Below are 288,358 nucleotides of genomic sequence, written 5' to 3'. Positions count from 1 at the left end.
TCTCCCCCACGGCAAGAGCTATATCCTTGGTTTGCAAGGACAATTGCTATCAATATAGCAAGAAATGTAATTATTTTTGAAAGTAGGATATACTAAGGTAGTAAAACAGGCTGAACCATACCCCACACTACCCAGCACTGTATCTGCTGCTGCTGTTACCAGCAGCAAAAGGTGCTGACGAATGATGACAACACTGGGAGCAGAAGCATAGGTTATTCCATTCACCTACTGCAATTTAAGAAGTTCCTCCAGGGTTTCCTTCACAACCTATTAATATTATTAACCAAATCAGGCACCAGAGAATTAGCCTGATTTTGTGAATAACATCTTCCATAAACAAGCTGCTATTCTCTCCAGGCCTAAGTGATGATAACACAGCAGAAACTTTCTGACAGCCTCTGCTATCAGGGCTTGCAACACACTACTGGAGAGCTACCATGGAGATACTGCAACCATATTTGCCAAGCAACAAGCACTATAGATATCTCATGACTTCAGCACCAAAACAGGCTGAATTAGTAAACCAGAATGGGACTCATTAAACTCCTACAGGCTCTCTACAAAGTATCACAGAATGTGTGTCTTTTGGGCCACATTTGGGCCTGAAATTCAGGTTCAACCAACCTTATTCCTTTGTAGCCAAAGTTTTAAATTACTCTTAAGAAACTGATTAACTAAAGAGCAGTCACCAATACCAATACATCCTGAGGTGACAGCAACCATGAATTTTCTACGAGGCTATGAAACAAATTGTTGATTCTGGTTCAACCCCTAACAGAGAACACACACAACAGAAATGACTGTCTTAGCAGAAATACCAGAACAGCTGTGAAAACTGAACTTTCTTGTTATTAGCAGTAGAGAAGCAGAGACCCCACTGGGGCATGGAGGAAGATGCTGATGTGACCTGAAGGATAACCTGAGCTATTGCTGTGTCCACACAGAGTTTGCTCTTGGCATGGACTTCCGCTCTTAAAATGTATTCTGTAGACATGTTAAACATAAGTGTTAATCTGAAAAGTGATATTTGAAAGAGAATTAGTCTATGCTACAGCATCTGTGAATGAAATGATGTGGTGATCACCAGCTCCACTCGGAGCATGACTCTCATGCCTTGTCTGCAAGGCTTGCTAAAAGACTGTGAAAAACAGCGATAGCTGCACAGGTACTTGAACCCCCACTGACTCCATTACCTCCAAAACCCAGAGTTATCACAAAATGAGTAACCTTTCCTTTCAACGTAAAAAGCTAGGACCTGGCAAGCTGTATCCTCCCCCTGAGCAGCTGCGGTGAGGAGTTTCAAGTGCACTAAACAATGACCTAAGCTTCAAAGTGGCCAGCCATTAAAATGCTGGTTAAAGATTAGCAGGGATGGCCTGCAAGACACCTACCTAACACCACAGCACTGGCTGCACCATGCCCTGGCAGAGTGCTTCCTGAGAGCCAGTCAAGCACCACATAGCAAGCAATTCACCCAAAGAACGCGTTGATGGACAGGCCTTTGGAGGAAGATATGGCAGCAAAGCAGAATGAGATTAACTAGGGCGACTGGTCCTATTAAGGTGAAGGACTTCAACCCAATAGCTTTTTCCCAAGGAAAACACTGGAATCTTACGTAAGGGAAATTCTGAGACTCATTCACTGATACATAAAATTACTCAGGACAGCAAGAGGACTTACAGGCTATTCCCAGTGAAAGGGAAAGGACCAAGAGGGAAGAAAAGGGAAAAAAAAAATAAGAAGAAAAGACATGCGAGTGACTTAGTATATGAAACAAATTAATAATTTCCATGACAACTCTATTCTTCTGTTTTAGCAGAATACTGCTTGGTTCCTATGTAAGAACTGGGGCTCTGTCAAGTAGGTATAGAAACCGAAAAAACAAACTTGGAAAGAAAAGTTGCATCACAAACCCAGTCTCCTGTGTATTACAGACCACCAGATCTGCTTGATTAACATACACAAAAAGTATGAAGACAAAAACAAAAGCAAGCAAGACAAAGGCTTATGTAAGGGTTCAGGGTTGAAGAGCCATCTTAACTGCACTGGCTAAAACTAGTGTGTCTCACAGCTGCACACCAACATGATATTAGCTGTGGCTGGAGTCCAATCATTCTCTTTGCCCAAAGACTGCTTTAATAAGAAAGATCTCACCACACTGTAGCTTCATCTGGGAGCTGGGATGGAATGGGGATGGGAACCTAACCATAAAACCTCTGAAATTCCTCAGGATGTGAAGTCCTTTGTAAAGAAGGAATTCTCTAGGGAAAGTTATATGCAGCATGAAAGATCCTTTTTGAAATCAATGCCTCAGCTAGGTATCAGAATTTATATCCTCTCTGTATTTGAATTAACCATCCAAACAGGAAACTTACAGGATAAGAGTCTGCATCTATGCACCCCTCATGTAAAGCAAGAACTTGAAGCACGTATAAGATTTGCCTGGTGGCTATACAGCTGGGATACCTCTGAAAGCTCTGCCAGCTCACCTCCATCAATTAGGACTGTACAAAATAACACCCTTGTAAGGATCACATGAGCAAATATCCAGAAGAGTGCTGCTGTATTTCAAGAAGGCAGAACAGCAATCCTGATAGGAAAACTTCCTGCATCTACCTAACAGTGCAGTTTCTCCATGGGGCTCTACCAGTACAACGGTCTGTACAGCGTAGGCAAGCCTACAGACATGCTTAGCTCAAGTCTCCCAGTTAACAGTACTTTCTTCATGGACAGAAAATGCCAGACCTCTTACTATCTCATTTCTGAAGATGAGAAGCCCTGTGGCTTGCCAGTTACTGTGAACCTTAATTGCCAGTTACTGTGTGACCTTAAATGCCTGTAAGGTCAAATGAGAATGAAAGGAAAACCGTGGCACCAGAAGCTGCTGGGGAGTATGCCACCAGATAATCCATACACACAGGTGGTCTCAGCTGGTACCACAAAGCAATCGCTGCTGTAGGCCTCCCTCCCACTCCGAGGCCCACAGAAAACCATGTGAACACATTGCAGGAGACTGCACTTCTGCTGCACAGAACATTGAAATCCAACACAGGTGTCTGAATTAACAGAGAGTATTACTGACACCACAGAGGAACAGCACTACTATGAAACATCCCTGTTGAGTACAGCCTTTTCTCATGTGAGGTGGCAGAGCAAGTTGCACAAATACTGCATGAATGGATAAACTAAGAACTGCTCTGGCTGGAGTACTGGAAGAGCTAGAGCATCTTTGTTAACAAGCATCACAATAAACAGTGTAAATATTACATAGAAATGCAGGTACCTTGGACGTGGTCTCTCTGCTGGGAGAAATCTGAGACTTCAGTGTTTGAGATGTGGGACAAGAAAAGTGCAGAAAGAGCCCCACCAGCCCAGAGGATCCCCAAATATGGAGCAGGTTACTTATTCTCCCCAGCTCGTTGTTGGAAAGCCAGTACCAGAGCACCAAGTTCTGGAGTCCTGGACACCAGCACCCCCACAGGTCACTGCAGAAGTCAGGCAAGCTGCAAAACAAAAACAAATTGGGTATTAGAGTTTTTGTTTATGACAAGTCAGGGCAGGATTAATGAACACTATTGAGCTCTCAAAGGTACAAGTTACCAGAAGAAACCTACACAACTGCCCTCTGCAGCAGCAGGAGCCTGGGAATCAGACAAGCACAAGTGACTGAGTGACCCAAACAGCCACCTTTCAGTTTAAATCCTTAAAAATCATCTGCATTGAAAAACACCCATGCAGGGTAAGTGGAACAGAGGATCTATATACTGCAGTGCATGCATTTTCCCAAACAGGGCAGGTGTTACAAGCTGCTGCTGGACTACAACAGCTTGAGCACGCAAGAGACACTGCAAAGCGTGCTTTATATTCTCCCTCTCTGCGCTAGATAACAGACCTGCAGTTTCCCCATGCACAAGCACTGACTATCACAAAATTCATTTCGACAATAGAGATGGCCTCTAAGTTAGAAAAAGAACAGCAAAAAGCCCTCATTCAACAGTATGTTCATAACCTAATTCAGAAAATAAAGTGAAAAGCCATTTCAGTTATGCTTGTGTTCAGTAGACATCAAGTATACAATTATTTTTATAGAGTCTGTATGCTGTATTACAGTCATTTCCCAACCCTTCCACCCCCGGTAAATGATTACATTAACACTATGGGGTTTGATACCAAAAAAATACATTGTGATCGTTGCCACACAGTGACAGAAGCGAGGTCATCTCCCCACCACTCCATCAGCGGCAGTAGATCTGTCAGTCAAATTATGTTCTAGGATTTGAGGTATTATTCAACTTTATATTTGTTCTCCCATCTGGAGAAAACAGATATACAAGACTGAAGATACAAATCTCATCTGCTGTAGAGCTTAAAGACATTATTTTTCCTTTATTAAAGCAAAAGCCAGGCTCAATCAAGCCAAATTACATTCCATTTTAAAGAGAGATATTTTTTTCCTGTCCTTGTTCTAACAGAAATCCAAGACCTATAAATCCTAGAAAGTACTGAGATAGAACAGATCATTTAAGAGAGCTAAAAATGTTCTTGTTAAAAATTGTATTTGTCATTTGGAAAATTGAAAATAGACCTTTCTATAAGCCAGATAAAAATAATTTTAAAATCTAAACCTTTTTGAAGAAATCAAGATATAATAGGTATAATATACTTGTTTCCATTTCACTAATGAAATAACACTTTTCAAAGGGGAAGGAAGAAAACAGAGCAATGCTCATTAAACTAATCAGCAGGCACATTTGTGTACTTTTGTATCAGACAACCAGATTCCAGGGCCCGAGATAGAGGGGAAAAATAAAAGGGGGGGGAGGAGAAAGAAAACACGCATTGTGTTAACACCTTCATGCCAGTAGAGCCAAAAAACTAGCAATTTCTCTCTGTTTTAGATTCACAGGTTTTGTACAAACAAAACCTTTTAAGTTAAGTGTTGACACCCTGAAGTTCTCTCCAGCCTGGACATACAACCTAGCTTTTTCCAAATAATTTTAAGGGGTTTCTTCTCAAGATAAACAGACACATTCTTTCTGTAATTAGTCCTCTTCATCCTATATATGAAATCTAATTTGCTCCAAACCAAGCCCAGCATAACCACAACACAAAGAGTACTTAATTCAATTAAAAAAAATATAAGCAAGTAGCTCAAAAATCATTTACGCCTGAAACAAGACAATTTTCTGATCCAAACTAAGATGGGGTCAGCTGCCAGTTCTGAGATCAGAGGAAAGCCTGAAATACAAAACACAGGTCTCAAAGGTAGGAATGACCAAGCTCTCCAACAAAACAGCACATTGCAAAACAAAATTGCAGCAAGAGACATCTGACCTCTCACCAAAGGGATATTAACACTGATGACACACCCAACTTTTTCTATTTCCCAGTTCAGAATCTGCCCTCCACCACAAGTGTCCTGCTGAACACGTTCACCTCTCCACCCACATTTTTACCATGTTGCTTGCCTTGAAAATTGGCAGACTTGAAAACAACTTGAGAATAGAGACAGGAATTTTTTTCTTCCTGTTTATGAATCTCAGTATTTCAAAGAAAAGATCAGCGAGCCAACAGTGCAGCAAGCTCAGCCTCCCAGAGCTATCCAAGCTAGAATAATTCATCTAGGACTTTATTAAAAGCAGTAAATTGGAAGGCAGATAGCATGCAGACACTGGCACTCTTCTTAGAGAATGAATTAGCAAATGTTTAACGCCCACAGATGACAAAGAAGGAACATACTGTTACAATTAATGAAATAAACAACTGGCCGGTTGAGGTAATACTAGGTGCAAGTTTCAGAAATTAAATAGTCCCTATTTCCTTCTTTTGCAAAGATAGGGCAATAGCTATATACACCTCAAGTGGGATTAGATATTGTTGGGTACTTGCATTTTCATGGGACACAAACCTGAGATCCAGGCCTCACGTAGCCTCAGAAACAAGTGATCACAAAACCTGATCTTGGGCACATCACAGAATTTCAGTTAGAACTCACAAAACCAAAACTCAGCAAGCACTGGCCAGCAAGGAGAAAAATTGGGAGTTATCACTCCTGTTGAGATGCTAGAACAAAACTTACTTCTGTAGATTTCTCAAAACAGAGACAGACATCTACCTGACAGAGACTCCCCACAGATTTGTAACATCAAAACTCAGACCAAAGTTACTTTCTTGAGGTTTAGCATGAATTCACCAAGATAGGAATTACTGCAGCTTTTTTCCTCCTGCTCCACTGCAGCCTGCGCTTGAGCCTGGTGGCTTCCTGACAAGAACTAAGAAGGCTGGCAGCTTTGATTGCTCTCCTTTCCAGCTTTTGGGCTTTTGGTAAGGAACCGTAAACTTTAGTTTAAATATAAAAGAGGCAGGTTTCCAATTGCACAATTTCAACTGGAGTCATTCAGTACCAAAATATGTTTTGTACTTCTGTAACCACCTTTTCCTGAAGCACACACTACATAAATGGCGTGTTCCTCAGCGGCATTGCGGTTTTGTTCTCACCTTCAAATCAGAAAAAACCCTGCACCAGCAAGGTTCTCAGATGTTTCTGTTGACATGAACTGAGCTAGTCTCAATCTAAATCCACTTAATCTAAAAACTAACACCAAAACAACAAAACAGTCACCCACCCTTCCCTGTTCCCTACTGGGCAACTGCTTCTTGATGGCCCCAGCAGAGAGCAGCCAGCCTGAGCTTGGAAGTGTCATGTCTCTCCAAGGAGACCAGTCTTTCTGGTCTTTTGTAGGAAAATAAACCCACCTATTTACATTAGGGAAAAAATTTTTTTAGGATAATATCACTCTTGAGCACTACTACTGTATCGTTTATAGTAATGGCTCTGTACTGCTAACAGCCTGCAAACTGGCCTGTGCTGGACAGGGTGAAAGGGTGTAAAATCAGTAACATGCAATCCAGCAGTGATACAGTTGCTCTGGGAAAATCAGCTAAAGATTTCCCAATTCTTGGGCTTTTAGAATGGAAGCACAGCTATGAAATAACATGAGACTGAGGATATTGTGTCTGTATAGAGATGAGTGTACTGTTTTCAGTACAAATGGTTGCATACAAATGGTTGGGGGTGTTGGTTGATGAGAAAATGAACATGAGCCAGCAGTGTGCGCTTGCAGCCCAGAAAGCCAATCTGTATCCTGGGCTGCATCAAAAGGAGCGTGACCAGCAGGTCGAAGGAGGTGATCCTGCCCCTCTACTCTTCTCTTGTGAGACCTCACCTGCAGTATTGTGTGCAGTTCTGGTGTCCTCAACATAAAAAGGACATGGAACTGTTTGAACAAGTCCAGAGAAGGGCCACGAGGATGATCAGGGGACTGGAGCACCTTCTGTATGAGGACAGGCTGAGGAAGCTGAGGCTGTTCAGCCTGGAGAAGAGAAGGCTGTGTGGAGACCTCATTGCAGCCTTCCAGTATCTGAAGGGGGCCTATAGGGATGCTGGAGAGGGACTCTTTATTAGAGACTGTAGTGACAGGACAAGGGGTAACGGGTTAAAACTCAAACAGGGGAAGTTTAGGTTGGATATAGGGAGGAAATTCTTTCCTGTTAGGGTGGTGAGACACTGGAATGGGTTGCCCAGGGAAGTTGTGAATGCTCCATCCCTGGCGGTGTTCAAGGCCAGGTTGGACGAGGCCTTGGGTGATATGATCTAGCGTAAGGTGTCCCTGCCCAGGGCAGGGGCATTGGAACTAGATGATCTTAAGGTCCTTTCCTACCCTAACGATTCTATGATTCCATGATTCTATGATTTATGTTACCAGACTGGTTACTTGGCCTTAAACTGTCTTTAAATAGGAATCACAGGATCCCACCTACCCCTTAATTAAAATTTCCACCTCTTTCTCCAATTTAGAAATAGAACAAAGAAGTAGTCCAGCATAACGTCAATAATTAGTAAGTACACCATGGGATGGGCATCTGTTCTGGGGACAATTTCCTTCCTTCTAGAAACCACATTCCAGTTTCTAAACTCCAGTCTATCAGACAGGACTGACTCCTGGTGAGCCTCATGCAACTGCCCAAGAACCAAGGCTGCTGGGGTTTGTTTCCAACAGAAGGAGACTAGGAAGAGCTGAGGTTTGCTCTCAGGTTTCTGGGGTATTTAATCTGGAAATAGTTTTTAAAAATCCACAAACCCACAACAAAACAAACAAACAAACAAAGTCAAACAAACAAACACAAACAGAAAGCCAACAACAAAAGATTAACAAATCTTGACAGACACGGAGAACTCATAATATGATGGGTAAAAGAGTCATTAAAGATGGGGTGAAAGAGAAGGCTGCTGTCACCACCTCCAAAATTCTCTGACATTTTTAGCATCTACCTTTCCTTGTCTGCATCTCACTTTCCTTGATAGCAGTTTCCGCCAACTCCAGAGAAGGAAACACCTTACACATTAATTCACTTACTGTCCTAGAGGGCCAGAAGGAAAACAGCATCACTTAGATAGTATTTTACCTTCACAAATCTTCAAAGGTCAGAAAGAAGCATTTCTTTCACAGTTAGTGGCTAAAACACTGAAATACACATGGCACTGTTTTATTTATGAATTCTGAGAAGCCCAACAAAACTGAAGAGATTTGGTTATCCATTATTTGCAGGAGGGGTCCCATTCTTCCCCTTTCAGGTTAAAAGGCATATTCTAGACACCTTTCTGAAAAGCGCAGAGGATGGGTCAGGTCCTCCTGGTCCAACAGGAAACATGAACATGGGTCTCCCTCCCCACAACACATGCTGACCACGGGGTTACTACAGAAGACACTGCAAGGAGGGAAAGCCACATTTCTGAATGATTCTGAATTCTGTTCCCTTCATTTTAATGATTCTTTTTTTAAAATGTCCAAAGTGGATATTTGAAGGTGGTTTCTGTTTCTCTTTAAAAAGTTTTACACAGAAGGTGCAGCTGGAACAGGGGTGGAGCAGAAGACATCAAGAACTTCCCTTTCATGCCAGTGTGGACCAAACACGTATTTTCATTTCAGCAAATCCTCCCCACCATCACCTCCAAATCATTTATACAGACCTCCACATAACCAGTGACTGCTCCCAAAAATTAGGGTGTTACTTTGGTGCTCTGGCTGCATGACTTGCTGCTTTTCCCAAGTCTTACTGCTTGCTGACCTATGCTGCACAAATACCAAAGCAGAAGGAAGCAAAGCACTGGTTTGACACTGAAGCAGAATTCATCTCCAGCCTCTGAGAGGCTGACATCTACCCCTGCACAGCACTGGCTCCAGCTCACCTGGTCCTGTCAGATTGTGCATGCCAAAAACCTGCGTCTATTTGTGTTCTACTTGTATAGTTATCCATAGATCATAATATCCTACTAGTAAAAACTATTATGGAAATACCCTACCCTTATAGGCTGGGGGAACTGGTATTTCCACTGACAAGTAATTCAACTTCCTAAGGGTGAACCAGCCATTCAGGACAAGGAGCTGTTCCAGAAAGTCAGATGCTATTTTGGTGCTAGGTCTCAGCACACATCCAGCGTTCAAAAGCCAGTGGAAGAGGTAGAGAGCACACAGGCATCCTGAATACATCTCCCACACACTGGCTGGCAGGCAGTTTGCACTGCACCGAGCATCCCCCAGCAGGACAACTAAGCTTTGTGTCCTCCCCTTTCGCCCCTAAGCCCACCCCTTCTCTCCAGCTTTCAGCATCACTGCTATCATGACTCACAACAAGAACCAGACAAGTAGCTGCTGCTGCTATTTTTCTCATCTGGGCTGAGGCTGACAGTTTCTGGGTTATTATACCAAAAGTATAGCACAACAAACGGAGGGGTACGTATCACTCAACAGCAACTCTTCAAGCACAGGCTGGGTACCCCTGCAGCATGTTTTGCCCCCAGTGGATGGCAATAAAGCTACATTTTCTGTTTGCTCATCCCTCCTGACCCAAGCTTTGGAGCTTGCCAAAGCCCAGTACACGATTTGCTGTTAGCACTTGAGCAGCAAAACAAGTGTGCTGTGAAAACACTCAAGCAGCTATGATAAAAAGAATTTTAAAAAAATATTAGAAGTGGAAAGAAAGAAACTTGAATAATATTTGAAAACAAAGCAGCCTAGAATTGCTCTCAAAAAAAAAAAATGTTACACATAGCACAACGGGGTGCAACTCAGCTAGCTGAACATTCTTCCAAATATATGCCAAGAATAAAACTTACTTTCACAACAGGCATCAAATTTTAAGAAAGGAATTGAAAGCCAAGGAACTGAAAGTCTAGAAATTCATGCTGATACATGCAACAGAGCCCAACTATGAGGGCTGGAAGCAATTAAGATGCCCCCCCACAGGCTGTCCGAGAGAAACATTTCCAAATGATTCGACTTCTTAGCAGACATACCACACTGGAGACCAGGTTTTATCTGTCACTTAGAGAAAGACCTGTGGGTGATGAGTATTCAGGTCACACACACCTTTTCCGCAGCAACCCACTGCACAACTATTCATGTGATAAACACCCACGTCACAGCAGAAGCCAGTGGCAATGAATAATACAGGAGATCCAGTCACTCTACCACATATCATACCCATGGGACATGGAGGCAGCATTCTAGCTGAAGCCAACCTTCCCCCTCCAGGGCACTAGCATATTATTCTCTCTCTACCTCCTGTTGTGCACTTACATTGACAGGTCAAACCTAGCAAAACGGGATGAGTCCCTGCAGAAGAAATAGGGACATAGAGAAATGCAATACACCCTCTCACAAGATGATGTTAAAATATTACATCATCTGCTCAGCTCAAGAGCCCCACAAACCAGAGACAGTTTTCCCAACAAGGTAGCTCTTTGTTCACATTTCCCAAGAGATGCACTTTCCCACCATTAAGACAATTTCACAAACCATTAGCTAAACCAGGATAAATTAAAATGGAGCCACACTTAGCCTTAGCTTGTAACCCTGCTGGAATGAAGATGGGTTATTAAAAGTGGAGAACTGAAGTGAAATTTGAATTTGCAAGTCAGCTTTTTTTCAAAAAATATTATCACTCACCTGTGTTCTGAGCACAAACTCTCCCACTAACTGACTTCAGTTATTCATTCCTATTCTGAATACCATTATCACTACATAATTCTTCCTAACCCCTCCTGATATTCTCCAGTGCTTTTCAGCTTCTGCTGTACACTACAGGGTGCTCCATCTTAGGGAATCCTTGTTAGCCACCATGCCAGAGCAAGGCACAGAGATACGGCATCATGGGACAAGGCACTCAGCAAGGCCAGCTTGGCTTCTCTGGCACTCTCTGCCTTACAGCATCCTGTTCAGCCAATCACTCCACCAGCACCGCTGCCTTCACACAGCCTGCACACTAGCCTGGGCATCCACTCACGCTGCACATATATTATGCCATTAGAAGGGTGTCTTTGTCTCATGTCTGCATTGTTTCATACTATTTCTTTTACATTATTTTCATATATATCAAGAAAATCCATATAAGGGAATCTGTCCATCAGGAGACCCAACTGCATTCCTTAAAGCTCAGGCAGACTCTCAGACTGCACACTTAAAATGACTGCACTAAAAAAAAAGGCAGAATAAAAAGCTCAAGTCTCTCTCCAGTTTTAGCCATAATCAATTTTAATGATGCTGCTACAAGACCTCATAATTCTGGCTTCAAAGCCAGCTAAAAGACAATGAAGAACCTTTAACTTTGGCAATGGGTACCAACAGAAATCATACTGATTCTGTATACCAAGACAACATATTCAAAACTTTTTGCACAGTAAGTGCTTAGCTGTAAAGAAGGGATCCTCTCCTCTACCTTACAAGCCTCTGTCATTCAGGCGGAAACAAAGAAAGTTAAAATTACAGCCCATTTTTTCCCCACACTAAAAGATCATATCTACGCCTATGAAAGGTCTGGAAGAGATCATTATACCCATGCTTAGTAGAATTAAGACAGAACTAGCATTAGAAGTATTTATCAGACCTGTCCCATCTCCATCACCTTAAATAACAATTGTTGGTATTTGGGGTTTTTGTTTGCACCCAGGGTCAGCAAGTACTTCGAATATTTCTCGCTCAGAATAGTCAGTGATTAATAAAAAAAAAAATAAATAAATAAAATCCTTATTTAGCTTACTCCTTTATTAATCATCTCTGCTGGCAAGCTGACTCACCATCCAGGGCTGATTGCCTCAGGCAGTAAGGAGGATGAAAAAATACAGCACCTGTGGTCTCACAATTCGCACTGAAAGATACTTAGATAAACTCTTTTTTCTTAAGCCTGCAGTTGTAGAGCTCTGCAGTATTTTCAGTCCTCTACCTCTCATAGGGAGATCTAGTCGTGGTGCAAAAACCTGATGAAAAGAATGAGATTAATTTTCTGATCATCTTCAAAAAACAAGTATCCATTTTCCAACTGTGTCATAAATCCTGCTATGAGGCTAAAACCAATCAACTAAGCCATATACTTTTATTTGTTTTGTGTTGTTTTTTTTTGAGCTGACTTCAGGCCACTGGTAGAAGAGATCCTGCAGTCTCTCCTGAGAAAAAGGATGCTTAACCATTATAGATAGCAACAGGAGGAAAAAATACTTTCCACAGAAATTAGGAAGATAGAACATACAAACTCATCAGCTATAGACGGGTCATGAGAACCAGTAGCTAAAGCGCAAACTCCAAGGATGGCTGTCACATGACAAGAAATCCGGTACTTTTATGCCAGACTCCTGTATGGAATTGTAGAATGGTTTGGGTTGGAAGGGACCTTAAAGATAGTCTGCATTTTTTTCCTGTGTGGACCAGCAACTTCTGTTATTTTTTGTACGACCTCTGACTTCAGAACAACATGCGTTATGTCTCTGCCTTCAGTTATATAAAGCCTTCCTTAACCAGCCAATAGGCTTCAGAAGTTTATTCCCCAGAGTTTAGCCATGCTCTATCCTGCAACATACAAGCATATTCTTCACAAATTTGGAAAACCCTTTCTGACAGTTGCAGACAAAACATCACATCCATGCTGTGGGACTGCATTCCATATTTCTTCTTTGGGGAAAAAAAAAAAAAGGGGGGAAAAAGCAATACATGCTCACAAATCCAACAGGGCAGCTATTTATAAAATTAAAAAAAAAATTATTTATTTAACTTATTACAAAATATAAGTTCCTTGATTAGAAAGCTCTTTCAAGTGAAAATCACTTTACAAGTGTTTTATTTAATAAAACAACAAGGTTGCACACTAACTAATAGCTGTATTGCTATGCCCAAAATATGCTCATTTTGCGTCTTTCCACATTCTCCATTCCTGAGGTTTTAAGGCCTAGATTTTTATTAGCAAATATTGTGCTCGGGTTTTTGTTGGTTTTGTTGGTCCGTTTTTTTTTTTAAATAAGCTCATACACATACACAAGAGAGGCAGTGATGTTTGTATTAAATCAAAAAGTTTCTAAATTCATTTCCTCTTGAACTGGAAATTTTCCTCCAGGACAACATACATACTTAATTACACTGCCAAATATTTACACTTCATGTCAATACCAAAAAGTCAAATTAACAGAAATTAGTATGTTGCTGCAGTAATGGCAAGTCTTAAGTAAAATACCCTGTACACTGCTACAACCACTTTGATTTAGACAGGAAATATGATCTCAGAATAGACCTGACAGCAGCTATTGCCAGATGATTCAAAAGTAAGCAACAAAATTTACCCTAAGAATTCCCTCACACTAGCTCACTTGGGCAACACGGTCTAGCATGAGATGCCCCTGCTCATGGCAGGGAGGTTGGAACCAGATGATCTCAAAGTCCTTTCCAACCCTAGCTATTCTATGATATCCCTATCACTTCTGGCTATGAATTAAAATCTCCTGCCATTCCCTTGTTTTAACTAAGGCCTCAATTCCAGAGAGAGGTATCATACATTACCAACCACAGCAAGAAGAACATCTCAACACAGTGCTCCCAAATTGAATTTAGCACTTTCCCCTGCTCCCAAATAAAACATTGCCCTGGATATGCACTGCAATGCTTTGTTTTGGGGCCCCCAAATTCCCAGCACACCCACTCATGCTGTACCAAGAATGCCAGCTATGCTTAGCATCTTGCTTGGAAGTACTGCAGGAATTTAGGGTCAGCAGTAGCCACAGGCAGTCAAATTTACTTAAAACAGTTAAGTTAATCAATACAGCAAAACAAAAAACAAAGTTAACCTCTTCAACAGAGCCATGGGCTCAACTGATAGTACTGGTACTGACTAGAACAATACTGCTTGGACAAGAGGGTTCTGGAGCTGTCTGTGCATAGATACCCTCTGGCTTAACTGTGACAAAAAATGCAAGAAGGTCCTCTAGAACAAGCAGCAAAGCATGTGGTAGAACAAACTGAAGTACTGATGGAGAGGTCTTGAGGAAGCCTCCAGTAAGTCTAATGTGAATTTAGCCACTAATTTCACTGAACCTAAATTGAGGTCTGTGCCAAAAACTGAAAAATAAAATTCAAAACTCCTTTGGAACTTACAAATATGTTTTTTTTCCTCACGCATACCACCTCCAAGAGGTCTTAGAACCTCTTGGTTCAAGTACAAGTGCAGAGCTACAGCTCTAGGAACAAAACCACCAACCAATCATACCAAGGTTGAACACAGACAGCTGAAGTGGGACCACCTGGAAGCCAAAACATTAAAAAGCTCTACCAGGCCCTTCAAAACCTAAAAAGTGACAGAAGTTGCTAAAAAGCAGTATGAGATGTGAGCACTTACAACCTCAGCTGAAGTCCACAGAAGCAAAGAAGAATTCCCATTGTTTTCAGGTTACCCACCTAGGACGCTGGCTGTGCTCAGAGCTACTAGGGGAGAACCAGTGGTTCCACAACTTTCTGTTAGAGATAAGTGTGCATGGGTATGTACATATAAGTATGCATGTGGATGGACACAGGCATGCATTTCAGATGCCTGCAAGGCTAGCCAACTCAAGAGTCTTCAGTCAAAACTCAACTTACTGAGCTGCTGTTCCACATCTGGCAGAGTGAAATGCCTCATGTTACAGTACAGTTTTATATATACACTATTTAAGCCAACTGTCCCTTTCAACAGCAACTGGCCTTCAGACTGGCTCAGCCACCTCATCACAGCAGTGTCACAAGGATGTATCTTCTCTGAAGGATTAGTTTTCTGCTGGGTCCTCAAATTGATCATCTTGGACAGGGCGACACAAATATGCCAGGGAGCGGGAAAAGGTGTGTTGTAATAGCTTGAAGATGATGGACAGACACCCTTTCATAGTTTCTGTCAGCAACCACTTTTAAATCATTCATTTTGGAGCAGTCCAAAGTGATGTGTATCTGTGCCCATAATCTTTCATCGTGCCTTTAAACTTCATTGAAAGATGTCATATCTGGCACACATAACAGGCCAGGAGCACCGCCAGCACTAATGACTCAGATGACACCCATAACCTCACCAGTGTGCTCAACTCCTATCCTGCCCACAATGTATTTTCAGTGTTGTCTAAAAATAGGAGATGTGGTGGAACATAAATCTCACTGAGGTCTGTCCTGGGTTCAGCAGTAGCAGCCATTTTTTTCTCCTTCTTAGCAGCTGGTGCAGTGCTGGTTTTTGACTTTCAGCCTGGGAACAGCGCTGATAACACCGATGTTTTCAGTTACTGCTCAAATGTTTGGTCTGACCAAGGATTTTGTGAGCCTCATGCTCTGCCAGGGAGGGGGGGGGAAGCCAGGAGGAAGCAGAGACAGGACACCTGACCCAAACTAGCCAAAGAGGTATTCTATACCACAGCACTTCATGCCCGGGATGTAACTGGGAGTTACCTGGAAGGGCTAGATCACACTGCTTGGCTGGGCATCGGTGGGTGGTATTGTATTCTCTCCCCTTGTTATTTCCCTCACCATTATTATTATTGGTGGTAGCAGCAGTGATTTGTGTTATACCTTAGTTACTGGACTGTTCTTATCTCAACCCGTGGGAGTTGCCTTCTTTCGATTCTCCTCTCCCTCCCTCGGGGTGAGAAAGTGGGGGAGTGAGCATGAGGGCTGCATGGTTCTGATTTACAGGGCTTAAACCACGACAGGTCATATCTGAAGCTTACAAAAATCCACGAGTTCACACAAATTTCAGATGGGAGCCTGATCTAATTTTAGCACAGTTTAATTGGTCGTCTTCCTCCTTCTCTGAAGGTCCAGAAGGAGGATGAAGTAGCTGACACAGGGCCACACCTGCTCCTTCCTTGCCAACTGGAAAGGAAAGGAAGGGTGACCCCAACATCGATCAAGCAAAAGCCCCTGCCAGAGGATCAAGAAGTATTTGGTATATGCTACTCACAGGAACAAGCATTTCAAAGACACGCTTTTTGTCAGTCACAGTAATTTAAACGTGGCCTTAAATTTAGGGAAAAATCTTTTGGTGAACAAGGGGAAAGCCTTGTTCATAGCAGTAATTGGCAGACCAATCTGCTCCCAGTGAAACCCACAGGGCAAGGATTATGCACCTTGATTCCATACTAAACACCAGTGGTTTTTTTTTTATATTCCTTTTCAATTACAGATACATTTGGCCAGGTCTTTATCACATCTTTAGAGAAAACAATACATTAAATAAACATTTTTTTTTAAACCATCACACACTTTCCATATAATATGCCAAGACAGGTATGTCTTCCCTCTACTCTGCTCTCTTGAGACTCTACTTGAAGTACTGTGTACACTTCTGGTGTCCTCAAAATAAGAAGGATGTGGAGCTGTTGAGCAAGTCCAGAGGAGGGCCATGAGGATAAGGGGGCTGGAGCACCTCCCATATGAAGACAGGCTGAGAAATTTGGGGTTGTTCAGCCTGGAGAAGAGAAGGCTGCATGGTGACCTCATAGCAGTCTTCCAGTATCTGAAGGGGGGGCTATAAGGATGCTGGAAGGGAAGTCTTCATTAGGGACTGCAGCAAAAGGACAAGGGGTGATGGGTTCAGACTTAAACAGGGGAAGTTCAGGATACATATAAGGAAGAAGTTCTTTACTGTGAGGGTGGTGAGGCACTGGAACTGGTTGCCCAGGAAAGCGGTAAATGCTCCATCCCTGGCAGTGTTCAAGGCCAGGTTGGATGGAGCCTTGGGCAACATGGTCTAATCTGAGGCGTCCCTGCCCATGATAGGCGGGTTGGAACTGGACAATCTTAAGGTCCTTTCCAACCCTAACTATTTTGTGATTCTATGTGTTTAAAAGCCTGATGCAAGAGGATGCCTTAAAATTCTCACTACATTCATCCCAGTCATCATCTGCCATCTGATCTCCTGGGGTATTTATTACTGATCATAAGCAGCTTGTGAACTCAACCTAAAAACAGTCTGCTAAAAGAAATTAAAATATTAAATCTATTTCTAGTTACCAAAAAGACATAAGAAAAAAATCCACAATTAGTACAGCACAGGCACACTACTGTGTGCTTAAACCTTAACATGGGGGATTATTAAAAAATCCAGTTACTACCATTCAGCAAGTATTCCTAAGAGACAGACTTTGCTCCTCATCGTTTTGCAAGATCACCATATCAAACCAGCAGAAAATACATAACACCTAAAAGCTCACCATACTAAATAAAATACTCTCCTAAAAGATAAAGTCCTGATGCAGAATACCTGTATGCAAAATGCACACTGCAGAGGTCGCTGACTGGTAGCAGACCACTAGATGATGAACTACATACATGCTGCTTTGTTGGTCATTGTGCAGGCATGTAAAGATCTATGCTTAAATTTAACTCAATGCTGATGTGGCTGGTACAGCCAGCAAAATCCAGAGCTTTCAAATCTAGCAGCGTGGGGCAGCCAAATTATAGCGAGAGAAGATACTTGACACTGGGGCTGCCTTAGCTGAGAATGGGGTAGTTCACCTCACACCTAACAAAGGTTGGACACACATCCCAAACAGCATGACCAGAAAGCTTACAACCAAAAGGCAGCGACAGCTTCTCTTCCCACTTCTGCACAAGAAATTGGCGATAAGGAAGAGGAGAGCAGTTAAAAACCCACAAACAGTTGCCACATTTTTCACAAGATGACTTTCAAAAATTCTGTAAAGCCCAAAAAAATCTGTAACTGGGCTAATTCTGTGAATCCTGAAAACCAGGAAAGGAAGTGACTGTGCTTTGCACAAGTCAAGCAAAGATTTATATTATGACAGCCAAAAGAAAACAGTCCCCAGAGACTAAACAGAGAGGAAATAAATGCTACCCAAGTCACCTGGCCCATTTCCAGTCTCAAGTGCAACAGACACCAACCCTCCCAAACTGGGGACATTTCCTTGACAGACTCATGTCCACTTCCCTCTCAGTGAAGAATACTTCAAAGTAATTTCAGTTCTGCCATATTCTGATGGAGAATTTGTAATTGCTATTGAGTAAAAAACAAAAACAAAACCAAAAACATAATCACCCCAAACCATCTCTCCTCACTTCACTAATTCGGGGACAGATCAATACTGACATTAAAATGGACAAAAACGCTTCTGAAGCGAGACCTTCTAATGATAATGACAATCCTCTTATCCTTCAAGTATGCATTTGTTTTCAAAAGCCAGGTCACTCTGGAGGCTTGACCCTGACTAGGTCCCTGGTGCCCACCAAAACTGCTCTATCACTCCCCTCCTCAACTGGACAGGAGAGATAAAATACAGTGAAAGGCTCATGGGTCTAGGTAAGGACAGGGAGATCATTCAGCAATTACTGTCATGGGTGAAATAGACTTAACTTGGGGAAATTAATTTATTAATTTATTGCCAATCAGAGCAGGGTAATCAGAAATAAACCCAAATCTTAAAACACTTCCCCCCACCTCTCTTTTCTTCCCCAGCTCAACTTTACTCTTTATTTTCTCTACCTCCTTCCCCCTGCATGGCACAGAAGGATGGGTAACAGTGGTTGTGGTCAGCTCATCACAGGTTGTCTCTGCTGCTCCTTCTTTTGCCACTCTTTGCTTGCTCCAGTGTGGGGTTCTTCCCACGGCAGACAGTCCTCCATGAACTTCTCCAACGTGGGTTCCTCCCACAGGCTGCAGTTCTTCAGAAACTGCTCCCAACATGAGTCCCTTTCATGAGGTGCAGTCCTTCAGGAACAGACTGCTACAGCCTGGGTCACTGCCATGGGATGCAGTCCTTCAGACACAGACTGCTTCAACAAGGGTCCCCTGCGGGGTCACAAGTCCTGCCAGCAAACCTGCTCCAGTATGGGCTCCTCTCTGGGCTGCAGGGAACAGATGCTTCACCATGGCCTGCATCATGCATTTGCAGGGGAATCGCTGCTCTGGTGCCTGGAGCGCCTCCTTGCTTCCTTCTGCGCTGATCTTGGTGACTGCAGAGCTGTTCCTCTCACATATTCTCACTCATTTCTTTGGCTGAGGATGCTCTTGAGCAGTAACCTTTTCCCCATCTTAAATACATTATCCCAGAGGTGCTACCACTATGGCTGAGAGCTCAGCCTTGGCCAGCAGTGGGTCCATCTTCTAGCAGCTTCCCACAGATGCCACCACTGTAGCCTCTGTACTAGTAAGACCCTGCCACATAAACTGCACACAGTCACAGAAGCTCATTAGACTGAGGTGCTACCAGGCCTTCCCAGCATCCCAGTCTGCAGCCAGTGCAATGCTTGCCTTCTCCTGCCCTTCCTGAACTCCAGCACCACCCAGCAAGCTACGAGTCAAACTGCTTATACTGTGGATAGCCCAACCACCTACTTCAAAACTTAAGAGTTTAGACTACACACCACAGTGAAACAGAGAGCATCTGCCTTTTAAATACAAGTACACAGGGTAACAGCCTGCCTTTTTCTCTCCAGCTGTGAGGAAAGGTTTGGTTTTAAATTGTGACTAAAAATTCTGCTGGTTTCCATTTTTCATTTAAAAAGTACAACTGTTACTTTGAAATTAAGATCAGTTTCCTGATGCACAGAACACCACCAATAGTATAATTTAACCCAACTTAGACAAAGCCTGGGTTTGCCTGATGAAGATACAAGGTACCAGAAGAGTTTAACATAATATACTGCCTTCTTGTATTTACAACAAATGCAATTACTTTAAAAATAACTGTTGAAAACATCTATTGCAGAACCAAGGCTTTTTTTTCAGTTTTCCTAAATAAAATAACAGCTAGAAATTAAAGAAATCACATACACACCTTTTTACAATAGGTCTTCCCCGTAACACAATGTAGATTACTCACCCATACACAGATACAATGGAGCCCTGTTCAGAGTAAAGGTGGCAGTTAAGTTTTATGCAGAAAGAAAAAAGTAATAGTGATTACCAGAGGTAGTGAAACATAAGAACAGTGATTGCAGTTAAAAAAAAAAAAGATACTACAGATATTTTAAATGAGTGGTTTTTAGTATTCTCAGGTAAAGATCAGATTCTTCTTTTGCAGTGAAAACTTGTTTCTCAAGCCTCCATTTCTTCTTCAGAGATGTGATTTAGCAAGGATAATGCATCATTTATTTACACAGCAGGAGAGCATACCTGGAATGCCAATAAACCCCAGACTTCCTTTGGCTGCTTCACCCTCTCAAATACCTGCAACCATGCAGCTCTGTGAATTGTATTCCCCTAGTTAGCCGCAACTTACCTAATACTTAAAGGCATCTGTTGTTTAGGGGGGGATTGAACCCACCTCACCTACATTATTTCTTTAAATGTTAAGATTATGAAAAATCATAGCTGAGGCTAAACACAGAGTAATAGTTCAGAGAATGGAAGCAAGGATTTTATTTACTAACAGCGGGAAGGGCCTTGCACAAATTATTTAAGCTCACTGTATGATAGTTTACAAACCTACTGAAAACCACAGCCACCACAATTAGTACCTGTGGCTTCCTGACAGGTGTGTTAAAACAACCTGGAAGACTATACCTGTTCCATCCTTTGCAAGTGTATTTATAACTCATTTCGACACCGCTTAGAGACCCTCCATTGAAGTATATTCTGTGCACAAAACATGGAGTCTTTTCAATCACCTCTGCAATTTCCAAACCAAAGAGCCATAGCAAGGTACAAGGAAGCGATAAACCAGTAAACAAGACATGGTAAGAGTCATACTAAAGCAAAGTCACATATTACTCACAAATAAGAATACCTCAACAGTCAGAGGAGACTCAGACTAACTGTTCTTACACCAGAGCCCCTACAAAATAAGATGGATCTTCAGGAATTCAGCCAAACCTGCCCACACAAGGCAGGCAAGATGAGTTAAGAGCCTACTGTCACCTACTGCAGTAGTGCTGCTTGCTGCCTAGAATCACACATCATCTGACATTCTTAACTATTATTTTTCAGGGCAGGAGAGGCTTGATGAAAGTCTGTAAAACGTCTCCAGAGCCACTGACTAAAGATAATACAAAAACCTAAAGACAATATGTAAACCTAAGCTATACTGTTATTTTGTGCTCTCACTGTTTTCTTCATTTCTGATAAAAGCAGTTTATAACAAAAAAAGCAAAAACAAAAACGACCAAAAACCCACACACAACAAACAAAACAAAACCCAACAACACAAAACTGAAACAAAAAACCCTACCAACCAACTATAAAAAAAAAAAATCCCCTCCCCCCCCCAGCAGCTATATAAAGTTTCTTTGGCTCAAGTGATAAATGAAGCAGGAATTTATGTTACTAATAACAAATCTACTGCATCAGTTTAACATTCCGAGGGATAAGAATAAACAGGTAATAAACACCCAGAACTGAGTGAAGCACAAAGCTAATGTTAGGAATACTCTCAACTCAAAGAAAACTCAGGGGTCAATGGTCATGACCCAACAGCATTTCTTCTAAAGCAATCCATTTAGTTGCTCTGTTTGGTGAAACACAACTGTGAGCAACAATAAACCTGAAACTGCTGAGACTGAACAATTTACAGACTACAGCATAAGGCCCATGACTGGAGCATATAAAGAGCTATCACTGTCCTAATAGAGATAAGTCTTTTGAGATAAACTGCTGCACCAGCTCACTAGTGATCAACACTACAATCCACAGAAGCAACTTAGAATCACACAATCATAGAATCGTTAGGGTTGGAAAGAACATTAAGATCATCTAGTTCCAACCCCCCCTGCCAGAGGCAGGGACACCTTACACTAGATCATATCACCCAAGGCCTTGTCCAACCTGGCCTTGAACACTGCCAGGGATGGAGCATTCACAACCTCCCTGGGCAACCTATTCCAGTGCCTCACCACCCTAACAGGAAAGAATTTCCTCCTTATATCCAACCTAAACTTCCCCTGTTTGAGTTTTAACCCGTTACCCCTTGTCCTGTCACTACAGTCCCTAATGAAGAGTCCCTCTCCAGCATCCCTATAGGCCCCCTTCAGACACTGGAAGGCTGCTATGTCCAACAGCAAGACACCTCAGAACAGCACAGTTTTAGTCATCACTCATTCCACCACACTATGGTTCAGTTGTGAGCAAACACGCAGCAAATGACATCAACTTCTCGCTGCAGATCAAGAAATAATAAAAGTGGCTCAAGAATGATCAATTCTTGATGCTCCGTGAACCACAATTTTCCCTTAACAATTGCAGGATATGACGCTCAGTGTCTTACAGGATATAACCAGACCCTTACAGGGCAAATGCTCAATGTCTGATAGGATATAACCAGATCCTTACAGGACAACATCTATGACAACTAAATACCACTGTCAAAATGTTATTTGCGCTTTCCCAAAGCATCTAACACTGATGTAAAGCTCCATGAATGGATAAACAATTCACAATGAAGGGAAACGACCTGAGCTCATGTACATCCAAGTTCTCCCCAGAGCTGCTGCACCAGCATACACAACTGCAAGCACTGCTGTCAGAACAGCTGTGAGGCACAGTGACAGATTTAAACCCTACCAGCTGCAGCCATCTTCTACAGCACAAAGGGACTGTTGATGAAACTGAAAAATATTATTTAATAAATTATTTATTAAATCACTAATTTCTTTACTGTGAGGACAGAAAGAAAAAGAACCAATAGCTACGTGCAAACACCACGTATAAACCAGAAGTCCAAAAAAGCATACTAATAGTTTGCAGCTGAAATTGTTTCAAATGCAATTAAGCTGTATCTTAACTTCAAGCTACATCTGCATTTCTGCACTAGACTACAATTACTTGGCATCATTGTATTTAAATTCAACCTTTCTTTATCACACTACGCCTTAGTGAGAACCGCTTTCAATTTTGATGAGTTAGTGGAGGAAGGGAAATGCAACACCGTATTAGCACAAATCTAAGAAGAAAATTGCTTAGCTAAAATTCTACCATCTACTATTTTTGCAAGCATATAAAAACACAGCCAACTCATACAATAGTTGCTAGATTTGCTGAGTAGGCTCTTCAGGAAGTGGGACAGGGAAAAGAAAAAGATCAAAATCGCAGATCCATTAAAAATAAAAAATTCACTCTCAGTTCAGATCAGCTTCTTATCACAAAAGCCTGGTAAAACTGCGACTGAAACAACTATTTATCTTTTGACAGAATATCAAGAAAACAGACTTGAAACATTGTCAAATATCCATTAAATAATAAGTATGTCCCCTATATCCTTTTGACCTTAAAATAAATGGTCTCAGGCACAGTGAATGATGCCAACATTATTCCTCCTGGCTTTCAGAAGTACAGCCAAGCACCAATGCCCCACAGGAATGGATCCCCCTATGGAGGCACCCACTGGGTGGGTCAGACCAGACCAGAATGACACAAAGATTAAGCACCCTCCAGGGCCATTTCTGCAGCGTACACGGCACAGACCCAAGCAGCACCAACACTGCCAAATAACAACATAAGTCAGTGAGAAAAAAAACACAGATCTCCCAGTACTGTCCTCATGCAAAATCATCCTATTCATTAAAAGATGCCTGCATTTTCTGGACAAATACAGCAAAATTGACAACATCTGCAAAAGCCTCCACACTCCCCAGACAAGAAGAGGAGGTTTTCCCCAACCCAGCACCAGGATGTTAAGTACCTATTGGACCGGCTAATTCTGTGCAGCACTTCTTTAGGTGTTAGCATTCCAATACAGGAATGTTACATAGACATGGGGACTGTGTTTGGCTTCATTACAGATGACTTGTAGAGCTAACTCAGAAATTATAGCTACATTGCTCAGAGAGCTTTTGGGAAGCCACACCAGCTAAATTTGCCCATAAAGTCCCCAGCTTGCCCATCCATCTCATGCTGCAGATGTTTTTTGGTTTCTAGCTGTGTGTTGATGTATAGGCACAGCTCAGTGACCCGACTCTGGAAATCTGTAAATTTCCGTTTTGCTTTCTAGATTCAGTTTTGAATTATCAGGAGGGAAAAATAAAAAAAAATAAAAAAATCCTCTACTTTGTAAAAATGCAAAACATCTTTATTCCTGTTACCAAGCCAAAAACAACACCAGATGGAAACTCATTTAAAATTCTTACATGCTTAGCTCTCTTTCTGCAAGGAGGTTACTACTAGCAGAGAGACAACACCAGGAAAAATAAATAAATAAAATAAAAAAAAATACTGTTAAATGGAGTGATTTACGTTACATGAAAGTGATTTACATTATATGAGATGACTGGAAACAGATGAAAACTGATGAAACCATAGTGACTGCTTTAAAAAAATACAGAAAGTTATAATATCTACTTTGAAAGCAATGAAAACTGGTGAAAATACCACCAAGTCCCACCAGATAAGACATGCATAATATGTGTTCCTAAGGACAGAGGGGGAAACCTGGAGCAACTTCACTCTGCAGCAACTCAGCTCCTAAAAGGCTACTAGGTCACGCACTGATTTGCCCCAAGTCAGACCATGCCACTCACAGAACGTAAATGCCAGCTCGCCTCCATTCCCAGATCTTGGGCTATGCAATAAGTTGAGCAAGAAAGCCAGACCAGAAGAGAGTCTGAGTGGTCCCCAGAGGAGGAACACATTTCCAGACAAGGCATCTTGTTGCTTCCTGAATTTCTAGCTGTAGCTTTCAACTGGCTGCTCTGCATGTCACTGGGTTGCGTTCCTGCTGGAATTATATGAACAGTCCTGTAGGTGACTCATCCTTAATATGTAAGATCTTGAGCATTTTGCAGCTTTTATAAAGAATGAAACGCAGCTCTTTCTAGTCTCAGGTACCACAGCCAGTCTCAACACAAATTAATGTTAAAAATGAGTAATGGAAAAGTTCTGCAATACTGAGAATACTTTGCAAATAGTGTAAATACAGTATTTATATAGCAATTTTATCCAGAATGCGTGCAGTAGCTGCTCAGTTACTGCAGAAATCTGAACAAAGGCATGTCTTTTTAAGAAAGTGAGAGCTGTGAAAGTTAAGTGCTATATCTGCACTATTTGCAGAGCATTCTTTATTTAGATTTCTATGGCAACCGGTAAGCAAGAGGACCGCAGTTCGTATTTTGAATGTTTTTATTCCCCATGGTCTGAAACAGCAGAATCACACAACCCTTTCTTTAAGCAGGAAGAAGCAATAAGCAAGCATATTACTGACTTAAATAGAGCCAGGTCTTTACTGATTAACTTCAGATGCAGTTCTGGTCCAACACAACATCAGTACATTCATTTAAGTTACCCTCCTTCATGTGACTTAGTAACAAAATCTGTCTGGTACGTATTACCCACCAGGCAAACTTGTCAAAACTGCATTTCTGCTGTTACATTACCTTACCTGTGTAAATACAACTTGTGCAGAGCAAACAGGGACAACTTTGTTCTCCCTCTGACCTATACGGAATCAGGTACCAGATACGCTGTAAGAATCAGTACCTGCTGCAGGGGTATGGTACTGTTACTACAGGAGGAAGCATTGCTCAGTACCAAACCCCAGTTTGTACTAAACCTTTAGTTTGTACCCAGAGTACTAAACCTTTAGTTTGAAAAGAGCATCAGTGTACTACAGTATACAGTCACTCTATACCGCCAGAACAGCCTACAGCCAGGCTGGTCTCACTTGGAACTTCTGCTTGCTATGAACACTACAGGGCCAGTGTGAGCAGTGCCAGCTCCCTCATCCACACTGGGTGTTCCTGGGTTTTCCCTTCAAGTCCTCCTACATACATATATGCCTCTGGACTAATCATGGGATAACAAGGCATCAAGAAGGACAACATAATTGCTCTGTTTTGCAAATAAATAATCAGAGCACAAAGAAAGTGTAATTATATTTGAGAAAACTGTGAAGCAGAACAAAATATACCTCATGATGTACAAAATACGTCCATTTTAGCATCAGAAACATACATAATCTTAGGTACTTCCCTCCTTTTCCTGGTCTTTGTTTCCAAAGAAGACACAAGCCCGAGACACCAGTTAGCCCCAAATATCGAAGACTGATTTCCCAAACTCTCAAAAAAGTTAATCCACAGCCAATGACAACTATTTCTATGGAATATTCCTCTCCCACATCCCAAGTACAGCTACCCTTCTCTCAGCATGTCAGCTGTCAGAGCCAGTACCACACACCTACCCTCTGGAGCTCACGAGCAAGTCTGCAGCAAGAGCTTCCCAACAGTCCAATTTTTGCCCAGTGCATTGAATTTCTGGGAATCGTGATTCTTCCTTAACCAAAGACTATTTTTATCAAGGAAAGAGGAAATCCTCCCCCCATCTGCTGCGAGTTTTATCACAGATCCACAGTTCCCCAGAGAAACTGCACAGGACTTTGAGAACTACCACACTCCAGCAAGACTACTGGTGGTTTAGTAGCAGGACAGCCCAAAAATACCTAAAGGAAAGCAACTGAAGGAACAGAGCATAGCAAGAGCCCTCACTGCCATGTTCCCCTTCCCACTGCCCAGAAGCCAGAATCCGCAGACAACAGCCAAGGCAATTGTGTGGTGCCAACCTTGAGACACGGCTAATGGACAGTTTGGTCTCAAAAGTCACCTTTTGCTGAACATATTTACCACAGGACACAAGGCTCCTACCACCAAAGCTTGATCAGCACAGGGTCAGCCTGGATTCAGCAAGGCTGACTATGGGACAAGCAGGACTTCATTGGCAGCCCCACAGCACAGGACGTCCTGCCCTCATTGCTGCCCAGCAACACCAGGGAAGATGGCATAGGCACTCCTTCAACTAACCAAGATATCATTGAGCACCAAGAGCCAGGAGTTCTTCACAGCTTGAGCAACTCACAGAGCAAAAGTAAAGCAGTGGGGAAACCCTGGGGAAGGTATACTTTACTACCCAGGCCCCATTTTGCCTGCTTCCTCCAGAGGCCTGTAATCACCAACCACCTGCTCCCTCATGTAAACTACCCCCCCTCAAAATGTCAGTGCCTGAGCATGGACAAAGGCATCCTGTTTTAATGTACCACTTTACAGCAAAAGGATGAAACAGGAACACTAGGCAATAGTCCAAAAAAATAAAATTTAAAAAAAAAAACAACACAAAACCCAAAACCAAACAAACCAATAAACCACAAAACAAGTTATGTGGAACAGAAAGCACTTTCAATAACACTGAGTTTCAGTGGGATGTGGAAAGCTAGTGAATGAGCACTCAGTTTCACTAAAATGCTTACTTCAGACTAGCAAAGCATAACATTACACAGTGCAATAAATTTAAAATATAAAAGCCTGTTAGATACAGTAAAACTGGAGTAAGTTTTCTACCCTTGGCTTATATTCCTCCTTCGATGTCATAAATCCAATTATTTTCAACATCACTTAAGGAAAGAGTACTTCACCTTCATCCCCACCAATCTAATGCAAACAACTAGTTTAAACAGAGAAATCACAAGTGCCCACCACAAACATGTCAGCCAGCGGCATACTCCTTGCCAAGGGAACTGCAGCATGTTCACTGCCACACCTCCAAACAAGGCCTGCTGCAACGCTCTTCACAGCAGATATTTCAGCAAAGCTCATGCTAGGAAGATCTACTACTATCTTCTGAAAAAAATGCTGCAAAGCTCTCAAATGTTTCCTCCCTCTGCACTTGGACATGTTAAGTCATGCCTGAAAGAACCACAACTCACCATTTAGATGATATACTTTGCTGCATTTTCTATACAGAAGTTTCTCTGAGGCATCCCCTGCACTCAAGCTACTTCTCTGCTTGGTTATACTAGCTTAAAAATGCACCTCCTGTGCACTCACCATGATGCATACTGACTAAGGTTTTGAAGCAATAGCAAACTTCAGTCCACAAGCACTTTTATATATGCTTAGACAAACATCTCTAGGGAGTGACAGTCACTATGTCGAGCCAATTCCTTTTTGTACTTAATAGAGTGATTTCCAGCCTGTCTCACTGACCTTGACTACAGCATCTTCAAGAAACATGCCACAATGGGAACATCTCTATTAATCTTACACTTGATGACTAGACCCAGACTGTCCCTGCTGGAACTCAGAAAAGGCAGGAGTAATAGGGAAATGAAGAACTGAAAGAGGCATCCAGCAGCCTTAAAAAAGCTATATACCCAAATGCCCAACCATAATTTGCTCCAAAACACACAAGCCAGCAGCCACCCCACAGTGAAGAAAGCAGCTGCTTCTATACAGCCAACACTCTACTTCAGCAACAGCAGTTCCAAGGACAACAACCAACAGAAATAGTCTGGGACACAGGGCCACATTAGCATCTCACACCTTTGTTTTTTTGTTATAACATCAAGACTGTTGCGTGAAAGCCCAGAACAACTTCCATCACAAGAATGACAGGAATCCTCCACAGGATTAGCACTCTTCTATTAACCAACAAGGTGAATCACCCTCTGCCTGTAGCTATGGTACACTGTTTGGCTAGGTCCAAGAAAGTTAACACCATCTTCCTCTGCCCAAACCAGCTGTAGACAGCTGCTGGGTGCCTCAGAATCACAGCAGTAAAAGGGTCATCTTCATATGATCAAGCTCATGTTCCTTACGCTCACCCAACAACTCGACACCTGAACTGCTCAATACTCCTTCTAACATGTAGTTAATATCTTGCTAATAACCAGCTGCTTAGATGCCCAGACACACGAAAAAAATCTCCATGCAGTTCCAGTGGCTCCACACCATAAATGGCCAAAAATTTCCCTGGAAAAATACCTCTAGCTTCCAGGTGCAATGAAAGTAGAGCACATGTGCACACAGTTCATCTGACCCAGATAACAAATTATAGGCCTCTGGGGCAGGGGAGTAAAACCACTTTCAATTAGCCACAGAAGGTCCAGGCTAGGACTGACACTCTGTTTACTACCCCCAAACCAAAAAATACAGCCCCACACGTACAGAGTTATTCATAAGGAAATCATAAGAATGTTTTGCTACATTGTTCTCCACTGTGGGCTTGGATTTTGAGGTTGTACATAACCATCCTCAAAGTCTCCCAATGACAGGGAATCGAATGCCAGCCATGGTCCCACTGAGTTTGTGCTGGCTTTAAAAACAAACAAACAATAAAACCAAAAGCCCACTGCAGGCAGCGTGAAGGTCTTACAGTTACGTATTAGCATTTCAGAAGTTCAGGTTCTTCCATAGTTTGAGGTATCTTTAAAGAGTAACTGCTCTGCTTTTGTGAACTATGTCAGCATCTCTGCTGCACTATAAGCCAGCTAGAAATACATACCCATCACTAGGGAAGGGCCAGTTGGGAAACGCAGTACAAAATCCAGTACCAGCCACTTGGTCTGATCCTCTGCGAAGAAACAAATTGAGCTGAGAAAGTGCTCAGCAACACTGAACCAGCCACATACCTGAGGTGCCCAGCCTCTACAAGGATTCCTCGTTTCTTTCTCAGCACCAACTTGAACAGTCGGGCATTATTTTCTACCATCAGATAAGAGCTGGCTTTTGGAAGGTTAAAATAGAGTCTGACAGCTTATCAAGAAAATTCACCCCAGGTAACTGAATGCTTGCTTTCTCCAGAAATCATGAAACACATCCAGTTGCTTCAAACATGAAAGTCTGCTTATGCAGCAACCCATACCACTAACCCTGTGGTCTACCACTTGAAGCTTACCTACAAAGGCATCATTGCCAGAACTACCAGCTTATGCCGGCTTACACTGCTGTCGAACAACATCTTCAGGGCACATCGCAAGAATACTTTTCTTTATATTAAGAAGTATAGAAATATGTCAAAAGATACCTTTGAAAAAGGTAGCCACACACTTTCTTCTAGACACAGCTTTTTCAAACAACAGATCACTGACAAAAGAGAAGACCCAGGAACACCACACGGGTGTGTTCTTCAAATGTTTTGTTCGGAGGGTTACAAAAGCAAAAGGCTTCCAAAAACTCCCTACTTGGATCTAACCAGAAATGCATACCACACAAGCACAGCCCTTATAATAACAAAGCAGCCTTTGGGGTGGTTTTGCTTATGTGCCAATTAGGCTGTTAAAAGCATTCAGAGGTACCCCACCTACAAGACAGCGCATTCCTCAGGGTGTGCAAAACCAAAAAAAGTCCTCTCTTTCACTGCAGGCCTCTAAAATGGTAACAGAGAACAGATTGTTTCCTAACATCTTTCATAAAACCCTGCTTGTGTTTCCACAAGCAAATTCAAATACACTTTGACAGTATTTAACTGTCAAAGTTAACTTAACTCCTCATCTTAATCCCATAAATTTGATTAATATGTCAGCATTATTTTCCCCACAGAAACCCAAAGACAATTTATAAAGTCTTCAGTATTTTTAAAAACCTTCAGTATTTATAAAAACTTCAGGTTTATATAACCTTCAGTAACAGTCCTATTATATAACACAATAGTAGAGTACAAGAGATGTTGCTTACATATATATAGTTTTATTCATGTTACAAAGTAAAGATGCAGAGGACAGAATGCCTGGAGGTGACTTGTCACAAGTGATAACTATTTTTCCTCAACCTATAAAGCCTTTTCTTTTAAATATCATCTTGCAAATGTAAAAACAAGAGTAATTCAAGTAACATCAACTAAGGTACAGGAGCACATTAGAAATATCAGCAATGCAGATTCCAAAGCAGAGATCCATCCCTGAGATGGCACCACCCCAAACTGCCAAGGCTGCATGCTGCTGCCCAAGCTCAAGCACATAACTTCCTGCCCATGAGCTTGATTTCATGAAACCAGCTCAGATCTCCTATGTAGCCACAGCACATTTATGTGCAATGCAGATAATCCTCCTACAATAACCAGGCGGGAGGGGGTAGAGCAACACTATTCAAGAAGAATTCCAAAAACACTTGACTGAACAAGACAGAGCATTTACTTGCATTATTGCACTTTTATATTGCCATAAACACCACCACCTAAAGTCAGCTTGCTTCTACATTTTAAACTCAACAAATAAAACCTACTTCACAAATTATACTCATTTACATATCCAGTACTTTTCTTTTTAACTCTTCCTTTATTCCTTCACTGTTGATACAACCTGGGGTCTAGAGTGCAAGTCTTAAAAGGAGCAGCTCAGAAAACTGGGACTGTTTAGCCTGGAGAAAAGAAGGCTCAGGGGAGATCTCATCGCTCTTGGCAACTACCTGACAGAGACAAGGACAAGAAGAAATGACTTCAAGTTGTACCAGGGAGGTTTAGACTGGATACTAGAAAAAAAGAAAAAACAAACTGGGACACAATTTCCTGGTGGTCTGGGTAGTGCTAGGTTAACGGTTGGACTTGACCTTACTGGTCTTCTCCAATCTAAACAATTCCATAATTCTGTGATGATGGGTACCATCAGGACACTGTATACAGAAACCAGTTGAGAGCTGGAAAATATTTGATCCACGTGCATAGAATTATTGACTAACACTCAATCACCATTTGATCTCAGCAGCCAGGCTTGCACTGGGAGCAGCAAGGCAGCATTAACACACTGCTTGATAAATCCCCCCAGAGCAACATGTACGCCATTATCTGGTCTAATATTCCAATTATTCAAGTCAAACAATTTTTACAGAGAATTTGTATTTATTCAGCTGCTTGCTTCTTCCTACAAACTCACTTCCCTCTCTTCCTCATGCATCTATACATATATGCACTGAGATCTTAATATGTGAAAATACAGGCAAACATATAAGAACCTCTTCTATAAAACCAACGACAGAAACCTAAAGCTCTGACTGTTATTTAAAAACAGAGTGATCATGATGAACTTAAAAACTGTTATTTATTATTATTGCAGTGCTTCCTTGCTTTCACATTCTGGCTAAAATCAGAAATGGAAATGACAGGAAAAAAGGTAGGTTTTTTAATACCATCAATTTTAAGCCAGAACAGAAGCAGGAAATAACGGAAGTGTCACAGGAAAGCTGGTCAGTTTAGTTTTATTGCTGGAAGCTACCCCAACATTTCTTTTAACATTCAAATAGAGAACAGATATGAATCTCTAAAAATTGTAGTTCATGTGCAGCAAAACCAGAGCAATGTGTGAATGGGCACTGTTTATCAAATTGAACTTTAGCCATCATTTTACATCAAGTTCACCATGTACATGAAATCTGGCATGATGCTTTATTTAACAAAGCGATAAAGCCTTACTTCCTCAGGATAGGGATTACTTTTGAGTTAAAAAGCCATTGCGGGCTATTAAAAACTAGTACTAATCTATCCCCTTAGTGCTCATTAAAGGTCTGAAATACTTGGAAAGATGTATTGCAAAGCTTACTCTTTGCAGTCACGTACCTACAGATACTGAAGTCAAAACAAACTTTGGATGGGGGTGGTGGAAATCAGCTGGAGTCGAGCCCCTCCTTTTACAGTTCTGAGCACCCAACAATATCTGCCAGTTGCCTGGCTGTGCCCCCTCATCTGACTGCACATGGAACCCCCCTCTCCAATAGTTTTAACTTTAAATTTTTACACAGTGGAATCAAACACACTCATCGTTACTGCTTAGTATTAATTCCAAACAGTAGTTTTTTAAAAGTTAATAGGATATGCATGCTTATATAAAAGGTGAGCTAAAACAAACAAACAAAACAAAAAAAAAAAAGGAAAGGAAATAAGAGTTCTCATGTCTGAATGATTAGAATTGGTGTTTCTTGGCATAAAGCTAAATAAGGAGGGAAAAGGCACAAGAAAGGGTAGAATATGAGGCTGAAGCACATCCAAGTTTTTAATGCTTTTAGAGCAACTGATACTTACCAGCCAAAGAAGAAAATAGTTCTTATCATTTCAGCCAAAATGTTCCCCCCACCCTGATTCTTAAATAGCTGTAGCTAAGGCAAGATTCTTGCCTTAGTCACACAAACCACCCTTCATTGCATAAAAGAACCCATACTAGACTGGTCTATGAAGGCCACAAGCCCAAATTTCTCCTCTCCTCACCATGCAACATAACCCTGGTCAGCCACAACACATACACCAGTCTCTGAGGGCAGCTTTGACATTCAGCAGCTCCTGAAGCATTTCAAATGAGGCACACTTTGCGTTGCCTACCCAACCAAGGAGGAGGGAAACCAGTACTGTCACAAGCACCTAGCCAGGCAGCATGGGCTTGCGAAAGGAAGCAGGTGACAGGCAGGTGGTGCGATGCCACATATCAAACCCTGTTTGGGAGACCAACAGCAACAGTGAGAATACAGGCTTGGTGTGGGTAACGGCAAAGAGGAGCAGTAGCTTGTCTCCCATGTCCTTGTGTTTTGCAGTATTTCACAGTCCAATGAACTGAAAGGAAGGCTGCAGTAGGTAGAGATGAAAGGTAGGAACATCAGCAGATGACAATCTCTGATGTAAAGCGGTATCTGACGGGAATGCAAGGAGTCTGCAGAGAAGTGACATGGACAGACAAGAAATACAATGTCAACTGAATTCAGTATTAACAAATGAGCACTGAATGCGAGCTTTTATGCTTGTTATAACATCTCACAAGGTTTTAAATTAAAACATTAATTAAGGGCTCTAGAAAGGGACTTGGAACAGCTCACAAAAAGCCTCTGCTCAAGATGCAGCCATGGTAATTGAGATGATGAATAACATTAGCCTAATTAATGTCTTCTAGAAGACAATAGCACAGACTCCTCTATAACCACATGCTGTGCTAGTCATCCCTAAAGATGCTGCTGAACCAGCCAGGGTTACCTGCTTAAGAGAGAGGTAACATGTCCAGCTCTGAGAATGGAAAAACCCTCAAAATAGACTTCCTGAACAATTCCAGTCTTCTGAAACACACCGAAGTATGATAAGATAGAAACTTTCTTGGAAAAGGAAGTCTGTCAGTTTTTGTTTGCATATACAAGACAGTGCATACATGTATAAATATAAACTGTGTATAAAATTAACTCCTGCAGGAAGTTACTGGAATTAAGTATATTATGTTTTATGTGAGGACCAAGATCAGACAGTTGTTCCATTTATGCAAGGTTTATTACTAAGATTCATTTATTGACAACTCTGAAGGTGTCGGTCTACCTCTAACCATTACAGACTGTGATAAAACAATGGGAGAGATTACCCCGTAAAAAACAGAGATGCTCCTACTTCTTCTTTGGAAATATACAGTGCTAACACCTTGTAGACAAGACAATGAAAAGAGAGCAACACGGCCTGATCCACCCTGACAACCCACAGTCTCAAAACAGCATGCAAGCACACCATCCATCTGGCACAGATGAAGATCTCTCCACAGTGAGTCTGCCTCTGGTACCAGGCAAAAGAGGCCCAGCAGAGGAGCAGATGAACCTGCTGACCTGGTTTTAAATTCAAAGAGTGTAGATTTAGACTGGACTTAAGGAAGAAGTTTTAGTGATGAAGGTGGTGAGACACTGGAACAGGTTGCCAGGGACACTGTGGATGACTCAACACTGGAAGTTTACGGTCTGGCTGGATGGGAGCTTTGAGCAACCTTATCTACTCCCCGAGGCAGGGAGCTTGTTGAACTAGGTTATCTTTCAAATGTCCCTTTTAATTCAATTCAAAGCATCCTACGATTCCATGATTCCACCTGACCTATAATCTCGTATCTGCCTTTCCTAGCTTTCACCTGGACAAAGCCAGCCTGTTTGAAAAAACAAGGAAGCACCAACCACGCAGCGCCAAGAGACAAAAAGATACAGAAAGACGACCACAGAACCAGCCATAAGGCTCAGCACACTGGAGCCTCTTGATCTTTGCGCAAGCAGCACACAACGGCTGCTCAGAGGAAGGCTTAACTTCTGCAGAGTGGCTACAGCTCAGGAAGGGAGAGAAGCTGCCCTTTAAAGGCTCTCTGATGTCAGACTTGCCTCTTACTTATCTGTAGAACAGTGACTTTAATGACACTTTGGTGCATTTTCCATCCTGAGATTTGTCACACCTTTTTGGAAGCCATCTACCCCAGCCAGAGAGTTCTCTTCCTACTCCTCTTATTGCTTCACACATCACAGACACAAGAGGACCCTCTACATAAATTGCGCAAAGTTTAAATTGCTTCAGAAATTGCATACTCAGCATCTGGATCGTACACATTCCTTAATGATTTTCTCAGTACTGCATGTGCTGCTAAAGAGACTTTTCAACCCCTTCACCTCAGGAAGTATATAGAGTCATGTGTGGGCAAAGATCTATTTTCTCAGAGACCTAATGTCCTAGCTTGAAGCTTAGATAAATCAATAGTCCTTAGATTAAAGCATCTTACTGCCCTCAAGACAAGTCCAGAAGAAATTCTTTCCAACTGAAGAAAAATAATGTTTTTATGCCTTTTTCTGCCATTTCATAAGCCAAGCAAATGTAATTAATTTCTTTGCGTTCAGAGTTAACTAAGTGGTCTTCGGAGATATCAAGATTTGTCATGTCATCTGCCTTTCTATGCTAGGAAAAGAACCAGTGTTTCTGCCCAAGACACGGCTTTTCCAGGATGCTAGCTCCTCCAGCAGACACCCTCTTCCAGTTCATCCAAATCCCATCTTCTCCACAGTGTCCTTTCAAAAGCCCCTTTGACTCACAACACAGGCCAAGAAAAAGTAACCCATTCTAGTCTGTGTGACCCCATTCACTTTTCACTCCCTACTGAAGATCCAGTCATCATCTCTAGATGGAAGATGGTTCTCATTCTCCTGATATCAGTATCACCGAGATTAAGCCCTTAAATGTGATTCTGATAATCACCAGTGAGGGATGAAATGTTAACAATTACAATAACTCATCAATAACTATTTCAGTAAAGGTGGTACAGGAGTCCCATACCAATTAGAGCTGCATACACACAATCACGAGATGTAGCTTGTCATTTCCTTCCTACCTGTCTGTTCCCAGACCAGGGAATTACCAACAACTAACAAGCCCATCTAGTGGGAAGACATGATTGTGCTCAGTGGAGGAGATACAACTGAAAGTCCTCTACCGTTTCCACTGGAAACTCATCAACTCTCATCATAGAAAGCACATTCCATTGCTTGCCACTCCCCTCTACACTCACCTCTGGGATATATGTTAGCTTTTACTCTTCACTAAAAAAATTAGTTCAATTAATGGCTTACAGAAAAACATGGCTTGTACATCATCACATTCAACATTTCACTGTGGACAGCAACACAGAAGGGGCGGGGAGGGGAACTGGGAAAAACAAAACACTGAAGATTTGGACTTGCCTGAAATCACATGCACTGCAAGGGCCCAAGATGCTCACCCAGGACAAACACACTCCAGAGGGGTGCGTTATTAGTCCTTTCAAGAAACAGTGTTTAAGTTTGCTCTCTCCACTACAACGGGGTGAAAGTCCCTCTTACGCAGCAACTCTGCAGCAGCAAAACTCACACAGGAAGTGGAGGAAACTGGAACCATTTGGCTCCCTCACATGAGGATGCTCAGAGCCCAGCCTCTCAGAGGAAAGCCCCAGCCAGAAGGCAGCTGTCTTCTGCAGATGCTAGGAGCCAACGCTCTCCTTCAGACACAAGCCATGTTGCGCAGGCATAGCTCCATCACAGAAGGTTATAATGGTCAGAGAATACGTTAGCTGTTAGTATACAAATGTGTACTTACCCAGGAAGTCAAAACAGACGATTTTTCTCAACAGTGCCATCCAGCACATTTTGCTGAATAAAAAGAAAACTAAAATCTAGGGGAGCTGTATATTTTAATCTCTGCAGACTCACCTAGTTCAGCAGCCTAACTGCTCAGATTATTACAGTGATTCTACTGCACCACAATACAAATAAAGATATCTGCATAAAGTGGGCTGCAAAGTACTAAAAATTAAGACCTAATTAAGTTATACATTCGTGCATCATTGCCCTCTCTATTAAAGTCTGGAAAATTGAAGGCAACATGCTATTATGCATCATGTGCTATTATTCATGTAAGTGCCTAAATTACAGAGTTTGGGAGATACTAGTTATGCGCTTATTAAAAAGCCATTTAATTCATCATATAATACACAGACTTCTTTCGAGATTGAAATAGGAAACATGAAAGCAGCATCTGAATAGCAAGTCTCAATCAGGAAACATTTCTGCTGCCATAACAACAGTTTTTCACTCCAGATTTTGATTTCCCCTCCCACACTGAGTCACAGCAGGGGCTGGAAGAGAGCATTTCTGAAGGTGAATTCATGCTCTTCACATCTACCTTTTTTTTTTTAAAAAAAAAAAAGGCATGCTGAATATAAACTGTGACAGGAGTTCAAAAGTCAAAGCTGCGTAAAATTGCTGATACAAAACAAACAAGAACAAAGCTAAAGGACCCAAATAAATCGGGTTTAGTCTGAATATTCAGACCAGAGGCTCTTCAGGGTAAGGGGTAGGTAAACATCCACGCTGGACAGAGCAGTGGCACAGGACCAGTTACTTTATAAGCAGAGTACATCCTCAGATGTGCAAAAAACCAGTTAGACACAGGGATGCAATCAACCTAGCCTTTGCAGCAGATGCACTGGAAGCTTTGGCTCAGCTTGCACATACACAAATGACAATGCCAAGCAGCTGTCAATCACATAGTCCTTAATGAAGCCCTGCTGACGTTTCACACCCAGCTATCACTTTTTGGTTTTTCTTTCTTATCCTTTTCACCTCGTGCCTAATTGATTACAAGCTCGGCTAGCACTGGAATTTTTCACGGTATGCCTGGTAGGAGATGGACACCAAAGAGGGGCTCCGGCAGTGCCAGCGGCTGTGCAGAGTGGTCGGCCCCCAGCCAGGGTGGCAGTGTCTCCATGCCCCACCTCTAGCACGGGAGTGGGACCAGGGACTGAGGCAAGAGCCCAAAGGGCAGGGCAGCTGACCTCTGGCCCTGTGGAATCAGCTGCTCTTCAGTAAAGCTCTTCCCACCCCAAGAAGATTAACTCCCAAAAACCAACTTTAGTTGGTTTACAACCTCTCCCAGCTTCTCTGCCATAAATGTTCAGCAGGGAAAATAAATAAATAAATAAAAATAAAAAACAAACAAACAAAAAAACAACAACTTTTTACATTAAGGAAAAGAAAGAGCTTGGAACAGAATATCTCAGCATTAATGCTTTTAAAGAGCTGAACAGGAAATTCATGAAAAGCAAACCTTAGCCATGACCATTTTACGGTTTTCACTGAAATGTACTGCTGTATGAACTTCAACCAAATTTCTTACTGCACATACTTCAGGGTTATCAGGTAACTTTTAGGAAAGTCATTGCCTCTTTTTACTTAAGAGCACCCAAAAACTTAAACTTTCAAGAAAGTCTAGTCATTTCAACTTAAACAGCCCCACTCACATTTCTCCAGGCTCTCACACTGCAAACAAGCTGGTGGGCTTTCCCCTCCTTGCTGGCCAAAGAGATCCCTGATGGGAGAAAAGGATGATGAAACATGTAAGCAGCATCAGTCAGGGTCTAGACAGCTCTTTTCTATGCAACTCTTTCTGGTTTCCATACCATGGTAAGGCCATATTGATAAAGGGTGTCGAAGGCAACTAAAGGCACTCTCGAAAAACAGAATGCCCCAGCAATGGGAGTTCAGGAGCCCAATGCAACTGGATGTGTCTGCAAATCCTGCCAGAAGCATAATGCCTGCTGTCAAACTGGGTATCCTGACAAGGCAAAGGGGAAATGCTCCCAAGCACATGCTATTCAAAGCCTGTGTCAGGTCAGGCTGCCAGGCTGCTAAATCTTGTATGAGTTTTTAAACAACCTGTTGGCTAGTCTTTCAAAGAGAAACAGTCTGGCACTGACTCAAGGTCATTTATGAAGTCTTTTCTTGTCTTAATCATCTCTAATAAAAGAAGAGCTCAACTGCAAGTGAACGATCAACTGGCCAGACACACTTCCCTCGTGCCAATTCCTGGATGTCACATGAACCCTACAGATGTATCTACCACGCTAGTTACACATGAACCCTACAGATGTATCTACCACTCTAGTTATCATCTACATGACTAAGCTTGCAGCTGGCACTCGTAACACCCATGCCAACAACTGAGGTGGAGAAATCTCTCTAGAGGCTAAGGAAAATGATGCCTTAGTGACACCTACACCTCAAATCTATGACTCAGTAAGAGACAGATACATATCTATTGTACTATCAACTGCACAATGTTACTCAAGTCACCTCCCTCCACTTTTCCTCCAAAGCACACTAGCACAGTTACCAAGTACTTAATATATGCAGGAATCCTTACATAAACTAAACATTAGAGCATGTCTTAAATCCCCAAGCACTGCCAACACAGACAGATCCTTTCACGATTAAGCACAACGTGGTTACGTAGGGAACTGAAGGCAGGCACCTTCCTGGCACCAATCAACAGCACCCATACTTAGTTTTCATGTCTTGCAACATGGTTGCCTTAACAACATAAATTATCTTATTGGTCATTAAATACTGTTTTTCTATGTAATGTGAAAGGTATTCCACAATAAAGTGCTTTTCTAAATATATTTTCCCCAAACAGTGCTAAAAACACTACTTTAGTTAGACAGTTTGATATGACCAGAGGGTTTAAAAAGAAAATGAAGATAACACAAACCTTCAAGTTTTTAATTTTTCTCCAGAACAAATAAGTCAGAACTCATCGACCGCACTGAACTTTCCTATCCATCTGAACTTGGAGGAAAAAGCTGTACAGCAAGAAAGGTTTTATTCATCTTTCTCTGTATTTCTGGTCACACAGTGACACAAGAAATGCTGCTACAGGCTGCACATGGAGAAGAAGGTGTTCTGTCCTGACTGCACTTAAAAGGTACATCTGTACCGAAAATCCTCTGCAAGTTTGTTTTCTTTGGCGGGAAGCAAAACTCAAAGAGTGAGATAGAGAAGTTTATGGCCTGACCCACCAAGGCAGACTGGAATAGGGCCACATGATACATGTGCTTACACCTCCTCTTTGCTCTGTGCCACAGCTCCCCTGCCTCAGCCCTCCTTTAATCATGTACAAAACCCATTAGTAAACTTCCATTGCTGTGCTCCTGCCTTCCACACAAAGCTATGCACTTCCTGAATGCTGCTCTGCATCAAATCCACTGCAGTCAGCTTTGAGTCCAAACACTATATTCTTGCTATAAAGACACACTACTTGTCAAAAGCTAACATTTTCAACTGAAGAACATCCTGACCTCAGTATTTCACTACTCTAATTCAGTCTCCAGTTTCTCCTCAGACAAGTAGTTTCTCTTGGTTCTTGGATATATATCAATTTTAAAGCAGCACCAGCTGAACCATTAAGACTAATGGCACACATGTGAAAAACAATATCCTGAAACTATAAAGGCCACGCTGTCTGCCAGAAAAAGTATCAAAAAAAAAAAAACGCTCCAGCTTGGCTGCTCCTTAGATGCTGTCAGCCTAAAGCCAAATCAGCTTAGAGCCAGAGACTTCAAGCAAAAGTGAAGCTGTCTCTGGCTTGTGCTCTTCAAGACGCAAACGACTCAGTGTCAAGACGCTGCAATATCTGGGGAGGGAGAAGAAGGCATAAATTCATAGAACAAAGTGACAGGCCCTTCAAACATCATTCAGGCCCCACTTGATCAGAGGGAAGTACTTCAGCCCATCTATCCCATTACCATCAGCAGGCCAAAACAGAAGTTCTGCAGGCATTAAAGTAGTGCTTAAAATACAAAGGCAAAGTCAAAGAATCACACACTGCTAAGCAAAACAGACAAAATCTTTTTCTGCAGGTAAAAATATTTTTCAAGAACATCAAAATCCCTGTTGTAACTTAGTAGCTTCATCCCAAGCCATTCAGATCCAGACGTCTTTGAGGATCCTGGAAACAACATCTTTTACGGAATTAACCATACACAATGTCATATTTAATTTCTGGTCATAAGCAATCCAAAGTTACCACCCCTGCTCACAGTCTTACCTCATTCACCCCAGTTCCAACAGGTTACTTAGAGATAGGTACCATACGCCATTAACAAGGGTGGCAAAAGCCTTCCTTTAGAGAATAAGAACATACTTCCTATGCTGTTCTTTAACACAGGACGGAGCTTACCACTTGAATAAAAGGTTCACCAATGACTATATATATAATCTCAAATTGATGACATTAAGATTTTAAATACTATAGAATATTCAGGGAGGCCATCCCTCATCGTTGCTCTAATATTGTCCCTGTCTACTTTACAGAGCCATCTTCATTTGCTATGCAGGTCTGCAAGGAACAAGAACAGACACTACATGGATCATGACTCCCTGTCTTTATGGGATGGAGATGGAATAGGCAGCTCCTAACTTACCTACCATGAACTAGGGAAGGGTGATAGCAGGAAAATCTTAACTGCTCCTAGGCCTGCTCGCCCTTCCCCAGCACTGTGTTCCAAGATACAACCACTTACCCACAGTAGTGCTACACTGACATTTAAAAAAAATCAGGGAGGGAGATGATGTTTGGCATTTTAAAGACAACTATGAAACACAAATGAAGCCCCAAACCAGGAAGGGCAGGGAGGACAGACATGGACTTCAGGTTACACACAAGCTATGAACTAAATTCTGATAACAACAGCATCTAATAAACAGAAATGTACTATGCAGCCTTCTGTATTTAACATACCGTTATGTATGCAGTAAAGACCTTGCCAAAGCCTTTTCAGCAAGCACAGAAAAATCAAAATTCTGCTGATGCTTTCTGAATCCACCTCCTAGTAAGATCTGAGAGACCAAATAGCAAGCTGTACCCAGAGCCTGGGAAATTAGACAGCCAGGATCAGTCCAGGAACTACAGAGCACTTCTCCCCTTTCCCAGGCAGAGAAAGCCAGTTCAGTCATCCTTAGAGCCAGTTCCAGAGACAACTAGCAAAGTCTTCTTTCGATTAGCTTTTCCAGAGCCATGAGCACAAAGAGGAGTACTGTATGACTTCCAAGAGAAAAAGCATGATAAAAAAATGGAAAACTGTGGTGGAGCCGGAAAAGAAACTGGGAGAGACCAGAGAACATGAAGCCAAAAAATCCCAGAAACCCAGAAATCTCCCCATAAAATGCTGAGTACTAGTTGGGGCAAAGCCAATGCACGCGTTCAGAATGAGGAGCCTTATACTGAGTTTGGTTTAAAATTATCTCTTTCTCATTGTAAAAAAAAGACTCATTTCTTCCTAGACAAGACTTCTACAGTACACTGTATCATGGCTGGATACATCTAGAGGTCTACAATATCTCATTTAATATCATCAAGATTAACACACCTTTTGCACATTCCTCATACTCCTGGTTGCCAAAGTTTTTGTGGCAATACCCCATCACTAGTCTTCCACAGCTTACAGGGCTCCTTTGCTCTTCTATTATTTCCCCTTTAGCCATTAAGTGCTTCGTAACTCTAATGACCCACTCCTCTAGTTTTGCATTTCCCACTTCATGCCGTAAGAAATGTTTTATTAAAGACCAGATAAAGTCAATATATTTATCCTAATTCATATTTTAAGGTGAGAGTGGGGAAGAAAAAAACCCAACAAAACAAAAACAAAATGGTAAAATGACCATTTACTCTGGCACAGCCTGCCTAGGGATATATTTACGCTGCATTTTGTCCCATCATCCATTCATAGTTTTAATTACTTTTCCCTTTAATAAGTTTTAAAACTTTACATATCAAAAGACTGTTTCTTCTGTAAACACACAATACTGCTTCAAACATACCGCGCCTGTTGCCATTTCAGAAAATAAATAACTTATGCACATGTTCATATTCTATTAGAACCAAAACCAAAAAATATGCAAAGAATGAAAATACAATACTTCATTGCTCAGGGCATAAGTTTAAAATCTGTACAAAAACAACCCCAAAAAAAACCAAACCAAAAAACACACAAAACCACCCAAACCCCTATGAAGTTCTTTCATTACAAACAGGAATGACATATATGTTGAGAATATGCAATATATTTAATCACCCAAGAAAATAAAAGCTTTTTCTACAGCTTCTGGTTCCCTTACTCCAAGAAGTAGCAGTTTGCTGAGACACAGAAATTCAAAGTTTGTGCTTTCCCTCCCAACAGGAAAAAAAAAACAAGAAAATCCACGTTTTCCTTAACAAAATATACCTGTTAATTTCACTTCTTTAACAATACCTAATCCAGAGCAATGGCATTTCTATCTCCAACACCCACCAATACTGGGAATTAGCCAAGTGACTAATTGCAGGGAAGCGCGACTGTGCCACAAGCCTTGGGAGGAAGTGTTAAGCCATTCCATGTCAGGGAAGGGACACATGAGACTTTCCAGCTCAGCTAGCGTCATGCAGTGCTCTTCCTCAGCAACCCCACACAGCTGTCCCCAGCCACACAAGTGTATGTTTGTACAAAGGGTCACTGACATGAAATTCAGCCACTAAATTTTAGGCAGTTCTGGTCTCTGAGAACATGAGAATGAATTCAGCAGAGTAAAGCTCTGCTAGTTATATATTCCAAGTTAGTGCTCTATATGCTGAAGGCTTCCGCATACATGTCAGTCTTAAGAGCAGTCAGTCAGAAATGGACATAAAAAAATCTCAAGTATTATTCTCACTACATATGCTGGGATGCCCAGCCAATGTGTAAAACCCCTCTCATACATATATGCTATGCTTCTGAGCGGTAATTAAACACCAGAGTTTCTTAATGATAATACCACGATCCCAAATATGGTGGCTAGCCACAGCGTACAGAAACAGAAGAGCAATTAGTGACACACACAAAATGAGGATGCAGGCTAAAGGATTTGTTTCCTCTGAAGACAGAGGGACCTAAATGATAATGATTACCAGTGAATATTCAGACAGGAAGATCCCTTCTGATAAAAGCAACCTCGAAGAGTCTGGTATACTATCATCACTTCTAGCTCCTGTAAAAAAATAAATAAATTACTAGTGGCTTTTGTAGCACCGAATGGCCCTACTCAGAAAATTAAAATGGTAATTATTCCTCATTTAAAAATCTCATGTTTTCAGGGGGGGGAGACAGAGAATCAACAACTGGAAACACCCTTTCTCGCCTTTCTTTTAAAGGCACTTTGGGACAATAATCCTTTTGATTCAGAAGGGGCACCAGAGGCCCATGGAAGCAAACAAGGTGCACACTCCCAAGCCCCAAAGGCCTGGCATCCCAGCTGAAACATGCCTAGCACAGGTTTCACCAGGACACCTTTTACTGCCCTTGTGACATAGGCCAGCAGTCCATCATCACCTCACAGGAGTAAAATCCAAAATGTGCCACTTGCCCGAAGAGTGACAACAAGAGGCTTCCTCCAGCAGCATAACCATTACCAACATGCAACCTGCATTCAAAGTTTTCAGCACAAAAAATTAATACAGCTAAAGAAATTCACATCTCACGATCAGTATTTGGGGGGACTGTGCCATTGCCTGTCCTTTATGCCTCTTGCGCTAGGCTCCTCAGATGTAAAGCCAGCCTTGGTCTCACCTGATAGAGGACAACTCCATACCAAAGAGGACAGCAGGACTTCATCTGCAAAGCTGAAAAGCAGATCTGACATCACACACCAGCTACCTCGTGATAGCATGAGGCACCATAAGAGACAAGGCTGAGAGCATCAGGGCAGCAGAGACCTCAGATAGCCACCCTTAAGCCCATTTCTGCACCACTTCTGCAAGTTTCTTAGTCCCCGTAAGACTTTGTTATTATTATAGGTCACACCTCTGAGCAACCTAACTGTGATTGTTACATTACACTGAGGAACCTTTCCTTCACAGTTTGAGCACAGTGGCAGGACACAGCATCTACCTACACAACTTCATTCAGGATGCACGAAAAAGAAGACAAGACTTACTGTTCTCCCTTTTCTCCTTCTACAGCGGCCCGCAATTCATTTCTGAAGACAATACTTCTCGTTTCTAATATACATTAAATGTTTATGCTTGCCTGACATCCCGTCAGCATGCCATTTCTTTCTATTTAAAACATCTAACTAAAAAAAACAAAATAAATTTTAAGATTATAAATAGTTTGCGCTTTACCTCCGGTTTTAAGAAAAAGCTTGTTTTAAACAGATTTTTTTTTTGTTAAACCATGAAATAGCAATGAACATGTAAAAGTCTCCTAAAACTTCTGTTCAGAAGCAAGAAAGCAAGTTCCCTGATCTTGGGTCTTAAAATGAGCAACCTTTCTACAATTAAAAGTTCAGTTTCTGAAGCCATCTCTGGTGCCTCTTAACAGCGCTACTGTTAGACTTACCGAGTTGCCTTTTTTCTTTCTTTAAATACCTGCTCCTATTATTTTTCTTTAAATAATAACCCACACTGTTATTTCACGGCAGTGCTCTGCCTCTGTCAATCTTCAGTAGCCACCAATTCGCTTCTCACCTTCCAAAACTGAGAGGTTCTCTGCAACTGAAGGTCCTTTAGAGGAACACTTTTGCTTTAAGTTTAAGCATTTATTGAGCTCTTGCTAGTAATGCTTTCTAGTTATGGCTAATAACTATGAAAACATCCATTTCAAGAACACTAATAATTTTACTACCACTTTCTTTACGGTGTGCAGATAGATACCTTCTACCTCTTGACTGCACTACCCTCCAGCAGAGCAAAGCATTCATGTGTGCACTGCTCTGCTTGGAAGAAAAGGTTCTTTCACCCCCAGTTTTGAGAGGAAGAAACACAGCAGACCTATGAGCCCAACACCACTGTGGAAAACACTAGTTTTTAACTATCCGTTTTTACCAACCAGCTGTGGCCATTTGACAAGCTTAGCACAGGGTGTCTCAAGACTTTTTAAAGTTTCCTGTTGCACTGTGAAAGCATTTGAGTTAGCTTAAGCTTTTGAATTAGAAATAATAAGACTTACACACACTACTGTATTAGGAATGGCCAAGAAAATACAAAGGAACATACTTCAGCTTTTGTGAAACAAAATATGTTTATTTCCAAATTAGGTACTTTTAAAGTATTTTGAAATACCAAATACAAACCCAGGTCTGTCCTTAAAACAGACAAGTGGAGAAAAGAAAGAAGCCTAGAAAACATTAAGTGGGTTTATGTTGTACTTACTACAGAGCATGCCTCCCCACCGCTCCATGGAGTTTTATTTCAAGGTTAGTGCCTAATCCCATGCCAGTGATTTAGGCTTATTTTACTACTGCGTTTTGCAGCCCATTTCATCATCTAAGTCCTCTGAGTAATTAAAATTCTGCTTCATCTATTTATGTGCTAGCTCCTGCCTCCACCTGAACCCCTTAGCAAGCACCTTTCCTGATCCAGCCTTTAGGAGCATCAGTATCTTCATTCTGGAATCACATGGTATGTGTGTCACTCTCTTTAGAGCATCTCCTCTTAGTTTTTAAAAATCTATACAAATACAAGCTTAATCCCCTACCATGATGGATCTAGAATTTCAGCACCTCTTTTCAAGCTCACCTTCTGCAAGGAGGCTTCACATCATGCCATAGCAGCACGCTGCATATACCCATGACAAAAATATTTGTTTGCATTTTCAGTTCAAAGAGCAACCCCAAAATGGGGAAGAAAGCCCAGTTCACTGCTTGAATGCTGGCTGCCTAAAGAAGCTCTCAAGCATTCACAGTAAGCAGCAGGAAAAGCCTGGGACATGTAAAAACCACATGCCAAGCAAAGACATCCTACAACAGCCCAATGCCACCCTGCAACCAGTATGCACCCCATTTAGTTTGCAAGAATTAACAATACTAGTGCAAATATCAGCATCCTGTGAATCTTCCATCCCTGTACAGCAGCAAAAACAATACAGGCAGCAGGACCTAAAGTTCAACACTAGTAAGGTATGAAGTTGGATCAGTCACTCGGCATCTCCTGTATCAGCCCCACACTGTCCATTCCTGGTTTTATTGCCAGCATGTTGTGTGGCTTAGCAGTCTTATTTTAAACCTTGGCACACATGTTACTTAAATAATCCACAGATTTAAAACATCCTCAAGACTTACAGAGATTAACCTTATCAGCTTTCTGGGAGTAATAGGATTTATCAGGCCAAAAATTAAGGGGTTACAAACTCAAAATTTCTGATTTACAGCAGAAGCTCTTTATTTCTCAAGTCCTAGTGCAAACTGGAATACTGTCAGTCAGATTGAGTGCTATTTTTTCCAGCTCTATATTTACACTTGAGGGATTATGCAGAAGCACAGAGCAGAAGCAGAGAAGCCAGCCAAATGCCTTGACATGAACCTTTTGGGAGGGTTCAGAGAAGTTTGGGTTATCAGTCTTCAAACAGGTTTTCAAAGTGGTACAGATCTAGACACCCATGAGAACTCAGTGAAATTTAGGAGGATAGGTTTTACCTTGCACTTGCACAAAAACTTGGACAAGCATTGCGGGGAAGGCAGGTTTCTCTTCTGCTGTGGAAAGAGATGCAGTAGAAGAATTTCAGCCTCACCCATGTAACATTAGCTATTTATTCTGGATAAACCCCACAACATGCTTTCCGCCCAGCTAGCACTCCTACCTGCTGGGTTAGCAGCAGTCGACCAAAGCACTGTGCTTCAGAATGGCAAGCAGCCAGCTGCCAACTCCTGCGCCTCTTCCTGTGCCACATCTCCCGGCGTCACCATAGCCACTGCTACCCAAAGAACACTTCTATACAATTCTTACCATCAAGGTTTGTTGCAAATTTAGGGCATCACAATAACAACACGCTGAGAGGCTACAAAGACACATTACCCAGGGACTACTTATGCAGTTTCCCCAACAAAAGCACCATCTTTATCTCATTAGGACACACCTCTATTGGTTTTCAAGAAAGACTTACTTGGTCCCTAAATGCTCATATGCCTCTACCTGTCAGCTTCCTGTATTTTGGCATATATAGGACCAGTATGTTTACCCAAGTTTTAATCCATACTTGTATCAAAGGGAAACATATAGGATATTTTACTGAAAAAGTTTAGTCATGGCAAGACCTGGCAAAAAAAATGAAGTTAGCTGAATGCTGATGTAACAGCATGCAAAGCTTGTAAAAATAAGGTTAAAACAGATTTATATAGTCAAGTATGGCTTGCTAGCAGGTCTTGCATGTGCTTAAGTAACAGCATGTTTAAAGCCAACGTTGCTTTGTCACCAAGTTATTTCAATATCCTTGGGTAGTCATCTTCCCAGCCTACAAATTCATCTAGCAATAAGTCCAACCTCAAACATTCCTGAGAAGCAAACATCAAACATTTTTTTTCCTTCTTCGCTATTCAAATACACAGGTGTTGTCAAACTCTTTACTTATATTTGGTAACCTTAAGCTAACAAACCTCAAACTCCTCAAAACAAAAAAAAAACAACCCAAACAACCCAATCTTATTTGCCTGAATAGATGAAGCTTTTCATATACAGATGTGTTAGGTTAAATCACTCCCCTTACTGACAGTTTTCACATTGTTTCACTGTTTCCCTGAAGTGTCGTGGGAAAAAAAGGGCAGGGGGGAGGAAGGCAAACAGAAGCCCAAAGGACTCTAAAAAAAAAATTGTTATTTCCCAAGCAGGTAATTCCCCCTATTTTTCAGATTCAAGTGAAATTACCCTCATAACCTTTCCCTTAACCTATCCAAATAAGTATACACTGGTAAACACCAACATATGCAGGTCTCTGCAGTATGGCAGAGCAGATGGCAGAGCTGCAGAAAGAAGACAAAGGAGATGAAGTTAGGATGAAGGCTAGTGCTATGGTATGGTCCCTCTACAAGCACCGGATTTTCTTTTCCGTGCCACACCAGCTCCACATCACCCCTCTTCCTCCCCAGAAATCTGGCACCCACTCCGTCACTGGACTCATCTGTCCTAGCTGAAGGGCTTCACCCCAGACGTTTCAAGACATTAAAACAGACCTCTAACGTTGCTGGTATGGCAACACAGACCTGTTTGTCTGTTCCTACATTTTCTTGTGTCAGAGGAAAACAGTTCTATACACCCAGGAAAAACAGCCATTTAAGCTTTCAAAAAGGAAGAAAAACAGCAAGAAACTTTTGCATAAATTGCTTTCATTCCTTTGGAATACTTTACATTGTTCCATTAAAGGGAGTTACCAAAATGTAACTCTGTCCTAATACTTTTACTCTTGTGGCTCTTTCTGCTGATCAGCATCTCTACAGAGATCGAGAGAACACATCCAGCACTAGCCATTTCACGGGCAACAGAAGTGTCCCAGGACAGAACTGCTGGCACACCCCTGCCATGCTGCTCCACCTGGGTGCCTGGCCCAGACACACTGCATGCTCCCCAAACAGCATCCTTCACACCCATGTGGGTGTCAGTGAAACGATCACATGGAGATCCTACCTCTCCTGCTCACGTTCAAAGCACACAGGATGCCAATGAGACAATGTCATCCCACAATGCTGGAGGTTTCTTTGATACCATGTGCATCACAAACATCTGGATTCCCTACCGTACTTGCTACCAAATGAATCTTTCTGTAAGTTCATAGATTGTGCCCTATATGCATGTTATCTTCAACACATTTAAACTACCTAATTAAACTATCTTTCTATTATGCTGCACTTAAATCCCAATCTAAACCAGCAAGCACCAAGTTCTCCATGTGAGAGCAACCCTCCTCCTTATTTCTCTTCCTTGCAATTACCTTTCATCTTTCATGCTAGTTCTCTGCTCACCTTCCTTTATAGCTGCACAATTCAAAATTTTGCTAAGAAACACTCCCTCCTAACAATAATCCTCTTTGCAAGTATAATCAACAAGGCAACAAAAGCAATGAATTAGTTGTCATATTTACCCAAATATCTGCTTACAGTTCCTTATAATGAAATTACATATTAAATACATAGGCGGTTTACTGTCAAACTCCTCATTTGCTGAATCGGACAGCTGACCAGTAAACAGCCTGCAGCATCTCCCTCCAGCCCATTTGAGAAATTATACTCGTGAGGTTTCCGATAAAGGCTTAACTAATTTGTACCAATATTAATTCACACCAAATTATTGTCACTAATAACTGTTTTGAGGGCTTCCTACCCCAGGAACACTGCAAAAGAATGACATGTGTCTACAACAGCAACAAAATATGTAAACTTTGTTGTAGTTTCTTCTGTTCAAACAAGTTAATTCATAAAGGTAGGGAACATTTAGTGCCTGCCAGCTTACTTCCCTCTGGAATCTGTCCTGTATAAACAATAATTATACCAGGAGACCCGCCTCCATAACCAGCTAACAAACATCGGAAAGAATCAGTTCTGACTAAGCATTTTACACATTTTAGCACTAATATCAAACCCAAGGGCTATCTTTAAGCACATATTCTACACTTGAAATCTGCACTAGAAATGTTCCTTTTGGTGTCTTTGAAATTAAACTGCACTTGCACTAAAAAACAAACAAAAACAACCCACAACTTCAACAAAAGATTTAAACACACTGTAAAACTGCTTAAAAGCCTATCATAGCAAAGCATATCTAGTGCTTCCAGGAGGGTTTTCCCAAGGGCAGGCACAGCTGATGGGACATATTACCTGGGGTGCAATATAATCCAGCAACAAACACAAAGGAAAGACAGAAAGATTTCTGTTAGATTTCTACAGAAAAAAAGGACAGCCAAACAGTAAGAACCAGATGACCAAATCAGTGGGTATGAGTCTATTTTGGTATAGCTGCGGGAGGACACCACTGAGACTTCAGCAGAGGTTTTTAAATTGTGAAGTCAGAAAGATTAAACTGTCAAATATAAGTCTGCCAGGAGTTTGCTTAAAGTACTTTCCAGCAGGAGCACCATTCAAAAGTTAAAACAAATGAGAATTACAGACACTGGCTATCTAGTATTGGGATCAGAAGCAAAAAATTACATATTTTATTTTGTAGCAAGCCTTCCTCTGTCACATACTATTTTTCTTAATGCACTATTACTCAAGTCAGTTTACATTCTGAATATCCTAGAGTAAACCGCATCTGACTTCATGCATTCCACTTCATTCATCAGATCAGCGTTCAGTACCAAATGCAGCACACACTACTGACAAAGGCAGAAATCTGCATCTAGTTAATCATCCTAATTGTTATGCAGACCATTTTAAAAAGGCACTAATCAGTGTTATACAGAGATGCAAAGTTTGTTCAGCAGTAAAAATCACCATCTAAATGCTTACCCAAACACATAGCACATTCTCAGGGGAGACAGAAGCTCGGCACATTTCAGTTAAAAAAAGAAAATGGATTTGATGGTACGAGACATAACTTAGAGGTTCACCTCAGATCTTAAGTTAAATCAAGTTTGATCTTTTTAACGTATGAAACCCCCACCACACAAGGTCTACTCATCACCCTGCAGGTGATGGAGGCCAGTTACCCACCATCTTTGTCAGGGCAGACCCCTACATTCATTTCCAGTCACCTCACTGGGGGAGCTACCATTAAACCCTTGGCCATCAGCTTACGCAATCACAACCAAGACCTCTCAGATGAGGCAGAGCTAAACCAGCATCCATTAGCAATCCCAGGGCACTTTCTTCAATGCTTCAGTCAAATTCTTCTGCCAGAGCTCTGCAACCACCTACTTGAAACATCCTTTGCATAAGGTGAATAGAAAATGGCTGCTGGAGAAGAGTCAGCACAGTCTGTATAGAAAGAAACCCTCTTCAAGTTCTTCAAAGTTGCCAAACATGGACAAGGTACACCCATTCATCCTGACATATCTTCTAAAAAAGATTTCAACCAAGTTCCTTAAGAAAAACTACAGGCTTCTTAAGGAAACTAAGCAGACAGGCAAAAAGAAAGGTCCTATGTGGAATGATAAGACTGTTGAAAAACAGAAACTGGGTAAGCATGAGTAAACAGGCTCTTCTTGGGGTGAACAGAAGTGACCAATGAAGTTTGGCAGAGACCCATGCTCAGACTTTGGCCATTTGACACAGTCATGTGAGACCAGGAAAGGGGAATAAGCAGCGAGTGAAGGAAGTCTGCTGATGATCAAAAAGATGTATTGTGGTAGCGAGGCCAAGATGTGAGAAATTCCAGACAATCATGGGAGTCTGAGTTAACAACACTGCAGAGGAAAGCTAATGCAAATAAACACAAGAAATGTAAGAGGATGTACATGGGAAAGACACGACCATAGCTACATGTAACTAAGGGAGTCCAAACTGACCATACTCCTGAGCAACACCTTGACATTAAAATTTCACAGATGCATGAAATTAACTCACTGGCAGTCAAAAAGCAAATCAAACATTACAAAACCTTAAGAAAGAAAGCAAAACATGGTCATGCCATTGTATAGGCCCAAAGTTCACCTACATATTGAAAACTGTATACAGCCCTGATCTTCCTGTCCTAAGAGGACACACAGAACCAAGACAGACTCCTGGAAAGGGATGCTCATGGTCAGGAACGCCTTCCACACAAAGAATATGTAAGTAGGCAACTCTTCAGGAAGGTCAAAAGCCAACTTACTGAGGAAGACAGAGGCCCACAAAATCATGACTGGTATAACATAAAATCATTAACCATCTCTACCACAGAAGAGCTAAGAACCACCAAATGAAGGAAGCCAGCTGAAAACAAGCAGAAGGAAGAAATTCTTTACACAGCCAGAAGCAGACTCGCAGACAAGCTGCATTCCTGGCCAAAGGCTGTAGAGGCTGCAATGAGGTCCCAGAGGGCTGTAGGCGAGTCTAGACAAGCATCTGGAACTGAATGCCACCAAATGTTTTGAAATAAAATGCACCCAGCTCTGGCAACCCCAAGCTGAGAACAGCCTAAGGCTCCGAGAGCATCTATAGAGGAGGTTTTGAATAAGATCAGCCTGTTCTTATTTTTCCCCTGGGCATCTGCTTACAAGGAGAGGAAAAGAAAATAAACAGAACAAAACAAACCAAAAAAAAAAAAACCCAAAACAAACAACAAAAACCAAACAGTTGCAGAGAATAACAGATCACAAAGGGAGCGGGCTGAAGGGTAAGGGTTAAAAAAAATAGGAAGCTAAAGCAGGACACAACACAGAGCATGCCAACAGCATCCTCTGCTCCTTAAAGCTCTGGGGACTGCAGTGATAAATCCTCTACCCAGACCCATTATGAGACAAGGAAAGGGAAACAGACATAGAGGTTCTGGGACCTTGCTCATCAAGTCTGGAGCTCATCAGCCCATGTAGCTGCTGCCAGCTCAGAGAGGCAGGAGGAAGCTGGCAAGAAGATCCCATTTCTTTCTTAAGGTGATAGATAGGAAAGCTGCAAATTAAGAAAACATCCATAAGCTCACAAAGGCTCTGGAGGAGCCAGAAGAGGAACTGCAGCCTCATGCATTAGATGTACATGGCCCAAGGTCTCCTTTTAACTGCAGAAGGGATGCTAGTCACAGTCAATGAAGCACATCATAACTGCACCCATTTTCACCTCTCAATTAATTTTCGTACATTTGATTTCAGCTGGCAATAAGCCTAAAGCATAAGTCAGCCTGCAAGAGCTCCTCATGCCTCCTGATAGCACAGGGCACCCACTTTCAGACACAGGGCAAGGAAACAATGCAGAAGCACTTAGAGGCATCTCTGAGGTGCTCCTTGGAGGTAAAACCAACCACTACATGGCTTGCTCGAGTCCTGTGCTACACTCAGCTAGAGAGAGACTGGTTTGGTCCACCACAGCTCCTCTTTCATTTCTATATTTATCACATCTCTCAGAAGTAGTCAGGTACTACTAACAGTCACAGGACCCATTATATAGCATCTGCAGCTGGTCGCATTCCATATTGCACATGCAGTACTTTTAGAACCAACTACATGCTTCCATTTCAGTTCAATTACTGCAACCACCACACTAGGTAACTCAGCTGTTCTGTGTAACAGCAAACAACACAAACCCCATGCACAACTAGCTCAACTAGGCTTGCTTTCATATGTGCTTTAAACTTCATTTATTCCAGTCCTCCAGTCATAGCATAGCTTGGAGCACAGATCTCAGCTCACACCATTTAGGCCTGCTGTACCCCCAAAACCTCCTTTTTTTGGAGAGGATTTATTAATTACTTCAATGGCAGAAAAAAAAAAGGTTTTTTGCAGTTCATTTTTTTAACCTAAAGGATAATAAGCTCAAGCTGCTCGCACACATAAACATACAGTCTCCCTTCACACATTTCTGGCTTAAAGGAATTTCCACACCATTAGATGCGACTGCAAGCTAACACTTATTTTGGAGGGAGGGAGGACACATCAACTAACTTGCAAAACATTTCAGAAAGTGGCCACTAAGCATATCACAAACCTTTCTGAGTAGCAATGCAAATTGTGAAGCAAGTATTTTACTTTTCTGCAAGATTTCAAAACCAAGAAACACTGGCACAGAAAATGTATTTTCAGTTAACTGAGGCGTATAGAAAAGCTTTTCCTGTGTCACCAAGCCTCATCTCCTACTGCCACAGCCAGGCATATGAAATAAACTTCCTCAGTATATCCTCAAAAGCCAGTTAGAGGGCTTCTTCCACTTCTCCCATTTGAAGGTTGTTCTAGAACCACACTCCTTAGGGAAGGAACTGTCTAAAATCCAGCTTAAGTTTATTCATGCCAGTTTATATCCATTTGTTCTTTTGCCAACAGTGTTCTACCCTTTCTAGTGTTTAGATCCCTGCTGTATTTGCAGATTACAATCATATTCTCTCTCAGGCCTCATTTGCTAGGCTAAACAAGCCAGGCTTTCCTTGCCTCCTCTGGGAAACTTGGTATTTCTGTTCCCAGTCCCTCTTTGCATCTTGTCCCACCTGCAGCACAGGGGAAAGGACCTGTGCCTGGCAATCCCCAAGAGCTCACACCCACCCCTCCACCCCTCCTGCCACTGTCCTGGCCTAACACGCTCCACCATTGCCTTTACTTTCTCCACAGCATCAGAGAGCAGCAGCTTGGCTGGCAACAAGCTAATGTACCCAGCACATCTGCTCTGCTGTTCCCAACAGCAGAGCTCCTTGCTCACAGCAGGGAACAAAAGCAAGACCTTGTTTTCTACTAGCAAGGGATGCACGTATGGTATGGTTTGTTTTCAGCACAAATTATTTGTTCAAGTATGACTGCACAACCTAAGTCAGCTTTTAAAAAGCATGGATCTGCTACCCTACAGAGATGTTAAGCAGTTGATTACTCACCATTTCCTACCAACCACCAGGATTCCTTTTAGTTTCTCACAGCCTCTGCTAAAAAAAAAAAAAAAAAATCCCTACAGTAGGCAATCTCAAGCACTCAAATTCCTCCCTAACCAGCTCCTGAAGTCACCACTCTCTTCAGCTCAAGACCAGCAGCAGCCCCCTCTAGGCTCCTCAGGCATTTCCTAAGGAAGCCATCATCCCTCCTGACCAAGGGCACAGCAGAGTCCATCCAGTGCTCCACCAAAAACCAGTTTTGTCACTGGTTCCCAATATAGCTGCAGCACGGAAAACCAGAAACAGAACAAAAGAAATAATCCCAGTTTCCAAGTCATGCATCTCCTTGCCTGGAAAACTATTCCCTCACTGCTGTACTCCATTGCTTACATGCCTCTTTTCCCTGGGAATGGCACACTCACTCCTGCTACTTCAGAGCCAAGAACCTTCCTTCTCATTACAATCAAGTCATGTACCCTTCATAACACACGATAAAACTATTCTTCCTCCTGCACAGTCCTCTCCAAACCTCAATTTCCCCTAAGTGGCCCAAAACCCCAAAAATACAAGCCAGGAAGTATTCCATCAAATACTGATCACTGTAAAGCAAGCACAAAATATCCCACACTCAGCATAACTGTTCCAGACAAGGAAGTTAGTCAGCCAAGATTTTGTCCCAAGGTCACAGTAAGAGGATGTCTCTCCCTTTAAATGCTAGGACATCTGCACACTTATTTTAACCAAATGCAATCACGCAGGCAAAAAATAGTTTTAAACCTGAGACAGACAACTCATTCAGGCTTTCAGAAAGTACTAGATCATGAGATGGCAGGATGATGACATGTCGTATCTACAATGAATTGGAGGAGCACACTGGCGAGACAGAGGACACAGCAAGACTGCAGCACCTCAGCAGCGACAGGTACACCTCAGCTTCTGGGGCAGTACAGCAGGCCTTTAGGGAAGCTTGCTGCTTCACATACTGAAACCTGTTTCAGGTACTGTTATCCTGTACTGCTTACTGCAGGTACTCTTATCCTGTATGACTACTAACAGCATCCACAACATACAAAGCCTACCAGGCCAGCACCAGTGCAGGGTTGGATTTTTTAATCTTGATGTTAGCTATTTTGTGTTTAAAGCACAGATCTGCATTTATCCTCCCTAGCAAGCAGGAGCCCAGCCAAGAATTATAAACGACCACGAACTAGCAGGCAAAGCAATGAAGGACAAACACAAACCATTATACTTCCCATTTTATTTTCTCAGCCTGAATTCATTCTCTCTCAAGCCTCAAGAGCTTCATTGCTGTCACGGGACTCAGACGAATTCCTGGGAACTTCAAGTGGGATTAAATAGGGTCCACGCTTTGTTCAGAGTACTGTATTTTTGCACTCGCATTTGCAACCCTGCCTGCAATCCTCAAGTACGGCTGAATCACAGAGCTCAGCTCTAACAGAATCACAAGAAAAAGGAAAAAAGGAAAAAAAAAGCTATTTCTACAGGCGCCTTTGACACTTCAGATGCTTTTTTATCAAACAACCCCCTCGCCCTGCAGCGGAACAATACCCGCCGCCGTCCCTACGCGTCAGAAAGCCCCCGCTCTCTCCGGGGCTGCAGCCAGCTCTCTGCAGCAGCGGCCCCAGCACCGCAATACAGCAGGGGAAAGCAGGCAGCTCGAGCGGGGCGGCGATGACACCCGGCAGCCGCAGCAGCCCTGGCCCCGCACGCCTGAGGGCCGGGATGCGCCTCAGCCGCTCTGTGACTGGCCAGCGGGACCCTCCCCGGCCTGCTCGCAGCGGTAACGGGCCGGCCGGAGCGGCGGCACCGATGGGGGCCGCGCACCGGGGCCCTGCCGCGCGACAAGCTGCTCTGCGCTGCCCTTCTCTTCCCTCCCTCCCGGCCCGCCGCGGTGCGCACCTGCCCGCCGCGCCGCTCCGCGCTGCGCCTTCGTCCCGGAGGCGCCCGTAGCCCGCTGCGGGATGCGGCCAACCTTCCGGAAACGCTTCCCAGCCTGCTGCGCTTACCCAGGAAACGATTCCGGCCGCCACCGCCCCTCCTCTCCCTCCGCCCAGAGCCGCGGCCCGCAGGGGGGCTGTGCGCCGTGGCGCCATATTACGTGGCCGCCACCGGGCGGGGGGCGGCCGTGGTCTCCGCTCCCGCCGGGCCAACCCCCGGGCCGCATCCCGCGCCCTCTCAGCTGATCGGCGCTGGGGGCGCATCGGTAACCCCCAGAGCAGCGCTTCGCGAAGGGGTAGGGTGTGTGAGCGGGGGTAGGTGTACCCCTGAAAGCAAGGAAATACCATTCTTAGTGGAAAAAAGAAGCGGCAGGCTTGTGCTTGGCAACTGTAATGATACCCAGATAGAGGTGAGACAGTTGCATTTACGCTCCCCAAATGCCACCTGCTGTATCCTAGCACTCCTCAGGCCGTAACACTGGGAGTGGTAAATAGCCAAGCAGGGTTGGACCCACCTGGGAGAATGGGTCGTTTTTCACACTGGACATAGACTCATCACAACATGTCATGGGCGTGGGTCAAACACCTGCAGAATGGTCTGGGTTGGAAGGGACCTTTAAGATCATCTAGCTCATGGGCATGGACACCTTCCGCTAGACCAGGCTGCTCAAAGCCCCATTCAACCTGGCATGCTGCGTGGTTGACGAACATCAGTGAATCCCACTAGTCGTGGGCTAACAGAGGATACTTGACACCAGCACCGTGTTTCAGGCAGCAGTGTTCTGATGGGTCTCGAGTGCAGTAGCCAGCATGGACAGAAGGAAATGGGATGTTCTCAAATGCAACAAAGAAATGAGTAAAAGGACCAGTCCCAGAAACTTCCTACTATTAATCTGCTTTCAGCACTATAGGGTAAGGTTGAGAGTAAATCCCTAGGCAAATCTTGAGATGCACGAGTAGGGAATCACAGCAACACCCCGGACAGTTAAGCTTAAAAGAACACGCCCATGGGAAGATCCTTCTGTTTAAAGTCTTTCAAATACGCAGATTTTGTCTGTTCTGTCAACGTAGGCTTTTGAAATTACAGGGGAAGAAGCTGCTCATTGCTAAAGCAAAACATTTAACACAGGATGGTAGCTCGGTGGAAAACTTGTAACTGTTAACAAACCTTTTAGTCCAACACCTTCTAACAATGTTAGGAATTCCCTGGAACAGCAGATGCAAATCAATTAGTAACATACAGTGTTGTACTGGAGTGACCAGAGACATGCAAGGAGGTCAAAGAAGAACTATTACAATAATGAAACTGCCAGTCTCGTTTTCCTGTAATGAAAACACATTTAGTAATCCTATTGAAGTGCCCAAGTCTACTTTGCTGCACCATTTATAATGGCAAATCTATCTGAAAGAGATTATTTTTTTCTATGTGTTCTAGAACCTTCTTCAGTATTTTGTCCCCTGGCTTCACAGCTGTGCTCCTGGTAAAAGCAGAACATTCATGAACAGAGCAATAGAAGGGGTCAGTAAGATGAATAAGAACACAGCATCTTAAATTAGAAATGTTTATGGGTTGAGAGAATCAGATTGACATCCACCAGCCTAAAGAACAGGAAAAAGAAAATGCAATTATGAGTACTACAGTGGTGCACAAGAAGAAGCAACAACTAGACAAAGATGTAGTAATTCAGAGCAAAGCAGCTGGAAATTATATGTGAGTACTTAGTAACTCTAATGTACTGGTACCCACATTTTTCCATTTGTCTTAAAATTGGACATGATTTAATCTTCTGTTTAAAAAAAAAAAAAATTTTTATAAGCTAAAACTTACAGTTTATATTTTTAGATCCAGAACTATGATGAAGCTCCAGAAAAGCCTCCAAATAGTTCTAATGACCTGTAATAGAAACCTAATCACAATCCATTCCGGAAGGACTGAAGACCTCCTGAAACATCCAAAGGTGATTCATCAAATTCCAGCATTTGCAAATCAGGGTGCTTCCCTCTTCAACAAAGCGCTTCAGCCAGTATGAGGGAAAGCTTTTACGCTTTGATGGCATACAAGAGCTGAATCTCCCTGGAATTTGCACTTTATTTGCTGGATAGATGCGAGACAACTATCAGGTTACCCAAGATTATTAGTGAATAGGCTATTAATATATTTCCCTGACAGGCCAGTATGATACTCATAAATTCATGTTCCTCTGATGAGACGTGCAAAAGCACTGCATTGTGGGTTTTGTTATGCGGTTGAAATTATGATTGCCATTTAGTTACATAGTCTATATAATGAATTTGGATTGCAGTGTAGTAAGCAGAGTCATAAATATGAAGTGTTGGAGAAACTTAATAAGGTATTTCATATACATCCTAAATGGAGAGCCGCTCAATACATTCAGACATCTCAGAAACATTTCCAAGTGGATGTGCTGCTTGCATAGGCTCAGCCAGTCTCATCAATACACAGATCTCTTGGTTTAGAGCAATCCATTGTGTTAACTTCCAAGTACAATGAAATAGTTCCTGCAGTCATGGCCTTCAGGAATAGATACTGAACATTTAACTGCCTCTCTACTTGAGATACAAACATCTCATGAAATAGCATTTATAACAGGGGAAAAAATACACCTTTCTATATTATCAGCTTATACCAAAACTATTTCATCATCATCTTGCTGTTTCTATGTGTGAGCTATATCTGCATGTTTATTTTGGTCGCAGTCCACCCGACTTTACAGCAAGGAGTGACTGCCCATAGGAGGCTGCATTAGCAAGTAACCCACTGCACCCGACCTTCCTCAGTACAGCACGGGTCTGCAGACCCTGCTTTATGACTGACTGTGCTGATGAGAAGCTTATAGTTTCTTCCCCTGCTTTCTTCTATATTACAGTTTTTTACTTAAAGGTTGGTCCGTGTAGGGACATAGTTAACACAATGATCCCATCTCTTGTTTCTCATTGCAGAGGAAGGTAGGAAAGAGGTGAATATGCAATAAGCAAGGGTACCACCTAGTGGTGCAACTGTACCTTCGTATTTCCGAGGAACCTACGCCACCAAATAACATTTTTCTGAATATATTGATCATAAACCCAAGCTTAATATAGAAATTTAATTAGGAAAATTCAGTCATAGCAGAATGGTAGTTTTCTTTGGAACTGCTTCTCTAAGATTTTCACACAGCTCGCTGTGCCATTAAGTCTCCATCTTAAAATACTAAAGCAAGTAACATTCCAGAAGGGACAAAAAACACCACACACATTGCACACACAGCTAGATTTAAGAATTAGACTTGTAGCATGTAATTTTTCATTACAGGCTTTAACACATTTGAGAGCGTTCAGTCCATCTGACACATTGCTTCACAGGACCTGTGTGAAAACATGTACTGCTCCTATTACTTTGAGTTCCTGTCTCATTAGTGCTCCCTGGGCAAGCATATTATAAAAGACTAATTCTGACATGGAGGAACTTCCCTGTGTTGTTTATGGAGAAGCAATGACCATGAGACATTAGTCTCAGATAAGATCACTCCAGTAGTTTAATCAAGCCAGGAACTAAACCAAGGCCTCCTGTTATACTCATGGAGACATCTACTGTCCACTGCATTGGCTATCTCAGGCATATTACCACTACATTAATGAAGGCCATATGGGAACAAGTGCAATCTGGGGCAATTTGCAGGCCAACAGTTTGGTGATTTCTTGACATGCCGAGCAAGGTGGAGTGATAATTTCAAGGTTTCTTTCTAGCTCTTCAGGAATGCAAAGTCTTGCATCCAGGTATGGTTGTAAAGTTAGTTATAAATGAACTCTTAGCCATCTGAATAGACGTAATTCTCTGCTCTCTTCTTTCCTTCCTTGTTATACAGCGGTATATTGAGCTTTCCTACAGGTGGGGTGAAGGAAAGGTGGCCTGGCTCTTGATTACATCATGTATATATATTATACAGACAGGGGCAGCTCCACTTATTTTTTCAACATTACAGGCAAGTTCGGGGGAGGTGAGCAGGGTGAATGTGATAGCTTGCAAACAATCACAGTATTTGAGATAGGAGAACATACTAACTCACCACTGCAGGAAAACAGTCCATTTTGGACTTCCTTCTAGTTGGAGAGGCAGGGCAAGAGAAAGCTGCTGTTTGTAAGAAAAAGCTGCCCTTAATGCAGTTTCTAAATGCCACAGCAGCTGCTTAGGCACACTGCTACAAGACAGTAGGTGCTTTCAGAGCTGACTTTTCAGCAAACTCTGTTTATTATTTAATGTGGACAGAAATGATCAAAAGTTGCCACACAGGAGGGCCTGTAATTATAGGTAGTCAGATAAAGAGAATATCTCACATTTGCACAGCTAACATATAGCTAGATATTCCTGCCTTTGCTGCTTAAAATGGGAAGTATAACCCTGCTTTCTGATGGGCACTGAAACGTAAGATCACCAGTATTTTTCTACAGCTCAGAATTAGAAACAGAACAGAGATTTTGCAATGCCTCTTGCCTTTGAGGCTACAAATATTTTGAGAAGGCAGTGTTCAAAAAGCACAAAATAAAGCACAGCTTAGAGGTTTTAGGCCAACACCTCTCCATTGCCAGCAGTTGCTGTGTTTCAGCCCTGCTGCTTTCAAACCTTGGAGCTTTTCCTGGAAGTGCTGCACTGCCAGTTCTGCTTCCTGACAAGCAACTGAGGGTGGTGCAGTACTACAGCTCCCTGTGAGGCAGTCAGGAAACCTACATCTCAAGCCAGAATGGCTAACCCTCTCATATGCCATATATACATATATACGCATTCACATGCACCAGTATGCATTAACTGAGAGGTGTAGAAAGCTAAGATAAAGCTAGAATCACTAGGTTTACTGGCAACATAAGGCCAGTGCTTTGTCTCTGAAACAAAAGTCTGGTGTCTGATGTCCTAAATACAGCTAGAAAAGCCCAGGCTGCAAATGCATTCAATGGGAATTTTGCCCTAGGTGTATAAACATACATGGGAAAGAGCACTATGTTTTGTATTTATATTTGTAGCAGCAGAATGTGATATGGTCCCATTGTTTTTCTGATCCATAGTGTAGTTCCTCTCACCATCTAAATATTTTTCTCTACTGAGACAGGGACAGGGATTTGTATCAGTGTGCTATCAGCTTTGTATACGCTAAACACCTCCACTAAAACAAGGCTTAAGGGCCAAATGATGGTGTTCTTAACACCCACACTTCAAAACAGTGCCTATTAAACTGATCATGAGAAGACGTTTTTCCACCAGTGACAAACACTGCCTAAACATTCCTCTTAAGTTGGGGGGTAGAAATACTCTCCTCATGTAGCATGGAAAAATTCCTGGAGCAGAGGGAGAAAAGCCTCCCTTTCTCCCTGATGCTGATGCTCTGAGACCAGCTTCTGAAGATTCACAGGAGGCACTATATAGTATCATCAGAGTGGCTTGGGTCAAAAGGCAAGAATGGAAGGGGTGATGTTTCCCAACTGGGCTTGTTTCACTGTGTTTTTAATGTTAGTTGCTTGCAACTGAGGCAAAATAACCTTCCACCAGTGACATCCACAGCAGAGTCAGAGCAGTTGGACCTCTGCACTGCTGCATCCCCCCAGCTGGTAAGAACAGCACGTACAACACAACTGCTTTTCATTAGTGATACACATATGTAAAATACTTTGCTACAGAACTAAACTTAATCAAAGGGATACGTTCTGCCAGACGTTCTGCCAGATGTACTTCTGGAAAGTGGTTATTAATGTGGGATTAAGTCTCTCATTCTTACACATTTTGAAATCAAAGCCTTGTCATGTAAGTACAAGTGAACAGCTACTGTTAATTTGTAATTAACATAGGAACCAGTACAGGAAAGAGCTCAGTGGTTTAAAAAGCACATACTGAATTCCACTAGCATGATTAAGGGATCTATTTAATACTTCTATGTGCTATTACAGAGCAGAGAAGCAAGAGCAGCTCAGACCTTGGTCTGTGAGACTGTGGTCACACTGAGAAATCAGAGCTGTGCTGCTCTGAGTCATTTCTGAGTCACCAGCCTGCCAGAGCTGCACACCAAGCATACATACGTATATTGTGGCTAGTAACTCTAAGACATGCCATAGACCTTAGGAGTGATGAGGAAGGGACAGTTTGCGACTGGCTTAAATGCAGAAAATGTCTTTCCCATGCAGCCCTGCACAGCCAGCCCACTTCAGGACAGGACCAGAAAGGCAGGCAGGTCTCAGGGCAATCCAGGGACCTCAGGCTCTCAGCTTCACTTACTGGACTAGCAGCAGCATTGTGCCAGCATTGTTCCCAAGGTGACACAGCTTACACAAGAGCCATGCTTGAAATTCTCACAACCTGTCTGCAGCTGAGGCTTTACCTCAGGGCACTTCTCCAAGTAAAAACAAAATCCCCACGCTTCTCAAGAGTGTGCACATGTAGGTGCACTCAAGAGGAATTAAATCCTTCAGCACAAGCTGGTGTAAACATTGTGGTATGTCCCTGTTGATGTATAGGAGGAGTTCAGGGTAGCTTGTACTACCTGTTTTTGTTATGGAACTGGAGTTTTCACAAAATATGCCACACTGGCCACAGCTTATTTCAGAATGGTGGGGGTGAACATGTATGTAAAAATCAGATGGAAATATTTCACCAGGAGACTATTCGTAAGATACAGCAAGAATGCAGGACCACAACAGATATCTGGAACAAAGCAAGCATCTTTCAGGATTCTATAAATGAGTTAGCTAAGCAGCTTTTATTTATGATGTGGCTTTGTTGTTCACTGATTTTAAGTGTCAGCTACTTTAAATTCTGCTAAAGGTTCCATCTGCATAACAAAGACAGGATGAAGGAAGGCCTTCCACAGTTGGGTTTATCCACATCACTACTATCCCCTCTTCCTTCCCCATAAAAGAAGAGGCTGACTTCCAGGACATAGGGTACACCACTTTGTGCTGCTAAACTGGAGGAGTGACAACATTTCAAAATAAACCTCCTTCACAGGAGAGTTCTTGTCTGCAGGTGCCTCTGTTGTCATGCAAGCAGAAAGAGACACCTTCTTTCTTCTTTTCCCAACAGACACAAAAGCTCTTGCTACTCCCTTCTGGCAGAGCCCCACCTCTCACTTATTTGCTCTTCACATTCCCCCGAGAAAACCAAACCCATGCTACCATGGTAAGAGATGACAGGTGACAACAGACTTGGTCCAGAGGTTAGATCCCTCCTCAGCACCTCCTTTCCCTGAAAAGGTTTCATTCTTGAGGATGGAAACCACTGATGTAGAGGTATTTGGGAGGTGGCTTACTGCTTTCCCTCAGCACCCCATGCACCTGAGGAAGTGAATCTCTGCCACCTGAAAAGCACAGTGAATCACTATCTTGATATCCTTTCTACTGACTGACAGCATTCCTCAGCTTTTTTCTTTTCCCTGCTGTGCTCCAGCTTAAGAGCAGACAGTGCTCAGGAGGTGATATGAAGTGGCCTTTTATTGTTTCACAAGAAGCTCAGGCTACTTAAGGTAAACTCTTTTAGCAGTCCCAGAAGAGAGGCTGTGAATGCTCTCTGGGTGCCATGTTAGCCTGATGAGTGTACAAAAGTAGCGTACTCCAGAACGAACTGCAAGGGTCAAGTGCTGCTATTTACATCTTTTGCAACCAGTAGTTTAACACACATGGTTCATTTTACTTACTCTTGTTCCTGTTAATCTCAGGAAAGCATCAACTGGCTGAAAAGGTACGTAGGGATGCAAGTCCTTATCACAGATCATCCAAGTGCTATATCAAGATTAGCATTCATTATTATTAGCTATTACTCTAGATAATCTTTTAAGGTCCTTTCCAACCCTTACCATTGTATGATGCAATGATTTTATGATTATATGTATTACAGTAAAACATTGCACAAAATGAGATGCTCTTACTTGAGAAGTATATTTTAACTCTCTAGATAAAAGCACTAATCTCAAGAGTTTATAAATTAACAAAAGACAGGAAGGAATGAGGGATTGTTCTCTTCTACTAGAGTAGACTAGAAAGATGTATTCTGTAGAGGAAAAAGGGTGGCTTGCTAACGTCTATAATGAAAGCATTTGAGGAAATGAGACACATGCTGATTGCCCAGGTGCCAGTATACTGTCTTCCTTATCCACTGAGACAAGCCTTGCAAGCTTTCATATCAAGTAAAAGCAAACAGTATGTAATTTGATAGGTGATTCGGAGAAATCTCCAGGAACTCGCCAACAAAGTTTTAAGTTGACAAGCAGATATTCTTTATTGTGGCGCCAGGAGACACACGGGATAGCTCCTCCAAGCGTGTCTCTCCCAGGCATCAACCAGGCTGTGACTGTATTGTCCTTAAACATACATATTCATTAGATTACATACATTACATCATACTTCTTAGACAATGCCTCCTGTATGCATACAAAAATGTGGTAGTGGGCTTTTGGACCCCCGGTGGTTATTTCTTCATCACCTTGTTTTAGGATCATTGTCATACCAGTAACCACCAGGTAGGTGGTTCTGGCAAAGCTTATCTTAGTAATTTTGTTTTCTCTATAGTTGCTAACAAAGCCTAATGTTCTTGAGGTTACTTATTTACAATCCTATTCTTCAATCAACCCCATTCTTCAATCCACCCTATTCTTCAATCAACCCCACTCCTCAATCCCCCCTTTTTCTTGTCGCATTGCAAATTCTTTTGCAACTGAGTTATTTCATTTTTATTTAAAGTTTCCTGAAGTATTTCCCTGTTTCTGTTTGATGCTTAGTTTTGTTTCTCTTCCATTCGTCATAGTTCATCATGGTTTGTTTGCAACACCAAAAGGAGCATTGGACCGTTATGCATGTAATTACAACCATTCCAATTATTACAAGTATAGTAAAAAAACAACTGTCTCAACCAGGAGAGATTGGGTACTCATGATGTTAATTTTTCCCAAATTTCCTCAAAGCCCCGTGAGGTGTTTTCCTGAGTCACCTCATGAAATATTTTGTTTCCGCATTTCCCTTAGATCAGTAGTAATTCTTCCACTTTGATCTATATAGGAACAATCTATTCCAATTTGTCTTAAAGGGGATAGGGAGGCCAGTTAAAGGAATACCCAGTCTCTCTCCTGATGTAGGTAGCTGAGTACAGATCCAACAGTCACTCTTGTTTAAGACATTAGTAGCATTTTGTATCAATCTCAGATACAGATTTTGATTCCATGCTTCTACATCTATTATTATACAAGTCCAAATTATGATCGATGTAGTCTCATATGTGTGGGTCCTGAAGACTCAACATGCCATACTTCTTCTCTGTTCTGATGTGTTTCTGGTTCTTGAATAATGTATCCAAGCACGTTGTTCCTTTATCTTCACTGCTGTAAAGGTGGTCAATATTATCTGGTACGGTCCGCTCCACTTCTCCTAAATCTCCTGAAACATAACATAAACCCAGTCTCTGGATCTAAAAGGGTGAGTCGGATAATTCACACCTCTCACTCTTGTCCCCGTGTTCTCTTATTTCTTCTTCTTGTTTTCCCAGGTTGACCAGAAACTCTCAGAGATAGCCTTCTCCCACTTCCAGAAGACTTTCTCCTTTAAACTGGGACTGATATGGTCTTCTGTATAAAATTTTACATGGCCTAGCCTCTTCTTTCGACCGAGGTTTAGTTCAAATTCTTAATAGAGCCAGTGGTAAACCTTGGTACCAATATTAAATCATTTCCTGACATATTTTATCAGTCTGTTGTTTGATCAGATGAACCATCTTTTCTACTTGCCCATTGGCCTGAGGCCTGTATGGAACATGTAGTTGCCAGTCAATTTCTAATTTTTTTGCTAATTTCTTGTCACCATTTTGTGCTAAAGTGCGAGCCTCTGGTACTCCAAAACAAGGTATTATATTGTTTAACAATGTTCCAATTACTTGTCTTGCATTATTCCACAGGGGAAAGCTTCTGGCCACCCTGAAAAAGTATCTGTCAATACCAACAAATATCGATAACCTCCTGTTCTAGGTAATTCAGAAAAATCTGTTTGCCACTGTTGTCCCAGATAATTCACGTTTCCAATTGTCCCTACCTGATTCCTGTTTTCAATCTCAGGGTTATTTTTCAGACACAGTTGACATTGTTTTGTCACTAATTACACTGTGGTACAGAAATTTCTTCCTATGATCCGTTTGTTCAAATGTTTATACAAGGCATTACTTCCCCAGTGTGTTTTGTTACGTTCTTCTTGTATCAACTTCCATAGTTGATTATAGGGGACCACTACTTGCCCATCAGGTATTTTTATCCAACCCTTTTTATTTTCCTGTCCTTCCCAGTCTTCAATTAGTTTCATATCTTCTTTAGAGTACCTAAGTTTATTTTGCTCAATTACCAGTTTACCGTCAGGAATTAAGGACGTCACCTCAACTCTGTTTCTGCTGCCCGTTTAGCCTCATGATCAGCCAAGTTATTTCCAATCTCTTGATAAGAGTTACCTCTTTGATGTCCTTTACAATGTAAGATAGCCACTTGATTGGGTAATTTTACAGCTTTTAACAATTGTAGAATTTCCGCTGCATGTTTAATTTGTCTTCCCTGGGTATTTAAAAGTCTTCGTTCTTACCAAATTGCTCCATGTGCACGAACTACACCAAAGGCATATTTGGAATCAGTTCGTATGTTTATCCGCTTGTCCTTTGCCAACGCCAAGGTTCTATTCAAGGCTATTATTTCTGCCTTTTGTGCTGAGGTGTTAGAGGGTAATGGTTTAGCTTCTATTACCTTTGAAGTTGTAGTTATGGTATATCCTGCTCTTCGTTTACCATCTTTAACAAAGCTGCTGCCATCAGTGAACCAGAAATCTGCACCCTCCAGAGGCTCCTCCTTCAGATCGGGTCAGCTCGAATATACTGTCTCTATAGTGGTCAAGCAATCATGAGTCAACGGTTTGGTAGGGGTTTCCAGAACACCATAGTCATGGATCCAGAGTTGACACCATCCTGTCATTCCCAGAAATGTCCGGATATCTTTAACTGTGGATGGTCACGGTGTTTGGCAGATTGCTTCCTCCTTAGCTGCTCCAAGTTCTGGTTGTCCTCCTGTTATTTTGCATCCTAAATAAGCCTAACGTTCTTGAGGTTACTTACTTACAACCCTATTCTTCAATCAACCCCATTCTTCAATCCACCCTATTCTTCAATCAACCCCACTCTTCATAGGAAACTCTTGACAACAGTCACGTCCATCCTGCCTTTCTTTGTGGAAGGAAAAAGGAGTCACTCTTTGTCCTACTTTTGCCATGAAACAAAGCATACTATGACTGTGCCTCTGATACACACCATCACCATGTGGTGGGCACCATTTTTGCAGAGGAACAAGGTGAAGAATCTTAAGCATCCTGCCAGTCAGATCTGAATTCAAGAAAACCATGGCTGCACTCTCCAGAACCAAGACTCTCAAGGCAGGCCTTCAAAGCTACTTCCATTTAACACCTACAGACCTCCAGAAGAGTATTCTGTAGAGTTTGGGTTTGTGCTGGAAGACTTAGCTGTAGTTCAGAGCAATTGCAGAGTAACTGCTGGAAGTCAATACACACAAAGACAGTGCTTGGCAGAGCAAGCCCACTTTCATGTGCATAACTTCAGAGTTACCTCTCTCCCACTGAGCTTCATCATAAGTCAAACCCAGAGGTAACATCCTTCAGCATGTATCCACCTCAGAAGTCCTTAGTCCTAGCCAGAATATCCCCTCTTGCAGGGGAGATGGGAGAACCTAGGTTTTCCAGCCTTTACAGTAAGTAAAGAAAGATTTGGGGGTTTTCCCCCATTCCCAACTCAGGTCTGATCTGCTCTGAATTTCTTTCACTTCCCAGTCCTACTCCTGCTTGATGTTTGGGACATTTTAGCCCAGAGCTCCTGGCAGAGTTCCTAGCAGCCAGGTGCCAAGGTGTGACTGGACTTACATTATCACACAGCACTGGGCTACAGTCACCAAGGCTCCTCACAGAAGCATTTAAATTATCCTGGCTGCAATTCAGAAATACACACACACCTCTCTTCTTGCTCAAAGCTTTCATGGACCCACGCCCTCTACAAAAGAAGTCTTTATGCTTGCCATTTTGATCCCTATGATCTTCTAATAAAGGATAGGGCAGGAATTACTCTGTGCTCCAGACAATTTACCAGGAGAGAAGGGGGATGTTACTGCCTTACACAGATCCCTGATGCCTGCTGACCCTGCAGTGGCGTCAGATATGTTTGTTGATTTTTAAGTTTGGTACCTTATACCCGTGTTGATTTTTATATTTGGTACCAGTGTACACGTTCTGGCTGGGATGGAGTTAATATTCTCCACAGCAGCTGGCATGGTGCTGTGTTTTGGACCTGTGACCAAAACAGTGCTGATAACACACCCATGTTTTAGCTATTGCTGAGCAGGGCTTGCACATCATCAAGGCTTTCTCTGTTTCCTCACACTGTCCCTGCAGCAGTAGGCTGGGTTGCACAAGAAGTTAGGAGGACACAGCCATGACAGCTGATCCCAACTGACCAAGGGATATCCCAAAGCATATGGCATTGTGCTCAGCTTCCACTTCAGGAGCTCTGGATTAAGGCCAGCTTTGTCTCCTTCACCACTCTGCTTGTCATAGGTACTTCTGTTAAATCTTCTGAAGGCAGAAACAGCCCTTACTTGCAAGTCTAGTTCCTCCTTATTGTAGTAGTGGGAATGTATAGGGTTAAATGTGCTAGGTGTATCTACCTGCACTGAAGAAAGATGGTCCAGAGACTTTGTCTTTGCAAGAAGTTAGATGGGGACTGGATATGACTGGATAGCACTGACTTTTTATGTGGCTTTCCAGAGGCAGGCATCTTTAGCAATGGTGGTAGATTTTTAGCAGGTTTATCTTGTTATACTAACTGCTTACTAAAATTAATATATTGACAGATTTGGCGTATTATCCCTTAGAAACGATCACTCCTGCTTGTGGTCCCTGTATGCTGCTCATGGCACGGAGAGGCTGAAGCATTTGCACAAGCTGTTTGCAGTCTCCCATAGCCTGAGCATGGGAGCTCAGGCTCCGTAACCTGGGATCTGAGCACTGCCACTGCTCTGAGGCAGACTGAAGTTACAACCACCATTTGCCACTGAGAAAATTCAGAAATAGGATTTTTATTGCCATTTTTAGCCTTCTGTTTTGTAGGCTGCAAGATGTGTGCTTTGCCAGCCTCTTAGAGAAGCTGCATGCAGTCTCTCCTACATATATATCAGGGACCATTAGCACATACTGCCTATTCAATTGTTTTGCCATACTTGCATCTTACAATGCATGAAGAGTTGATCATATAAAGGAAAGATAGCCAAAGATACTATATAAAGAATAAACATTCTTATTCTGGTCCATTTTAGCTTTCGTACAGGTACCAATGGCTCTTTTCAGCTAAAATATAAGGGGTAAAACCAGAAATAGATGATACTATTGTTTACTGTGAACCTTCTCCCCGTCCTCTCCAAAACTCTTTGGTTTTGAGCAGTGTGTACTGTTCTTCCTTTTACTGTGATAGACTGAATCACAGGATACTTCAGGTTGGAAGGACTCTCAGGATGTTTCTAGACCAACCTCCTGCTGAAAAGCATGATCAGCTACAATACCAGCCTAGGTTGCTCAAGGCTTTACCCTGTCTGGAAACATCCCAGATTTCCCATAAAATACAAACCCCTCCTTGCTATCCTGTTTTTTCTTCACTAGCACTTGTTACATGTAGAACCAATGTGACCCTGTGTCTTGAACCTTTTGTACCCTTATTTCAAAGATTAAATTGTAAGCTTCTATACCTAGGAGTTCATTGTAAACCGAACAAGGTTGATAAACAGATCTCAGTTCAAAAATATGTGTGCTACCACCTGATCTGAATGATTCCCACTAACTTACAGTGCAGTAGATGGAAAGTTAATTTAAATGTGTTTGAAATTAGGCAGGTACTTAAGAAATCTTGCTGCACTGGGGTCTAAATCATTCTGAAGCAAGGTGAAAAACCAAACAGACTGAAGACATTCAGTTGATTATTTTGTTCAGTATCTTCCTTATTTAAAAGATAACAGTGAAGCATCTCTTGGTTATCCACAAGGTTCCCTGTGAGGATGGAGGCACGGACCCAGAGGTAGAGTGCAAGCTGGATCATTTATTAAAAAGATTACACAATATTTATATGCTTCCAAGCAAGTAGCAAAGCACATCTGTGTTTGCCTTGCGGTTACATCAGGTGAAAGGTCTATCTGATTTTCTTATCAACATCCTCTTTCCAGTTCCGACGTCCTTGTTCCTTGCCAGTTCCAACATCTTCCAAGTACCAGTCAGGGACAGGTCACTCTTAATTGCCAGCTGTAGTTTCCTTCCCATAGTCTCTGACAACATTGATACATTCCAACCCCCACAGTTCCCATCTGGCTATTTACCAGTAAAATCTGAAAGGCTGTTTGGACTCCATATAATTTCTAGTATTTCAAGTAGGTTGGTTTTGTTTCAGTGTTTAAAGGTGTTCTAGTACAAATACATTGCTTGGAGAAACTGTCAGGTCATGAATAAAAGATAAAAAGCCCAGTATTTACAAGGGCAAGTAAGGATGTGACAAGAGGGCGTGGCTTTAAACTGAAATAGGGTAGATTTAAAGACAAGGAAGAAATTCTTTACTGTGAGGGTGGTGAGACACTGGCACAGGCTGCCCTGAGAAGCTGTGGCTGCCCCATCCCTGGCAGTGTTCAAGGCCAGGCTGCATGGGGCTTTGAGCAGCCTGGTCTACTGGAAGGTGTCCCTGCCCATGGCGTGGGGGTTGGAACCAGATGATCCTTAAGGTCCCTTCCAACCCAAGCCATTCTGGGATTCCATGACATTTTATAACCAACTTCATTGGACTGGTTCAGTAGTTGGTTCAAACTGATGAAATCCGTGGTCACTTCAGTGACAGTTTTGCAGTCGTACAGAATTTTTTTAAATAATCATCTGTTGCTTATACTGAACATCAGAACCTACATGTACTTAATGCAATACGCACACACACCTGGGCCCAACACTTAGGCAGCGCTCAGGCACATGCTCTAAGGATAAACAGAGCTGTGGGGCTGGTCTGACGATGGTGGAGAAACGTGTTGCCCACAGTGATGGCTGTCACTCGCCTCCCTTGGCAGCACAACGCAGCGCGAAGCGACCCGGCCCCGCGGGGGGAGAGGGAGGGAGGCAGGGGCCAGGCCAGGCAGGGCCGCGCCAAGCGTACGCACGTCGACGCTTCTAGCACGTTCTGCACACAGACGTAAGGCGGGCCGGGGTCCTCCCCACCGCCGGCCACAGCCCGCTCCGGGGGAGGAAGCAGGACTCGGGGTCGGGCGGTGCCCGGCCCTCCCGCTGCCCCGGCCTGGCTCTCTCCACCCCCCCCGGCTCCCCGACACTGACTCCCCTACCGCGAGCCCTTCCCTCCGCTGGGCACGCGCCTGCCCGGGATGCTGCTGGCACAGCGGCCCCCGCCCCCCCCCGTCCCTTGGTCGTGCTCTGCTCCTCCCTCTCCCCCCGTCGCGGCGTAGAGTGGGCCAGCCCGCCCCTATATAACAGCCGGGTGGGGGGCTCTGCGCCTGTGTCGACGTCGGTGGGGAGTATCGGGGCTTGCGTTGCGGAGAACGTCGTGGTGGTTGGGGCGCAGCCTGCTTCTTTCCGGCTTCCTTCCACCCTGCAGCCATGGCCTGGCAGCCGATGGAGATCAATCCTGAGGTGTGAGAGGAGCGGCGGGGAAGGGGCTCGGGGCAGGGGGCTGTGGCCCGGGAGGGGTGGTGGGGCGCCGCCTCTCCCCGGCACTCACCCCTCTCTTCTCACATTGTCTTCCAGATGCTGAACAAAGTGAGTCCTTGTCGCAGGAACGCCGCCGGCGGGCGCGCGCCGCATCTTCTCCATCCATCCCTCAGCATCCCGCCCTGCGGGGCAGCGCCGCCGGGCGCGGAGCGGTACCGCACTGCTGTGCCGGGCGCGGCCGCACCTGCGGAGCGGCCCTGAGGCTGCACCCTCCGCCCGGCGCGCCCCCTCGGGCAGGTGGTGCCTGAGGCAGCACCCGGGCGCGGCCGGCAGGTGGCACCGTGGTGCCGCGCGTTGTGCTGTGTCACTGGGGCGCGGCGGGAGGGGGGGAATGGCCGGGCCCAGATGTTGGGGGGTGGGGACACGAGGTGGGGAGGATGCCTTGGCCGTGCCACCCGCTCAGTGTACCCCGTGCAGGTGCTGTCCCGCCTCGGGGTGGGTCCCGGCTGGCGCTTCGTGGATGTGCTGGGCTTCGAAGAGGAGGCGCTTGGTGCTGTGCCGACCCCAGCCTGCGCGCTGCTCCTGCTGTTCCCCCTCACGGAGCAGGTGGGTGGTGCTTCCCGCGGTGGAGGTGGTTGCTGTGTCTCTCGGGGCCGTCTGCCCCACAGGACCTCTGCAGCCGCAGCTGAATGGGCTGCGTTCAGGCACCAAGCCTTTGGCTGCCCTAGTGCTGTGGAACAGCTGTAGCTCTTGGGGTTTCTGCTGTTTCCCTGAGCAGGCTGACTAAGCCATGTATGGCCCAAATGCCCCTGGAGTAAAAGGCAGGCTGTTGTTAGCAGCACTGTCTGTAGCCACTAGTTGTCAGCAGGTAATGCTGGTTGCTGTCAGGAGTGTGCCTGTGTCATATTCTGAAGCATCAGATGGTTGGAAGTGGGTTTGGCTTGCACTAGGGCTGTAGGTGGGTGGTAGGCAGTACATACTGGGTGCCTGGCCTCAGCTTCCAAATAGTATGACGTAAAATGAGCTGAACAACAAAACAAGGCCTTTTACTCCGATGCTGCTCTTATACTTTGTATATTGGGCTGGCAAAAAACCCACAAGTGGTCCTCGGCGTGAGAAATAGCAGTTCTGTTACAATGCTGAATCATTGCATCTGGAGAGGCCTGAGTTACTTACGTATGATAAATGCACTTAGTGCAATCGATACTAAGGAAGTAGATAAGATGGACTTCATTTCAAAATATATTTAATGGGTCCTTTAAAGGAAGGATTATAGCCTTTCAGTAGTGATGGTATTTACGCCTTTTTTTTCATCCATTACTCTTACCAGGGGGGATTCATACAGGGAATTAAACTAAAGGTAAAAAGGCAAACTATGCAAAAACATGACAAGTCGTTTCATTAAATGGACAAAAACTATTGAAAGATGATACAAAAGGGTCTCTTCATTATATGATTACCCACCCCAAACCATTTCCGGTGTACAGAACAGATGGAGAGGCTAAGAACAGTGCCTTTAGGTATCACTGAGTCATGCAGGTACTCCATTAAGACTTGGCCAGCATCTGGTATAGACAAATGCTTTGCTGGACCTGTGCTGCAGTGATGAATTTCTGGATAAAACCTTGTCCAGTGCTGGTATTGATTCTCCTGCAGAGCTACTGCTAGTAGTTTGCACAATAAAAAATATCCCTGTGATGAAATGCTTAACAGTTACATGTTTGCAGCATGAGAACTTCAGGAAACAACAGACTGAGAAAATAAAGAACCAAGAAATCAATTCCAAGGTGTATTTCCTGAAGCAGACAGTCAGCAACTCCTGTGGGACAATTGGTCTGATACATGCAGTTGCTAATAACAAAGACAAGCTGAACCTTGGTGAGTATGAATGCTCTGAAGTGCTTTGAATTCCCATCTTTTTTTTTTTTTTTTAATATGACGGAAAGATTGAGTGGGTATGGGCTATTGGAGGCCTTGGGGCTTTCTTACAAGCTAAACTAAGGCATGCTGTACTGCTTCAGTTGGCGAGTCTTCAGCCCTTGAAGAGGCATATGGTCTCATCTACTGCCTGGATCACAGAAGGGAATGTACTTCAACTCCTGTCTGGCAGCTGCAGAGGTATCATCCTAGTGAGCAGTGCAGGAGAAGAGGACACATAATAGGACTGGCCAAAGACTGTAATTAGGAAGCATCATGTTCAGAAGTAGCTATTGACATTAGCATTGATGTCAACTGAGGTTTTTCATGCTGCTTATGTCTAGTTTGAACAACTTGTTCGGGGTAGCCTATGAATTAGTCTAAAACATGCTTTCTTCTTGCTGGCAAAGTAACACAGGATGATAAAGGTCTTAAAGCAGACCTCTTTTGCAGAGGTAATAGTTTGATTGTCCTCCTCTTATAGAAGAGGATATAAAACTGGATTAGGCAACTTGTGGCTGGAAACTCCTAGGGTGTAAGATTACAAGTGCTTGTCAAAAGCACAAAAGAGTCCAGGAAACATTTTATAATTCTCTGGTCTTTGAATAATAACTTTATTCCAAGAGAAATTGAACCCTCTGGGTGATGTGGGATTCCTTCTTAAGCTATGGAAGGCTTAATGAGAGTAGCTTTGCTTTATTCTTCTGAAAAGGATTCTCTGAAATAACACAGTCTTGATGAGCAATATGAATGATGCAGCATGTCTTTCATGTAAGATTAGAACTCTGTGCACTTTAGTACTGCATTACTAGCTTATGTTCTGGAAAACCAAAGTAAGCCCATCATGAGCAAGTGCTGTATTCATTGGAAGACACTGAGACAACTTAGTTTCAGCTACCCGTATTCTGTTGGTTGATATTTCAGTGTCCTTGCAGCTGGCACCTTTCTTGAGTTTTCTCCAAAGCGGGACCGAACACCTGCCAAATCTGCAAAGGGGGAGTCAGAAAAGCTAAATCCCATTTGAAAGTGAATTCAAAGCAGCTGGAGTACTCTGAAGCACTCAAACTCAGCTGTTTGTGTAGGATTGTTGTTGATAGCTTCTGGATAACTAGCTTCAAGTGGCAGTTACAATATGCTTATGCTGGATAGTTCCAGGCTGAATGCAACAAGCTTTGATTACTGTGGGCTGCATCTGAACTGTAACTGATGTTTTACATATACTGAATAAAATCTTTGATCATCTTGTGCAGATGAGGGGTCTGTCCTGAAGAAGTTTCTTGATGAAACAGCTGGTCTGTCTCCTGAAGAGAGAGCAAAACATTTTGCAAATAATAAGGTACATGAACTACATAAACTTCTGACAGCTGTCAGCACTTAAGTATGTAATAACTTGTGTCTGCTTTCTCTTAAGGCTATACAAGAAGTCCACAATTCTGTTGCACAAGAAGGACAATGTCAGGTAAGAGATGAATGTGTAGAATCTTGGGGGAGGGGTGCGGAATTAATGAAGGTAGTAGAGCAGTACAGATTTTTTGTGGCAGATAATTGGTATAGCTTGTGAGGAAAGAAGTGAGTGACTTAAGGGCACATGCTCATGCCGCAGTTTCTTCCTCAAAAATGGACTGAAAATTTGGTTTCAGATCTGGACTGAAAATGTGACCATACAGTAGGATTTCTGGTGCTTGACCTTGTAGAGGTCTTGCAGAGACCTCTTCAGTTGAACTTCAGTGCTTTGTTGTTTCTTTGCTGTGGACATTTCCTCTGTCTTGCAGTTACAAGTAGGGTCCGCAGTGCTTGGCTTTTAACAATCTAACAAATGTATCTAATGGTCTTTCCCAAGGTTGAGGACAACAGTGTGAACTTCCATTTCATCCTGTTTGCCAATGTGGATGGACATCTGTATGAATTGGGTAAGGTTCTGAGAACTCTGTAGTTGGACTGGGCCTACCTTACACTGGACAACCCTGGGGGCTTAACTTGGTGCTAGTTAAGCTGTTTGCTGAGGCTCTCAAAGCCAATAAATAACTTACACCTTCACTTGAAGGTTTTAACTAGAGGTGGGTTGCACTGAAGGCCAGGCCCTCTTGTAAAGCATATCATCTCCTATAGTGCTGGCAGTACTTTGTCCCTTTCTCACTCAAAGGGACTTGTTCTGACCTCCCTGGTGTCTTTGAGTGTACTTGTATCTTGGTCCCACTATGCTCAGTTCTGCTAATTCAGAAGCAGTAAGTACTCTTGGTGATAGGGCTTTCTTTCATAGATGGGCGCATGCCGTTCCCTGTAAACCATGGCACAAGCTCAGCCGACTTGCTGTTGAAGGTAAGACTTCTCCCTTGTTGCTTGTTTCCCTGAAAACAAGGCTTATAGAAGGGTGAGAGCAATGCATTCAGTGTATAGGAGCTGTGCTGGCTTGCTGTACAAGTTGGTGCTTCTTACGCAGTGGTAACAAGGTAGTACTGTGCCACAGAGCTAGATAACCTTGTCTATTAGCTGGTAATGCAGGAGTTGAAAACTTGGTGGGACCCAGAGTAGAGCTGTAAAGACTTGGTCTCTGTAGCAGGTGTATTCTGATAATCTAAACAGCTTTTTTTTCTGCCAAGGATTCTGCAAAGATCTGCAGACAATTTACAGAACGTGAAAAAGGAGAAGTTCGTTTTTCTGCTGTGGCTTTCTGCAAGTCTGCCTGAGACTCTGAAGAGATGCAAGGAAAGCAGTCTAATAGCACACCAGTAAATGCAGTCTAAACTCCAGTGCTTCAGTACTTGTTAAACACAGCTGTTCTGGTAACTTAAATCGTTTCCACCTTTTGCTGTACACAGGAGCAACATCAGCTGAGCTTACGCTGAAGGATGAGCTCAAGTTTTAATGTGAACAGTTTGGACACATCAGATGTCTGTAGACTTTTTTCACATGTTAAGTAGAAAATGCTTAACAGGGCTTCTTTAATCTGTGTCATGTTAATTGAGCTGTTGGTTGATATTTCCTTGTCCTTAATGAGAATAAAATGTTCTGCTGGAAGTCAAATGGTCTAAAGTGATCACTAACTTTCTCCAAAAGTTGTGTGAAATCCTCTATAAACCTTTTTTAAAAACGACCCTCAAAGCTCTCTGCTGAGCAAAAAGTTAATGTTACCACGTTATCAGGGCAACTCCTGTATCTAGTGTCCTGAAGACCTCCAGTGATGGGAGACATGCACATGCATGTGTAACACGTTCCAGTGCTGCGCTACCCTTCTGGTAAAGCTTTCCCTAATGTCCAGTCTGAAACTGTTAAGCTGCAGTTTGTCACCCTGAATATATTTTTAGAGGGGTAAAGTGTAGTAAATTAACACTCGGATATCAGCTTAAACCTGTCTGCTCTTAAACAGAGGCTGTTTGTATTAGTGCTACAAGTAATAGCATACCCAGTGAATTGGTTGGTGTTGTGTTTCCTAATGGGAGACAGTATTGGAACAGGATTTTTTTCCTACCTTGAACTGAAAGAAATCTGGCTAATGCTGAACACAATTCTCAGCTAGCCAGTGTGCGCTTACTAACTTCTGATTTTCATTAGGAAGGCCTTGAAAGGCTATGCTACCTGTTCCTTACCAGATAACTTTAAAGGAGAAACTGACACTATGTGAATTAATAGCAAAATAGAATTTTAGGTTTAAGGTGGAGAGATTTTAATATATACTACATACTCCTTGGCCTCAACTGACTTTTTGTGGAAACTGTTCTTCCTAAGTCTAGCTACTTACCTCCAACAATTTGGTGGTACTTCAGGTAGCTGTAAGAAGGGATAAAACACACTTTAGCTTGGGACTTTCTTCTGATGCATTATGTCCTAGCTTGTGCCTGCCAGTCATGTTGTATTGTGCTGGGTAACTTAAGTTCTTGGGTGGTTGCTGGTGCTCTGTGTATGCTGCAGACGATTCTTTCTTCCAGGCTTCTTTGCAGGGTGATTCGAAATAGAAGCTGTAATTAAAGCAGTTGCATGGTCTGAAGATGTTTAGTATTGGGCTTTATTACTGCCCATATAATTACCTGATAGCTGAAGCTAGCAGGCGGTTGCAACACATCTTAATTCGAATTCTGAGGCTCAGCTGAAGTTCAGAGTATGTAATTCTGAACATTAGATTCTGTTAGCAGGGAGGTGAATGTTACCTGCTGAGAAGATGTCTGTTGGGTGTTACTCACTGTTCTCTACAACAGCAATTTTGCTCTGCCTGTTAGTAGAAGCTGTCACAGGGTGGAGGGAGGCCTGGAGAATCTCCTGCAGCCTCCTGCTCCAGGGTAGGCTCGGAGTCATGCCTGCAGCTCAGGCTGCTTAGCAACAAAACTTGCAAGAGAGGAAACATATGTGGTGTGACCACAGGAGGATGGAAGGAGGATGGAAGGAGCAATAAAAACCAGGTATGGGCTGAGGAGAGGATATGAGAGAATACAGAACTCAGTCAGCTGTATGCTGTACCTGGGGGAGCATGCTTTAATTCCACAGGGAACCCTTCACCTGCCTTTAAGGCCATTGCCAAGGGTACCTGCTGTAACTGCCTGTGTACAGGCAGGCAGTTCATGCTGACACAACCTGGAAGTGCCTCTGACATAATACCGTATTTCTACTGTCATTGCAGCAGTAAAATGTTTCTGGTTTTGTGGTGGTGGTCTGGGTTTTGGTTGTTTTTTGGTTGTGGTTTTTTGGTTTTTTTAATCTAGCAATATAAATCTCTAGGGCTACTGAAGTTATTCTTGTTTCATAAAACTTTTTTACTCTTGCTCAAGTATTTGGGTTAAGGATCTGCTGAAAGGCAACAGATAATTTTGGCCACTTGGAAAAACAAGGCAAAGGGTTCTGACAGACCTTTCTTACTTTCTTACCTTCTGGTTCCAGGTACAGCTTCACAGGATTGAAATACCGAGAACAAATAAGGAATGAATGTTACCCATCCACTTGTGTAACATCGCTAGCAAGGCTGTTTGCCCCTGCTAAAATTACCATCGGGGCAGCTAAACAGCTGGGCTTTACTTTAGAACAGCCTGGGTAAAAAGAGGAAAATGAGTTGGTGGATATCTGAGGAGTTGGGAGAGAGTTGCTTCAGAAGAAGGAGGTCGTGGACAATGGGTGAGGATCTGTAAGCTGCATAGATGGAAACTTTTGCCATAGTAACAGTACCAAGTTAAAACCATACAGAATAAGCCATAAGTAGAAAACATGGAAAATGTTTTAGGGTCATACCAGGTGTGTGTAAGCTCAAAAATTATTTTCATGCATATTTACCTATTTGCAAGTTTTCAAGCGTCAGTCTGTTGTTTCACAGTCTAGCAGAAGTGTTTGAACCAGGAGGTGTAAATGTCTAGGCTTTTCCAGAGTGCCAGGTATCAAAACATGTTTTCATGAGCAAATGCTCTGTGGTGATGTAATATTTTCTGTTGGTCACATCCTATCTGAAGTGAGGCTTATTTTGTTTCTTGCCTCTCCTTGTTTTCCCCTCTCTGTATTTTTATCTCCAATCTGTAGTTCCATATGGAACTGTTACCTTTCCTGAATTTACTGTGCATCCTCCTTAATTAAGTTAGGTCTTTTGACCCTCTCTACTTCCCATCTAAAACCCAATGTGTATTTCCTGAATTTACCCCTGAATTTTCACTGTGATAGCTACTGAGAAGGGCGGGAGCTTGTGAAACCTGTTTTGTGCTTTATGCCTGCTCTGAAAGGAATCTGTGACTGGCAGCAGCCGCTGCTGCTCTTCCAGATGTGTGAGAAATCTATTGATCAAATTTGAATTAACAGGTTCCTGCCATTTTTGTGCAGCCTTCCAGAGCAGACTTTTAACAGTTAACATATAGAACTATCCTTGGAAATATTTGAGAAATATTTCAGAATCTCAGTTAGGATTTCAGGTTTACCTGTTTAGACCTGCACACTGCTGGTTTTAGAACCAAACTATTATTTCCTTAGTTTTCTCTCCTGTGTTGAAAGCTGTAGTTAACCTATTCTGTAGGTGGCAGCATTGCGAAACTTTCAGCCACAAGTCTGATTTAGGCGTTCCCAGAGGTGAAACAGATCCAGGCCCAATTTTATTCAGCCACGTATATAAAGTGCGCAGGTAGACCTACTCCTTCTAGTGGGAGCACTCACTTGCTTAAGCACGCTTCCGATTTCAGAGCCAAATAGCCAACCCTTATTTTAGTCAAAAGTTACCTTAGGCATGATGCAACGTCCAAAGCCTCATGCATTTCAATAGCCTTTGGCCTGGGTTCGTAAGTTATTTGCAGCTGAAACAGCACCATGCACGTCTTTGTCCAGTACATAGTGCAGTACAGTATATGCAGTACTATTTCCATGCTAAATAGAATTCTTTCTGGGGGGAGTTTCCTTTCTGAAAAAGAAAGAAAGAGTGGGGAATAACTCCAGCAGCATCTGGCTTTTTTAGATTGATAAACAGACCTGTTTATCAGTCTATAAATACTTAAGATGGAGAAGTAGTTACCTGAAAAAGGGAACCAGACATTATATCCTCTGTCTTTGATGCACAGGCACTGGGGAGCTCCAGGACCCAGTTCCACCAGCCCCTGTACTGGGCATAGGGAGAAAACAGGAGTTTCACACTAAACCCTGTGGACACAGCATCCCTCTCCTGGTGCTGCTTACAGACAAGACTCATAACTCCAGCCAAGACTCATAACTCCAGCCAAGACTGACTCCTGGCTCACGACATGACTGCAGCTCAGAGAGACTGTGGACCAAATGGGAGCAAACAAGAACTGGGAAAAACATGGTCAAAAGATGAGTAAGAGCATTAAAAGTCCTTTGTGACCAAAGGAATTAAAATATCACTTGCATTTTGTCATTTTGAACTTCTTGCACAGGGTGATATTATGTTACAGGGAGTGGTTGACATTCCAAATTCTTCAAACCCAGGGGACCTCAATAGATGAGAGGATGGTGCTGGAAGAAACCTCTTTAAACTTCAGCACAGTGAGGTTTCTTGGCACCTGGCTGGAGCCACTGTATGTCTCTGCACAGGCTGGGAGGTGATGGGCTAAGTTGCAGCCCTGCTCAACGGGCCCTGGGGGTTATGGGAGATGCCAAACTGACTACAAGCCCACATATTGTGTGCTCTCCTCATAAGGCAAATCACATACTCTGTTGGGAGGAGCAAGGCCAACAGATGGAGGGAAGTTATCCATTTCTACTTGGCACTGTTGAGGCTGCACCTGGAATAGCATGTTCTATTCTGGTTGTGCTATCCACCCCCCTCTCCTCCTGCCCAGTCCAAGAAGGATGTGGAGGCATCTGGAGAGGATCCAGCAGCAGGCTACTGAGACAGAGGCATGGAGCGTGTGGTCTACAAGCAGAGGTTGTTGGAGCTGGGTGTATATAGCTTGGCATGGAGGATGCTAAGGGAGTATCTAATTGTAGCCTTATAGCTACTTCAGTGGCAGTTGCAAAGATGACAATTTTTTTCTTGGTAGTTTGGAGATGGTGTATCAAAGGGCAATAACAACAAATTGCAGCTTGGGAGGTTCAGTTTGGGATATTTGGAAACTAGAAGAGTACTTCTTCATGGGAAAGTAGTACAGTGCTGGAACAAGTCATCAGAGAAATGAGGGCATCTCTATCTTTGTAAGTTTGCAAGGGACCAGGATTAAACAACCAGCTTTTGTTAAACTGCCTCAGGTTACCTATTACATGATGAAAAACTGGAATAGCAATTAGTGTTGCTCCAGCCTTGGGAACTGAGTGCTACTTGACAAGGAGCTAATTGTGAGTCTCTTCCCTCTGCTGTGCATGGGGGAGCCATTCCTGCAGGAAGAGCTGGAGGCTGCTGACTGCTGCTTTTCTGCTCTGGCTGGGGTGGAAGCACAAGAAGGGCTGCAGGAACGGATCCAATGCATCTAGGATGTGACGCAGGTTTTGTCACTGATGGGAAGGTTGCCTCTTCACAAAGAGCTGGGGAAAGCTGGGGCCGGGGAAGATTTGAAGGAGCTCTCCCACAGTCAATGAATTAGAAACAGAAATGTGGGGAGTCCTCCCTGAGGTTGTGTGTAACATCCCTACAGGTGACAGCAAATCCTGCTAGGAACAAGGAACAGGAAAAAGAGCAGAGAATGATATGGAAAATGGGAAAAGGAGAGAATTCCTGTGCATTTTTTCAATTGTGGTGTTTCCGGCAGTATCATGAACAACATAAGATGGTTTAACAAAGTTTCCTAGCCCCTTAAAGAATTGCCATGCGTCAGAAATGTGGTTCTAGATGAAGCCTAATGCACAGGTAATGAGCTATGTAGAACTGATCTGAAGATTTCTTACGTACGTTTTGCTTAGATGAGTTTCAGATGTGTTTAGCTGATACTGCAAGTCCTGCGGCAAGATAAAAAGTGAAGAGATCTGCTTGATACTGGAGGAACAAGACAGGGCAAGGGTATTTCAGAGGGTTAGCATTTCAAGCAGAGTACCATAAAAAACAAGACAGTCAATTCCATTGCTTAGGAACACTCAGTACCATACTGAGAGGTATTATTACTTACAGCACTGTAGCCAGACTGAATTGCATTTTCCTTTCAAGTCTTTCTATGTGCGTATGTTAACATCCTACCAGAACAGCTTCCACTTAATGTATGAAGAGTGGGAGAAATGTGGTTGTACTATCCCCATTTTGCAAGTAAGGAACCAAGACATAGGTTCAGCTATTTGCCCAAGGTGGTGCTTGAAATTGATGTCAGAGTTGGAATTAAATCTTACTTTATGACTACATGTGGCTTGTTGGGTTTGGGTTTATTGTTGTTTTTTTTTTGAGACAGGGTTTTATATTTACTCTACTTTGGCTTTGGGTGTGAGTTAATATACTCTGCCTCTTAGCATAGCTTATTAGCTGAAGCTCAGTGTTAGGCTAACCTCAACTTGATTTGACTTTGAGAACAGTCAGGCGAACTCACGTCTGTCTGCAAATGAGGGTCTGTATTGACATACAGTCTCCCGAGTCCCCTTCTAATGCCTGAAGATATTTTTCCAGTAGATGTATATTGCATCACCATTCAAGAAACACTACTTTCTCCCTCCTTTTTCTCCTTCCATCCCACAAAAATGTTTAGCAACACTACGAAGTTGAGGAGTGTGCATAAATCTAAACTGCAGATGATTACACAAAAAACAGTGACTGTAGTATTCATGCTTTCTGACCAACAGAAGAGTTAGGTGGCAAAGCTGTGGCCATGTTCCTGGTGGTTTTATGGAATGGTTTGGAGAAATATTGATGAAGGAACAAGGTAATTCAGAAAATAATATAATTATTTGGCTACTTCGATACTTTCTCTAACTTTACCAACCATTCTTTCCCCTTTCACTGAACAATGGACCTGATGGTCAAGTCATGGCTATAAACAACGTATCTGTCAGGATCAATTCTTACTGAACAAGGCAAGAGGAGTGGTTAGATACTGAGTGGTTATTTGTTCCCTACATCAGAAAGCAGCTATTAGAGTTTTCCGTGCAGCCCAGTGCTATATACAGAGGCAGACATGATCTCCCTTAAATATGAGACACACTTTGGGACTTGGTTTTCAATTTTCATGACCCTCTGACAGCAAGTCATAAAGTAACCCCTTCTGCAGTTTGAGAAATGATTAGCACATGCAGAATTGACAAGGAACTTCCCTGTAAAACATCATGCAAATCTATAAAAGGTGGCAAAATCCTCTGTTTGGTTTGAATCAGTCTGATGCATGCTCATGCCCTGGATTGGGCTATGAGGGTTTAGGAAAGTTGTTGCTCTTTGGGAAAGTGCAGTGTTTTGGGGCAACGAGAAGCTGTTGGTTAAGCAGCCAGGGATCTTGCATGACATGTTTTACAAAAGTTGCTTCATCTGTACTGCCCATATGGCACAGCTGCTGCAGGGATACATGTCACTCAGATGATGGACTTTAATCCTTTGCTTAGCTGCAGTTTTGATGCGTATAGCTCATAGCTGCCACTTCTGAGGCTTCTAATAGGAGAGCGTCCCAGGAGAACCTGTGACTGCTGCCTCTGTTTCCTGCAGCAAACATGCTTGCTGTGTTGCAATCTGAGAACCACGCACTCATAGACTGAAAAACATGGGAAGAAATCAGCTTAAAATCTCTTTGATTTTCAGAACTTGACATACATGTCCCACCAGCAGCAACCAATATTCTGGTGGGGTTTTTTTATCCTATAGCCTTAGCTGGTGCTTTTGACAGGAGAATCCACAAGTGGATCTGGGCCACTGTAAGGTGCAATCAAAAGACCAGCAAATTCTTCTCAAAAAAAATTAAAACAGTAGCTCCACAGCAATATTATTTTTGTTACTGACATTGATTTGAAATGTCCATGCCAAGAAATGTCATTTTATCACTTTGGCAGCAGACTCCATTAGATTTGGTGGGGCAGAGAAATCTCTCCTCAAATACACTAGCTAAAGTGTGCTCCTAGGCTGCAACAGGAGAGCTCATTTTTAATTACTATGTACCACTTGGGCTCTGATTTTGCAAAGCACCTCAGCTCATAATTACTCCATGATTTCAACTGAAGTCAAGCCTTTCAGTTAGGCTCAAGCATGTGGTTGAAGTTATGTATAAGCTGAAGTGACTTCCTTAGTGAGACAGTTGATGATATTTCCACATCTGCTTAGATTTAGATCCTGATCCCATCATATTAGGAGGGCAAAAACCCATTTGCTTTCAAGTGGAAGCCCCTCACTGGGTAGTTTTCATTCTGGATTGGACAGGGAATTATCAAACTGACAATCCTCCTTACAAAATTGCACCGGTTCTACTCCATCAAGTGGGACAGTTTTCCGGAGAATGATTAAACTTTTCCAAGATTTCATATCCTCACTCATCAGACTCCATTTACCACAGGAAATTGCAGTTAAGCTGTATGAAGACTTTCCCTGACTAAATCCAGTGTTTAGATTATAACCAGGCAGAAAATGTGAATCTCAACAGTGTGACTCTAGTCTGAAGTGTAAGCGTTCACAAGTTCAACTGCTTCCTCAAATACTTTTTACCGCAGCAATAACATGAGTTTGTATAAATAAAGTATACATTTCTAGCATATTTGCACACTGCAATATAATAGATAACGTTTGTGTGTATTAGGAGCACGCAGACCTGTGTGGGCTGTCTCTGCCTTCATTCTCAGACAGGATGTTTTTGGAGTGTTCACCAGCAGTGACCACCAACAGAGCAGCTTCCCTCTGGATGGGGTTTTTAACTTTTTTTCATAAGAATGCTGCTGGAAAGCTTCTTAGAAATAAGCTCTATAAAGCTTCTTAGGAAAGAAAACAATAACAACTTGGATATGGTTTATCCAGTCCCACATTGTTCTTTGTGTCTATGGCAAGAGCTCAATATTTTTCCATCCAGTGTGCTTCAGCCATCAGGCCAAGGTATGCTTCTTGTTAGATCCATGTAATGACTTCATGCATACAGTATGGACCAGCAGGTGAAGAAAAGGCTCTCTCCAGAAGAACAAGCAGATCTATAGAAAATGAGAGCCGGAACCAGCCAGAGAGTTTATCTTCTGGTGTCCATGCACTGTCCTGAAGAAATCACTGACTTGACCCAGATTTGTTATTTTCTCTTATGTACGTAACAGATTTAATACTTTATCCAGATTGTGTAAAATATGCAACATACAACATGAGTCATCATAATATATAGAATTATTTTTAAAACTTTAAGGTTAAATAAAAAATCATAAAACCAAAATGCAGCCACTACATCCTGCATGGTACTTTTTAAAAATGCTTGAGAGATATTGCTGAGAAGCATATTGAAGTGTAAGAGCAAAAGTATTAGGAACACAAAGAAGACCAGTTACTGCACTGAATTTAGGGAAAGTTTATCATCCACTGTCTACTGGAATAGGTTATCTTTTAAATTCTCGGGTTTACATTTCGAGAATTTAAATTAGGCTCTTAGTACCTAGACTTGGTGCAGAGAGACCGGCCTTGGCTGTATTTTGTTGAGCTACTCTTTTTAATGGATGATTGCAATCAACTCCTCCAGGTACCCTCCTACAACACTGCCAGAGTCACTTTATAAAATCAACAGTAGTGAATATATGGGGTGAGGAACATATATTAAGGAACTTCAACACCAGGTTAAATGGCAGATTGAGTGGCCAGCTACTCGGAAAGGGGACTTCACCCCTCGACTCTACAAAGAACTGAAAACAGTTAAACCAGGCATTGCACTCAGCATTCCCATTTAGGACCAGCTTTAAATAGGAAAATAGCTGCACTGTGCACCAACAAATTCAGCTTAACTGAAAATGTTAGCACCCTGGAGAATTCTGGCCCATGACATGGATAATACAGAAGCAAACCATTGTCTCACTGCATCTCTTTAGTAAATGTAGTACCACAGTCAGCAGTCAAAAAAAATACTCATTTTCAAAGCAAGCTTTCAGTGAAGCTTTCAGAATGAATTCTGTTTTGGGAGGGAAACACAGATACAGGAACTAGAAAAGGCTTTCAACACCTGCTTGCTTGTTTATTTATTCATATTCATTCTTATCTGGGGCAAAATAAAAGCTTGTGCATACTTTATTTGCAAATAAAGCATGAACAGTGAAATCCATAACAAAACAAAGGGGTACACAGTGGTACCCTTAAAAATCTGTGCAGCAGCAATGAGGGAACTGGCTGGAGGAAATCTCTGCAGTTACTAACATGCATTTACTTACAAGCTGTGAAAATAAAGAAATAACCCATAATGTAGGAAAGTACTCTGAAACTCATGTCATTTCTTGTAGGGAATTACAGTTGACCTTTCTGCATTGAAAAAGGAAGGACACCAGAAACTGTTAGAATGGACTACTGGAAAATGCTTGCCGGAACTACAGCCAGTGCATGTTTATGGCATTCATATACACATCTGCTGCACACGGTATGGGAGGACAGGCCTCTCATTTCATGGTTCATCTAAAACTATAGCTAGTATGAAAAATGTTCATGGTCTTGAATGTGTTTTTCATATAGAAATGTATTCTACCATACAGATTTTGTACTTGGATTGGTAATGAATTTCACTTCTGTCTGGTGGCCCAGATGTGCTTGTTTTAGTACAACTCTAAGTGTGCTAGTCTGGGAGGCCTTCTGGATGAGACACAACAGATGGACAGAAGCAACCCAGGTCTGCATTCCTTCACAGCAGCCACACAGCATGAGTTATGCTGGGGTTTAACCAGCATGAAATGATGTAGGGATTGTTTTCCAGAATGGTCTTTGTCCTAAGATATCCTCTTCAATTCCACCATATCTCAAAGGGTGATACTCTCCCTTCATTGTGCAAAGAATGCCTCTGCCCAGGAGACCCCATGGAGCTCTCAGCTCAGTGGGAGCTAATAACTCATTTTCATGCCCTAATTCTTGTGAAGTATCATCTTACTCTGCCCTGCTTTCTACAGACTGCTTTCTGCAGAGTTGTAGACTTTTAGAGAAAGGAAGTATTCACTTAGATTACAGATAAAGGAAGGTGTCAGTGTCAAAAAAACTACAGGGCTGTATTTCTGAAATGGCAGCATCTAGATGTTCATCTCAGCTAGTCAGACTTCCGTGAGTTAACAGCGGTTTTGTTACCTCTCTGCATCTAAGATCATAAGCATCAGTCCTGCTGGAAGACAAATTTTAATTTTCCCTGCTTATTCAAAATATTTTCCTCAAAGTATGTCTAAGGCTTTTGAAAAGATAACACAGCATTTTCCGTGAATACCAAATAAACGCAAAAAGTCATTTTCACTGCTGAAGGTCTTTAAAATGTTTCTTTTTTAAATGTCTGTGAATTTTGTCTTATGTCTTTTGTTTTCAAGTTGGTTTGCAAGTAGGTTTTGCCAGTGTTGGAAATGGAAGCACTTTGCTGTAGGTAGGCACAAGCAATGCAGCTGCACAGTGAAGCTGGGTACTTTTTTGATCTTATGTCCTCCAGAATCAGGGTCTGAATGAAGCAAGTGTGGGCAAGAAGGCAGTATAAAAGTAACTGGAGTTAACCATTCCCTTCATTACCTTAAGAACAGTTCATCCAGTTCTTTCAGGGTCATAAAACCGACTCCTAAACTAGCTGAAGTTGGTGGCAAAGTGCCAAGCGATGGTACATGATGGTACATTAGATCCTGGGTCTTTTTTTACTCACCTAACCAAACGCTACAGATTTATAAGAGGCAGAGTTTCCAAACCGTAGCCAGTATTGCCCAAAGCAATGAGGACGCTTAGTGATACACTACAGCACTGAGGCCAACTGGTAGAGAAAAGCAGGAGGACCAGGCAGTCAGGCTGGGTCACCAGAGCCTTACGTTAAACATGCTGCTGTGGCACCAGCTTTCTCAAACAAGCTACACAGGGCAAAGCCCCACTCCCACACATGCTGTCCCTCAAGGAAACTTCTGCCTTCAGTCAGGCAGCACGGTCCCCTGCAAAACCAATGGGAGGAATGAGGGGCACTTACTCTAAGAGGAGATAAACACACTGTGACAGCAACAGGAAGGTGTTTCTCCCTGCTTACCGTGCTCTTACCATGAGTACTCTCCTAATGTTAGGTGCCCTTGTGAATGACAGAGAAAACAGACATGACAGACAGCCCTGGGTTATGTCCTTTCTCCTGCTCTGCTGCTAAAACATACACTGAAGCTCTCCATGTTTAACTAAGTTTAAATACTAAGCTATTTGTCACTTCATGGTGAATGGCTCTCTCTCTTTCTTCCTGCGGTGGTCCTCCACTTCATAAGCAACAAAACAGTCACTGGAACAGGGACTTGAATCTGACTCTTCCACACCAGTTTCTAACTCCTCATCATAAGTCAACACCTCAGCACCTCTCCTTGGCTTAATGTATATCCAGTTTCTTTATGCAAAACTTAATTCAGAGAGCTGTAAAACTCACCGTACACTGTAACAGTCTGCTGGTGGTTGCCAGCTCCTAAAATACAGAAGCACCAGCTGCAAGTACAATAGGGAGCTGGAGGTAAACTCCTGACCTCCCAGTCAGAGCCTTTGCCACTGGGTGATCAGACTTTGGTCAATTCTGTCTTGTGCAAAGTATCATCTAAGTACCTTTACTAGCCCACTCCCTTGGCACCCCCATGCTGTTAACTGAGACCACCAAGCAGCTTGTGTTACCAGGAGATGGAGGACCACTAGAAAAAACAAATGCAATGCTGGAACAACACTAGCAGAAAAATACGGTTTGAGGGAGCTAGGGGGGGAAGCTGAAGAAACAGATTTTATGAGGATTTCAGTAGTGCCCTAAGATTCAGTGCAATGTTCCAACAGTTTTCTGTTGGATTTAACGTTTCGTTACAGCTGATGGTTAAAACAGAGACCTTGTTGTGAAGGTATAAAATAAGGTTTTTGAAGGCAATGATTGCTCAGTTTGCAGGCTGGTGCTGTGTTCGTTCCTTCCATAGATGGCACTGTAACTTTCCAAATGCTTTGCTTCCTGCCCACAATATTTCTGAGGCTATCAGCATTATGCCATCTCAAAAAAGCACACTGAAGGTAAAAAGCCCTTGAAACCATCAGTAACACTGAGCTGCATTTCAAATCGCAAGTGTGATTTCTGGTCTCAAGAGCATTATAGCATTACACAGCATCTGATACAAAAGCACCCTGGTTTAATATCCAGCCTCTGTGGATGGCAAATATCATGACCTTGGGGTGGAAGGTAAGAGGAGACTAAACATATAGTGGTGTGCCCTTACATGCTGAACCAGCTTATGAGGGGGTGGAGGGACACCACACAGGCAGATGTGGTATCTTTATATTTAATACCCCTTGACAGATTTTTCTTCAGCAAATTTCTTCAACTGCTTTTGCACCAATACTTTAAACATCCATAGCAAACCAGATGGTCCTGGTTGAAACATAACTTCTTTTTTCCAGAGCGAACATAAATCCAAATGCATTGTAAGATATTTGAAGCGATTAATGTGCAAATGATTATTATTACTAGCAGAAGCTAACTAAAAACAACTGCTTACACATGACAAGTCATACATGGTTTCCTTCGTTCTCTTTGCACATAATTTCTTCATGACAAGGGCTCTTCTATCTTAACATTGCCATGTATCAATGGCACAGTAAGCATCCTTAGTGCTCAGCAGTAGTTTAGCAAACATTATTCTCAGTAACACCAGAGCAAATATGCCAGTTCACTTAATACTGCTTGTAACCATAAAACATTTATAAAAATATAATTAAATGAAAACACCCCCATACAAAGACTTGTTAGTTCATCAGGTTTAGGAGTATTTAATTTATCCAGGAATATCAATATATTACCTTGATTCACAGAGTCAAAACCCTTTGCGAAATCCACGTGGACAGCTCAGCAGCATGGCTTCTCCTCAGGGTGCAGAGCGCCCATTACAGCGCAATGGTCTTTGTAAGCCTTGCAGCTAGAGAGCTGCCACAGCATCAATACCAAGGCATGCCTGAAAGCAAAGTAACAAGTAGTTATATCTGACCCACGACAGAAAACACACTGTTCCTTTCTAAACTGTAACGAAAGGTGTATTTCTACATAAATGCAACTGTTTCAATCATGCCCCAAAACTTTTATGTTTTCTTTCAATAACATATATATATAAAGTTTGAAAAGCAATATTATTCTGTTTCCAATCCTAGGTGAAACTTTAGCTGCACGTGTAATTTTAAGATAAACTGTCATTATGTACCTTCCTTTCTGACAGCATTCCTGCTGTTATCACCCACAACTAGTAACTTGCAAATATCTGTGAAAAATCCTAATCCCTTTATCTGTCAGAAATTACAGCAGTATCCTTCAAAAGTAAATACACAGATAGTAGAATGTACACAATGGCTGAGCCACATTTATGATTACGATTACGAAGAAACAGGCCACAGTTTATACCTGATAAGCACAACGTATTTATTCTGTGGAGAACAAAGATTTATTACGTGTTTAAGTGTTCATTTCCTTATTTTTGTACATGTTTTCTGTAAAGGATTTATTAACTGTGTCATGGTCACTTGAGAAATGGGTTTGGAAAGTCAGTCCTAACTTTCACAATCACTCACCATGTTATAAACTAAGGATATCTGTTGATGTAAACATCTCCCTCCAGACTTTTGAATGGTGTTTCTGTAAGAAGAAATCAGTCAGAGGATGTTTTCTATATTATCACAAGCTTTCGAATGCAGAATGTTCCAATAAAGTCTTTTCAATTCAGGCACTGAGTGCCAGAAGTTTAAGGGAGAAATAAGAAGCAGATCCTGGATGTTAGGATGTGCTCGCGCCACTGTATCACGTCCTCCCTGGGCTGGGCTGCAGAAACCTCATCTCTCTTTCCTCCCTGTGTTTCAGTCTTGAGAACTGAAAAATACAAATCTATTCAGAAAGTCTACATGCTCTTCCCAAGGTCATGACAGGGGTGCAGAAGAATTAGTAAAAAACCAAACCAGGTCCATATCCTACATATTGAAAAGCAGATTCCCTCCCTAAGAAATCCTTCTTACCTGCCTGAGGGCTGAGGAATTTCTTGACATCTTATTCTTTCCCCTGCATTGCTCCTGGAGGCCCCAGCACTTTCAAAGCCTCAGAAAACAAGAGCCACACAGCTTCTGCAATAAAGCAGCCGTACAAACCAGGAGTTTTAATGGAGGATATGCGCAGCTCTTGTACTTCTCCACAGCACAGCATCTCCAGTATGCACATACATGCGCCACAAGTTTGCAGCTGGGTTCTCCTACACTGTGAGTGCTTTCTGCTGCTTCCATGCTCTGTACTCAACTCTTACACAGTGTTTCAGCAGCTGAAGAAATTAACTGCTCTAGAAAGTGGAAGGGAAGACTGTAGCAACCTAGTGATGCCAGGACATACAGACAGGTTGCCACAGTTTTTGCTTTGAAGAACCACTTTTTCTCTAGATGTCATGCTCCCTATACATGAGGCTTCATTTTCCTTGTTGAGGTACCCTGCCCCTCCCCCCCCCCGGCTTAGATCATGAATACTTGAGTGATGTATCAATATCAGCTACCTTAAGTTACCAAGGAAACAATCTCATGTTATAAGAGCTCCCACAGCTGATAGCTTAGTCACTCTGTGCTGCTGGACAATCTTCCACTCTGTCGAACCACTTACATGACCTCCCTTACTCACTGGGATGAAGATCCCATAGATCTTGATCACCAACAAGATTTGAGGTCTTGATTCCCCAGTTTCACAGATGCTGACCAGTCTCACAAGGTGTTCCAGAGACTGATCATCGCTTCCTGCACCTATAGTGGTCTATAAAGAGAAGGATTTGCAATGAAGCTTGATTGAAATGTCAAAAAGTAGTGCACAGACACATGTTCGGCATGTTCTAAACCAGCCCAGAAAACTGATTAAAATACTTATTTCCAGAGAAGCATCGCTCCGCAAATTGTCTAAAGTTAACTGGAGACCCCTTGTCCCTTAGAAAAGGTTGATGCTGAACTGAAGTTTGCTGAACAATGAATTACTCTAGTGTTCCCTGTGCTGTCTGACCTTAGCTTAGAGCTATGACTTCTAAAATGTTTTCTCAATGTTAGTACTCCAATCTCTCAGAGGCATACCAACATCTTGATCTTTTGCTGCTCTACTACCACACTAAGCAAACATGGTGTCAGTGGTGTCTTAGGACTGGAATTTTTTAATGCATAGATGGGACTTAGGTGCTTGATCCCATTATTTTTTTATGAGATTTGAGTATCTAACTCCTTTAACATCCTATGAAAATCCCTACCCAGTTTACCAGGCACGGGTCATCCATTCAGTGAGGACACATTCAATGAATATTATATTTCAAGAAGAAAAAACACTTGGTAAACACAGCCCTTTTCAAAAACCAATGATTAATGGAAAAACGTAGATGTGCTCCAAAATGCTGGCTTGCATGAGCTACAGGCAGGACAGTTCTGCAGCAGATGGGTTGCCTGCCCTTTCCTCTGACTATATCAGGAGTTCTGTGATGGGCAGTCCCATCAGTGGCCAAAATGTGCCAGAGAATGAGTCAACAGGTGTTGGCAACCATTTCAGTAACATGGATTATCAACTCCCAGAAAGTATTTTCCTTTCTCTTGAGTGATCAGTTGAGGTTTTTTTGACCTTTGGGCTTCTTTTGGAGGCCCACAGAGGAGCACTGGGGCCTCTAAACTGGGAAAAACTCCAGACACTTTTGCTGGCCAGACAGAAAGACATAATTAAAAAAGCAATAATATGAGAAAGTTATGAAAATAAATTTAAAGGGATTTTTTCCCCCCCCCTATTTTGCTATTTTAAGGGCCATGCTCATGAACTTTTTTGGCTGTATGCTCAAAAGCAGTGATTTCTTGGCAATCTCATTAATTCCACTTTGTATGGGTGGGCAGCTCTCATATAATAAATCATTTAGCAGTTCAGACAGTGATTCAACAAAGTGTAATACCCTTCTCTTTCCAGTTTGTCAACATGGACCATGGTCAGACAGACAGACCACACTGAGTCCTCAAGCAGGCTGGGAGAGAGCCAGCTGCTTCAAAATGTGCTCCTAGGTACTTGGGCTTGAGCAAATAAGCCCAGCTTGTTAAGTCACAGTCAGTGGTATAGTAATGGAGTTACTGGTTTGGAGTTGGCTCATATCTGACCAGCTGGGAGCAGAATGAACTTACGTCTGGTTTGAAAGAGCAAAGTTCAAAGCTTATGTGAGCCCTTCCAGCCCTGAGAGGTGTGGAAGACCCTGTTGGACTCCCACTCTTACAGGATAAGGCCTAGTTCAGAAAAGTTCCCAGGGGTTTCAGTGAAGTCAGGTTTGATCCCCAAGAGGTCCAGAGGACAGCAGAGGAAGTAATCCCCTGGGAGCACTGAAAGCTTATAGGAAGGTCGAATAAATACTCATTGTACTGCTTGTTTCTTTGATATCTAAATGTCACACACATATTATGAAGTATTGTGCATCTTTGGTCACACTTAGATTTACATTTTCCACCATCAGTAGCTCTGGTGAATGAGCTTTCAGCTGGTATGTGTATGTAAATGGTGAAATAATAGTGCTAAGACGTATCAGCCTGCTGGTACCTGCAGTTGTTATCTGGAGAGATGTCCACAGCTCCTCTTAATGTGAAGTAGTAATTTAGGTGGGGTTGCAAATAATACTCCATCCTTTGAAATGGTGGTGGAACAAAAAAAAAACATAATAGCCTTCATTTTGATTTTGGACTGATTGCAGATTTTGACAGCCCGATTCTTCTGCATATGTGACCATCCATGTCTGGATGGCATGGTGGATGCTGTCTGTCCCTTAAGTGGTGCCTGTCGTGGCTTTAAAGAGTGTCCCGTTTGCAAGGATTGTCAGACCACAGGAGATCACTGAGTAAGAGAGCCTGCCTTCAGGGATAAACTCACATGCACCTTATACTACACTGCTTTCTTTTGCTCCCAGTTGAACACAGTCCTCTGCTAAATATTGCCCTTCAGAAATTCAATACATAGGAGATAAAAACCCAAACAAATATTCTTATGTCATAGAACTAAATTACAATGTTGCTAAATAAGATATATTGTTGTCCTGCTGCATGAAGTCAGTCTTTTCTTACTTATTTTTTATCGTGTTTTCTGCCCCTGCTTCTCTTTTTTCCATTCTGTTTTTCACTTTCAGCTGCCTATTTCCTTATCTTGAGTAAATGAAGTATTCCAATTCTCTGTGAATGAGCTAATACCCCAAACAAATTTGGATTAAGCCCAGTGTTAATTTCAGATACAGGTTTTCCCTTTTGATCTGCTCCACAGGGATAGTTACTAAGAAAAGTAAAGGGAAGATATTGCTCTCCCGTTCTTTCTGGATGATGCAAGTCACTGCTAAAATTAAAGGCTGAAAATGATGTGGCTTTTCCCAGATCTCTCAAACTTTCACAAGCAGCTACCTAGCAAGTAGCTGTTCTAACACTGGTGAGAGGGTTTTTGCTATTCCTTTTGCATATTTGACAAAAAGAGCATGTTTGGTGAACTGCATGGTTATGTCACCACAGAATTTGTTATACACCAAGAAAACAAGTATCAGAACCTAGGAATTTACTTTGAAAGCTAGGACTTGGTTTCCAAATCACCTCTTTTTCCACATACAGTTTTTGATTTTCATCCCATTTGACATCAGTTTGGCAAAAGTTTTTAACTGCCTTCTTTGCATCCTGTCTCATACATAACAGCCCCTCGCTTCCCTGGAACAGCACAGTTCTGTAGCACTGGTTTGAAGACAGGGCTTGCTGCATTGGCCTGCAGACTGATGAACAACCTGCTCTGGCTGCTCATCTTTTCATGTACTCAGTGTAGACAGACTCAGCTGCTGAACTTGCAGCTGGCATGGGCTCTCTGAGCATGTTGGCTGGCTTAAAAGAGCCCCATCTTAGGTGATGGCACTACAAAAGAAGTGTTGAGGAACATCTCCCCTAAGGTACTAAAACCCCTCTACTATGCCCCTCACTGGGAAAAGATTGAGTAACTCTGTGAGCTTGAAATTTACTCAGGATAGTGAAGTCGGGTAAGATGTATGCTGGGTGGGTGACAGTGGGGGAAAATGCTGCATTTAAATGAGCAGAGTGAAAAATCAGCTGGAGGGCTATTGTAAGTACATACTGGAAGGGGAGATTCCTGCTCCAGATCAAACTGTGTTTTGAAGAACACACTTCCACTTCCAGTTAATAAAGTAGATCATAGGTAAGTAGCCAGAAAGCAAACTCAAAAGAAAACTGGAAGGGAAATAATTGTTTTGCTCTTCTGTGCTGCTTCCGGCTCAGCAGAGAAGTGAAGGCTGTTTGTTGTTTTTGCATTAAAGAAACAGGGCGTCTCACTGCAGGTACACAAATGTACGAGCATCAGCTCCCCACGAACATGCTTTTGTTTTAATGGGCTAAAAAGATCCTTGATAACAACTGTTGAAAGCCTGATTGTCCTGCCACATCCTTTTCCCAACTTGACCTATCCAGAGAGCAGAACTATGCAGCTTTGGGAGCAGAGAGCTGACTGAGAGACCCACACTTTCCTTCAAAGTCCTCTTTCAGTTGCTGGTTTGCATGAGTTGTCATTTTCCTTTTGTAACATGGTATGCATTCTAAGCAGGCTCTAGAAAGCACATGTACAGACCTGGACCTTTGCTGTGCCTGGTAGCTACCAACACAGAATGAAAGGATGCTCCCTGGCCTGACAAGTTCACTGGTTTTCTGATCAGGTCTACTCTTTACCCTGGTACCTCATTATTTCTGGTTGTTTCACTTCCCTTTCACCACTCCTCCACTTTTTTTCATACAGTTGCTCTTCAATCAACCCAGTTTATGTCTTTTTAACCTTTTGTAACTTGGTACCACTTATTTATGATATTTCTCCTTTCACTGGCCTTCTTTCCTTCTGCTTCTCTTTCCCAGTGGTTTTCATGGTTTATACTTGACGTGTTGTCCCTCCTCCTACAACAGGAAGGGAGAAGTACCGGAGACTGAAGAGACAGAGAATGGGGCTGAAAGACAGGAGACTATGGCAGGCTGGGACAAAGCAAAGCAGGCTGGTGGAGGAAAAAAGGATGGTAATTAAAGAGGCTTCTAGATATAGGAATTTCCTACACTGGAGGAAAGACAGGTCTTGATGAGAACAATATAGAGAAGGAAGGAAGTGGCTGTTTGGGTGAGAGAATTGACCGTGGCTGCGGATGAAAGGAGAAGCTGAGCCAAGCTCTGTGCAATCAGCAGAGCTATCCATCTGGGATCTGAAGGTCTCCAGGAGAGGCAGAACCTAGTGTCAAAGTCAGAATGGAGGGCCTGGCAAGGAAAACCCCACACCTAAAACATAGCCGCAGTCACACCACAGAGATACTGATCAGGGATTTATTACACAGGGAACAGAGAGGATGGTAAAGACCCCCAAAATTATGCTTTGTAAATAATGTTGAATATTTACAGACATTTATGCACACAATCTCTTATTCTGAATTGCCTACAGTCTGATTCATTAGGCTTATAGCTAGCTAAATAGCAGCATGTGTAGTAGTATATCTGGGATATACTGATCTGGGACAGTCAACAGCTTTTAAGATCTGAACATTTAATTAAATGCAAACAGAGGTAAATTGGAAAATGTCAAATGGTTCTCATCTATGAATATAGATCTCATCACATGAATATTAGATGTACTAGCTTTCAAAAATCAACATAAAACTCGAAGGTAAAGAAAAACTGCTTCTCACTCTCCCAGGACTGGGTGAGAAGGCATAATACTGCTTTTCTCCAAGGAAAGAGCAAATTCAGATGATTCATCCACTCTTGTAATTTTCAGAATGACAGAGAACATCGATGCCAAGCCTGGCAATATGTTGCTGAGTGAGTGGTAGCAGAAAGAAGGTGACGGTGACAGAAGACAGCATGGCTGGGATAAACAAACAGGTGCTGTCAGCCAAATGCTGAACACAGTAAATGCATCACAGCAGATGCCCTGGTTAAATAAAATGTGAAGTCACAGCATTTGTTCGAGTGATTGAAAAAAATCAACACGCTCTCATGATTAGTTTCATTGCTTTTTCATGAGAATTAAAAATAACCAAAGCTCTGCTGTTACTTTATTTTAGCTTGTAAGTTTTTAAGATATATATTAAAAATCATCTTCAATAGGAACAGTCTTCCTTTGAGTCATTTTTCAGAATTAGGATTTTTCTCTCTCTTGCTTCTGAGTTGGTATCTTTACCAGCCTGCTCTCAAAGACAGGCTGCATGTCACTGAGAGTTGGCCTGTCTTTGAATCTAGTTTCATCAAGGAAGAAAATGGTAAACTTCTGGTAAAGATCTCTTCCACCACACTCCTCTGCCTTGATGGATGCTGCTGTAAGGGTTCTTCTCATCTGCTTGCTCAGCTCACCTCTCACTTCACCCTTTCACACATGACAATCTGTGCAAGTGCACAACCTGCCTTCAGTAGTCAGTAAAAAATCTCCACTCTCCAGCAGGATTAATACCTATTGAGAGGTATTAACAGTGGCGATGTTTTAAGCCAGAGCTGTCCAACTCCCACACCATCATCAGGCAGCCACGTTGCTCTTTGCAACAGTGTGAGTCCCACGGTAGCTCTGAGCAGCTCTGAAATAATCTGGAGGTTATACAGAGCTGTGCTGGTGTGCTTACCCCTGTTTTATACTCTGGAGAATGGAGGAATTCCAAGCAGAATTTTTACAGTAAATACCATACAGCCTCAAATTCTCTGTGTGATATTCAGTGGTTTGTTAAAGGGACAAAAAGGACAAGCGAACCAGTGAAATGTAGAAAAGTCCTTAGGCAAACAACAGAAAAGATATTTAGCCAGAACAGCCTGCTTGTGGCTCAGCTCAGATTTCTCCAATATCTGGCTCAGGATTGAGCAACATCCCCAGCTATGAACATTATGGTCTGGGGGGAAAAGAAGATCTGCTCAGAGAATATCAGCCAGGACTGACAGATTGTGGAGGAGATAAGGAGGCAGAAAAGCCCTGGTGCTAGCAGGATAACTTCACTTCTTAACCAGCCCAAGGTCCTTGCTGGTTTAACGCACATTTATAAAAGGTCACACAGAAAAGATTGATAAGCCAGGTAAGATATAATAGAAATAGAGGATCCTCAGGTGTTTCACCCATTTGCTCTTTGAGCAGTACTTTTTTGGTAAAAGTAATGTTTTCCAAAAGGAGGGTGCCTTTGTTACTGGAGGATCTGCTTTGAAGGGAAAGATTTATTGTCAGGTTAGTGCAAGCAGAAAAAGGAGTAAGACCACAAAGATGCCATGTAGGAGTAGTTTTGCTCAGAGCTTGAACACTAGACCTGTTCTTCAGGGATACACATGATAGTGGCAGGGACTGTCCGGGACACAGCTTCCTTGATGCAAGCTGCTCATTGCTGCTGTGGGATAAGATCAGGCCTCCCATGATACCAGTCAGGCCTTACTAAACCCCTGCTCCTGCTGTTCAAGAGGCTTAAAGATTTTAGGTGTTCTCTTGAAGACAAAAAGGAACAGGAGAGTTCCTCTTCCCAGCAGAGAAAACTAAACTGAGTAGAAGACCAAACTAGTTAACACAAGCTGAACCCCCACTCTACCTGAAACTGTATCTTCCTAAAAGCCTCTATTTGTCTTTTTGTGCACAGCAGCAGGGAGATCCCTGATAACCAGACAAGACCCCCTTTCTCTACTTCTACCTATGGTACCTATAGCCACCATATTGCACATTTTTCCACAACTGCTTTACATGCGGACAGGCACAGTCTGCTTTTGGGAAGAGTGACTGTACCTGGACACAGATAAGCAGCTTGGCACTGATACCTGCACCTCCATCTAATAAGTATGGATGCAAGTTTGTTTCAGATGCCAAGGACCGCCCAGATGTGAGCTTGAGCTTTACTGGAAAGAAAACCAGAGAAGCTAAACTGAAGCATTTGTTTTTAAACAAGAGAGTTTTGCAAAGATCTACAAGAAAAATTCTGTTGCTTTGTTGCTGTTACAAGTGTCATTGCTACGTTTCTAGTAAGGAGCAGCAGAGTGACCTCAGGAAAACCTTGCTGGAGTTTCCGAGGTGCTTTTTTTCGCATATTGCCACTATACCAGTTGCCAGGGTGGCTGTAATAGGGAAAGGAAAATGACTAAAACCCCTGTGACTGGTATTGAAGGGACTTAGAGCAAACCCTGAAACTCCCCAGGCAGATGGTGGTTTTAAAAAAAAGTAAATAAGGCAGGCTGGGCTGATGCTAGAAGTGCGTTTCCATGGTAACAGGGAGGTAGAGATGCTGCCTCGTACTTGACAGAATGGGAAGCAGAGTCAGGATTAGGATTAGGAAAGAAGTGGCCAGATTCCTGCTGCTATTCAGGGTGTCTTTTACTCTCCTAAATACACGACAGGGCTCTTTAAAGACTGTACTAACTCTTTATCTGCATCTCTGTGTAGATCTAATAAATTTTAAAAGTTGTGTATGCTTGAAAGTAAGGGTGTGCATAGGAATATGTGTGAGAGTGTGCATAAGAACAGTGATCCATGAAAACTGACTGTATAAATAAGAAATGAATGTCCACCTCTCAGCTTCAGACAAGGAACATGGTGGTCTCTGTCTTGAAGGGATTTTCTATGTGGTGTGGTGCTTATCCCATTCTAGCTCTTCTAGTTCTCTGAGAGGCAATGCTGAGATCACCAGACAGCAAGATCATACATTCAATGTTGTACAGTAAAAATAATAAAATAGAGGATAATGATTTTAATGATTTTAAATTGTCAGTCTTCAACTGCCCTGGGAGAAGAAATCTAATTGATGTCTGATACACACTGGTGATACTTAAATATTATAAGAATCAGTTTGTGTTAGCACAAGTATTTCAAAATACACTTACTATTTTTTTGTAAATGTCTGAGATTAGGTTACCATTCATCAAGGTTTTTTTAGTTGCAGTTCTCAGAAAAATCCCTACAAACCTTATCTCCTGTTTTTAGGCCTGCTGTTACTGCAGCAAATTTGAAACAATAAACAAAGAGCAAAACAAAAGGTAGAGAACAATAAAGACAAAATCCTAGAATGGAAACAGAGTTAAACACATGTGGGTTTGGGATATATTTATATTTCAAAATTGGCATTTTTTTCTTTGACTAATTTATAACAATAAACAAGATTAAAAATCCCAACTTTTGAACTGAGGTGAATTCAGACCTAAATAAAGGGAATTTTGTTAAATAGATCCTGGAGTTTGCTTCATCAAAATTTGTTGACAACTATCACAATCTGAAAACATGGCCAGTGACGACTCTTCTCAAAAAACCCTTCGTAGCAGGGGTTTGCATACCTACTTTTCTAACACAGAGATCTTTCTACGCTTGCATAAATACACACAAATGACTTTGGCTCATCTTTCCAACACTCATAAATGGACATTTTAGGGGGTTTAGGCTTAAAAGGCCTTGTGAAAAAATTTTCTTTCCTGTTTCTAGAAACTTCTACACTTAACCTTAGGCCAAAGAGCATCTCTTTGAGCTAAGACTGCTCACACAATGCAAGCTAGGCCTGCAGGTCTCTGCGGGACAGTTTGTTTTCTCCTCTGCATAAACAGAAAACCCGAGTATCACACAGGGTATTTTTTAAGCACACCTTGATGCCTGCTTCACTTCCTAAAGGTGAAAATTCCAGGAGGCACTGGAATAGGTTGCCCAGGGAGGCTGTGAATGCTCCATCCCTGGCAGTGTTCAAGACCAGGTTGGACGAAGCCTTGGGTGAGATGGTTTAAGTGTGAGGTGTCCCTGCCCACGGCAGGGGGGTTGGAACTAGATGATCTTAACGTCCTTTCCAACCCTAACGATTCTATGATTCTATGGTTCTAAGATCGCTGTCAGGCTCCGTGCTTGCCCTCACCTGTCTTTGTCCTTGCCAGGCCGCTCTCGAGCCTCCGCCACACAACGAGATGCCTACAGATGCTGGACGCCGGGGCGGGAGGCCCCCAGTCCCAGGGATGTGTGTGAGAATCTGGGCGGGGGAGCAGGGCACTTTCCCGCCTCGGGGCCGGAGGTTCTCAGGTGCTTCGTGCGGCGACATCAATTAACCAGGTGCTTAATGAAACAGCCGCAACCGGCAGCTTGCCGCTTGCATGGGTGGCTCGGTGCCCTCTAGCCGCTCCGGGGAGGGACAGATTGGTGTCGTCGTCCCCCCGCCTCTAGCCGGGGGTGCTGTGCCATCCCCCCGGTCGCAGCGCCGCCTGCGATGCGATGCTGGCGGCGGGGAGGCGACGGCGCGGGCATTTGCATGGGCTGAAGGCAAAGCGGCTTCGCCTGCCTGCTTTATTTTTAGCCGGCAGCTCAGGGCAGCGCAGCTCCGCTCCGCCGGCGGGGCGGGCGGGGCGGCAGCCGAGGGAGGACCGAGCCGGCAGGGCGGGCGGACGGGCACCGGCAGAGAGAGGTTACCGCAGGGAGCCGCAGCCAGCTGGGCTGCAGAGCGCCGCCGGCCCCCGCCCCGGCGGCTGCGAGGCAGGGAAAGACAGGCAGCGGCCTCCGGCGTCTTCGCTGCGGCCGCCGCTCCGGCTCACCTCGGGCTCTCTGCTCCCCCGCCGCAGCCGCGGCGCGCCGGGGCCCTGCAGATGGCCAGTCCTGGAGTGGAGCTGGGAGAGGTTCAGCCTCCTCTTGATCCTCCTCAGCCCGAGCTGGCCTTCACCGAGGCTCAGAAGTGGATCGAGGTAAGACCGCGGGATGGCCGGCGACAGGGATACCCCGCGACACCACCCGGTGCCCTTCCCTGCCCGCCTTATCACGGAGACTGAGCATTTTATTCCATGTCGAGCACCGTCCCGCTCCCCCCCCCGCCTTTGCTCGCTGCGGGGAAGAGGTAGGGGACGCTTGAGCCGCGGTTCAGCGCCAGCGCAAGATACGCGCTTTTGGGTGAGCCCCTACCACCTTCCCCCGGCGCATCTCTTCCAAACTTAATCTCCTAATCGCATTTCCCTTCTGCGCCCCTGGGGTTGGGATGGATGAACAGAGCGGCTGTAAACAGGAGCCACGCAGGTGCGCAGAGCTGCGGAGCGGGCCTCACTAGTCCCGTAGCGCGGCTCCCAGCCGGGGTCGGAGAGGGCCCCCCTCCTTGCTGGGGATCCCCCGGCCCCGCGCCCTTCCAGCTTCCCTGGCCCGCAGGGGATGCCCGCGGCCGCGCAGCTACCGCTCCGCAGTGCGCGAAGAGGCGGTCGGTGGGGGAGGAACCACGTCCCGCGGGGAGCACCCCCTGCAGCCGCTTCTCCCATCGCTCGGCCGAGCCAAGAAGAGACACCCGGCCTCGCTCTGGAGGCAGGGCAAAAACCCAGACCTGCTTGCTGTTTGCTCGTGCGCAAAACGCAAAGACAGGCAGGTGGCAGGTGACATTTAATAGGAAAATATTTTGGCATGTAACAATAGACACACTTTAAATAGCTCTTCATCTGATTGCTGGGTCAGAACACGCATGAAGGTGGTATAAACCCAGATACCAGGGTAACAGCTCCCTTTCAGCTGTGGGCTTTGAGTTTAATCTGCAGCTTTTAGTAAGCCTCAGTGGATTCTGTTTTCTGACAGCAGTTAGGCAAATTATTGCTAAAATTGCTGTGCCTTTAAGATTCCCTGAAGCCTTGGGAATTTCAGAACTGTAATAGTTCACTGCAGTATCAGCTGGAAAGGTAATGCTGTGTAATGCTTCGGGGAATTGGCACTGACACAGTGAACTTGCTGGTATGGGACGAGGGATGTATAAGCAGTAAGAAATGTGAAAAGAAGGGCTTTTGTGCCAAGGAAAGGTGAGTATGCAGTCTGGAAGAGGGAAAGGGAAGTGCGTATAAACTCCGGTTGTCTTGTGAAGATGAATGTGGTGCTTCCTATATCTCCTTCTTTGCAATAGAGGTCCAAGAGAGTGGCACGTGACCCCATCATATGTATGGTACATGAAATACCTTGTGACATGAGTTCTGCTGACTGCTAATGAAGCCAAGAACTCAATGGTGAAGCAGTTCTCTAGGTAGTGAAGCTGCCAGCAACCACTCCAGGCCTGATAACAATTAATGGGGTGTAAGTCTTCCTGTGTAAGAGCAGAAACTTGTGGGTCAGTTGGAAATTCCCCTCCTGGGCAGTGTATGCTGCAGTTTGCTGTGACTGGAGGTCTTATGTCAGTTCCTGTGTGACCCAGGGTCTGGTGAGCAGAGCAGAAGGGCTCTCCAGCCCTTGTGTCCTCCATGCAGGCCCAGGGGGCCCATGCGTACAAAGGGAGCTGCCTGTATCTTCTTGTGCTCCCTCCTCTCTTTTTTAATCTGCTTGATACATGAATGATAAAGCTGTAACTATTGCCACTGCCCTCTTGCCTGAGGCAGTGTGTCAGAAGCCTGGAGTGACATGGCTGTGGTGTGAGAGGGAAGCGTCTGCCTTTCCAGCAGTGCCCAGAGCTGATGCTTCTACTGAGAGAAAGGAGGAAGAAGCTGCCAGTGAAGCAAATGTGACTTAATTTGCCTAACACATTGTATTTCCTTTTAATCCCAGTTTGGCTTAAGCCCTGGAGCATGAGGGTTATTATCTCTTCCAAAAATCAGGTCACCATTCACTGTTCTAAATCTGGATGATTTGGACTGAATTATACCGAGCTTGACATTAGTCCAAAGTTACTGAAAAGCAATGTCAATCTTAAAAAGAAATAAAATATAAAAATCGAGAAATGTTATAGGTGTCAACATTCAGTGTGCCAAGCCCTGCTAATTTGGGTGAAAACCAGAAATGGGGGTCATGCTGTGTCTGGCTACTAGACCTATCTGCTTCTGCTGGCTCTGTCATTGTCTCTCACCAGTTTATTCTTTCGTCTAGAGACAGCAAATGTCCACTGTATTGTGTCTTCCAGCTCACTTCTGACTGTTTAAAATGGCATCTCAAACAAAAATAAAAGAAACCAGGGCTGGTGTATCTCCCTAGGATGGAGAGAACAGGCTAGTGAGGATGTTAGTGGTGTGAGACAGTTTCAAACCTGTCTTGGGCTGTAAAATGTTGCCACACAAGGAAATTAAAGTAGGAATGGACAGATTGAAAACTGAGCTTGCTGTGCATTTTACTGCTAACAATTAAGTTGTGTGACTTGCTAGTTTGATTCTCATCTGGTTTGAATCCTCACATGAGCACTGTCACCATCGTGTAGTGCTGACAGGAATGAACCATGTGGTCTGCAGTGCATTTCTTCTCTAGTGGGACTGGAAAGGGAGGCTGTCCTCTTTTTACACATGGGGAGCCAAAACATGAAGTGGCTGAACCTATAAATCTGCAAAGATGGAGGTACTTCCCTTCTTCTGGTCCAGAGGTTTTAGAGATCTTGTCTTTACTCCTTGGGTCTGTGACCTTTTATCAGATCAGGTCTTCTGGGTGCCAGAAGTCTTATTTTTCCTCTGCCAGCATTAGTTTCATCTCGATGCTGCAGGATAGGAGAGTCCTAAGTTGTGCTGAAGTTTGGGTGGATCCCTATAATAATCCTCTGTGTCTCCCTGGAGCTCTGAACCAGCAGCACTAATGTGTTCACCTGAGCAGGGAAAAGGGGTGGTCAGAGCTCTGACTCTTACTGCCAAGGCTGCTTATACATTTAGCACTCTATGTTTTGTAAGACAGTATTTCAAGCAGTGATAGATTTGGTGTCATCTGTATGTTGCAGAAGGTGAGATTTTTGGAATTCTGTGGACTTTTCGCTTTGATCACCAGTCATTTTGGGTAGAAAAACAGAGGTCAGCCTTGTTTAATTTTACATAAATATCAACCGTACATCCCTCTGTGTAACAGTAAACCAGTGGTGGCATTTTAGTTTAGCTTGGCATGTTCTACTTAAGTGAAGAATGCCCTCTTAATGATAAAATGAACCATATTAGTTGCACTCAGAGGAATTAAAATAAAGGCACCGAACAAAAAAAAAAGCCCCTATGAGAGAGCTACATCAGTCTGCATTATTAAAGGTGTGGTATTTCATTTCAGTTAAGGCATCTCAGTTTCACTGAAAGAATATATCAGCCTTGTAAAGTGTAGTGGGTTACAACAGCAAAATAACAAATCTAATTTAAACTAATGGCCTGTAATCTTAAAATGTCAAGGTTCCCTGTATATGTGTTTAAATTAGAATAACTGATGGCTGAAAGAACATCTGTATAAACATTTATTCTTGCTGTAAAGATTCATAAGAGGGTAGTACAGTAATAAAGTCACATTTAGTACTAGTGTAACTCCTAAGGGTATTGTTATCTCCTCATCACACCTCCTAGCCGTGCCTCATTAATATGCTCTCTCCTCATTGTTAAGACTTGGTTCAATTAGGGATGGCTTTTCCGTAGACTTACATTCCTTATAAACTTTGCCAGCTAATAAGAGTGCTTCCTTTATAGTTGTGCGGTAATAATAAACAAGTGAAGTTTTTCTGTCCCCTGTGGTGAGTGCCTGACTTTTCTGTTGCCTTAGATGTGTGTAGGCTAAATCCTATCAAGTTCTAGTAAGTGTGCTACTTTTCCGTTGTATATATTCCCCTTGAGGATGCTCTAGTTAAGGAGAAGTTTGCCAGCCAGAAGGGTTTGTTGTGTGTTTGTGGGTTATTTTATTTTTTCCTTCTAGCAAAAACACTTACCCGTGTTAGACTTCTGAATTAAAGAGGGAAGCACTGGTGCTGCTTCTAGGAGAAGCAGTGGGACCAAGTGTATTCCTTAGTGCCTCTGCATACCACATGGCAGAACTCCTCTGCAGCACTGTCTCTATGAGAAGAGTAATAGAGCCATAAAACCAGTTCAGTGATTCAGGCAAATAAATTTCATGTGACTGTCTTGTGGCAGGAGTCTGGAAACAGGGTTTCTTTAGGATGTCTCTCATTCCTGGCAATGAAGTGCCAGAGAGCTAAGACTTATGGCTCCCACTGCAAAAGCATAACTTAAAAGGAGACCATTGACAGAACCTTTTCTGATTGGTGAAGGGGCTTGTTTGGAGTATCTGCTGTAGGGGCCTGAAACTTGAGGAATGTGCAAGTTTGTTTATATGATCTTCAAAATATAGTATGAGGAACATCAGAGATAAAGCTCTTTTAATGAAAAGTATTGGGTAAGCTCCGTGATTCACTGAGTGTATGAGTAACCCATGCCCCGCAGGAGAGTTTGTATTTCCAAATATGTTTGGACATCTACTCTTCATTTGCTGTGAACCTGAATTTGAGATCCTTGAGTATGATCTAGTCCTCTGAACACTGACACAGTTCCTAAAACACTGGTGCCTCTAGCCAGACTGGGACCTTGGGTGCCACTGCAGTCTTGCTGTTGTTTGGATAGGAACGGATCAAATCCAACAAACATTTTCTTCAGCAAGCAGTTCCAGAGAAGTCAGTCTGACTGCCTTAGGAGATGATTTGAATGCAACCACGTAAGTGTAGAATGATGACTTTAAGACTGCATGGTTTTATTAATTAAATGTTGTAGGAAAGTGGTTGAATGAGTTGCTAAGTAGTGCCTACAGTTCAAATTTGTCATTGTTCAGCCTTTCTTTTTTGCTCTTTTTCTTCTACTGGAAGTGTGTCTTACCTATATACTTAATGTATTGGGAATTAATTTATTAAAGTAAGCAAGGATAGGCTAGAAGAAACCTATGCAGATGGGTTAGACAAGTTGCCTGATTCGTGGACAAGCTAAAGTTAGGCCAAAGGAATCCTTCCCACAGTGTCTGTAAAGCAGCCATGAGAAGACAAAAGGTGGGTGGCTGGCTTATGGTCCTAGATAGATGTGTGTGTAGAATAATACTACTGTGGTTATAGTGACTGATCATGGAGAGTTCTTCACTGCTATCTCTATATCTCTTTCTGGGCAACATTTAGGGACTGCAGACAGGGCAGATGGGATGTTCATCATTCTGGCTAAGTTAGTCATTCAGTGGAATGAAAACTGAATTGATTCAAAGGAGGTGGAAGAACCTGCCCAAACTCCCTGACCCTGTCAGACTGCTGCCTTCTAGAAATTTTCTCCTTTCCCAGTTGCCTGGCAGCTGACCTTCTGTCTGGTGTACATGGACCCAGTTCCCTTGTCATGAGATCTGTTTAAGCCATGTTACAAGTAGCACTTGGCACAGAGGTAAGACTAATCAGAACAACAATACTATTGATAAAGGGATAATGTCAGAAAATGCAGGACTGAGCTGTTAATTGTTGTAAAACTGCATTAATTTCTCCTTTCAGTACTAAAATTTTAAAATGGGTAAAAGATCTGCCCTTAACACAGGAGTCTGGAAAGCCATTATGCAATGGAAGGTGAAGATCAGTTAGCACAGCTATGTAACCTCACTGAACTTATTTCTGCTAGTAATAACTGCATTCTTAATGTTTTAAATTTTTTTAGTCCTCTAAAAAGGGAAGTGGAATCTTTCCCAAGTATGGGGGATAAATAGCAGGTCAATGCATCAGAGCCATTTTCTACCTTCTAAAATTATTCTGGGCAATGTTGTTCATGACAGGTTATAAGAATAGCATTATCTTTTGTTTGGAAAATCTACCAGTCTAGAATCTTTTTGTCCACAGATGAATACTTCTGTGCATTAGTTCTCTGCAAACGAGCAGTTTTGGAACAATATTACAGAAAAACCAAGATTTATAGAGGTGAAGCTTTTACTTAAAAGGGCAGCTGCATAAGTTGAAGGTATGAACATTTTGTTATGCTGACCCTGAAGATCTAAGCTTTCCTGCCTCCTCCTTCCAATATATCATTTAGAGAAGAAAGTACTGTCTTTCCTTGCCCTGCTCAGTCCCTCAGACCACAATGACTACAACAGCCACTATGGCACCAATAACATAGCATCAAAACGGATAGCTGAAACTCCTCCCAGTTATGTTAATAGCTGTTTCAGGTGAAAGGGCTGTTTGCCCTTCAGACAGCCTTGTAAGAATGTGAAGAACTCTAACACACCCCAGCTTAAAATGGGGGAAAATAATACTGCCTATTACTGCTTTTTGTCTTATAAACAGAATAAATGAACTCCCTGTACATGGGGCAGGGTGGGGAGTGACTGCTGGGCAGCAGCTCAGCAGGAAAGGACCTGGGGGGACGTGTGGGACAACAGCCTCAGCAGGAGGAGGTTACCTGTCATGGTTATTCTGAAGCCAGTAGACTGATGGAAGTGGTAAGTGGTTGGTTGCTTCTGCTTGGCACTTGCTAGGCCACACCTGATATACTGCATCTAGTTTTGGGGACCAGAGTGTGAGAGGGACATCAGTAAGCTGGAGGGAGCTGAGCAGAGACCCCCCAGGCTGCTTGGGGCTGGGGGACTTGCCCTGAGGGAGAGGGTGATGGGGCTGGGCCTCTTCAGGAAAGGTCGCTTTGTGGAGACATGGCAGCAGCCCCACAGTACCTGTGGGCAGGTTTTTGAGAAGGCTGAGCCAGGCACTTCTGAGGTATGTGGCAGGAAAGCGAGATACTTGTCATAAACTAAAATAGGGAAGGTTATGAGTTGGCATAGGGGAAGGTTTCTTCTCTCCACGAGACCAGTTGTGCAATGATGCAGGCTGCCCAGAGAAGCGGGGAGATCACCATTCCTGGTGTCTTGTGCCTCACTAAGAGACAGCTGTAAAGAGCCTGGTCAGACCTGAGAGCTGCTGTTGTGTGGAGCAGGAAGTTGGAGTAGAGGCCCTCTGAAGTCCTTACCAACCTGATTATTCTGTGACTTCTTGACAGTTAGTGAGTGAACATCGCTTTAGTTTTGTTTTATTTTTAGTTTTAGATTTAGTGCTATTTTATTGGTTAAATATGTTATTGTAGCACTGAAGAGCCTGTTTACATGAAGAAGATGCTTCTCTATAGAAGGGCAAAACACCTATGGCTTATTGCAGGCATTTTCAGAGTATGCTACTGAGTTTCCTCTGTAGAGACTCCTCAAGGCAGTGTAAAACCTGTTTGCCTTCCAGTCTAACTATTTTTGATAAGTCTGTTTGATTTTGGAAAACTGTAAATGCAACTGATTTCCTTGGTTTGTTGAGAATTCTTCTACTTAATTCACTATGCGCTGCTGTAAGTGACCAATAAGGAATTGAAATTATTTCTCTTGTCTTGCTTTTCAGATTCTGAGAAGGTGATGTGCAAGCTTAACTCTTGAGAATTTAGGTACTAAAACCTTAACAAGTTTTTTGTTTGGGGTATTCATTGATTATAAGAATCCTCTATCTTGATAGTCAGTCTGCTCAGTTCTAGTATAACTTGCTGCTGTTAACTAGTTTGTTGGTTTTGGGGTGGATTTTTTTTTTTGTATGTGTATATATATAGTGATTATTGCTAGTAATCCTTCCCTTAGCAAACTGGCTAGTTCAACAATAGAGTTAATGATACAACATGCATCTGATGTTAAAATTGACTTAATACAGTCTAGTAACTTCTTGGTTGCTGTAGAAAGCAGAAAATCCATTTCATTTAAAGAGAAACCTCATTTTGCTGGTTTCTGGTGTTCTGAGGCCTCATGTCTGGTGTCAAAGACAGCTTGATTTTGAAATCAACTTTGACAAGCTAAGATTTTGAAAAATAATATTGCTGTGGCTTCTTGGCTCTGGCACCACTGTCAGTGATTCACAGAGCCCTTCACAGGCTAAGGAGCAGTGTGGTGGATAAAGGGGAAGCCATTCTTTAATTCTGCTTTGTACAGCTGAATGGGTAAGTTGAGGGAAATGTTCTTCATTAATCTCTCTTTCACAGAGTTTCTCCATGATCCTGGCTCATGCAGGAAATAAGACAGGGATTTTCGCACTCTGTGATCCCACAGTGAACTTCAGGAACAGTATGAAAGGAAAAAATTCTCTGTGATGTCTTTGCCCTGTACTGTTTGTGCCTCTGTCTGACCTTTCCATGGGCTTCAGAAGAATCCCAGCCTGCCAGTTATCTATAAGCCGTAGTGGTGGCACATACCCTGTGTAGTGCAAAAACCCAGGAGTCCTCATCCTGAGACTGTAAATATTGTTTGGTAGATCTTTGGTAGGCGTTGGTAGATATCAGTACATTATTGCAATCATTAGCAATCAAATCTCTAGCTGGATTACAGCATCATTTAAGAGATAAAATAGGCTGGTACCTGCTTTGTGTTCCTCAGATCATATGCTGCTGTAATTCAGGTTTTTCTTGCCAGCAGTGAGGAGCTGAAATCTGCAAGAAGATTAATACATAAAAGTTTCCAAAATGTATTTTAGATTTGATACATTCAGCAAAAGTGCAGGTCATGGGCTTTAACACACAGTACTGGTAATGTCTAATAGCACTGAATCATGTGAAGTCCCTTACACAGGAAGGGACTCTTGGAGAAGTTGTGAACTGAAGAGGAAGAGAAGCGTATCTTCTGGGATTGGAACTTTCCATTTCCAGAGTATCAGGAAAAAGAGCTCAGAATGTTTTTTCCACTAAAACCAGATGGCCAAGAAAACCAGATGAATTTGTACAGCAGGAGCAGGCCACAGGCTGGCATGGAGTTATAACCTTTGCTTTGACTTGAGAAGCAAGAGTCTTGCTTTTGCGTAAGCAGAGGCTGGTGCCCATAAATAATTCCGGTTTCAAGTTGGAGCAGAATGGTTGCATGGCTACAGAGCTGGAGTTAAAAATCTCTTTGTAGTGCTTTGCAAGCACTGTTTTTCATGAAGTGAACAGGGTTACATTATCTTCTGCTGTATCACAGTAGAAGATTGTGGCTCAGGTGGAATTTAGAGGTCTTGATATGTGTCTGGAAACAAATGAACTCCCAAATCCAAACCTATCACTTTAGTCTTCAATTGCCTACAAGTATTCTAGGAAAATATGGAACTCGATGATTTAATTTCTTGAGTATCAGCAGTGCATGTTTTATACCTGATATGGGTATATTGGACACCGCCTTCCAACACCCCCCAAAAGAACCCTGAAGATCCTTCATCCAAGTGTCTACTTTACTAATTTAGAAAATTCTTAAATAAGAGATTTTTCTTCAGTCTGCTGCCAGAGAAATGAAGCTTCAGTGTCTGAGGAAAAGCAGCAAAATCTTCCCCCCATTTTTTTGTGTAATTCATTGTCTGAAGTGTTATTAACTGCTTGTCTTTGTTTAACAATTTTTCTTCTATTTTCCTTTTCCCTTTTCCAATTTAAAAAGGAACCATGGTGTGTTAGCTGAAGACTGCTATTTGGCAGCTAGCACTTTCTGACTGGCTTTGGGGAAGGGGAGGGGGGAATGAGGAGAAGCAGAAGTAACTGCCCTGTCTCAGTCAGACTGGCGTGGGCAGGGATGCCCAGAGTGCCGGAGTGTTCAGCACTGGATCCCTTGGCTTTGTTTCTGTGTGATTGTTGCGATTCATTTCAGTGGGCTAACTCTCATAGATCGTTGCAACAAAAACAGCTCTGGGAGTTTTCTTTCAGTCCAGAAGCAGAACTGCTAAATGGAGGGGGGAAAAAAACCAACATCACAACTAAGTAAGTGAGGGTTGGTTTGGGTTTGTTTTTTTTCCTGTTTATCATTTTCCTGATTTCGATGAGTTGTTTTTTGAAGTTGTGGTTTTGAAAAAGCAAAGCCCTCATTTGGGAGCATGCATGTGCGGTGTCTGTCTTCTGCAAGTGTTTAGATCGATTAAAGATAGCCAACAAAATAAACTGTTCCCCAGAAAAAGTTCTGCTGGCAAGAAAAAGCAGGTGTCAGAATCAGTGAGTCATAAAGGTGACTTTAAGAAATTATGTAAAAGCCCAGCCTGACATCCCTCCTCCCAAAACCAATTTTTATTTCGACAAAGGGCCTTCAGTTTTGTAATAACAAGGAAAAAAAAATCATAAATAACAAAGTTCAAGCAACTCAAATGATTGCTTATTAGAAACAGCTTGCCTCTTTTAAAGAGAAGCAAAAGTACCCTCTAAACATTTTAATTATGAACATGCAGATCTTCAGCATTGCTGGGGCCTTTTTTTCTCTTTTCTGCAGATCAGTGCTGCTCTGCCTGTGTTGCTCCTGGGCCACTGGATGTTTTCTGTCAAGGAAAAGCACCTCTGTACAAACCGCTGTTTGCTCGCTGGAGGCGTGGGCTGTAGGCAATGTTACACTGTTTTCTTAGGATGGCCCAGGCACATGTCCTCGTCTGAAAGACAAGGTGGTTCCTGTTGTGTGGTGGTTCCAGCATAGGCGGCTGTTGCATCGTGGTTTCTGGAATCCAGAGCCTCTTAGTTTGGCACAGCACAGCTGAAGGGTTAGATATTCCCTGTGAAGGGATGAGCATAAAGGGAGCAGGTTGTTAAAAATAAAGCTGGTGGAGCTGTGAAGTAATTTCACTTTCCTCACTTATCTTTTGATGATTATTTTCTCCTGGGAAGCAGTCTTCGCTTAGGTTTGCAGACATTCACTTGGTATGGGTGCTCTTCAAAGACAAAGATCAAACTGGATTTATTCTAGCCTCATGTATGAAGGATGCACTGCAGTTGATGGTAGAGCCTTCTCAGAGTATCCTAAACAAAAAGATCTGTATATTCATGTTAAAATGCATCTCAGTAATAAATGCTTTGCTACTTCATTGCATTCTCTCATTGCTTCTTGTTAGTAGCTTTAGGGGAGAAAGTAAGTAAATCTGTTGTAGATAGTTGTGGGAGAACTTGACGAAAATTCGCAGGGGTAGCTCTGAGGTGAAATTCCAGTGAGGTTTAATAGAAAACTTGTCTACCAGTGCTTGTGGGATTTTTATCCATCAATTTCCATTCACTGAAGTTTGAGAGCATCTCTGGTGTAGCACTGCTGAATAAAAGCTTTTATTCTTTACTTTTCATTTCTGGATTTCATCCAAGATTCTTGAGTGCATATTCTGGTTATAGGCAGATCTGATATTTGTGGCTTTTCCGCCCCCCTCAATATTTGTTTGTTCTTTCAGTGCAGCGTTTAATTCTCCAGTGCCATACTGGGTTTTCTTGTTTATTTTAAAATTGTGTGGAGAAAACTTGCATTTCAGCTTCCCACATTAAGGGCCTTGAAATCAATAGATCAAAGCCACAGTAGACTTCTTGGAAGTGGTGCAATCTCAAACTGAGTTGAAAGCTTTTGTTTTCTGTCTCTTCCTGTCTCTTGGTGTCTCTCAGGAGAACAGAGAACATAAGGGTGTAGGCAAAGGGGGCTTTCTCGTCACTGTGTGCTTTGGGTACAGGGCTATGTGACTAGGAGGAGCTGACTTCAAGAAGTAGCAGTGATGGCAGCCTTTGTGCAGGATGGGGAACTCCAATATGAAGCATCAAAGTGACAGTTTCCCAGGGCTTGAACTGGGCTCCTGTGCACCCAGGAAACAGGTGCTGCTGGAAAAAGTGCAGTGGAGGAGGGGCTGTCAGTGTTAGCAATGGGAAGTGAACATTTTCCAGTGCATGTGGCCTCAACCAGGTCGAAGCTTTCTTTTAGGATTGAGAGGGAAAAGATAGGCATCTCATGTGCAAAAAAGTACGGACAGAGCAAAACGTAAGCTCCTATTTCTGTGTTTAGTGAAGAGGGAGTGTGGTTGAGACTTAGAACTGCAAGAACTGCAACAGCATTCAAAGTGTAAGTGGTTGGTGAAGCAGAGGTGATGAGTCAAAAAGTTAAGATTCCTGTGCATGTCAAACTCTTGCTGGTGCTCTGTGCTGAGGAAAAGCTTTAATTTCTGCAATAAAAAGCAAGTTAGAAAAATGGCTCTTCTACACTGCAGAAAGCTTCTAGTAAGGGGAGGTCACTCCAAATGTGTACACTCATGGAGTTTGCTGTTTGTAGGTCTTTCATAGCAGATTTCCTTAGGACAATGGCATGAGATGAAAGGAGCTGCTCTCTTGACAGTTCCTCCACAACCAGTTGCATTTATGGATTGCCATGAAAGTGTCTTGTAAACGACTGAGCTTGAAGCAGTGTTGGCCTGTGCACTTGTTCTTCTCAGAGGTGTGATTTCTTCCTGCCAGAAGTCTGATGAGGCTGTTGGAGGGAAAGAGCAGATTTGGGAATTTCTAGAGGGAAGTAACTTTAGGTCTTTCAGTCCCAGTGCAGTGACAGATTATTGGACTAATACAAGTGGGAAAAAGTTGATAAAGCAGAATGCCTCTTTCTTTCTTATTAACAGCCCATCTGACTTCAAATATGACTTTGGACTAGAGGGCTTTGGACCATTTTACTTGCTGTTTGCATGGGCAAGTTTGTGGGATTTTGTTGTCTGTAAGTGGCTGCTCAGCAATCCATTTGTTAATCCAGAGCAGTACAGGTGGCAAGACACTTGATGCATCTGTCACATAGATGCTGCCACCTGTATGCATCCTATGTACCCTATGTGCTTTAAATATCTTTATGCAGGAGAATGTTATTGTAACCTCATTTGAATAATTTTTGTGTAGTTAGTCATCCATCCTCCTTGTATCTTCATATCCTGGTGCATATACCTTCCAGGTTCTTCTTCTAAACTTGCAGAGGGAAAAATAAGCTTTAAGAAATTTAGTTGCAGGAAGGGAGGAGATAAAGAGGAGCAGAGTCTGGATAAAGAAATTCACCCTGTAACGGGCACTTCAGAGAATATAAACTACACCAGTCATTTCTAATCCACTGTGAATTTTTTGTTCCTCTGGGAAGTCCTGGTTAGAATGAGCATTTTGGGCCTGACCATGTTGCAGAGAGGATGCGGCTTTTTCTACTAGAAATATGTGATAGCAATCTTGACTAGAGTAGGCTGCTCAGCAGAGCTTAACAGAGCTTCTCTGGTACATTGTTTCTGTGAAGTTATTTCTTCAGTGGTTCTTCTGTGCTAGCATTTAGTATTCTTTTCCACTTCAGTGGAAAGTGAGAAGCACCGAGTACAAACAGGTAGTGATTTGCCAGATCTTCCCTTTGGAAGAGACTTGGACCCCACTCTCAGGTTCATTCCAGAATATGCTGCTGTGTTTCTAAAGGGAACAGTTGCTTCTCTCCTCTTCTGCTTGTGGCTTCTTCCTTCATATGCCCCATTTTTAAGGTAGAAGGTAGTGGCAGTAGGTTTTAGTTAAGCTCATGATTAACATCAGCTTTTTTCTTTTAGGTTAGGCTGAACATGCTGCTTTACAGCTCTAGGCAGTTGTTTCTCTAGTCGACTTGAACAGCATTTCATCCTGACAGCTGTTTTGCTGACATTATTCCCAGTTAGTTATTAATAGGGATTAAGGGCTTTCTGCAGCCAGAACTCTTTACCGGGAGTGTGCCATCATTTGGCAGGCTCATTAAACCAGTAATTCTACAGTGCTTAAAATATTTTATTTGCCCTGCATCCTTCGTATTTGGAATTCCAGCTTATTTGCCCTGTGGGTTAAGAGTAAAGACTTATCATAAATACTCTGCTTTTTATCTACCTTTTCTCCTCCCCCACAATATTTTCAAGCCAAAGCCTTAAGAGCCAGGCTTTCCTTGGCTTTTTTTTTTGTTTTTGAGGCACCACAGATACCATGTGTGAGCTTGAGGCTCTGTGTACAACTGTTCCTTAAACACTTAGTGAAGTCCGTAAGTAACAAGAAGGTCACTCTCATCATGTGTTTGTATTGTTCATTCTCTGAAGATGATTACTGTAGTTTCCAAATTTGCATCATCCTGGGAGGAGAGTTCTTGTAATGGTGATGGTGATGGCCATGGTGCTAGTGCCTTCTGCCAGTGCAGATGGTACAGGTGGTATTTCTTCAACCTGGTGTCCTCCTCTCTTGTGGAGGTGGCAACAGTGGTTCTAGCCAGCACAGTTGGTCTGGGTGTAATGAGAGGATAGTACTTTGTGTTTTGGGGCCACCTGTTTCTTGAATGGCCATTCCTCTTGCTTCTCTGCAGTTATCTGGAAGTAACTTGTGTCTTAAAGTCTGGGGCTCTGGTTTTAAGCTAATGTGTGAGTATTCTTCCTGTAATTAAAATCAAGAATCAGTTCTGATTTAGATTTGCAGCTTGCTTTGTCCTGGCACTGGTCCAGGCTGGATGGAGAAGCTTTGTTTTCTTGTGCAGGTTATTTTGCTGTTGATAAGCAGGTAAAAGGAAGAGCTCTGGTTGGGGTGCATGCTCTTGTAACATCTGTTTCTTTTCTAACAACATTTCTCACTGGCCTTGGATCATTTGCGTGATGAAGAGAATGTTAAGCATATGTGTTGCTCTCTCATGGTCTGCATCTGACTTCAGCTCAAGTGACACCTATTCGCGCATTGTGTCTATAATGTTCAGTGCAATTCTAGAAAAAGTCATTATAACCCCTTAATTTTTATCATACCAATACTCTTTCCCTAGGCTCATCAATTTATTCTGATTTATCCTGCTGCCAGAGTGCACTGAATGAATTTGATGTGCTTCTGGTGAGCAGTTCTCTCATAGGTTAAACCATGGGAGTGAAAAGAATAAAACAAGGGTGGTTTTCATTACTGGAAAGAACAAAGCCATGAATTAAAGGGCAAAAGAAATGATGTCCCTTTCAACAGGAGATAAATTTCAAGTACTATGTTCAGCTGATGTGTTATATTTTGAGACTTAACTGACTTTGGTTTAAGATGCTACTAATTACAAGCGCCAGGCCATTTTATATTTGGAAGATATTTGGAAAAGCAGTTGTGTCAGATCATACTCATGAACACACAATAGATTTCTCTGGAAGGACAACGTAACGTCAAATCCTGCTTAAAAAGGAATTCCTGCTACCATGTCTGTAATAAAAAATAATCTTCTTGAAACTGAAGACTATAAAACCTGATTTGCTTACTTAAATGTCATCAGCAGAAAGATTTATGAGTTAAGTACTGAGATATAGATTGGGTTGTTTTTTTTCTCCTTAAATTGGAGAGTCAATTTATGTGCCCAGCTTTCTCTTGAAGACCAAAGAATTTAAATCTTTTTTGTCTTCTGTTTGTACTGTCTTGTATTTGGCTATCCCAAGGATAGGTGTAGGCCACAGTGTAGACCAGGTAGATGATCCAGGTAAGCTTGGTGGGAGTGGAACATGGTTTTCAGGACCTTTGGTTTTTGCAATTAAATTAAAAACTGCCCACCTGGTCCTACAAACCCAAAGCCCATCGATGCACAGAAGCCCATGAGCCTTCTTTCATTTTCATTTTTATAAAGTACCCTGTAGAGATGCCTATGTAATATTTATATCACCAATATTGCTTGGAGTTTGACAGCCGCTGAAAGCGGCCAGGCTGAAGTCAAGATTGTAGCTCATGATGACCTCTTTATTTTGTCTCTGACTGGGAGATTTTGTGAGTGTGTCTTGAACAACCATATTTTGTGTATTTCCGTCACTGGTGATAGCATCTCATTTCCTTATTGAGTCCAGATGTTTACTAGTTTTGTTCTCTCTGATTTTAGGGTAGGTTTTGTAACTTTAGATAGAGTGACTCCTTTTGGTTTCTTGGTGGTTTTTATTGTTACCGTAAGATTATATACTTAATTTTTACAGGAGGCTTATAGTTTTGCCTTAAATATTTAGTGTGCTAAGAGTAACTTGTCCTTAGTCAGCTTGCTTTCTTTTGTTGTGGCTTTAATTTAGAGTAGCAAAAGTAAATTCTGTAATCCAAATGGGAAAAGAAATTATTTGCCTTTTTGAAGTACATGGATTTTTTAGAAATCTATTATGATGGCTTCTAATACTGCAGAGATCACTTAGTATAATACTGTGAGAATTGAGGAAGGCTCAGTGCATTACTCTAAGAATATCTGACTTCTTACACCAATAGAGCTTCCATGTATACAGTATCAGAAAATCCAGCATTGTGCTCTCATGAGCAGCAGAACTTGTATGAAGAGAAGTGAACACTAATGCAGATTTCCTGCATACAGAGGATATCTCTGGGCTATTTGACTTCAGGAGAGCACAAGAAAACTTCTTCCATTTGACTTCTTAATTATTTTTTTTTTTTCTGTTTTTCATTTGAGCATATAGCTTGTCTGACTGTTCAGTCTTCTGGCACTTCATCTCCTGGCCTGTTCTCGCAGCATTTGTTAAACTGAGTTGCATGTGAAAACTTAAAAATGTTAAATTAACAAGAGTTGTGCTGTATTCTCCCAAGGGAGATAGCTTTTAACTTTACTCATTACAGTATCCAGCATCTTGAACCTGATCTTGCTGAAGATGGCTAAATGCAAGTGAAATAAGAATTATCTGAATAATTACATGTTTCTGTCTTCAGTCTTGGAAAACATGCTGAAATTTGCAAGGTCAGGCCTGCTAAAGTAATACAATAGTGTTGTCTCTGCAAGCTCAATTCTCCTTCATGGGCATGCATATTAAATACATGGTCACTGCTGTGTTTCTTCTGGGTATCTCTTTAGTGTGCAGAATGAATAGTGCAGCTCTTAATGGACAGCTATTCAGTGTTTCACTTTCTCCTTACTGTTCAACATGCAGTCTTACGCCATGTGTATTATGTGCTATTCAAACCAAATCCTGAGGACAAAATTATGTTCTCAGACTTCTGTAGTGCTCATCACTATAGTATCTTTGTAAAAAAAAAGTTCTTTGCAAACGTGAATCTTATTTCATGCCATCACTAAGTACCACAACTGTGGTACAGAAAAAATAGATTCAGTACTGTATGCTAATTTGAGACTCTTAAGACCTTGCATTCTTTGCCATGTACTTAGCATTCTGTAGTATTACAGAGGCACAGCTATGGCTCTCTTCCATGTGCTGGGGTGCCAGGCACTCATAGCAAATGAGCAATGTGTGACTAGTAATCAGCTATCAAAAGCTTGATATAAATTACTTGACTAGAAACACAACTGAGTACAGCGGGACAAGCCAGGGGAGTATTTGAATCTGAGCAAGCCACGTAGCTGGTTGAAATATAACAGCATCTCTTCAACTCCATGCAATTTTTACATTTGCTGCCTACATACAAGTTATACAGGCAAGGAATATCATTGTCCTTGCCTGAACTGTTTCTCTCTGAGGCTTTCATTCTCAGTCTCATGTGATAAGGGTGACCTAATAATTTCTTCTTGTTTTAATACCAGTTATTTGATCTTTATAATTCTGAGGCAGTTTCCTTTTCTCCTGTCTTCTAAATTCCATCACTCTCATACCTCACTAGACTGTGTGCTTTAAAGTTGGCACCAGCCTAAATTAAGAGAGCAGTGTGGGTGCTGTTGAACCACAAGATTTGGGGCTGTGTGCCACCCTTACGTGTTCTAAAAGGAAAAAAGCAGGACTGAAATGCCCTTAGCTGGGAAACTATTATCCTACCAGGATATAGTCCTGGTGACTTATTTCCCTTGCTAATAGATAATAACCTCCTGTAATTAGTAGTAATCTTCTGACTAGCATTGCAGACCTTCTGTCTTCACCTCCCTGGATAAAGGCAACCAAACACTTTGTCCAGCACAAATTTTCTGGCTTACTATACACACTTCAACTGGAATGTAACATTTTTCATGCTTATGATGAGTTTTTGGAAGCAAGAAGTCATGATGAATTAGGAGTTTTGAAATGACTTGCGGTAGGCAGGAGGGCTGGGCAAGCCGGTCAGCAACATCTGTCCTGTTGTGTGGAGTTGTCTGTTGCTTGATATTCTGAATTCTTTGGCTGAAATTTCACATTTGAAGGTTAATAGATCAAAATTTGTAAAGACTGTGGGTGGGAGCTTACTCTGTCAGTCTGTCTTGGTATCACTATGCTATTCTAAATCTTTATCTCAGTAACACCTTTGCTAACTTCTATAATTAAAATGAAAAACTCAAACTGAAATGATTAATACCTATGGTGCTCATTATTATCAAACAATAGTATTCATTTTGAACTCTCTAAAATCTAAACTGTGTTGTGGCAGATTTGAAGTAGGGATCTATTACTTATTCATTTCTTTTAGTTAAAAATCTACAAATTTCACTTTCTTCTTTCTACCAAGCTACAAGGTGCAAAAACTGCCTCCTGCTGTTTAAGTATAGATGCACATCACTCTTTTTGTATTGGTGGAAGGAGAAATTAAACAGTTACAGGATTATTCTATAAGAAAGAATCCATAAAAAATTTGACAAGGAACCATGGTAAGTTTGACTTCATCTTGGTGATCAATAAATCAATTCAGCATTATGGAAGCAGAATGACTTTAGAGTCCATGTGGTGTGTCTGGTGTGACCCACAGTACAACAATGTTTTGAACTTAAGTGTGCTAAATGTTCACAGATAGTGGGCATTTGACAAAATAAAGGATCCTTTAAAGAATATTGTGCAAAGCCTGGGATAATCTAAACAAATAATGGTTGGGTTTTTTTCACTTTTCTGATCCCATAGACCTTCTTTGGGCATGTACAAGTCCTGCCCCAACCCGAAACACTGGGTGCAGCTGTCTCAACATACAACCTTCCAGCTGTAAAATATGCAGAGTATTTTTGAGGCAGACTGTTGATAAGCTCAGATCCTACTACCTAGTGATTCTTCGTGATACTGGGAGGCATAAATAGAAGGTGCACATCAAGTGTGCACACAGGCACACCAACCATGCATTTAAAGTGGTGCCATAATTCCCTGTAGCTAATTCTTGAAAGGCACTGGGGACAGCAAAGTCATATTATCACATCCAGCTAGAAGGGAAATTTCTGGCTCGTCTCAGAGAATCACTTGTGTCTTGGAGACCTTTCAGGTTTTAAAAAAATTGGCAATTTCCAAAGTACGTGGTGACCATCTAAATGTTACGATAAAAGCTTGGGGTTTTGTATCTGGTTTTGTGCTGTGACTGTAACATGAGTTGGCTTATCTTAAATAAAAGCTTCAGGGATTGAGAAAGCTATATATTTAAGTTGAGTCAAGTTTTAGGATGTCATTGTAAGACTTCTGTTGCCATTTTCATGAGATAAGTGTTGATCAGAAAGGAAACCTTATCTGTCTGGTTTTGAAGCACAGGATCTACATCATACAAGTCTCTTCTGGTGTGTTGGCATGAAATCATTTCTCGGAACAATAGTTGCACTATGACAGTGGGTAGGAGTAGATGATAGGCTCCCAAATGGGGACACAAGTAAGGAGAATAAAAGTTTTGGCTGGAACCCTGGGAAAATGCTTGCAGCTAGTGTCTGTTGTGGAAAAGAGGAGAAACTTGAGAATTTAGCACAAGGTGGCTTTGTGCAGGTTTCTGTTGATGGCAGAGAGAACGTGGAGAGTTGCATGGCAGACACTTGATAACCAGAGTCTGAGGAAAAATACCTTTTGATGTTAAATCCTGTAGGTCCAGGTGGTTTCTGAAAAACTAAGAATACACCCTTTTTCCCAAAATAGCTGACCTTGAAGTAAGGGGAGGAGTTGGCAGAATGAAGCTATCCAAAAGTATTTTTGAAGCTGAGTGTGCATGATCCAGACATTACCTCATGAGGGCTCTAAGAAAAGCCCCAAATATAACAATGAAGGTAGTTGTATCCTGCTGGCAAGTGTGTGGCTGTCATATCAGGAGCATGTTTATTTTGCTCATTTCTTCATATGTGTGAGCACTGTCAGTTTCTCATCTCTGAAAATCAGACTTCGTATTCTGTAACGGGTGGAAGGAGGCAGCTGGCTAACTCCCTCTTTGCTTTTTAGATTCTCTTGCAGAAAGCCTTACAGAAGACTGGCACATTTTATCAGCCTTTGTTTAGTTACCCTATAATTTGAGGATTGAGGCTATGGGCAGTAGGATATCTATCTATCTATCTATCTATCTATCTATGTATATCTTTATTTATTTATTTTTTTGTGTGTAGGCTCATTAGTAGCTTTTTTCCTGTGATGTCTCTGACTAGGTTCTTACAGTTTTTGCCTGTATCTGGTATTAGAACAATATCAAGCATTTTGAGTAAAACTGTGCTCTATTGATATCTTCTGTCATTCAGTTCACCCATTAGATGTTACTGAGGACCCAATTTCTGAATACTGATATAAATTGGTGAGGAAATAAACAAGGAGAGAAATACACATGAAGAAAAGATTTGCAAAGTAACTCTCAGTCACAAATCTGATGAAGTTGAATCAAGACTTAGTCATATCTTACTACCTCTTAAAGAGCTTGATGGGTTTTCTTCCTGTACTTAAGTATATGTGGTGAATGCAAATTCTAAGCTACAATTTTTCTTGATTTGGTTTTGTCAAAAGCGGATTATTGGTTCATGTGAAATAAATATGTGAGCTTTATGTAAACTACTTGCTTGGTATATTATCCTTTGGCTGGGGAAAGATGATGTTGAAGCTTGAATTTATTCTTCCAGTTCAGCTCCTGTGGAGGTTTTTGTGCCTTCCAGTGTGAGAAGCATCACTGTCTTTATTTCAGGGGAAAATGAATTTCAACATAACAATGTTATGACATCTTCAGTTGAAGTTCCTTCTACAAACGTTCACATACATTTATGAATCAAAGCAGGGTGACACACAGAGACCAAAGTAGGATTTTGGTTGTCAGTCTTCAACTGGCTTATATTCCATCTAGCCATATATATAGAGTGTTGAATACAGGTACAGGACACTTGACCTTTTCATCCCTCCCTGTTAGATTCAGTTAAGGGATCGAGGTTAGAGGAATCAAGATGGTGACCAGCTTCACACAGCTGGTGACAGCTCATGCCACCTGCTGTAGGCTGGCCCTTAGCCCTAGCCAAAAGACCACCCATGTCTCTGATGGCTGACTTCAGAGATGGACCTGGCTATGAGGTGAGGCTGTCTGAGCACAACATCCTTTTCCACTGTGCTTGGCTGGCATGCTGGGAAATAGCTTGTTTGTGGATTTTCTTTGTTAAGTGTGAGGGTTTAGCTCTCTAGCATAGATCTCCTTATCATTGCTGCATCTGGGAACATGCTTAGCTACTGATGTGGGCGTCTGTCAGATTTCTGACCTAACTCTTGGCTTTCAAAAGATCCCCAGGTGCTGCTACGGCATGGCATGGCACTTTCAAGAGCCTAATGCCTCAGTAAGGTTAAGGATCTGCTGTTGACAGCTCTTCCACCCAAGTCACTGAGCTCCTGTAGCAGTATTTCTCCCATATTATTCTCCTGTTACTTTCATGCTATTGGTTTCTTGGCCTTGCAGCTGTGACCCCCAGGTGTGTTATTTGGCAGGGTCCTGTGGGAGGTAATTCTCCCTGGTAAGCAAGTCACCCCGCTTTTCCTTATTTTTCTTAACTCTTGCTTTGTAGATTTTGGGTCATATTAGAGGACAACCAAGACTTAGTGCACAGCAAAGTAGATGAGTCATTTGAGTACTTGATAACTCTCATTCCATGATATATACATGCAGAATCTTAACAGCTAATCAGTGCAAAACACTTGTACTTAATTGATATTCTTCAGTCAGCACTAATAGCATCATATGTGGGAACAACCATACTCTTTCAACATTCAGGTGCAAAATCTGCCTCTAATTAGGCAGCTCTGCAGGTAAATAGGCAGTGTCTTCAGCTGAGCTTAGGAATGGGCCTTTCAAACTTGGAGGTCTGAAATGAGACAGCGTTGTTAGCCAGCTCTACTGCCCAGAAAATGTTCTGTGGAAAGTGGTGACATGTGAGTGCCTTCAGTGAAATGCCTTGCTTATCAGTTTGGTGACAGGACTCATCCAGCTATATCACTGATGTGACTTAATGGGAAATACTCCGGAAGGGGATAGCTGTTTCAAGCGCACAGCTTGACTGACGCCTGTGGCCATCTTTAAGCATGCCATTCCTTTTCTAAAACATACACTGAAACCAAATATCCCTGACATGTCCAGCTGCTCCTGGAATTCCCTTCTCCTCCCTCCTCCCCCAGATCCTGAGGCCATCCTTCCTCTTGTGTCTTGCCTAAATGGTTTGCTGGCCTCAAAAATGACTGCTCCTAACCTGGTGTGAGCCATTCTTCCTGGCTGTGAGACTTGCAGTCTTTTCCCTCTGTTTTAAAGTGCTATCCCCACTCTGCCAGCAGAAGGGATGCCATAGGTAGCCAAGACTTGTTCTGGTGATGGGCTAACCCACTTAAATGCTGAGCAGGCCCCACAACAGCCTGAGAAAAAGCATCAACTGGAAATGGAATAGATCAAAATACACCAGAATCCAGATTTAATGTCAGATTTCATTGCAGCTGATATATGGGTAGATTATTACCACTATCATGACCCTATCCATCAAGGAGGAAATATAGTGGACATGATTATTGGCCAAGTCTCTAGCTTTCTTTAGGGCCAATGGGGTTAAAAAAATAATAATAAAAGTGTGTAAATCTGTATTATTTTTTTTTCTGAAGTGTCATTGTGTTTAAGTTAAACCAGAAAAATGGCACCGCCTTGGTGATCTCAGAGCTACGAGGGGAAGGCTGTGCTGCTGTAGCTGGCTGGTTAAGAGCAGGGTGACTGCTCTTAAATGTGCTGTGAGGCGACATTCCACCCCAGCCTCCCAGTGCCTGAGGTTAACCTCAGACCACAGCTGCGGTGCTCAGCTTTGGTGTAGGACTTCCTGGCTGTTTCCGGGGCCAAAAGTGAGCTTTCATGGTCTTGCTGTTTAGTTCAAAAATGAGGAAAAAAAAAAAAAAATAGCTGGCTAGGGGTTGAAAAATAACCAGACCCAGAACTAAAAGGACTGTAGGATGGTGACTGATACACACTTTTTATATACATAATTTTAAGGAAAACATAGTTTGTAAGCTACAGCTTTGTCTTCACAATATATTCTCTCAGGGAAGCTGAAGAGAGCTCCATCCTTTTCTTCAATGCATCAGTCATTAAAGGTGATACATGTTCAGGGAATCAAACGTTGCAATGAAGTGGGCTTCTATAATGGGCTCAGCAGATGCTCTGCAGGGACAGAGCATTTTGGAATTGTACAGTTTGGTTCCCCACACCCTTTTCTAGAAGCTGTGTTTGTGTGTGGCTTTTTCTTTTCTTTTCTTTTTTTTTTTCTTTTCTTTTTTCTTTTTCCCTTCTTTTCTTCCCCCCCCTTTAAGTGGCAGTTATGAAATTCAGCATTTCTGGGTGTTCTTATTTGCAGTTGATGTGTGTGGTTCATATTCATCACCTAATGGGAAAGAGGGATAGGTTGAGGGTCCTATAGCAGCCTGCCTAAACTTACTGCAGGAGAGGAAAAAAAAAACCCAGTTTTGTTTGTATTTGAATGTATGTTGCTGAAATTGATATGTCAGATTTATTTTGATTGCCTGTTGCTTGCTGGTGCATATATATATTCATTAAACTATTTGGAGGAGGGCAGTTGAGGCAGTCCCTGCCTTGTGCCAAGTCCAGCGGCATGCTCTTGTTCTGACACAGTTTACAGCTGCTGGGCTGAGCTGTCTCAATTAGTTGTGGAATTAATCTGGTAGCAAAGGGCATTGTTTGTCTTTAGCCAGGGTGGTCTTCAAAGCAGTTCAGATCTGGAGCTTCTGACTCTATAGTTTGGTTGGGTTTTTTTTCTGTCCTCTATCCTTAGCTTTTGCAACAAGTCCAAATGGCCTCTTCCTTTTCGACAAATTTAGGATCTGCTATCATGTTGCTTGTAGCTGGTGGCATGTAGTAGAACCAGGAACAAATGTCTGCACAATGATATATTTGATACCACTTGATCTATGGAATGCCACACTCCACCCCCGTCCCACAATTTTTTTTCTCTATTTCTCAACCCCCTCATTCCTATGAAGCTGCCTAGTGGTTTAAATTTCTGCCAGCTCTTAGGAACAACAAAATCATCCATATCTTGTAGCAAAAGGCTGAGATAATGAAAACTTTCTATTTGCAGAACATGATACTAAAAGCCTTTTATTACAAAGAAAGTCAACTCCTTCAAACATTCAAGAAGTCTGGTTATAAGTCAGGCTTTTGGAGCAAAGTGGCATTCTTAGTGTTGAGTCTGTGATGCAAAAAGCATATTAAACTGCAGTTACGTAAACCTTCCAGCTCTATGCTATCTTGCTTTCTTGTGGGATATTGAAGCATTCATTGCTATGCAGTTTGTTCCTCTGTGGCTGATGTTGTGATCTTTCTGCCTTCTAACTCTTGTTACTTAAGCAAGGGGGAAATGAGAGCTCTTGTTCACAGACATAATGTACCAGAGAATTTTTTTTTTTTTTGGGGGGGGTTGATATTTTTGGTGTTGGATTTGCTGTTGGGTTGTCTTTGGCTTTTTTCTTCCCTGTTTTTCCTGGCTCTTCAGTATCAGCAGTGTGTTGGAATAGTGTTTCTAACTTATGGCTGTAGGAAGTACAGGTGTCAGCCACCTCACACAAGAGTTGTCACCTCTTAATTTAGAAATCAGTAGTAGACTGATTTTAAAAATGCAGTTTTCCCCCTCAGCTTTACATGGCTTATCAATAAAGGGCTATACCTAGCAACTAAACTATACTTTATTTTTTCAAACCATAAGGTTAATGCATTTGTGTTATTAATGAAGGTTGGATGGGCTTTGGGACAGCTCTGTTGCTGCTGAATTTTCTCTCTTTTTTTTTTAAAAAAAAAAAAAAGCTGAAGGCTGCAGGGTTTATTAAACAGATGCTACCTGGCAGCTTTACTGTTGGCATCAGCTCCTGCTGTACAGGTCAGCATTGTAGCATTTGCAGCAGCGAGGAAGTGATCTAGCTCACACGTGGCATCCTCAGGCAGTGCTGAGGCCCTGGCGTGGCCAATTGCCTCGTGCCAATCACTGTGATTTCTGTTCTGTATTACAGTAACCAAAGGCATAACAGCAAGCCAGCAGCAGGTAGAGGGTAGTTGCACTTGCAGATTAGGTGTGTGCTAACTCAGGAGGTTGACGCTGAGCAAAGACTGCTTGCTAGTCTCCAAGGAAAGGAAACCATGGGATCTCAATGGAAAGCAAGCATTCTTCTTCAGAGACATCTGCTCTGTGAAGTGTGGAGAAAAGACATGGCTTGAGGATGGATGTTCTGCAAATGGTTCCTGCAAATCCTTCTGGAATTTTTTCCTTTTTTTTTTTTTTTTTAACCTTTAATCCTTAGCTGCTCTCCACATTTCACTCTGGTCCTACCATGAATGGTCTCTTGCAGTACACTGTGCAATCTCTTACTGGGTAAGGAGACAGCAAACAATAAGCAGTAGACTTATATTTGATCTCGGACTGTAAATTAAAACAGTTCTTTCAAGTTGGAGTAGTGCTGAGGTTTGACTTTCCGTAAGTATTTCCATAATTATTTTCCATAATCCCGGTAGTATTTTGCCAGAATTCCTGGTTAGATGTAACACAATGTCTGAAATCCTCTGGAACAGAATTTTGAGGCCTTATGTATTTGGACGCTTCAGTTATTAGTGACTGCTATGAAATGCCGTCATCAAATTTATGTTGATGTATTAGTTTTGCCTGACAGGTCGGAGCACACATTAGCAGGAAAGGTCCCAGGTTTAGGAGACAGGAAAACTGGCACTGCTGATAAAGGAGCAATTTCAGCATAGGTCATGGTTGTCAAGCATCAGGATTGGAAAGGATAGCTTTTGTTTTGTGTTAAATGATGTCATGATAAAGGACCTGGACAAGAATATCCCATTTAGACAAGTCAAGTGAGATGGCTTCCATGCAGAGTTGATTTGAGTACTTTGTATGAGAACTTTCTAAGTGATAGGTTAAAATTGCCCACTTCTTTATTCTTAATATAAAACCACCTTTATTTACTACATACAGTAAGTACATAGAAATGTATAGACTCTTTGATTCTGTTCCCTGAGTATCGATTAGCATCTTCAACAATAAATGGAAATAAAGGTCAAAGAAATTATTTTTATTTCTCTATATGGAAAAAGTAACAACTGCTTATCAGCAAGATAACATTTCTGTCTTAGATGGTGTTACCATCTCTGAAGATATACTACTGACTGTGTAAAGAGGTCAATATTAAGAATTATTATTCAGTTTTTGCCAACTTTAAATGTTTCTCCTTCAGTATTTTAAGTGTTTTGTATGAAATTGTATCTGGGTGTGATATTACAAAATGTTAGGGAAAATACAAAAGAAGACACAATAGTAAATAACTAGAATAAACCACCTGACTCTCAGAATTTCATATATACTGGTGACTAGTGGTGGTTGTAGTTAGTATCTTAAAAAAAGATTTGAGGTATGAAAAGATCTAGAAGAGGAGTGTTGTTCTGCCAGGAAAATTTTCATAATTAAAGCTATTTCACAAGAGCAAGTGACTGAGGAAATGTTTGTATGAAGACTATTTTGTGCTTGTAGAAGTCTAGTAGCTTTGAAAATGTCTACTATTCCTTACTTGGTTTCATTATAAATTCTCTCCCAAGTAGTTTACGGTGTTCATTAAAATTAATTGTGGGTTTGACCTCGCATAGAAGCTCTCCATGATGAACTGCAAATGTGGAAAGATTTGGCCATTCCAAATGCAGAGTTAATGTAAAATACAACTAGCTAACATACACATAGAAATGCACAGACACAGGGTAATGGTTTTGTGGAATTCCATTGTTTGTCTTTTAAAACATCTTTTTTTTTTCCCCTAGAAAATTATTTACAATACCACTTGTATACATTGTTTAAGCCCTTCTTCAGACCTGTGGGAGATGCTTCAAAACTGGAACTGGGGCAGAAATGTAGAAGTCTAAGCGTGCATAGAGCTAGGAGAGCTCTCTGGCCCTCTGTTTGCAACAAACTATGTTGTGTAGAGACTGAGTTAAGGAGGAGTCCTCCCTTTTATATAACTTGTAAGGAAATCAAATTGAAGATGTCTTTCAGTTAATCTACCCAAACTCTTTTGTAAGAATTGTAGATAGGATGCTCTTGCCACAAAGGTTGGAATTGAAGTTAAAGATGGTCTCCAATTTGTAGGTTGCTTGCAATCAGAATGTTTTTTTCTTTTGCAGTCTGGTGTTAAAGGCAACATTTACGGACACTGTTTTGGCCTTGTTTGGTTTAACAGCTCCTTGAATCGGCATGACTTAGTGCCTGTGATGGAACTTCATGTAGAGTACAGAGTCCTGCTCGGCGGATTGGAGCTGGGAACTGCTGTCTTCACTAGGTCCTTGGGGTACCTACCACTTGAACTTGAATTGGCCCATTACATGACACAGAATGCAGTGAACAGAGAATGCAGAGAATACTTTGGATCTTTTTCTAGGCCTTAACGCTTCATGGTCTATATTTGGCCTCCCTTGCTTCTGATGTCTTCTGTTTGCTAATTATAGTCACAGCTGTATATAGAAAATTGTATCTTCCTGCTTGTTGCAACTCTACACCTAGTTAATCAAACCGAACATACCATCACATCTGTATTCACTGGAGACTTGGGTAATAGACATGAGCTTCGTTTGAGTTGATTCTCAAGAAGCTGTTATGATACCAGTTGCTAATAACTATTACAAACACCTGTCTCTAAGATACGTCATCCTAACTTACTGGTTTCAGTCCCTAAACTAAACTTTTACTGACACTTTAGTTGAAGTGAAAAACAGTTTGGTATGTAGTGACTCATTTTGCAGCTCAGTCCTCCTTTTGGGAAGAAAAAATTCTCCCTCTCAAATTCTTTCTGTCTCTTTCACACTTTGGTACAGGTTGTAAAGACATTTCATGTGTCTACTGTGTAGGATTTCCTCAGTGTAACGATTGAAAGCAGATGTGTGAACACGCATACTCTCCCATACTTGCATAGAGGCATATGGAGCTAATGAATTTTGACTGAGCCACAGATGATGCAATAAATTTATATGGCAGGCTTGGGAGTGTTGCCACTTGTAGATATATGCATATGGTATGTCCACTTTCCTTTCTGCTCTATTATTATTATTATTTGCATTCAAATAAAAGGCATATCAGAATGACCCTTGGGAATCCTAGTATGAACACATTTTTTTAATTTTGTGACTTTTTTAAAAGGTTTAGAGCAGTTTTGGCTGGATTTTGTTTTGGGTTTTTTTCTTTTTTTCTTTTTTTCCTTTTTTTCTCCAAAATTGTGGAAGATGTTGGCTGATTTCCCATCACCACTGCCTTTTCATAGCATTTCACTAGGGTACAGAATTGGGACCAAGGTATAAGTTTTGGAGGGTGGCATTGTTTTGTCTCTGACATGGAGGAGTTCAGGAGACAAATGCTTGGAAATAATGCTCTAAATGACTGGGGTGGTTGGAGTTCTGAATGGAAACTAAAGCAATAAAGCTTAGAAATTACACAATCTTCTGTTTCATTCATTTTCATTGGGTTCATTCTTTATGTAATGCTTTTGCTATGGACAGAATAATTGGTGGTTGTGTTGAGGTAGCAAATTATGCTCTCCTATTAGCAAGGAGAGGAAAGTCAAGCTGCTTTCTTTACTTTCATGACATTTGCTTTCTAACTTGCATCTACAGTTCTTCCTGAGCTCTGAGTCCATATCAGTTTTATAGGGAAGATTTCATTACAAATGCACACCCACATCTCCTGAGAAACTTCTGTCCTTCAGAAAGCATTTTTTTACCTTGTGTTCCCATCCCAGGCCCATTGCCGTGTTTAAGTAGCACAGTATGCTACTCCCACACTGTGCAGGTTGTACTCTTGTTCGCCATTATCATGTGAAGCAGAGGAAGGAAATTGCAAGCCAAGAAAAAAGTGACTGAAAATTGACTTGGGACTTCATTGTGGGTGATGACCATAATGAATGGTTTGGCTATTTGTACATCTTTTAAATTAATTAGTCATGCAATGTAGGGTCCTCTGTCTAACTCCCACGAGCTGGCAGGAGAGAACCACTGCAATTATGTATAACAAATCCAGCAACACTCACTGCAAAGCTGATGTCCATTGCCAGTCATCGCTGATGGGGGAATGTATCAGTAAATGCATTTATTGCTACTGCTGCTGCTGTTGTAGCAAGGCATGGACCGTGAGCTTTTGTTTTAGTTCATCAGCTTTAAAGAGTTTAGGTCTTGGTTTCTCTTGACTTTTAATGGTTTTGAATACAGTTTGGTATGCATCTTAACTTGCACCTTAAGGGAGATGAAGTGCAATTTAGAACATGAAAAGCTTCATAGATTTTACTTGAGTCTCTATTGATCCTTACTGAAGTTGTTTCCTTAGAGGTTACAGCAGTTATCTAACAGGCAAGAACAGGTGAGGAATTTAAAGTGGGTGTTTGAGCATCAGAGACCACTAAGTTCTGCACCTTATAAGCTGCAAAATTCTAGGAATTGCTTACAGAGAAGAGAGCTCTGATGTAATACAAGAGTTTGGTGCTGTGTGTTCAAAAGGGTTTGTACATAGGAGCAAATGATCCGTCTCTGTTGGAATGTGAGTTAGAGAGTATTTGTAATGTATTTTTTTGTAATATATTGGAGGTTTTTTCTTCTGTACTCCAAGTCTGAGAGTCTGTCTTAAATTTCGAACAAACATTTTTCATAGTTGATTATTCTTTATTAATGGTTATATCAAGACTTTGTGTTATTTTAATGTGAAGTGTCCCTGCCCATGGCAGGGGGGTTGGAACTTGATGATCTTAAGGTCCTTTCCAACCCTAACTATTCTATGATTCTATTTACAGCTTGTTGTATTTGAGTCATAATGCGTAAAATAGACTATAGCCTCTAATAAAACACAGTTGATGATGTTTAGTGCAATGAAGGTGTTGAGAGGCATTAGCAATATAATAGGCCTATAGTGATCACCGCTCAATGCAAATTTGGTCTTGAGTTGACCAAGCAAGAAGCTGTTAAACGAATACTTTATCCACAAAGCCCAGAACTTTGTAATGTAAACTTTAGTATCTAAAACTATTTCACCTTTCCCACTTCCTAGATCATGACTGTTGGCATACATTCCTGATGACTTCTGGAGAAGGTTTTTGTGGCACAAGATTCAAATAAGTAGCTAAATAAATGGTTTCATGTCTACTGAAACATCAGGAGGGTACAAACAAGTTAATGTGCTTTTTGTGGAATTAATATGAGTAAATTAGAAAAGATTTAAAGAACTCCATCCAGATTTGCTCTTTGAAAGGTTCACTAATAGCACACTTTGTTGGAGAAGATGGAAGACCTGTATGTGGGGCAGGTTGTCTGTACAGGCAGTTGCTATGACTGTAGGTGAAAATATATTCTTTCTTTTTAGGCCAAGTTTTTAACTGAGAACTTGAGTAGGTCTCAGAATTCTCTTAATATTAGTCAGTGCAGTATCTGCTTCTTGTCTAGTCGTAGCTGGTAAAGCTGATCAAAAACTTCAGTAGGAATTGCTCTCAGGGCTGTTACATCCAGTGTTTGTTGGGTAATAGGGCATGTGTAATACTGTAATCATGCTTTGAACAAATGCCTTTTCTAGTGATACAGCAAGGTAGCAGTCTGACCCAACAACCCTGCGCAGACACTGCATTTTCTAGTTTTTCTTGTTTCCCTGCTGATCTGCAATACTGAAAGATACTCTAAGCTTAATACAGTAGGACTAGTCACTAGTAAGAACAGTGCAAAAAGGCTTGCTAAACTGTCTCAACCTTATATCTCATTAATAGTGTTGGCTACAATGTGAGCAGCAAATACATGTCCATTGCTGAAACTTCATTATTGATCACTGTGCCTTCTGTGGTGGGATTGTAGTTAAAGAAAACCTGAGTCCCACTGAATTGCAGGAAGACTTACACATGCATCCCTGGCTTGTAGCCTACACCTGTGGTTTTGGAGCCTTTCTGGACATTCAAATATGGCCAAGTTTTCTCCAGAACAGCTGTTCTTATAAGATTTAGAACAAGAAGAGGAAATCTCCCAAGAACTGCTGATTGTTGTGAAACTCCTTGCCATTTTGGCAGAAAACTTGGTTTAAAAATTAAGGACAGATCCTAAAGTGCTTAAGCGCATAAGTAACTTTACACACCCGAGTAGTTCTACTTCACTCAGAGGACTTCCGTCTCTATGTGGAAAACTGCTGCTGCACTTGAGTGCTTGCAGATTGAGGCTTGAGTTATATTTTATTGATGAGCTTCATGTTCTTGAAACTTCAACAGATGGAAGACATGTAGGCAGAAGTTTTGAAGTCATGGGAAAGGCAGAGGCTGAAATAGAAGCAACATAAAACTGGATCTTGAGTGTATTTATGCATATAGAAATGTGAGCATCAACAGTGTTTGAGCCTTAAAACTGGGGAGGGAAGAATGAAAGCTAAGTTATGTTAGATGCCTGAAGCTATATGAGGCACCAAGAAAGGGAAGGAATTAGTTTTCTTAGGCACTTGTAAGTCAGTGGATTTGGGCCCCTTAATTTGAGCTCCCAGTAGAAAATCTTTGAAGTAGATGACAGGAGTTGGTTGGTAGGAGTCACTTTCCTTGCCAAGTGTCAAAACACAGCCAGTGTAATCAACACTATGAGGGTGCAACAACCAGGGATGGTAAAAAAAAGTTATTTAATTTTTTTTAAAATTATTTTAAATGTCTGTACTACAAAGTAACTAGTAATTGTCCATACACATGAGCAACAGTGGGGAAATGACTTCTTAGGCCAGATGAACATACTCAAATAAGTATAAAAAGTAAAAGTTTTGATGGGAGCTGAAGTGCAATGAGAAAGGCAGTTAAGATGAAGTATCTAATGGCAGTGCTGAGAAAGGGGCTGTTTCTTTTGAAACTGGAAAAGCTAGCTTCCTTCTTTGATGTACACCTAACTGCAGGCCAGGAGAGCTGTCCATACTTCTGTCAGGCCAAATACAGATCCCAAAGAAAAGCAAACCAGATCAATGATACAATGAAGGCATATACTCTTTGTTCAGGAGATCAAATTGCAGTTGCACCACTAGTTACCCTGGTGCTTGAGCTCCTCTGTTTTTTGTACAAAGTCATAAGGGAGATTCTGTGGCTATTTCTGTTTGTGTTGAGATGCCAGGATAGACTGGGTTGGGCTATTTCTTTTTTTTTAATTTTGATGGAAGATCCTCTCTCCTTACACGATGTACAGGCACATTTCCAAAACACTGTACTAATGAATGCACTCATTTAGCAGCATGCCATCTGTAGTGCTCGATTGGGAGCTCTCTATGCACAGATGGAATTTTCCCCCTCCCTACGAGGAGCAGATGAAGTGAGAGACAAGACGGGCTTCTTGGATTTCCCAGGGGTTTTCACTGGTAAGATGCTGAAGCCCTTCTTTTGTAGGGTTAGGCTGTGCTTTCCTGTTAAACTTCCATGTTTCAGTTCAGAGTAGTCTGTAATCAAGTCTGTGAATTGGTGTCAGAGTTTACTTTCCGAGTATGTTTGGCTTCCTATTGTAGGCTCTTGTTAAAGAACCCAAACACTTCTAAATGTGGAATGCTTGCAGCTAAAGCCAACTTGTGGAATTGCTTTGAAATGAGACAGTTTAACTGCTTGGAGCTGGGAGATGGAGTCAGTACTTTAGTGCAACTCCTTGAAGTCATTGCAAGACTGCTTTCGTCCAAGATATTTGACTTTTCGAGCCAGTGAAATTTACCAAGAGAGTTACAGGTTATTGCTTCTTTTGGCTGCCCCAGGCACATCTGAGTTACTTAAATGTGTAGAGGTGTCAGTAGGGAATCTCATGGGATGAGGACGCTAGATTGATAGATGGAGCTTGAATACTTAACCATTTTTAATAGGGTGGGGGCTAACATAATTAGATGGTAGCCAAGGCAGGAAGAGCCTTTTCAGAGACAGTGCTGTGTTAAAATGAAGGGATAAACTTTTATGTTAGTACACAAGAACTAGGATCTAGTGAGAATCACTTTATATCATTTGCTGCAGTTATTCTGCAGATGTGGTTCATTGGGATTTTGCAAGCTTCTTTCCAAAATGAATCTGGCTGCTATGGCTTTTAAAGATTTTCTTTTTTCTTTTTCTTTTGTCTGTGAAAACATGTGGTATCAACTCATCTAAAGGCATAAAGGAAGAAAAAAAAAAAGAAAAACCCAACAAAAAAAACCTTTACTGCATATTGCCTTTAGCAGTAAATGGTTGCCAACTGTATAAACAATGAAAAGCTTCATGAAAGTCTCAGTTTGCATATGTCTTGGTGCGTGGCAAGTCTTCGGGTCTGAACTTTTGAGTTAGCATGAACTGAGACTGCGACATGGGTATTGGGAATTGGTCAAATTGGAACACTTTTGTTTTGTTAGCCAAGTTAATTGTGTAAAGGTTACAACATGACTGATGCAAACCTATTTTCTCTGAAACTTGTTCAGTACTTCTGAATTGTGATGGGACAAAACTTTGTCCACAGTTGAATCTTGTCTTTTGGTCTCAGATGTTTTTTGAAAGGCATGGTTTGTTATTCCTAAATAAAGTTTCAGTAGGATATCCCACTTCTGAGGTACTGGGAATCTTGGAAGCTCATTAGAACCTTTCTCTTGAGCTTTTTTTATGTGCAGTGTACACTTGTTGATTCTTGGGTATATTTTACTGGCAATGAAGTGGAGGAAAGTAGGATCTGCCATCTTCTCATCTGGGTGCTACTTGGGTTGCTGGGCCAGTGAGACTGATTGTAGTCTTAGATCTGCTGAATGGACTGAAAAAGAGCAGGTGCTCTCTCGAGTTCTGGGTCAAACAAGAGGTTTTGTTGAGCAGGGATAGCTCATAAAGAAAAGGTATCACTGGCATGCCAAAATCCTTTCTTGGAAAAAAATTACAAAGAGGTCAGATTTTTGGGATCCATCAAGGTGGGAAAGATTTGTGTCTTGGCCATGGTGGGGCACAAAGGACACGGGAGCAAAGACATCATTGACAGAACTCTTGGCTTTGGGATCTTTTTGAGTCACCGTATATTTTCACAGGGAGCAAAAATAAGGAGCTGTGTTTTACTGTGAAGTGGATATTTTAGTCTTGTCTTATTAAATCCAAATTAACATGCTCTGATTTGACTGCCTTTGATTTGAGCTTAGGCTGTTAGAAGTTGGGCAGATATTGGCATAGCTTGTTTCTGCCATTTTATAGAAGCCATTGTGGCTATGAGACAGATGCATTTGCATTGCCAGATAGTCATCTAAATATTTGTACTATTTGTCTAAATACTGTATATAGTTTAATGAGTAGAGCTCAGGTGGTTCTGAAGGGCTGTATTCAGTGACCTACTGTATTTGAGTTTTGGTGTTTTAATTTCGTCATTTAAACTGATGGTTTAGTGACTAGGAGTTACTAAACTTGTTTTCTTCTGACACTGATTTAGATTTGTCATTTCTGGATGGTATTATATTAATTTCTTATTTATGAATTATCTTAATTTTGTTGCAGTCTTAATGCATGACATGAAGCCTTCTCTTGTGCCATGTGTGCATTTTGGTAATGTAACAAACTCAAGACTTTTTAGTTGGTTTTAACTAAATGAAAATAAACAGGCAGCTGGCTGTGTAATGACATCAGAAAGCCCACTTCAGCCAGGAAAATGTTACAGTCATAGCTAAGCTGAAAAGATGCTCTCAGAAAATTCTATTCAGATGGAAGAAGAAATCCTCCTACCAAGGAGAGGAAACAAGGAAACTGCAACATTGCTGGACTGGGAGGCAATTTGGGGTATTTTTGTTTGCATGGGCTTATTTTGTTTGGTTTGGGGGGGTTGTGTGTGTGATTTGGTGGGGGGGGGGGGGGGGTGGTTTTATGGTGGTGGGGTTTTTTTTGGTGGGTCTTCTTTTGTGAGGTTTTTTTTTTGTTGTGTTTTTGTTTGTTGTTTTTATCCTCAAGTTCTAGTAGACTTAAGCAGTAATGGAAAGAGTTTTCAATACTGTGCTCTCAAATGGAACTGGTTCACTTTCTCTGGGTAGTGAATGCTAACTTTGGTCTAAAGGTACAGCTGGTTTAACAGTACAGAGTAGTACAGAGTGAATGCAGATGAAGTTGAGTGGATAAAATGTAATTTGCATAGCTTGTAAGGTGAAATATCATTAAATATGTTATATATTTATCAGTAATTAGTGATAATAACTGTTGATTATCTGGTGTAAAAATCTGCCCTGTGTTTGCACAAAGAGAAACATAGAATCATTTAGGTTGGAAAAGGCCTTTAAAGATCATCGAGGTCAGCCATTAACCTAGCACTGCCAAGTCCCTAAGTACCACATCTACACATCTTTTAAATACCTCCAGGGATGGTGACACAGCCACTTCCCTGGGCAGCGTGTTCCAGTGCTTGACAGCCCTTTTGGTGAAGAAATTTTACCTAATATCCAGTCTAAACCTCCCCTGGCACAACTTGAGCCTATTTCATCTTGTCTCACAGTTTGCTACTTGGGAGAAGAGACCAACCTCCACCTCACTCCACTCTCAGGCAGTTGTAGAGAGCGATGAAGGCTCCCCTGAGCCTTCTTGGCTGTCTGGGCACAAGCTGGCTCATGTTCAGCAGCCGCTAATCAGCACCCCCAGGTCCTTTTTCGCCGAGCAGCTTCCCAGCCTCTCTTCCCCAAGCCTGTACCATTGCATGGGGTTGTTGTGGCCCAAATGCAGGACCCAGCACTTTGCCTTGTTGAGCCTCATACCACTGGCCACAGCCCATCGATCCAGCCTGTCCAGGTCCCTCTTCAGAGCCTTCCTGTCCCTCAGCAGATCAACTCTTACAATGCTGCAGTATGCATTGCGGAGATAGAAAACAGGGACAATCATGTTATTCCCACAGCAATCTTGCAAAGTCACATCAGATGACTAAAGTTCCTTATTTATTTATTTTTAAGCCTCTTTGGCAAGGATTTATAGGTCTTAACACTAACAACTATTTTGCCAGGTGACAGTAAAGATTATGCATTCTTGAAATTCTTAGTAGTTTTCACTGTTATCTCTGCAGTCTGCTTTGAACTTCCAGTTGGACCTTAAGTGTGGAGTGACTTTTAGTAGCAGGAAAGTATCTTGGGAAATACTGAAACATCGCTTACTACTAAAGACTGTTCTTATGTGTAGTTTCCCTAGAAATCCTCTTGGAGAAGTGCATGTGTGTTTTTTGGTTCTACTTCTTCAAGCTGGAGGATTGAGTGTTTTAACATTGGGTATGGTATGAAATTTCATTTCTCATCTTTGACTCTCATCCAGCTCTTTCACTTAGAGAGTAAGCTTTAAGCATGGCTAGGGTTGCCAGCATTTAGTTGAGGTATTGGGAGTTAATGAGGGAAAGGTATTGATTGAAAAATAGTATTGGCAAATATCTCTCTTCAGCTGAATGGTTTGTACTGTAGACTAGGAGAAGAAAAGGCACGAAGCCACTTTGGAAAAGAATGTAGTGTGTGCGTCTTCTGACAGTTTGCTCCTAGCTAAGAATAAGATGGCTTTGCATGGACAGCAGAAAGGTTTTGTCCACAGAGGCCAACACTGAAGCAAATCTGCAGCTATCTGTCTAATATGCTGCAGCCTTCTGTAGGCTCTTTGAACTACAACTGTGTGACTCATCACAGTATGAGTGTCCAAGCAGAGGAGATAGTCTACTAGGTGATTTCAGAACTCTGCCGTTTGAAAAGCCTGAGAGGATTCCTGAGAAAAATCTTCCCACAGAAGATGACCTCCCTATTTTACCCTTGAGCCAGGCTTGACCTTTTTCTTAAAAAAAAAAAAAAAAAAAAAAGTTTATCAGCTGTCTTCATTCTTTTAGAGACATTCAGACATTCATTCAGCTTTCTCATCAGTCATATTTCAATACTCAAATACTCAAACAGAACATAAATATGCCAGATGTCTTTCACTCTTGCTCTCCAACAACCGTACACTGGCTCTGTTATTTGTGTATTGGACATCTGGACTCTGTTTCCCTTCGTGAGAGTCAAATCCTTCTGAAAATTCCATTTATTCCAGAGATAGGGATTCTCAAAATGATAAACAATGACTACGTTGTCAAATTCCGTGACTGCCTCTTTCATTTCTTGCTTTTCCATTTTCTTAAGAATACTGAAGAGCAAGACTGGCATCATACATATTCCTGATGTACTTAAATTAAGCTCTTCAGCCTCTAAAGAATTCAGGTGGTTGCTAAAGGAATATTGGATCTGTGTGGAAGTCACACCTGAAATTGTGCCTGGGAAATGCCCTGTATTGGATCCTCTGTATTCTGAACAACCAGTTCTTCTGTGCATCTTGAGAGAAGAGCAGTGCTAGAGCACTGGTTATTTTTTATTTTTTAATTTTTTTTTTGGCTGTGCTTTTTGACTGTTAGCACACTGAAACAAATGTAATCGTATGGTTTCCTGTAGGATAAGACTCTCCATTGCCTGGAAGCTGCAGTCCCTACCCCTAGTAGTTGTTTCTGAGTCTTTTGGCAGAGGTGCTAGACAAGCTAACACAACAGTTCTGTCAGACCTACTACTTGTGAATAAGGAAGAATGGATTGGGGTTTAATGACAACTTTGGCAGCAGCAACTATCAATGGTGATATTTTAAATTGTCAGTGAAGAGAATGGTGATAACAGAACCACCGCCTTGGTGATAACAGAACCACTGCCTTGGACTTCAGGAGAGCAAACTCCAGCTTGCTCAGGGAACTGGTAGGAAGTATCTTACAGGATGCTGATGTGAAGGAGAGGGACCCAGGGGAGCTGGCTGGTCTTCAAGGACCACCTCCCCAGCTGCAGTCCTCAGTTTCTTCCACTTTGATGTGCAGGAGGTCAGGCAAATGCCAATGAGTAGGGAATGCAAGTGCATTTTATGGAAGGTGAAAACAAAAGTGAGCAGACTGTGTGAGAGGAATACAGAAACTTTACCTGGGCATGTAGGGAGCTAATTTGGAAGGCCAAAATTCAGCTGGAGTTGAGATATGTGGAATGTAAATAGTAGCAGAATGGTCTTCCACAGTATGTTGGCAGTGAAAGGAAAACTAAGGCAAATGTGGACCTTCTGCTGAATGGAGTAGAGGATATAGTGATTAAGGACATGGAAACACTGAAGTGTTCATTACCTTCTCTGCTTTAGATAAGGTGTTCTCTCAGGCCTGGAATCACAGTTCCCTGTGCCTTGTGACAGTGTTTGAGGGAGCAAAGTACTACCCATGGTGGGAGAAGATCAAGAAAGGAACCTGTTAAATAAAACTGTGCAGGCACAAGTCCTTGTGTGATGAGGTGCATCTGTGTTGCTGAGAGAAATGGCTAATGTCACTGCAGAGCTGATGTCTGTCACTGAAAGGTCATGGCCATTGTGAGAGTTTCACCGTGGCTGAAACTGGGCAAACATCAGTCTCATCTTTGCTAGGGGCCAATAGGAGTCTTGGGGTGTCAGCCCCACCTTAGTCTGCAAGAAGATTATGGCCATTTGCAGGTATATGAAGAACAAGAGGGTGATATGAAATAGCTTGGATTTTCTAAGGGCAAAGTATGGCTGACAACCTTGATCACCTCCTGTGGTGAAGTAACTGACTCAGTGGATGAGAAGAGTGTAGCAGATGTCCTTTGACTTTTGATGTTGCTTCCCATAGCCTTCTTCAAGACAAACTGGAAAGCAATTGACTGAGGTCTGCCAAATAGGTGGAAAACAGGCTGGACACAATGACCAGTGATTAGTAATTAAGTCCATCTGGTAGCCATTTGCTACTGGGGTTTCCCTGGAGATCCATACTGTGGCCAAAGCTGGTCCTTCTATTCTTTGTATCATTCTGTAGACATCTGCCTAAGAAAATTCTGCTTATGTACCTTTCTCTCAGGAAGCTTGCAGACTTTCAGGCTGAGTCATCATTATCCACCTTGCCACATACTGTTCCTTCTGAGATCCCATGCTTGCTCTTCTTTCATTACTCCCATTGGCAGTTGTCCAGCTTCTTCTGAATGAGCTATGGTAGTGCTTTGGATTTTGCTTTCTGCTCCACTGCACGTCATGCAGGTGTCCACAGCCCTCTGCTTAGTGTTTTTCTTTTACATGCAGGGGTAGATGTGCATAATGATCTAATAGATTGTTCTGTGCTCTACAGAAAGCCAAAGGGAATTGCATCCTGACTTGCTTAAGTCATTGGCTTTATGCTCTGAGTATCATTATCATTAACTGTGATTGTATAGCTTCACAGCTACTTTGCACATCTCTTCTGTTAGGGACACCTGTTTTGTGAGGCAGAATGGTATGATGAGGAAGACTACTGAGACCAGAACCTGATTTCTCTCGCTTCTGTCCACAAACAGCTTTTCGGAGGAATTGAGAGTGAGCTGGCTTGGGATGTCAATCACCCATAATTGCCAGGTATTTAATAGAACCCCAGAAAAAGGAAATGGGAAGAGAACACTTTCCTTTTAAGGAGGGTTATTGCTTCCTCATGGGGAAAAAAAACCCAAACCAACCTCTCTGTTTGGGGCTAATATAATTTTTGGAACATGTTTTAGTCAGATCTGCAACACAGGTGTGAGAAGTGTTCCATGTGGAAAAGCGGGAAGTATTTCTGTGTTCAATATGTGTCTTAAGAGGCATAAAAATCAGAGTTCAGGCTGAATTCTGTGCTTAGACTTTTTTGATGCCTTACATTTAAAACTATTATTGGTTCCATGGCAGGTGATCTGTGATGGCCAGTAATGGTTTTCATTACAAATCAAAAGAAATCTTTGTTTAGTGCAAACCTCTGTTTATCCAGCTGCTGCATATGTTGGATGGTGACTAGTGCATGAGTGCAAACTGGTGAGAGATGCAAGATTTTCTTGGCAACACCAGAGCAGGGCACTTGCTCTGTCAACTCCAGCACCTGAGAAAAGGCCAAGAGTCCTTGTGTGAGCTGGATTGCAGAGCTTTACAGCAGAGACTTTGGATCATCCAACTACATTGGCCTTTTTGGTCAGGAGCTTTTATTCTATCTAGTTATCTTAATTTTCTGAAGGCTATGATACTCCACTCTCTTTACCTCTTACCTGTGAATAAGGACCAAAGCATTTAAAAGCAGAGGGAATGTGATCTGTATTATGATTCTATAAAGCATAAAAATGATTTCATATGCTAAGTGATGTACAAAGTGATTTGTTACAACATGGGACCTGAAGTGCACTGAAGTTATGTACTTCCTCAGCTAGTCTTTCTAATGCTGCTTGCTCGTTAAGTGCAACTTTGTATCAACTCTTTAGAATAGACTGAAGCAGGATTTTTCTGACCAATGTGTTCTATAAGACTTAGATATCTAAGATCACACAGTTACGGAATGGTTTGTGTTGGAAGGGACCTTAAAGATCATCTAATTCCAACCCCCGTGCTGTGGGCAGGGCCACCTTCCACTAGACCAGGTTGCTCGAAGCCCTGTCCAGCCTGGCCTTAAACACTGCTAGGGAAGTATATTACCATGCTATGTATTACCCATAGGAAAAGGTGATGTGTCAGCCCCAAGCTTATTAAACTATTATCTATCCAGATTGCAATGGGAAACCAGAAATAGGCCATCTTTGAAATATAATTGAAACTAGAGTGCTGTTAAGACTTCATGTGAAAAAAAAAATCTATTATGGATATGCTGAGTTGGAATGGCAATTTTCTCATCTTGTGAAACTGTATTTCAAAGGGGGTTGTATTTCAATTTATTTTGCTTGTGGATAATGGCATCACAACCCCTTCATTTCCTGACTCTTTGTAGAGCAAGGCTTTTCAACAGCCACTTTTGAATTATTGACCATGAAGTTATCTTTGCCTTTATAGTTACTCGTAATTAATGTAAATTGTAAAAAATCAAACAAAGCAAAACCAAACCAACAAAAAAACAAACCAGTGTTTATTGCTTTCCAACTGTGGTTCTGTCTATTAAGAGCATGATGCTCATCTGTATGGTAGGCAACAAAGAACTCCCCTTTTGTTTCCCTAGTTGGCAGGCTGCTTTGTTAGGTGATGAGCCAGTTTTGGTCTTAGTATGGGTAAGAAAGACCTGTCTGAAGCTATGTCCAGGGAAACTATGTGGAAGACTTTCTGCTTAAGGGGTTAATGATGTGGAATTTCACACATAATGCAAAATGATTATGCTGTATGCATTCTCTGCGAATTTTCTCACTGATCACAAAAGACTTTTGTTTGGTGTGCTAGAATGGTACATAGACTAAACATAGCCTGTTCTTTTAATTGGATGGAAATTAACTCTGCTAATTGCAGAAAACTGAATAAAGCAGTTGGTGCTACATGCCAAATGACAAATCTTTTGTAAGAAATATACCTTGCCTTTACATGCATCAACAGAGTTCTAGTATAAATGTGTAATACAAAAAGAAGCTGACTTACTTAGAATCCATTCTGTCATTTTAGAGACAAGTTTTAGATGACATCCTTACCTGAGCTGTGGTAGTGTTTATTTTGCAAGCTAAGGCAGGTGTAGAAGGTTGACTTTGCCTGTGATAGGGATGTGACTGAGTGTGGAGAATGATGGGTGTTTCTTCAGCATTCCTCCAGCAGGACAGCCTCTAATGCAGAAGAGCAACACATTCCCCTCTGCCCCCAGTCTGTGTGGCAAAGGGAAGAATTGGGTGCCCTTTTTTAATAATGACTACTTGGTGTGGATAATCACAGATTTTTAAGATGAAGACCCTAGCTTTTCCCATGTTGCCAAGAGCAGCATGCATTCACTAGTAAATTACTATTAGGGATGATTAATTCCATTAATAAAGGAGGCTCAGAAGGATGAAAATACCCCCCTTCCTTCAGCTTAGCTTTAGTCCTTTCATACTGAGGGTGGTGATTCCTAGGTAAACTTCTCAGCATCCTGGTAAAATCCTCTAATCTTTTTAGCATTCCTCTGTAGCATGAAAACCAGATTGATGGTGCCAGAGCACATTTTCCAATGCCTTCTAAATAAAACACTTTGGAGAAGACAGGGTGTGCCTAGCCAGGCTGAGACCCTGCAGGATGATTTCAAATTCAGAAATCTCTCATACTATTCCTCAAGTAACAGAACAAAAGGATGCTAGTGAGGTACAAATTGTGTAAAACTGATCACAAAACATGATCTACATACCTGATATTTCAGAAAGAGGGCATGAAGATGTTTCTTTTGGCTTGGTGTTGTAAACTATCCTTGGCTTCCATGGTCTGCAGCTGAATGCTTGGTGTGTCTGTTAAGAAGCACGGTCTGTTTTATCAGACAGCCACCTTCATGAATCTGGGAGAGCTAATGTTAAATTGACGTGAGTAGCGTAAATATTGGCAACACTGATGGTATTATAACTAAGTGAAATGATACTGGTGAGAAAAAATTAAAATTGAAAGCCACATTTTAAGGTAGGATTGGACTAAGGACACTTGAATGGATACACATTACTGTGTCTTTAAGGTGGTGGAATTAGTTATCTCTTCAGGATGAACAAAATGAGATTTCATGAATATAGGTAGTAAAAATGCAGATATTTGTCATTACATGGTTGGGTTTTGTCTGATATAAGCAATGGGCATTTTTTTAAGGGTAACTAAAAAGGAAAAGTGCATAGGCTACTTTGTTGGTCCAAAGCAGTTTATTAGAAATCCAACTTGTCATGTGAAAAACATGGAGCTCTGATGAATTTGTTGAACAGATATACTTTCATTCTAATTTGTATTGCATAGGGTAAATCCTGTTATATTACCATTCTTTCCCCAGGACAAATAGTCATTCAAGTCAGTCAAATATACATGGTAAACACTTAATGTGCCCCAAAGTTAATTAGAATTGCTTTAGTAAATTACAAGTTATGGTCTTGAATAAAGTAGCCACCAGAACTTTTTGTAGAGTTCATTGGTCATTGGAGGAATTGAAAAATAAGAATTGCATGAGATAAAAGAAGAGCAACTCAACTGCTTTGTGGCAGTCATCTATTTATGCTGAAGACTCTGTCCTTTTGTAAGATGTGGGAGCCTGTAGATGGCCTCATCCTATGCACCCTTGGCTGTATATTGTGTGATGAGGATGCTGTTTCTTTTCTGTTGCTTTTCTTTCTGTCAAGCTTAAAGCTGTCTTTCCCAGGATCTCAAGGTTGCTTTTTTTCACTGACTACCAACTGACTGCCAGTGAGTTGCAAACAGTACTGGGGTCTCTGTTGTCAGCCTGTGCCCATGTTTCAGGGTTTTTGCTGTTATCTCATGTGTATACTCCACATTGTATTAAGCTACACTGAGCACCAAGCACAAGCTCAGACAGCAAGTTCTCCTTATCTGCTGGTAACAAGAGGCCAGCACCCAGGCAATATATTGATTTTTATTGCGCCACTGGGCAATTTAAGGGTGTGCTAATTATCTGGACTTACTTTAAATGCCATTTGTATGTGTGTTTGCTTCCCTACTAAATTTTCATAGTAGAGTGCAATTTGATGATTTGGGTTTGGTGTGGTGTTTGTGTGGTTTGAAGTCCTGTGTCAGAAAGTGGACTGCCATAGATCATGGAATCACAGAATGGTTTGTGTTGGAAGGGACCTTAAAGATCATTTCATTCCAAACCCCTGCCATGGGCAGGGACACCTTCCAGTAGACCAGGCTGCTCAAAGCCCCATCCAACCTGGCCTTAAACCCTTCCAGGGATGGGGGCAGCAACAGATTCTGTGGGCAACCTGTTCCAGTGCCTCACCACCCTCACAGTAAAGAACTTCTTCCTAATACCTAATATAAATCTACCCTCTTTCAGTTTGAAGCCATGATCCCTTTGTCTTCAGTGACATTGCTATGACTCTCTTCTAACTCCTGTGGTTTGCTATTATCACCCATGTACCACCCATCTTCTAATTTCTTATCATCTCACTCTTGCAATTATAGTCACATGTCCTCTACTTGATTCAGTTTTCCACACTAAGAATGGAAAAATAAGTATTTCCACTCAGGAGAGGAAGCTAATGTCTATTTAAATATCCCTTGAGCTTCCAGTATGGTTTTTCATTCACTTTCAGTTTGCCATGTGGTATTTGATGGTCTCAACAGGAGTTAGGTAGTGAGAACTAAGCCATTCAGTTCTCAACAGGGAACCAATAGGGAACTAACTATGACTTAACCAGTTCAGACCCTTCTCCTACAGACCCTTCCTGTAGGAGAATTAAAGGAGGCGCTACCATCTGCAGCTAGTAACTCCCACGCAGCGCAAGAAGGTTGAGATTTGCTGCTTCTTTCAGGTGCCCTAAAATAAACCAACCCCTTTGTTAGTTCCCCTTGTAGTAATAGGAGTGACCAGATGGGGAAAATCAAACAAAGGTTTTCCTGATTATATCCATTTTATTATAAACATCTGGTTTTCTCCCAGCCATTCCTAGACCTTACACAACTTATTGATGGCCTAATGCACAAAACTCATTTTTTAATCTAACAGTTCTATATCTATCTACATGAAAGGCTTTTAAATCTTCGTATTGTTGATTTGCATTCATTCAGCAGCTAAATGCAACCAACAATTTAACAGATGAGATGATGTCTCCAGCTAACACATTTTACAGGTTTTATCAGTTTGCAAATTCACAGAGAAGCCTCCCAGGGACCAACACTTGCATGTCTCACAATCAAAACAAACAAAATCTGCAGTCCTCAGAAGATATTTAGTAAACAAAACAAGGTGTGTACTGGCTGCAGCATTAGCATAAACAAATAACACTAAAATCATTTTTCCCATATTTTACAAGTCAGAGCTATTAGCAGGTTCTCAGCAATACAGCACAAACTGAATGTCTGCTTAAAGTCACCTTAATGCTTGGAGATCAGTGCCTAAAAAAATGACTCTGAGACAATACTTTACCAAATTAAAGAAAAAAGAACAATTTGACATAGTCACAGACAAGATACTAACGAGGCTGTTTGTAATTAGCTTGAAAAAAGAATCATCAGCAATAAACCTGCCAGCTCTCAGGCTGACTGCAACCCCCGAGAGTAGGAGGGAGCTGAGAAATATTGGCAGGGCCTCTCAGTGTAAAGGTTGAGGGTGTGTGAAAGAAGAGGAAGTGGAAATCAAAAGAACCGTGGTTCCCTATCCCCTTCCAAGATTTTTGTCTGCAAAGTATCTATACGCATTACTGAAACTGTGAGGTTACACTGCTAACAAACTGTTTGCGGCTTGTGTCCCTGTCTGCAACGTGTATGCAACTAAACAAGTCCTGATGCGTGATGGCAGACAGCTGACTTGAATAAAACTTCAGTCTCATCGGTATCAGTGGCTGCCACATAAATAATGCTGTGGCAAATAATAGTATTACAAACTTCCAATGCTATTTTTTATATTCATATTTAAAAATCAAGTAGTAAGTAAAAAATAAATCTGAAGAACTTAATTGGTTTAGAACATTGAGCATAACGTGTACTGGAGACTTTTGAAGGAAACTGTGAAATAAAAACAAATCTAAATTCTATAAACATGTTTGGAAAGATTTCATTTGCTTTTCTTTTTAGCATTTCATATGTCCCCGTTCGTGGTTTAGCTAGGAATTTTTTAATATTCATTTGATTCAATGAACAGATGCCAAAGCTTCATCTCAAAATTCTGCTTAAGGGTTTAATTTATCTTTGAAAAGGAACTAATAGGTTTTAAATATCTAACTCTTCTTCAGGAAAAAGTCCAGAAACAAAACCCAGCCAAAGGTCAGGCTTGTTGAAATATATGTATGAAACTGGGATTGAAACAAAGCTTCCTGGGCTCAAAAATCAGTCTTTTTGCTATTGGGACAAAGGGCAAGAATGAACTTTCTCCTGAGACTTAAAGTTTAGAAGCACCCAGCTGTGCAACTTCTGAACCACACCAAATATATGCGCTCTTTGCAGAGATTGTCCCCCCTCCCGTACCCCAGTTGCTGTCAGGAGTGAGGTGTGAGATAAAAGCAGCTATCTGATCCAAAAGATGGGAAATGGGGAATTCCCAACCCAGAAGCCTGCACCACCATCCCAGCAGCTCCCCCAGCCACCACTACTGGACCAGCCCAGCACCACCCTGAGTCCTGTCTGGAGACCTCTTAGGGCGCCTGTCACACCACCTCCTGCCATCAGCTCCTTCTTGTTGTGCCTTTTCCAACACCAACTCCAGATGCTGGAAAAATCAGCCACTCCTAGGCTGACTGTGACGGTCCTCTAGGAATCCTTGAGAAATCTGGAACTTGGCAGGTGGAGAAGGACAAACATTACTGCCAAAACAAGTTCTCCTGGAGTTATGACACCTAAGACACAGGCATCCAGCTATGAGCTTGGCTTAGACAAAAATCTCCACCAATCAATTGCATTATACAAACCCAGCCACTTGGCCAGGATTTTCAATCTCTCTTTGCATAGGGACTTTTTTTTAGTGTTATCTTTGAGGTTAGCTTAGTATATTGAGGTTAATCAGTATATTATTTTACAAAATAATGCATCTCTTACCAGCTTTTAAAATCTAATGATTTTTCTGGACTAGTCTTTCACATAACACAGTTACTTTGCACAAATCAGGCTACCTGATTTGCAGGTATAAGCACTTGCATGTTGGAGATGGAGGCACTCTCTACAATAAAAAGAATGTTGACAACTGTCAGATTAAGTAGGACACAGAAAGGAATGCAAGAATCTCAGACTAATAGTTCTGTGAAGACAGTTGCTAATCCTCCACAAATGTAGTCTTCGTTAAAAATAGATAACTTCTGAACATTAAGCCTTTATCTGTAAATTCCCTACAATAGTAAACTTTCCCTACAGCTAAAATTTCTTTCCCTAGGAAGAATACAATGATAATTTTGTTATAAGAAAATAATACAATTCAAAACAAACTACTGCCAGTTCCTGAGGCCTCCACTAGTCATGCAGCTAAAAACACAGGGCATGTAAACAGCACAAAATATATTTCATGTATCAGTTTGCATTTGGAACTAAATGATCTTTAAGGGCCCTTCTAGCCCTAACCATTCAGTGATTCTATGAGCTAGTATTAGGAGTAGACTGAAGTAGACTTTGCATTTTCACTTTTTTTTTTTCTCCCCACAGTATTGTGAAAGCTCATCTAACTGCATCAGTTTGGATTTCTGTTGTTTCTGCTCATTATCCACATGTGGTTTATTTCATAAGAATAAACTACAAGAGTTACGGATGCTGTCTGATCATGTGGGTCATTGGCTTTCCCTGGACAAGTCTTTAAAAAGACCTTGCCTTTCACCTTAGTAAGCACCTCTGCTCAACTTGCAGGCGTTATCTTGCAAATTGTTATAGAAGCAGTATGGCAGATTTGGGCATTTAGATGTAGTGGCCTGCTTCTACTTACAGGGTCTGCAAAAGACATTTTTGCCTGTTGATGATGTAGCAAGAGACAGCATATTTGTTATTTAATTTGCCTGTTCAATACCACTTTTTAATTTTGGCTTTAGACAGGGCCATTCCATCTTCTCTTGCTATCTGAAGCCAAAAAGAATGCCAGTAAAATGTGAAAACACAAGGTCATTTAATCTGAAGCTTGTCTTTATAGAATCCTTTTTCAGTTGCTCTGACGAGTGGCCAAAGTCGGTCTTACCGTACAGAGTTGAGCCAGAGAAGAGCAGGGAGAAAAGGCACAACTGAATCATGGAGAAGATGTGGTTTTGTAGGGCAGTTCAATGGACAGTTCAGACCTAGACGGAGGGGTGCTACCTTGCTTCAGTTGTCTAAATGTTCATTTGCATTTGCTGTCTGGTTTAAACTGTAAACCCTGCTATGTAAAAGCAGAGTTTTAAAGCAATGTATCTGGTTTTAACCCAGTAACCAGAGACCACAAGTAACTTAAATTTTATTAGTCTTGGAGAAAGTTCTAGTGCTTGGCTTGTGGTTTGGATGCAAAATATAAAAAAATAGTATTATTTTTTCTGATGTTGAATCTGGGGGGTTTTCATGTTAATAGACTTCCAATTTTGCTCCATTTTATAATGATTCTTTAGACAGGCAGTAAGAAGATACAGTAAACTCTTGAGACAAGGCTTATTTAACTTGATCATTTTGTATTAATGCAAATACCTTTGCCTTACACTGTGTCAGCTCATCAAGATAAAAATGAAAGAACTAGAATGAGTTCTGGGAGGCCTCTTTTTGTGTTCCTAGGGTTTGGACGAACATGGGGTTTGTAATTTTTGGAGACAGCAGCTGTGCTTTTCTGTAGGAGTTAACCTGCATCAAAAGGACTTACATGTAGCTCACTAATGGATAGCACTACTTGCCTTTCTCTTCCTCTTGCCCTGTGCCTCCACCATCTACCATGTGTTGAGGCAGCAGGAAGATTAACTTTGTTTCCTTTAACATCCCTTTATTAAATTCCTTTGTCCCCACGTAAGTGTTTGTCCTACTAAATGTTTGTACCTGCTGGTGGTGTGCAATTGAGAAAAAACACATCTTTTTTATTGCTGAGTGGTAAAAATCAATGATGTTTCGAACGGTAGAGAGTGATGGGTATAAGTAAGAATCACTTCAAGCTAACTGGGAGAAAATTTCTAGCAGTGGAGCCAGAGTGAGGAGTATGCAAAACCCTATAAAAGCACTGGACTTAAAATCATTTGGCCAACCTTTGCACTGTATGGTAAAAACAGATGGTCGAAGAGTGCGCTGGTATTCCTGTTTTGGCTAAAACGAGTCAGCTCATACTTGGATACCTGGTGCCTCTCGTCATGTATAAAACCAGCAATGGCAGGATTGATACCAGAAAAAAAAGTATCTTTAAGACAGATTAAGTGGCATAGCTGAATCAGGTGGTGGTTGCAAATGTATCAGCAGATTAGTCTTGGAAAAATAACATTGGTTTTCCAGAAGCTTCTCCAGCTCCTTATTAACCTTTTCATATTCTGCTGAGCAGTCTGCCCCTAGTCATGGAGTGAAAAATTAGGAAGCATATTCAGGAACTATATTGACTGTTAGCATGAAACTGTCCAAGTTTCAATGAGGTGTCAGCTGATGCTTTTGTAGCAAATATACCTGTGTCAGGTGCCTTTTGTGTGTTTTTCTTTTTTCCTTTCCCATGGGAAGTCTCAGACACTTGCTCTTAATTCCGGATGGCAGGTTGTTATCAGACAGCTGTTCCTGGTAGCTTGCCATAGGTGACTGCTTCTTCCAGCCTAAGCTGGGCAATATTTAGCCTGTGAGGTTTAGATTTTCCACCTATTAAGAGTTAGCTGATTGCAAGAGACACTTAATTTTAGCCAGGGAGAAAGCAGCTTTGAGTTCTTCTTGAGTTTTCCCTTTTAAAACATCACAGAGGTTATCATCTTAGGTTTTAATATGGCTTTGGTGCACTTGCAGACAGTGAGGATTGAAAAAATCTATGGGCATGTGAACTCGGCAACAAAGCTCCTGATGCATGAAGGTACCTTTTCACATTAAAAACCAAAGGAAGAGAAATACAATTTCCATAACTTAATGCCTTCTTAAAAGAACATTGTGAGGTTTTATCCAAAAAAGTTAGCTGATACACAGAATATCTTGTATTATTTAAATAAGTTGTAATGTTATGGGTTGGGTTTTTTTGTGGTGTGCAGCGGGGAGGAGGGTGGTGGGGCTGGGTTTTGTTTTGTTTTTCTCTCCATGTTGTCATTAATTTTGTTTGCAGATTAGGCAGGTATTCCTGTTCTGGCAGTTCTACTTCATTTTCCTATTTGTAAGACAGTAGTGCTCTTCCACAGTTGCAAGTGCAACATTACTGATGAGTGCCACGTAACATTGTCAGTACTTTTTGAGAGGAATAGATAAGTTGATGGTATTTTTTTGCCTTTAATCTACTAATTGAATAATATATGAAATTTAAAATCAGCTTGTTTAGGAAAATAATGTTATTTCCCTTTTTATATATTCATATGATTTATGACTAGTTTCAAGGTCTCTGGAATTTTTTTATTTCAGATTTGAAGAAGGCTGCTCAATGTTCATGAGTGTCAGGAGGTACATGGAAAACCTGTGTGCTGATAAAGAACTCACATCAGTCATGCTTTTTCCTCTCATTTTGACAGCTGAAAGTTGTGAATTAATCAACTAATTCCGAAAAGTGCTTTGCCATCCAATGCTGATAATTTTTAAATATACTTTTCGATGTTGAGTCCTGCCAGTGCTTCATGTGTAATGTAGCATTTGTGTTGTCCTGTTGGAATGAGTGAGATACTCTGGATTGGTAGTGTGAGGGAAGCATGAAAATGTTCGTGGGACAGGCCTGATTCTGCTGGGGAAGTGGCCAACACAAAAGTTTTCTTGGAATTGTAGAAATGTAGCAAATGTTTTGAAACTTGCAGTTCATATTGTTTAGGTTGGAAATGTTAAGCATGTTTTTAATAGGCTCCTTTTCCACTATTAAAGCATTACAGTGAAATAATTACATTCCTTTCAGTCCATTTAGACCTTGCATGGTTTCCACTAACAGTAAAAATAAAGTGACAGCAATTAAAATAGTTGTTGGGTTTTCTTCTCCCTTCACGAATTTATTTACCACAAGGCTAAATTGACAAATTCTGTTGAAGACGCATTTCTTTTATTCCACTGTATGTATTTGAACCAGATGCTTAATCTAATTGTTCCTAGCATTTGTTTCAACCAGCGATGAACAGAGAGGAGAGTAAGTGCTAGTGAAGCTCATCAATTTGATAAATGAGAGGTTGCTTGTTCTGTGCCTTGCTCCTTGCTCAGGTCCGTGATGGCTTCAGAGCTGGTGCTTCTGGAGCTATTGCTGCTGGCCTGCTGCATAATGGATGAGCCTGAACTGATGGAGGCAGCAGGTGCTCTAGCAATAGAAAAGAGCAGTGTTTGTTATTGTTGTAAGCGTCATCAATCATCCTCTCTTTCTTCTTCTGTTCTCAGTGTCCTCCAAACAAAGGCTCCCTGTATCTGCAGCAGCAGGGGAGAAAATAGCAACAACTTGCCCTGTGTAAAATTGCCATTTTCTTTCGAAGGGTAACCTTGTAAATAGGTCACGACTTGATGTTCTTGATCTGTAAATGGCATGTTTATCATTGCAAGAGACAACAATACTGATTTATGAATTCCATTTAGCAGAAAACTCTATCAGTACCTATGTGTATCTGCCCTATTCCAGCTAAATCGAATGAAAACTGGCTTTCAGTTCTAGTACTTGTTACACACTGCAAGATCCCTAACTCCTGTGGGAGCAATCTGATGAAAAATAGGTCTACATTCTTCAGTTATGGAAAAATTTGATTTTGGGAGGCTGGGAGAAGAAGGGGAGAGAATTAAATAGTGCAGAAGATGGAAAAAAAGAATAGGAGCTTCTTAGTTTTGTTTAAGCTGGTGGATGCTCTTGAAAAAATTTCAAATGTAGGCTGTGATTTGAAATCTTACAGAAGTATTTTTTTTTTTTGGTATTTTAAGATTATTTTTTTTTTTTTTGGTATTTTAAGATTGTAGCTATTCTTAAGTGTTTCTCTTGTTTGGAGCATTAATGGCAGCCACTATTTACTTCTGCAGGGCTTATTGTCTTATTCAGGATTTGGGACACAGGAGGCATGGAGCAGAGTAGGGAAGAGCAGAAAAGGCCTTGACTCTGTGTAAGCACTGCTCAGCAATAAAGAAAATATCCCTATATTAGCAACACTGTTTCCAGCACAAATCCCAAACATAGCCCCATACTAGGTACTATAAAGAAAATTAACTCTACCCCAGCCAAAACCAATGCAATGTGGTATCCTCTTCAGTTCTCGTACAAGATGTGAGGGAAGAAGAAAGGGATTTATCCATTACCTATAAGATGGGTAAAGTGAGTCAATGTCATTGAGAAACAGTAATTGTCATGGATTGCAGTAGTATTACCATTTCTGTTGTTATCTGGAGGTCTGGCTACTCATTCTGTTTCCTGCTCCTTGGTCAGGTTTGTCACATGGCTTCAGAGCTGGTGCTTCTGGAGACGTTGCTGTTGGCATGCAGCATAATGGACTTCTTGTATATACATTATAGGTTGTGTTCATGCTTTCTCTTTGGTCCTGGTTCCTGGATGAACTTTGGACCCATGTTGTAGCCTTTTTTCCAGTCCTGTCTCTAGCCCCCATCTCCTTTTTGCTCCTGACTGGACCCCCCAGACAGCCCCAGTTCATCACTTTGTGATGTCTGATGCAGTGGATGGACCTTGTTATCCATACATGGTTTTATCTGTCAGTTCATGCCCTGTGTGACTGTTCCATCAAGGGAGGACACAGCCTGTGCAAGGGCCACCCTTATCTCCTGGTTCCCCTGCCCTTTGGGAGCAGATGGCCCTTACTACTCCCTGACAGCGCTATGAATATAGCTTCACCCTTGCTTGATGGCCAAATTGTGTTTAAAAACTGGCTTAGCTGGAAAAGCATTCAGAGTGTGAATACTTTTCCTTAGCTCTGTCTCTATAGAGGCAGGAACAAAATAGATCTACTTCCAAAGAGTTATTAGTGAAGGCTTCAAAAGTGTAAGGCTGAATTAAAGATAGCATTCTTTCTGCAGGGAAGTGGATAATTTTTCTTCATTCTGTGATTTTTAAAATGCACATTTTTTTCCTTTTTAGAAGCCAGTAGTACTATGGTTTCTTTGCAAGTGACTGCAAAGCTATGGCACACATCTCTGTTCCTGCTGGAGAACGTGCCAAGTGACAGTCCTGAGTTCAGAGGGAACATCCCAGGAGCTCTGATACTGCTGCCAGAAGCACTGATTATTTTTTTTCCCTCTTTCTCTTTTACTTGAAAGGGGCAAAGTTTTTCAGAATTATGTTGACAATAGATAGAATCATGCCATTCAGCAATGTCTGTGAGGTGACTTATTTCCCATAGACAGTTTCCTGCTTTGCTTGCTCTGGGTTTCCAGGCTTATTGTCTGGAGAACCAGCTCTTAAAATGTCTTGCTGAGCTATGCTTTTATATATCTATATGTATTTAAATTGCACAGAACTGCAAATGGGACACTTTACATATGGGCTTGTGATGTGACTTGATGACATTAAATTAACAAGCTTCAAGGTAGACTGATTCCTAGTGATGCTCATCATCATCATTTTAGAGGCTCCACTGAGACCTAAAGACCTTAAGTGTCATCTTTAAATGGCTGGTTAAATTCAGCAATGGTTTTCTCAAGTGAACACCTAATTTCTTCGAAAAGAGGGGCTGGTGTCTCCCAGCAGACATTTTTCATTGCAAAAGCTCAGTAATAGTGCTGAGCTTTGGTAGTTTCTGTGTTGATAGTGGTTAATGACAAGCTGAAGTGCTTCTACTATTGGCTCTCTCTAACTTGCAGCTTCTTGTATGTTTGTATTCCTGTCTCTGTCCAGCTTTAAATGTGTTCATTTTTAAAGTTGTCTGCCAAGATCATAGAATCATAGAATAGTTAGGGTTGGAAAAGACCTTAAGATCATCTAATTCCAGCCCCCCTGCCATGGGCAGGGACACCTCATACTAAACCATGTTACCCAAGGCTCTGTCCAGCCTGGCCTTGAACACCGCCAGGGATGGAGCATTCACAACTTCATGTTCCTAGCAAAAAGCAGCTCGCTGGTGTCAAAAATTTGCTTGTCCAAGAAGTAGCAGTGGAGTGGTCTTGTAAAATCTAAATGCAGAGATAATTCAAAATAGGTTAGAGCAGTGTAAAGTGGGGATTAACAAATCTAGATGCCCTACAGAGCTGTTGATCTCTTCATTGCTTTGAGTGTGAGAAGACTTTGGGCTCAATGAGGAGTCTGCTGCCTGTGTTTTGCTCAGCCTCTGTGACTGTAATTAGTTGACAGAGCTTTAAATGCTTCTGATTCAAGACTATCTAAACTTTCTAAAGCTGGAGGAGAGAAAATAGAGAGTTTTATTAGTAGATACTTCAGTTTTAACATGTAGATGATGCAATGTAGCCTATATTTTGCAGGAGCATTTTTTTAAGACCGTGGGATACTGCAACTAGAAAAAGGACTTAAAGGATAAACCAATGTCTATTCTAATTCTTTGCACTTTTAGAGGCGGCCAGAAGCCCAGTTTCCTGTTTTGCTGGATAGTTGCTAGTGCAATCAACCTGTGGCAAAGGAAAAAATATCTCCTGGCCTCTGGTATAAAGTCTTTGGCTTGGTGATAAAATATGACATGTGTTGATCTGACAGCTACTCTGAGTTCGGTAGCCAGAGGTTGAGTTGTATTGCTCCATCAGCACTGATTTCGGGTTCAAGAAGGATCATGTTAGGGACATAATACTGGCTAAATCAGTAGTTACTGGGTTTGAGAGTAGTTCCCTGTATGAACTCTTTTTTCTGCATGCAGCTAAAGAGGGACAATAGAAGGCAGTGCGAGTGCCTGTCTGGCTATGGCAAGCCCCAGGGAATCATACTAAAGAGGTTGGAAAATTCATAACCTTTCATTTTTCAATAGCCTGATTGAGTAAGAAAATAAGACCTTGGGAAAGGGTGCTCATGATTACTAGTAGTCATCTGTTCTTTTTCCTTTCAAAGATGCAGGAACTGCCATTAAACACTGGTTCACCCTGAAATGCGGTAGGTTGAGCAGTAGTAGAAGGGGTAGCTGAATAGGGAGCTTTCTCCAGATGGTGTAGAGTGAAGCCAGGCTCTCCAGACAGCCAGGACCCAGATTACATGAGGACCTTGGATTAAGGAGGTGCATCCTGCACTGTCTTCTGGTGTGTTGTATGTGTTGGCTCCACACTGTACATGCTAATCCTGAACTCTGCTCCTCTGACTGTCTGCATGGGGTCTTGTTTTCACAGAAATGAGTACAGAGCTGAAGAACATACTGTTATGGGAAGATGTAGCATTCATCAAATACAAGTTACTTTGTTGAAATAATGCTTCATTTCTCCTTTTCCCCAGTCAGGGAGGATGGACATCTTAACTGATAAATGTGTGGTAGGAGCCTCCACCCCCTCCTCCTCTCTTCTTTAATTCATATGAAACCTAACAAAGGCATGGTGTGTCCCAGAGAACAGGAAGTAAGTTTTTCTCATACAGACCTTATTTTTTTATTTTCCTTTTTTTTTTTTGTTTTGTTTGAGTAGGGGGTTGGTTGGTTGCTTTAGCGATAAAAAGAACCCTAAATTGAACCACTGATTACAACCAGGTATCTGAGGGTGTTCTGCCATCTGGTATCTAATTTTGGTAATACCGCTTGAAGTACAGATAAGAATCTAGTTACCCATAAAACGATGATGCTATACCAATTTACTGACTGTCAAATACAAATTGGGTGTAACGGATGACCTGCAGGTAGGTGAAGCTTTCAGGGCTTGCACTGCAGCCAAGAGAAGATGGATGGGAATTGCTTTTAAGTTCTCACTTGGTGCTCTTTGCTCTTTCTCCACAAAATGTTCAGCCTTGATTGAAACATTTTCTGCCCCACCCCACCCCAAAGGGAAGGCTGCAAACTTTGGCAAAGCACCTGGGAATGTGTACAAACAGCATTAGGGAGGGAAGATGAAAAAGGAGGCTGATTTTACTCTCTCATGAAACTTTAACACTCCTTAGCAGCTTGCCAGCCAAGCGGGATTATACTACCAGATGTCCTGGCAGAAATGTGTGTGGCTCCACAAGATCATAAATCCAAACAACGTATGGTGACTCTGAGTGTATAATACTACTGTTAGCAATGCAGAATTTCAGTGTGGAAAGCTCTGGTGATGGAGAGGATTAGTAAGGACAAAACCTTTCCAGACGTGACTTTAAAGCCTTAGGAAGGTAATAGCTGCTGATGGCAGTGGTATGTTAATGGAGAAAGGAGGAATACAGTGATGCCTGTGCTTTACCAGCAGCAGTAAGCCTTGTTTGCTTGTAGTTGTCTTCTCCCATCATGTCTTGGCTTTTCAGCAGGCAGAATTGTAGTCCAGCTACACTGAGGCTGATCTCTCTGTTGGTGTATAAGAAGACTTTGAGGGGGAGTTGTCAAAAGACCTGCTAAACTCAGGGCCTGAGTCAACAGAGTAGTCTTGTTCTGCACTAGTTCAGAGCTGGCTTATGGTTTGTCTTGAGTATAAGTAGAGCTCTGTTGTCTTTGTCTTGGTAAATTTTTGTGTAATAGGAAGAACAGGGAAGATGGAGACCTGGAGTGGAAATTTCTGTCTGGTGGTACATTTGTTTACTCTCATTTCTGTGTTTCGTCATGTTTGCTAAATGGGGTACTAGCTGAACCTGTTCTTTCAGCCTACATATTAAATGTAAGTGCATGTGTCCATTCAGAGGATCCTGTCCTCACTTAAACTGCGCAAAGGGCAAGAAAAAAAAAACAGCAACTGTTGAGGGTTTTTAGTTGTTTCTCCCTTTGTGGAAAAGTCACCGACTAGCATCCTGTATTAAAGAAGTCATTCCTTCAATGAGGACTTAGAATTGGGCCCACCAAAGGGGTTGGGAGAATGTTTGTGTCAGTGGGTATGGTTTTGCATGCTATATATTGACACAGAACTGTCAGCTAATTCAACTGACATGTTGCAGAAGGGATTTTAAAGCAGATAGAAGAGAATACGCTGTCCACTGTTTCATTCTGTTGCTGCTAAAAAAAAAAAAATGGAGTTCCTAGGAAGTGTAAAAAAGAACGAGTCAACTCCCTGGCTTTTTAAAGAATAGTATGAGGGTGAATAGCAAGAGGAAAAGAACAGAGAGGACTTCACCACAGCCAATAAACTTTGCAAATTGCAGTTAAACTTAAGTGACCAGAAAGTGGAAGCTCTAAAAATAAATGTTAAGTGCTTTCTTTGCAGATTAATCTTGCTACCCAAGTGTGAAATCTCCCTCCTTGCTCCCATGCATTCTTGAAATTTTGAAGTTCCTTACAGCAGAATTTCAGGTGGCTCATTGCTGGCCACATCAGTCATTCTGAGCTCAAGATGGTTTTGTCCTCAGAGTAGAAATATACACAGAAGAAATTTAAGTTGTTCACCCTTTTATTGATTTTAGTAGTAATTTACCTTGATACTATAATGCCTTGGAAAGCTTTGTGCAGACTGCTCATCGGCATTCAGCTTTCCTGGAAGATAGGTGTTCGTTGCTCTTGGAAAGCTCCATTCTTGCAGTCTTCAAATATGTCTGTTCTAAATCAGCTAGCTTCCTTACACTTGTAATAAAGCTGTTCAGGGCTGCCTTATATTCTGTGATTTTAGCAATTGAAATCTCTCTGCTGTGGAGTAAGAGAGGGGGAACTCATGCCTAGATGATGAGTTGTGTCCACTTTTGCAGAGCAAAGCACCGCATGACTGACACATGGCAGAACCAGGAGCTGGTGAGGGGTCTTCAAGTGCCATTGCGCTGCCCTAGCAGTAGTACAGTAGTGGTAAAATTTGGGTCTGCAAGTGTGAAGCTGGCTTTAAATTTCTAGAGGCACCAAATCTTGATGCCCTAAAAACTGTTATGCTTCTTCTCATGGCTTGTGTTCCCTGCTGCTTATATGATCCAATGCTTACTGTTTAAGTACCAGTGATTATTATAGTTTACGCCTTACCTTCACATCACCCTGAAGTAAAAGCAGGATGTTTTCTAGTTAAGTAACAGGGTTCCTGAAAAATCATATAGAGTAAATAGTGGTTGCAGAAGATAGAAATGCAGCATACCCATATATAAAGAAATTAACAACCTACCAAACTTTTTGAAAGTTTTTCTTTCCTTGCTGTCATGCTTCAGTAGCTCTCCAAATCCTATGATGAGTAACAAAGACCTCTCCCTGATGTGTCTATATTTTTGTTCACTGCTTTACATGCTATTTTCACATGTGCACATAGAAAATTAAGCTAACTGTTTTCAGACTCTTGTCCCTGATGACCTAGTGTTTATTCAACTACTTATGTCTCATTGTCTGAGATAAATTTCACCTGGGGCCAACATCTGCTCAGTAATTTGTCACCTTTTCTTTTTCTTGCCCTTAAGCTGTTTTGACACCAGGGGCTTTGCAAGCTCCATCTCAGGAAGCACCAGCAGCAATACCAAAAAGCACAAGGAAAACAATGTGAACTGAAGCTTAGTGAAAATAAAGTTGTGTAATATGGCAATGGTTAGTGGCTGGATGACAGCCATCCTTGATGACATAAATTTAGTGGTATGCGTAACTGCAATGAACAAAGGAGTTAATCAAGAACAAAACTGGGTGTAAGAAGCGTTACTGTGTGTAAATACATACTACAATTGTTGCCATAAGCTTGTGATACAGCATGAGTGTGCTGTGGTTTAGTCTCCTAATATTCCTTTTGGAGATTCATTTTTAGGTTCATTTTCTGGGTTGTTAAGTGGCAGCGAAACTGAAGAAACATGTCCGGCAGTCAAATAATTACCCTGGTTGAAGACGCTCACAGCTTTCTACAGAGAAGAAAATTTCATCCAGATGATGAATAGCAACAACTCCTCCTCATATGAAAGAAACACAATAATAAATTGTATTGTTTCACTTCTGTTCTCTATTTTTAATTTGCAGTATGATAGGGAAAGGCAGGTTGCTCCGTCTGAGCTTTATAGGACTTATTAAAGAAATGGGAGGCTTTTTTAGTAATCACTGGCAGGATATAGCTTGTGTTTTCCCTTTAAGGTGATTCATTCTAGCTTTGGTACCCCTGCACTGCAGAGAATTACCATGTGCTGGCATTGCAGAAGTGAATACGGAGCTCTTCCATGTATCCTGCTTCCTTCTGCACTGCCTAAGTGTGCTGGTATGGTAACAGGTAGAGTTGTGTCTTGAAAGTACATTAAGATGTGGTGGTCTAGAGAGGGCCTTGAGAAGAAAGACCAGGTCTCAATGTTCTTTCAGTTTTTGGCATTTGTCCGTGACTGATTTTGTGCAGGTTCTGTTCTGAACACCATTTCTCTGTAGTACAAAAGCTGATGGGCTAAAGATCTGTTCCCCTGTATTCCATTTTTCTGTACCTGGCTGTATATGTACGATTTTCTTCTGTCAGTTAAACTCAGTAGAAGCACTGTAAGTGCTTCCCTCTAATCCTTGTATGTTGGTGTTTTCAGAGTTTCATCTGGTAGTCAGACCAGAGGCTTTTTTTTTTTGTTTTTCCAGGCATGGAAGGTATGCTAGTAGGAACAGAACAGCTTAGATCAATGATATGAACATGTTCCTGTGATGTATGCAGTGGTTTTGTGATGTCATGGCTAATGCACCTGCTTTCCTTTTAGCATGACTCTGGCCAAACTTTAGTATATACTTAGCTATTTGAGTGCCAATCCTGCTGCTTGAAGCAGGGCTTTAAATGCTCACTTAAAATGCTCATTCCTTCCAGCCTGTGTGCTGAGCAAAGTTTATCTCCGCAGTGCCCATGAGGCTGGCCTGTGGACCTGGTGTGCTTGTCCTTGAGGGTATGGCCCAAAGCAGACTCTGCAGAGACAGGGATGTACATGTATGCCAAGAAACTGAGCCCTAATTTCCTCTAGAAAAGGTGGACCCATCTTTTGCTCCTTTTGGTCCTCTGATACTTTTATCTTTGTAATTTAAAATGTTATCTTCATGGTTATTTTTAGCTTCTACCCTTTCTCTGTTGCACTTTTTTTTACATTTTAATTGGTTAAATCAGGAGACTTGTGGCTGATTAATGTTTCCTCTGTGCAGCTGGATCATCTAGAGCAGGCATCAACCTTTCCATACCTCATATACTTCCTTTTCAAACAGACATGCTCTACTCCTGTACCTCCCTGTCTTTCCTCACCTGCTGTCTGTTTCTGTTGTACCTCTCGCTGGATGCATTGTTGTTCCAGCTGTGCATTTGCATTTCATGATTTTATTCATGTGGCCAGAAATTATGTATGAAACTTTCCTACATCAACAGTAAAGACAGTGGTACTCAGGTAACAGTTTTTGGCAGTAGATTCTCACCTGAATTGCATTAACAGTTTCAGTGCTGCACCGTGGTGAATGAGGGTACTGAGCAAACACATAAGAATATTGACTTCCATAGCTGGAACATTTGATATTGAGGAGTGAAATAAGATTACAATAATTTTTCTTTTATTTTTTTTTTTCCTGCATAGATTAAAAAAAACCCTATGAGTCAGGCTGTTACAAGATCACTCTTCCTCCTCCTTTCTTTACTGTACTTTATGGTTAAAAGAAAAGTCAGTTTTGATGTGCTCTGTCTGTTGTTCATCCCAAATGCTAATGGATTTATTGTCATGATTTCCCTGTCATAGCAGATCAAGATTAGAGATGATTTGCTGTCATTAGAGATAGTTAAAATTGTTAAAGATCATTCACTGATTGCATCTGCTTTCTTCTGAGGCATGCCTTGTTCTACTTAATTCATTTGCATAAAATATGATTGTGAACTGATGTCATTATGATAACACTTTTCAGAATAATGGTGGGGGGTGGTAAAGTTTGCACACCGTCATACCAGTTTGTGGGAGAAGCTCCTTCACATTAAAAAAAAACAGTAGGTTTATAATTAAGTGGGGATTAGGTTTTGAGCTTTACATTTGCACTTCAATTCAAAAAAAGGGTTGCTCTCTGCCCAAGACTGTGCATAGCTATAACCAGCGTTTGTGAAGCTGGTGCATTTGCTAATCCCATGGGAAAGTGCCAAACTTGTCAGTTTTTATAAATTGCTGTCTTTATGACAGGAAACTGGGAAGGGAAGGGTCTTGAATCTGAATGGAACAGCAAGGAGAAAATAGAGACTTAAGGACAGATGTGTCCCCAAGTCACTATTCTGTATGGTGGAAGCAATGCCCAGAGCAAGGGTCTTGCTGAAAGATTGGATACAAGCCATGAGAACTCTATAAGCATCCGGTAAATGTTTTGGCTGGGTGAGGAGAAGACCTCCTGGAGGACAATTAAAAACTAGCAGGCTTTTTTTTTGCTTTGTTTTGTTTCTGTTCAGTGCTTTCTAAACATAGCAACTATTTTTATATATTTGGTGGTGGTAATAAAAAGTATTCTTTTAACTGAACATGTCATCTGTTGAGAATGATTTGAGGATGAATGGCAAGCCATTGTCAACACGGTAGTGAGTCATAAATGGGGGTTTAGTCATGTTTGTAGCATTCGGCACCCTCTGGCGAGATTGGGATTCCTAGGCAGTTCTTAGGTGGTCTATCCCTAAGCAACACAGACAGGCTTAAGAACTTGTAAAGTACCTCCTTTTCCAAGCATCCCTGACAGGACTGTGAGTAGGTGCATAAACCTTAGCTTCCACTGAGTTTGTATTCACACTCGCAATTGACTTCGTGATGTGGAATATCATTTACTATGAGCAGGAGTATTGTGGTATGTGTCTGAATGTCTGTTACTTATGTGAGCACTTTTGATTGCCCTTGCTTACTCTAGAAAGGTGATAGGTTAAAGGCCAAAAGCCCAGTGCAAGATTTTTAACATGGTGCAAAAAAGCAGTAAATCTACACAATTTGTCTAAACAAAGTAATTTTAAAATTCAAAACACTATAGAATGAAGTTATTAAAATACTCTGAAGATTACATTGTGATTTTTGGTTTGTTGGTTTTGCTTTAAACTTCTAGAACACAGCTCTGTTACAACCTGTAATTGCACTGTCCAGAGCAAATACTTTGTTCCGTGTGTTAAATACCTCAATGAAATGGGAAGGAGGAAACTGGTTGATGGACATGACTTAATCCTTTGGCAAGGCATGTAAAGCTCAGATGTTTCCTATGCAGCAGGTGCTTTAACTGAATGTTATGAATTGCTCTCGTAAAGCACACTTTCTAATGGATATCACTCTTTTGTTTCCCCCTACTCTTTTGCAGCAAGTGACCGGCAGAAGTTTTGGTGACAAAGATTTTCGTTCGGGTTTAGAAAATGGCATTCTTCTGTGTGAGTAAGTAACACTTACAGTTTTGAGCCTCGAATAGAATCTTGACTAGAGCTGAAATTAACTTTAGCCCATATGTCCAGATGTCGGTTTCCTTTTGCTAGTGTTGACACTGCACACAGGTCTTTCACTGCAGCATCCTGTCAGTGCCATAGCTATTGTTATGGTGAGGATTGAAATGTGGCTTAAAGAAAACAGGTTTTACAAAGTGCTTCCCTCACTCCAACCCAGCTCCTTAGTTAAGTTATGTAAAGTAAAAATGATGTTTGCTTTTTGGTTTCCTTTTATTTAAAGATGTTAACCACAGATTGGCAAATGGTGTTCCACACCTGACTGTGGACATCTCTGCTGTAGTGAGGTGTTTTGGACCAACTCCAGGTCCAAACACTGTCAAGAGTTAGCCATCTGAATACCATCAATACTCAGCTGCTTTTATAGTTCCTGGAAAGGTTAGACATCCTCTAAATTTTACCTAAAGGTGTATTTGAATAATGTGCTTTGTGATTTTTGGACAAGAGGCACAAGTTTGCTTTTGCACGTTTCTCTCTGTGGTTTTAACAGCTAGTTTTTAGAGAGTCTTCCAAAAGCATGCTGTGGGCTTAGATACCAAAGCTGGTGACTTTTAAGAGCAATTTGGAAGTGTTCCCTAATGCCCATAGTTCTTTGAAAATCCCAGGCAGGTCATCAGGAGTTTTGGGAGAATCCACTGATCTGAATCACATGTATGGACCAAATCCTTTGCCTGAGTGTGAAGGGTTGTCACTGAAGTTGGTAAAAGCTGACTTTGCACATAAGAAGGAAAAAGCCTGTGAAGAACTTAATGCATATTGAAATTTATAAATGAGATTTCCTGAGATGTTTAGCTAGATCATTGAACCTATTGGTTAAGTTTTATACTATGAAAGGTACTGGAATTTGGAAACCATTTTCAGCAGTAGAGTTGAGCTAACATCGTGTAACTCAACTCTAGGTAGCTTACGATAGCTTCAAAATGTACTTGTGTAAATAGTGTTGTATATCTCACTGGTGTCATTAATCAGACAGCTTGAACTTTAGCTGTTAAATGGGAAAAATATTCAGGAAAGGAAATTATATGATCTACTTTGATTGTAGTTGCATATCTTTGCTGAGGAGTAGCTTTGGGATGAGGGAAGTAGTTGTTATTGTTGATCAAAAGTTGTGTAACTCGGAAGGAGCATGTAGTTTACCCCTTTGTATTTAAGGGTTGCCTCTTGCACAAGATCTCTTCTGACTGGTCAAGGGAAGTGCAGTGTGCTGAATCACTTCACATTGCTCTTTAAAAGTTGAGGTTGAATTGCATTGCATGAAAAGTAAGGGATGTGTATTTCGAGATTAGATTGTAATCTTATCTGCAAGTAAGCAGTGGTAGTCTAATTTAGATACTGTAAATCTTTAAGATGGAAAGCTTAACTAACTAATGTTTTGCTAATAAAATGAATAAATATGTATTTCTTAGGAGGCTGAGAGCTCCAGTAATAAGCAGGTCAAGGGACAAAACTTGGTTATACTACTAAGTTGTTCTGTGATGTTTGGCAAATTGCTTGTCCTTGTTTACCATCTGTGGATTGATGCAAATCAGTTTGAAGGGATCTGCTTCCTCAACCTCAAATCTGAGAGGCTATGATGTTGGAATTGCATCCAGCTCCTCATAGCTGTGGTTAGTGAATAAAACTCTTTTAGGCTACAGAGCATTAACCAAGGAGCTACCAATTTGGCCTTCTGGTTTGGCTTTTGGATGATGAACAGATTATAAGGCCAACAATAAAGTGTTCCAAGACCCCTGTAAAATAAAGAACTCAACAGAAATTTGGGGTGTAACACTGAGAACTCTTAATGTATCTTCAAAAAGTACAGGATTTGGCAAATGAAGCACTGATAGTTAATTTTTTATCTGTCGCATAATGAAGAGATGCTTGTAAAGCTGCTACAGGCAATATTGTCTTTCTAGACAGGATTTTTCTGGCTTATAAGACATCTACCTGGGTACCTCATGAACAAATTCTAGTAGTATTCAAGCTTTATCTTGACCTCCTTCCAATCTGCTGAGCTTTCATCGCAGCTGACCTCAACAAATAGATGAAAACCTGGTCTCAAAATCTCTTGATAAGCTGCAGAGGATAAGAAAGAAATTGTATCTCTCTTAGGTTTCTGAAGATGAAAGAATTAATTGCCTCTGGTCTGGTTTACCTGATTTATCTGTTGAAATTTTAGGGAAGAGCTAAACTCGCCTCAGTTTATCTCCATAGGACAGTAGTCGGTGCTAGTGCCATTAACAGGCAGCTCGTATCCAGACAGTTGTGTGGGTGATGCGAGTGTGAAGTGCTCCCTACTTCCACATGGCAGTTTCAGTGTTTTCCTTGCCTATTGTATTTTGTGGTGAGGGCTAAAAGCAAGCTCATGTTCTGAGGGATCCCAGCAGCTAGACGACTAGAAGCTGATGTGAGGAGCAGGGACACAGCCAGTATGCCTTGAATGTCCCAGAAGTTTCTCAAGCTGCCTTCTGACTTTGCAGGTATTTCGAGGAAGGGAAGTAGGATAGCCACCATGCGAGAGTCCATTCCCCAAACAGTCAGACTAGCCACACGCAAAATGGTGTTTTATCTGTGTCTAGAGCAGGATTGTTGCTGGAGCAACAGGCGGGAGCCTTTTGTACAATCCTTATGTCTGTGGCCTACACAGCCTGAAAACTCAGGCAGACACCACTGCAGTGGTTATAAATGATTCATTTATGTCTAGCAACTATCCAGGTATCTTAATAAATGAAAGCTAATAAAACTGTGCGATGCCCGAAGCTTGAACTGTTGGAACAGACATGTTATGAACAACCAGCCCTGCATGAGTGTGCTAGCCACAGACAGCCACAAGCCTTGTACCTGCCTCTCTGGAAGTGCTTTTGCTGTGGCTGGCATCTCAGTCTGGCCTCATGACACTTTTTATAACTTGATGCACTCAACTCACGAGCTGAGGAGCGTATTTAAATGATGCAGGCTGCCCTGAAGTGGCAAGCTGACAGCTGAGAGTAACACAAGCCCTTCCTTCTTTCTGGACGTTTGAAAGCCCACTTGTGTAGTTGCCCTGACACCCAGCTGTGCTGAGAGGCCAGTGACTATGACTTGTGTTTGTCTGAAATGAGTTTATGGCTTTTTAGCATAGCTCTCTGACATCAGTCCAGATGGTGATTTCAGTAAGCAACATAATAGCTAGGCAGAGGGAATTCTTGTTCTGTTCTTGCTTTGTGTATTAAATTCTCATATGCAAAGCCTGAGGAGTTTCCTGGTTATGCTTCTGCATGGGTGGGCAAATATGCCCTTCTGGGGTCATGGTGGAAAATGTATGAGGGAGGAATACAACGCCAGTATCAGGAAATATCACTAGAAATCCCGAATTTCCACTCCAGCACATTCTGTGTTTTGTGGGGCTTTGTTTTGTTGTTTTTTTTTCTTGTTACACAGCTTTAACATTTAGGTTTGACCCAGATATTATGAGAAGCTAGAGGATTAATCAGGAATAAATTAGATTTGATTGTTGCAGTGCTTAGGTGTTTCTGTTCTGTGGATTTGGGCATCTGGATGAAGGTTGACTGCAAAAGAAAAACTATCTGCTGTCTCCATCCACTTGCCCCCTGATTTGAGTAGTTCTGAAACAGCAGATAAGGAAGCTGAAGGTATGTTTCTTTCTAACCATGCAAAAATTGCTATTAATAAGTTTAAAAATTACTACATGAAGACAAAAACGCATACATCTTCCTGCAACCTTGCCCCATTGTTACTGCTCTAATATTCTTGCAAGTGTGTTTTTAAGTGAGCAGTTCTTTTCCATTCTCCTTGACATCAACCTCCCCTTGCCCAGCTCTGCTACTGCAGGATTCCTTCTTTCATGCTGGTCAGTCAGCAGTTAGGGAAGTCTCTGTGAATGTGAGACTTGGAAAATCCAAGTTATTTATTTTCTTTGTTATGACTATCCAAGTCATATCAAAGGGTTAATAATATATCCAATGTATCTGTAAGCATTTCTGACATGCAGCTGGGATCATATTTTCTCTCAAGCTTTCTCTGGAATCAACCAGTACTAGGATTCCAAGAACCCTGAGAGTTTGTATCAGTGGTAATGAGATTCTAATATCAGGAATAGGACTTAACCCTAAGGAAGAGTAACAACAACAGTAACAAATGAGACATGTATCCTGGGCAAAGATCTTAAGTAACATACTCAAACTGAACTCAGATTTCGATATCAATAGAAATGATTTGGCTTTGCAGTGGAGTCCAACAGTGTCATGATTGCATGTAATACCTTGGGTACTGTATGTAGAACAGTTTAGCTCTGTGTCTGTTTTATAGATGTATATAAATCAACTTTTAGCAGTAAACTCAGGCATAATAAATCTTTTATTTTTCTGAAGCATGAACGTTTTAATGAATATTTAGCTGCGTACCTTGAGAAGCCATGGCATAAACATATAAAAGAGAAAGAGGAATTACTGTATGTGGTTAAAGATGGATGCCACTTGCATATGCAGTTCTGTATACCAATTTATGAGCACTTATTTTGTGTATTAGCACACGGTGTTTTGTAGCTTAGTTAGATATGCAGAAACTATACGTATTTTTTGAAACCAGGATTCTTTGACTCTTTTTTTTGTTATTTTTTGAAAGAGCAGATGGGAAGGTATTTTACTGCTTTTAAGTAATCTTGGTAAAATTGGGCTTGCACAGTGAATTAAAGGCAAAGATTTATACTTTTTCTCATGTAGGACATCTAGGAACGGCAGTTCCTTTCAGCTGTGCATGTTAGGAATATATGCTCTTAAAAACTACAAGAAAGTATTTAGGTTTTACTTTTAAATAAAAGAAAAAAGCTGTAAGTTAGTCATGCACATAGATTAATAGTATTTAAAAAAAAAATTGAGGCTATAAATCTGAGTGAGCTGAAAGTGACTGTGATCAAGAATTACTTAATGGATTTTATAATTTATTCTGTCATGAGAATAATTTTCTTCTATAAATAAGAAATCTCCTTAGCTTGTGTTCTCCATGTCACTGGAGATGAATGAGCTGCTTTTTCTCAGAGAGCAGAGTTTCTTTGGGCTTGCATCATGGTTCTAGTACATCTGACCAAGCTTTGGGCTGACATGAATGCTGTTTTCAGCAGGGTTGGATATGTGCCAGATCAATGCAAGTGTAATGCTATGCAATAGTAAAACATTGTCTTCTGAGTCAGTGGTACTGCAACCTATGGAGAACAGTTTTCACTGTATATATCATGTTTCAGTTGTTTGGTTGTTTAAAAATCAGGTTTTTCTTGCGAATTAATATGTCACTTATGTGAAATTGCCATGCCGCTTATGGAGACTTGGCAGGGGAGAACAAATAGTCATCTTTGTGGATTGTAGGATTTTGCAGATATGTTATTCTGCTTGTCTGTCAGTGGCATAGGCCTGGCATCAATTCAGCACTTGGCTGTATAGTGTACAGTGCAGAGATTCTTGTCTTGCCAGATAGCTCACTGGAGAAGTTAGTGGATGCCCAGGCCTTACGCTTAATTAAGCTTTTGCTTGAATTTCCTGTTCCTGGAAACTAACAAGGTATTTGAGTTTCATAGGCATACTTGAAGTTTTAAATGTGACCCATGCCTTGAGGTGAGAAGGGATTGGTGTTCTGTGTTTTTCAGGCTCTGCATTGTAAAGCCAAAACGTTATCAGCATCATGGATTTGGCATTTGTCTCCAGTTTAGAGGAACGGGCTCCAAGGTTCATTAAGCATTAAGATTAGGGTTCATGCGAGGACATCTGAAACAGTTTTATATGAATCCGGAGTTTTTAATCTTTAAGTTTTATTGCCATGTTATAATAAAAAGCTAGTTATTAGTACGGTTTAGGTGAGGGGTCAGAGGTGTAACATAAATCGTAATGCTCAGCTGTGTGCATGAGGAGTATAGCATTGAGGGGCATGCTTGAGTACAGCCAGAATGCCCTGTCTTTGTATTTATGTTGAAATAATATGCATCTCAGCAGACTAAATAGCAGAGTTTCTTCAGTGCAGCTTGATTAATTGACAGGGCAAGAGACTGTGGAACACTGACCCATTCAAATGGAGTGCTGCTCAAGTGCAAAGCAAGGTAATCCTGTGAGAGGTTTCAGCTTTCCAAGAGCATATGTTATATTGGCTATGTATTTTGGACAATTATCCATGGCCACTGCTACTCAGTGTAAAACTGTGTGTGAATTGCAAATCCATTGGTGCATAGGACACTCTTCACGTCAGTTGTTACAGTGGTAGGTTCTGTATCAATGTCTTCAAAAGCTATTTATACACAGTCTTCCTGAGCTGTGCCTTTCTTGAGCTGTTCTGCAAGTCCTCTGTGTTCTTCATATTTTTAGTCTTTGGCAGAGCAAGACCCCTGCTGTTCTGTGTTTGGCATACTTGTTTTCTCAGTGCTACATATTTGCATAGTTCTTTATTCACCTTTTACTTATAAGCCCTTTGTAGGACACAGTTCTGTCCTCCTTGTTAGAAAAGCACCTTGTTATCTGATCCTAAATAAATAATGTCAGGGGCATCATTAGCAAGCCCTGAAGAATGTTTTTCCAAAAATGTTTTTGTGACCTCTATATTTTGAAAATTCTTTACCACTTCCTTTGCAACAAAATATTTTGAATTTTCAGTGCCTGCTGTTCCAATGTGATTTGTTAATCTTTAAAACTAATAGTGGATTTTTCTCTCCTTTGCAATATTTGGGGGCATTTTGGAGCTGCCACCAGAGCATGAGTTTAAAATACGTGGATGCTGGAGCTGTCTGGGTTAATAATTATCAAGTGCTGAAAGGCTGCTTGTAAGAATGTGAATTTGTAAAACTTAATTTAAAAAGAGAGATGTCTCCATTAAGGTTTACTGTGGATACAATTTCCTGAACTCTCAAATATGAAATGCCCTTTTACTTTAAGATCAGGTCATTAGTCAGCTTTTCTTTTTAGGAATATGATCTGTTATTTGAGCAAAGAACCCAACCCTCCAGCCTGGATTGATCTGTGAGCACACATCACTTCACCCTTTCTTTTTTTTCCATTTCTGAAGCTTATTTTCTGAAAGTGCTTCTCTTCCATTTCCTCTTAGAAACAAGGGCTTTGTGGAGGCTGGGTTTTAGCAGCCATACTCGGAGTATTTTCTTAACTGACGCTTTCTTGCAAGAATTTCTTAGGCAGTTGTCTTGGTGCTTTTCATTAGATCTGTTATCAGCTGTTGCCTGAAATGCCTTCTTTTCCTGGCAAAAGTTTTTCAAATTCTTAACTGGTGATAAATAACCCCAGGAAGGTCTAATAAGTTAGTCACACAGCTCTAGTACTGATTTCAGCTTGTCTGCCCTGCTGTGGAGATACCTTATCTCTTCAAATGCCAAGCCTTGGGGACAGCACCAAATAGAGCACTTATTCTTCCCATACCTACCAGAGCTGGTTTTTATCGGGGCAAGGAAATGACTTAGCTTCTCCCTGTGAGTGGGGATGGAGCAGCTTTTCACTTGCATTTTGTCCTGCCATTTCCATAAGGTGAGACAGCTGTAAGGTTTTAGCTTCTATGCAGTGTCTTACGGTGCTTCATTTAGCTGCTAACTACAGAAGAATCCAAGCCAGCACCCAGTGCAGGGGAAAGGCGGGACGGCTGTGTAGATGTTGGACTGAAATTGACTTCGGGAAGTGAAGAACAGAATGTTGTCCTAAGTCAGGACAGGTGCATATATATGAGGGGTGGTAGGCAGAAATCCCAGCAGAGAGTGTTTAAAGGGTCTAGAGAATAGTTCGGGTCTTGTACAGAGACTCAAGTGTTATGGATGGAGCCTGAAGAGGCTTTATTTTATCTTGGCTTGGATTATTGTCTTTTGGGTGTTTGGTATTGTTGGTTTGTTGTTTGTTGTTTTTTTTTCATCATATTTTGATTTAAGTTCCTCTAAGAACTATTTGATCTGTATTTCTTTTTTGTCATGTCTTTGCTTTTTTTACTGTTAAAAAGTTCCTTGAGATTTCATAATAATTTCTTCCCTCTGGTCATGGCAGTGAAACTCTGGTAATATCAGGTACCCAAAAGGCTCAATAGAAGTATTAGTCTTTATATTTCTGTTCTTTTTTCCTCCCTGTGTCATTTTACTTCTTGTGTAAGTAACTGTTAATACTCCAGAATGATTTTGTGAGAAGCATGTTGGCTGAACGGTAAAATTTCCCCAAGTCCTCGCTAAGTTTGTTTTGCCAGTCATCTCTAAAATGTCTGCTGGTCACCCAACCTCAGCTACCAAAAAAAAAAATCAAGCCTGAGGAATGTTCCTATGTCTCCTTTTGAAAATGGTACAGAAAGACATTGTTTTATGGTTTATTTCAACCAAAATTCCCTTATCTTATGGAATGAGACCTTAAATTAGCAGTGTCTTACTAAAGGGGATGGAAAAAGGATAAAATAATGGAAGATTTAACATCGTACCATTTTGCTATCTCTCAGGACTGCTTACTTGGACTTGTTCCATTGCCATCTGTTTTCCTAGATGCAGAAGTATGAAAAATAGTACCCCACAAAATTTCCAAGCAAACAAAAAACCCCAACAAAACCAACATTTCTGTTGTAACTTCGACAGTTCCACACTCTGACCATTTATACAGTAGCTCACCAGCCTTGGCATAGTAGAATGTGGTACATAGTGATGCAAAGGTTTTGTCTTTTGGAAGATGCACATCTGCTTGAGGATTTTCTATGTCTGAACAGTACAAATGTAAGAAAAAAAAAAGCTAAATTGGTCCTTGGGAAAATCTGGGCTTGCAACTGGTGGGTACTCAGTTCAACTCAGGACACCTGCTGTGCCTCAGCCCTCTGTCTGAATCTGCCAGCTGGGACTTTAGTACCTTCCTTAGACTGATCAGTATTGCTAAACTGGCCAGACAGATCAGATAGAGGATCTTAATGTGCTATCAACTAGGTATGTTTTTTGAGCAAGTGCCTTCAAGTGTCTTCCTGCTGCAAGAATGGTGGTGAAAATAACTTGTCTAAAGTGACTTGGGGATTGGACCTCAATTGTATATTGTAGCAAGGCTGCCCTCTGTGACTGGGTACCAAGGTGATATGGTTAACTTGTGAATGTTGTGAAAATAAAGCACTGGACAATTGTGTGTTTCAGCTTATGAAGAATCATAGACTCATAGAATCGTTAGGGTTGGAAAGGACCTTAAGATCATCTAGTTCCAACCCCCCTGCCGTGGGCAGGGACACCTTACGCTAACTCATATCACCCAAGGCCTCGTCCAACCTGGCCTTCAACACTGCCAGGGATGGAGCATTCACAACCTCCCAGGGCAACCCATTCCAGTGCCTCACCACCCTAACAGGAAAGAATTTCCTCCTTATATCCAATCTAAACTTCCCCTGTTTAAGTTTTAACCTGTTACCCCTTGTCCTGTCACTACAGCCTCTAATGAAGAGGCTGATGGGTTCTATGTTGCTCCTCTAGCACTTGTCCTGCCATTGGGTTTTTCATACCTTTCTCAGGGATGGCTGCAATACAACCATAATTTTAAATATATTTTTAAAGATTTAATTTAATGTCCTAGAATGATCCATTCAGCAAGATTTCTGATGGTTTAAGTTATCAGTTTTTAACCTGAGACATAGCTGAGGCAAGGTAGGGTTGGCAGAGCATGTGACTGGAGTTGTAGGGGAGTGCCAGGGGAAGGTGCAGGTTAGTGTTTTCTTCCGTGCAGACTTTTGTCCCTGGGACATAGCACCAGGTCCTGGTGTAAAATGGCAGGGGTTTTGTTTGCCCCTATTTCAACAAAAATCTATCAGAGCTCACAAGACTTAACATATCAAGATAGATGCTCTGTATGAGTCTAAATCAGCATAGACAGTTTTGTTGTGTGTGTATTGACCTACTAGGAAGTGGTGCATTCAGTTGCTTTTCTTAAAAGCAGGAAGGGATAGTAATTGTGTGAGTGAAGGTGGTCGTTGAGACAGTCTGCATAAACAGTGTGTCTTCTCAGCCAGGTTGGTGGCAGAGCAAGCTTAAGCCACTCAGTAGTTTGGCATCTGGGCTGTTGCTGTAGATCATGCAATACATCAGAAGCAGCCAGTCTGCTCTGGAAGAAATCTCTCTTTGGCACATTCTGCAGTGAGCAAGTCCTGGGGGTTTTGGTGCCAGACTGTTTAGAGATGTTTCCAACAGGAGGTAAACATTTTAATAATAGAGGCCTTTCTTCCTCAGGCTTTTCCATCTTGCCCCATCCCATTTCCTCCCTCTTCAGACTCCAACTGGTAATCTAAAATGTTGTTTGTTCCCTGCTCCTTTCCTTCCTCTCATTTTGTCCTTTTCCCATATTTCACAGGGAAGCCTGTACAAGCCATTTTGAAGATTTATTTAGAATCGGCTTTGGCATTTGAAGTTTCCATTAAGGCCTCTTTATTTTACTTCTGTTATTGTGTGTGGCTTTTGATCTTCACCTGCAATATTTGTTAAGCTGCCTGATATATTCCCATTTGAGTAATAAAGAAAATGAGATGCTTAGCTGATACATCTTTTTGTTCCTGAAAAGAATAAGCATATAGATGATTGAAATCAAAGTAGAGCTACAGTATTTGGTAAGAAGTGCTCTGACTAAAAAAAAAAAACCCCAAAACAACCCCCCCCCCCCCAAAAAAAAACAACAACAAACCAAAAATCCTCACCAAAAAATACCAAAAAAACCCCAACAAACAAAAATCTTAAGTTGCCTGTTGCAGTGGCTAAATGAAAAAGAATAGTTCTATAAGGCTGTTGCTGTGCAAGGATAAAAGGTTAGTGCATTTTGGGGAAAAAGAAGTAATATTTGTTTTCCATCCATGAAATAAAATTGCAGGTTATAGGAAGGGAGACATGAGGTTTTTTTCTTGCCATTTTGTGCAAAAAGTGAATTGTCTATGTATAATAGTATATTCTTTCATCATTTGTTTTTAGGACATAATAGTGTTAGATTCTACCATAAGCAGAAGGAAGGACTAGTACAGCGATTCCAGGGTTCCAGAGTTTTTAACTGCAAGAAGATGAAGAAAATACCTGAAACACCAAAACAATGACATTCCCATTGGGTTTGTTGCCACTCCCGATTATGGTGGTGTTGAAGATACAGGGACTCCGAGTGTGTAATAACACAAGTACAATTCGAGACAAGTTGAACAGAAGCTTTATTAACTGTGGTCATAGAGAACACTTAGAATAGCATCTCCCCTTCTGCTCCCCTGTTCTCTCCAAGGGATTGCAGAAACCCAACCTGTATACTGTTCTGGATGATCATTTCAGTGTTAACAGAGCCAGGTGTCCACCCCTTGGAGGGATGGGCTCCTTAACGAGCTCCTTAATGCCACAGTCCTAAGAATCCAGCAGTAAATAACGTGATACTATGGAGAGATTACTCTTGGTGGAGCCTGTGGCACGCCTTGTGTTATCTTACTCTTGGTGGCATGCCTTGTGTTACCTTAGTTCAGAAGTAGGGAGCTGAAAACAATCACAGACTGTTAGTTTTAAGCTGAAAAGAAGATTCTTTTGGGTAGGATAAACCTCTTAGCTAGACCTCTCAAATATTAAATATTAATCATTTTACCACCGCAGTAAGCTGCCAGAAGAGTCAGTTCTTGAATTGAGACAGCACAAAGAAAGATTGCTCTTTTCCATAGCGGCTATTCTTGTTTCTAAAGAGTATTAAATTATCATAGACACCTTTATTTCTCTTCAAAGATCTTGAATTTGAAGTGAGAATCTTGACCTAAAGACTTCCTTCCCAATGTGTGGGACTGGTTGAATTTTGCTTTGGATAAAAGGCATAAGGGTTTTCTCTTGGGGGAAAGGTGGTAAAGAAACAGTGTTTGTTGCAACAGGATTTTATAATTAAAATTTCCTTCTTTTAGGGGTTTAGTAATTTTCTGGAATAGTCTAACAATGAGCAATGTCAGCATTTCTCATAACATGTTCATAGATGGTGAGGAACTGTGTTTAGGGGAGTTGCTAATCTTTGGACACTGAAAAGTGTTCAACTGGGGTATCACTGGCCTAATGATGTTTTTCATGATGAGGTGGATTTTTTGGGCTCCCTTCTTATTTGTGTTCTTACATTTATATTTTATGGAGACCTCCGTTCTCAACAACATATGCAAGGATGGCATTTAATTTGAAGTACAGTTGCAGAAAAATAGAAAACCCATCCATAAAATATGTCTTTTCTCACTTACCTGCAGTGCAGAAACTGCAGGACTGTTCTTCCCAAGCTACAAGCTGTTGTGATACCCAGATGCCTTCTGGGTTTCTGCTTTCAGGCCCTTACAGGCATGACCTGCCTCTAGGCAATGGAGTCAGACTTATGTGACGATTCACCAAGCGCCTGTCAAGACCGATGTGATTTAGATCAATTTAGGATAGAAAATAAATATTGCTGAGGCGCTGTACTATCTATGGGTATTTTTCCTCCAAGTCTTCCTTCGTTTCAGTGGGAGAACTTTGGGTGCACACGTGTTTTCAAGAGGGGAGAAAGGGGAGAGTCTTCCTTTCCAGCCACATTGAAATCCTTATGTGCTGGGACAAGTGTTTGATAATTTGGATTTTGTGACTTGCCGCTCATAAATACTCCTTTCTTGTAACAGGTTGCTGAATGCAATAAAGCCGGGATTGGTAAAAAAGATCAATAGACTACCGACCCCCATTGCAGGTTTGGTAAGTATCTAAAATGAAAAATCTTTCAGTGCTTCTTTTGCACCTTGATTTTATTGACTCTGTAATTCAGATAGCAATTATTTTTGTAATTTGAATTCTTCTAACCTACTAAACTCAGTCCCTCTGAAATCTCTGTGTAGTCACCTTAAAACTTGCCAGTCTTTTTTTTCAGAAGAGGGCAGTGTTCAAGAGACAGAGTATATTTTTAGAGGTTTTCTTGGTTATTTGTCATCTCCCAGTTGTGGTGATAGCTTTAGAAAGACTGGAAAGTGTGGAGCCATCACCACAAAATGATATTTTTTTGGAAAGAAAACTTCTTGTATATTTTGTCTCATTTTCTCTTTCCCCCAAATACCACAGTCTGCAGATAACATTCATTGCAGGACTGTCTAGGGAACTGTTTTATGTTGACTTTAAGGGCAGAGTAAAAGTTGGCTAAAATTTGTTATAAGCAAGGAAGACCACAGAGGACATGCTGACAGCCCGTGGGCTCTCAGTGGCGCCGGGTGCTCAGGAGGTCACGTCAAGGGGTAGCACATTCTTGTGCCTGCAGCTGGGAGGAAGGTTGGGGTGTCAGCAGGCATTTAGTCTAACAGGGTTAGCCATGTAGAAATATGGCTGTATTGATCTTCCCTTGTGATGTGGCTGGGAATGAAAGTACCCTTGAGCATGTGGAAGGTGGTCATTCTCAATTTAGACTAATGATATACTCACATACATGGCTCCTTCCTGTTTGGGCATTACTGACATTGTAGTTTAGTTGTGTAAGATTCAGAGTGCATTACTTGCTGATAGCTGAGGTTAATGTTCCTTTATATGAACCACATTAAAAGGTTTCAGTATATTAGAAACCTTGATACATTAATTTTTTAATTGGTTCTGTAATGTTATTACATAGCCTTTAAGGCTATTCAACCTTGTAGATTGACAGGCGTATTTCTGCCTGAATACTACCTAGTATTAGGATTTAAGTTGTGATCCCCACCATCCTTTCTCTAAAGTTTCTTTGTGTGCCTTTGTTTTGCCTCTAAAACCCATCTACTTTTATTCCTACAGTCTTATTTGAAATGAATATTTGACATAAACAGCTGCAAAAGATACCAGTAGTGCAGTTTTCTTTTCCTTGGCTCCCTTTCAGGAAAGACTCAATTTTTGTTATGACTGTTTAAAGAGGATAATATTCAATTACATTGTTTTTTTTCCTATTCATATGTAAAATCCCAAAGGTAAGGTGGTTGTAGTAGGAAGGACATAGAAAAAGTCATGATGTGTTTGCAGTTTTCTCATTCCTTGAGATAAATCTCTCTTGCAAGACGTGTATTTTCAAAGCATTACCAAAAAGAACCCAACCAGTTTTCAGGCTGTTAATGACACAGTAGATCTTATTTTGTGTTGGACAGTGACATTTTTACCTCTGTACCTGTGTCCTCTACTTATCTTTAGTAATTACTTTGCTAAATAACAAAAGTTCACTGGTGCTTCTGGCTTTTTGACATTACCAGTGGGTGTTTTTAATTGTTCTGTGAATAAATGGCTCCTAGCAAAGCAAGCCATCCAAATATCCCCTTGCTTTTGAGGGTGTCTAGTTCCATACCTGCTGACCTTTGTTCCCAATTTTTACTTACAGTGGTGAATGGCTGTTTTAAGGATTGCATGTGAATTTAAATAACCAAGTGTTCTAGTCTGTTAATGTATATTTATGGTGAAATATTTTAAAGTACAGACATCAGCAGTATGTTTGAGTGCAATGTGTATCTTTTTTTCCTCTTACCTGTACCTTATCTGTGTGTCTAAAAGAAAAATATTACAATATTGATGCTGTAGTCCAGAAGCAGTTACACCTCCTAGTTAGTTGACCACATATGAGGAACATTCCTATATTTATTGCGAGTTTTTCTTTATTATCTTAGCCTTGGTTGGCTTGACATAGTATATAGTTACTTCTTTCCAGTTATTTCACCCCAGTGAGTGTGATTTCCTCTAGTAGACATAGAAATACTGTGAAAGCTTCAGTACCTTTTCTGCCTTGTGTGAGATACATGCTTTTGAGCTCCTAGATACTGCTTCTGCCTAAAAATGCAAGTTAATAATTCTAGTAGAATTTATTAATTTATTTATTTATTCATTCATTTTCTGCTAGAATAAGTATTTAGTTCACTAGCAGAGACAATGTGTAGGTTTTCTTTTTTACAGAGCTGGAGCTAAAACTCATGAGTAATTGTAAAGTACTCAAAGTGCCTCTTGTTTCATATTAAACCTCTAGAGACAAAACCAGTCATACATTATCTAGCTCCACAAAATATCTACTTCAGTGTAATTCTCCAGATGATACTCTACTTTTCTTCTTTGTTATTGTAAGGACAAATAAAGTATGCTGTATTCAAGGAAAGTAACAGTAAACTTGAAGCCCGTATTGGAGCCATGCTGAGATGTTTAGCTAAGTGTTATCAGGTGTAAAAATTTTTGCCTGTATTTCACGTTTGAGTGACTTCTCATAACACTGCTGTGAATTATTATGTATAACTGGCCTTGTGTTGACAGATTGAATTCTGCAAACTTCTCCTAAAGCTAAATGAATCTGCAGTTATTGTGAAATTCTTACCAGTGACTTCCTCATGTGGTTTGAGAGGGAGCAGTTTATTTACAGACCTTTCGTATACCAGAACACCAATCACGTAAGCAAAACTTACTGGTTTTAGTCTTGTAGTGTTAAAGGACTGGAGGATCTGCAAACCACTGTACTGAGCACAAGCCATATAAATGCACAAAGATGATCTTTGTCTAGTTGCAAGTCGAAGTCAGGATGTGGATTGTATGCAGCATTACATATAGAATTACATATGTTCGGCTTTGCAGGCTTGTTTGTAATTTGCTTTGATCTCCAGAAGTGCTGACTACTGCTTTTATCACAGCAGAATTGATACATTGCTTTAATGAAATAAAAGGTAGGACCAACAGTTTGGTATTCAGACTTACAGCGAGTATTAAATTTGATGAAATGCTTTCTCATTCCTGTTCAGTATTCACTAATCCAGAAAGCTAGTGCTCCCACCAAAAAGCAAATTCACAAAACACCCAAAGAACATATTAAACCTAGGCAGGAGTGACAGGCTTTGCTGAAAGAGCTGTGTTGCCAGAAGTTTTCTCATGTGAGAAACTGATACTGAACATCTTTATTTTAAGACTGTTAGCTTTCCAGAAGCATCATTTCATGTATTTAATTGTGCAAGGCTGAAAAAGTATTTTGGCTTAGTTATTATTATTAATTTAATTATTATTAATTTAGTTATTATTATTAATTTAAAAGACCATCTGAAGCTGCTGAAGTTTTACAACAATGGATTGTTAGAGTACAAGGAATATAATTAATGTATAAGTGACTTTTTACAAAACCAACTTTTTTTAGTGAGTTGCTGTTTGTTTCTTTCATTTTGTATGACATTCATAGTAGACAGAACTAATCCGTTAGGTTTCTACAAATTACATTTTTATACAACTATGACTTATATATATAATTCTATAGAAACAGAAGATTTCCAGCACCATCATAGGTAAGCTTTGCTCTATAATGCTAACCACTGTATGTTGACTATCTTTTTTCCTCATAAAAAAAAAAAGTTCTCGTTTTTGTTTCCTGTCCCTGAATAATGTCACTCTGTGAGAAAAGAAAAGGTTCTGCCTTATCTTTTGTTTGACAGGGTTTAGGAGAGTTTATAGCATTACTTCAGTTCCTTGAACAATCCCCACAGGAGATCAGACACTTACTTCAGAGGCTGTGTGAAAGAATCTCACATATAATAGTAGGAAGTAGTCAAGACAAAGTTGGAGGCCTGAACTTTAGCTTGGATCTTGGCTTGTGTTGCAGCACTACTGAATAAAAATCTGTTTACTGTGACATCCAGTTTTCAGCTTGTGTACGGTACTTAACTTTATGACACTGGTATGATTTAGCAATGGAAAAAATAGCTCTGCAAAAGTCACCTGGTTGCATGCTTGTTGCACCAGAATGAACAGAACCGTAGCATGCTGTTTAAAAAAGTTGGTTCCTTTGAAAACAAGGTGGGTTTTTTTTCCTGTAATTATTTTCCTAGGAAGTTTCTCTTGGCGAAGTGCTCTCTGGGAACTTGCTATGAACCTTATTAAGAATAGCTACCTGTCTGCTGGTGCTGCTGATTTGCTTGTATGCTGTACCGTTGCATAAAATCAAGTATTTTTTGACAATGCAGTATCCTAAAGAAATTTCAGCATCATATTAGGTTTCAGAACTTGTGCTTCTAATTAGGTTCAGCAAAGGAGATCTTTTTCCTTCCTGCAGATATCAACCTAAAAATAAAATTATAAGACCCAAACATAGCATAGTGTATTTCACAGAATTAACAATAATTAGAGAAGATAAAGATATTAATTTAACTGATTAATTTAACTGATGTGCATTATTTTTATCACTCTTTCCACTCATATGTCAGTTGTTACTTTTTTTTTCCCCTTAAAAAATTATCTTGGCATTATTCCATTTTTTTTTTTCACTCTGTTTAATTCATTGTAGTACTTTCTGGAAAGAGCCTGCTCCTACTGTATTATCTAGATTCATAATATGATAATTTCTGTTTCATTATTTTGTACTTCTTGCAGCTGGACAAGTTCATTTGCCAGCACAATTGTAACCATAAAAAAGTCTTGTGTAAGTTGTGGCATATGTGAAGTAAATGAAAGCAAAATCTCCTGTCTAAAACCAGTAAGTTCTTAGCACTCACATCCAAAAAGCATTTTTCTGAATGCTGATGGAAAGCAAAGTGTCAATATCACAGCAAAATGCTGTGCAAACTGTTCTGCCATGGTTTCTGTGGGTCTTCCTAGCTGAATGGTAATTGCCTTCTCTACATCTCCTGTGCCTGCCTTTGGTTCTGATATCCCGTACTGAATTAAAATGATACTTAGGGTCTGGCCAGTGGTTCAGAACAGCACTGCGTACTTTGACTCATCACATACTGTAATATATGTTGAATCCCTTCACTAAAACACTAATATCCTTAGAATAAAATGGTTTATACATTGTGTCCATGCATGTTTGGGTTTTTTACCCCCCAGGCTTTCTAGACTCTGCCTTCAAATTCATTCTTTGTTTAGATTTCCTTGCCTATTTCTTCTGGTGTCACCTGAGCTGGACAGAGATACCTTATAAAATTCCTGTTTAGTGAATTTAGCTGCATGCTGTACTCACAAACATTTCTAATTCATGAAGGATACAAAAGTAAACTAGCAGGTGTTTCCTAACCAGGCTGTTTGTAAACAGAGTCTGTGTGGAACAATCTACAGTGATGCTGTAGTTAATTCATCACTGAAAAGGAAAATAGACATCAGTTCAAAATTGGCAGGAAGCATAGAGAAAGCAGCATTAGTGAGGAAAAATGAGATGCAAACCAATAAAACCTGAAACTTTACATTGAAATTCAGCCAGAATTGAAGGTTTTTTATTGCTTCCAATTAACCATGCTAATGCTGTCCAGAATGAATTGCTCTCCTTCCATTTAGAGGAAAAGCTAGTGAGTCAAATGCAAAATACAATGTTGGCATCTCATTTAGCATTGTATTGGTTGAAATGGATGTGCTTGCTCTGGTGTTTGGTTTGGCTCCGAAACTCTCATACTTTTGATGCTGGAAATTAATCATCAATGTGACAGTAAGCCTATGTGCTGGAAATGTGCTGCACTTGGGTTCACCCTGTGTTGCCCAGTCTTCACAGTCTGAACTTTAACCTGATGCATGGATGTAAGAGAGACTGGGATAATAGGAAACTAATAAAAAAACATGACCTATCAAGGAAAACAAACCAACCAAACAAATAAAACCCAAAGGGAGGTAAGTGACCTCACCTGTTTGCTTTTGATTTTCTGAGCTGCGTTTAGCTATAATGCATCCCCTCAGAGAAGTGAGTTCAGCCAGCTCATAGTAGTCTTTGTCTTCATCACAGCACTTTGACTCGTGAGCTGTCCTTAACATCCATGAGTATCCTCAGTTACCAGCTGGAGTGTTGTGTTTATGATGGCTGGAGGTGAAAACTGGGAGTGGTACCTCTTTGCTTCTGAATTGGCTGTTATTGGTCCCTCCCAGGTTTCTGTGTGCTTCATGCACCCATGGCCCAATCCAGCACTCAGCATGGACTTCTGCAGACCAACTTCACTGCTGGCCTTGAAGTCCCTTCTTCTGGATGCTTTTTTGGCTGCAGGGCTAACACTGCACCCAAGCTAAGCTGTTTATTAGCTGGCATCGCTACTCCTCATACTAAGGATACTGTCCCATTCTGCCGATGTCCTGGTATTTGTTCCTTGTTAAAAGCTGAAGTCTCATTTAGCATCCAGAACACCCAGAACAGTTTCCTTATTGGGTCAGGTGGACCAGCCAAGATGGTGTCGTGGTTTAAACCCTAGCCAGGCAGCTTGTTCACTCACTCCCAGTGAGTGGTGCCAGGCTGAGAGCAATCAAAGCCCTCCCCCCCCCCGGGGCTTTCCCCTTCCTTGCTCCCAGAGGATCAAAAGAGTGCAACTCCCACGGGTTGAGACAAGAACAGTCCAGCAACCAATGTACAACACAAATCACCACCGCTACCACCAACTACAACAGTGATAACAGAAAATAACAAGGGAAGAGAATACGATACCACCAGCCAAGAAACGAGTCCCACCCGGAACCCTGTGTCCTTCCAGGTAACTCCCAGTTACCCCCCACCCCGGGCATGACGTGCTGTGGTATGGAATACCTCCCTGGCTAGCCTGGGTCAGGCACCCCATCTCTGCTTCCTCACGGCTTCCCCTCCTCCCTGGCAGAGCATGAGCCTCACAAAGTCCTTGGCCAAACCAAAACATCATTGTTATCAGCTCTGTTCCCAAGCCAAAAGTCAAAACACTGCAGTGCACTGCACCAGCTACCAAGAAGGAGAAAAATGACTGCTACTGCTGAACCCAGGACGGATGGGTAAGGGTTTGCAGGACACGCTTGAAGGACAGCTGTGAGCTATAGCTGCTGTGTACAAATGCGAACATTGTCATGTTGTTAAGACCTGTTCCCAAGCTAGACTGGTTAGGATTCAAAATGCAGCAGTTTCACAGTCAGTTTAAGCTGTGTCCTGAGCCTGCTGAGTTCTGCTGCTGAGAATGTCATGACTTGGTTTGGTCAAATGCTAATGATATGTGTAAGCTCTTTGTGGCAAGGATCATCTGCTAGTCTCTTTTAGTCTAACACCTCACCCCATGAATCCTGCTCTGTGGCCAGAACTCCTAGACAGTATGCTAATGCAAATAATAAATAACACTTACAAAAATATCACAGGCATTCCTGTGTCATTCACAGTCTGGTTTTAAACTGTTCTCCCAACTTGAGTCTTCAATGGCTTTATTCACATTGAATAACTTAAAATGTTAATATGCAAATACAGAGGTAAAGGGAACCTTTCCTGTGTTAAAACCAAGGGAGGATGGTGACTGCACAGGATCTCCTCTTTGAATTTTTTTTCATTTTACATGGACCCTGTTTTGTTGCCCAGCCTTGAGAAGGGAAAGCCAACTACCATGCTTTAGAAAAAAAGTACTTCTTTAAAGTAAACAGTCTACCTGGTTTGGGGGCTGTCAGGTGACTTCACAAAGATGTTATTTATAGAACCATATAAATAAAGGCTTATGTAAAATTGTTTGCTTTCTTTTTTTTTATGGACATAGAAGGTTTAATGAAGTGAAGGATTCCAGGGATAATATTTGAAAATGGCAAAAAGAAAGACACTGCTGCTGCTGAAGCCCTAATGCTAGGCAGCTGAAATGTTAACTTGCATTTATCAAGGCATTAACCTTTACTATAAATGCCCAGTCTTTCCTCTAGTTGGGCAAGGCAGCTGGCTTCCAGGAGTAGTTCACTTTTTACCTGTGAAAAATTCACATTGGCCACTGGATTAAGTTTTAGATTTGATTTTAGATTCTAAAGTGTCCTCCTGCAAATTCAACCATGACTTGCATCACATTGGTTTACTGATTCTGGTTGAGTATTTCAGAAATGCCAATTACTTTTGAAAAGTAATCTCTAAGTATCTGCAAGTATCAGAAAAAATAATAGTTCAGCAAACAGAATGCCTATGTAGCTTAGGGCTGCACTAAATGAAGTGAAGAATTCAGTGCCTTTCTTCAGCTGTTGTCTTAGAAACGAAGGGCCTTGTGAGCAGAATGACGTAAACTCTCAGGACAAACCCCATTGTTGAGGCTTATGCCTTCTCTTAATAGTTGGGCAAATACCACATGCTCTGGAGGTGTGTGCCACCTTCTGGAGTTTTCAGTGGAGGAACTGGATGCCCTGAATCTGTAACTGTGTCACCTGAATGTGGCTCTGTTGGAGTTGTACCCAGACACCTGCAATCTGTGGGTAACTTTTGTTGCAAAATTGGTTTTTCAATGAGGTTATAAAAAGAAGGGCTGAGATGGTGTGCTACATGTGTGTAGGCCAGCACACATAAAATAAGCAGAAATACCGCTATCCATGCCTTGAGGCTAAAAGAAGTATCAGCTTTTGTCCCTAAGAAAAACTAGACCTGAGACTATGGTTGCTTTCAGCTGCTGTGAATTAGATTTATCTACACCTTCTAAAGGCCTCTGTGCAGACACACATAGCGTGGGGAATAAACAAGGGGAGTTAGAGACATGTTCAGGTCTGCAGGGCTATGATCTTACTGGCATCATGGATATGTGGTGGGATGGCTACTGTAACTGGAGTGTTGGAATGGAAGGATATAGGCTCAGTGAAAGACTGGCATGGGAGATGATGATAGCTTATTGGTCAGGATTAAAGGGAGGGCAGAGACAGGTGGCACTGTAATGGGGGTCAGCTACAGGCTGCCTGACGAGGAAGACTAAGTGGATGAAGCTCTCTAAAGATAGATAGGAACATTCTCATGTTCACAAGCCCTGGTTTTCATGGGGGACTTCAACCACCCCTATATCTGTTGGAGGGACAACACAGCAGAGCATAAGCAATCCAGTAGGGGCCTGGAATGTGTTGATGACAACTTCTGTCTCCCGCTCACTACCCTGGTCTTCAGGAGAAGAGACTTTGACCTCTTCAGGTATCTGCTTGGGATAAAGTCCTGGAGAAAAGAGAAGCCCAAGAAAGCTGGTTAATTATCAGGGATCACTTTCTCCAAGCTTTGGAGAGGAAGTCAGGTCAAAAAGCCAGGAGGCCTGCGTGGATGAACAAGGAGCTCTTGGACAAACTCCAACATGAAAAGGAAGTGTACAGAGGGTGAAAGCAAGGACAGGTAGCTTTGGAGGAATTCAGAGAAATAGTCCAAGCAGCCAGGGATCAGGTTAGGAAAGCTGAAGCATCTATAGAATTATATCTGGCCAGGGACACCAAGAGCAACAAGAAAAGCTTGTATAGGTACGTTGGTGACAAAACTAGGAAAATGTGGGCCTTCTTCAGAATGAAATGTCCTGTCTCCATGTCCTGGTTATGCAGGACATGGAGAAGGCTGAGGTATGTAATGATGTTTTTGCCTCAGTCTTCACAAACAAGCACTCCAGCCACTTAGTGCTTAGCCACCAGCAAGTGCTTCATCTTATATAGGTGGATAAGGAATTGGCTGGATGGTCACACACAAAGATTTGCGGTCAACAGCTCATTGTCCAAGTGGAGACCAGTAGCGAGTGGTGTCCCTCAGGGGTTGGTGTTGGGACTGATCTTGTTCAACATCTTTGTCGATGACAGGGACGGGGAATTGAGTGCGCCCTCAGCAAGTTTGCCAACAACACCAAGTTATGTGGTTCAGTTGATACGCCGGAGGGAAGGAATGACATCCAGGGGGACATTGACACTCTTGAGAGGTTGGCCAGTGCCAACATCATAAAGTTCAACCAAGCCAAGTGCAAGGTCCTGCACCTGGGTTGGGGCAATCCCAAGAGTAAATACAGACTGGGGAGAGGAACCTGAGGGTGTTTGTTGATGAGAAGCTGAACATGACTCAGCATGTGCAGCTACAGCCCAGAAACCAACCATATGCTGGGCTGCATCAAAATGAGTGTGGCCAGCAGGTTGAGGGTGTTGCTTCATCCCCTCTACTCTGCTCTCAGGAGACCCCACCTGGAGCACTGCATTCATTTCTGGGGCCCCCAACACAAGAAGGATGTGGTCTTGTTAGAGCAAGTCCAGAGAAGGGCCACAAAGATGATCAGAGGCTGGAGAACTCCTATGAAGACAGGCTGAGAGAATTGAGGCTGTTCAGCCTGGAGAAGAGAAGGCTCTAGGAAAGCTTTATAGCAACATTCTGGTACCTAAAGGGGCCTACAAGAAGTTTGGAGAGGGACTTTTTACAAGGACATGTAGCAATAGGACAAGGAGGAGTAAGTTTAAACTGCAAGAGGATATATTCAGATTAGATAATAGGAAGAAATTCTGCACTATGAGAGTGGTAAGGCACTGTAACAGGTTGCCCAGAGAAATTGTGCATGCTGGTACACAATTCTGCTATGTCAGCACTAGCATTCATAGAGTTATTAACTAGAGTGGACAGCTGATCAGGCTGAAAAATACCTTTCTCCTTCGTCTTGCAGCATGTAGCTGCGTGAGCAGGAGTGCAGGCAGGAGGGAAGGAAGAGGCTCACCAAGTTGGGGAAGATGTTATTTGATCAGTTTCCGATAAGTAGGTTCAAAACTGCAGCTGGGGAGTTTAAACTTAGATGCAATCCTCAAGTTATTGGCCAGAATTGAAGGACACTGGAACCTGGGAAAGTCTCATCCTGAAATCCCCAGCTTAAAGGTTGTCTGTGTCTAAAACTATACTTAGTAGTACTCTCACTCCCTAATTCTGGATAGCCTCTCACAGGTTGGAGTCTGTAGGTCTGTGCTATAAATACCATCTCTGATCCTCAACTGTCTTTGTCAGTGACATGTAGCCTCTGCTGCAGGGAACAGCTAGATGCCAGTATTTATCGGAGAGAGTGAGAGCTAAATTCAGTGTAAATGGGGTTGACCAGAGTAAGAATATTTGCTGTTATTTGATGCTACCCTGCATTCTCACAGCATGTGAGAAGCAGGTGCTGCTGCCCATAAAATCCATGTGATATGGTCTAGAGAATGTTGATAACTGGCTAACAGTACGACCGGAGATGTGAAAAGAGAGGGTGCCTTCCAATTAATCTGAACAGTCCCTGTGATGTGAGCAGGAACAAAAGTTTCCACAGTGTGGTCAAACCAACAGATCTGCCACCTGAAAATGGGTCAGGGAGGCTTAAGCTTCCTTTACCACCTTCTCTTGTGAAAAGGGAGCAAGCATGAGTTAGCAACAGTCTGTTATGACCCCAGCCCTTGTGCTGAAGATGGGGGCAGACGAATGCTGTCTCTAATCCCCTTCCTGGCTGTGAATCAACTCAGTGAAGTCTGTTGCAGTTTACGTCTGCTAGCAACTGTTCGTACTGTTTCTATGCTGAAAACCTTTCCAGGCAGTGTAAGTGGATTTCTGTCACTAGCAGGAGCCTACGTGCTGAATGCAGATGATGGAACGTATCTTGCTCCAAAGATCACATTGCAGTTATTTCCCTGGCTTAAAGCAAACAAGCAAAAAGGCAAACTAGTGGAAAACTAGTGCCTTAAAGATCCATGTGCAGTTATTTTTTTGGTTTAAGAGCCCAGTAAAATTCTGCAGTCTGGTGCTGTGGTCAAGAGTTCATAGAGGCTGAATTATCTGCCACTGAATTCTCCTTGCCTTCTGCATTCCTCAGTGCTCCTGGATTGAAGCCACTTGCTTCCTGCTTGGCATGGTACTTTTCAATTGTAATGTGCTTCCTCTTAAATGTCCAGAGGTCTAATGATACTATTGTAAACCTGTTAAAATTAATGCTGCAGAGGAAGCAGCTTAGTTAATTGCTTGTGCAAAAATACAGTAGTAGGCTGAACTATCTGACTGAAGCACATCAAAGCCATTAACTATTAACCTTTTGAAAGCTGAATAGTCTTGTGATACTGTGTGGAAATCTGTCCCACAGCTTAGTAGGAGAATTACACATTCATTTCTGGACAAACAGTATAAATAATCATCTGGAAAATTAATATTGCAGTACAGAGGCAATCCTCAGTTATTTCAGGTGGTGCCGTTCTGTTAAAGTCTTCACTATTACCATGTCGTTGCTTTTGCCTCCTCAACTTCACTTGGGAAGCACTGTTATTTAGTTGGTGAATGTTGGTTTCTGTTTGGGGCTATAGTGTTCCCTGATTTGTTACTGTGCAACGTGTGAAAGGGAGTTTTCTCTTCAGGATTTTCAATAAGGGAAGAGTATTGAACTTGCTAAATGTGTGCATGCATCCAAGTGTGTACTGAGTTCAGCTCGGCTTTTTTCAGTCCATTCTGCACGCTCCTTCATCACCTTGGTTTTCTCTTTGAATTGTAGTACTTCTCAAGAACAATTTAGATTCAAGCTTGTGTTTCCACATAAGGCTGATGGTAAACATTATGTTTTTCTTCCCTTCCCCTTTCTTTTCCTTTTTAGTCATGATGTTGGTATTATTTGGTTTCCTTTTACTGCAACAGCTAGAGAGATGTTACGTGACTTATTGTGTTGTGAAGTCATATTGGTGTGTTAGGAGGCATGTTGGACAGAGTGCCAGATGTGAATCTCACCCTTGCACCTGTTGTGGGGCAACAAACCTCAGGCCTTAAACTGATATCCTGGGCTGCTGGTGCTCTTGCCTTTTATAACTACTGGGTTCATTGGGTGCTGTGTAGCTTGGCTGTGTAACCAACAAATCCCATGGGTGTTACCAAGCACTCGTGGATATTTCTAATACCTTCTCTTAACTAAAGCTGCCTTGTTGCTGTTGTCCTTTGAATACCATTTCTGCTTTGGCTGGAAGGAGGCTTGCTGGTTTTTCCAAAACCAATCCTAACTTTACCACTTCTTCCTAGCAACAGCATTAGAGATCTTAGAGCTAATGCCTGCTGCTGGCTGAACATGCGAGTTTCCAGTAGAGTTTTGAATCCTGATCTTTGCATTCAACCCCCAATAATGCAGTTGTAGGGGTTCCTGTGAAGTTGCTTGCTGAGTGCCTTCAGGGAGAAGCTGCAGGCCTGATTGCCAGGTGATGGACATGAGAAGATGGAGCCTAGTACCCAGAACTGTAAAGCTCAAGTGTCAGTGGGACACAGACTTACTGTGCAGGCATCAGCTAGTCTTCGGCTAACTATGGGAATGATCCAAGGTCATTCTGGAAACTAAGGAGGGCTGAACTGTGAAGCAGCTCCATTTCCTCGGCCAGCAGTGCGTGGACCAGGAATGCTGGTCAGTGATATTTGGTTTTAACCTTTTTGTCCTTCCTGCCTGCTCCTGTCCCACACATTGAGTAGGACCATGCTATAAACACTCTCTGATTTTTGAGCCTGATTTTCAGGGGAAAGCTGACAGACCTGCTAGGTAAATAGTGGCATTTATATTCTAATTTCTGGAGTTACAGGGATCAGCTGCAAAGTATTAGCACCACTGTACAGTATGTCCTCTGTTATTTAAAAGTGAGGATGATGAATAGGTTCAGTTATTTGAGGTTTCAAGTAATCTAGGGCAATTTTCAGTGTAATTAATACATGTCAGGAATTTGACCCTTGTGGAGATAACAAGGAGTTCTGGATATCACTGAGGGGATACTGTAAACAAGTTTTGAAAATTGTGCCAGAAAACTGCCTCCACAGGACAGTAGCACAAGGTAATAAAATCTCGCACCTTCTGATCTAGAAAAATGATTTATACAGCTTTTACTTGACATATGCAGAAGTAGAAAATCCCCTTTACTTCTGTACAATACTCAGATGTTTTCTTCATTAAGTTTCTCCTGTTACCCCTAAAGAGGTCAGACAGAAGTTGCTTCTTAAACCATAACAACTGCATGAAAAGCATAACTTGAAACATCCTGAGAGTCCACATGCATCAGACACAGATAGACTGTTTTACTGTGCTGTTGATTTTTAAAGAAAATACAAGCTAATTAAAAAACACCTGACCAAACAGAAAGAACACTCAAAATGCAAACCGAAAACCCTATAGGGTTGATACTATGTATTGGAAACTGTACTTTTTACAAGGACATATAGTAATACAACTTTTTACAAGAACAATGGGTAATAGCTTTAAACTGAAAGAAGGTTGATTCAGATTGGACATTAGGAAGAAATTCTTTACTGTGAGGGTGGTGAGGCACAGGCTCAGGTTGCCCAGAGAAGCTGTGTCTGCCCCATCCCTGACAGTGTTCAAGGCCAGGTTGGATGGGGCTCTGAGCAGCCTGGTCTAGTGGAAGGTGTCCCTGGCCATGGCAGGGGGTTGGAATTGGGTGATCTTTAAGGTCTCTTCCAACCCAAACCATTCTGTGATTCATTAAAAAAATTATGAGCAAATGCAGAAATTGCATCAGTCATTGGCAAATTGGTAAATCAAATGGATGGTCCCTGGGGAGTGCTGTCAGAGATTTTATAAAAGCCTATATAGAGGCAAAAAGAAGTAAGTAAATAAATAAACATGCACCAAAAGAACATGTAAAATTCATTACAAAAGTTAGTGTTTAGTAACAGACTTATGTAACAAAGAAACATGGCAAAGTTTGTTATAGGAGGCTGGGGTTTGTTTTGTTCTGTTTTTTTTTTAAGAAACAGCCTAGTTTGATCTTCCTTCTTAGTGTGCACGCCTGTATGTTATTTTTACAGTGCTGAATCTGTTACTGGGTGGAATCTGATACGTCAGTGGACTAGAATTTTAGACAAGAAAGAAGCAAGGTAATTACATCTTCTCAGAGAAATGTTGCAGTCAAACAAAAATTTGAGTCAGGTATTAGCAGAATTGTATTAGAATGGGTGATACTTTATCTTCAGCAATGTCACACCTGTTGTTCCTTGATCTGTCATTCTGTCTAAAACAACCAAAAGAGCAAAAGCCAATCCAATATTATGATTATTTTGAAGGGAGTTTAGGAGCTGTATGTTCAGATGTGCCTGCCCTCAATTTCTGAGTGTCGCAGATCTTCAAATGATACAGTTGGCAGTGATCAAAACCTGTTTTCCTGCAAAGTATCAACTTATCGGTACAGGTCTCCTTTATCCCTTTTATGCTAGACACTATACGGCATCTGAAGTCTCTGCCTTCAGAAGTTTATAATTAAGAAACACCACATAGCTGCAGTTAGAAAGAAAACAGAGAAACAAGGTATTTGTTGGCACAGTGTTATCAGCAAATCTGGGATCTAACTGCTGTTGGCTCTTCAAAGCATAACTGCAATGCAGAATTTTTGAGGGGATAACAGAGTAGTTCTAATGAAATTTGGTGGCTACTCATAAGCATGAGGACTGTGTGTAAGAAAATACAAAATCCTAAATCTGCCTGGACTCAGCACCCACAGTTGGCTAGTTCCTGGGGGTGTTTGAGACCTTAAATGCTCTTTAGTTCTTACCCTCTGGTTGATCAGAGATTAATCACTTACTTTTTTAAATACTGTTACCCAATCTCTTGAGCCACGCAATCCTGATTAAAATTTACTTTCTAAAATATGATCTTAGAGAACTGAAACTTCTTGGATTCCAGACTTCTACGTATTTTTGAAGAACTGTGAGTTCTTAGTGTTCTCATACTTGCATAAAAAAAATCTTGCAGATACTTTATCTTCCCATGAATAGTTCACCTTGCTTATTCTATTTTGTTTGGCTAAAATTTGATAAGCAATATTAGAAATCCAGCAGTTAAGCCTGTGTACAAATTATTATGTAAGCAGATTGCAGATTGAGAGCTTCAAAGACTGTGGCAGTATTCTCCATCACAGCTTCCAGTATGATGTATTCTCTTTGTATAAGTGTACAAATATTCTTGTCCTTTAACTTTACAATACAAGTTGGAGGAATAAAAGAACCAGTCTAAAGTCAGGAAGTGGATGGGAAGTAAATAAAAGGAAAAACAGTCAACTGCTCTATTCAGGATAATGGAAGGTGGAGTCTGGGATATGACAGAGAATGGAAAACCCTGGATAACCTCTGTGTTGTGGGTGTGGGCAACTCACTGAACAGTCCGCTTGGGTTTGGCAGCAGCATCTATCATCCTGGCTCAGCACAGCCACAGGACAGCTCTTGCAGGATTGCTGCTTGACACCAGCATCTTTCCCATTCAGGGACAAGTGGCCGAAAGGCATGAGATCAGTTTAACAGTGCAGCATAACACATTTAGGGATTTCCAGGTAGCCAAAAAGCTCCAGGAAGCAGGAACTGCTCATGCGCTGCTGACTCCAGGATCTCTGTACTCATATGCAGAGCACAGGGCATGCTGAAGCCCCTCTGCAGCTCTGGGCTGACTGGCATGTACATGTACATGTACAAAGACCATGTGTGCCCAGGTCTGGTACCTTCTGGGTGACTGGACTCCTTGTGCTGCAGTTTGGGCAGTGTTAACCATAACATCTAAGGCAGTTGCATAGCCCTGTATCCCCTATATTTAGATGGGGCTACATCTGTTGACCTTGTAAGCCCAAAGTAGCTCTTACCAGGGTCTCCAGATTTAAGGGCTGATGAGCTTTAGCGCAGTGCTGAACCTCAGCTAGGTCTCTCCATTCAAGCAAGGCAATACTGTCTGAGAAATACTCCCCAGTGGCTAGGAAAGGCAGCACAGAGGTGTTTGTCAAAGCCATTAAGTTCCACTGGCCTTGAGCTGATTTTGGGTAGCCGTGTGTAACATTTGCATTCTCCAGAAATTCACACCTGCAGGAGTAGTTTGGAGACATGTGAGCTGGCTGGGGACTGGGGCTCTGCAGTGATTTAAAGCAGCTAAATTGCTGGCATCTTCTTGTTGGCTCTGGAGCTAGTACAGCTGCTTTCACAGCCCATGGAGCCTGGCCTAATAATCTTGCTGGACTCTATTGGTTCTGCTGTCTAGATATACCTGTCTCTGAACAATCAAATGAACTCCTGAATCCCATCTCTCTGTTGAGGAAATGAAAAAATATATACCTTTTTCCTTTATGCACTCTCAATCAGCTAAGTCTTACCCCTATCTGCAGAATGTGTCTTTAAATTGCAAATGTTTTCAGAAGTAGTAGGTGAGGAGTTGGAAACCTGTTGTTTGAGGGTCATGAACATCTCTGCTAGCTTTATATGTGACTGTTCTAAGCAGGAGCCACTGGTTATACCCAGGTAAGCTCAACTGTAAGCACAGTTGGCCATTTTCCTCTACATACAAAAGGTGATCTCAAGTCTGGTTAGGACAGAGGACAGGGTATGAACTGAAGTTTTAGGGATGAAGTTAGTGATAGCTGATTTGCTTCCTCTTTCTTTTCCCTTCACCAACAAATGTGACAAGCTATTTCTGCCATCTCCACTTCTTAGCTCCTCTTCCTGAAGACTTGATGTTATTCATGTATTCATTTCCCTACCCTTGTTGCTTTGTGCATCCCTAGGGGAGAGTGGATGATGCAGAAGTGTGCCTTGAGTACACCGCTAGTGTCTTGACAGAAAATTGAACAGGAGTATCTGTCCTGTAGCAGAAGAGATCCTTTGCTGTCCTCTGCAATAGGAATACACTGTATTAAAGAAGAGCTCCTTTCTTTCCCTCTTGTTTTAACCATTGATTTTGTGCCCATTAATTTGAGGAAATTCTGCTTCTTAAATACAGTGTATTACTGTCTACTTTTTATTCCTCCTGAAAGCTTACACTTCCCAATTGCAAAAGACTCTGGCATCCAGATGTAATCCATGAATCCAAATGGCCCTTCAAAGGCATATCTGCATGACCTCTGCAGGCTTAATGAATGCTAGTAATTTAAGTTGGCTATTCTGCATAGTCCGTCTAGGTTTGCAGCTACCATAGCTTCCTGAATAATTGTGCCAGTTCTTCAATTATACCTAAGGGAATGCTTTACTGATGGTTAAAAAGGGCTGGAAAATAAATCACTGCGAGACTGTTGGGTAGCTCATCTTGTCTTGAATATTTGCCATTAAAAAGCTCCAAACTGGAGATATTCAAGATGACTAACAGTTATGGCCATAGGCACCAAATGTATGTTTTCAAATATGAGAAAGAAACAATGGATACATGGATTGAGTATTGTGGTATTTAGTAATTTAGGCAGTTACACTGTATATGGTTGAAGTTAAGATAGGGCACTGATTTACTTAGCACCTTTTTGCACAGCTATTTTTTCTGTAAAATACACTTGGAGCAAATTGAAAGTTATTGATTTTCTTCCTTTTCCTTTTCCTCTCCAAATCATTCTACACATCTAAATGTGAAAGCTTTCTATTTATTTTTTTTTAATGGAAGTAAAAACAATAATGTAGGTTTTCCAAGTGGAATGTGCTGGAACTGCGTTCAGTACAAAAAGCCAATTAAAAAAATTAGTGGTTTTTGGACTTGAACAGCTTCTTTTAGAAGTATTTGCAAGGAGACCCGAACATGTACATTAAAGAAGTCTAGTGTGTTTTATGTAATGCTGGCATGAAAATGCAAAGCTATGAGTGGGGGGAAAATGTATGTCAGGTATCATGTAACAGCAGCAAAGAGATTTCTGATGTTTATCAAACCTCGAACACCACAGATTATTAAAACATATTCCCGGGCAATAAAGAGTAGATGTTTAATTTGAAAGAAGAAATGGAATTTGTTGCTTTTCTTGCAGAGGTCACGAACCGAGCAGGAATGAGTCCTCCTTGGCGGTTTCACTATTTTGCCGTTTGCCTTTGGGAACAGAGATTTGGTATGATTTTAACAGCTACTGCCAGGCCCCTGGCCCCCACAGGCAGCTTTCTTGCATCTTTTGAGGCCCACCTACAGCAGCTATACTTGGACATTGGGATGCAGAGGCCCTTCAACAGCTTCAGCTGCGTAGTAGTATCCTGATCCTTGTGTAGTGAATTGCTGTCTTTGCTGAGAGAAGTCCAAGTACTGGCCAACTGTTACTATTTTTGGCTATAAATGGAAGATAGATTTGCTTATGTACCAAGCAAAAGAGAACATACCACATAAAAGAGCAAGAAAGTAAAGTTATGTTTACTTCATCACAGGTTGAGAAATATTTTTCCAGATAGTCATCTTTGAATGGCACACAGGTGTATTGTTTATGCTTTAAGTTACCTCTACTGGTTTATAATAGATTATGCTGGGCAGGTAACTAATCACCCACAGACATACTTTTTCAGGTGGTCAGGCTCATGATGCACAGGATTTGTTCTCATTTTCTAACCCCTTCATCCCAAAGGTCCTGTGGCAAGTTGTATCTCCCTGGAGTGGGGTTCCTTGAATAGTCAACGCTGCTCTTCCTGGAAAACAAGGCTATTTTCTCTACAGTCAAGTCAAAATATAGAAAGCACGCATTGGGTAACAGTGCCCTGAGGTATCAAATGTGATCAAAGGGATCTCATGAAGCCTGCAGTCTGCAGGCAGAGAAAGGAAGGCAGGGTATGTGAAAAAAAGGCAGTATCTTTTAGTAGACCTGCTAATATAATTAAGGAAACATCGAATAAATTTTAACACATATATTTGCTTTGCATAGGTAATCTTCTTTATCAGCATAGAACAGTATCTTAGCAGGAACACATAAATAGCTTTTTAAAAGCATATGTTGTGCCGTGGCTTAACATACAATTACCTTGGCAGAAGTCAGGAAAGGCGAAGATTTATTCAGCAGTGTTTGGTTGTAGTTGATGGCTGCACATAACACCTAAAGGGCTTATTTGTGTTGGAGCTTAAGCTATTTGTAGCGTTCCTTTGGATTACCCCAGTACTGTAGTTTTGGGGTGTATCACTCAGGAGGTAATTCAACTTTATTCCTCTATGAATTTCCTTGGATTTTTTGGTTTTGTTTTTTTTCTGTATGCAGGGTGGTAAACTTTAACAGTATGTCCAGTGAAAAACCACACTTGCCAATACTTAATGCTTAGGTTAGTTTCTTTGGTGGTCCCATTGCTTGGGCCCCCCTGACTTACAGGCTGGTGTTGTTTTCACAGTATTTGGTGTAGTATTTCTTATGACTTGCAACTTTAAATCTAAAGTGTGTGTATTTTTTGTTTACTTTAAGCAGTTTGTTTGGGATCGCGGCATTTGAGATCTGCTAAATCTGTAGTCAGACTGTGTGCTTTCCGTAATGCTTTATCATGTCCTGATAATCACACACAAATAAACCAAACTTGGGAAACAGCATGTTCTCCTTAGTTGTGAATTTCTTGCCTGTTTTTTATATTTTGCTGTAGAGCTCAGCTGTGGGCCAGCAGCCACGCATTCTTCGAGACTGAAGAGTGCCCAGTTTCCCCAAGAGGATGTCCTGAGGGAAACATTGTGGCACTAGCTGTGGTTTCAGGGTTCCTTGACATCTGTGTTTAGGTTAGTCATACTCTCAGCACTTACAATGTGAGTGCAAATAAAGGTCAAATTTGTCTTTATGAACTTTTTTTCCTCCTTCAGATAGACAGCAGAACTATTGTCAGGAGTCTGGGTAAGAAGGGGTAGATGCCACAGGTGCTGAGCTCCAGTTGCACTGAGAACATGATTGTTGTGATGTTTCATCCAATCTTGTCTTTTCTGTAGCTCCTGCCCCAACCCACTCTGCAGTTAAGTTTTGTACTGACCCACTTCATAGCCCAGCCAACAAGGCAGTGATGCAAATAACAGTCCATTCCATCACAGCAGATGGAACCATGCTTTGCTTTTTTGGTGGTGTCTTCCCGCTGGTTTTACCCACCTGACTCTGGATTTGCAAGGTGAATTCCCAGCAGCTTCTAGGAGTGTTTGCCTGCAATTCACTGTATGAGAGTTTGTTTTTAACCCTGCTGTTTTGAACTTTATTCATCAAAGATGTGGAAAGTGAATAATGGAAGAAATCATGAAACTGAGGCCCAAACATTCACAAGCCAAGTGCTATCATCCTGGACTAAAATGCTGCAGAGAAGGGGTGGAAAGGAAATGTTGTCCTCTTCCTTCGCCACAGTATGGCTGTTACCATACACTATGGCATCGATAGGCACCCCCTTTCCAAGACTGAGTGAAATCTGACATCTGGCTGACATCTGGCTGTGATTTCATTAGCATTGGAGCCAGTGAATAGCCTGGAAATACTCTGGGCTTTTTTCCCTGCCTGCCTATGTTCTGTGTTCATTGCTGTAAATAAAGCCATCTTACTCAGGATGTATCTTCGGTTTGGCAAATCTGATTGCTCTCTCCCCTAAAGACAAGGATGTTGACTGAGCCCCCATTTGTTTAAATGTTTTATTTGTGTCTTGAGGGATAATGACCTGATGCAGCAAGGAGAAATATCAGGACCTACTTAACTAGTGAAGTCATAGGGTCAGCCTTGTGCTCATGCTGTGTGCACCCCTCCCACCCCCCCGTGGTTTGCTCTTGCCTATTGAGTTGAAGGCTGCTCTTGCTCATGTTCTTTCATATGGTCCCCTCCCATTATTTTCTTCTCTTTTTCCCTGTTATGCTTCCCCCTTTCTGCAAGGTCTCTTTCCTCCTTTTATATCATACCATGCTACATGGAATTTAATCTCAATTTTAAAAATTGCAGAAATAAGACACATCATCCATTCTGTGCCCAGCATAACATGTTCACTGCCTTCACCAGGACCTTCAATACCCTTTTATATTCTGAGCTCCTTGCATTTGCTTTTCACTATACACACCATGGCCATTCTTGTTTGGAGATTTTAGTATTTAACTGTCATGCAAATAATAGTAATGCACTGTATTGTATAAGAAGCTTATAAATGTGGTTGAAATTTGTTACAGGTCAAAGATCTTAAAAGGCAAATAATCTGATGGTGAAGGACAGAGGTAGGAAAATTCCAAGATAATTTCCTGAGTAGTGCTGCTGTAGTTCTGATTTGCTCAAAGAATGACAGGCTTTTGATTTTAAACATTGTGCTTTTTGGTATCTGGAGGACAATTTGATTTGCTTAACACATTTCATTTATTTTGGGCTTCTTTTTTTAGAGTCCCTTCCCCTTCTCCTCTCATCCGCCCATCAACTTGCATGGTGTAATTTTGAGGGTTGTTTTTTTTGTTGTTGCTTATTTTCATTTTATTAATGTAGATTGAATGTGCTTGTGTTTTATATGAGACTAATGATTGGCATTAATAGCAAAAGATTTTGCTGAATGCCAAAAATGCTAAGACTAGCTCTCTGAAAAATGAATTCTTACCTTTGACCTGTTTTCCCTTCACACTATCAAATGAGGATAAGTTTTATACTACCAAAGTAGCGGTATGAAACTTAGAATCATAGAATCATAGAATAGTTAGGGTTTGAAAAGACCTTAAGATCATCAAGTTCCAACCCCCCTGCCATGGGCAGGGACACCTCACAGTAAAACTTGTACACTATCTTCTTGCTGTAGGCACTTGGAATTTTCCAACCTAGTAAGTCTGGTTGGAAGCAGCAGAATCTCAGCACCTTGGAAGGAATTTGGCACTTTGCACTGGATACTGGGGGTCTGGTACTGAGCATCTTCTGGCAGTCTTAGATATTACCTGGAGATTGCTCTGGTATGTTTGGTGTAGTTGCCGTATACCTCTGACAGACCCATTTTCTTCACAGAGGTTTTAAGGTCTTTTTTTTTGCCTTTTCCTTAAAGGAGTGGGGCTGTTGTTTGAGGAGACACATCTTTTTCTTGTGGATGACCCAAAAAGACGTAGGAAAAAGCTTGGCTTTCTTTGCAAAGAGAGTCTTTGCCACCTCCTCTGCTGAGCTGTGAAAGGTCCTGCTTGTCAGGCTTTCTGGCCTGTGGTGCTGCCGGCAAGCTTGGCCTCTCTCCCAGTGACTCCTACAGCTCTCCCTGCCTTCGGAGCCGTTCAGTTTCATCTCAGGACAGCGAGCGTTATTGCTGCCGTTTTAACTGAATCATCTCTGCGTTCATTCTCTGGACCTGTTTTTTGCCTTCGGGGCTCAGACAGTTCCACACACAGTGATTGTTTTCCTCCTGGGGGGTGTCGGGGCTGCTCCGCAGTGGTGGGGGTGGAGTTTGGGGTTCGCAGCCCCGCCACCAGCAGCTGTGGGGCTCCCAGCCAGCCGGCTGTCATTCCTGCTGCTCCGCGGGGCTATTGCTCTTCGGGAGGCGAGGATCAGGCCAGACTGACGGGCTGGTAAGTCCTGCTTTCCGTCCCCGGTCCCAGGGTCACTCTTCTGGTTTTCCCCATGCAGCATTTAATTTTCATTAGCTAAGGCTGCTGTGTGCCTGGATCCAGGGCTGCATGCAGCCTTGTCTGCCCATACTGTACTGGTGGGGCTCGCTTCGGTTCTGGTGGGTTGTCATCCTGCATCTTCTGGAGGTAAAGTTCCTGAGTTTCTAAGTGAATGTGTCCTGACTACAACTGAGCTCCTTCCAAATCTGCTGATTTGGAATTTGCCGCAAAAACCAATGTCTTCTGAAGTGTAGTTTTACTGGGTATACAGTAAAGCAAACTATATAAACTGTGAAACATATAGAGACTAAAACATTATATAGAGACTAAAACTTATTCATACAGTAAAACATAAATAGTAAAGCATATTGGATAAATAATAAAGAATATATATGTGTATATTTCTGTATGTCTATATATATATACATGCGTGAAAAGTTCCCAGCTTTTCTCATAAAAATCTTTTCCTGGTGGACTTGAACTGAATGTTTCAGTGTTTCCTTTCCACCTGCTTGTGAATCAATCAAGATCCACTGATTTTATATTAATAAATTATCACCACTAATTATATAAAATGGAAAAATTAGGGAATAGGAAGAAATGCTGAGAATAAACAAAAGGCTTTTGAAAGTCTGTATTGGAAATTGTTCAGAAAAGCAGTTTGAAAATACAGATTTATTTTTTAGAAATCTTCCAATTTATTCTGGAGCAGGGAAAATTTCAGCATTCCAGAAATGAAAAAGGCCACCTGTTTGTCTGCAGCTGTCCTGCAAAACAGCACAGTGCTACTGGCAACTAATAATATCCCCAACTCTTAGAAGTGGCATGCACTTGGCATTTTGTTTAGCGTTCTGTGCAGACGTACAGCTTGCCTTGCTTCTGTTTTCCCCGAGTTTATCTATGTATCTCATCCAGGCCGTGCAGTAGCTCATCTGACAAACGATGGTTCTGCAGTGATAAGCTGCAGGTCTGGTTTGCAGCATGAATACAGTGAGAATATTTTGTATACTATTGTGGCAGATGAAAGGAATGGAAGTGGGCCAAATTCAAGCTGCTTGCCATTGCATCTGATCAGCAGATCCTATGGAGAGAATTTGCCTGCTGTGAGTATTTGATTCTCGCTAGCTTGAACTATCATGTGTGTTGGCAGTGCTACTGTGTGAATTTGCGGTGGCTTTCCAGGGTGTCTGTCCTTCACTACTGCCAATTTCTGTGTTTTTTTTTTTTTTACAGAGTTCAGGATTTTGTGCTCCATTTCATGTGTGAGGAAAATGACTTAATGCTGTGCAGTAAACATTTTTTAGTATTTAGAACACATGGGTTATCATTCTTTTAAAAACAGGGAGGAAAAAAAGATTATAAATGAGCAGCATTTTTTTTTCCTTCCTCCACCTTTGTAGAGGTGTGTAACCCCTCTGCCTCCCATTGTCTGTGCATTGCCTGCAGCTGGTGTCCTGGCAAAGTGATTTTGTAGAGATGAGTCTGTCAGATTGTGCAACAGAAGGGATGAAAAGTTGATGGTATTGAAGTGTAGTTTTCAAAGCAAGAGCTGCTCTCCCTTCCTTCCCATGCATCCTTCCAGCTCAGTTCTCAGAGAGTCAGTGTCCTGCACCCCTGTTTGTGCATTCCTACTTCTCTCTGGCCCTTCTTGCTGGTTTGTGGCTGACTTTGCCTGAGAGTTTGTAGCGTTTTGTGTTGATTATTTTCTCTGAAATTCTGTATAGGAAAACATTAATAATTATTTTAATTTCTAATACTCATAAGTAAATGACATTGCTCACAGTGCTGATCTAGCAGTAACTGTCAGGACTCTGCTTAGGCAGGCAGAAAAGGGCTGGGGTTTAACCTATCAGTGCATCCTGTGCTTCTGTCCACTATTGCCGCCCTGAAGCATTTGTCTTCTGTAAGCAGCCTGTTTAGTTTATGTCACTGTATAAATACAGCATAGATAAAATTTTATAGATGTCTATAGATTATAGATGAATAGATTTATAGATATCTATATATTCACAAATATAACATTTTCTAGATTAAAAGAGAGATAAAATTTGCAAAAGAAGTTTAGACTATAACCTGTAAGCTCCCTGTTCCTCTGGGTGCATGAAGGACAAAAGCCAGAAAAATATTTTTGATTGAATAGTGGAATGGGCTGAAACTGAGAGGAGACAGCATGAGACAGTTGCAGGTCCCCTGGGGCTGTAGGAAATGATGTGCTGACCAGGCGACCAGCCTGCTGTCTACTCCAACTCTGCAACTGCAGCAAGTAACTGCTGAGAGAAAGGCAATATAATTTCAATTTAATGTGTGGAGGCAGTGTGCTAGTGCCTTGTAGGGGCTTCCAGAGGGACCGAGTTCAGGTCGTGTGTCTTCTGAGATCACTGTAAAAGATACCACCTTGTTAGCTGAGGCACGGCAGCTGGCCACACTGCCATCCTTGCCATTGCAGCGTGACCCATTTGCATGACCTCTTTAACTCTGCCAAGTTATAAGGATCTGGGCATGCACATTAGGTGTGTGGTTTCAGTCACTTATTTAAACTAAGAATGTTTTATATCCATTGCTACTTATAAGCCTTTTCTTTTTTCTCTTTTTTTTTTTTTTTTGGCATTGTAGGTGACTACAAAAAACATGTAGTTACAGCTAACAGATACAGAAATATAATTTCTCTCAAAAAATAGAAAATATGAGCAAAATTTTCTGAGAAGTGAAGAAACCAGGACTTAGCCTATGCAAGGTGTAGTAATCCTGAAAGAAAGCTGTGCTAGGAGCTGGCTTTTAACGATAAGACTCCTTTCTCCTTTTAGTGGCTTACGAGGGTTTTTCTCTAGAGTCTCAACAGAACTAACACATACAAATCTCAAGTGTATTGAAGTGAACTAGGAAAACTTTAGTATGAAGTACATTTTTGGCTTGGGGATAGGCAGCCTAGGCAGGTTTACCTGAGTATCTTTAACTTGCAAACAATTTCTTTGTTGGCTTTTTTTTTTTTTTTTTCTAATCCTTTTAAACAAATTGCCATTTTTAGGACCAATGGGAAATAAAAACTGTGAGAATGTTCACAAAAGCAAAACCTTTTCAGTGCTCACTGGTTGCATCTTGTTGGCATATGTGGTTATTTGTGCCCATAAAAGATACCAGCTTTCTGAGGGATTGTTCGGGGAATGGTGTGACTGTTGTCAAATGATGACCATCAAGATAAAAGCATGTATGAAAACAGGCATAGGGTGGTGGCACTGGGGTTTTTTTGAGCAGTGGGCATTCGTTCATCAACAGAAGAACTGAATTTCCAAACTACATGGCTGCCAAAAAGCTGATATTTTTGTTACTGCTTCGCATAACTTGGATATGAACTTTTGGCATGAAGATGGATGCAATTACTTACTCTTGGAGTTGCCCCTACTTTGATTGTTTTCTAAACTTATTAGGTTACTCTGTCCTGTATTTCCTGTATATTTTTGTTAGGAAATACTGTCAGGGACTTTTTTTTTTAATGCTTTTGCGTTTTTATTGAATTTACACGCTGCTCCACCCGCCATTTGGAAGTGACCAGAACTGTCCTCCATCAAAGCCTAAACACAAGAGTTATTCATGATGCAGTTGGAAAATTGTAATGCAAACAGTAAGCCAGATGGAGAATTTTACAAGCAAATTTTCATGTCATGAATGATGCTGTCTCTCTAGGCTATGGGCTCTGCTCTCTCAGCTTCTGTTCCTTTCCCCCATGGCTCCCCTCCAGAGCTGTTAAGTTTCAGCCAGGGGAAAAAAAAGGGAGATCTGGGCTCCTCCAAATTTCCAAGTCTGTATTTCTTTGCGGTGAGCTGGTGACAGCGAGCTTTGTGTGCAGGAGTGCTGGCATGCAGAGACCGCAGCGATTAGCATGCTGATTGCTGTGCCCCGACAGAATAAACAAGGCTGCTGTCACCAAGCTATGGCCATGCCACCCAAACAAAGACCCAGGAGCAGATGTGGGGAGAGCTCTGCTCACGCATCCTGCTCTGTCATGCAGGGTGGGCAAGAGCTGGACACTGCCCAGGCTCCTCTGCTTCCCAGATTGTACAGAAATGGAGGTCTCTGCCACAGGCTGTGCCTCTGCTGCGCTCTAGCTCTTCCCATGGCAGTTTACTTCCAGCTGGAGGTTTGAGATGAGGGGCCTCGGAGAGTATCAATCTGCACATTATATCCTTACTTGTCCACACATCTACCATTGCAGTTGCTGTTGTAGCAGTGGATATATCTAAAAACTTGTTGTCTACTGGCCTTCGAGATTTATCTGCATAAGAAAGATTCATTGGTTCTATAAAACGGGGCGGTGTACTTTCGTAAGTTTAAGTAAGTATAAATCAAACATTAAATGTATATGCACACATACTGATTTAATTCCCTCAGTGCAAACTTTAACATCATTACTCATATTTGGTTTGAAAGAGGCTTATATCAGTTTCTGCTTAATCTCTCTTAGTTATTTTTATTTTTTACACTCTGAAAATTGTAAATAGTTCATAAAAACTGTTACAAAACTGGTGTTTCTTCTTACAGACACTGGTAACGTAAAGTGTAGCTGCAAGCATTTTATTTGGGCAAAAGGCACCTACCTCTTTTCCCAGTGGCTTCTGGCTGGTTAAGTTTGGAGAGGCAAGAGATCAGTTGTGTTTACTAAGAGTAACTGGCTTGTTTGTATCAACATGCAAAATGCGTTCTGAACAAACTGCTTGCTTAAATGGTGGTGGGCTGTTTCATATCTATCCTTCCTGCTCCCTTCAGAAATCCAACCTCTTCTGCCCAGTAACACGCTGCAGTTGTGCTGGCAGCCTGCAGCAGTAGGTGGGGAATTTAGCAGGGTTTTTCAGTTAAAGATTGCCAACATCTGGGTTTGGAAAGAGAAAAGTCAGCAAGCTTGTTGCAGTTACACATCTTAAAAAAAAAAAAGTTTCATATTTACCCTACTTTTCAAACAAAACATGTTCTGGCTTCTCAAATTATGTGACTGGAAATGTCTTTGGTTCTTCATTTAGCTAATGATATGACTGTTTGTGAGATGTTACTGAGTTAGGGAGAGATTGGTTTGGTAGAGGTTTTTTTTTGATGAAGAAGAGTTTAAAATTTGGGTTTGTTTTATTTTTGGTCTCTTTTCAGGATAATATCATCTTATTCTTAAGAGGCTGCAAAGAGCTGGGACTTAAAGAATCTCAGCTTTTTGATCCCGGTGATCTGCAAGACACATCAAACAGAGTAACCATCAAGTAAGTACAACAGCAGTTTGTGATTAGCATGTTACAACCTCAGATGCATGTGATTCGATAGTAAATATTTAAGGATGAGCAAAAAAGGCTGTAGAACTGTCATTTGTATAAAGGAAATAGGAAACTGAGGTTCAGGAAACCTTCGGTGCTGGAAAGAATATGCTGTTGTCTCCAACAGGCTTTTTCTAAGGGCTGTTATTTTTCCCAGAGAGATCAAACACAGCTCTTTTAAAATACTGGTTTAGTTAAGCAATGAGATTCTGTGGGACTTAGGGGTTTTCCTGAGTCTGAATTGATGGCATTCTTTTTTGTCTGTCCAACTAATGAACTATGTAGGCTGGGGGGAAAAAATCACAGCTCTGTTATTTCAGATTAAACTGGTTTGAAGATGCATTATAGGACATTTATAGTTCTCTCAGACTCTACAAGGTGCAGACATGAGCATGGTCTGTTTATTGTCTAACAAGAACTATAACTTGGGATGTGATGTTTGGGCTGAAGATGTCTGTGAGAAATGTGTGGACTGGAAATGCAGTTTAGATAGTTTTTATGGAAGCACACACCTACTGCCACACAAATTACCATGTGCATTTTAAGAGGGTCTCCTTCCTAATAACTAATTACTTTTTTTTAGGGGATGAAGTAATTTTTTTAAAATCTCCTTTTAATCAACAGCTTTTTGGCCATGGCATGTACACATCCCTCACTGCAAAGAGTATAGGTGCTTAGACTGTAAAGCTTGTATTTTTAGCATTTCACTCCACAAAGTGATTTAAAACACAGATGTGAGACTGGCACAAAAAGAATTACTGTCTTCACACAGAGCAGGCTTGAATCAAAGTCCATATAGTCATAGATTGAGGTCTTGATTCGGAACTGTTGTCCCTTTCAGGAAAGATTTTGTCATCATGGACTAAAGGAACACAAGCAGTCAAACTGTATTTTATTCTCCTTTATATTAGTAGTTCACCGCATCCCAAAAACAAAAGCACCCCACATTTCCATAAAACTAACAAAATTTGTAATTGCTGTTATTTAGAAGGTCTTCTGATTTTTTTTTTTTCTATCGTGTAGTATTGAAAAGTTACTGCTCTACAGACAAGTAAATACTGCTGAGTTGATTGAATGGCATTGTTTCATTTGGCCAAAAAGATCACTAATGAAATCCTGGTCAGACATATCCATTTTAGAGAAGTATATGGAAACAATTTTCTAAATCTCAGCAGCATTCTACTTTTTTTTTAATTTTATTTTTTTTTCCCTTCTGGCAGTGGAAGCTGGGCAAGTTTTTATGGTGTTCAAGCACTGGGAAAATTCAAAGGTTCTTTAAATCAAATTGGCCACTTTCCTTATTTTAAGGAATAGTCTCCCATTTTTTTTTTGCTCCTTTCCAAGTTTCTGCCTCGAATATAAGGTTCTTCTCACCTGTACATGCCAGTGAGAGGGGACTATGTAGCATATTTCTTCTTAATCTGGTAGTACTGCAGATGCTTCACAATGTCATGTAAAGTCATGACAATAAGTAGCTGGAGGGAGTCGCAAAACAATCCTTATCTCCATATAAAACCATGATCTCCATATGAAACCAGAGAAAAAGAGTCTTTCTGATCAGAAGCTTGATCTTTTGGGGTTAAGGATGATGGAGTACCCCAGAGGAGGCAGGTTGAGAGGCTGGGACTAGCATGGAGCTCCAAGGAGAGCTGTCCAGCACATATGCAAATTAAACTAGGAGTAATAAACTCCATGGAGATGGCTTGGCCTTCTGAATATGGTGCTGGATACATGTGAAGTGTCTCACTGCAATGGATTTTTTTTCTTCCCCCATCAACTCTTCAGAGAAAGCAGCTGTGGAAATGAGCCAAATGTTTTCCTAGCACTGTCCAAGTTCACACTGAATAACTGAGTTGAGGTGTAGAAGCCAAAGCCATGACTGTTGTAGAAAAATATGTTCAAGACTGTCTTCTGCTAGCTAGTTCCCAAAGCATGAAGGTGACTTTTCCCCCCCTCTTTGAAGATTTGGGGGTTTTCTTAAATATGGTTAAAAGTGTATTTGTTCTTTGATAAAGGATGAATATGACATTATTGCACATGATTAAGATAATGACATTTTTAACCTTTTTTTTTTCATATAAATGTTGAGGTATGCATTGGATCTGGTTTTTTTGGATCATCCAGATTGTAAAAGTTATGAGCTAATGCTGTAAAGAATGTCTTCCTTACTTGTTAAACAAGACTCTTTTCCACTGCTATTTTATTAAGAGAAAAAATCCTGACTGTTTTATTTTTCTTAGCATGTGGGTATCGGTGGATAAAATTTTGTCTTTAAAAAGTTGTTATAGAAAGAAATATGTTTTAGCCTGTTTATAAATAAGCCTGGTTTCAGACTTTTGTTATTCTGACAGATTTAAGTACATTTATCTTTGGTTTTGTCAGGTAACTATTAATGCTGAAGCGAGCTTACTGTTCTAGTAGAAAGCAATTCTGTTATAATCAGGACACAATCTTTACTAAATCTGAACTAGTCTTACTTGGTTTTCAGCACCTGAATGAGATGCACGTTTCCTCCATTCATTTTTAATGGTTGAATTTTGAAATGTCGTTTATGTTTGCACAGACTTTGTGCTTTGTTGTTTCTAACATGAAACTTCTACCCTTTGATAAACATTGGTGAAAAAGTAAATTGAGAAGGATGACAGTGTTCAGTCTTGAGTCCTCAATATGCATTAAAAAAATAAGTACGTTTTCCACAGCAGGTTCTGTTGTAAATGGCAGGATTTTTATTGCTTCACCCATCTACTTTGTTCTTTGTGATGCTTCTTTCCACAGAGGAGCCCACTCTGTTTCCTTAATGTTTGGTGATGATTTCCTCAGTCTCCTTTGCATGTTTTGTTGCTTTCAGAATCAGTATGGGCTGAATGATTTATCACAGAGCAGAATCTGACTGTTGGATTACTGCAGAATGTATTTTAGCAGAGAGGACTTTCATCTTGTTTTTTGAAGAAATCAGCAACTCTATTTAAAGGACTTTTTGGCACTGTCCTACTTTACTGTGGGACCATTATAAACACATTTTCTTTTTGTACTTCCAGAATTCTAAATTAGTGATTGAAGTAATGGTGACAAAATACTCCCATGTTATGAATAAATGAATGTGTGAACTATATCTTCTTAGCTTTCATGTGTTTCCAGACAGCAGAAGCATTCTGCAGGCTTTTGTTAGGGAAAAGGTGGACTGCTCCATACATGCTCTTGGAAAATGTGTCTTCTTTCTGATTATTTTTTCTTCTTTTTCTTTTTTTCCTGTGTGTGCAACCAGGAACATTGACTGTAGTAGGAAGCTGAAAAATGTAAGTACATCACTTGGAGTACTTTCTATTTTTTTTTTTTTGTTAGTCTGGTTAATCCTGTATTTGGCCTGAGCAAGAATTGTGCCAGTAAAAGTTGTGTACAGATGAGTACTGCTGAGAAGTACAAACCTAACCAAGTTTTACTGTACTAGAAAGATACGTAGAACTGCAATGGCAAAGCAGCCTTACAATAGAAATAAAATGGAAAAAGTTTGTCTCTTCTTAGATAAGGGATAAATAATGAAATCTCTGTGCTGTCCCTTGCAGTATTGACTAGGAACAGTCTGACTTGCCGATGAATCTGTGCTTCTGTAGCCTTTCATGAATAAATAGGCATAAAGTACATTTCCACAAAGCAACTAAACGGAAACAAAATTGTTGTTAGATCTGGATGCAGATCTTTGCTATCAGATTTGCTAGCTTTCTCATTGTTCTTCCAAATAAATTAGTGTTTCCCCAGAAGGCTAATTCCATTTAACTTCAATTTCTTATTAATTTAACCTAATAGCAATGATAATGCATCCTATAATTGTGAAGTGGAAAAGAAAATGGCTAAACTTTGTTAGTCTGACAGTTAGTTATTCACATAAAGCATAGCAAGATATCTGTCCTTAGTCAGCTGTAAACTGCTAGAAATTCAATTTTATATTTGGCTCACATCCCTATAAACTGGTAGGAAATGCCAAGACCTTTTCCTAATAAGTTTGCAAGCCAGTCATCATGATGGCAGGTAAAAAAAAAAGATAAAAACCACCCAAAACACCAATACCTCCTTCTCCCCCCCCCCCAAAAAAAAAAAAAAAAAAAAAAAAAAAAAAAAAAAAAATCCTGTGTTTCCCATCATTTGAGTAGTATCTTCTGCATCCAGCACACAAAGTTGTAGGCAGAGAGCTCAGCCATGGCATTTTAGCACTCTTGTGGACACCAGCTAAATATCTCTGTACAGATGTATTGTTTTAAATATAAAGTTTCAAAAGTACCCTCCACAATGTGCTTGTAGGCAATATATGCTTTCCAGGTGCATGATCCTGCGACCTTGGCTGGCAGCCAGTCAGAATTGCTTGCAAATGTTGATATTATTTGGAGAATAAAAACAAAACCAATGGATAAAGAAAGGAAGATGAGAGAGAATGATCAAATGCTAGCAGAAATAAATAAAAATACCACCACCTTCATCAGGGAACTAAATGGCAAAATGAATTGGACAGTTTCCTGGTTGCTAAGAATGCTATATTTCCAAGCGTTTTCACTTAACATGAGAACATGTACTGTAAGAATTTTTTACATAAATTTGTTGACTAGTGCTGGTTGAAGGAAAACAGCTCAGATAAAGGTTGTTTGAAGATGAAAAAATCCATATTGTTGAAACCACCTCCTTTCACTCAGCACAGTAGTATCAATTTGGATGTAGTTTTAAAAACAAAGGGAAAATTTCTGAACTTTATGAAAATGTTGTTTATTTCATGGCATGTATATTAGCTAATAACTAAATGGAAATATAAACTATATTTCTATATAAAATATAATATATTTTACCTTATGCACCATGGTTGTTTCTAAACAGGGGATCTGTGTGACACATGCTATGTCCTTTTCTGGCAAGGCCTCAACTGTGTGTGATTTTGGATATCACACTTACATGAAAAATGAGGATGTTAGAGAAAGTTGAGGAGAAAAGGCTAATCCAAAGTCTAGTATATGTGACTGAGGAGGAAGCACCGAAGGAATGTGGGTGCATGTTTTAGGAAAGAGGAGTTTAGAAAAGAGATGACTGCCCCCAGTGCCCCTCCCAGGATTTCTCCTAGTCCTGTTTTCTTTAGCTTGCTATCTAGTATGAATTATGTGGCCCTGTCAAAACGTAGAATACTGTATTTCTGTTTATTTAACTTTTTTGAGACAGTTAATGGCAACTATTATTTATTATCAGCTGCGCATCTTTTCCACATCAAAATATTTCCTCTTTGTTCTACAGTTAAATATTTTGCAATGTCATGGAATGTGCCAAATAATGAGCATTAAATGAGAAAGAGCCCTAAGTTCTGAGATGATGGTTTGGCATTTTTAGCCAGTGCAAAACACTGAACTGAATTGCCCTTGATAATCAATTTCCAGTCTAAATTGCTGCTGCACAGGTTAAAGAGAGTGCTTTAAGTGGAGACATGTGGGTGCAGAGGTTTGGTTTTGGACTTACTGTATTTGACCATCCTGAGCATCTTAGTTTCTCCTTTCCTAAAACAAGTGCAACACCAGCAGTGTCAGATTTTTTGCTACCTGAAGGAATGAGAAAGTACATAGACATTTGCAAGAGCAATTCTTGGCTTTCTTTCTGTGCTAGTTTTGAGTGACTTATGAGTTACAGGGAGAGAACCTTCAAGTCAGAACTTGAATGAAACCACTAACGCTTTCTGTGTTCGTCTGATAGAAACAGCCAGATGCTTATGGGTTTTGATTAATCTTGGGCTAAGCATTTCTTAAGCTAGCAGAAGCCTGGAAGTAAATGTTCTCATGTCATCTGGTTAATTACATTAAGATGATTAAAAATGAAACTACCTTTTCTGTCCTTGAAATAGGCACGCATTTGAGAAGTTTTATTTATTCCATTAGTCTTAATGGTTTTCATTAACGACCACTAATATTAGTATTCCTTAGAGATTTTTTTCCTATTAGATTTACGGACATATATTTATATGTGTCTTCTAGACAGTTTTGAATATCTTGCCCAATTTTACTATTCAGATTTATATTTGCTGTTGATTTTCCACCTAGACACTACAGTTTAATCTTTTTCTAAAAATACCAGGAAGATAATGTATTAAGTTACATATTCTGTGGGATTGTTTAAATTTTCATAGTTACCCAATGCATTTATATATAGCCACTGACAGACACTTTCAATTCTGTTTTATATGTAACAAAGTCATATGCCACTGTACGCTTTAGAATAAATGAGAGGTGCTGAAGGGAAGTAAATTTAGGTAAGTGACTGTGTAGATGGCTGCAGTTAATTCATATTAACTTTTGCAGGTGTTAGTCACCATTTATTGGCTAGGGAAAGCAGCAAACAACTGCACGTCATATAGTGGATCAACCCTGAACCTGAAGGAATTTGAAGGTTTGCTGGCACAAATGAGAAAGGTATCTTTTTGTTGTTTTGGGATTGGAAATTTCGTTTGACTTATTACTCCCATAAATAAGCTGTTTGTTGCTAAATATTAGAGAAGTGGGGGGCTGGGATACAAATTACTTACTAAACCCCTACCTCCTTCAGAAATGTTTCTGACTCTACCAAGCAATGAACCCAACTTTCTTTGGCAGCCAACTTCGTGATGATATCAGTGATGCAGCACGTGATGTCAAACAGGGCTTTAGAATTCTCATGTGATTCTGTCATCTTCATTTCCATATGTTTTGGTTTGAATTATTTTTATTTATTACACAGTTTCAGCTAGAAGAGCTGAGACTCAAAAGTAAGATAGCAGAGGAGCAGAGATTTTTCTCCTTTAAAACATTCAGTCTCATGGGTAGCTATTTTAAGTTACAACATAAAACATCAAACCAAAGTATCCAAATAAAGCTGAAGGGTAGAAAAAGGAGATTATGTTTCACCAAGGGCATAGTTATGATGAATCTGTGTTTTGCTAAGCTCTAACTTCTTGCTAAAATCATATTTGGTGGTTTATGATGAGCTGAGCTCTGTTGGAAAGGAGAAGTTGTAATTGCTCTGCAGTGGTTTGGGGATTTTTGGCTGAGTGCTCCAGCATGCCCTGAATATGAGATATTTAAACTCAGTAACATTTAGCATTGATATCCAAGCATGCATTTACTGGGGAAGGAAGGGGCAAGGAGCAGGCATGTAAGAAGATGGCAGCACCCAGTGCTAACATTGCATGTGTTGGACATACTGCTTATGAAAGGCCATGCAGGTAGTTCTCCAGTCCACAGAGAGCTTTGTACCTGTTACTTCTTCCCCATCTCATGTAAACAGCCAAATCACCACAGGCAGTAGGCTTTGGGAATTGTGGGAGACTGTTCATTTTACTCTCCTTGAGTTCTGTGCTACTGCATCTGCGCCAGCTGCAGTCCTTCATCCTGGGATCTCAGAAAGCCCGCACCAGATTGCTGCTGGAGAGGAAGAAATACTTGGTTGACTGATAGCAGCTCCTATACCCTAAATAGACCAGAAAGCTTTAACAAAATTGGTAGAATTTCTGTTTGTGAGCCCAGTTCCTGTGAATAAGCTGGTAGAAATGGAGAGGAAAAGAGAACATCCTCCTTCTCTGTAGAGGTTTTTTTGGTCTTCATTTGAAATGACCTGTGTTAATCACTTGGGACTTCGGCTCTCATGAGTTAATATGACTGAGCCTAAGCAATAAAGAAATAAAGGTAATGCTTGAGTTGTTTCCAAATAGAAGATGCAAGGAAGAAGCAGTCCCCACTCCAAAGAGTCTGTGAAAGGTGAGAAGAATGGACAAGGGAGCTAGCGCAGAAAAATTGTCAAGGTGCAGGTTGTTATAATGTTAGTGCTGCATGGTATCATGGTTTATATTTTAATGTTCAGTCTCGCAGCATGTGACCCCTCTTTTTTCCTGGTGATGTTTACCCATCAAACGAATCATCAGAGCGTTTTAGAGGTCCTTTTCTTGAGCTCTTTTGTGGGATGAAGTAGGCTGGGGCTGAAAGGCAACATTCTCCAGGGAGCTGATGATTGTGGGGTGCCTGGCTGGGCAGTGCAGACTACTGCAGGTCGAGAAAAAAGCAAGAGGCTGTACTTAATTTGTTGCAGATGTTGGAACTGGGAGCAGAGTAGAGATCTCATAAAATCTCAAAGCTATATATTCCTTTATCATAAAAACAAAGCACTTCGCAGTCCTGAGAAGTCTTGTTTAGGTGGTGCTGTTATTGAGGGTCACTGGTGACTTATTTTAAGGTCACCTCCCTACTTCTGCAGCCCTGCAGTATGTCCCACTGGCAATTTTGGGCTTGTCTGGAACTGCATTTGAAGAGAATTTGGTTGTAAAATAGAACATGTTAATCATGCTGTGCAACACTCTGATGTTCTTTATAGCTGAGCTTGAGTGATGAAAAGACACTTTATCACATTCTCTACTGGCATTTTTTTCCACGGAATTTAATAATTAAATAGATCATGAATTCAGTCTGGTTTAGTTTTTCTGTTATAAATCCTCTTTGCCCTCCTTTTTTAATAAGCAAATCAAAAACCAGCTCAGATGTAAGTTGTCTCCGACTCATCTTTTCCTACTTCTCATACTGAAAGGTCTATTTATTTCTAATTTTATTCATGCTACTCTGTTTTTAATTTCATTAACTATTTGGGTACACATTCTTCTTCTAAAATAGAAAATCCCAATGAAAAAACATCCATGGCTTTTTGATTATATTTGGTGGGTGGAACTTTCTGGAGACACACATCTTATATTTGGCAATCACACTTTTACTGCCACTCAGTCACATACTGTGTATTTAAGTAGGTAATATGAAAGGCTAATGTGCTGCTGTGTGTTGTATTACAGTGTTATCAGTCCCACAGATAGCCACTTTCCCATTGATAATATTTGGGAGATGACATTTGTTCAAGGTAGGACAAGTACCCGTCCGTGAGATGGCACTGGGCTGGGAGAGTAGCTTTGCCAAGGGGAAGGCTGTAAAGAACATGTTTACAGAAGTCTAGGATCCCATCCTGGTGCCTGCCTTCTAATTCCTGATGAGCAGCATGCAAAATTAACATCAACAGGCTTTTGAAAATAGGGTCTGTAGAACTCATTAGTTCACAATTGGACTATTTTCAAAGTCTGAGAGATAGTGATTGGCTTTTTGCCCAATTTTAAGTCCCTGAAGCTGCTGAATAGTTCTGTGTCATTCAGTAATTTAGGAAAATGGAAGTGTGCCTGAGGATTGAGAATAGCTGATTGGTATGAGAGGATTTAGGGAATTTGGATTTTTAAAAGATTTTTGGATAATGTCACGAACGGGATGTTGATAGGATTTTTAGATTTGTTCTTGGATGTGTGCAACTCATGCAGATTTCAGGGAGACAGATCTTTGTTGTCTAGTGTTTCTGTCAGTATTTTAGCTCACTAAGCAGTCCTGGGAAGGAAGTTGCATAGCATTTAGTTACAAACTTATTATATATACATTTTATTTGTTTTTAGAAAATACTTCAATTTGCAGTGGGGTTACTTAATGACGTTACCACAGTTTAGCTTGGCCTTAGGTGACCTTTGCTACTGCCCTTGATGTATTTTTTGGCAGAGTAGCAGTGAGTGGCACTAATTAAGCCCTCTTCCTGAAAAGTCTGCAGGACTTTGGGGCTTGCTTCAAGCATCCTTCTTTTCCAGCACGAAAGTCTTGGCATGTTAATGCAGAGCTCTTGTCTGTCCATCGCTTCTTCAGCAAACATGCTTTCTTGTGGAGGCGGCCTGCTGTAGCATACTGTGATGTTCCCAATTGATTTTCTCTCATTGGCAATACTAATGGGTAAAACCTTAGCAGTCAGCAACAGTACGAGCTGCGCTCAACATAACCATTGTGCTCCAGCTAGTGGAAAGCAGGGGGTGCTTTGCAATTAGGAATTAATATTCAAATGCTTCTGGGGGAAAAAAGAAAAAAAGCATCACATTCCAGCCTCTTTGGGTCACAAAATGTCAGTCTGATAATGGCACCCACATCTCTGACTTTACTTACTGTCGGGAGAGAAAAAAACAGATTTATCTTTGACTGAACGTAGTTATTTTTGTTTTTTCTCAGCCTGTGCGATTATAATTAATGTTAAGACACTCTCTAAAACAAGGGATTTATTATAATGCAAGGGTGAGGATGGCTTCTATTGACCTTTTCCTCTGCTGGAGTTTCAGTGTTTTAGTATGTGCTGCTTGCACTGGAAAGAATTTATAATCACAGGGCTGTCAAAGACAACCATTGTTCTCCCTGCTCTGAACATGTGGGTCAGCTACAAGTGCTTTCATATCCCCCAGAGCCAGGAGCTGGCAAAGAGTAAAGAGCACAACTGAATTCTTCTGAGGCATCAGGAAAAGCGTTTTGCATATTTTTCATTGCTGATTGCTTGAGAAAGACATCCCTCTTTCATAACAGGAATTTCTCTTCAAGGTAGAGGGAGGCTGGGGCACACTGCTTCATTATTTTGCCGAGCTGAAGCAGCAGCAGCAAATGCTGTCTGCTGGTGTCCCAGCCAGAGATACAATAGATGGGCAAGGGGAGGGGGGGGGGAATCTTTTGGAAAGCAGCAGACTTAAACCTGATGCAAGCACAATGTTAAAACTGTAGTGCCTTTGCCTGTGGTATGGACTATGGGCGACAAGTTTCAGGTTACTTTCGGTTTTGATCACTTTATTAACTTGCCTATTGCAACTCTTTCTCAGGTCATTGTGCTAAATGAGTTGGGGTTTTCTCTTAATCAGCATAAAATTGGGGTTTATTGCAGGCTTGCACTTTTGTTTTGAAGGGGCAAAGGAGAAGAAAATAAGGAAACCTATTTTGGGGGGAGGGTATTTTTAGTATTTGGGAAGGTGCTTTGTTTTCTGATGTGTAATGGATCTCACGGGTATGTCAGTGGCTTCTTTATGAAGAGGTACTTGCTGTGCATCCCTGTAGGAAACAGAGGATATTGAGAGCCCAAAGCGCAGCATTCGTGACAGTGGCTATATAGACTGCTGGGACTCTGAACGCAGTGATTCCCTCTCCCCACCTCGCCACGGCAGAGATGACTCCTTTGACAGTCTGGACTCCTTTGGCTCCCGCTCGCAGCAGACACCATCTCCAGATGTAGTGCTCAGAGGGAGCAGTGATGGTAAGTACTGGTCACAACGTGGCACATGCCTAACATTGTGATATATAACTAACATTTCTGGAGCAAATGTACCATTCGGAAGTGGGACACAGCCTCTAATCTGATGGGTGAACTTCTCTGTAAATGCTGATTTGTGCTCCCTGAAGTATAGATGACTTTGCCAACAACTTACTTGAAGTCTGTCTCAGCTAGGATAGCATAGCATTGGAAAATGAGTTACATCATTGCAGTATAACTTTATGATGAGAAGACTGATTTTCTGGGTTATGGTGTAAGAGGATGTTATGCAGACTCATTTTAATTTATAAACTAATCTGGAGCAAGAAATAAAACTCAGGAACAAGGGAAGTACAGAAGTGAATAAAATGTTTGCCTAAGTAAACCCTGGGCAGAAAAATGAAGTAGAAATATATCGAAAACTTGACAAAGTTTTGAAGTCTTATGTACAACATTTTACTGAATATCCTATTTGTTTTCATGGTATTTAGAAAACTGTGTACATTAATAGCTCCTGGCATCAGAGTTGTGGCCATCTTTGTACACCTTTGAGTGAAGACATGCAGCTGTAAGCTTACAGAAAGGGTGCTGCTTTTCTGCCTTTCTTCTCTGATTCCCAGGGTCTTCCAGAGGCTTGTAAACTCAGCGTGCTGCATGAGGGGGGATTTGCTAGGAGTAGGTGTGAAGCATGCACTTAGGTTACCTGTTGGGATCAGAATTCTAGTACACAATAAAAGGATGCTTGATTAAGTCTCCCTTTGCATGGTTACTTTCCTGCTGAATGGGTGAATCAGTCGTACATTATCATCACATGAAGTTACATTCCACACATGAACCACTTCTCCTTTGTAATATTATTTATTTAATTAAAAAAAAAAAAGGAAGGGCAAAAAGACTTTTTGGTAGGAACCAGATGTTCATACTGCTCTTGGCAGTGTGAAAGAAACTGGTTCTAATCATAACCGGACACATGAGAGATTTCCTGAGGTGATGGGAAACTCCTTAAAACTGAAAAGCTGTCAGGGAGAGTTGGTATCACAGCTGAATTAAGAACTAGCTGTGGAGAAAGTAGGGCTAGGATCTGCTCTGCTGTTTTGAGTGGCCTATGGTACTGGGACCATTGCTGGTTGACAATCCAGAACCAGCTACTGGGGCTGATTCCCTGAAGCAGCCTCATGCCCCCTCAGACACTGAGCAGAGCACAGTCTCCAGTGTATGAAACATTTTTCTGCCTTCCCAAATGAGACGGAGTGTGGTGTTGGCAAATAGAAACACCTCACATGTCCTAATTAAGAAGTGTTGCTCCATTCTGGGTGATCAAGGAGTGTCCAGTGTCGCTGCCTACTTGGAGCTGGTGGGCAGCCAGTTACATATGTCCTGTAGCTGCTTCCTAATACAGCTGCTGCCCTATTAGGAGATTTTAGGAAGGTTCTGTGGTTGGTTGGTTGCCACAGCTAAGACATATTATCTTGTCACATTCTTGAGTCCATAACAAACACAAAATAAGAAGCAAGCATACAAAGCTTTTTCTTAAAAATTAGTCTTTTAAGCATATCCAAGACCCAGGGTGCATGCAGATGTGTGCTCATGTATGACTTGAGAGCCAACCCTTTCTAACGCGTCCTATTTTCCCTGCTTGCTGTTGCCATAACTTCACAGCTGTCTCCTCTAAGAGTTGCAGGTGAGGTGTAGCTTGGCTGACCTTTTTTCTGTCAAACCTTTTCTGTGGCCCCAGCAGGCCAGTGTTTTGCTCAGCTGCACGTACTTTTTGATAGAAATAATGTATATGAAAAGCTGGATAGAGTAAAAGGTCCTGCTTGCATTACTCCTCTCTGCTTTCAGACAGGAGCTTTATAAACCAAATCATATGGTAGTGAAATAAAACTATGATTCCTTCCTATTGTAGAATGAAAAAAAAATAAATGAGTGAAGATGATTTAAGTGATCCTAAGGTGATGATTAATTTAGGTGGAAGTAATAAGTAATACTACCTTCACAAATGTATCTGTGATTAGCCCCACTGTTAGGAACTGCTCTGGTGTCCCTTAACAAAAAGCAAACAAAACCAGGGGTAAGCAGATCAGTTTGTTTAAAACAGTAGAATTGAAGACTGACCTGCCCGTAGAGTTGCTAATGTACTCAGGAATGAATAAAATCCTCTGCTTGGCCAGCAGTTGTGTGTGAATCCTTGTATGAAGGATCTGTGCATGTCTTTGGTGTGTAACTGCTTGTTACAGGTTGTGGAAACTGGTAGAAACGTCGTCTTCTACTTGGAAATGCAGAACAGCAAAGTTAAGGTTGTAAATGTAGAGCACGGCTGCATCTTCCATTTGGTACTTCTGATTCAAGTGCTTTTTTGCAAATTTGAGTGGAAAATAATTTCAGTAGTAAAATATGAATACAGAAGTTGTCTTTGAAGAACTCAACTTGGGGATGCTGGTAGATAACATCAGTAATGGGGAGAGGAATCTGTTCTGCTGCTGTGGATATCTATTGCAGCATTGCTATCTGCTGGTTCAAGACTGATTTTCATGTGATACAAAAATAAAGAGCAGAACAAAGTCAAAAGCAAACAGATTTCCAAGTAACAGTAAGGGATCTTCATTTTCTTTTAGCTACTCTGTGGCTCTGCTCAGTCTAGTGATACTACAGCTCTTCAAACCTCAGCTGTCCTCAGATATCCGTGATTCTGTGGTTGTGCCTCCAATTTTGTTTAGACATAAACTCAGGTTACCAGTCATGGTGCCACTTATCATATGCTCTTAACAAAAATTGCTCAAGCAAAAGATTACTGGCAAAAAGTACGTTGTGGTTTTTGTCTAACTAGCTCATTTCCATTGTCTTGTCTTTTCTTGCTGTTCCCTTTCACTCTTCTTCATCTCTCTCCAAGCAAACATGGCTCAAGTTGCTGCAAAAGCTCTTTGCAAATAACATTCCTAGCATATTTAGACCTCTTTTCCTTCCTCCACTTTGAATTATACACAAATGCTACTTGCGATTTTTATTATTTCATTGTTTTCAGTTGTTCATTAGGTAGCTCAGTGAATTAGCTAGTAATTTACTAGTGTGGTGAACTAGCAAGAGGACGCAACCAGGGTGGCTTCCCCTCACTCCAAAAAGGGGAATAGCTATTGCAATTACTAATGCAAGTGTTGCAAAGGAGCCAAGGGCCAGAAGCATCTGTTGCTCCAAAGCTGGGAGCAGATCTGAATGCTGGTGGGAGAAATGGCTCAATTTCACTCATCAAACCAGACCCGTGGTCATGTTACTTACACTGCTGGGAGAGAACTATTTACGTAGCTTCTTTGTGAATTACTTGAAAAGGCTCATGATGGTTCAGGGAATCTAGTGAATGTCAATTAAGTGCCTTCCAAAAAATGCCTATGAGGGCACTTCCACTGCAAATGCTCCTTAAGGTATTTGTTCTACCACTGGGAGTTTTGTTTTCAAGTTGGAAAAGTCCAATCCCACCAAAATGGGTTGTAAATATCAGGAGGCTTTGAACAAAAATTTTGAGCAAACTAAAGTAGTCACTCAGCTCTGTTGATCATATTCTGTGTAACTCTCTTTTTTCTCTCAATTTATTTTCTTTGCCAGAGAGTATTCTTCAGTCTTTGCGATACTGACATAACCTCTAAATCCCAAGACCCCTTCTCTCTCTTCTTGTACCTTTCCATCTGAGAATCAAGTCCCTCTGTCTATTTTGCAGTGTGCTAGACTGATTGACCAAGAAATCAGTGAGACTGGAGAGAGACCATCTGAGATTTATAGTTTATAGCAGCTGATGTTTATCCTCAGATTTTGATCAAAGTCAGTGAATAATTGTCTTTGATCAAAATCTGGTATGTGCATTCAAATTGACATTAATATGTGCGTGTAGAAGCATCCATGGATTCCTGCCATTCTGTAAATATATGGCATGCAGCCCTTTTTTGTTTGAGCATATGCTATGCATAAGTAAGTCAAGAGTGTGAATCAGGTCAAACATACCTATAGGTACAACTAGGAGTTATTTGGGCTTTAGTCAGGTAAGCTTCTGTAGCTGTACTGTGTGATTGGTAAATCGGGTTTAATCTGACCCTGAGGTTTTTTGTTTGACCTATGGCTAAAGATGAGTTTTTCAGGGGTAGAAAAGAAGGGTTGATGGAAAAAAAAGTTTACTCTCTATGTAGATATTACGGCTACTACCTTCAGTGGCTGATTTTAAAATACAAATAGAGGTAGAAGTAGCCTAATTTTTTGGTGCTCACATGCTAAGTGCAATTTTTTGGTGATGTCTTTTGTGATTTATAATTTATTTTAATGGATGAAAGTGAAGAGGGAATTTTTTTCTTCCTTCGCACTAGGGAGAGGAAGTGACTCGGAAACGGACCTGCCACACAGAAAGATGCCAGATGTGAAAAAAGATGATATGCTGGCGCGGCGGACCTCACACGGTGAACCTAAATCAGCTGTGCCTTTTAACCAGTACCTCCCGAACAAAAGTAATCAGACTTTCTATGTACCTGCTCCACTTCGGAAAAAGAAAGCTGAACGGGAAGAGTATCGAAAGAGCTGGAGCACAGCAACTTCTCCGTTAGGAGACAGACCTTTCAGGTAAGACTGGCCTGTTCAACTCTTCATCAGTGATGATGCTTTACTACTTGCCTGATTTTCATTTTTTTCATAAGCCATATGAAGCTGTAGTAAATCTCTTGCTGAGATGGTACTGAGAAATTGTTTGTAGCGATTGACCAAGGTGCTGGAAAAGCAGTAAGTGGAAAGTCATTGTCTTGATGTCATCATTTACCATACAACACAATGTATAGCTTGTGTTTGACAAAGATGTTGGTTAATGTAAGCTTGTGTTTGACAAAGATGTTGGTTGGATGTTGATGGATGTTGACTCAAACCCACAGCTGGACAAATATGTTTTGAATGATCTGTCTCAGTTCTCAAGACAGTTACTCATTGGCAAACAGTACTTGTAAGTAGTGTGTGATGTATTCAATCAAAATAGGTAACATTTTTTGCTCTTTTTTTTTTTTCTTTTTTAAATCAATTTATTTTTATGTTGTATTCTATACACCAGTACAGTTTATCTTGCTGTGACAATGTGTTTCTGCATGCTGGTTTTGTCAGCTGTTAGTTCACTTTCTGAATTGGCCTAAGAAGCAACTTCTGTTAAAGAGCATAATTCTCTTCCCACATCATTTATCAGCATATCACTTGGCATCTTGATATCAACAAAATGTGCTTATAATAAATAAGTGTATGTTTCAGGCACAGCATACGTTAAACTACCTTGTATAATTCAATAGCAAACCCCACCCTGAAACCATAGAAGAAGAACAGAATGAGACATCAGGACTGTGTGAAAAGGAGAAAGTGAGCTCCATCGCTCCTGAGGCAAGCTCCCTTAAAAGTCAAGTAGGTTTGAATCAAAATGAAGGAAATTCCGTAGACCAGTCTCCTTCATGTAGTGCAAAAGAAACATCAGCACCCAAGGGGAAAGATGCAGAAGAGATGAAAAAGTTAAGAAGGCTTGAACAAGCTGGCATTACGGTCATGTCAGCAGCCCAGCGCTATGGCAGGTTAGCCCAGCATTGTGGGAAATTGTGCACGCTGCACGTTTTTAGGATTGGCTGAAGTGTGCGTTTCCTTGATCTCCTGTGATTTCACTTCTCCTAACAAAAGCCCAGTCTGCTAAGCACTCACAATTACTAGTGAAGGTCTTGGTCTGAAAAGGCTTGTGATTGCAGAGTTGTATGAGGCTAACTACATTTGTGCTGAGAAATTGTATCGTCTTACAAGCATAATGTAAACAGACTCCAGGAAAACTACTACACAGACAACTTGTCCCCTTCCATCTAATGCTTTCTTGCATTTAAAAAAAAACAAACCATATAAATGTACATTAAAAATGTCTTGTTTAGGTGAAGTTTTGAAACTTACTTCACTTGTTGCCAATGGAATTGTTTAGTTTTATGAACTACACTTTTTAGGTGATTAAGAATTTCAGCTGTGTTAATAAATGATGCATTTCTTTTTAATGGCAGGAGCTATAAGAGTAAAGTACTTGTTAACACATGTACCAGTTAAAGCATGGAGGCATAGTTCAGCAATCATAATTTGACTGACTTTGGCATGGAGTATCAGTAGTTACTCACTTGTTACCTGTGTTATTTATTTTTGGATGTTGTTCAATTTCGTTATTTCCTGTTCTTTAACTCAAAAGCTGAATGATGGCTAGGCTCACTACCTGTGCCTTTCTATCATCTGATATCAGATCCTTATGTCAAATCTCATTTTTCTCATGGGGATGGCCTGCAAAGCAGAGTTTTAACCAACATGTCAGAAGACTAGGCTCTTATAAATTATCAAAATGTTTTGGCTGAAGGGCAAGTGTTAAATCTCCTCCTGTCCAAAACACTTTTTTTTTGATTGTAGGGTGAATTTCTGGATAGTGATTAGTTTAGAAGATAGATATGGATCTATAGTCTGGACTTTGAAATATAGTAGTAAACAGTACAGCTCTTATGTGATAGAGCTTGTTTATAACACAGTGGAGCTTGTCTGTAGCCATATACAGGTGTGTCATACTCATATAGTCACAGTATATTCGATGTCATATATCTTCTCAGGTTTGCTTCACTGCTGTCAAGCTGTTATGAACCAGTGTTTGTGTATGGTTGTGGGGCACTACTTTAGCAAAGCCAGATACTAATAAAGAGTTACTATCTGTCATATATTAGTCCTTCAAACTCAATCAGGAATCGAGAAACCGCTAGAATATTAGCATACTCCTGTTCTGAGCCCAAGGCTGTAGTACTAGCCTTGGTAGTAATGTACATTAGGTAGTAATGCAGATTACTGCATTGTGTTGTACAGTGCACAGCAAATAGTGCTGTTTGCATTTGCATTTGCATTTGAAGGATGCCCACCGCATTGAGAGTCCCCTTTCCAACCCTGTGCTTGATCCAGTGGCTTGATTGCCATGAAAGAAGCACATGAGATCGAATGTGTGGTTCTTTGGCAGGGAATTGGGTCTCCTCTTTCCTTGTGCAGTCTGTTGTCCTGAGAGGCCAGAAGGAGAAGGGAGGCAAAATAACAAGCTGTTTTCCTTCCTGGCTCTCAGTGGAAGCATCCTGTGGAATCTGGCAGCTGGAGGAAGGAAGAGTTGCTGTTTGTCTGCTCCAGCTCTGAGGGTCAAAGAGCAGAGCTTCGTAGCCTAAGCTTCACCATAGTGAAGTAGGAGCCTGCCCCGGAGACTGTTGGAAAACACAGCAGAAAAGGCACTGGGGTTAGAGGTCTGTTAGGAAAATTATTTGTATGTGTAAGTGGAAGAATGGTGGGTGAAGAGAAGGGAAGAATTTAGCAGTGACACTTCAGGATGCAAGGGAGCCATTTAATCATCTTTCTTAATGTCTCATTGTCATTCCTTGTTCTTTGAACTTCTCCATTTTCTCTCTCTTCTTGACATCAAGTTCGAATTTCCATGCACTAATGACACTGAGCAAATCTCATTCCATCTGGTTTCTGTATTCTAATTAATTTTTCTTTCACCTCTCTTATTCCCTCATCTATGATAGAAGCCTCTTTTTTTACCTGAGGTTGTCAGTTTAATTGCAGTTCCTCTGAGTTGTTTACAGGCCGTTTCCTCTCAACGTATTGACCTCTGGAGGACACCTACTGTGACTTTGAGTTCTACAAGGCATCTAATTGTTCCTAAAGCTGAAACTCAGTAGGAGACCTTTCTGGGTCCAGCATGGGAAGGATTTGAACTTGTATGCAAATGTATTTTTTGCTTGGAATCTAAGTACTTATCTCCATTGATGCAGCATGTTGCAGGAAAAGGCTTGATTAAACTAGATGCTATACAAATGCGTGTCAGAAAGCATTCCGCCTTCCCAAAGGAGCATATTGTCTCTTTACAGCATGTTGTTTTATTGACGTGTGATCCTCCTTGCTTGCTTATTGTCTGCATCTGTCTCTTATTTACACTGTTGTATCTGAAAGGTAAGGATCAGATACATGGAGATTCCTTAAAAAGAGGATAATCAGGTGTGTTGTAATAGATAATGGAGAGGAGGATGTAAGAGAGAAATGTGAGCAAACATTTTTTGCATGCTTGTTGCAGAAGGGACATGGATTCTTGACAGTGCATAAGCATGCAAAACCCTTTTATTGTTTTAAAATGCTGTATAGGGATCCACAGGCCTGTATGAGACCCTGCTAAAGGGAGTGCAAATGCCCACAGTCTGACACCTTCTGTACCAGCGTAGACCCGGGTGCTGTTTCTGCAGGGGCTGGAGCTGGGTGTGCAAGAATAACTTGCAAATCTGCTGGGAATTCTGGTCCATTGCAGGCTTCAGATCCACAGTCTTTGCTATCTCTATGGTAAATTTGCCTTAAAAAACATTTTTGAGAACATCATAGACTAATTCAGGAGACCCCGAAACATCACAGCTAATCTCTGATTCCATTAAAAACAAAATGTAAATGAATGGAAAACATACTTAACCTAGAAACTGATAGCTGAAGTCTAGTTACATACTAAAAGCTCAAAGTTTTTCAGTTTTTTTATTGCAGTGAACTCATAGTTGTTCTTTTGGGTGTTATAACTCACTATTTCTTTGTTGCCAAAACCACCCTTCTTGGAAATGCTGCATTTGATGCTCTCAAGCTTCAGTAGGATTGGCAGGCATAAGGTTGAAAAATAACAGCAGTTTTTACTGAATAATCACTTAGTTATAGCTCTTAAAAACTAAGCATATAAACAAACCTAACCAGCTCAGTAAATAGTCATTGATTTTCATTTAAGAAGTATATATAAACAAAATTTAATGGAGCGTTGTGTTATTTTGTACATGCCCTTTATGTCCAGGCTTCTGAAAATTATTTCCAGATTATTATATTTCAGAAAATGGTGATGGTACCTGTAGTAAAGTCTGATTGAAGTAAAAATAAGTTAATCATATATACCCTAGCTTATCTGGGAGAAAAACTAGGTTAATTGTACATACCCTGGCTTATCTGGGAGAAGAAGTCCCAGCATATATGACTTAGATAGCTATTTTCCTTTGTGCCTAAAACATTAGGCACGGTGTGTCGGCTTTTTCTTTAAGGCTTTCATATTCTTCCAGTGGGGTGGAGGGGGGAAGGAAAGATGTCTTAAGACACCATGAAGGAAAATCAGACTCTTTCCCTGGTGGTATTCTTGTATTTACTGTAGTGCAGGTTTAAAAAGCAAATTGGATTCGGGCAAATTATGCTTGTGTATTTAAAACCTGCGGTTTAGAATTGAATGACGTAATATACCTGTCCAACAGTGAAATTTGAACCTGAAGATGACCTTGTAGGGCTGTTGTCATTGGTGTATACAAGAGTCAACATGCTTAATAAACTTATTACCATATTCCTTTATGGAAGAAAGTGATGGAAGACTGTTGTAGTGTTGTTCTAAGTGAAGGCTAAGGAATTGGACCACCCTAGCTGATGGAGAGTGTATGCAAAGCAGCTCAAAGCCATCTATTCCAGCTGTTTCTGAAGCTGTTGTGAACAGAGATGCGATGAGGGAGAGGGGCAGCAGTTCCCTTTGGAGCACCATGGGCTAGTGTTGTTTGTTGCTTTGAATGAAATCTCAGTCCTTCAGAGATACCTAAGAAAGAAGTTGCCTTTGGCTAGTTTGAGAGCAAGCTCTCCACATTGCTAACTGGAGTTCCTGTGCATTGCAACATAGCAAGGTGAAGGCAGGCAGATTCATATTGCTGCTCTGTCCTCTGAGCCTGAGCCAGGCTGATCTTCCCCATAACTATCTCCAGCAACTGTGTTCAACAGTATTTTGAAAGGGCAGCTGAGGCCACAAAATAAGTGGTGTGTAGAGCAGGCTTGCAGGGCTTTAAAATGTTTTAAAAAACAGCTATTTATAACACTACCATTCCTTTTTTTTTGATATTATAGAAACTCAATGCAACCCCTGAGCTGTTTAGATTTTCTTTCTTAATGTCAGTCTGCTTAATCTTTTGTGATACTCTCTTTTTCTCTTGGTATAGCAAGGTGTGCTATATGAAAGGAAATGCAAGATATTTGCGGCCTACAAAAGTACTGCATGGAGCAGTGTGCTGCTTAATATCCAACTTCCTAAATTATCAATAAATGCAATTTTCACTTTTAAATGTGAGAGTCGCCTAACTCTTGCCATCTGTCCTTTCAGTTTGCTTAAGAGTATTGACTGTTACAAGTTAAAATAAGCTTAATCTTTCTGGGCACCAGCTGTCAAGGGTCTTTATTGTAATCTTCAGTAACATCAAGGCTGTGTTGGTATCAGTCACATTTCTGACCAAAGCAGATGGCAGTGTGTTGCAGCATGCCAGCATCATTGAGTACTGATACTGTCACTGTAGCTACTGTATGTCAGCATTGGCATACAGGGCTTATTCTGGGAGGAGGTGAAGGTTAGTTAGGGAAAGAATCAAGAATGGATGTGTGTGAGAAGAAAAGCGGTTAAGAATATTAGGGCAAGCAGCCTCAGTTATTACTCAGCTCTTTTTAAAAAAACAGAGCCATTAAGAAGAAAAAGTGACAAATCTCTGCTCTTTTAGGATCATCAGTGTTGGCCAGGGATCAGGTATCTGCATCAAATATCTTTCTTTGAAGTGTCCAAGAAGTTTAATACTGCCATTTACAGTACTACATTCACTGCATCTAGTATGTTAAACTAGTTCTTACTGGTTCTTCTGGCTGTAGCTTAAATGCTGATTTTTTTGTGTGTGAAGTCCTTGCTGATTTATTACTTGTATATGATAAGTTTTATATATAGCAAGGCTTTGCCGAATCTAACAGCAGCCTTGAGCGTATATGATAACTGTGCTTGTTTTATGACCTGAAGATGCGTGCTGCCAGTGCCCTCTCCTCCCCTGATGCATCAAGAGCTTTATTTAATTCTGCTCTGTGTTAGTAAAAAGCCAACATGCGAAGACAACGGAAACATCCCAGACATCATCCTTCGCAAGGACAACCCCTTCATGACATGTTACCAAGGGAAGGATTCTGGTTCAGAAGATGAAGCATCCAGCAGAATTCCTGATTTAGAAAAGGATGACTTTGCCATCCGGAGAGCCAGAATGAATCAACCCAAACACATAGTTCAATTTGACTCCTTTTTAATTGGATCTTACACAAGTAAAGATAAAGGTAAACTGGAAGATGCTAAAAAGCCATTGCAGGTGGAAAAGCAGGAACATGCAAGGTGTGCATTCATAGTCTTTTTCTTTCTATTATAATGCTTAATTTCAAATGGCTCATTGCTGTGTAGGATAAAAGCTGTTTTGGCTACAAAAAAGAAAAAAAAATAGAGGGTAAAATAAATGCAGAGGCTTTACTATAAAGTGAAACGAACAAATAAAAAAGATGTAGATTACTAACTGTATGGTTTTTGTTAGGACCAGGAACATAAATTGTCACATTAATGTGACACTAGACAATTCTGTTATCTAAGCTCATGAGACACTTCATGAGCCTGAATACCAGAGAATAAACTTAGAAGTTATATTTCTGCATCTCATCTCTTTTGCTGAACATTTTCAATACATATGTTTGCATGCATTGTTTAATCTAATGCCCTTCTAATACTCTGCATAAAACATAGATTTAGATAAGGCTTTAGTTAAGGCACTGAGTACGTATGCCTGCTCTTCTGCACTGAATTGCACATAGTTGCGCATAGTCCTAATGTTTCTTACACAGCATTGTTCTTGGCAGCAGACCATGGGTTACAAGGTTTCAGCCTAGAAAATCTCTTCTTTCTTCTGCTCAGTGATACCGACCTTTAAGAAGTCACTGAACACAAGTATCTACTAGACACAGTTCTTCAGGAAACAAGTATATTTGTTCTATTTGTGCAAAGAGGACTGATCCTAGATAAAAACACTATCTATACATTACGGTGGACCTTGACTGTAATAACTGATACGTTCAGAAAGCTTCTCTTAATATTTAGTAGCTCTTTTCAGTAATGCAATGTGTGCCTTCAGTTGCTGGAATTTGATTACATTACCATTTTCTAATGACTAGTTTGGCCCAGCATCTGAAGAGCACATAACCAAATTTTAATATTCTAATGCTAATGACATGACTCTAAGATCAAAGAACTTCTGTAGTATGTTTGCGAGCAAAACTTGAATCACTTTGCTAACAATATGAAAATGAGATATTTGTAACTATTTAAGAGAAAGCTTATTGCAGAAATGCTTGCTACAGTAATAACATTAAGATTTTTCTTGCTAGGAATAGAAGTCAGATTAAGAAGTGGTCTCAACAGTGCATGAGCAGGGTAGCATAGATGAGAGAGTTCAGCTTCAAATGTTTATTTCCTAAAATTAATGTAAAACTAATCTTACAAATTCAGTTTTATCTTCTTGTGCTCTGAATCTCTTACACTGACACTGATGTATCATTGCTTCTTTGAAATATCTTTCTTGCTGAACTGGAATGTGCATTAAATTAGAAGAAGACGGGTGCACATGGCATCAGTAAGGCAAATAGTGACAAGCAAAGAAAATCCACTTCTGCAAACTGAGAAGACTGAGTCAGAGGAGGAACAGCAGGTGAAAGAGCCTGATACTGAAAGAGATGATTTGGCTGAACAGAAATGCCAAAGCACCCTTTCTCAGCTACGAGAAGATGCAATTTTTGTGAATGCCTCTATAACAAAAGCAGATCTGAAGACCTGGAAAAGATTGAAACTGTCAGGGGAGCCCAGGTATGGTTTCTGCCTGTGGTCAGGATTGGCACCTTGGGAAGCATGTTTAGTTTGTCACAACCCAATGTGTGTGCTTGTGGTTTTAAACTTGAAGAATGCCTTGACGACAACCAGTCCTTACCTATTTCAGTTTTCAGAAGTCCAAAATCTGCATAGGGATGCCATCTATCATGAGATGAATGTGTATCTATCATTTGGAACACCATACTAGTTTCATAGTTACTTCCCTGGTGGACACTCTGAATGTCATGTCAGAAAGGGCCCTCTTGCCTTGTGGCTCAACCCACTTTGAAGCTGCTCAAAGTTGAACAGCACAAAGGTCCAAGTGGCACCACTAACTCAGTAGCACAATGCTGCTGCTAACAAAGCTATCTTCAGGACTTGGGACATTATACCTTAGGGGTATTACCTGAAGATCAGCATCTCCTTGCATTAATGTGGCTATACTGCTTTTGAGACCTGAGTTAATGTATCTTCATGGCCTTGTACTCCAGTGCTGAGTAAATACACCAGCACTGTTTGTCACGGCAGCAGGGGTTTCAGGAGCCTTGTTGTATGTTGTAGATGTGCTCTTATTGTAAACCAAACCTCTGTGAAAGGAGCCAGTATAAAGCCCTTCTTCTTAACTGTTTCCCTGTGGAGATGGGCTATAACGTATGCAGGTGACTTGTGGCTCCAGTAGGAAAGGATATCAACTCCTAGCCTTCCTATTTAGGCACATGCCATTTTTCAATTAAAGGTGGCCATCTGTTCATTCTCCTAAAAATGCAGTTACTGTGTGTAATTTTAGCTTTAATACAATCAAAACTCAGTCATTGTCTTGTCTTAAAGATTTTAGAAGTTTCTTCTTTACTTTTGAGATGTTTCATTAAAATCAAGATTCAGCCCCCTTGGTTTAGGATGAGTGACTTGCCCTTGCTAGTACTCTCATTCTGCTGGAACTCTGCTATGACAGGGTGGGAGTACTGGTGTTGTGCAGCTCCACATCATGCATGGCCTGGGTCTATGTGAACAAATAAAGAAACTATGGCTGTGTTATGAAGAACTGAGTGGAATGGGCTGTGTTCTATGTTATTTCCCCTAAGGAAGAGCTTTCATGGATGTGCTCCCAGAGTTTTCCCAGCAGGTCTGCAGTATTTTTATCAGATTTTATCTGCCATTTAGGCCTCAGTATGCCACAGCTGTTTGTATCTGTCCTTGAGTTTGAAAAATAAAACCCTTCAGAACCTTAGGAGCATTGAATTTGCATTATTTGGGGTCTCATGTTGGGGGGATTCTTTTATTCCTCATTCTGACTAGTGAAGAAGATGTCAAATGTCCCAGTGACACTGTGCCACCAGCTGAAATCCCTGTGAAAGAAGCAGACCATGATGATTTTGCTGTCCGCAAAGCCAGAGCAAATAAAAAGGCTGGCAGCCCCAAGCAGAAGTTTGTGCATTTTGGGCCAGTGACTGAGATTGATCAACAGAAATGGGACAAACTCATTATTGGCAGAGTTTCATCCAAGAACAGAACAGAAGAGGAAAGCAAGAAAGATGGTGTGGAGAGTCATTCTGGTGTTGAAAGCTCTCCTTCAAACACTGTTGGCAGTCTTGGGTTTGTTGAAAACAAGGATGAAATATCTAAGCCGCAGAATGAGCTCAGGTATTTGGTGTGGCTTATGAAGCGCTGCTGAGCTGGAAATGAGACCTGTTCTTGCCAGATGCTGATCTGCATGGGGGTGGACTGCAGCACAGACCTAAGAGCTGTTTATGTGCACGGCCTTGTTCAGAAGTCATCTGGTGCCTTCACAGTATCTTAACATGTTTAGGGTTATGCAAAACAACGCTCTGCAAAGGTCTTCTGAGAGCTTGCCTCAAAATTTCTGATGGTGGTGAAATCAATAGTGTCTGAGTCTGAGCTGTTGTTCAAGCTTTTCCTGCTTCTTGAATTCCAGCAGCTTTGCTCTGCCTGCTCCCAGCACATTAGGAATTTATCATTCAGCTTGCTGGCCTTTCGGATGTTCAGAAAATACCTTCTTAAAACGTAATGGATTTTCTTTTTGAAGATGTAATGCTGAAACCAGGGTGTATTAGTGCTCTGTGCTTCTGGCGTTTATATGGTGAAGAATTACAACTCTGGGAAGTTAACATATTAACAGAGCTTACATTTCTTTAGCTTTTCTTTAATCGCTTAGTCTGTGGCTGTAGCAAGATTTTTTTAATGAATGCTTTTAGCAAGCAGTTCATTCAGTTAAGTTTGTGTGTTTATGAAACATTTGCAGACTGAGGTGAAGGACTCCTCTTCTTACCTTTCATTTGATCTGAGAATGTTTTTTCTATCTCATGCCTCTTCTCAATCTCATCACTAGTGAGGTAGCCAAATCAAGTACAGATGACTCTTGCAGGAGAATGCCATCACCTGTCCCAACTTCTGACACCACCTCTGAGAAACAAACCCCATGCTGTTTGAGCAAACAGCAAGAAAGCACCGAGGAAGAATGCGACAAGCATTTACCAGACATTGAGAGAGATGATATGTTGGTTAGAAGGATGGGAACTTTTCAGAGGCGTATCCCTAGTCAAGTTCCCATACATTGCCCACCCCTGTTAGTAGCTCCTCATCTGCTGCAGCAGCAGCAAGGGGCGGCAGTAGCTCGTGAGGAGGATTCGAAGATTCCACAGGAAGCAGAAAGGTCAGAGAACAGAAGCTGATCCCTCTGAGCTTCATGCCTGGTTTTTGTGTGGTGTTAGCTTGGATCAGTCAGCAATGTTGTTCCATTCTTCACACGGCTTTTAAGGATGTGTTTTACTCATTCATCATGGCATGTGTTCTGTTTTATGAAATTACTTACAAGAATGTATCCTATGAACATAAAACAGTCTGTTTTCTCTCATAATGTTTAAGTACTTCAGTTGTTAATTGCTGTTCAGCATGAAAACAGTCTTTCATCTTTTGGGGGGATTTCTTTTGCAATCCGTGGTGCTTTGTCCAGACTTTTATGCCAGCTTTGAGGTGAATAATTCCTCACATACATTATTACGCAATCCCCAACTTCTAACAAATCACCTACATAAGTGTGGCATTTGACATAATTTCCTCACTCCCTGCACTGTAGCTAAAGATGCCTGCCTAGCTGTCCATCACTCTGCAACTGTGTTTTGAGTAACAGTACTCCATGTTGCCTGAGCATCTGCCTTTGGGCTGTACTGGTGAGCACTATCATGGAACAGTATCACTTGTCTCTCTGAGCAGTACTGTCACACGAGAAGAGGGCCAAGAACAGCTAGAAATCCTTCAGCTACAGAGCGGCGGAACAGAAGACAAAGTGAAATTACCAGACCCACAAAGAGATGACATGCTGGCTAGAAGAACTGGAGCTTTTCTAAAACAGCCTGGGCCCAGTGTTAAGCAGTTTCTTCCCATGCCATTTTCAAAACAGGAGAATAAGCAGGGCACAGCTAGAGAACTTGAGAAGAAGACTACGAGGTAAGAAAGTTGTGCTTCTCTCTTTCCTTTGTGGCTGTTTGGCAAGATCTTGATCTAGAAGAGTTGTTGGCCTAGCAGCAGTTTTTTCCATGCTTGCCTAGATTCTGTGCCAACTCTTTCTGCCCAGAAAAAGGCAGTGCAGGGTTTGTGGCCCTTTTGGTAGAGCTCTGTAAAGACTCAGAACAGAGCTGTACTAGATGCAAAATTCAAACAGCATGTGGACGTGGATATAGATAGCAAGATTGTGTTACGCTTGCAGAGGTTTCTGGTTAAATGTGAGCTAATAATTACAAATGTTTCTAGCTAGAAATAGAAGTGCTGGATATGGTAGGTTAGGTACTTGTCTGTGGCTTAGCTGGTGCCGGTGGCTTCCAAACAGGAAATACTCAGATCCCTCCTGGTAATGCTTAGTGTTTAGAAAAACACCTTTGTTCAGATGTGTGAGGCTATGTGGGGGAGTTGGCAGTTTAAGCCTTTCAAGAACAGTTGTTGGCTGGTTGAGCCACATGGAAACAGGAGTGGAAAGGTTCTTACTCATCAACCTCTTCAAAGCACATGAGGAGACAGGCATCCATGTGCTTGTGCATGCACAGGTGAAGCACTAGTGTATAGGTCAGCCAGAAGGAAAACTGTCACCTACCATAGAATTGAACAGTGATTTGGTGTTAAGAAGACCTTAAGTTTAATAGCTTAGTTAAAATATGTGCTTAATACTTTAACTATTGGTGGTGTCCAGGACAGTTTATGTTTCTGACTTAGAGGATTAGAAGTACAAGCATTTGACTCTCTACTAAAATTACACTTTTTGCACCTGCCTCGCATAGCTTGTCACCGATCAGCTATATGGGTTTGTGGGTATGTTTGATTTTTGCTTGTTTTTTGGTTGGGTTTTTTTTTTTGTTAACTTACAGTTGTGCTTTTCATTATGTGATTTTTCCAATGTTGCTTAATACATCTCTTTGCACGGCTGCCTTTGGCTCACTTAGGCCTGAAAAATGTTCCCAAGTCTGCAGTAATAGCTCTGGAAAACCTATAACACAACCGGCACAAGAAGAGCAGCAGGGGCAGGAAAAATACAATCTCCCTCCTGCAGGACAAGATGAGACTATTTGTACTGCCCAAGTGGGTGAAGGTAGCCTAAATGAAGTCCACCTTGATCAAATGCCTAAGCTTCAGGAGGTTCCTGAGGAAAACAAAATGGAAACATTGTCATCCAAGGATGAGCACCTACAAACGTGAGCTCTCTATGGTGTGAATCACTCAGCTTGTACACCCCTGTGTGCACACTTCCGAATTCAGATTGTGCATTGCCTGGTGTGTTTTCAGTCCAAACTAAAATACTGTATGTCAGTAATACACTTTCTGGAAACAAACAGAATAGTTGTATAATGCATATTCTTTTGAAATATTGACATGAAAGTTAATTGAAAGGAAATATTTGATTACAGTATACGTTGAATTGCAAAAATGGTTTATGAATAGCAGAGGTTCAGCTGGACTCTGATCAGTTAGAGATGTGTATCTTGCTTCTCTGTGACTAGAAAATGTTGCAGTGTCAACTTTTGTACTTGATGTTCTTTTATGATAGATCTCAGATACAAATATGTGGTTTGCATGGTTCTAAACAAGACTGTCACTTAAGTGAATGACACTGATTTGTACATTACCAGTACCTTTGCTCAGCTACACACACATCCCCAAAGGAACCCCAGCAACAACAACAAAAAAAGAAATCTTGTGTCTTGCTTTCTGCCTATAATATTTGTGTCTTCCATACTGATTCTGAGCTGTGCTGTGGAATGTAACTGTTAAGTTTTGTCTCCATTCATTGCATGTGTGGCACTTAATGCAAATGTTAATATATTATCTATTTCCAATAACTCTTTTCTACACCCATTTTAGGTATACTTCAACAGATTTTTATAATCGGGGCATTAGTATAGGGTCAGGGAGGGACGGGTGGTGTTCTTACATAGTTTGACTTTCAGGTGATTAGGTAAGTCTTGTTTGCTGAATACACAGTTCCTGATCAGTATGATTTTTTTTTTGCCAGCTTTACTAATACAGGTTGGATGGTCAAGTGACAGTTACCCAAATTGTATGGATCTAGTTGCAATTACTGCTTAATGTATTTATCAACACTCTAATTTTATATTTGGTCTTGTAGATTCGGCCCCAGAACTGCTGTGTCTGATGACGCAGAGTAAGTTGTCTTGTGTCCACAAGATTCTATTTTAAACAACTTACACTGCATGCTTTCCCGTCTTCCTACTAATTTAAAATGAAGTTGATGCCTCATTATTATTTTGCAGTGCTTCAGCAAATAAATTTTTCAGAAAAGCACTGAAAAATTGAATGCAATATGGCTTACATTGCAGCTAAACATATTAAAGAAAAAAACATAGAAAATGAGCATAACACTAATGTCCGGCTGTTGCTTGAAGTATTGTTTCCTGTTTTTTTTCTTTGTTCTTCTGAATTTCCATTGCCTCTAATCAGCTATGGGTAAAGACAGTTGGGTTGAATCTGGGCTCAGTGTTGAGTTAAAAACTGAAGCATAGCCTATTCATGAAGAAAAAAGAAATCCTGAAGTAAAATAAAACTATCTTCTATCATTGTGATCTTCAGAATAATTACCAGCAAAATTTTTCATTAGCTGTTCCTTTATTGTCTTTTAAAAATTTTCTTTTGAATCCCTTCCAGGTTGGGTTTAATTTCATGATGTGCAAACTTCATTTTTTACTTAAGCTCTTCACCTTGATGCTTTACTTTTTTACATAAGGACTATGGCATTTACTGCACTCCAACATTTTAGTTGTGTGTGTATGTGTGCAAACTGTAGTTCAGAATAGTACGCAGTGTCATTTAGAAAGCTCTGTGAAAGTATTAGATATTCTTACAAAGTGTGGGCATTTAGAAGCAAAGAAACTGTTGGGAGCTACCCATATAATAATGTCCTTAATATCTTCCTGTTCACAGAAACAGAAGCTTCTCTGTCTCCCAGATTAAATCACAAAATAGAAGCAAGTATATACAGAGACTGTCTATGTAATTTGTCACCCTTTCCTCTAATGATAAAGGCTAGAATCATGGACTGAATATTCTTTACAAGATCTGTAATACTGAGCAAAGCCTGTGTCCTCTGACCAGAGTTAATGTTTTCAAGCGTCAGAAATCTGTTCAGTCAAATGAAGAGATGAGATTAAAAGAACGTAACAACACAGAAGTGTTACACTTCAGAAGGGGGACTTTCCTGCCATTTCAGAAAGCCTACCTGCCTGATTGATTTGTTCATTTGTTTTTCCACATTTTTGCATGTCTGTATTAAATGCAAACATGACAGAAGGTGCATGGAGATGCCTTCAAAGAGGCATGGCAAGGGGTTTGGTGGTATAATGTAGGAGTAGCAAAGATGAGTAAATCATATTGTTTATTCCACACTGATTCTGATTCTGTTTTAAAAGACAAAACAAAAGTGTTCAAGCCTCATTATCGTCCTTTCCAGATGTGCCATTTTACAGAGCAACTATTTTCTTAAACTGTCTTTTAAGTTCTTATAAATGTAAGATTGTGGTTTTCCTCCTGAAGATGAAATACTTAAGAAGAATCTAATAAAATTTGTCCCTGAAGTAGAAATAATAAATTGAACTGACATTTTAAATGGTTCCAAACTATTTCTTAAGTCTCCTTTGAAAACTTCATATCTTGAATTCACTCTTAGACTAGGTGCAGTTTCTTCTAGCAGCAAAACTAGAAACCCCTATATTAGACTGACAAAGTTCCCATCACTGGTTAGGGAATGCTGGATATTGTCATCAGCCCTGGTCTGTCTCAAGGTCCAGAAGAGGCAATACTTAGTGTGTTGCTGCTTATTAGCCATATTCCAATCTCCTGAAAAGGTGGGGCTGAATTCTGGTGACAGCTACAGTAGAAGGTGCACATGGGGTTGTAGTGTATAGTTTGATTCCTGACATAGGCTGAAGCCTTTTCCAGAGTACTTTTTTTGTTGTATTGTTAATAGCTATAAAATCGTTGGTTTTGCTGTCTCTGTGCACCCTGAGAGACCTGAGTGAACGCAGGGAATAAATACTAGCTTTTCATTAGGACACTGGGGTACTCTTGGTACAAAGTATTTTTATTTTCCTGTCCCCAGTGGCAGAGGGTGAGTAGTCATGCACTCTGCTAGAACCATCTACCACCACTGCAAGCCTTCTGTTTTCTTCTACTAGATGTGAATAAAAAACTCTCTGGCATGGTATCCCTGCCCATGGCAGGAGGGTTGGAACTAGATGATCATTAAGGTCCCTTCCAACCCAAACTGTTCTGTGATTCTGTGAGGGAGGGGTACAAGTAAGGAGCTACACAATCATTTTGACCCAGTAGGCACAAGCTGGCAAATACTTAACACTAAAGGCTTTTCTTAGTGTGAGTTTTATAGGCTCTTAAACTGGAATCAACCCTTTAAGGGTGACTTTGTTACAAGTTGTTCATCTCCCGATTTACCTCACCAGCTTGCAAAATATGACTGATACTTAAATATTCCTTAGTAGGTGATACGCCTTTAGTTTTAAAAACAACAAAAGTTGTAATTTCTTTAGGTTCCGTTATTTAGGAGTGCTCCGATCCAGTCCTTAACAATGCAACTCTTAAACTACCCATAGAGAAAGCCAGATTAATATACACCCTCAGCACTCTATTTGAGGCGTGAAGCATGGTGGTATGCTAACCTCACTGTTAAAGGCAATAGGATGTGTATGCTGTCCTTCATTTCTGAGTGAATACCTACAAACACGGTGGGATCTGTGCATGTCCTTTTCCATCCACTCTCCATACCTTTCTGTTTTCCCTTGAGTGGTTCATTCCCATCTTTGCCTGAATACAGATGTTGGCTAAATATGCACAGCTTTCTATGTCTCTTCACTTTGATTACTGTGGACACAGTCACCTACAATTTTATCTTCATTGCGTGCTTCTCCTGCTAGTTGGCTCATTGGCTCACCTAATGCTACAGATGATCATTTGAAGACTGCTGTGAAATCACTTCATGTGAAACTGCATGGCTCTTTTATTTGCCTTTTGCTTTTAGTGGCACAACTTAGGTCATGTTTTACTAATAAGGGGGGGGAAGTAGTAAGTAAGTTATTTTTGTGTGAGGTTCTTTATATAATATGAATGGATGTATAATATTAAACCATGACCTTTATTTTCTTTAGCTCTTCAAAGGTCAGGGACAGAAATAGAGTATGTAGAAGGAAACCGTTTTGTTTTGAACATCAGCTTTTCATTATTAGTTTAGTTGTATTAAGAATTTGGTGCCAATAGCATTGAGTTTCTTTGAGGCAGGGAGGGGAGAGGAGGAAGTACCATGCATGCTGCATGTACTTCTCTGGGCAAGCTCTCCCTGATTTTGTAGCAACAGCATTTAGCCAGTCATGCTGCCTGTAATGTGCTTCTCAAGCCACTCTTGTTTTACACTGATTTTTTTTACACTGAAACTTCTGTCTGCAGTGTTAATTGGAGGGGTCTCGAAAGCTCGCTGGGAAAAAGATCTTCAGAAAGTTAAATGTTCTGAACTCTGCTCTGAATAGAATTATTAATTGATGGAGGTGTAATGTTAGTAATGCGTCTTAGTGAGAGGCAAAGTTGCAGTCAACTAACAAAACCAAGAGAAAGTTGAGGAGTATAATACCTGAAGTACTGTGTGGGAGCCATAGAGATGCTAACTGGTCGTTCTATGGGACTGCTGCTTTTGGGAGCTTCATAATGGTGCAGGTGTCTGATTCTGCTGTAGCACCCTCATGTGGCTTTAGCTCTAACACGCCAAAGGAATATAAGCCTCTAAGTAATGCTGCACTTCTTATTTCCCCCTTGTTTAGGAGTATGAGCATGTTTGACATGAGATGTGAAGACGAAGCTGTGACTCAGCCTCATAGCAAAGCTCGCCATGAGAAACTGCAGAACATAAACAACCAGCTGAAAGAGGACGAGACCAGATGGCAAGATGTGAGTACACCACATCATCTGCAATGGCCATTGAGGCCAGCTAGCTAGGCAGAAAAGTACAACCTGCTAAATCTACAGTTATTCTCTAGTGTGAAAATACTCAGGAGCAATGTCCCTCTTCCCCAGTGGATTGTTGCTAAATGCATAAAAGTCCATAATTTGATGTAAATAACAGAATACAGGGTCTCTGGTGCCTCAGGTTGTGCACGTGCTATTTTGCTTTAAAAATCAAAAAAGAAATTAAACTGTGGTGAGGTAAAAATGGAAGCAGAACAGCTTCTAACTGCTGACTTCTCTTAACTTTTAGACTATAACTTTTTCTAGCTTCTCTAACAACTGACTCCTCTAACTTTCTCACTAGTAAATGCCCAAAATTACAACATACAAGACTAAGCAAGACAGTGGACTTGGCTTTAATAAATTTGCATAAATACAGAAAATGCTAACATTTTCCATGTTGTCCAAAAAGCAAATTACCTTTTAAGTTAGTTACACCCTGCTTGGGTTACAAGACCTTTCTAAACCCTCTTTACTCAGTGTATTTTTTTAAGCTGTCCTGGTATTTGGCATTATATTTAGCAAATCAGCAAGGACAGAAAAGCATGATTTGCAGATAAATTAGTATCAGGAGTTTTAGTATCAGTCCTGTTCATTTCTAAAGACTTACTGTAAATGGGGAATTTGGGGCATAGTTTTTTAATTTAAAAAAAAAACAAAACACCAACAAACAAAAATTAAAACCCAAACCCACATCTTTTCAAGGAGCTAGTACATTTCCTGTTATAAGGACAGCCGCTGTGAAACATCTCAGGTTTTTGGTAGAAAATTCAAAGAAAAACAAAAAAAAAACAGTGTATACAACTGAAAAATAACTTTTTGTAGTATAACAATGAAGGACTTAAGCTGAGAGGTCTGTCTGTGTGGGAAGCCATAATTTCCCAGCAGAGATAAGAATGAATGCAGAGGCATTCAAGAGGTTTGAGAGCTCTTTGCTGTTGAACTAAAAATCCTCTGAGCTAAAGTGTGTAAGTTTTCCAGGCCTTCAGCACCTTCCACACTGAACTAAAAGTTCTGAAGAGGTGCTAAAAATGCCCTTACTGGAATGTCCTTGGCATTCAGAGGGCTTTATGGAGACTACACCACATTCATGGTCTGATATTTTTTACATGCTCATGCTGTAAATTTGTCAACAATTAACAGTTTCATGGCTTTTTTTTTTTTTATTATTGTTATTCTAAAGCATCAGAGCTGGAAAAGATAAACTTGCCTGGTTTTTAATTACAAAAAGAGGAGATGGGCTTAAGTTATGAAAATTACTAATGAAAAACTAATTTCTAAACAATAGGCAATAGTAGGAGTAGCTGAATAAAAAAATGCTCTGGTACTTCAATGAGAATAATTAGTAACTGAGGAAAATGAAAGGCCTACATTTCAAAAAGGGGATTATAGACTGATATATGTAGGTCATGTGAAGAAATACTGTAATGAGCATTCCCTTGAGTGTAATGTCAATAATTTGTGGTTTTAAGATAAATTAAAAGTGACAAGGTTTGTTCCGGGTTTTAATAAAAGAAGTTATGCTTGCAGTACCTTCTGCTGTTTACCAATAAAAATGCAATTAAAGTATTTGGAAAACCATGTCATTAATTAAATAGCTTTTGAATGGAGTACGTGTACAGAGTCTCTGCTTTTTATTAAAACCAGAATTTGTTAGAGTACATGAAATATAATCTTTATACTAATCTCCTGATCTCCTAAACTTAATGACAAATCTGCCCTTGCAGATTCCTGGGATGTTATTTTTCTTTGGAAAAGTTCTGCAGAGATTGCTTTTTACACGTAAAATTTTGCTCCTTTACTAGTTGGCTACAAAGACATGGCACAGCTTAGGAGACTTCTTTACTGTAATATTTATACTGTGAAAAAGATCTTGTCTCTGTACCCTCCAGGACCCTCCGGGACCTGTGAATTCATAACCCAAGCAGGACGCAAGACATAGGTGCCTGTAACAGGTATCTCTGTGACTCTCAGGTTTTTAGTGTCAGGCTGGTTGTGTGTCAGAGAGGTAAAGAACCAGAATCAGTGGATATTCTGGACAATTATGGGCAGGCAGATTCCAAAAAGAGTAAGATCATTACTTCAGCAAGGGCATATCTATATAACTGGTTACAAACCATAGACTTTATGCTCTGTCATGTCTCACACCACCAGGTGTGAACCACTTTAGTCATAAAATCATAGAATTGTTTAGATTGAAAAAGACCTTTAAGGTCATCCTGTCCAACCATTAAGGTAGCACTGCCAAGTCCACCACTAAACCATTTCCTAAGTGCCACATCTAGATGTCTTTTAAATACCTCCAGGGTATGTTGCTCAGATCTGGATCTGAAATATTGGAGGGTGCCCATGAGGAACAATTAAAGTTTGGATGCTCCACTGAGTCAACCATGCTTGCATGTATTTAGCTGATAGAATGGACGAAGTATGGGACTGTCATCTCTCCAAGGCAAGCTATCAGTGTTGCTGTAGTTCATGCTGAAATGATGTCCCTTCCTCCACTGAACTTCTGCCTCCCATACATATGATTATTAAAATTCTTCCCCAAATGTAATTTTTCTACTTCATCTTCATGGAAGGTTTGTCCCAAGTTTTGGCCCAAGCATTCTGAGTGGCTGTTTTAGGCCAAATCTCCTGGTATCATTACCTAGAGTGCTTCTGCAAAGCCAAAACCAAAATATACCAGTGGAGCTACAAAATCCTTATTGGATCCTGCTGTTAGAAGAAAAATCAGGCAACATCTTCATTTTAGGGTATAATCTCTTTTTCTCTTCAAAATAAAACATTGCTGCCTGCAGGTGATGGGAGCCTGGCCCACAGTGAGGAGCAAGCATTGCAAAGCAGCTCACCAGGTTCATTGGTTTCTGTGACCAGTGTTTAGCTATTTGCAGCTCTGCATTCAGGTTTTCCTTCTCTCACAGGACCTGGCTCGGTGGAAGAGTCGTCGAAGGAGTGCTTCACAGGATTTAATAAAAAAAGAAGCTGAAAGAAAGAAAATGGAAAGGTTATTGTCTGGAGATGGAGCAAATGAGCGCAGAAAAAGCATCAAAACCTACCGAGAAATTGTGGAAGAGAAGTACGTTCTTTTACTGGAGTGCAGTGGCATGTCTGGAAATGCTTTGTGCTCCGTGGGTGATATCTAACTGTGTGCAGCCATGCCTGCAGGCCTGGGGTGAGGGAGAGGGAACGATATTGCTGGAGCAGAGGCAATAAGGGTGATTTTTAGTATTAATTTTAATGCAACGGTCTCTCTTGTGTTGTTGCCCTTGCAGAGAGAGAAGAGAGCGGGAGCTTCATGAGGCATACAAGAATGCAAAGTCACAGGAGGAGGCTGAGAGCATCCTGCAGCAGTACATTGAAAGATTCACTATCAGTGAAGCTGTCCTTGAGCGTTTGCAGATGCCAAAAATTCTGGAAAGAAGCCATTCAGTGGAGCCAAATTCCCCACTGAAAGACCAAAATCCTCTGAGATATTTAAGGCAACAGTCACTGCCTGCTCCAAAATTTACTGCCACCATTGAAGCAACCATTGTTCCCACCACTGAACTAGAGCCCAGCAGTTTGATGGGCAACACGTCTCCCAGCAAAAGCATTGTTTCCAAGGCTGTGCCTATGCTGACACCCAAGCCTTACTCACAACCCAAAAATACACAGGAAGTGTTAAAGAACTTTAAGGTAGGATACGTTGCACTTCCCAGAGTGAATCAGGAGGCAAGGAGATGCTGACTAAATCATGTGAATGTATAAATGTTTAGCGCAATTGATTAGAAAATGTTTGCAGCTTTCTGATATTGTAAAACCCAGCTTTGTGCTCTGTGCTACCCAGTCTAGTAGTCTCTTCTTGGTTACCAACCTTCTTAGAAACTTTTTCTTTTCAGACTTGAATATTTCTGCTGATCATTTTTCTTCAGGCTAAATTTGTCTGGGGAAAGGGGGTCCGCTAAGAAAAAAGCAAGGTGTTTTCTGAGAAGGAGGTTAGGAAAGAGTATGCTTTTATGGTTTTTTTTTTCCTGTTTTTAAACAAAAGGGAAGGGGCAGGGAGTGTGCAGGCCCTGACTTTTGGAGCAAGAACTGAACTGGCTTTTGTGTTAGGTGCCTGATTTTTGATGTACCCGAACAAGTCCATCCCATTCAGCTAAATCATAAGCCTTTGAAACACTGCATCTGCATGTAGGCAGTATGAAGAGCCCCTGCTCCTTCAGAGTCAAGCTTGCCCAATGATACTTTCTGTCCTAAGCAATGTCTTTCTGTCTTAACCAGCGATGAATGGGGAAAGCTGCTTCACTGGCATAAAGAGAGGATATAAACTGTCCATGCAGGTTTAGGGAAACAGATTGGTACTGGGGCAGCGTGTAACTGGGGATTGCTGATGCGAGATGGGGAGTGACTACATTGGGTTGCAAGAACTGCACAAAGATAATGGGAATAAAAGAAGTAAGAGAGCTTGGACAAAAGCAGGGCTGCATGGAATAAGAGCCAGCTATGAGATTTGTTAGCAAAGTGGATAGAAGAGACTGAAACTGGATATGAAACCTGAGGCATATATCTTTGTACTGAGTGTGCAGAATGGGAGTAAAATACTGAATCAATGCTAGAGAAGGCAAAGAACTGGGATATGTTAGAAAGAACAAGTTTGAAAAATATCTGCTGCTCACAATGCCTGTACCAATAATGGAGCTTCCACGAGTCTCATTGTAGCCTTGCAAGCAGTGCAAAGCCTACTGGCATGGTCACCCCCCCGCTGTTAGAGCTGGGGACGCTTCTGTCTGCAACTGCTATCTGATACTTTGCTAGTGGCATGCAAGGGTCCCTGTAGCCCTGCTGATGTCTCAGCGGCATCATTACCATGTATATTCAAGTTGTTTACTTATTAAAAAATAAGTAAACTTTGTATAGATAGTGAAGAAGCATGTTGAGATGTCCAGTTTCCTGAAGTCTGCCCCAGCTCTTATGTACCCATGTTTCCTAGTTGAAATGTGAAACTGGCAATTCTGATTTCTCATATACCTCTGTTAGTATTCCCATAGAGTTTACATTTTAAACATCAGTGAATCATGGATCTTTGGGGTTTTGGTTTTTTTTGATCTGTGCCATTTCTTCCTCAGAAGACCAGGATCTGTGTGTGTATCATCTTCACTTAATGCATTTATAGTCAAGACTGTGTGATGGATGCTTCTACCCCCCACGAACCACCACTAAAAGTCTGCCTTGATCTTGTTTGCTCAGTGTGGAATAATGTGATTTGTCTCAGTAGGAATCATTCACTAGCACATGTAGCTGTAGTGTTGTTTTCCCTTGAAACACAGTATGTTGATGATTCTTGGATCTGGTGACAATGTGCTGACTTGCTCCAGATCAGAAGGAAAGGAGTATGTTTGTTTAACTGTGCAGCCAGGGCATCTGTCCTGATCATTCAAACATTTGGTTTTCCTCTGTAATATAAATAGAGAAATGTCTTAGTCTAAACAGAGACACTAAAATTGATGGTGCAGCCTTACAGTGTTTTCCTGGCTATTCTATTTCTGAGATCTTTTATGACCTGCCTCTCTAGTAGATAATCTAGCACACAGGCACAGAGCTCAGTGTCTGCTCACACTTGTGTTTGGAAATTAAACCCTAAGAATGGTGCTGTGTTGAGTGGATGATGGCAGTGAGGAAAGGGAGGGAACCTTTTTGTCTGAAAAACGGTCAGAGGAGGTGAAACCACTTTCCTCTGCCTGGGAGCTGATTGCACGAGGTGCTAACTGCCATCACCTCCCTGCACTTCTGTCAGAACTGAGGATGCCCATTACCTCCAAGATAGCCTCTTAGTTAATCAGGCTCAGACAGAGAGCAGACCTCTGGATGCACTTATACAAGAAGTCAGTGGGAGGAGATTGCCCTCAGCTTAGCACTTACGGCATATACTAAGTTGGAGTGCATTTGAGGTATCCAAGCTGTTTACTCAAGAAGTAAAGTACTGAAGATAAGTAAATGGTGAAATAGGGAGTGGGACAGGGAGGATGAGATGGAAAGAACTTTGTTTTTTTAAACAGTGTTTCAGTTCAATAAAGCAGTTTTGACACTTGTTGCATCAGTTGTCAGTAACAGTGAAGTAAGTGAAAAGTTTCCATGGAATGGCTTACCTCTGAGCTTGTTTTTACATGTGTTTTTTGTTTAGGCAGTGCCTGTGGAGAAACCTGAAATGACTGATCACCATATGTATCCCACATAGCTTTTTAAGAAATCACTGATCTGTGCCATTATTCTCCCAAAGTCCAGTGATTAGCAGTGAAGAGTCTGACCATATTTACTCCCTCACCTTTGCTTTGTCTCCTGTGGTGATTATTTTTCAAGGAAGGGTCTCTGTGCCCAGAGCAAAGCCTTCCTTCAAATATATTGAGAACTCACCCCTGCTGATAAGCCTGTAAACGTGTGCTGTAGCTAGGCAGCAATAATACGGTGTTACTGATACCTGGTCCTCGCCTGGTCTCTCTCCAGCTGGGCCCTCTCATGGTCAATGGCTTGTGAGTTCTTTGTAGCCAGACTTTTTTCATGTATACAGTCCTTCAAATTGAAGGAAGTCTTCACGTGCCACCTCTATTCAGAACATAATTATGAAGTATTAAAATCCCAAGAGGAAACTGTGTCAGTGCAGAGGGTGAAACTAGAGCTTTTCTTATATTTTCTTCCTTGCTTGAGGGCTCCTTAGGAGTAACATATGCCCACCAAGGAGCTAGCTTGACCCTGAGAACAAAGTAGGTAAACTGTTCCTGCACTCCCCTTTTCATGGAGACTGCATGACATCAGTTTCTGGGAAAGCAGCTATTTATTTTATTGTCTCATGGAGAAAGTTGAATACCCAGGTTTATTTGTTGGTTCCTTGCTTCCCTATTGTGAACAGTAAAGAAAGAAAGGGATGAACTCTGCAGCTCCTGACCCTTCAAAGTTCTCATGACAGTGCTTCAGAAAGCATGGTCTACTAATACTGTGGTGAGGTCGTCAGGGGTACATAGCAGTTCATCAACATAATTAGTCCTCAAGAACTTGCTTTTGTTTTGCATGTGGCAATGCAAAACCCAGACATTTTTGTCTAAAATTTCTCTAAAATTTTAAAATCTGTTGGTCTGTAATGCGCACAAAAGCTTTTTGTATGTTACTGGGAAAACAAAATGTGGGAAACCAGAGAATCCAGAAAAATTATTACCTTCTGTCTGTATTTTATTTATACATCACCACCCCTGAAACAGGGCTTTCTTCTGTCTTGGGCAGTTAAATAAGTGTGCTTGGCTCCATCCTTAAGTGATGGCACAGACTGTGTTAACAAATCTAATATCATGTTGAAGTCCTAATTTCCTACATTCCTTTGAATGCTAGTTGCCTCAGCATATTTATTTAATTGTATTCTGCAGGTAGATGGAAAAGTCAGCATGAATGGAGAGAATTTTAACGGCGTGGAAGAGAAGGATAAAGAGTGCACAACAGTAATATTTACTCCTTCGCCAAGCAGATCTCTGAAATTTGACGGAGTAGCCAGAGGGGACAGGCCACCGGTAGAGTTGAAGAAGGACCCCACAAGTGTTGAGCTCAGTTTACAGAGTTCTGCCACTCAGAGTGTGCACAAAGAGCCAACAGTAAGACCAACACGAACAAACCAGCCTTACTTTCTCTGCCAGTTTTCTGTCTCATAACATATTTAGTCACTAACTAATGAAACCCAAGTGCTTATGTTTGCTTTATTTCAAGAGGGTGTGCCCAGATCAGGAAAAAAACCCAACAAAATCCTTTGTAAATTAAAGGCTTCTTCCTTTGGGATGTGGGTATAGAAATGGGAGGGGAAGATTCAGAGGACCTTTTGCAGCCAGTGTCTCTTTTTTTTCAGATGTCATGCAGCTGATAAGCATGCTTTAAATGTGCTGGGCCAGGGAGAAATCAACTCTGTGTCCCAGCTATTGTGCAGATTTATTCAGCACTTCTCCTGATGTTAGCTGATTAGATCAGCAACATAGTTGGACTGTGCAAGCCATTACAATTAGTCTCAGTTTTCCATTTTCAAAGAAGAGGATGTGGACATGCTGGCAGTTTTGAGCATTCATTTTTCTCTCTCAGAAATATTGGAACAGGGGATAATCTGTTGAAATGCTGAGAGGAGCCAATGTGCTTCTTAACTGCCTTATCAAAGAAACAAATTAATTTTACCTTTTCATCTGTTTCTCCCCCTCCTCCCCAGAGAAAAAGGCAGGAAGAAAATTAGAACATATCACAGCAGGAATCTAGATGCTACAAAACTGTAATAAAAGTAGATAGCAAAAACAAAACAAGAAATAAGCACTGTACTGCAAACAAGCTGCAGGATAGGGAATTCTCACTATTCTTTTCTGTCTAACACAAAGAGAATCGGAGATGTGGTGAGAGTTGGAGTATAATAATTTTTTGCTTTCATCTCAGATTTCATCCAAGCATTGACCAGATAGGTAACAGGGAGTAGGCAGGGATCTGTCCTGAAGAGTGATGGTTCACTCAGGCCATCATGGCCTGTGCCTTAATCGCCTGCTTTGTGCTAGTCTCTGGCCACTGACAGCTAAGCCATGGAGCCTGCAGCAAGCATGGGAGTTGGGATGTGCTGTGAGCATAGGCTTCATCCTGTCAGAGGGAACTGTTACAGAGTCAAAAATGAATGATTTGCAGGAAAGCAGGCAGGGATGGCATCACAGAGGCTGCTCCAGTCAGAATAAATTGGCTGTAAGGGAAAAGCCAGGTAAGCTTTGTGTCTGATATGGGATTGCTGGTAATGGGAATGTTTGGAGGATAGAGAAGAGCTTTGGCTTGCTGCAGATTAGAAACACAGTGGTGATCAGAAAAGTAGCCAAATGAAATCATTACTGTCTCCTTTTAAAGATTTCCAGACCAGTATATCTGTAGAATAGTTGAGAGGAAATTCAGCGACTGAAGCCGCTGTTAGGTCTTGGGTATGTTTGTACCCATTCTGTACCCTCTCATCCTTCCCTTTCTATAGCTTTGAGGATGATGTGGTCAGCTGAACACAGGTTTTTCTGTGTTGGATTCCTGCCTCCAGTGTCTTAGCCTTCATGGTGATAATTGGCAAGGGAGGCAGAACAGTTCGAATTATCAGATTCCTTGTGACTCTGACATGAACCTCCTGCTTTCTGAGCTTGAGTCCACTTCATGATGAAGCCTTCTCGAGAGAATGAGCGTGCACCCAAATGGTGCTATAGACAGAGTTTCTGACTAGGATTTTATATCACTAACTTTATGGCTTCATCAGTAACGTGACTAGATATCACAAATCATTATAATTACTCCTGGTACTTCAGCTTCAAGCAGAGGTATGTCAAGGGCAAAGCAAGGAGAGGAAACTGCTTTGAGGGGAATCTTTTTGGGAAAACAAGTGGAATGCACTGAGTGTGATAGGGGAAAGAGGAATTCCCTTCCTGTTAGTGTAAGGGAATTTGCCAGCCTAAGATAAAATTACAGGCTCTGTTCCTTCTAGATGTTTGCCCATCTTTACCCAGCTGCTGCATTTTAATTTTCCATGTCCCCATCCATTCCTTAGACTAAGGCATGAGCAGTAATTTAGTTCTGTGTGTTGGGGCACATACCAAGACTGCTCTAGATAGCTCAATATGGATACAGTCAGCCTGGTAACTTATCTGCAAGAATAAGGCAGCTACAGTGGACTCACTTCACTCAGTCTTCTCCCTGTACCTATTTTACTTTGTTTTCTGGACAACTAACACAACAAAGTCAGCCTGCATCTGCAAAGCCTGAAATGCTAAAATCCTCTTTGAAGATATAACCTCTATAGGGAGGTTGGAAATCCAAATTAGGAAAGAAAGCCTCCTGGGCTTCTTCTTTATGAAGACTGTCCCAGTCTCATAAAGCATAGCCTCTTGCTGGGAAGGTTGCTGAATAACTCTGGCTATCACTGTGAGTCATCCAGAGGGAAAAAGGGGGTTTGCTTTTGGCCCCGGCAGCATGAGGCTTCCAAACTGCACATTCTTGGAAGTTAGAAAACCTTCTGAAGCTGCTGCTGTGTCACCTCCCACAAGGAGAAACCAGGGCTGTAGTTTCTATCTGCTGCTTAATCCTACTGAATTTTTAGGAGAGAAGATGACAGAAACGGGCATAGAAATGCAGCTGATGAAGAAGCAGAGACGTCTGGAGTGGAAGAAACTACTACATTTCTTTTGCTTTGAGAAAACTTTTACAAATTGAGCGTGTTTTCAAAGCCTTTTCTAAACTTGCTTTCATTGCCTTTATTTGTGTACTGTCCTTTATTGATACAGTTCTTGTTAGCTATGTCCTTCACAGGCTTTGAATAAGATTCATAAGCACTAGCTCCTCTGCCTGTCAAGAGAAGCTGTTCATAGGGATTTTTTTCTCTCTAGTTGCTCCAAGATTTGTTTTGGTTTTGTATTTTATTCATTTATTTTTTGCCCAGACTCTCTTTTGTGAAGTATATATTCCTTTCCATATATACATTACCTTTGGCCCCTCCTGTCCTCCCCTTATGACTCTCTTCCTGTTCTTTGCATTCTCTGTCCTCCTCCTCCATCCTTCTTACAGCTGCTCCCCTCCTGTTTCAGTTCAGTTGTCAAATAGACTAGCCCTGTCTTCTCTCCGCCTGGCAGGCTTCCCTTTGAAGCTCTGTAGCCCTGCTCTAAATCTGTCCAGCTGGCCTCAGCCATTGTCTGCAATACGGGAAGATGCTGTGCAACTGTACTTCAACAGCTCTTTTGGCCTGAAGTTTGGAAAATAGTTTAGTCAAGTTGCACCACTTAAAACACGGATATGATTGAGGTTTTTGCGGAGCTAGAGAAGTGCAGGCATCTTTTCATATGGGTGAGGCCTCAGTGTCAGTTGTCCTTTTGACAGAGAAGAACCCCATGTGTATGTGAATCAAATAATGATTGGCAATCAGAGACTGATTGGGAAACATATGTAACTCCTGCCTAAATCTACTATGAAATGAATATAAGAAGCTGCAGCAGGTGGGAAGGATGGTAAAGAAAACTAATATCAAGAAACTGTACTTTTGTCTGTAGTGTAGAGTACTTAGATTTTGGTGAGGGATTGATAAGAGACTTTTACTCAAAGTAGCTTATGAAATTTTGCCTATGATTTTAGGCTAGAAAAGAAAAAAATGGCCTGTAAGGAGGATGAAAATATCCCACTGGTGTTTGTGGAGGGCAGCAGTAGGGAAAGCACACCTCTCTTACTGCAGCTGAAAGAACTGGACAAAGGCCCAAATCAGTCAGTGGCCACAGCAGCAATGACATGAGAATCATCTCCTCACCCAGGTCCTACCTGTCAGCGATTAGGTCATGTTTTCTTTCCATTCTACAGAACAGTGATGCACATTACAAATGCTGAGAAGTTGTATCTTTGAATCAGAAGCTGGCAAAGTAAATGTTTTGTTTTAAACCAATATTTGTGCAGATTTTAGTGTTGGGTGATTAATTTGTCAGTAACATCATTTTATTTTAACCAGTCTTTGTATGAGCATTTAGAAATTATTAGAATCATAGACTCAACTAGGTTGGAAAAGACCTTTAAGATCAAGTCCAACCATTACCCAGAACTGCCAAGACCACCACTAAAGCGTATCACTGAGGGCCTCATCTACGCAGTTTTTTAACACTTCCAGGGACAGTGATTCCACTGCTTTCCTGGGAAGCCTGTTCCAATACATGCTTCCCTTCTCTGTGAAGAAATTTTTCCTAACATCCAGTCTAAACCTTGGCTTGTTATTATTGGCTTGCTGTGGCTCTAATTATAGCTTTGCTCTGATTAAAAAAAAAATAGATGGCAACTTTAAAAAGACCAGGGTGAGGTGGTGATAGTGGGGAGAGATTTAGGCTTTGTTTTAATTTTTCACTAGCTAGCTTAAACTTGTCCATTTCTACTCACAGCCTGCTTGGCTCAAAATAAACCTGTTTTCTATATCCAAGTAACACTTTGCTTCATCTTCAAAAATCCACTGATTGAACTGAGATTAAAGTATAAGCTTTCTTGTGGTTGAGGATTGTTGGCCAAGCTACAGGAGAGCAGAGTTGAAACGCTGATTTGTACATATCTGGTAGGACAAGTCTTTGTTCTTTGATTCATTACAAGAAACACTTGTAGAGTGTGTATGTCTGTTCCAGATTGACAGCTTTGCCTTGAACCACACATGGGAGGTTCAAGGAGGGCTGGAGTTCCATAAGGGAAAAAGGTCTAGGATAAGAAATGAGAGCAGCAAAACTTCAAACCATCTAGAGGGGAGGGAACCCTGCTCAGGATTTGGTTATGAACCTAGCATCTGTGCCTCCCATCCTCCAGACACACATGCACTTTTCAGTAGCTGTGAGTGACAGGATCTTATTTTACAACCCAATTGAGCAGTAATAACTCTAAAAAAAATGACTAACAGGAATACTTAACACTTTCTTGCAGCACTTTCAAGGCTTCTCTGTCAATTACAGATCCACCCTGATCTTTGGTTGTAATAGCTGGCCCAAGTATACCATTATATAGCTGCCAGATGAGGCAGGTGACTTAATGTGTCAGAGCAGTGTTCTGGCATAGCACGCAAGGCACTTAGCTGTAGCAGCCCAAAGTCATGACACCATTAGCACTTACAGCAATAGAAAATGCTAGCTTTGATGAGGAAATCATTATAGGAAAATTTTCAAGTCAATGATACATGCAGAATTTCAATCACAGAAGTTTGAAAGATGTGTCAGGCAATTTCTACATGCAGCTATTGATACTGTAAGCAATTTCATTCCTGAGTAATTTCACAGAATTCAGATTGTAGTTCTAACCTGATTCTTCCTAATATCTCTGCATTCTCGCTGGTTCCAGACAGCTTGTTTTGTCATGTTTTCATAGAAAATACAGTAACGATATTTCACATGCTTTTGTGTACAAGTAGTGTTAACTGAACTACATTTTGATTTAATTTACAATAAGGGTTAATAAAGTTGTACTGTTACTTCTTTTTGAGTTTGAATTCTTGTAGTAGTAGTGATGTTTGGTGTTTAAGAGTTCTTAGTTACTGTATTTTTAGGTATTTATAAGGGTGTAAAGTTCTGCCACAGCAATAGGCAGCATGGCTATTTCTGGCCTGTATGGTCTTAAAGAAAATACTTGGGCTGATATCCCAGTGTATCAGACAGAAATCCTGTCTACTACAAACCAAACTAATACTATACAGCAGTCAGCCATGCTTGTGTCTGTTAAATGGATACCTTGGTTAGCACAAGAGAGGTGTTGCTTTGTCCTCTTTTTGTGGTTTAAGCACCAAACCCAGGGCACCTCTGTTACTGATGTGCTCATAACTGCAGCTGCAGTCTACAGTCGCAATATTTAATTTTCCATCATGGACTAAGGCTTCTAAATCCTAAATGGAGAAGCTCGCTTTAACTGATGGGTGGCTAGATGCATGGGGTAATAAAAACACCAATCCAAGTAGACAGCATTCTTCAGTTTCAAGGAGTTAATGGGACAGAGTCTTCACACCAGCCTGGATCTGGGGACTGAGAAAACCCCAGCCCCCATGCAGCAAGTTTTTTCCTATGTCCCTTGATGGCTTCATTGCTTGTGGATGAGCAGGTGTTGTGTGACCTTCCCTTGTAGGCACCTACAGCAGAGCCAGCATATGGAGTGGCTTTGTGATCCTGCAGAATGATGCATCTGTTCACACAAACACGTGTGGCTGCAGCCGGGTGCTGCCAAGAGGCTGCATGGGTCCTTCATCCCAAAATATGAGAGCTCCTCTGAAACACCTCGGGAACGGCACTCACTGAGTTGTTCAGTTTTCAAATGTTCATGTCAAAATATGATCCTTTTAGGTACAATGAGATGTTTGTATGCCTTCTTTGTGTTCAGTGATAACATCATCATTTGATGACAAAATATTTATGAAGTGAATGATGATAGTCTGCAGTTGAAAGACATTTTATCAGCAGTATCAGTATGAGAATTTTCTGAAGTGTGTCATATACATCTGGATAAAGCACTGGATAATATTTCATTTCTTAGTGTTATAAATAGATATAGTGGGAATGAGAGAGTTCCCCAGTGAAGTAGGCTTAATTTTTTATAAATTACTTACTAATCAGTTTTATATTTTTAGCTGTATGTCACTAGCATTAAATTGCTCAGCAAAGGGAGGAGGAAGAGTCAAGTCTTGTGAGCAGGAACAGAACTTGTGCAGCATGCTATTGTAAAATTCCATTTTCTGCAGCAAGCAGTAGCTTGCTCTTTTTTTTTACTCCTTTTTGAAATAATTTCTATAAATAACATCTGCTTCTGGTTCAACCTCCTGGATGTAGGTTATTGGTAGATTTACCTATCACACTTGTGCAGGATAGCGATGTGATGCAGCACCATGTGTAGGTTCCTGAGGTAACTCTAGACCCAGAGGTGATAGAAGTGCATCATGTTTGTGGATTTGCTGAGCCTCTTAAACCCTCTGAGGGGCCAAGTGTGGCTGTGCTCCTTCCTCAGCTCCAGCTGCCACTGGCATCTGACTTCCCTGGGTGCAGGTAACACTGTTAAACACTTTTTGTATTGTACCCAGTTTATTACTGTTTATAGTTTTAAAGACTCTGAAATTAAAGCTGATTTTTTTTCTCTTTTTTTTTAATCCTTTTTTTTTTCTTAAAAACAAAATCTTTTTTTTTCTCTTAAAAAAAAAAAAAATCTGTTTGGAAAGTTGCTTTTTGAGAGTGGAGGGTGGATTCCATTGCTTTACCAAAAATAACAGCAATATGAACATGCATAATAGAAATTGGAAAGAGTTACGCTTTGGAGCAGTGGGTAGAGTTGTTGAGTAGGTGTCTCTTGCTTTTCCAGTTAAAATCTACCTTGCTTAGGGCAAACTCTGAGCTCTCGATACTAGCCATTTGTTTAGGTTTAATGGAGGTTTGTAGGTTGTGGAATGACAGAATAATTCAGGTTATAGGTCTCCAGCTGAGCCTCTTCTCAAACAGGATCAGACATGAGGTCAGACTGGGTTGTTACAGGCTTGATCATTCGAGTCTTGAACACCTCCAGCAGCCTGTTACCCTGCCCTTACTGGCCTCCTGGAAAACAGAAATACTTAGTTCTTCACTGAGCAAGGTTGGGAAGGGTTTCCAGTAGCTTTTCCCCTGGCTGCTGTTGTGTTGGAGCCAGAACTGAGGCTGAAGGAGGAATTTTGTTTAGTTGCAGAGTACTTCTGTGGGGGCTTCCAGTGAGAAAGCTCTCACTGAAACAGGCTGGTATCGAGATGGGCTGGGAAGGGCAAGGTGGGTTATACAGGAGAAAAGAGCCACAGACTGCCAAGAGGCAAATCTCTGGGGCACAGGACTCACAGTCTCTGGAACATTTCTCTGGGGCCTATTCTTCAGCCTGAGTCTCATCTCCAGTTATCATTCCTGTCTGGGGCATGTGACACATGGTAGGGATGCTTCATGCCTTGTTTGCTCTTGGTATAGGCATGCTTACAGGTGGACGTGGTGGAGAGGAAGTCCTCAGCCTTTCCATGCTGCCTTTTTGGAGCACGTATTTCACTTTCTGCCTTGCCCACCTTGAGATACGCTTTTAGGCAGGCACGGGGGTTGTCCGTGTGCCTTGCATGGGGCAAAGGTGAGGGTGGGCAGAGGTGAGGGTGCAGTGGGAAGCTCCAGACAGTAGGAGGATGGCGGGCAGCCAGCCCCAGCAGCAGAGGAGACGCACTGCCACCTGTAGAGCCTCACGGCTGTCATCTGGCGCCTGTCCCGCTGCAAGGTGGCGGCGCTGACCTAGGCAGGGCTCCTTCTGTTGCCGGCACTGCTCACTGCCCGCTGGGCGGGTCACAGCCCCAGGCCACAGCCCCACATCAGTCCACACCAGTGCATCTTCCCAGACATGTCCCCTGACCCTCTCCAGAGCATGCCTCCCTCCAGAGAGGAGAGGCAGGGATTCCTGAGCTCTGCCAAGAGCAAAGCTCTTTGGAGCCAAAGTGTGTCCACGGGCATTGTTGTCCTGTTGGTACTGCCAGCAGACATCCACACTGACTGAGCTGTGACAGCCCGGGTCTGCTTCTCCTGGGGCACGAGTAGATGAGGGACTGTAGGCTCATGTGGGTCTGCAGGGATGGGAAATAAGATCCATGCAGAAGGTGGAGGTCTGAATCCGGCTCCCAGAAAAGAGGCAATTTCATCAGGTTTCCTCCCTTGCAGCTGTTAATAAGATGCAGAGGTGGGAGGAGGACAGGAAAGCGAGTCTGCAATAGACTGCTTCTGAAATAGGTTACTTTTGATTTCTAAAAGTAGTTTGGTTTTTTTTGTTTTCCTTTGTTGACTGTGCTGTTTTCTAGATCTCTCGTGCATTAGCAGCACTGTGCCGTTGCTGATGGCTTTGCTGCAGATTTTTCTTGATTTGCCTGCTGGGAAAACGGATGTATGGTGGAAGCTGCTAAATAGATCAGCTGAAGTGCTACTCTTGTTTTGACAGTGTGGTTTTAGCTCTGCAACGGCCTTGTCCTGGGTCAGGAAGCTGGCTTTTCAAAGGCATTTGGATTATTGGCTCGATATGGTCTCACCATATTTTTTCAGTCCTCTCTTAATAGTATTTCAAGTATCTCATTACCTTTAATACTCACTCTTGCTTTTCCCTTCAGATAACAGATTGTTTAGACAACCATGAAGTAAAGGAAATATTTAATTACTTTGCCACTTTTCAAACTCTAGTACGTACTATGTATTCACTAAGGCATACATTTTTGTTTCATTCTGGAAGAGGAAATTAGGGGTGAAATGTATGCTTATCGCCAGCTAACACAATCCAAGATATCCTACAATTTTAAAAGCCTGTAGGAGCTATTCCAAACCAACCATATTAATGGATGCTGATGAACGGTTTGAAAAGCAGATTAAAGCCCAGTGATTCAGCACCCAAGCAGCACATACTGCTCCAAAACGTGCTTCCCAGCTCCCTGCTGAGCTCTAAACCAGTCTGGCTCAAATACATTACAAAGAAGCAGCAAGTACTGCCTTGAGGAATTAACACTTACTTTTATTTCCAGTGTACTCACTAATGTTTCTACTGTACTGTTCTCCACAGTCCTCCCCGGTGGAAGCAGCCCCAGTTGCCAGCCAGCAGGTTGAGGCCAGCCCTGGAAGTGCAGGACCCGGGAGCCTGGCATGCCCATCCCCAGGTACATGATAGCTGCTGCCCTTGCACCTGCCCTTGCCCACTAATGGGGCTGGGGTCAGGCCCACCCCGTGGCACAGTCTGATAAGCGCATCTGCAGCAGCACCAAGAGTGTTTATTAGAAAATGCAGAAGTTGTCAGAAATCTCAACATAAGAAATAAATTTTTTATTGTAAGAGCGATCGTTCACTGCAACAACCTCCTGAGGGACCTGGTAGAGTCCCCATGGATGGAGGTTTTCAAGGTGCAACTGAATAGGGCGCTAAGCAGTCTCATCTAGGCTCCCTTTCCCATGAAAGTTGGGACTGGGTGACCTTTCAAGGTTCCTTCCAGCTTGGACTGCTGTGTCATTCCAGGGCTGAAATAACACACCTCATTGCACATTGTCTGGGACACGAGTTGTCTGCTTTGCTGTTTGTGTGACCGAAAAGCTGGTGCCACAGCGTGCTGTAACCAGAAAGCAGTCATGGCAGAAACTATCAGTCAGTAATAGCTTCTGTTTAACACTTCCCCCCTCTTCCCCCGAGACAGTGAGAAATGTAGAAGGAGAATAAGAAGAGGCATTTCAATACTCAGAGGGGCTTTAAATGGACAGTATTGAGCACACTCCTGATTTTCTGCTTTAAAGCCTTTATGCATGACTACTAATCTGGTGAAAGGCATTTGCTGGTAAAATTTGAAGCTGTTTTCCTCAAAAGAGTTTGTCTGAAACACTACCCTTGAGTAGGCATTTATCTACCCCCTGCTATCATACTAAGTTCATGGTCTTTTTTTGTTTTTCATTTTTTAAAATGAATCTATCAAAGTTCAGCTGGTATGGGTGAGTAAGTAGTACTACTTGAAGTAGGTATTTAAATGAGATGTCTGGCTGTAATTGATACATAAGCATAATGCTCCTATTTGTTGAGATTAAATATGACTTAAACAATTGAGCTTTGCCTTCAAACATCAATAGGGTACCATTCCCCCCAGATCAGAAGGATATCCAGCCTTCTCTTGATGTGCTGTAAACACTGAAGGGCTCTTAGTAAGGGCTCATTAGCTGACTTAATTACTTTGGCTCATAGATGCCAAAACACAGAGGTTAACAATCTTGAATTGCACCTGGCAGGTAATGTAGAAGCTGCAATCTTGTGGTGAACCAACCAAATTCTCCTCTCAAGAGACAGCAGTGATGAGCTGGTGATATGTGTCTACAGATCACAAAACTGCCTTGTGTCAGGTTCCGCACCTGTGAGAAATGCTAAATATTGAGTATTGGTAGTAAAGTTTAATACTGGCTGGCAAGGAAAACTGAGATAGAACTGCAAAAATTGAAATGGTAAAGGAACATGGGTTTTCATTATGTCTGCTTTGGAGAGATAGATATGGTCCAAACTGCGACCTTCTTGTAGAATAAGCATTCTCCTCTGTTGCTCAGTAAAAGCCAGATACTACCATTATTGGTGTGGGAACTGCTCCAAAGCAGTGTGCATCTGCCCAGCAGCAGGAGCAGCTCTTGTCTCTGCTTGTGTGCAAGTTCTTAGTGACACCTTGGGCTACATCTCTTTCTCAGCTCACTCTCCCAGCCTGTCAAAGAGGTACATTCAGAAGCTGCCACTGCTGCCATGGTTAGAGAGGAGACAGGATCTGAAGCTGAAATTCTGCTGTAGGAGGTTAGAAAGATGCCTGGGTTCTTGCGCACTGCCTGGGATGCTGGCAGCTGCTCTGCTTCCAGTGGTGGTACCAGCTGACAGTAGTTGGTTTAGCTGTCACAGTCCTCATCTGTAGGCCAGTGTGCTCCTGGTCCCTTCTCCTGCAAACCAGCATCAACTTGTTGGGTTTTTTTAAGAACTGAATGACAACTAGATTATTCCAAGTTTACTCCAGTCCAAGGCTTCCTGTTAGCAGTTTGTTGTCTGACGCTTGACGGGTTTAGTGGAAATAGGCAAACTGAAATATCCTCCAGTGCTGACAAGTGAGACCATGCTAACTGTGGTATAGCTACTTGTCTGGGTAGCATCTTAGGATAGGATTCATCACACAACTTCAGTAAAGAGATCTCTACTTTGATAGGCACATTTTAGGTTACAGCTCATCTCAGCCAAAGAGGACTGTCTGAAATAGATTGCATGACTCTTCCCCAAGAAAAGCCTCTCTGTTGACCGTGAAGGATGTCCCATGATACCCAAGTCAAGTGTAAGCACCTAGGTTTTGTCAGGTGAATTTCACTTTTACAGTCTTGTCTGCTCTGAGAGATTAATTTTGCTTGTGTCAAAGAAAGAAGATTATTTTTTCAAAGCGTTCAGTAAATGGGCTCACAGTATATCCAGTGAGAAATCGGATTGTAAGAAATATGTCTACATTTTATTTGGAAAAATATCTTAGCCTCACAATATTATCTCTTGAATGTGTGGATTAGTTTCAGATCAAAAGGAATTCAAGTCAACTGCAGCTTGTGCCAGCCCTGTTGTGAAGAGATTAGAATTTCTTCCCAGTCCTCTCCCTTCAGAGGAATCTGCTTCAAGTGAGGAAAATGTGAAGAAACCTGAAATGGAGCAGCAGAAGGAAGCAGAGCTCCCTGCTACACCAGAGGTATGTGTGGTCAAGAAAGAGAAGCAGTGGAAAACAAAACAAAACCAGACAAACAACAACAACAAAAAAAAGGAAGTTCTCAAACAGAAATATTTATTGTGCAGGTTGGTATTTTTCTGTATATAATGTCACTTCAGGAGTTCATTCAAAACAATCTGCCAGGGTATGATCCTGGAGGATAGTTTCTGTGCCAAATTCTGTAGTCATCAGAAAGTTCCCCCTCCAAAGGAACTCCCCAGCTTGTAGCATTTGAACCTGTAAACTGACAGAAGAAACGAGAATTTGACCTGCAAACCCCAGTCCCACCACGTGTCAGGGAGGGCAGAGTATCCAGAAGGTATAGACAGTGGAGCTTACCCTCTTAGTCCTTTGGAGGTGCTAAAGAAGTGCAGGCTGTGGCAGAGGTAGCAAATGGCCACAACCATGCCCCTCTGTCAGGTGAATTAGATGTTGGTCCTGGTTTAGAATTGACTTTGGTGTGCAGGGCAATGTGAATGTCAACAACAGGCAGCTATCGATTGTTTCCAGGACTTCTGTAATGCAACTACATGTTGTAATTCTTGAGAAATAAGCTTCATCTTTTGATAATGTTGATTCAGAAAACAAGAAGAAAGGTATTAAATTGAAACTGCTGATTTTTAATGCTGTTTTCTGCTCCCAAATATCTGAACAGGTGATGAAACCAAAAGCGCTGGAACAAGAAGGGAGTGTAGTACTGCCATTTTTAAAGAAACTACCCGAGACCAGCCAAGTTACTCTGCAGAATTCTGGTCTACAAGGTGAGCAAAAAGCAGTTGAAGGACTCAGCTGGACAGTAACTATATACATGCATGTAGTGTTCAGGGAGAAGTGCCTAATCAATGACCCAGAGGGTTTTGGAGCTGAAATGTTATTTTCTAGTTGCATCTGACTGATATGGGTAGTATGGCCTCAGTAATGCAAACAACTCTTCTGGCTGTTCCCCTTAAACACAACAGCAGAATAGTGACACAGCAGAGGGGAGGAGGGGGACCCCTATTTTATATTTACCTGGCCTAACAGTAAAAGCTGTGTCATGTCAATGAGTATTACATTTTATTAGTACTGCTGCTCATAGATGAAAAAGGCTTTGAAATTGGTTTATGTCATAATAAAAATATATGGAGATAAATTCTGCACTCAACTGTTTATGTGGAGCTCCTTTCCATAGATAAACAATACACATATCTGTCCACATCCCTGAATTTGGCCTGTGCCCATCACAAGTTCTTGTAAAGCAGAATTTCTTTTTTGCCTTCAGGACAAACCTTTGCTTGAGACTGATAACGTTTAGTAATTCGATTTTATATTTATTTTAGAGATGCATATATGTAGGTATTATGAAAGAAAGAGAAAAATCATCTGAAGTTTTCTTCCCCCACAGGATTTTTTAGGTTGATAGTTCATGTATAGGTTATATGCTGATTATCCTGGTGTTTTCAAGATTGAAACTACTGAAGGTGATCCACTGTGGAAAAAAGAATTGTCTGAAAAGAAACAAAAGTCTCACTTGTTTTAAGTAGGGAAGTGCTTCCTAAACAAGCTTGAAGAGCAATATCGTCTTAGGCAGGAATCAATCCAAACATCAAGAGATTACAGGTCTCTTGCCTGATTTTCAGTGATGCTGCAACCCTTGGCTGCTCTCTAGTGTTCACAGCACATACAGAGCTGAAAATATCACAAACCCCTTTAAAATTTGTATCTGCAGTAGGAATGAATGTGAGTACCATGAAAAGACTTGAAGGGGTGGCTGCCCTTTAACTAGCATTAGTGTGCTAGAGCTCTCATATAAGGTTAGGTGCCACGTTACAGAAGTGGCACTTAAATACAGGCAATCTGTGTGATCTGCAGCTCTGTTGTAAACCAGCTGTGATGGGCCAAAGTGATTGTAGTCAAAATCATAGAATCACAGAACAGTTTGGGTTGGAGAGGACCTTATGATCATCCAGTTCCAACCCCCCTGCCATGGGCAGGGACATCTTCTACAAGACCAGGTTGCCCAAGGCCCCATCCATCCTGCCCTCTCCAGCATCCTTGTAGGCCCCCTTCAGATGCTGGAAGGCTGCTATGAGGTCTCCACGCAGCTTCTCTTCTCCATGCTCAACAGCCCCAGTTTCTTCAGCCTCTTGTGGCTGAGGTGGGGCTAAGAGTCCGTCATTGCCTTTTGACCACACTGTGTTTCTTGTTTTGTCCCGGTGCCGTTGCCTGCAGAGCCACCCCGCGGGGCCATGGTTCCACTTAGGGTTCGCAACAACTGGCGGCGCTCACAGTTTTTCTCACAGTCAGGTAAATGTGGCGCTAAGACCAGCTTGAGCCCTTCTGCTGCCTCCAGCCATAGGTGTCTTCGGACGTGGGGCTGGGGTGAAAGCTGGTGATCATGGGGACTCCTACCTCTTGCTTTCGTAGAAAGTATCTATTCCTGCTGCACAGTTGACAAAGAGCTGTTGGGCTGCACATTGTTGTAATGCTCTGGTTTCAGGCACCCAAATGAAATCACTTGTTATAAATAACTTTTCCTTAATTTCTTTAAATCAGCCTAATTTTCAGATATTTGGATAGAAAATGGCAATGGTTCTTTTTGTAACTGTGGCTCTTGAATAGTGTAGTCCCATCCTTTTAGCTTTGCTATGCTTTTTCCCTCCTTGCACTGAATCAAGAAGGGAAAAGTAGATCAAGGTAGGTAACACTCAGTGTCCAAACACTGCTAACATCTGTGGCCAGAAGTAGATGGCATTAGCTAGTAGTAGAGTAGAACCTGATGTTAGCATTGTGCTCCTCTAAATCCAGATAAAAAGTAGTTTTGTGGGTGATGGGTGTAATCTCTTTTTCTAGTTGATTTGCTTGTGATTCATCCTTGCATTTCGTTGTGAGAGCAAATAGGAAACTAACATGAAGCTCTTTTTATACAGATACAATGTAGTTTTAAATTCAGGCTAAGCATATTTTGCTACGTTAAATTTAACCTTTCCTCTTTCTATTTTGTTTTGTTTTAATAGCTGATTCTGAGAGTGGTGACAAATCAAATGTGAGTACATTTTTTGCATCATTGTTTAGTTTAGAGATATGTGTTTAGCAAAAGTAAATTTTTTATATAAAATGTCTTGTGAAATCCCCAAATCAGAATGATAATTTATTTTTTTCTCATGGAAATGAGAGGTTAAAAGTACAACCCAAATCAAGACATGATCTGAATCTGGAATTTGTGCGTTCTCCTCTTATACGGAGAGAGTGGTAGCTGTACAGTGCTTGGTTGCTGGAGCCACTAAAGCTTCGTAATCTCAAAACAATATGTAATGCTAAATTATCTATTCTGTTTTAAATGCATAGAAATTAGAGGAGACCACAATTCTACTGTTGTCTCAATGAAAAAAATCCTCACCACAAATGCTACTCTGAAGTATGCAGTATTTCATATTCTATTTGTCACATAAAAATAGACATCATCTCTTCCTATTAGATTTAAATACAGCTCTTTAGTGGAAAGGGATATGACATCAAGTGTCTAAAATTGCACTTGATTATAAGAAATTTAAACGCGTAGCATGCAATGAGACCCTTAGTGAAGCCTGAGATTTTGTTTCATTATAGATAAAAATTTAAAACAAAGCTGTAGGCTCTTGTGCTGGCAGCCATATGAAATGCGAGAATAATTTTTACAATCACACATTGCTTTGCATGTTGTGCAGATTAGATAGACTCAAAATAGGTATTTTCTTTAAATTTCAGTATCTGCGGGAATCTCTGTTAAGAACCGCTTAGAGCTTTCTTTCAGATCTTTTTTCCCCTCCAGTTGGAAGTTTCTCAAGCCTTTCTTTGCAAACCAAATTATTCTTTTATCTTCTGGATACCTGTGGGCAATCCCAAGTGTCAGTGACACTAAGAATATTTTCTACTAACTGAGAGAACCATTATGTAGTTCTCAGTTTCCCATTCTAACATCATTGCCAGGGGTAGGCAGGGGAAGTGCAGCTTTCTCTGGTAGCCTTGTGAAATGCAGTGTCAAAGTCTAATGGCTTGTGTTTTCTCCACTCAAGCGTTTAAACTTTTGGTCCTGGGATCCAGAAGAAGAGCGAAAGCGCCAGGAAAGGTGGCAGCATGAGCAAGAACGTTTGCTTCAGGTAGGAAAGAAACTCCATATATTCCACCGTGTGGTTCAGCGGCTGAACTGTGCTTTTGGGCAAAAGTTGGGAAATTCATGTCATGTTTTCCACATCCTCTGTGGAAATTGAACAAATTTTGTGGCAGATGAGTGATAAAATGAGCATACACACATGTTATCTGTGGTTTGGACACTCTTAGGTCTCCCTTTCCCACTCCATGGAAAGACCAAAAGGACTTTAGTTCTGCATTTCAGCATGGAGTTACATCAAATGTTGATCTCAACTATATTTAAAGTATATTGAGCATAGACTGCAAGACTCTACATTAATTTGAAGCCTCTTTCTCAAGACTGACAATTTCCTGACCCTGACACCTATGCAACTCATCTTTAAAATGATGGTCTTCATAGATTGTTGTAGACTTCTGTTTTGTTCACAGGTCCTTCTTGGGAAACACTAAGCTAAATTCAGATGCGAAGGGTTTGAGTTGTTTTTGTGAGGGGGGGAAGCCTCCTCAAAACAAATGCTGGTTTTGCCTAGTGGTAGAGTAAGCTGTAAGAGCTCTGGCTTTGTGTCCTAGTTGGAAGAAATGCAGCGGCCCCAAGAACTTGAATTTCTCTGCTGGCCAGTAGTGTCTTTTGAAACTGTGATTAGGTTTGGTCCCAAGTAAATCATATCTTTCCTCCACGTAACAGAAGAGCAAACAACTGTCAAATGATGGAGGATATAAAATGGTGTCTTTTATCTTTTAAGAATTACTGTGTGTGTCTCTACTGCTTTCCTGAGATTATTTGTTTTTAGCTAATATGGTTGTTTTCTCTTAAAATGGTGTAAAATTCACTTCATGATTTTTTTGGTACATGTGGGTGTTCTCTCAATAGTAAATGCATCTCCTCTGGATTAGGCAGAAGTGGTTTCTAATTTGAACAGAAGTTGGAACTGGTGTAAAAGGGATATGGAAGTCACCGTTCTTCCCCATATTCAAACCAGTTCTGTCAAACAATTTTAAAGATGTCTTTGGCATAATTTTTTCCTAGAAAACTGTGTGAAAAGAATTCTCAGGAAATAATTCCATCAAGGAGAAAAACAAGCTACTTGGGTATTTTTAAGCTTACCCTCTTCAGACCTTTACACACTATTCATTTATCTTCTAAACTTGCACGGGTGTTCATCATTCATGAAATTGTACTGGTATCGCTCTTAAATTAGTACCAGTATCTGCAAAATCTGCTTGTTTATATGCTACTTTGCTGAAGTTTTTAGTGTAAAATCCATGCCTACGTGTTTTGGGGAGTGTGATGGCTTTTTGGAATTCTTAATACTGTATAATAAGGAATTATTGAAATTGTTGAGCATAAATTCCATATCTGACCAAGGACTTAAGACTTCTAACAAATTAAACTTCTTCTGATATGTTAAAAGCTCCTTGTGGTTTGAAGCTAGAAACAAGTGGGGAGAGGAGGAAAAGAAGGTTTTTTTGACTCCCATGGATGTATCAATTTTTATCTCCCTATTTCCTTCTATTTCTGATTAAACTACTCTTAGTTTCATTTTCACTGCAGAGTACTACAGAATTTACTCCTAATACAGAACGGTATGAATTTATCTTTATTTGTATCCTCTTACAGGAGAAGTATCAGAAAGAGCAGGACAAGCTGAAAGAGGAATGGGAAAAGGCCCAGAGAGAAGTGGAAGAGGAGGAGCGTAGATACTATGAGGAGGTATAAGGCTCAAAGGAGGAGGTTGTTTATTGATTTATTTTGTACTTAAATGCATCCACTTACATAACTAAAAGAATCCCATAGCTAGATTTATTAATGAAAAGCCTTCTTAAGGCTGAATTCTCAGGATTGTTTCTCTTAAACACTACCATAGGTGCTGAGGGAAAATACTTAAATATTTAGACAGGTATCCTCAGAACCTCCGCAAAGGTGGAGGTGTGTAATTGCTATGCAAGTCTGGGTGAGTCAGTATGGTTGTGTCTAGGCATGCTCAGACTTCCCTCCAGAGACAGAGCTGTGTGCATTCTGGCATAGCCTGGATTTGGTGGGACTCCAGATGAAATTGTTGTCTGCCTTGGGCTTGATCATATAGATATTTTGTAAACTGAACCTGGTTTTTACAAGAAAAAAAAAAATCCACATAGAATGTTCAAAGGTTGCAGTTCTAGAATATTAACAATATAGAAGATGTGGGATTCTTCTGTTGTATGTGGGTCATTGTTTCAGAAAACTGGACAATATTAATGTTTTCAGTTTGACCAGTTGTGCATTGTGTGAATTGATGTCTTATCATCTGTGTTTGAGGGCTATATTGTGATCTGAACAAGAAAACTTTTTCAGCTTTCAGAATGAGCTTATCATGTACCAAGTGTAATTTTGTACTTTTGTATGAAATCTTGTAGGCTGCTGTTATGAGAAACAGTGGTGCCATCCCAAGTGGAACAGTCTTTCCAGTTTTGGACATCCCATCTCAAAGATGGTAATGGTGAAACGAAGGAGAGTGCAAAACCTTGAAGCAAATTAAAAATTGACATGTATTCTTGGCCCCACAGGTCCTTACCTAGCCATCTAAAGATTGCACATAGCCAAACTGTATGCTTCTACTTCTCAAGCTCATAGTTGATATTCTGTATTTTTAACCCCACTCTCTCCTGATGCTCTTTTTTTAGGAACGTAAGATAATTGAGGACACTGTAGTTCCATTCATTGTTTCTTCAAACTCTGCTGATCTCCTCTCCTCTTCTTCCTCTGCTACTGAAGGAAACAAGACACTGGTGAGTTTCTCATGGAGTAGTAGGACAATAAAGACTAAGCCATCTTTAGTGCAAAGTTTTATTCTTCACTAACGACTAACAAAGTCTGTGAACAGCAACAATATTCCCTGGATCTCTTCCATAACTAATGATACCTTGGAGTGCTATAGCTTGTATGTTTTCACAACCAAAGAGCCATACTACTAAGCAAACTGCAACCATCCCATTCTATACTAGAGCAAAGGGTGATACTTTCTCTCTTTGCAGCTGATTCTGTTCTTTAACTGGTGCTGTGAAAAACTGTTTCTGTTTGGTTTAACTACCTTCTCAAAGCCAATAAAATCTGAAGGGAGCTCCCTGCATCCAAAATCTTAAGTGTAAGAGATGAGACTGAATCCTGCCTCCCCACTTTTCCTCCTCTCTCTCACCATCCCTCCTAGAAAGCAGCAAAACAGAGGGATGTTCACGCTCTGATTATTTACTTATGCAGCACAAAATATTTGACTCAATGCATCTAGCATCTAATTAAAGAAGTGTTCAACAGAGATCAGAGAATGACACCCCAGGTGAGATCAGTACAGTAAATGTGGGATTCCCAGACATGATTTTATCCTGCCTAGGGCACCCACACCCAAGAAGTCATCTACCTTTCTCCATTCCACTTCAGGATTAGGAGTAACGTACCATCTGGTTATCCTCTCACCCCTCCTGCCCCCTCTCATCACACATTCCTGTGCAGGGACATCAGCCATGACCCATTTTCCACATGGCTGTGTGGCAGTAGCTTCCTGGGTGGAGATGATTATGCCACATTCAGGGCAGTGCCTGCACCCAAAAGTGAAGGATCTCATGTTGTGCCTTTCTCAAGATCCACCAGTCAGGTATGACGCACTGCAGTACCATTACGGAAGCAGTACTATCATTGTCATTTGAGGATGCTCAGTGCATGCAAGTAATACTTCGCCCCCCCAGGCAAAGGTTACAAGCTGAGGTCCCTCACAAAGTCCTCCCAAGTCCAATGGAAGACTGTCAAGACTCTCAAAGTCATTCAAGGATTTCTGCCAAAACTATGTAGGGAAGTTTTATTTTGTCATCCTGAACACCATTCATAACTGATCCGTCCCTAACTTTTTTCTTTAATACTTAGTTTAGTCCAATTAGCTGATTGTTTCAGTTAAGTCATTGTTAAATCCTAAGTTAGCCTTACTACCATCAAATGTTTCCACTGTATAATGTGAGATGTTCTTTATGATAATAAGGTGTGTCAACACAATATATGTGGGGACAGCCCATACTTTTCCCATGTGGGTACTGATGTCAAATTTAAGTGAAGCTGCTTGTTCCCTCCCCTATTGTTTTCTAGAACTCAGCTGATTCAAACAACTCTCCAGAGGAAGGCAAACAAAAAGAAGCTACGAGACAGAAAAAGCTGCTCTGGGAGCAGGACGGTATGCCATCTCTGAAAAGCAAGGAAAATGAACTCTGGCAAGAAAAGAGGAGGTATGGATCAAGCCTAAGTATTTCTTAGCCTCTGAAGCTTTGTGTTCATATATAGACTTCTGAGATGTCACATCTGCCTACGATTGGTGCTGGAGCATCAGCATCTGGTGGCCTGGTGATAGATGTAATATGTCCCCTTCAATATTGACTTGGTGCAGGCTTATGCATATTTGCAATGTGCAGAGCTAATTGAGCACATCAGAAGGCTTGCGTTTCGAGTATATGGCTTTGCCAAGAGGCTGTCATATCAACCAGATAAGAGCTTAGACAGACGTGTCTGTATGTCACTGTGTGGTGTCTTGTGTACAAGGTTCACAAGTAATTTGGAGCAATAAGGTAGGTGCAGTAGGTGCTTTCACTGAGAGTTTGTCGGAGATTGCCTGGCTGTCTCAGAAGTGCTGTACCCAAACTTGCCAGACAGTGTTCAAAGTCCTGGTCTTTGCCCAACTGCTAATAGCAACTTTCGCAAAGATGAGAATCATAGAATCAGAGAAGCATCTGATGATGATGAACACTGCATAAAGAACACTGAGAAAAGCTGTTTCTCTGGCAAAGAAGCCATTTTCCACAAATCCAGAATGATCTTTAGAACGTCTCAAGTGTATAAGGCAAGAAGGAAGACTTGGCATATGTGGAGACAAACTCGTTAATTCATTACATCTGGCCTTACACTTTGTCATTGCTGACACAACAACAAAAATCTTTTTGCAAAATATAGACTGATATTCAAAAGTCTAATTCTGACATTATATAGTAGGTGGATCTTTTTCCTGTCTTTATTTGTACAATGTGGCTTATTTTTATTGGCAGTGGAAATAAAGTGCTCACAGGACACCCAGAGACGGGTATCTTGAAAGGAGGCGAACAGGAGCACCAGGTGCTGGTGACGGAGCACAGCTCACCTGCGAGGCTGAATCTGCCATTGACTCAAGGTGAGCATCGATAGTTTTCATATGTATGTGTTCTTTTCCACAGAGAAATCTTGCAGAAATCTAACTCACAGTATTTTGGAAGTTGACAGGACATGTATATCTTAAAAATTTGAATGTCTCAGACTCAAAAGGTATTTTCTGTTAGCAAAGATAAATATGTTAAGGTGAAATTTAAAACCTCGTTTTCATCAGAGATGGGTGTTTCAGTGACATGTGGGAATATCATTTATAGGCCCACATGTTCACAGTAAACTTAGTTATTTTCCATCTTTCACACAATCTTATATAGATACAGGATTTATCTTGGGACAGCATATTTCCAACATTTATTTTGTGTTTTGATAGCTAATTAGATTCTTTATGTCTATTTCAGTCCAGTGAAAATTACTACCTGTGATGTATAAACTTTTCAAGCTAAGCCTAAAATGACACCTGTCTCAATTTTGTCATTAGAATATCTAATGACATTTAAAAGTAACAGATTTTTTTTAAGTTTCTGTAAGTATTGATGTTTTTTGAATTAGGGAGTTTCCCCAAAGCATTGCTGTCAACAGGGTCACCCTAAAAAAAGGCAAATTCATTCATTTAGCATCGTTATCTAATGTAAGTGAACAGTGGAAAGTAAGTAGGACTGAAACAGAAAGCAGATGTAGATTTTGAAATCTAATTTTCATTTTCATGCTAGCGTAAAAATTGATGATTTAAAAATTGAAACGTCTATGGATAAAAAAGCTTCCAGTGTTGTTACTTGTTCCAGATGCATACCCAGTTTAGCATTAGCAGGTTTGCTTTCCCTGTCTTGATTTTATAGTATTCTAAGTGCTTTGATAAAAGTTGCTTAAATGAAAAGAAGCAGAAGATACTGCCCAGCAATCCATCCTTGTGGATTTGTAGTAGAAATTAAGCAAACTTAAACAAAAAAGTTTTGTCAGTTTGTAACTACTTCTGCTAATCAGGGGTTTTCTAGGTTCTCCTCAACAACATAGTCCCCTACAAGTATTCTGACAGCTCCTTTCTAGCCCATTACAGCATCACATCCTTGCTCTCTCCTTAAGTCCTTAAATAGTCAGGACTACAGTTTGTCTTGATATCAAAAATAGGTAACAGGCCCTTCATAGGCCCCAGTAAAGTTTTTCTACTCTAAATCAGCTGGTTAGTGCACAGCAGGGTGAAGGTCCTCCCCAGCCTGTGAGCCACAGAATTCATCTGAAAGCATCCAGGTGGTGTGCTCTGTCCCAAAGATGGGATGGTTGGCTGCCTGGGCATCACACAGATTATTGCGTACTGCTGGGAGCCTATTATTGTCACTGAGCCTTGCACAACCATCTGAAACGCAGAAGGAAATTGCAAGGGAATTGCTGTTTGTCAGTAGGCTCAGGGACAGTAGTGACTACACCATGTTCATCTTAATTCTTGCTACTGATAAGTTTAGATTCTCAGGCATCGCTGAACTTTCAGTCTCTCCGGTGTTTCCTTCCTACAACAGAAATACTTTATTTTCCCAAGTGCTATTTGTGGACAGCTGTTTAACCTCTCCTTTTCCCCCTTCAGAAACTGAGATTCAGCAGAAGGGTAGGTCATGTTTTGAAGGTGTGGTGCAAGGGGATGCTGTTTCATAGAGGTTTTCTGGAGCAGCAGAGCCTGTCTCTGAGTTTATGTAGGGTTTCTGAGAATTTATTTGTAAGTAACAGTATATCTCTTGTCTCCTTTATGGTGTGATGTCTGTAAGTATTGAGAAAAGTATATAGTCTCAAGTATTGAGATTTCCCCACCTCCCATTGTAGATAACTCCTGGAATCAGCAGTTGCTGACAAAGCAGTCCCCGCATCACGCAGAGGACATTCGGCAGAGACCATTCTTGGGCCAGAGTGCAGGACAACAGCCAAGCTCTGCAGGGGAAACGAGGAGGTGAGAACGTAAAATAAAGGTTGTTGCAGAGACTGAGATGTTCTACCTGCTCTGTGCTTCCTTATATTCCAGCTCAACATTCTTTATCAGTTAATTTTCCTGGGTAGTCCTGCAGTGTGAAGACAATTTTGATTCCTGGCTTTCCCACCAAGACTGCTAATGCTTAGCCGCTTTGTTCCTCATTACAGGTACCCCAGTAACTGGTTTCCTGAGGGACCACAACCCATGCTTGCTATTCTCTGCTTTCTTTCTCCTTAGCTCTTTAAACAGTCATCTCCATAACTGTTTGTGTTATTCATTTGTTTTAAGTGCCCAAGACAAACTTTTACAGCTAGGAAGTGGCTAAATATCAGTGTGGGAATGTCACATGAAGTCTGCCTCTTTGAAGTCAGTATCCAAGAGCTTCATTCCCCAGCTTCCAAACACACACTGATTGATGTTTTCTAGTTCTTTAAGAAGAAGATGCATAGAGATGAATATTTTCTTTCTACTGCAAATTTTGGTGAGGATCTTTTCTTCTCTGATGCTCTGCCTTGTGGTTTTCAGTAAACATTACGGAAAGGTAACATCAGTTCTTTCAGTAAACAATGTTTTTGCTTGCCTAATGTTTGCAGAAAGTATATCTACGTAGTGAGAAAGGAGCATCTGTTTTCTCTAGGATATATATGAGCACAGTCTGCAAAATGTGTTACCTCTGTGAAGCTTGTATCCAGTCAAAACTAATGTAGCTTGAGATTTGATTACCTATTTCTCGTAACAAACTGAGTGTTTGAGAAAATTGTTATTTAATCTGTAAACAGCTTTAAGCAGTGAGATGTTTAACCAATCCCATGATTTCTGATAACAAAAAATATGCATAGTTTTCTCAACAAATTCTTGCAGGGTAAAATGCATACAAATAGTAATAAACTACTTTTCGGTGCTCATAGCTTCCTTTTTACTCACTAAAGGGCACAGATCTTCCACCAACAAACCTTCATCTGCTCTACCAGTGTGCTTCTGAGCACATCCCCTGGCCAACAGAAAGTGCAAGGTGTGCCTTGGCTTAACCCTCCTTCACCATGCTGGTAGCTATTTTTTGTTGATAGGTGGGTAGGAGTCTGCACATGGCTGATTACCTTGTGAGTTACCCAACTGAGCAATAGCAAGCAGACCAAGACTCAGAACCAGAAAATATGTGCTGTTTTTCATTGTATCAAGATAGCAATGCACAGCAAATACATACCTTCTTTTCCTCAGATAAAATCTTTAGAGCTGGGAATCCTGAAACCCACTGTCTAGAATTTCTTCACGCAAAACTTGGTTTTAATTGTTCGGTGGTTGTAGTAATGCATCTTCTCTCCTGTATTTTAGGGTAGGCTATCCTGAGAACTTCCGATCTGGGCCACAATCTCCTTCCTCTCCTGCTGCTCTGAGTCAGTCACCCAACAGGTACAAAAGGTCAATAAGGAATTTTGCAGTCTGAATACATCTTGTAGTCACTGCCGAACTGCAGCAGTGTAAATCACATTAGTATTATGTGGATGCACTATTAATTCTTTTAAATGCTGCAATTCATAACTGTCCATGGGATAAACATGTAGCTCCCTCTCCTGTATTTCTTGCTGCCTCAGCAATATTGTTATGTTTTCAAATAACACAGTTCAGAAAGCAGCTGTAGGAATCTGCTTGATCATTGAAATTTCAACGTAATTGAAATGGGATAATATAAGCCCCAGTCAAAGTAAGCAGTTAAGCATGAGTTCAGAGCACTTGAGCCAAAGGATGTTGTCTTCATTGTAAATAGTCACATGCTTAGGATTAAAGTATGTTCTAGACATTGTCATATTTCAACACTTGCTGATTTAGAAAGAAATCCTTTCCTTAATTTCCAAAGTTAAAATACATTTTGCATTTTTTGCTGTTTTTTTAATTTGCCTACATTCATCCTAATCTCCTCTTAGAGATTTGATTCTCTCAAGCAACGAGCTGTGCAGCTTTCAGTGAGATATGAGTACCAATTCTAAATAAACGTTAACTGTAGCCTGACTGACTCACTGACAGTTTGGGGTATATCAACTTCAGCTGGCTTATTAAATAAAGTAATACAACACAGAAAATGTAGCAATTTTTTGTTTTCTATTTAAGTAACATTTCTCTTCACATTTCATGGCAAAGCCCTCCTTCTGATGCCATGACATGGAGCTATTGGGATTTTTTTATGTGAACTATTTCTTCTGTTTTGATGATTGTAGCTGCAGGTTTGGTGGGATTTCAGATCATTTCTAGCTACATGTAGCTAGTTGTGGTAGCTGCTTCATATTATTTAGCAGCTATATTCTGATGTAAGACCCTTTCCCAAGATCTTTTCCTGAAATGAATTTTAGTTTTGGAAGCAGTGGAGGGATGTAATTCATTGTTCCACCACAACTTCAGAAAACTTCTCTAAAAAATTTCCCAAAGCACTTTTTTCTTTCATTTGACACTAACTTCTTATAATAACTCCAATAGTGGAGAAGAAGTGAAAACAAAGGTAGATTTAAGTAATGCAGAGGGTTTCAGCCCTGGCTGAAAAAAGCATGGATGACACATAATCATAAGGTATCCCTTTGGGCTCAGGTTCATCTCACTAGGCAAACATCAGTTCTGGCAGGCTGGCAGACAGGTGGAAAGGGAAGAGCGTGAAACGCAGAAGCATACAGCTGCACTGCTATTAAAACCATTATGAAGAAGGGTACCAGTTATTCCTGAGGCCCTGATCTCTCATGCAGCTGTCATTAAACAGCTGATTTACTAGAAATGTCTAGACAGGACTGAAGCTTAAGGAGAGAGTTAAAGCATTTTTGCATTGCAGATGGAGGTGTAATTTCAGCTTTACTCTAAGTAGGTGTAACACTGACAAGCATGTAGCTGCAGCAGCATAGAATAAAATCAGGTAGCAAGAGGCTGGTGCCTGGTCTGTGCTACTGCAGTGATTCTGCTACTGTTGACTTCACCAGTTTGTTTGGGTGCGAGAGCAGCCTCCCTGCCTTCTGGCTGAAGTAAGCAAACCCATCTACAAACAAACTGAAAAAATTCCAGGCTGAAAGTCTGACTCAGTTAATTTGTGTGAATATCTGCTTTGATTGCTGTGACATTGACTAGGTCTACGCACTCCACGGGCATGGTTCCAGGCCTCTGTTCAGAGGCTTGCATCCCCTTGATCTAGCACAGCAAGCTGGGAGGGAAATGGGTCTGAGCTGCTGTGCATTCAAGCATTTTAAGACCTCTGCTTGCTAGTCTGCAAGGCAGATACGCAGGCTGATTCAGCACCACGGCTGAAGGGTCAACGTGTATTTATGTGAAACCCCCCAGTGCTCCTTCCTGTCATCCTCTTTCTCTACATAACCTGTGCAAACATTTGTCTACATTTTAGCAGCAGTTTCTGTTCTGTTTTCTTAAAGTCGTGTTTGTTTCCTAGGTCTGTCAGTGGAAAGAAGCTTTGTTCTACCTGTGGGCTTCCTCTTGGAAAAGGAGCTGCCATGATTATTGAAACACTTGGTCTTTATTTCCATATTCAGTGCTTCAGGGTATGTCTCTTGCTTGTTTTATTAAGAAAAATCTCAAGTCATGCACAGTGTGAAGAGACAGTATATTCAGGGATGCAGATGTGAAATGGAAAATGAGAGGACCAAAGGATTTGCTTGTTTGTTATGTGTGTTTGCGTGTGTGTTTGTTTGTAGAGAAGTGGAAGTAATGCAGCTAATGTGTTATTATGCTGTCAGACATACTAATTGGACTAAAATGTGTCATTTATCAAGCAAACTTAGCTTCCTCACAGAGAGAGGTATAACTTCCCTTGTGTACTCACTGGTTTCTAAATACAGCACTAGTTACCTTGTAATTTATTTTTCTCTTTTCCTCAAAAATTATGGTCAGTCCCAAAGCTACCTTTGATCTGACCCACGGTTGGAAAGCTTTGGCTATGGAATGGGTGATGTATTCTGGCTTTCACCAAAGTTCTCATCAGGAATTCTTCTTGACTGTTCTTAAGTATTTCAGTCTAGAAATGACTCAGGATAGTGTTTTCTAGGCAACTCAGAAAGTGACCATTTCCATTATTTCTGGACCAGTTGGTACTGGACATTTGTGAAGCCTTTTTTGGTTTTAGACATTTACTCAAACTAAACCTCTGGCTTCTCTAAGATTTGTCCATCACGAACGGGCTGGCTCCAGAATGCAATGTTAAAATCAGATGTCCCTTAAAATCAGTAGACTTTTGTGTAAGTGGAGACTGCTGAAATCCAGTCTTAAATACTGCTGGTTCTAAAAAAACTCTTTAACTGATGTGCAGTGCTCCCCAGGAGTAGGGGCTGGGTTCTGGGGGGTTAGGGGTTTTTTTACTGTTCCAAGAACTATTGAAACAAAAGTCAAAATTTGGAAACAGTTGTGGCAAACAGTAGGGCATGATCTCTCTTACTTTCTCTGTTCTTCAATTGACAGTGTGGCATTTGCAAGGGACAGCTGGGAGATGCAGCAAGTGGAACAGATGTCAGGATTAGAAATGGTCTTCTTAACTGCAATGATTGTTATATCCGATCCAGAAGTAAGTACCAAATCCTGTCTGAAGGACAATGAACTTTAACAGTACTGTTGCCATGATTTTAACTGATGGGTTTGTCTCCTCTTGGCTTTGCCATTAAGGCATAGTTTCATCATGGTAAGGGGAGCCTTCCTGTGCCATTTTAATCATCGTCTTGTATCAAAAAATACTTCCTAGCCCATTAAATCTTGCCCAGAGGATCTCTGCTCAGCAATAATAAACTTAAAAGCTGTTTCTGTGCACAAATATAAACTACACTGTGCACACATACTGCATGTCACCAGTGTCACCAGTGATATGAGATGGGCAGTGCTCGTGCTGCTTCTACTCTGTGGAAACGAGTAAGATGCAGGAAAAAAAAAAACAATGGGAGGAATCATAGAATCAGAATCGTAGAATCAGCTAGGTTGTAAAGACCTTTAAGATCATCAAGTCAAACCATTACCCCAGGACTGCCAAGACCACCCACTGAACCGTGTCACTAAGGTCCTCATCTACACAGTTTTTGAATACTTCCAGGGACGGTGATTGCACCACTTCCCTGGGCAGCCTGTTCCAATGCCTGGCCACCCTTTCGATGAAGAAATTTTTCCTAAAATCCAATCTAAATGTCCCCTGGCACAGCTTGAGGCCATTACCTCTTGTCCTATCATTTGTTACTTGGGAGAAGAGACCAACCACAACCTCCTTTCAGGTAGTTGTAGAAAGTGATAAGGTTCCCCCTGAGACTTCTCCAGGCTAAACAGCCCCAGTTCCCTCAGCCATTCCTCATTAGACTTGTGCTCTAGACCCTTCACCAGCTTTGTTGTCCTTCTCTGGACCTGCTCTAGCACCTCAATGTCTTTCTTGTAGTGAAGGGCCCAGAACTAAACACAGGATTCAAGGTGCAGCCTCACCAGTGCCCAGTACAGGGGGATGATCACTGCCCTGGCCCTGCTGGCCACACTATTGCTGACACAGGCCAGGATGCCATTGGCCTTCTTGGCTGCCTGGGCACAAGCTGGCTCATGTTCAGGGCCCATCAGTCAGCACCCCAATGTCCTTTTATGCCAAGCAGCTTTCCAGCCTCTCTTCCCCAAGCCTATAGAGTTGCATGGGGTTGTTGTGGCCCAAGTGCAGGACCCGGTACTTTGCCTTGTTAATCCTCATACTGTTGGCTACAGCTCATTGATCCAGCCTGTCCAGGCCCCTCTGCAGAGCCTCCCTATCCTTCAGCAGATCAACACTCCTGCCCAACCTGGTGTTGCCTACAAATTTACTGAGGGTGCACTCAATCCCCTCATCCAGATCCATCAATGAAGATGTTAACACTGGCCCTAACACTGAGCCCTGAGGGACACCACTAGTGACCGGTCGCCAACTAGATGTGACACCATTTATCACCATTCTTTGGGCTCTGCCATCCAGCCAGTTTCCTACCCAGTGAAGAATACACCCATCCAGACCATGAGCCATGAGCAGCCAGTGTCTCCAGGAGTCTGCTGTGGGAGACAGTGTCAAATGCTTTACTAAAGTCCAAATAGACAATGTCCACAGCCGCTCCCTCATTAAACAGATGGGTCACCTTACTGTAGAAGAACCCATGAACTTCATCAACCCATGCTGACTGGGCTTCCATTTTCCTGCACATAGGAAATGCACATCATCATAAAGCTATGATCTCACTTAGATTCATCTGCTCCACGACCTTCTCTGGCACTGAGTTCAGGCTGACAGGCCCTTAGTTTCCAGGGTCTTTCTTCCTGCCCTTTCTGTAGAGAGGCATCACATTGGCCAATCTCCAGTCCTCTGGGACTTGTCCACTAGACCAGGACTGCGGAGAAATGATGGAGAGTGTCTTAGCAAGCTCCTCTGCCATCTCCTTCAGCACTTTTGGGTAACCCATCCAGCCCTGCAGACTTGAGTATGTCCAAGTGGAACAGAAGGTTGCTAACCATTTCTTCCTGAATTACAGGGTCTTCAATCACCTCCCCATCTCTGACATCCAGCTCAGGGAACTGAGTACCCTGAGAATGGCTGGTGTAACTATTAAAGATTGAAGCAAAGGCAGCGTTAAGTACCTCAGCCTTTTCCTCAGCCTCAGTCACTACGTTTCTCCTACTACCTGGTACAGGATGGAGGTTCTCCTTGGCCCTCCTTTTATTGCTGATGTATTTGTAAAAGTACTTTTTGTTATCTTTTATGGCAGTGGCCAGATTTAGTTCCAGCTGTGCCTTCACCTTTCTAACTTTCTTTCTACATAACCTAACAACATCCTTGTACTTCTCATAGGGTGACAGTCCCTTTTTCCACAGGTGGTAAATGCTCTGGTTTTTTTTCCTGAGTTCAGGCACTATCTCCCTGTTCAGCTAGGCTGGTCTTCCTCCCTGCCAGTTTGATTTTTGGCACATAAAGACTGTCTGCTCCACTGCCTTAAGGATTTCATTCTTGAAGTGTCCAGTCTTTCCAGACCCGTTTGTCTTTCAGTAATGTTTCCCAAGGAATTCTGCCAACTAGCATCCTAAACAGGCCAAAGTCAGCCCTCCAGAAGTCTAAGATGGAGGTTTTCCTGACCGTCTTTTGACTTCTCCAAGGATTGAAAATTCAATCATTTGGTGATCACTTTGCCCAAGATGGCCTTCAAGCATCATTTGCTATTTGTGAACAGCAAATCTAGCCAGGCCTCTCCCCTAGTTGGCTCACTAACCAGCTGGGTTAGGAAGTTACCTTCCACACCTTCCAAGAACCTCCCAGATTATTTCTTCTCTGCTGTATTGTACTTCCAGCAGACATCTGATAGGCTGAAGTCCCCCACAAGAAAAAGGGCAAATGACCATGAAACTTGTCCCAGTTGTTTGAAGAACACTTCATCTGTAGCTTCATCCTGGATAGGAGGTCTATAACAAACTCCTACCAGGGTATCTGCTTGGGTGGCAATGTAACCCCACCACTGGTTTTCCTTGCCTATCCCTTCTGAAGCACCTGTAGCCATCCATTGCAGCACTCTAATCATGCAAACCATTCTACCACGTTTCTGTGATGGTGATTATGTCATGATCTCCTTGCTGCATAAAGGTTTCCAGCTCCTCCTGTTGCCTATGCTGTGGGCATTGTCATAAATGCATTTAAGTTGCCTTGCGGATCTGGATTGTGGAAACATTGCCTTCCCGCTACTTGTAACTATTCAGTATATTCACTGCCTACAGTCCTAACTGCTAAGTGAAGATACAGAGTTCTCCTCACTTACTGTCTCCACTCTTCTCCCGCAGAAGCAGTGGCTGTAGAAATCTAGGAGCAGGAAAAGTACCTACCTACCTTTGCCAGCGCAAGAATGGGTACTTTGTTTCAGGAGAGCGCTATTTCCCCATCAGCAGAGCTAGAGGGTGCTATTGTATAACTGTTTGTTTGGTGGTTTGTTTTGGGCTTTTTTTTTTATTTCTGCTAAGAAATGTTGGCAACTTTTTATTATTATTTCTTTAACCTGACACATTTAGAAATAGCTTTTCCCCTCAGGCTTGATACTATAAACCTGCCTCATCTGGATGAGGTCCTGACCCTTAAAATGCATGCTTACACATCTATCTTTACACACACACACACAAAAAAAAAAAAAGAGGAAGGTGATAAACGTCATATTTTCCTTTTCTTCCTAATCCTTTTTGCTTAAATAAAAACTGAGGTCTCTTAAGGATAGATGAAGGCTCAAATAAATTATTTATCAACTTAGAAACTGTAGAAATCACCCCCTCCATCATCATTTCTATAGCAATGGTGCTGGAAAATGCAGTACAGAGCTGTGTATAGTGCTTCATGCAGTAAGGTTTTGCATTTGTACATACCTAGCACGATGGTAACCAGGTCCATGGCAGAGGAAATAGGTTTTGAGGAAATGTATGGTTCCTGAGGAATAATAATGGCAAGGATTTGTCTTCTTTCCCATAAATTGCCTTTTCCTGCTCTGTTTGCTCCTCATGCAAAATCTCAAAATACGAGTTAACTAAATTTAAGTTACACTGGCTCATGTTGACCGTTTCAAAGGGACTGGTTTTGGTAGAACTGCAGATGTGGTTAATTGCTCATTTTTAACTAGAATTTGACAGACTCCACATCTGAAATGAAGAATAAAATGGTGCAGTGTTGGTGTTTTGCCTTTCAGTTCTGGGAAGTTTGATGCTAAATGTAAAACCAGTTGCTTGATTGCACAGCTCATGCTTTCCTGCCCCTATGGCTACATCTGAAAACCTGTGCAGCAGTGTGTGCTGTCTCTGACCCACCCAGAATCAATCAGTACTGTTTGGATGCTTAGGGCCATGTTGATTAAATGTTTTGGCTGTCAGAAGCTTATTTGAAACTGTGGATGATTCTGTTTCAAAATAAGTTATCAAAAACCTTAAAAGAGAAAAACATTAAAGATTATATAGTGGTTCAGGGTCTGAAATATTTCTGTTCAAATAAAATTGGATGGGGTTTTATTGGCTGTTTCTCTGTGGCAAAGCCTCAGAAGACCCTGATTTCTGAGCACCAAAGTCAAAGGCGAGAAGTAAATCAGTGAGATTCCCTATGTGGCCAAATAACACAAGGGCTCTGAATTACCACATAACACAAATCAGGCACAGCTAAAGATGACTCATCAGTCCTTTGCTTTACTATTTTGCCACTGCAGAGCCTGAAAGTAAATATAAACCCAAGTGCTTTGGGAGTAAAATGAAATAAAAATGCATGCAGAATGCATTTGTCCATGTGGCATGGAAAATATATTTCCACTGGAGTTATGCTGAATTCTGCTTTGTAGTTAGTGCCCCAGCCTCACAGGAAGAAAGAGAAGCAGGGCACAAGTTATATATGTTTCCAGATGCATTTTTTTTAATTGTAGAGATATATGAGGAAAAGCCTATGTATGTTTATTAAAATTTGTCAACTAATGACTTGTTTTGGTTTTTTTTACCCAGCTGCTGGACAGCCAACTACATTGTGACATGACTTTCAGTCCTAAAAACTTTCAAGAAGGAACTCTCTTCTCATATGTGTCGGCTGCCTCCAGACAATCACTTGTAAGAGCTTGAATCCATGGACATCATGGCTCTCATCTCATTTTGTAAAACTCACAGAAAAGCTGCACCTGCTCCTTTAAAATGCAATATATTGGATTTTCCCTTTCTTAAGAAATTTTCAAAATATGTGTGAACATGTTTGGGAAGGCAAAGCCTAAGTACTATTAAAAAAATCCCACCTTTCAGGTATGCTTATGATTTCCAACCTCTTACCTTGTTCTTTTGAAAGTAATAAGAAAATAAACATGCAACAAAGCTGTTTTGTTTTAATTTTCCTAGGAATTAAAAAGTTTAAGTTTACAGAACCTTTATAGAATATGCCAACTGAGCTGAGAAGTAATTTTAAGATAATATCTAATCAGTGCATTTGAAAAACTAAACATCACAGCATGACTTCTCTGTTATAACTGAAGCTATAACTTTTTTATACAGAGACTAATTTGATAATACATCCTGTAATTCTGAAGCATTTTGTGTTCATATTACCTTCAGTGGAGGGTAGGAGTTATACAAATAAATTATTGCACCTTTAGTGATAGGATTTTTTTTTGTTTGTGTACCTCAAGTAACCTTCATGACTATAGCTTCATATTCTCTCAAATAAAGATTTCTTCATTAAACCTAAAGATTGTATACCACTAACGATGGCAAGATTCCCATTAGGAGCAATCCTTCTTATTAAGTTCAGCAGCCTGTGGTGTTATTAAACTTGATGAAGGGTGATGTGGGGGAGAGGTGGCCAAGTGGGCAGACACAGCTGAATTACGAGTCTCTGAACAGTTTGATGTTATGGTGAAGCTTCTCTCTTTGGTATGTAACTTACTCATTGATGCTCTGAGCTGGTTTGAGATCTACTCATTCACTTTCAAACATTATGGTTGGTTGAAGCCTCATGCAGAGAAACATATGTGGTCTGGGTGCCCTCCAGAGCAGAGTATTGAACAGCCTTGAGCCTGTGTTCCTACCTACACTACGCCGATAAAGTCAGCAAAATCCAGGAGTGTGGAAGGCAGGCAGGGAGGAGGCTGGCAGCAGTAGGAAAAAAGGACTTAATTTGCCTGTACTTTTCTTTTTGTGTTTTGATTAAGCAGAGCTCCTTACTAAAGTGACCCAGCAGCTCATTGAAACAGTGGTCAGAGCTGTGTCATTTCATCTGCAATATACAGACAAAATTAGGGGTGTGTTGCAATTGTAAATTATCTAAGCATTTTTTGGTAAACAGTTATTGGAAATATCCCATTTGTGCAGTTATAATGCAACTTACAATGGAAAAACAAATCTACTTATTCTGCCTTAAAACTGATAAAACTAAATTAATAGAGATGTATTTTATCTACGCACATCCGTTGTCTTTTGATGTGTTGGTAAATGGAAATGAAGTGGCTATTAGGGAAGCAATAAATTTGAGTTGTTCTCTAGCTAGCAACTATTTATTTAAATTCTAGACAGCTGCTTGCATGTGAGTTGCATACCCACGCAAAACTGCGTGTCATTGAGAACCCATGTATGATGTTATCCTTGGAGGACATTGTGACTATCTGCTGAAAAGTGACACGTTACTTCCTTAATATTGTGCCTTAGAAAATGCAAAGCTGTTGCACACAGTCAGTGATGACTTATGGATGCAATAAATCCAAAAAGCTGGAGTCCTTTATGGACTTCACCTGGGGAATATTTTTAAATAAAAAAAAAATCAGACAAAGGTTTTGGAAATATAAGTGATGTCCAGTATTTTGATCAACCATCTGCATGATTTACTGTTAAAGGGTTTTGATAACCAGGATGCTTACTCTTTGCATGTGGTCATCATAACATTTTCCCACAAATAATGCTTAACATGGGAATTCAAGAGGCAGATTTTATAACTGACTTTGTACATCTGTATAACTCCATGAGCTGCATTAAGGATATGTGAAAATATGATGTCTAGGCTTAATTTTTAAACAAGGCTGTGCATGCTTGTGCGTCTGTTTGGTATAAGTCACTACCACTGCTTCACCCATGTGATAGAGTTTAGATGTGCAAATAAATCCCCAGGCATATCAAAGGGTTGATTGTCATGGGGGTTACATCTGCTTCTCATTCACATTAGGGGTAAGTGCCCAAAGGGCTTAGGAGCATGGTGGGAACTAAAATGCATGGACGGGGGTGGGGGGTATGCATCGCACTGCAGATGCTCCACTGGGTCTCTGAAGCTGCTTAGAAATTGATCCCAGTGTCTATCAGTTTCATATATGCATGTTTTAGCAAAGTTGACTGCATGTAAAGTGAAATGAAGCAGCATTCTCAGATGATGATTTTTCCCCCTAACAAACATCTCTTCACCAGCACAGAATAATTCTAAACAGTTTTCTAAGTTATACTTGGCAACTGCTTATGTTTGATTTTATATTTCCTTTGAAGTCTTATCTGGCAAATTCATTCAGCCTAAGATTTCTTTTCCTTCTTCTTTTTTTTTTTTTTTTCCCAGTTTAAACACATAAATATGATGATACATTTCTTATTAGGAACTTTGAGCACAAAAAAAGCAGAACGCTTTACTGCATTTGAACTACAGTGTAAATGTATTTGTTGCAAAAAATGATTTCTTATTGCTAAGCAAATACAATGTATGTAATGGGGTTTAGATGTTTCAGAATTCATTTAGCCTCTTACTGAACAGGTGTCATAACCCATCTGTATTTTACAATCCCATTTTCCATGGTGTATTTTTCCTTACTCTTGCTATGTAGTGTTGTTGATGAAGTACATCTGTAGTTCTCGGTGAATGTCCTAAAGGTTGGTGAACCAGAAGCAGACCATCCTTATCTGCATGTCCCTTCAAGGACAAGGGTTGCTGTCCTAGCTGGGGCTAATGTTGAATACCAGTTACACTAATCTTTCCTCTATTTTATTTATTCTAAAATGCCTCTGGAAATTAGGAAAACTTGTCTAAAATGCAACAGCTTTTATAGTAAATGTCTGTTTATAAATAAAATGTTGATTACCTTTGGTGGTGTTGATTTTACTTATTATTAACTAGCTTCAATTGCATATGCTGTGTCAGTGTAACTCCATGAGCTGCATTAAGGATATGTGACTATATGGTGTCTGTGCCTAATTTTCAAATGAGTCCGTGTATGCTTGTGCATCTATTTGGTATAAGTCACTCCCACACTGCACAGTGTGTACATCCCACTGGAAAAAGCTTCTGCATCGTTGGGGTATGCTGAATCAAGCTACATTCCACAAAACTTAGTATATGGGTAGAGACAATCAAGAAAACATACTTGAGATGCGACAGTACCCTGTGGATTGCTACTGTAAGCTGTAGCTGAGTATTTACAAGAGCATGTGTGTCTGTCATGGTAGAAGATGAACAGAGATGGTTTTCTGTGAGTCAAACCCAAAGTCCTCAGAATATCTTTCACTGATGTTGATGGACTGTGGTTCAGACTTTGACTCAATAAAGCACTTTATGCACTGCAAAGCTAAATATGTGCTTGGTTAATTCCATTTTTACATAGCCAAGATTCTTGAGTTTGTGCTTAGTTTTGCATGTGCTGAGGTATCTCACTAGTTCCTGGATCCCAGTAAGCATGTGGCTTCATGAGTAACCAGCAGAAAGTTCACCCAGAATTTTAAACTACTAACTTCCTGCGTTTCTTCCTTTTAATTGGGTCTTCAGTGGATGACAGGTTTGGGTGTGTGCCAGAAGCGCATCTTGGCTGTTAGATGAGTCATAGGGAAGCACTGACAATTTAATTTTTTGAAAGCAGACTTTTATCCTGGTGCCTTAATGGAAATTGTAGTGGTCTTATGTTATTTCTGTGTGTATGTCTCTGGATAGAGGGCCAGCTTTGGTCTGGGGTGGAATGTTGGGGTTCCTGGTGGCATGCTCCAGTCTGTGGGAGCAATTCGCTGCCACTGGAGGTTGCTCTGAGGCTGGATTTGGAGGCAGGCAGACAGCTATTTCTGCTACAGCAGCTCTGCACCAAGGTTGCTGGGCACCCAGACACGCATAGGTTTGGTGATTGTGACCTTTATGAGCCAAATCAAATGGTGGAAATCCTGGTATGATCTTTTTATTATTTTCTGGTGAATGGAACCTGACAGCTCTGACCTGCCCAGTGTCATCTATGGTCCTAAAGGGGCACCGATGGGGGTGCACACCACAGTCACTGATTTACTGCCAAAATAATTCCACAAGCCTTATGAAAGGGGAGTTGTGTTACCTGCTCACCTCACCAGCTTCTTCATCTGCAGGTAGCAAAGGCTGCCAGGAGGTCCCTGAGGGAGAACACCCTGCTAATAGGGCCTTGGCATGCTCCAGGAGAGGATGAAGCTTGCCCAGCAGCAGGATGAAGCTGGGGACATATGCTAAATATAGGGGGTGGTGTGGGAGAGGAGTCGGTTATTACAGCTGAGGTTCAGACATGGCGGCAGAGGATACCCCATGCAAAGGGGGATGTGTGCCAGGTGCCCCAGGAGAGCTCTGTGCCTGCTCCACACCCAATCCAGGTGTGATGCCTCCATCCCTCCCTCCCCTTGCCAGCCAAGCAGGAGGAGGGCTCTGTTCCATCCAAGGCATCCTTGCTCCGGGGTCCAGCCAACCACTTTGTTTTGCTCCTTGTTTTCTCTCTGTATCGAGTGTTTTGGTGCAGGGATCATCAGCAAACACAGCCAGGTGCTGGTAGCTGCTGGAAGCCCTAGGCACAGGTAATGAACAGCAGTAGCTTGCTCATCTCATGAGTATTGATCCTTATCCAGACTACTCTTCTGGGGGACAGTTAGAAGCAGGCAGCTACCACTTTGTTCAGAAAATTAGCTTTAGGAACAGTTCTTGCTGCCCGGTTTTGCAAAGATTTGTTCTCAGATGGATTCCCTTCCTGAAGCTGGTACTTACTCAATAAACCTTTCAGGGAGCAGGGGGGGGACACGACACACGACTTTTCTCACCCCTAGTCTCTGCTCTCTTGAGGAAAGGTTGGGTAAATGGGGAACAAGATGACAAAATGCTCATTTTCAGAGACATGTCTGCAGTGAAAAACAGAAGGGGCTGTTGACACTGGAAGTGAGCAGATGACCACCATTTGGCTGGGAAAAAAAAAAAAAGGGAAGAAAAATACATCTCCTGTAAAGGCAAACAGGACTCCTATACACCTCTAAAAGCCTCCGGTACGAATGTAATTTCATCTGAATTTCCTGATAAGGGGAAATGACTAAACTGGAAGCCACTCAATTTTTTCAAACAGTAAGAGCCCAAAATAGAGATAATACAAGGTGGGCTGCAACTCTTTGCATGGTATGGTGTGGGGTTGGTATTGAGGGGGGGGTGTTCTGCTTTCTTCTTCACCTTTGTTATAAAATGTAGCATGTAAACATGCAAGAGGGAGTCTTACCCTTCTGCAAGGCTATACCTGCTGCTGTCTAGACCTTACTGAATGCCCCATGCACTGCCAGAGTAGCTATTGGAGCTCTCCTCACCAAACCATATGGGGTTTTAAGCCATTTAGAGAGAAAAAAATCCATTATTTAAGGCAATCTTACGAGTCACTGTTTACTCACCCATAGAGTCCATCTGTTTCACTGCATGTGATGCACTTCAAATTCTCCTAGCTAATGCCATATCCACGGTTCACAGACTTTTCTAAGCAGCTAACCTGCTGCTTCAAACTTGCTGAAGGCAGTCGCATAGGTCTAGAAACTAAATCAGAATTAACAGAAATGCAAATCTTCCCTTGACATAACAGAATTTATCAAATAGAAGAAGACAAGAAATTTTAAAATTCCTTTTGTCTGTCACCTCTGATTATAGCCAACAAACTCCTTCAGTGACAAGCACAGGAACAGGCACAGGTCATCCATTCGCATCTCTGGGAACTACCTGGTAGCTTCCCATGTGGACTGTCAGAGTGGAGTCTTAGGACCTGTGGAACAGATGTCTCAGGTGGTTAGGTCAAACCTTTTCTTCCAAAAAGGTAAGCACCAATACTGGATAGCAAATGATGCTTCTTCTGTAACACAGGCTGTAACTCTCCAAAGTAACCTTTTGCCCTAGTCTGTGGATTGCAGGAGCTCACTAAGATGTGCTTTCCATATGACATACCTGGCATCTTATTCCATTCTTGTGAAAAAAGGATCTTTGGCAATGTTGCACCTCAAGCATGTGATGCCCTGTGTGAAATCCTGTTGCTTGCCACAGTATGCTCAGGTTTTGAGACTCTCCTAGAGAATTCTGCATGACCTTAAATATAGTTACCTACATCTGATGTTTGTGTAAGTCCCTCAAGGACTGGTTCCCTCAGTCTTCCAACAGTTTGAAGAGCTTGCAAAAAAAAACAACAACAAAAAAAAAGCAAAAACAAAAAAAACCCAACATCATAAAAATAACCAAACTGTGTTTTCAAGGCATTCACAAATACACATTACTGGATAATAGAATGGTCGCTAAGTCTGTATTCCCAGAAACAAAATCACCAACGCATCAGGTATCAGTCAGTCATGCTACTCCTATGTAGATTCTACAGCATAAGCTACAAAGATCAACGTCTTCTGCAAATGAGAAAATTTCCTATATTCAATCCTAGTTGAGAGACTGTTAAAATACGTCTCAGGAGAAGACTTTCACAACAGAATAAAATCACGTGCCCCAGGATGGCATGACACAATTGTGGTGTCTCAAAGCATACCCAATCACTTAAAAGAACTATATTGATATGAAACTTTATGGAATATATACTTGGAAGCACCCTTCCCAGGCGCTAATGGGGATAAAAAGATTACAAACATATCAGGAAGGTTTCAGAAACAGAGTCATTGAATCTTTTTCCTCTCAGAAAATGACTAGAATGTACCAGACAAATGAGCTGCTTCCGAAACAACCTCTGTGTTGACGGTAGTGCCAGAACTGCTGTTCCAGGGACCTGGACTCAGGTGCTTGCGATGGGTATCCCCTCTTCTCTGTGCCCAAGTGCTCTTTGGCTGCCTTTAGGGTGGTTCATAAAACACTGCACAAGCTGAGGGTGGAGAGGGGAGTAGTACTAATCCTCCTGTTCCTCAAGATGTCCCTATCACTCAGATTGGAGGTGTCACCTCCAAATGCACTTTCCTGCGACCATATAACATAAACATTGCTATGTGAGAACAAAGTGGTTATTTTTCCCACTAAATGTATTAAAGGGGGGAGGGGGGGCCTTAGAATTCTGGTGAGTGATTTGGGATTTGGCATCTGTATGATTTACTATCTAATACTGATATATTGAAGTAGACTGAATTTCAGAATGGGCTTTCTCTGTTGGACTTTGTGCTACTATTCAGGTCTTAGTTTAAAGCTTTTTCTACTGACACATGATAACTTCACCAACCTGAGGGGTAACTAAACTCTCTGTTTCATTAACTGACATTTTGGAGGGGTTTTAGAAAACATTTGGTTTGGTTCATATTTGATGTAGCTTTTTAGTGCCCTTCCTGGTTCCATGGGTTCATATTGGAACACTTCTTGGGCAGAGGACAGTGCTCATGGCATGCGCATCTCCTGGAGAGCAGGAGGCACAACTTAGGGAGTCTGGTGCAGGACAGCCACACACAACTTCTACAAACCCTCTTTACCCAGCCATGTCCCAGTTAGGTTTTAGATGAATGTGAAGGGAACAATATTAGCTAAAGCTGTGAAATGTATTCTGCCTTCTTGTTCCAAGTAGCCACAGGTCTTAGGTTGAGTTTAGAACATAAGGAAGCCAGTTAACACATCTTACCAGTAGCTCTAAATGTACCTTGTTACTAGTTTGGAAAAGGTAGCACAACATTGAAAAGGGAGCTATGACAAAGTGTGCTGCTAACTCTTATCATTACAAGTCTGTTTCAACAGAGCAAAGCTGAATTTCAAAGTTAATTTGCAGCCTCACAAAACCACTTTCAAACACTTATCTTGATATGCAACCTACCTGTTTAGCGTGTATGTGCATGCTGACAGCAAAGCTGGGAGGTAGTAGCAGGGGCAAATCAACCGGTTCCAATTCTCATTCTCTCCATTTTGCCTCTGCCAGAACTGTTATCTCTCAGAACATTTGTTATGGATACACATGGGCACACAACAGTTGAAAAGCCATTATCTCTTTTAGAGGTAGTGACTAATGTGCTTTTGCCTGCAGCCATGTGAAAAGACATGAGAAGTTTTTCCTGCAGAATGAGCTCTGTTCACCTGCCATAAAAGCAGCTGCATTTTTCAAATCTTTTTAGAGGAACAGAGGTCTTTATTTGATGCAAACCCTTGCTGGTAGCTTTCTTTTTATATTTTTCCTGGAACTGTAGATGAGTATTTTTATATCCTTCCATGCCTAGCAAATAGGCAATTTTAAGTTTGTTCCTTTTCTCTGAGTAGTGTAAAAGAATATTTCAATACCTGAGTAATGCAGTCCAGTATATGTACATGTGGTTTGGTAATCAAAACTAGAAGTAACTTTCAACAAAAATCATGACAGCTGACTTTTTTGTCTCCTGTGGCAAAGCCCATCTACCACAGTGTTCTGCAATATTGGTGCCAGGCATGTCCCCAACTGGTAACAATGCACAAAGGCTTTCCCTAAGTGAATCAAAATTGTCACAGCTAACTGA

General features: G+C 41.3%; 2 protein-coding genes across 6 annotated transcripts; both read left to right on the top strand.

Moving 5' to 3' along the window:
• The first annotated feature begins 72,908 nt into the window (after nucleotides 1-72,908).
• Nucleotides 72,909-77,939, top strand: UCHL1 (ubiquitin C-terminal hydrolase L1). Its single transcript, XM_057407547.1, has 9 exons — nucleotides 72,909-72,980; nucleotides 73,095-73,106; nucleotides 73,476-73,604; nucleotides 74,726-74,876; nucleotides 76,166-76,251; nucleotides 76,327-76,374; nucleotides 76,756-76,825; nucleotides 77,176-77,234; nucleotides 77,516-77,939. The coding sequence occupies exons 1-9, from the start codon at nucleotides 72,948-72,950 to the stop codon at nucleotides 77,600-77,602; spliced, it is 675 nt and encodes a 224-aa protein (XP_057263530.1). The 5' UTR covers nucleotides 72,909-72,947; the 3' UTR covers nucleotides 77,603-77,939.
• A 24,998-nt stretch (nucleotides 77,940-102,937) lies between these two features.
• Nucleotides 102,938-282,225, top strand: LIMCH1 (LIM and calponin homology domains 1). 5 transcript variants are annotated; one of them, XM_057407513.1, is made up of 34 exons: nucleotides 102,938-103,068; nucleotides 164,597-164,667; nucleotides 177,321-177,390; nucleotides 205,677-205,783; nucleotides 209,100-209,130; nucleotides 212,155-212,265; nucleotides 216,760-216,955; nucleotides 221,299-221,548; nucleotides 222,253-222,525; nucleotides 227,892-228,182; nucleotides 229,440-229,694; nucleotides 230,994-231,338; nucleotides 232,045-232,368; nucleotides 232,929-233,162; nucleotides 234,149-234,397; nucleotides 235,330-235,365; nucleotides 239,039-239,165; nucleotides 242,144-242,298; nucleotides 242,495-242,897; nucleotides 246,614-246,835; nucleotides 256,296-256,389; nucleotides 258,787-258,959; nucleotides 259,633-259,738; nucleotides 261,974-262,002; nucleotides 263,012-263,095; nucleotides 264,706-264,798; nucleotides 265,749-265,853; nucleotides 267,196-267,332; nucleotides 268,143-268,264; nucleotides 270,049-270,172; nucleotides 271,526-271,612; nucleotides 273,612-273,720; nucleotides 274,634-274,736; nucleotides 279,662-282,225. In XM_057407513.1, exons 1-34 carry the CDS (start codon nucleotides 102,973-102,975, stop codon nucleotides 279,685-279,687), a joined length of 5,238 nt encoding a protein of 1,745 aa, XP_057263496.1. In that variant the 5' UTR covers nucleotides 102,938-102,972; the 3' UTR covers nucleotides 279,688-282,225. The 5 variants fall into 5 exon arrangements, with proteins under 5 accessions (XP_057263496.1, XP_057263495.1, XP_057263497.1 ...); XM_057407512.1 differs by having other exon boundaries at nucleotides 102,939-103,068; nucleotides 271,526-271,603; XM_057407514.1 differs by lacking the exon at nucleotides 232,045-232,368 and having other exon boundaries at nucleotides 102,939-103,068.
• The last annotated feature ends 6,133 nt before the right edge of the window (nucleotides 282,226-288,358 follow it).

Source organism: Pezoporus wallicus, unplaced genomic scaffold (assembly GCF_028554395.1).
Source record: "Pezoporus wallicus isolate ANWC-B61680 ecotype Strahan unplaced genomic scaffold, APGP_CSIRO_Pwel_v1 contig_2492, whole genome shotgun sequence".
Lineage (NCBI taxonomy): Eukaryota > Metazoa > Chordata > Aves > Psittaciformes > Psittacidae > Pezoporus > Pezoporus wallicus.
This window is presented reverse-complemented; position numbering and strand designations above follow the sequence as displayed.

What these genes read in the sequence shown, in the direction of transcription:
- LIMCH1 (XM_057407513.1), top strand. Translation starts at nt 102,973, where the DNA reads ATGGCCAGTCCTGGAGTGGAGCTGGGAGAGGTTCAGCCTCCTCTTGAT. An exon ending in AAGTGTTAAAGAACTTTAAG is followed by an intron (nt 242,898 to 246,613) that starts GTAGGATACGTT and finishes TGTATTCTGCAG; the next exon opens with GTAGATGGAAAAGTCAGCAT. An exon ending in AGCGTAGATACTATGAGGAG is followed by an intron (nt 264,799 to 265,748) that starts GTATAAGGCTCA and finishes CTCTTTTTTTAG; the next exon opens with GAACGTAAGATAATTGAGGA.
- UCHL1 (XM_057407547.1), top strand. Translation starts at nt 72,948, where the DNA reads ATGGCCTGGCAGCCGATGGAGATCAATCCTGAG. An exon ending in AACATTTTGCAAATAATAAG is followed by an intron (nt 76,252 to 76,326) that starts GTACATGAACTA and finishes CTTTCTCTTAAG; the next exon opens with GCTATACAAGAAGTCCACAA. An exon ending in CACAAGAAGGACAATGTCAG is followed by an intron (nt 76,375 to 76,755) that starts GTAAGAGATGAA and finishes GTCTTTCCCAAG; the next exon opens with GTTGAGGACAACAGTGTGAA.